Source organism: Squalius cephalus, assembly GCF_949319135.1.
Source record: "Squalius cephalus genome assembly, chromosome: 17".
NCBI lineage: Eukaryota > Metazoa > Chordata > Actinopteri > Cypriniformes > Leuciscidae > Squalius > Squalius cephalus.
In genome coordinates, this window is record NC_137138.1 from 19,369,705 (window position 1) to 19,658,062 (window position 288,358).

At 38.5% G+C, this 288,358-nt stretch overlaps 10 protein-coding genes across 32 annotated transcripts; 6 read left to right on the plus strand and 4 right to left on the minus strand.

The window, feature by feature from the left end:
- Positions 1–19,177: 19,177 nt before the first annotated feature.
- Positions 19,178–36,429, minus strand: rasgrp2 (RAS guanyl releasing protein 2 (calcium and DAG-regulated)). 2 transcript variants are annotated; one of them, XM_079846622.1, is made up of 17 exons: positions 36,274–36,429; positions 35,873–36,029; positions 34,911–35,013; positions 34,576–34,632; positions 32,521–32,652; positions 31,924–32,065; positions 31,642–31,815; positions 30,238–30,354; positions 29,634–29,915; positions 29,104–29,184; positions 28,721–28,828; positions 27,740–27,855; positions 27,484–27,625; positions 26,362–26,398; positions 26,118–26,279; positions 19,500–19,559; positions 19,178–19,370 (listed from the first exon to the last, which is right to left on the minus strand). In XM_079846622.1, the coding sequence occupies exons 2-16, from the start codon at positions 35,940–35,942 to the stop codon at positions 19,504–19,506; spliced, it is 1,779 nt and encodes a 592-aa protein (XP_079702748.1). In that variant the 5' UTR covers positions 35,943–36,029; positions 36,274–36,429; the 3' UTR covers positions 19,178–19,370; positions 19,500–19,503. The 2 variants fall into 2 exon arrangements, with proteins under 2 accessions (XP_079702748.1, XP_079702749.1); XM_079846623.1 differs by lacking the exon at positions 36,274–36,429 and having other exon boundaries at positions 35,873–36,040.
- A 1,943-nt stretch (positions 36,430–38,372) lies between these two features.
- Positions 38,373–51,827, plus strand: pygma (phosphorylase, glycogen, muscle A). The gene is made up of 20 exons (XM_079846625.1): positions 38,373–38,694; positions 41,686–41,787; positions 41,867–41,945; positions 42,138–42,241; positions 42,467–42,598; positions 42,681–42,792; positions 44,348–44,430; positions 44,676–44,819; positions 44,959–45,051; positions 45,354–45,500; positions 46,170–46,333; positions 46,725–46,839; positions 46,999–47,100; positions 47,189–47,336; positions 47,887–47,945; positions 48,062–48,203; positions 48,649–48,856; positions 49,000–49,134; positions 49,577–49,643; positions 49,735–51,827. Exons 1-20 carry the CDS (start codon positions 38,452–38,454, stop codon positions 49,882–49,884), a joined length of 2,529 nt encoding a protein of 842 aa, XP_079702751.1. The 5' UTR covers positions 38,373–38,451; the 3' UTR covers positions 49,885–51,827.
- Positions 51,828–54,751: 2,924 nt separating this feature from the next.
- On the plus strand, positions 54,752–62,796 carry slc22a6l (solute carrier family 22 member 6, like). The gene is made up of 11 exons (XM_079848020.1): positions 54,752–55,132; positions 55,931–56,420; positions 57,409–57,512; positions 57,648–57,802; positions 57,928–58,096; positions 59,691–59,814; positions 59,897–60,012; positions 60,093–60,307; positions 60,486–60,594; positions 61,301–61,504; positions 62,404–62,796. Exons 2-11 carry the CDS (start codon positions 56,034–56,036, stop codon positions 62,495–62,497), a joined length of 1,677 nt encoding a protein of 558 aa, XP_079704146.1. The 5' UTR covers positions 54,752–55,132; positions 55,931–56,033; the 3' UTR covers positions 62,498–62,796.
- Positions 62,797–66,427: 3,631 nt separating this feature from the next.
- cox8a (cytochrome c oxidase subunit 8A) lies at positions 66,428–69,045 on the plus strand. Its single transcript, XM_079846666.1, has 2 exons — positions 66,428–66,599; positions 68,650–69,045. Exons 1-2 carry the CDS (start codon positions 66,480–66,482, stop codon positions 68,758–68,760), a joined length of 231 nt encoding a protein of 76 aa, XP_079702792.1. The 5' UTR covers positions 66,428–66,479; the 3' UTR covers positions 68,761–69,045.
- A 548-nt stretch (positions 69,046–69,593) lies between these two features.
- On the plus strand, positions 69,594–74,141 carry otub1a (OTU deubiquitinase, ubiquitin aldehyde binding 1a). The gene is made up of 7 exons (XM_079847837.1): positions 69,594–69,692; positions 70,144–70,205; positions 71,026–71,124; positions 71,671–71,789; positions 72,078–72,162; positions 73,033–73,227; positions 73,553–74,141. The coding sequence occupies exons 1-7, from the start codon at positions 69,647–69,649 to the stop codon at positions 73,748–73,750; spliced, it is 804 nt and encodes a 267-aa protein (XP_079703963.1). The 5' UTR covers positions 69,594–69,646; the 3' UTR covers positions 73,751–74,141.
- Positions 74,142–74,215: 74 nt separating this feature from the next.
- epdl2 (ependymin-like 2) lies at positions 74,216–77,108 on the minus strand (the record flags this gene model as incomplete). The annotated part of the gene is made up of 6 exons (XM_079847838.1): positions 76,932–77,108; positions 76,746–76,780; positions 76,472–76,606; positions 76,171–76,357; positions 75,783–75,873; positions 74,216–74,342 (listed from the first exon to the last, which is right to left on the minus strand). Exons 1-6 carry the CDS (start codon positions 77,008–77,010, stop codon positions 74,216–74,218), a joined length of 654 nt encoding a protein of 217 aa, XP_079703964.1. The 5' UTR covers positions 77,011–77,108.
- A 13,216-nt stretch (positions 77,109–90,324) lies between these two features.
- Positions 90,325–179,078, minus strand: nrg2a (neuregulin 2a; the record flags this gene model as incomplete). Of its 16 annotated transcripts, none has more annotated exons than XM_079847474.1 (11): positions 90,325–91,869; positions 95,195–95,419; positions 97,926–98,053; positions 98,145–98,268; positions 99,125–99,227; positions 102,664–102,687; positions 106,266–106,324; positions 115,713–115,833; positions 135,017–135,135; positions 137,342–137,507; positions 178,667–179,078. In XM_079847474.1, 11 exons carry the CDS (start codon positions 179,076–179,078, stop codon positions 91,218–91,220), a joined length of 2,133 nt encoding a protein of 710 aa, XP_079703600.1. In that variant the 3' UTR covers positions 90,325–91,217. The 16 variants fall into 16 exon arrangements, with proteins under 16 accessions (XP_079703600.1, XP_079703601.1, XP_079703614.1 ...); XM_079847475.1 differs by having other exon boundaries at positions 98,145–98,280; XM_079847488.1 differs by lacking the exon at positions 178,667–179,078 and adding an exon at positions 146,146–146,377.
- A 63-nt stretch (positions 179,079–179,141) lies between these two features.
- Positions 179,142–191,267, plus strand: puraa (purine-rich element binding protein Aa). 2 transcript variants are annotated; one of them, XM_079847493.1, is made up of 2 exons: positions 179,142–179,209; positions 190,282–191,267. In XM_079847493.1, the coding sequence occupies exon 2, from the start codon at positions 190,355–190,357 to the stop codon at positions 191,216–191,218; it is 864 nt and encodes a 287-aa protein (XP_079703619.1). In that variant the 5' UTR covers positions 179,142–179,209; positions 190,282–190,354; the 3' UTR covers positions 191,219–191,267. The 2 variants fall into 2 exon arrangements, with proteins under 2 accessions (XP_079703619.1, XP_079703618.1); XM_079847492.1 differs by lacking the exon at positions 179,142–179,209 and adding an exon at positions 184,732–184,929.
- Positions 191,268–198,835: 7,568 nt separating this feature from the next.
- On the plus strand, positions 198,836–222,120 carry LOC307144848 (uncharacterized protein). 3 transcript variants are annotated; one of them, XM_079847496.1, is made up of 9 exons: positions 198,836–198,928; positions 202,950–203,282; positions 204,333–204,655; positions 208,562–208,709; positions 211,500–211,617; positions 212,789–212,830; positions 212,957–212,998; positions 215,566–215,797; positions 220,857–222,120. In XM_079847496.1, the coding sequence occupies exons 3-9, from the start codon at positions 204,484–204,486 to the stop codon at positions 221,081–221,083; spliced, it is 981 nt and encodes a 326-aa protein (XP_079703622.1). In that variant the 5' UTR covers positions 198,836–198,928; positions 202,950–203,282; positions 204,333–204,483; the 3' UTR covers positions 221,084–222,120. The 3 variants fall into 3 exon arrangements, with proteins under 3 accessions (XP_079703622.1, XP_079703620.1, XP_079703621.1); XM_079847494.1 differs by having other exon boundaries at positions 202,950–203,278; XM_079847495.1 differs by having other exon boundaries at positions 202,999–203,278.
- Positions 222,121–257,388: 35,268 nt separating this feature from the next.
- Positions 257,389–282,423, minus strand: cxxc5a (CXXC finger protein 5a). Of its 4 annotated transcripts, none has more exons than XM_079898571.1 (3): positions 281,882–282,423; positions 269,482–270,512; positions 257,389–258,560 (listed from the first exon to the last, which is right to left on the minus strand). In XM_079898571.1, exons 2-3 carry the CDS (start codon positions 270,286–270,288, stop codon positions 258,516–258,518), a joined length of 852 nt encoding a protein of 283 aa, XP_079754697.1. In that variant the 5' UTR covers positions 270,289–270,512; positions 281,882–282,423; the 3' UTR covers positions 257,389–258,515. The 4 variants fall into 4 exon arrangements, with proteins under 4 accessions (XP_079754697.1, XP_079754699.1, XP_079754700.1 ...); XM_079898573.1 differs by having other exon boundaries at positions 257,389–258,557; positions 281,882–282,392; XM_079898574.1 differs by lacking the exon at positions 281,882–282,423 and adding an exon at positions 281,650–281,873 and having other exon boundaries at positions 257,389–258,557.
- Between the last annotated feature and the right edge of the window lie 5,935 nt (positions 282,424–288,358).

A 288,358-nucleotide genomic window follows, 5' to 3' on the forward strand; every position in this document is an offset into this window, starting at 1 on the left:
GTCAAAGTTTGTCGCAAAGCTCTCGGCATCTCGAAAACGCCACGCCGATATTGATCCTTGTTTTATTTCTCCTTTTGTCCCAAAGTCTGCTAATTGCAATGGTCCATAACGAAACAACAACAGCGTGCCGCTAGACTTTACGCAGTTGTCCACGTATGTTGCCATGGTTACTATGGCAGTACAAGCGGTTTTAGTGCATCCCTAATTTCTATGAATTTTTATTTATTTATTTTTACTTTCTAATACAAAATTTCTGCATCCTGTTTGAAACCCCAATCCAAGCTCAATTCAAATTCAGGAACTGAATTGGAATTTAAAAGGCATTCTCAAATCAATTCAAAATGGTGCACAACCCTGGCGCATGTAACAGGTGTTAGCCTATATGAATGAATAGAAATCCTATACGACACAGTAGATCCGATCAATAGTCCATGTCCGGCATACAGGGTGACTTGACTTCACCCAAGGATGTCCTTGAAAAGCCACGGAAATGAGACTGAGAGAGTTAAAGAGAGAAGAATCAATAAATAGGAGACAAAACATTTAAACAGAATGGATTGGATCTTCCTTCACCTGTTCAAGAAAGACCCGTACTCCCTGTCACTCTTCCTTGGCACAATCTCCAGGGAACCGTTCACAGAAATACAGCCTGACTCTGCAGTGCTCCTGATAAGGGCCCTACGCAGATGGCCACACGCGTGTGCACACACACACACACACACACACACACACACACACACACACACACACACACACACACACACACACACACACACACACACACACACACACACACACACACTGTATTCCCTGGATACAGAGCTTTTATGTAGTTCGCCTTTTTTGTAGGCCTCCCTGTCCTCGATCTGTAGTGTTTTGGAGGCAAAAGTTAGTCAGTCTATTATAACAAAATCCCCCAAATGTGATGGTACGGATTAATTTATCATCAGTGAAACACAGTGTTCAACTTGTCCTGTCGCTTTTGTTTAGCTACCTTCACACATTTTTCTATTCTTGCTAAATTCCGCCACCCTTTTACAATAGGCTCTCCACAGCCTGTGTTCTGGCATTGTGCTTTTTGTTTCATTCCAGACAGCCTCTTAGTTCAAGACTTCAGTTTTGTTATTGCAACAAAGACATTTCCCTTCCTTACTTTTAGGTCAAACGTCATGTGTTATGCACCACCCTGTGGTAAACTAGGTTGTTCATTGCCATAAAACTGCTCAGCCAGTCTTTTCCCTTTCTAGATAATAATGTAAAGCTCTTTTTTCACTGTTCCACTGTCTCCTCTGGGAAAGAGACATTTCTGAATGTATTTGTTGTTGAAAAAACAGTTATGTGAATGATTCAATAACTAATTTATAAAGATTTCAATCTCAGAATATTATATCAGTCACTTGTTTCGTTCATAAATTAAGTGTTTTGAACAAATTGGTTGTTCTTGTTCTCACTAAAGACAGTCATTTGTTGACATGCTGGAGTAATGATGCAACCTGCAAAAAGTATAGTTGAACTATTTAGAGTATTTTCGAGGACTGAAACTTACTTTTGTATAAAAGTAGTGGGTATGACAATGTTGTACAGTATGTTTGGTCTTGGCGGAATAGATCTGCTAAGCTGCTGCTGCTTCTGCTTTTATTGCTGCTGCAAAGCAAGGGACTTGTTAATGTCAATACATACACGACACACTGCTGTGAGCAAGTAAGACATGCTGCTGCTGTACAATATAGTGTACATGAATTACCTGTAGCAGATCTATACAGGTGGAGCTGGGGAAGGTGGAGGGTTTCTGAAAGTGCGCTGCACTGCTAAGGCAAATGCTACCCAAGTATTTATAGGTTGAGCAGCGAACTCATTGGCTACTGATACGGCAGGAACCAATCAGCTGCGTTGTAAAGATAACGATGTGATTATGAACAGGTGAGTTAAAGGACCTATTAGCCTGCGCCATCTAGAGTTTCATGCCAGAACTTTGAATTATGCTGACTGAGGGAAAATACCTCACGCATTTTAAGATATCGTCTATTTAGCAATAATACGCTATTACTCAAAAATAATTAAGGTGTGGTCACATTAGTTCAATTTTAACGAGATTTTACTGGCCACTTGACATTGTCAATGTGCATTGTCAAGAGTGTAGCGATGTATAAAGCACAGCTAAAACCCCCAAAACATGGATTTCTATCAAAATGACTGGATTTTGCCACAAATTTTCTGCGAGCAAAGATAAATGTAGCCGCACCTTAAAGCATGTGTCTTTGAAGTCCTCGAGAGCACAAGATTTCCTATTTGACATTTAAGGCTTCAGAAAGGTGCTCATGAGCACCCTCTTTGCAGCACTCCACATTGGATTACATGCGGCATTATGTCACCAAAGTGTGGACTTTGAGGATGGCCGCAAGGGCTTAAGGCGGCATTTGGAACAGACTCTAAGACCGGGGAAAGCGAATCTTGGTGTCTTCCAGGCTTTATTATAATCCACCACTGTTACAGAAACACTATAAGAGCTGTTCTATTTTTACTGTTTCAAATCTGCCTGTGGACATGACACATATGATATTTTGTATGTGAAAGCAAAGTAAACAGGAAGTGAGCTTTGACGATTTCCCTCCATGACACGGACATGGTGGAGCCTAAGTTGGACTCATCCATTATTCAGAGGGGAGGCGACGGCGAGCGTTCTGACCCATTTTGGAATCCATATACGCTGTCACTTTCAATAACCACTGTGGCCTGAGCATTCCTGGCATCCCAAGACCACACAGGCAGCACTCCACAGACTATACTCACCACTGTTCTAGGGTTGGAGACGCAGGGTGCACTCATCTCCAAGCCACTCCACAAAGCTGATCCCAGATCAGCCCAATTCAACAAACATCAACAGTTCTTGCTACACTCCATTCGACCAGGTCAATCCCAGATGCACCGCTTAACAGTGACATAAGGCAATGGCTGTTTAAAACAAGTTACTGAACAAACGACAAATCAATATGCAAAAGCAATCAGTAGGCCAAGTGCTGAGAGAAAACACACTGATTGTAATGAATAGGTATTAAACACTTCTGAATGCCAAGGCATATAATCTCGGGTGACTCATGCGCAGGCAAAATAAGACGAGCCAAATGCAAAACACGACCCCCCAACCGAGCCAAAGGTCACGCTCTGTGCCTTTCCACTTAATTTCCGTACACTGGATTGGATAATGACCCTAAAACACATGACATCGAGCTCAGTGGGTAATACTTTTTAAAATATGACCACACTGACTAAAATTAACCACCTGCTTTGAAAGCGTTGAGAGCGAAACGGCACAAAAGAATGGCTGATTGTGCTAGCCGCCTCCTCCAGAATGCGAAGGAAAATCAGCTCAGCCTACATGGAATTTAATTCAACCAATTGAAAATCAATAGTGGATTTATCAGCCTTTAAATCAAATGCTCCACAGCATACACTAATGCCCCAAATGAGAAGATAAATGACATCTATACTTGATTTTCAGGCTACTTCCCTGCCTTTAATCCAGAAGGTTTCCAGCATACACTGATGCCCCAAATTAAAAGATAAATGATAGCTATTTCAAGCTAGTTTCCTGCCTGCTAATATTTTGATGTTTTTACTTCTGCTTGTGTGAGCTCTCAGGCTATAAGAAAATATTTAGGCCTAATGCACTGCCAGTGCAAAGTCCACTTTAAAATACTGTGGTTACCCAGCATGCTTTGTGGCTGGGGTCAAATCAAAGTGAGTTTCATCTGATTATTCGTTAGGACTATAATACTGAAATACTGAAACAGATTTAGGTGAGCATTCATAATTGATTAGAGGTTTACATTTCACTGTAATATCACATGTTGTGTATGTGTGTTACCGTTGTTGGGCTATATAGTCTAAAATGTGCCGGCTTTGACAGTTATGTTTAAAGTTGGATTTAATAGTTGCATCATGTGATTTACCAGGGTTCTCAAGTCTCACGCATTGGCCGTGAGACACACGCAATTCAACCAGTTCACACGCTCACACGCCACACCGTGTATTTCTCACGCTGAAAAGGCAATGCCAACCAAGTTGTCCTGCAAGCTTTATATATAACGATGTATACGAGGCGCGGGCACACAAAGTGAAGTTTCCTGCCGCCAGCACGTCGTATCTCGGCCAGATTGCGTTCGTTAATAGACAACATAGATGCGCAAACACACGGAAGTTGACGGAACATTCTCGGCCACCGTACGTTCGTTACTAGGTAACCAACAACATCGCGCGAACACACGTCGTGATGATGGAGAAGGTAGGTTGGAAGAAAGCTCGTCTAACATTTTTAGGCTAGAACATTTAATATCCCATCGTATAGCCTACATTATTATTGATGCAGTCAAAAAGTCTACAACTACTTTGCAACCAGGCCAGAAGCTTTGGCTCAGTTTGGCTAGCTTACGTTATCTGAAACTAAGGGAAATGTTAGTGGGTATGGGAAGGAATTAAGATGTATTTCTTCATTTTATTTTAAATAAATTTAAATGTATTTATTTTATTTTATTTTAAATTATATATTATACTGTATTAATAGTATTTCTAGTTACATTAAGGCTACATGCGTATTAAAGCAGAGTGCTCTGGGTAATATATCCTGTCAGAACATACATTAATCATTGCCATTGCATTTGTATTTTTCAAACACTTACAACACAAAACACATTTCATAAGCTGGAGTGTGTACTCTAGTGTACACACACACACCTTAATAATACTCTAATATGTCATTTGTTCACAATGTCCCACCACACAATAAATCATTATACCGTTTCGACTAGACACATTCAAAATGCAAAAATATTTGTTTTTCCGAACTGTTTGGAGCAATTTATTATATTTTTGTAATTTTTGTATAACTTATTTGTAATTTTGAAATATAACATTAAAGAGTATATTTGATGTGATGAATTGCTCTGTCATTTATTAGATTTACCAATTGTTATAATTTCAATTTGTGCTGGTTAATTATGAACAATGGGTAAAATTGGGGGGCGGGGACAGGTGGGGGCGGGGCTCCATTAGGCTCCTCCCCCAACCACATGTGATCTCACTCCAAGCTTTTGATAAAACTTGAGAACCCTGGATTTACTCTTGTCTGTGTGGTTTTGTAGTGTGACATTAATCAACTAAACTGATGAAGTAGTGATGGCAATTACACTTAATGTGTGTTCTTGTGCTGCTCTGACAAAAACAAACCCCCATACTCATGATGGCGATAGAGTTCAAATGCTGTGCCATTTAACTAGATGTATTTGCAATAAACAAAAGGTGTGTTTCAATTTGCATAATTATGCACTATTCTACACCATTTTGTATTGTAAATAATGTGAGTAATGTGCACTGAAAACTATGTGTGATCTGCTTCAATCTTTGTAAAGGCTGTTCATATCCACCTTATTTTTCAGTGCATAAGTAAGCTATTTTCAGTGAATGTGCAAGACTTCTGATTCATTAACTGCTATCCATTTGTTAAGTCTGATGTCACGCTTCGCTGTTTCTTTATTCAAATATCAAAATTTCAGTTGACTTGGACAGGGAATTATGCATTTCTATGGCAACACTATCAATGGTCAGGTGGTACAACAATGTCATGTGGTACAAGTAAGAGCTCTCGGAAAATTACCAGTTGTAATTACGAGCTCTATGAGGACGTGAACAAGTTTTACAAGTTGAAATCTCGTAATTATGTTAATTACGACACGGCGTAAACGCACCTTTACGTTTTATGAACTGTTAAAATATTGGTATCCTGCCTGGACACCATGAGCCCATAGATGCAGTGTACATCGTGAATTTTTAAAAGCTTTGCTTAAAGGTGTACTATAAATAGATAGCTGAGTTTATTCTCACTTGAAACGGAGTGGAGGCTTGGAGCCGGAAACAGCATTCATTTACGCTATAAAATAGTGTTATAATTACAAATAATGATAATACATTAAAAATATGATAACAAATACCAGTTTTCAATATCAAGCAGCATAATGGACTTTGTATAGCTTTATATAGCATTGTATATAGCTAAAATAACTGGAAATAACTGACACCAGAAGCCTTGAATATTCAAGATATTAATGGACGTGCCAGCCCTTACATAAAAAAAAAACAAAAAAAAATAAAAAAAAACGGTGAATGTCTAGTGCTTTGGAAACATCAGCTGAAAACCTTCCATTAAGTACAGGTATAAAAATATGTACAATATATGGCCTAATGTTTGCTAACTTCCTTAGCGGGATTCTACTCAAACTATTTGCTTTGCCTTGATGTCAGTTTACCTGAAAGAGAAACCTAACAGTAAAAATCCAATTTGTACTTGTGTCGTGTTATAAACATATTTCGGATCACAACGATGAACAAAACCAAGTATGATCATATACTTGCATATGTTTCTTGCCTTAGGCTTCAGCTCATTTGAAGTCTGTTGTTGTGGATGATTCATCCTAACCTAGTCTTATTTACATACATTAATTCATTAAGCAGGAGACATGGTTTGATTGTTCCCTTGCTTTCTCTGCTGTTGTCATATCACATTTCACTAGTACCACAAGGTCATTGGTAGCCCTTTGTGTGGTAGCCTGTTGGGTTGAGCACATTCAGACATCCAGTCAGCCCACATTAACCTTGCTAGACTGGAACAACAAAGAGGAAAAACAAAAACATGCGCACATATGCTCCCGAGTCTACTAAACGCAAGATTCATCTCAGTTTAAACGACTGTCTTTCTCCTCAGTCTATTTTCCTTTTCTTTCATCTTCAGACTCACCCAAACACTTATTTAGGATCATAAAATTCTCAGTTTCAGTTTTACAGCCTGTCTTTGTCTTCCCAGTCAGTCTATCTATCTTCTTCCTTTGTTTGACACACAAAAACGCATGCAAACATTCATATGCACTCATTCACCGTCTCTTGTGCACACAGAAATAGCACAATCTCTTTCTAACCCCCATTACAGTCATACTGTGAAGTGACTGACTTCATTATTCACCTTTGTCAACGCCCACGCATTGCTGCCTCTCTTTCTTCTTCTCTCTCTCGGGTACGGAGTCATACTCTGTCGCCATCCCCTCCAACCTGCCATTTCTCAGCTGTTTAGACACCCTCTTTAGACTAAACTATTAAACCTGTGGCAGGATACTAGAAATTTTGCACTCAAGAGGAGGCCAACAACCCCAATGAATTTTTCTCACTCTAACACTCTTTTTTTAAACCACAAGAGCTGCAAAGTTATGCAGAGTTGATGCCAATGAAGACGAGATGATAGTTTTGACAACACAAGATATTGTCTTAAAAGATACGTGTCAGCCATTGTGACAAAAGAGGGCTGTGGCATCCGAAATCCACACTGCGCTCAAAGACTTCAACTCATATCACTCATGTACAGTTAGCGGCGTATCACATAATAGTCAAGGCTGCTTTTGTGAGTCTTATCGCACCTCTATAATTACTGCTATTAATTATGCTTCCAATAAAGATGATTCCGAGAGCGATCGCTCCATCTGAAACGTCTTTTTAAAGGCGGATGCGCTTAGAGGTCAACCTCAAAGTTACTACGCCAATACGCCGTCACACGCAAGAAGAAGTTGTCTTTTTCCAGTCACACCTGTAAATGACATTCCATCTTATGCTATTTTGCATGGCAATGACACCGATCTGCCACAACAGACATTGCAGCGCCGTCTTCCGACATGCCCGAAAGAATGATGGTGAATGACAGTAAATACACCTTCAAGCCCCGGTGGAACTATCTATCTCACCTCTCATTGCACCCTCGGCTGTCAATCACAGAGGTCAGCGCGGGGTGCGACTGCCGTCATGGCCCAGCGGCTCTTCTCTTATGCTAATTTAGCCTGTGATCTTCAGCATGACATTTAGCTAGCAGTTACAGCTGCGGCCCGTGTGCTGTTGGCTACCTGAGTGTGAGTGTGTTGCATGATATACGGCACACATGTATGCTTGTTCATGTTGGGGTAATGAGATATGTCAAAGTGGTGTGTATGTGTAATGGTGTGTGTTGGAATGTCTGTTTACATGTATGCAAATGAGATTTGTCGTAAATTGTTGAGTTTATAGCTACAAGTGAAAGAAAATGTCACGGTGCCGCAGGTATCTGGTTATAGAGGACACAATGGTGGACTAACAACCTATGAGTCGAGTAGCGAGTATTTTTTACATTTTGTCATACTTAATATATGATATTCATTATAATATATTTATATTTAATTAGCATTCTTATTTACATTTTGACTTTCACTTGATTTCTGTTTATTTGGCTTGGCATATACTATAACTTAAAAAATTATATTTTCATGGTATATTGCTTGAGTGTTTTGAAGACACTCATAATTAATTTGTAATGTACTTATAACACAGATGAATAACACTTTAAAATCACTAATCAAGCGTGTAATAATGCTGCCTTCACATGCCATCGGAAATTTCCTACTTCTGAAGTTGCGATTACAAGCTTGTCGCATTCAAGTGCTTTGTTGTCAGAAAGAACAGGAATCATGGAGAACACAGGACTTATCCTTGCCTAGTAATATTATTAAAGCCAAAATGATATTTAGCGTCCCATTCATTGACAACCATATAAACATTTACCGCGCTATACTCAGCTTGCTGACGATTCTGGATTTTCTGTCAAATACAGGCTATTTTCGCTGTGTATAATACATACAATGTGCTGGTGTGTCGGTGTTGGTGTGAACAGAAAGCTCTGGCTGAATTCGTAAAAGCATAGCATACTACTCTTACTATATTTTTTTACATGGCTCATGAAGTAAGTATATTATAGTAATATGGTATTCTGAATCCAGTCACTGATTCTGCACTTTTAAAATAGTGGGTCACTTTAAAATAGTCCAAAACACGTCTCAAGAACACTTTTCCAATAAGTTCCACTCCGTCTAGTTGATTTGAATGCAAAAACATGTCTTATGTACATGATTTTTTAATCATTTTTTATAAAAAAAAAAAAAAAAAAACACTGAAATAATTTTTTTTTATCTTATATTTAGTCAAAATGCTTTTGGATTATGCACAACATTGAACAAATGGATGTCAAACAAAAGGTAGTCTATGATATTTTTATGATAGGCCTACTTGTCTAGGCTGTTTATGTCAGTTATATAACAGTTTTTGTCTACTTTTATACTGTAGTCAGACAGGTACCAGGTTCAAGGCAGAAATGTTTTGAGTAAATCACACACATAAAAGATAAAAGCTGTAAGTATATGAACAGAAACTTTTTATTAGTGTGGCGAGAAGCAGGGTGGGGACGAGAGCCGTGGGAATGGAGTGAGGTCGGTGGCGCTATGCGTATCACCTGTGCGCCACACCGGTCTCGAGTCCCACGGAGGAGCTTCGGAATGCTAAAAGGAGGAGTGACAACAGTGAAGGATGAGAGAGGATAAGGCCCAGGACATTTACATTGGCTGCATTCAAAATCGCATTCTTTCCTACTATATAGTAGGTGAAAAACAGTGTTTGACAAAAGAAGTATGTCTTAATTCACAGTAGGCTACTTGTAAAAGAGTAGGCAAAAAGTACCCTAAGATGACCTACTTCTTCCGGCGAGATTCTGAAGTGTGTGACGGACACTTTACTATTATCCCACGAGGCCACGGGAGAGGACACACGGCAAATGTAGTACGTAAGTAACTGCTTATTCAAAATAAATACATATTCAAAAGAGCATGCAATTTCGGACGCAGCCGCTGTGTTTTGCTTATGTTTGGGCAGCAGACATCTGTAAGGGCTGCCGCTTACTTTTTTGTTTTGTTGTTTATGTTTATTTTTGAGATTAAAGTTAAGTTTATCGTTTGCCGGCTCCCACTTACATTTACATTTACATTTACATTTAGTCATTTAGCAGACGCTTTTATCCAAAGCGACTTACAAATTAGGACTAGATTAAGCGAGTCGTCATGAAGAGGCAAAAACAAAAACAACGCAAGAAGTGCTCAAAATACGAAGTATAAGCCCGATAAGTGAGGTTTTAGAGGAAAGAGGAGGGTTTTTTTTTTTAGTTTTTTTTTTGTTTTTTTCACTTCCTTCTTTCATGAACTTGAACATTGGCATTGTTTCCAGATGAAGCTCTACTTTAGTTTTCACGTGACAACACACCCACACCCACCTGGTGTCAGGGTTATGCACTGCCTGGTGAACTTTTCAGTTTTGATTCAGTCCTCATAGTTTTTTGTTTTTGTTTCCAGTTTGTGTTCCAGTTCCTCCTTGCTTTGTCTGTTGCCATAGTCATTAATTGAGTTATCCTTGTGTTGTCCGTCTTATTCATGTGGTTGCGTTCCCCTGGTTTGGATTTCATTATTAAAGACTGTTTTCTCTTGAGTCATTCGTCTTTGTGTGCTACTTTACCGCAACAACCCACAAAACGAGTGTATTTAAACATGGACACAACAGTAATCCATCTCCTCCTCCCAGAACAAAGACCATTTTTGGAGTATTTGTTTTGGACGCTCCAGCACGGAGGATCCCTTTCACATAGCCTGCGAACCAGAACCCAGCCGGCCACCAGCCACGTCCGTGTCAGAGCAGCAACCAGAGCCCACCACGAACATCAAGACAGCGAACCCCAGAGGGCTGATGTTCGTGTGTGACTCAGCAGCTACATCCGTCGTTGAGGGCATGTTAGTGGATTTCGTAGGGATTGAGTGAAGCCCCGCCCACAGAGACCTTATTCAGAGCAGTGCCATGACAGGTATATGAAAGCGAGGCTGTGAGGGATAGACTAACCATGTTTTCAATGGCATTCGCTGTAAAAAGTTGTATAAAGCTCCTAGATCACTTATAATTTTCCACAGCTCTGGCTGGCTGGGATTTTTGTTCTACAGAAATTTCTTGGAAAGATTTTTTTACAGTGTTTCATCAGCAGAACAATCCAAAAACACATTAAATAACAGTACAACCCACTGAAGAGATGTATGCCTATCTCTCACAGCCTCGCTTTCATTCCCGTTAAAAATAAGGTCAATACAAGTCTTTCCTCCACTGCCGGCCAGTTATTTGCAGCTTGCCATGTCGTAATAACCGTAATTTCGAGATGACAACACGTGACATTCTACTCAGAGCTGTTCACGTCCTCGGGCTGGACTAACCGGACTAACAGATGAGCTCAGAATATGCTAAACTGCACGGTACTCGTTTTCTCATTGAAAACCATTACAGATGGAAACAGGTGATATTTGTGGCTTGAAACAAATTGAAAATGGCATGTTCTGCAATTTTATGGATGTTTTGCCCCCCAGATCTCCATGCCAGTCATGTGACTGAAAACAATGAATATAAGCTTGTGTTCAAAGTGAGAAAAAAAAAATGTAGGTAAGCTTAAGTGTTCATGTTTTTTTATCAAATGGAAGGTGTGCTGTATATCTAATACTGTACTGTGTCTTTTTAATTTTTCTGGAATTTTCTCTAAAACAAAAGGGTTACGACTAGTTGAACATTTTGCACATCCCCATTACAGACCTGCCACTGATTGCACACCTGCACCGGCGTTGTTTTGCATCCCATGAGCCTGCCGGTGCCAGCAGCACTCGGTGTGTGTGTGTGTGTGTGTGTGTGTGTGTGTGTGTTCCCATCTAATGATCATGACTTCCACACATCCTTCTTTTCTATCAGCTCACCGCAATTTAGTACAAATTACAGCCATCAGCTCCACCCACAAAGAATTGTAGCCGTCGATTCCCGAGGGAGCAATTCTTCAAATCTTCTTCAAATCTTCCTTCCACATGCCCAGGTAAGACGTGTTCACCCACAGGCCAGCATGCATGAATGCCCAAACTCGCTGGCCCCGGTTACCCAATATAACCCTTTCAGCTGAACCCTGGCCAGCCATAACTTGATTTAATTACTATCTCATTACTCTCTGCAGCTGCACATACTCTGTCGACTCTGTCCTTCTACTCCAGGCTTGTGAATTCCACTCAATTGCCCCGGTTAATGGGGAGAACACAATAAAGCATCGAACACTTTTGTAGGTAGAGCTTCTCTACACGCCCTGACATTGAGCGCAAAACCTCAGAGCCTGAATAAGCCACGGAACAGCCGGGTTCTATTTAGTGGCGCTGGGTTTACATGATCGCCAGCTACGACTACCATATTGATAGACCCTCCACTATGGAGCGGTAATGCAGCCTGAATGAACGGAGAACTAAAATCAGCCATGCACCCTCACGCCCACCGCTGGCGCTCGACTCCACTGTAATAGTTTCTATTTGTGGAAGAGGAAGGATATAAACAAATGCATTAGCTTTGCCTCACCACAGGAACAAAGGGGGAAAACAAGTCAAAGTGAACAGCGGGAAAGAGAGGAGGAGAGGCGGTGGGTGCAAAGAGAGAGGGAAGGCAGAAATGAAAATGTTGAGATTGGGATGTAAAACTGCAAAGTGGCGTGAACAGATAAGGGACGGAGAGAGAGAGGGAGGAGGAAGATGGTGTGAGTAGATCCAATCTCCAGCCCTGTCAATCAGAGCTGCAGTGTTTACTGCCCACACATTCCTGCCCCTCTTACAGGCATTACACATGCAGCGAAGAGTGTCTCGCGTCAGCCGTATTGATCATGTGCCAGGATGGACCGGCGGCCTCTGCTGATTGAATATGTTGGACGACTTCCATTGTGGAGCTTCGTCTTCAAAGTGGTTCCAAAGCTCTGGATCAAACGCAGAGTGTCGTAAGTGATTACGGACGGTAATGATAATGACTTTGTTCTGTTCTGGATGACTGTTTGATGAAGTTTGTTGGGCTTCTTCAACGGCTCTGAAGTTCAAAGAGGCATGCCGAACACTTCCTGAAGTGAGTGAAATGGTTCCTGTCGTTAAATTGACTCTATAATAAAGTCATTTGCTAGCTCATAACTGTGATCTCTGTATAAATCTATAATAATTCTTCTACAATATCAGTGTCACAATGCAAGAACCGCTCATCCGTTGAAAAAATTACTATGGTACTCTGTATTTCTGCTAAAATCCCATTTTCTTTCTAAATTCATAACTTACTGTGCGTTCACACCGCCGGCGGCGAGAGCGTCAAAGTGGCCGGAAGCCATTCATTTTCAATGAGAGCCGGCGGCGGCGGCGCGGCGCATCTTGTACGGCGAGAGCGGCGAGAAGAGTTGAAATCAAGTCAACTTTATGGTAATAAGCTATGACGCGGTTCGGCGGCAACCAGCGGCAACCAATTGGAATGTAGAAGTCCTCCGCCTGAGAGGATACAAGAGAACACAATCCTGTAATCTTTGGTTCCGACCACATTAGTTAAAGCAAAATGGAGGAAAAATTAATCATTTCTGTTGCGGGTTTCCCGTTATTGTACGACTTGTCATCCATAGTGTTGTCAGTTTGATTAGAAAAAGCCGCGCAACACTATTTATAGGCAACATTTTCGCGCTAGAACTTCTTTGAACTAAAAACGCTTGTTTTTTCAGCGGGAATGCAATTAATTTGCTCAAAATAATAATGATTTTGACCAATTGCAGCTACGGTTTTTGCGGCCCCTTTAAATAAGGTTTTTAAAAAAATCACGCATTCTAATCTACGTCAGAGCTTCAGAGCGTCCCCGAATCTTTCTACGGCGTCGGTGGCAGGGCGGCGAGAGCGAATTTTGACGCTCTCGCCGGTGGCGGTGTGAACGTACAGTTAGTGTTAGACCACACTGTCATCAAAAATAATAAAATAGAGTTGTGACATAAAAATTCAAATTCTTCGTTAACTCACTCTCATGATTTTCCAAACCCATCCTACTTTCTTTTTTCCATAGAACAAAAAAGGTGAACACTAAACTTATCTAGGTGCAACAAAGCCATTTAGTGACCGGAGGCCATCAAGTTTTAAAAAAGGACAAAAATACAATATTTTACAATAAACTATATTCCAAGCCCTAAAGCCATATTATAGCATTATGATATGCAGAAAATCTATTTTAATTGATAATTTGTGCTAACATACATTAAAAATGTAGTGCTTAAATATAATGTCAAACATCAAACATAATTGGTTGGGTATACTGTATATATACCCCTGTATTTGAGGGGCCGTTTAAACAACACAACAGTAAACGTAAAACTTTTTATATGTGTTTTTGCTTTTTCATTTACACCACAAAGGTGTTTTGGGGGCCTGAAAATGCAAACTTTTATAAACAGAATTCAAAGTGCAAGTTTTTGAAAACTATACCGTTCATGTCTGTGTAAACGTGAATTTGTGAAAAAGGTGACGTCATTCGCATGCGTATTACGTGCTCAATTTATAGGCTTGAAATGTTTCTTTACAAAGTGACATCACCAACTACTGGCCTGTCACCATAATGCATTGTTTTTAATCATTTTCGCGGATTGCTTTGACAACGCTGTTGTCTGTGCACGAAAAACTTGACGTTGTCGTTGCATGCCCTCAGTCTGTGTTTGTCAGTCGTTGCCTTTACACAACAGGGTAACGTTGTTGTGTCTCCTGTTCCCCCTGTGGATTTGGTCTCATCTTTTCCTTTTGGATTTACGTTTTCATTTTTGGTATTTGGCCATCTGCTTTCCCGTTTGGTTTATCTTTTTTTGTTTTTGTGGAATAAAGACTGCTCGAGAATCAGACCCTCGTCTCTCTTCTTCCCTGCACACCGTAACAACCGTAAATCATGCAACTTAATTTCTTAATTGTAGTTTGTATACTTAAAGGCACACTATGCAGTTTCCGTTTTTCTCAAACAGTGCCCCCTAGAGTCGCTGTGGAGTACTTGTATTTAACGTTACTGTCGTAAATACCACTAAATAACGTTACTGTCGTAAATACCACGCAAAGCCGTCTCTGCACTCTTCCGACCGCACTTTCTTCGTCGACTCTGCCATGATTCACGTCTGAAATGCGTGCTAGTGTCTTCCATAGAGGCTGCTTCATATGTTGTTGATGTATGTGACGTCGTGCCATAAAGCAAGTCGTGATTCTCGCGAGATTTGTCGGGGCGCCACCTCTCAAACTTGCATTGCTGGTTTTGCCCCCCCTCCCCTGCTTTGCTATCGGGATGATTCGCCCTACTACGAGTTCATTTACCATCGAAATGATTTCGAAGCTGTTATATTAAGATACAATAAATTCACATAAAGGTCACATAAAGATAAAGGTCGCTAGTGTGACCTTTAACACTGTTTGAAGGAGATCCTGCAATATATTTATCTTAATGGTCTCACAGCAGTATCAATAATTGTATTAACTGCAGCAGTTTAGCATAAACAACATTTAAATGAGGGAAAGGTCTGTACACTGAGTAGTTCAGATGAGGATAGTAGTACAAATTACAATTGGGCCAGTAATGATGACTTCTTTTCAATGTCAGTGAAGTGACTGGCCCAGAATGGAGCATGACATAAAGCTCCAACTATCTTTTCTGACAGGCTCGTCTTCATCTCAGTAACTCTTACATTTTCATTCCCTCCTCTGACCTCAATCAAGGCCTTTCGCTTTTATCATAGCGCAATTTCCATCACAGAGATAAACTCATTTGCGTTTATGAAGGTCAATGACTGAATGAACACAAATGGAGAGAGTGACATGGGTCGGTCTTACAGCAGAATCTGATGTCATTATGAAGTTTCACTGTGGCACGACTCGGTACATAAGCAGCTCTCAAAGATATCAGACAGCTGAAGAATGCTGCAAAGCGGGACGGAGCCGGTGAAGGACGGAAAAGCTACAGGCTGGGAAGCACACAGCATGATGTACGAGCCACGCACACACACACGTAACAATACTGCACTCCTCCTGTAAATATACCCTTCCCAGAGCAACCACTAATGAATGTTAATTTCAGTCCCCTGGTGCTGATCCAATATGCTGATAAAGAGAGCGTGTGCATTTCTGTGTGTGTGTGTGTGTATGTATGTGTTTGAGGCCCTTGGGGCCACCTAAGTGTCTCATGGAGCGGCGCTTTCATATTGAACATTAGTAAAATGGACCAGAACGCCTGGCTTTCTTCTCTTGTCTGTAATTAACGAGTGGATTATTAAAATGAAGCCGTAGATAGTTCCCTTAAGCATGTTGATTCCATAACATAGAATTAGGAGCTCCATGCAGATGCTCCGACAAGGGTAACTGTATCAGGTGCAACTATCAGTGGCGCTCGGGGGCTCTCACGAGACCCACGCCATCCCTGACCTCTGCTGCGGTTTCCTCTCACTACTCACTTTCGAAAATCCTCCAGAAATAGAAGAAAATATTGATATTCGACCTTGTGTGGGGTTATAGTATCATCTTACGAATCCACAAAGTGATAAGCTGCATACAGTCTTGCCACTGAAGCCACATGGCAGCTACATGCTCAAAATACTCTTAATTCTAACTGCGGGGAAAATAATAATAATCATTATTAATAATAATATTATTCCCAGTCATTACTAGAGAGTTATCATGATTTTCACTTTAGAATACTGATCCAAATTAGTAAATCCTTCTGAAGGATTTGGTAATATTTGAGTCATAGTGGGTTACCATGACCTTCACTTTAGAATTAATTAGGCCTATACATTATGCATTATTCATATGAATTATGAACATGTAGGCTATATAGTTTGCTAATAGTGAACTACCACATTCAACTGAGCGCTATTTTTTACTACTTTGTTAATCAGTTTCTTGTTTGTTAATAGTAGTTACTTGAATGTTAAGAGTGCGTTACTCATTTGTTCCTGTGTAGTTGTTTGTTAATGGTGGAACAGTATTCTAAAGTGTTACCCATGCCATATAACTTATGGTTATGAACTCTGAAATATACACAATACCTATAGCCAGTGTTCGAATTGTGTCAAAGCTCTTGGGGGTAAACTACTCCTTTTAACACATTCAGGACCAGTATTGGAACAATCTTACCCCATAAAACATTACATAAAATAAAAAGACCATTTTATATGCTAGCCTATATCTTTTCTTTCCATCCTTTCTGTCAGTGTGAGAATATAAACAGAACAAAAACGATGGTGAGCACAGCATTTCTTTAAAAGAGAGTGGCAGCATTGCTTCATTAACTGCTGTTTAGAACAACACACTGTGGCCTAAAAAATAAGAGAGAATTTACGATTACGATGCTGATGAGCGTTAAACACGTCATCACAGTCTGTGAAAATTCGCCATCGAGACAATTTCTCTTTTTTGTAGTCATATTTTTATCAGTTTGTTTGAAAAAAAAGTGTAATTATTGTCATGATTCATATATTTCGTCATATCTGTTATCGTTGACAAAAAATCCTTCACCTAATGAACATTTTCATCAGTAGGCTAATAATGTCCTTAATTGAGTAGGCTAGTAAAGGTTACTAGATTTAAAATTATATTTTTAATTCAGAATGGGTTGCTAGCTCCAATCGAGATTTTATTTGTCTAAGAATTAGGCTACGTTAGATGGCTAATTACAAATGTCCGACTTTTATAAAACACCAACAAAGAAAAAGACTTACAGACCAAGATTATAATAATAGTGACTGTTCGGTTCTAAGATAAACACTTATTCAGTATCAGTAAATTAGGTTTACCAAACAATCATAAAAGAAAGAAATTATCTTACCTTCATCGTGAGATGAAAATGAGGATTCACTCTGCCAGACTCTCGTGAAAGTGCGTGTCTATAGCACGAAATGTATTTCTTTATTTCTCAAAAACTATTTTTGGCGTATAAATGGCACGAGAAATAAAATTGGTGCTATAGATACGCACTTTCACGAGATCGTGTTGGCCAGTTACACAGCGACGTCGCGGTCTGTAAATCCCTTCAGAAAAAAGCCCGAAAAGTGTCTTTGAGAAAGAATATATATATATATATATATATATATATATATATATATATATATATATATATATATATATATATATTGCGTAATAAATTATTTTTCTATTTTAGTTTTAATGAAAAACCAGAGGACCAGGGGGGTCCCTTGATGCTAATGAGGTCCCGGACCCCCCCTCAATTCGAACACTGCCTATAGCCTAATGCCTGATATGTTGGGGTAATTTTTCGAAGCCAGTAACCATATTTTTATTCTCAGTGAATTTGCATTTGCAAGTATTTGACATGCCACAGAACTTGTTTTTTCTTTACAGTCTACGGCTCTACGCACGGAACTGAAGACAGTAATAGAAGCCTTGAAGTTTGTGATTTAAGCCGTGCCCACACTGCCGCCTGTGGTTTCATAGCAATTTTTTCTCTTACGGTTCACCGAAGTGTTAAAAAATAACTTTAAAAGCTCATGTTGATCAAGTGGAAAGCACAACTTAACTGTGAACATAAATGTAGCTTTGTAGCTAAAGGTCAACCTGCTAGATTAACCCTCTGATCTCGGCCAATTTCAGCTGATTCACACAGCATGTTTGCAGTAAATAGTGCAATACAAAATCCTTCAAACTTGCTTATCTTGCTTCCGTTTTCAGCTTATAGCTGTTTGATGGACAGTGAATGTCGACGACGCCGTTTCCTCAGCAACATCCCTTGACAATGTCATATCTTTTTATGATCAAATAAATAAATAAAAAATAATGACAAACAAACAGTAGACTATAGGCTACTATCGATGTGATGAAATATTATATTTTTATCTCCGCGGCAAAAAACAACAACAACAACAAAATGTAGCCTACATCACAGAAAACAAATGATTAATATGCATAATAATAATATAAACATAAAAACAGAAAGCAAATGAGACAGCACAAGATCTTGTCATATCAGTCTCTCAATTTAGAACAACAGCGCCTTCTGTTGGTGTGAAATTAAAGCCTGTGATGAGAGATGGCCGAGGCACAATGGTGTCTGCAACACGTCATTCATTTGACCTTGTCCTCTCTTCATAATTCATATCATGAGATTAAAGATATCAATGAAATCATGCAGTTACATGAATTCCAAATTAAAATAGTATTCTCGGTTATAATACAATTCTCACTTAAGCGCAGTGTCAGATGATCATACTGCATATATATATAAAAATGTGATGTGTTCTTTTCTTTTTTTTCTTTTTCTTTTTTTTTTTTTGTCATTCCAATCACGCCACAGCATTTCTTGTGTTACCAAAAAACCTTTACCTCCATGATAAGTTCAGGAAACTGCAGGGAAAAAAAAAAAAAAAAAATTATATGACCTCTTCAAAAATGTTGCAACTTAACAGTGGTACTTTTTTCTGATTTATTTTAAATCCATGTACTATTTTCTGAGTAACAACCCACGAGAAATCACAGTATGAGAATTCAAGAGAATGGATCACATTGGACAATGAACGCATGAACAAACACACGCTGCTTTGGAGAATAGTGCTGCTCGCTCTCTGCTGCTGCGGTTGCTTATGGATTTGCTCCAGGATGTTCCTATGGAAATAGAGAGGAGAGGAACGTATCTAATGCCAGTTGATGGATTTCTCTTCATGAGAAAGACTTAATGAAAAATCTCTCAACCACGAGGTGAATGTATTGGCAATATGCATCTTCTTTTCTTACCTCATCAAAGGTGGACATCAAAAACCTCATCCAGTTCCTCCTGAGAGCCGTCTGTTATGACTGTAGAGAGAGAGAGAGAGAGAGAGAGAGAGAGAGAGAGAGAAAAAAAATCTTGAAAGTCACTGCAAGTTACTATCATCGTTTATTCTTCAAGAGATAGATAGTATGGTACACTAGACAGGATCTGGTTTTACTGAACACTAATGAAAATGCTTTTTTAATATTGAATTACAAATGTGTGTTTTTTTTCAATCACACTGAATTGTATTCAGCTTGACAATAGGCAAGGCAAGGCAAAGAAAGGAATTAATATAATCACAAAATAAAATCAAGGAAAATTAAAACAGTTATAAAAGAAATTAAAAGAGACATCGTTACATGTCTGTTTGTTTTTGGACTCTATTCTTAGTTTCTTTTGTTCAGCTTCCCGCCATTCATTTGTTCCCATGGTAACCCTCCTCATTAGTTATTTTGGTTCAGCTGTGTGTCAATTATCTTGTCAATCAGTTCCTCCCTGTTACCTGTGTATTTAAGTCTTATGCCTGGCTCACACTACAGGAGTTTTAAAATGAAAATCTGGTTGCAGCACACACTTAAGGAGAATCTTTGCAGATTTTCTTCCCTCAAATCTTAAACATGCTCACACTACAAGATTTGAAAATCGCGGCGCAACACACACTACAAAATGTTATTAAGATTGTCTTGCCAGAGGAAGCGCCTCATGTGATCTCACGCAGCAGATCTGAAGCGGAAAAGCATGTAAACACAATATCTGTCCTACAGTGCCGTCGCCAGACCTCAGTCTTAAGGGGGGCATATTAAATGCATGGGAGGGCACAATTATTAACCTACAGTATGTATATTTATAATAATCATATACTCTATTCGCGCAGCACGTAATCATCACGTTAAACATAACCAACAGCACTATGACCAGCCATAGCCTACACCACATTACATATAAGCAATGTTATGAATATCCGTAAAACACTTGACTATACAACATATTAGATGTAACACCAGAAGCATCTCTCAAACATTGCATTTTAAAGCAGTCAACATGGGATTTGCATTACCACGAGACACACGCACGCACATACACACCACAGAGACTTTGAACCTACCGGTACTTTGAGATCGGGCCCAATTTATTTATTTTTTAACGCAGGTGATGAGGGGGTGGTAGATAGCCTATATACATACTTTTACAAAAATTCGCCACTTAATATTTAATATTCAATTATTTTAATTGTCACAAGTACAGTATTACTTTTATTAAATTGACCAAGCACAACATTCATTCAATCAAATATTCTTAAAGAGTTATACTAATAATGTTATTTCAACATAATATCTCGTTATTTCGACATAATATGTGTGCGTGCAACAAGCAAGATGTGCATTTGTAAATCCGGTGACGTGTGCATTGATTTTTATTATTAAACTAGTGTTTTCTGTCAGTGTCGGCTTCAAAGATGAAGTTGATGATCGCCATATAGTGAACGCGCCTATAGAGAGAAATGCACATCATGGATTACATAATCAGAGAGTAGCCTATTTCTTTTCCTTTTGAATTGTTTCGTTTAAAGACATTTCAAGCTTTCTGTAGATGTATTTCTCATACACTGAGTTTCGGTTCATTTTTGATGAGATGCGCTCCAGTTCACGAGCAATGCAAGTGACCGCGCCGGTGCTTCCAAGAAGTCATGATTATATTGTCTGGTATTTGCTTCTTATTTATTAAATCCAGGCAATTGGTTGATATAAAAATGATATAAATTAAGAAACAATTTATACAAAACGAAATTCACTTTAAAGAAAGACTTTCTACAAAACAAAACTTAATGAAGTGGTCAAAATCATGTCTGACCCACTCTATGTCTCCCGATACATTGCGCATCTTACTCATGCTGTTCACTTTTCATAATCAACATAGATGGAAAAAAATAACATTATAATATTTTAACAAATATGAAACAACTTGTTTTTAAAAGTACTTGAGTATCAAGAGTACAAGAGTACATTTTCTAAATATTGCATTACTACTGCCACAGTGCTTACATTGGTAAACACAGCAAACACTTGAAGCGAAAACTATCATTAACTTGTTCAGAAAATTTAAATAGTCTGGCGACGTGGGGCCACGGCTTGGCACATTCCCGGGATGCGATATTTTTTTTCCCAGGATGGTAGGGGAAGACTCATGAATATTCATTAGGGAAGTCATCCCTGATTGGTCTGATGACCTACCCCTAACCCCACCCCTAAACCTACCCGTCACTGGGGGTCTTATGACCTCCATAACCCCGCCCCTAAACCTACCCGTCACTGGGGTTAAGACCAATCAGGGATGACTTCCCTAATGAATATTCATGAGTCTTCCCCTACCATACTGGGAAAAAAAAAAAATCACTCCCTGGATGTACCTGCTGCGCCTTCATCCATTGTTTCGTCCATGGTTTCTTCTCTTATCTAAATATGACCATGGAGTTGACTTTGAAACGCTGCAGCTGTCAATCACAATCGTGGGAGGGGCGTCCGACCGTGTGACGTCACACGGTCGAACGGCTTGATTTCAGAGGGGGTCAAACATATAAGGAGATTAAAAAAAAACCACTGGATGGATTTTTATCATTTTATGATGGTTGTGTACAGGCACTGCCAACACACATTTCAGTACAATCAACTTGTAAAAGTGCATGTACCATTATATGACCCCTTTAAAATCTTAAATATCAAACATGTTTGATATGATCGGGGCGAGCCCAATTTGTGTGAGAGCAGATCGAGAGGGGCAAGATTCTATCTGTGAACGCCTCACATTACCAGATAATCTGCGCCGAACATCGCAACCGATCGAGGTCCTCGACAAGATTTTTTCTCCGATTCTCGGGAGGGGGAAATCGGGCATAAATCGGCCTAAAACTCCTGTAGTGTGAGCCAGGCATTAGTCTTGTACTGTCAAGTGTTCTGTCTTCGTCTTTATTGGATGGTTGTTGTTTTTGAGTTTCTCTTCCTGTTCTTTGAGGGTTTTGATTAAAAGACTATTTCCTGGAATCATCCTTCGTCGTGTGCTTCACTGATAAACTTTTCATCTGGCAAAACACTGGTGTATCATATTTTTTCACAACTCCCAGTTTTACTCTGAGATTTTCCCATGGTGATTAAACTGTCTGTGGTGTTATTTCGGAGCCTAAGAAATCTATTGGACGTCTCCGAAAGACCCGATTTTTCCCTAAAATCGGACAGGAGGAGCTCTAGGACTGACTCACGGGTTAACCTCGGGTTCACTGCCTCATCAGTCCGCACCCCAAAAACCCATTTGTTTGGAAGCTCTTGGAATGGAATCGATCCAGTCTGCACCCCACAAAACCTCGAGTTTAATCACGTCAAACTCACTACTCCACCACAGACCCAGGCCATCAGCATGGTTTCATCTCTCTCACCCAATTCTCATTTGAGTTCAGTTTAGAATAAAAAGGAGGATGCAAAATAAAGTACAGTGTTATCAGTCGGACGTACAGTGGTACAGTACTCATTCAGTAAATGCACAGCTAAACGGATGTTTTGAGTTTGGATTTGAATGTGACTAGGAGCACATCTGATCTCTTCTGGAAGGTGTTTCCAGCTGCGGCTAGCATAATAGCTAAAAGCGGACTCGCCATGCTGCTTAGAGTGAACCCTTGGTGTTTCTAGCTAATGTGATCCTAATGATCTGAGCAATCTGTTAGGTTTATATTTAGTGAGCATATATGCAATGTATTGAGGTAGGCCACTGAGTGATTTATAATCCACCCTGCTGGTGATGAAAGCATGAACAAGTTTTTCTAAGTCTTGTCTGGAAATAAAGCATCTAATTCTTGCAATATTTTTGAGATGATAGTATGCTGATTTAGTTATTGCTTTGACATGACTACTGAAACTAAGGTCTGATTCCAGAATCACACTGAGATTCCTGACTTGATTTTTAGTTGTTACACCCCTAGCGTCAAGGTAGGCGTTCACCTTGAGAACTTCATCTTTGTTTCCAAACGCAATGACTTCGGTTTTGTCTTTATTTAACTGAAGAAAGTTTTGCCACATCCAACTGTTGACTTCATCAATGCATTGGCACAGGGAGTCAATGGGGCTGCATAGCTGTGGTAAGCTATCGTCTGCATAGCTGTGGTAAGCAATTTGGTTCTTTTTCATTATTTGGCTCATTGGGAGCATGTACAGGTTGAATAGGAGTGGCGCAAGATTTGAGCCTTGAGGGACTCCGCATGTCATGAATGTCCATTCAGACTTATGGTCACCTATACTCACATAATTACCTCTCCCTCCTAAGTATGACCTGAACCATTTTAGGCCTATCCCAGAAAGCCCGAGCCAGTTTTCCAGCCTGTCAAGAAGCATGTTATGATCGACAGTGTCAAATGCAGCACTGAGGTCGAGTATACCAAAATTGATGTTTTGCCGGTATCACTATTGAACCGAATATTGTTTATTATCTCTGTGCTGTGATGTGGTCGGACACCAGATTGAAAATTGTCAAAGTATCCATTTGAGGTTAGGAAGTTATTCAGCTGATTGAAGACAACTTTTTCAAGGAAGATTTGAGATTGGTCTGTAATTGCTCAATATGTTGCTATCCAGATTGCTCTTTTTCAGGAGGGGCTTGACAACTGCAGTTTTAAGGAACTTTGGAAAAGTCTGAGAGAGAAGTGATGAGTTTACCACTTCTATGAGATCTGCTTCTAAGCAGTTTAACACACTTTTGAAAAAGGAGGTGGGGAGTGTGTCAAGAGCGCAGGTTGGAACTTTAAGTACCCTTAAAGTGCTGTACTGTTTCTTCCAAAATGTTACCATTAATTTCTTCTAAATCAGACATCAATTCTGAGGGTGTGGTCTGATCTGTCTTACCTCAGTGCTACACGAGGAAATGCTGATCGCTTTTCTGATATTATTGATTTTCTCAGAGAAGATAAAGCAAACTCACTGCATTTTCTGTTGAGAGCATTTCACTGGGAATCTGGCTTGGGGGGTTTGTTACACTCTCTACAGTAGCAAAAAGAGTGTGTGTGTTATTCATGTTTCTGTTTATAATATTTGAGAAGAAAGTCTGTCTAGCTTTGCCTAGTTCCACATTGAAAGCATGAAGGCTGTCTTTATAGATGTTATAATGGACTACAATTTTTTTCTTCCACCACATGCGCTCAGCTTTTCTGCATTGTCTTTTCATATTTTGCACTGCTGTTGAGTTTCTCCGAGGTGCTTTTTGTCTGCCACTCTTCTTCCTGACTTTCACAGGAGCAATATCATCAATTACACTTTGTACTTTTGAGTTAAAGGACTCAAGGAGAGAATCAACAGAGTCCGCAGATATGCTTGGTGTTAAAGATATGGCCTTCATAAATAGCACACTAGAGTTCTCATTTAAGCATCTCTTCTTGACAGACACAGATCTAGCTTCAATAGTAGGAGAGATCAATATATCAAAGAAAATACAGAAATGATCAGACAGTGCTACGTCCTTAATAACAATCGATGAAATGTTTAGACCATTACTTATAAGTAAATCTAGAGTGCGACTACGATTGTGTGTGGGTCTGTGTACATGTTGATTCAGATCAAAAGTATTAAAAAACAAAAAGTTGGATATACTGGCTTTCTGCCAGGACTTTTACGTGCTTTTCCCTAATCACTTTCAAACTTTCTCTCCAAACCCACAAACTTTCCAATGACTCGTTTTATGAGTACAGAATCTATTTGTACTACTGTAGAAGTTTGGTACCATTCTGGGCATTATTAGTGGGGTAATTTACGAGAGACAGCCTAGGATCCATTAGCACCTGCACTAAGCCATTCAGCTGATATCTCTAAATGAGCTCTAACTTTAATAATGTTCAACCAAGGGAAAAAAGGTTTCTGGGGGGGGTGTTTGGCTTGAGGTCATGGTGCAAAGGACCCTAGGTTGATTTTACTCCAAACCATCCCTTTAAGTCATTTACTAGAAGTGATTTATTTTTAAGTGATCGGATGTTTAAAAGTGCTAAAAGTGCTAACTTGACAGTATTATTTTTTTCCCCCTCAGCAATCTTAGTTTGACATGTAACAGGCAGATTAGATAGGTTTGCCGTACGGCTTGAGAAGACCTTATACTTTCTATCATGTAATATAACAGAAATAGAGAAAGATACAGGAACACTGGGTTCCCGCTTGTTCTGTAAACATTTGAGGAAGTTACTGTTATCATAGCGGGGACCCGACACATATCACTGAGAGCTGCTAACAATACATGGACCTTTACAGTAAAATATTTTTTAATTTTAATTTAATTTATTTATTTGCAGGTACATGAGGATTCTTACACATTTACAGTAATATATTGTTGATTATTTTATTTGTAAGTAGAATACATCTGTTCTTTGTAAAATATTTAAAAATACGAGTCACATTTTGATTTAAAAAGCAATTTAACTTGGTTAAGGTATATATATATATATATATATATATATATATATATATATATATATATATATATATATATATATATATATATATGTTGGATTGTGTAATGTAACTTGCGTGTGTGTGAGTCTTGTATTCAAGTACACTTGCGTATTAATGTGCATTTACCTGGGGACTCTGCTATCTGCTCTGTGCTGGTGGGAGGCGGAAAGCTGAAGGAGCGCGTGGCCTTAAAGGAAACGTCCTTGTGACAACTGACGCTCTGTGCCCGCTTGCGGCACTCAATGGCCAAATGACTGCAACAGTCTTTATGACAGCTTACCCCACACACTGAAAAAAATTACAGGAGGGTCACAATGCCACATTCACACACACACACATAAAAACACACACAGTTCATTTGGTTTCATACCTTTGCATTTGCATCGCTGTTTGAAAAATCCCCATATCTGCAAGAATTAGCATATATAAAATAACTCAAAATGACAAAATATGTAAGAAAAACTTGGAAAAAAATCAGTTTGAAATGGATTCTGGGTTCTTCAGTTCATTAAAATGAGCTATATAACACAGTTTGTAAACATTTTGTTCAATCCAGTCAGATGCCATTGTAAGATGCTTTGAGTTGGAACTATATTCATATTTTTTATTCATAATTGGATGAATAGAAATCCAGACATGTTGATTTGAGTGTAACATTTCAGAAATTCAAAAGTTTGGGGTTTATAAGAATTTAAAAATGTTTTTAAAAGGAGTATCTTATGCTCACCAATGCTGTATTTATTTGTAACAACATACATGTTTTGATCAATTTATTGCATCCTTGCTGAATAAAAGTATTAATTTCTATAAAAAACGGACCCCTTACTAACCCCAAACTTTTTAACGCTAGTGTATATAGTATATTTAATTTAGTTTTCTACCAAATTAAAATATAGTTAGTTCTTGTTTCCTTGCTCTAATGATATGACTGGATTCTATATGTCATGTGAGTTGACATATTGTTATTTTTTTTCAGAAATACTGCTTATTTCTTTATATGTAAATATTTTAATGAAGAAAAATAGACCTTTAATTTAATTACATGTTAAATTACATTCACTGAACATTTTAAAAAATGCTGGTTCAGAAAAAAGAACACGAAAGAAAAAGGAAAACAGGTTCTGTTCTGGGGTGGATCTCGACAGGAAATTAGAAAATAGGAAGTGGTTACTATCTACACCCAAGTACCGTCTGTGAACACAACAACATCTTTCCCTCAGACACACCCAAAAACACACTGCTGCACACTGAGCGAAAACAGCACAAACACCATCGGAGACAAACATGAACAAATGCAAGCCATAAATACAATCTGGCTTCTGAGTGATAATAAAATAGGCATTATGTACATCTGTGCTTTTTGAAATAAATACAGATCTGGATGTCTGTTTCTCATGACAGTGAAAAGATCTTATTTCATCTTATGTGTGGGCTGTCATCACGTTGGAGATGAAGATAAAGAATTCGAGCCATAAATAAAATGTGTACTCACCAAGCGAGAGCAGTGCCGACAAAATGAAGGCTTGACGCTGCTCGTCTCTGTAAAAGTGTGAACAAAACCCATCTTACAGTTCTGTAAGGAGCTCGCCTTTGTGAAGTACTCAATCATCTCCTCTCGGCTAATTTTACAGTCCCTGGGAGAGAAAATGAAAAAGAGAAAGATGGGACCTTTACTGTACTGGAGACTATGACAAATGAGGGGAAATAATTCCTCTAGATAAACTGGACAGATGTCTTGATAAACCCACTGGTTTTGGTCCAGTTCATCAAACTTGCCGAGGTAAGGGAAATTCCTCCTGATGATCTCAAACTCTTCTTGGGAAATGTTGCCATCGCCATCAGTGTCAAAATTTTGGAACACTGACTGAAAATAAAACATCTTCCGATTAGTTCTTTTTCACCGCAAAATCATTTAGTACACAGCTCTCTGGAAAACTTGTCAAATTTATGCAATAGCGTGATCTTTCTTTTATTCAGCCATTCTATAAATTTAAAGTTAATACAGTGTAACTTACATTTCACACTATTATTATAGACACAATATTATCAGTTATTTTTGCTCCACCAAATGAAAATATGTCCAAACAAAAATCAGAATGAACAGTTTGAAAGCTTTCCACTTATGTTCCTGAATTAATCAATGTTTGAATCGGTTGAGTGAATGATTCAATGACTCAATCAAAAGGTCAGTCACTTTTTTTATTTTATTTTTGAATGCATCAGTGTTTTAAATTAATTGGTTGAGTGAATGATTCAATGACTCACTCATAAGGTAAGTCACTTGTTTCACTTTGCATTAATCAGTGTTTTTGAACAAATTGGTTGAGTAACTCACTCATAACGTCAGTCATTTATTTCGTTCCTTATTTAATTAGTGTTTTTGAATCAGTGAATGAAAGAAAGTCACTATTCACGACCTGTTGATGTAATCAACAGGAGTCACTGTGATACAGTAAAACAATACTGTTTTATCGAACACATAGTATATGTGTAGATATATAAATATAAAATAATATAGAATGACGCAAACTTTATAACTGACCATTGTCCCAGATATCTAACATAGTTAGTTTGTGCTAGTTTTACACAGCTCATTATTGCATACATTCTGTGATAAAGACTTGCTCACTTTACTTTAACCTTTACTTACTATTCCAAAACTATATTCTGTGCAATCAGTTTATCTGAGATTTATAATAAATGAATTGAAAGTAGTGCATGTCACATACCTCCACCATTTTTTCAATGTGCTTGTTGATAATCGCTGGATCTGCTTTGGGTTTGACTGAAGATGCCCACTCTTCTATTAGGGGAGACTGTGACTTTGAGCTGGAAGTCTAAGAAGCCAGAAATCAATGGTGTATTCACTTAGCAAGTGGAAATAAGGCACCAGTAGATATGGATAAATGACTGGCGTCCGTAGCATGAACAGAATAAATATAGAGTAGTTGTTCAGTCTCCCAGCTGCAAGTCTACATAAGTGGATTATGCAAGCAATATGGGACAATTAATCTGTCAAATTGTGTCATTAGTGGTTGTAATTGGTGGTTCTACTTCATGGTGGCCACTGATTTGCTATCTGAGCAGATGGTGTGTTGTTGGGGTGACTCACTGATAGTTTAATACTGCGAGGCTCCCTCTGTAAAGATAGCTGATATATCTCGTCCTCTGAGTGGTACTGGTCCAAAGACACCTAGACAGATACAGAAGAAATGCAAATGATGTACAACAATTGATAACTGATGTAGATTTGACAAGTCATTCAAAGGCTATATCAACCTCAACGTTTCCTGCTTAAATATCAATTCACTGTATTTAAAATAAATATTTAACCCAAAAGTAAAAATTCTGTCATGATTTATGTATACTTATTTCTTTATAAAATTATACAAACAATATATAAACATTTAAAATAAATGATGTTCTTTTGAACTTTCTATTAATCAAAGAGTCCTGAAATAAAGTTTAAAAATAGTAGGCAGCACAACCATTACCAACATTGATAATAATAAGAAATATTTCTTGAACACCATATCAGCATATGATTTCTGAGTAATGACTAGAGTAAGGATTCTGAAAATTCAACTTTGCCATCACTGGATTTTGATTACAGCAAACCCGCCCCACCCATAATAGACTCACTATAAGCAGATTCAGCAGGTCTGAATTGGCTTCTATATTGGGTGGAGTGCTTTGAATGAGCGCCAGCTCTTCCAGGATGGCATACAATTGATGGGTCTTGGTTAGGTTGACCCTAGTCTTCTCTGGGTCAAACCAATCAGGCAGGGCCACATGGACAGCAATCAGGTCCTTCAAATGCACCCCGAGGATGGGGAAGCGGAATCCCGAACATTCAGAGAATCGCTGACGGTAGCGACTGTAGTTTCCAGAGGAAGTGACCAGCTCCACCAATCCATCAAACACCTGATTAAACACAGAGGAGGCCATCAGTTAGGATGAAGGTCGCTGCAGCCGAAATATGAGGAAAGGGGATTTCAGAGGTTGGTACATGGGTAAAATATATTTCTGCTCATGTTTGGTTGCCTGATAACAGAGCACTTGACTTGAGTATTGATATTTCTGTGCAATCTGGCAGAGAGTATGAAAATGGCACTCAAGCCACCTAAAGCAAAGTGGAACTTAAGAATCTTATCTCCCATAGCCAGATTTGGAGTGTTACAGCTGTTTGTTTTTCTCGCCAGTATTGGAGGTGTGTTTATAAAAGCTGCTCTCTGGCAGTCCTTACCTTACGCGTCTCGCTGCTGATGAGCGCCTGGGTATCTTTGAGTCTAGCAATGGAGCTGTTGCTGAGCCCACCCACTACAGCCATCAGTGTGTTAAAGTTCTGCAGCTGTAGTAACCTCTGCACACACACACACGCATTTTCATGTTTTATGAGAACATTCCATATGAGCCCCTTTCACACAGTGCTTTGAGTTTGAACCCGGGAAATTGCCGGCAAATTGCCAGAACACCTTCTGTGTGAACACAAACACACCAACCGGGATTGATGCCGGGATCGATGCCGGGTTGGGGACCTAGTAACATTGCCGTGTTCAGTCCCGGAACGCGCGCTGTGTGAACAAAAGCCGTAATAATGCCGTGTCGTAGTGATGACGCTGAAGCTGGGATCGTTCGCCAGATACTGAAACGGTACGTAATGCGAATGTTTATGATCAAATCAGAGAAAAAAAAATGCACAAGCGTGGTTTCTCGAGAGAGACAAATCGCAGCGCATAAGCAAACTTAAGACGCTGCTGAGATATTACAAGTCACATCGATGTCACGTGTCTTTACGAGATTTTTACGGCTTGTGTGTGAACGCACTCTGATTCCACAAAATCACTGGCAGTGTGAATGAACCAAAATCAAACGAATCCGGGTCAGTTTATCCGTGTATTTTCCGGAATCTCCGTGTGAAAGGGGCTATTACAAGCGTTTTTCCTCATGTGGACCAAAACAATTTCCCCACAAGGACATGGGATATTGACATCTTTGTGAGAGCATTTTGTCCCTATAAAGTAGGGTGTACCTGAACCACACACAACAAACCAACTATAAGACCAGACCTAATAAAAACAATGGGGTCCAAAAATCTAAGACCATCATGCATTTTTATAATTTAATCATTTTATTTTTTATCATCATAAAATTGAAAAATTAACATGAATTTAGACTGACAGCCGGAGTCTAATAAAAACATCTGACCTTTTCCCTTTTCTATAAGATCATATGATCACACACACACACATATATATGAAGAGTTCAGATGCAAAAGCCTTTAAGTGCCATCTGAAATTTTCTTTTAGAATGATCATTTTTGTAAAACTTGTATATTTAAGTTAAGTAATTTCACTTAAATGACAATTAATAGGTAATTTGCATTGCCATTTAATTGAAATTATTGAACTTAAATATACAAACTTGATAAAAAATGATCATTCTAGAAGAACATTTCAGATGGCACTTAGAGGCTTTTGCATCTGAACTCTTCATATATATGAATGTTAAAATCCTAAAACATTCTGTTTGTTTTCAGTTAAATTAGATTCTGAATCACAGATCTGCCATGTGGTCTTAGACTTTTGGATCCCGCTGTAAACAGATTACATGTCTTTAAATAAAAAGCAAGCAAGCGAGTTGGATTAACCTGGGCCACTTTGATGAATTCACTGATGACAGTGGCTCTCTGCTGAGCTGTAGGCTTACTGAGAACCATGATCTGGATCCACTGGGAAACACTGTTAAACAGAGTAATAAAACGCTCCAGAATAGGATTATCCACCGTGCAGCCGTGCATCACGAAACTGTGGTAGTCCTGGAACTGAGGGGGAACAGATTTTTCATTTGCGATATGAAATAAGACTTGAGGTCATGCTATTATAAGCACAAACATGTGATTAATACTGCATCTATAAATTAAGAGACTTACAAGAATTTTGCAAAACGATTTGTACTCCATATACGTAAGGTGTTCAGCCAGGGTGGAAGCATCAAGGTGGTCAAAAAGAAGTGAGGTCTTGCGTTTCTTCTGGACAGTCTCATCTAGTTGACGTCGCCATTCGTATGATGGGCTACAGGCAAAACAAACAAGACATTGTATTTCTGTTCTTTCGCCATATGCCTATATATCATGATGGCTATAGTTTGGATTAGTGATTTATATTGATTTGATATTTAAGTAGATTTTAATTTAACTTAAAAATAGACACCTAAGTTTAATATGTACTAAAGACTCATTGACTTGACACTCTGGATCTATTAGGTGATTCAAAAGTATTTTAAATGCAGTTCATACAATATTGATTGAATACACATCTTTAAAAGGTTTTTAGATTATAATGAAGGCCAACGTTATATATAGACTTTTCCATCATCTTTGACATTCTAATATGTCATTGACCTATAACTTCTCAGCTGTTTGAGTGTCTCAGACATGCAGCTTGTTTGTGATGTTCAGTCCATATTCTCCAACCCTCCGTATCAAAGGAGCAGCGTTTTGGGTGAATACTGTGGCCCTGTGACTCACATGCTGTCTATGTCGATGAGCAGGCTACGCCTCACATCTCCATTCTGCTCCAGTCGCTCTTTCAGACCACGGATCTGCTCTGCCAGTGCGGGGTTCAGGTCAAACTCAGCTGGGAACTCAGATATCCAGTACCTGACAGAGAAAAAGAGACAGAAGACAGAGAGAACTATGACACAGTGTAGCTGTGCATGAAATAGGTCTGGGCAAGACATCAGGAGGACGAGTATTTTCAGTGAATAGTCTTGCCTCAACTGTTTTATGTGAATTCACAATACACTTCTGTGATCCAACCCAGCTGCCTTATGACACAGAGCATCACATCTTTACAGGAATTCTACACCAGATGGCCAAATAGTATTTGGACACATAAACACCACATAGATGATTTTGCACATGTAATTTCAAAACCATTAGCATTAATAGTGAGTAAGTCCTCTTTAAGGGTCTGTGCACTTCACACATAACATGTTTTTACTGTTTTTCTATGTAAATGCGATAGACAGATGTGCTTGACCAGTGCACTTGCATATCGCATGTTTGGCAGCATCTCACGCATGACAAAACTTCCAAAAAAAAGCAGTGTTTTTCTATTTCTCTACTTTGCGTCTCACATTTTTAAAAGCAAAAATATGTTCTGTGGCCCCTAAAACGTGTCCCCTGAGGAAATGTGGAAGTGGAATGGAAAAAATATATATTTTTTTTCAAACTTGAGCATCAAGGTTTTAGATTGCAGCGTCATGCATGAGAAGCTGCAAAAGAGTTGCTTCATTGTTCACTGCTCCCCATTTCCTGAGCACGGGATATCAGTCGAAGTTCACTTCTCTTGACAAAATGCATTGATTCGGAACATACTATAACATCAGTAAACACAGATGAAAAAGTCGTGCATATTAGTATAGCCTAATGACATAAAATAGGCTACTACCATACATGGATGTAATTTTTACATATAAATTTAATTAAATTAATATAAAATGTCATTTGAAAGAGCTAAATTGCTTTTAAAGGCAGGGTATGCGATTTGTTCCAGATACATTTTTTGTAATGCTGGTTGAATGTCTATTCACATCCTTATAGCAATCACTAAAAGTTAAGTGGTCTAAATGTATTTATATATAGTCTGTGGATGGCCCATACAATGTTAGTCCAATCATTGCGCTTGGTCCAAATGAAATGTAATGTGCTTTGAGACATGAGGTAGTTTAACGCGTGATGCTTTGCATGCTGTGTGCGTTCATGTGTTTTGAAGGAGGTGTGGCTTTGGAAACGCTCTGAAGTGAGGTGCTAGCTTGCTATTGCTAGCCACTCCAATGCTGCGTTCCAGTCCAAAATTGTCATGCCCTTCACTCGCTAACTTCCCTCCGTCTCGTTCACTCGGATTTACTTCATTGCTTACGTTGCACGAATGCCCACTACTGGCGGAAACTGCAATGGGCTGAATTGGAACGTCCTAAGCCCTTGATCACTTGGAATCAGCTATATAGTTGATTTATTATTAAAAAAAAAAATTTCCTTTAAGAATTTGTTTAATGCAGCATCCATTTGAAGTAGACTCGCTCCCTCGGTCAAAATCGAGGGAACGAGGGTCTGTCCATATAAACTTCCCTCGTCCACTTCACGAAGTGGAACGTGCTTCAAAATGGCGGCAGGGATTCCCCCGATCGAGGGGAAGTGCTTAGGGAAGTTCACAAGTGCGTGTCTAAAAGTGGACTGGAACGCAGCACAAAAATGGCTTACCCTACCTTTAAGGCGGGGTTTTAAAAGATGATAACGCAGGGTTAATGTCTGTGTGAGAAGTCCATTTAATGGCCATTTACATTCAGACGGGAATGATACTGGAAGAGAAAAGGTATGCTCCACTCTACTAAAAAGGTTTGTAGAATGATAGGACTGTACTTGACTTCATGCACTTGTTAGCATTGGGTGTTACTGAAATAGCCAAACCTTGGGTGTCACGCTTTTAGCTGCCATGTAGCGCAGGTACAGTTATTAAGCTTTTGTATGTCTATGTAAAAAAATAAAATAAATAGGTGAACAAATGGGTCTTTAACCTACTTGACAAGATGACAAATCTGAGACTGGCGATTTGCAGAACAATCCTGTTCCTGAGACCTGTAATACTGTCAAGGTAGCTCCACTTTATTACTATTATCAGCTGTGAGGAGAGTGATGGAAACAGTTTGTGATGCTGTCAGCCCTCTCTATAAATGACAAGCCCCACCCATGGCCGATTGTACTAAGTGCTAAATGTCTGGCATAAAAGCAGGCATCACATCGGAAACTAAATGTACAAAGACTTGCATTTATTTGGTATTTGACTTTAATGCTAGTTATTTGAAATGCAGAGTTCTCAGAAAGTATAATGTGACAGGTCTTAGGAAGGAGGATACTTGTGCATGAGTTTCTTGGCCAGGTCACTGGATGACAGGAACCAGGGATGCATGGTGAGAAACATTCGCACGAGAAACGTCTCCTTCAGAGCGCCTTCATTGTCTGTGAGGAAGACAGAAAACCAGACAGCGATTTGCACATGAATTAAAATGAGTCCATTAGCCTATGATTTTCATTTAATAGCTTGAACATTTCTGCTCTTAACATTTTCAGCTAAATTCAACCCAAAGGTCTAAAAGCTAAAGTTCAGCTACATTTTTCTTTGTCCATCCCAAGTGAAATGCAAGTTATAGACCACACTGTAAAAAGTGGTAACCTGCAATTGTTACCTTAAAGAGCTGTTTTTAACTTGATTTAACCCATACAAAAATATTTTGTTGGTATAACTTAATGTATTTAGGTTGATTCAGCAATATTAAATTATATTTTGGTTTTGAATAAAACCAGTTAAAGGGATAGTTCACCCAAAAATGAAAATTCTGTCATCATTTACTCACCCTCATGTTGCTCTGTAAGTATTTCTTTCTCCTGTTGAACACAAAAGAGAATATTTTAAAGAATGTCTGTAACCAAACAGTTGATGGACCCCATTGACTTCCATAGTATTTTAGTCAATGGGGTCCATCAACTGTTTGGTTACCATCATCCTCAAAATATCTAATGTTGTGTTCAGCAGAAGAAAGAAACTCATTCAGGTTTGGAACAACAAGAGTAAATGATGACAGAATTGATATTTCTGGGTGAACTGTTGCCATTTTTTCTAGTGCATTCTTAAAAGATTATTGTATAGTAATAGGGGGTCCCTGCTCGAAGACCCCAGAGCTATAGAGAAATATTGAAGAGTGTGGGAGAGAATACTGATAAACAGACACAAGTACACAGTTGAAAAAGCCAGTGCTGTGCCGAATGGCTGATCAGATTGTTTACACAAGAGAAGGAAGAAGCAAATATGAGCACTGACCAAAGGCTTTGATGCAGGCTTCCACCAGCTCATCCACGCTGGCTGACTGATCCGATGAAACGCTCTCCATTCCTTTCTACTTCACTGTTCTCCACAGCCCCTCCTTTCCCCCCCACTTAATTTTCCACTCCTCTCTTTGATCCCTCTCTTTTTCAGTCTGAAAATAAGGCAACGGCATGAGCGGCAAAGGAAACAGAATCAATAAAGCAGAGAATGGTTTAGATGTGAGAGGTGTCACTGGTTTTTCATTTTCATCAAAAGCACACAAATCCTGGTCACACATGGATAATACATCGAACAAGACTCATCCGGAGAAAAACAAGGTGCATAAAAGAAAAATCAAAGATCCATAGAAACCGTTCTCAGACAACAGTAGAAGAAATACTTTCAAAGGAACTTACCCGTTGAATCTGGCATCAGAGGTTCAACAGTGAAAACAGAAGTGCTAATGAACACCGTGTTTCAGGACGGCACTGAAAACCACAGAGGGCCTCACTGAGGTTCACTCGGAGTACAACTGCCTGTACGCTTTCCTGTCAGTTGAGAAACTTACAGATGTTGCATTTCCTGTTCATAATGTTTCGACTCATTTTTCACACCAAAAATGGGTGGAGGGGTGTGAGAAAAAATGATACAAATACAAATATCTAAACATCCTTAAACCAGTACATATTTATTTGAGAAGCAAAACATAAGATGTTGTCAGATAATATATCTTGATTTTGTTTTCTCATTTTAAGCTTGAATTGAAAAAAGTTATGAAAAAAGTTAATGGGTAACACTTTACAATAAGGTTTCATTAGTTAATATTAATTAACAAATTTAGTTAACATAAACAAAGAATGGACAATACTTCTTGCAGCATTAATTCGAGTCTTAGATCATGTTCATTTTAACATTTACTAATTATTCAAATCAAAAGTTGTATTTGTTAACATTAGTTAATGCACTGTGAACTAATATGAACAAACAATGAACAACTGGATTTTTATTAACTAACATTAACATAGATTAATAAATACTGTAACAAATGTGTTGTAAATACATTAATTATTGTTAACACATGAGACCTTGTTGTAAAGTGTTACCAGTACCAGCCAATATATATATATATATGTACACAGTTCCAGTCAAAAGTTTGGAAACATTACTATTTTTTTGAAAGAAGCTCATCAAGCCGACATTTATTTGACCAAAAATACAGAAAAAACTGTAATATTGTGGAATATTAATACAATTTAAAATAATGGTTTTCTATTTTAATATACTTTAAAATATAATTTATTTCTGTGATGCAAAGCTGAATTTTCATCAGCCATTACTCCAGTATTCAGTGTCGAATGATCCTTCAAAAATCACTCTAATTTGCTGATTTGATATTCAGTTATTCTTTGATGAGTAAGAAGTTAAATAAAGAACAGCATTTATTTAAAATAGAAATCGTTTGTAACGATATACCTTATATTTTTTTAAAACAAGAAATATATAAATATATTATCTTAAAAATATATAATTATAGCTTATGAAATTTGGCTTCTCAAGTAAATGAGAATTATTTGAGAATTATTAAGGATAACTGTGACTTTGTTTGTTTAAATGGTAAGTCTGAGCATTACAGGACTGTGATAATAAAGCATGGACACAAACTATTTCACACATCCACTATCCAGTTCTGCGGGTGTGATCAACTTTAACAAGTTGTGTTGGCTCCCCTCAGTGGCCACATATTGTCATATACTTTAATTTCTCACTCTACTGAAGTTTGTATTGACCAAAATGTAAAAAAAAAAAAAAGGTGCTTTATTGAAATTGAAAAACAAACAAACAAATAACATATGCTTAATGTCTCATTTGTTAACTTAAAAAAAAAAAAAAAAAACAATGTTTCAAAGTTAAAACCTAAACCTGATGGAATAAGAAGAAATTTGTGCTATTTAATTAGGAATAAAATTGAAAAAAGTAAAATATTTGCACTGGAAAAAAAAAAAAAAAATCCACTGCTTGTACTGCCTTATATTTATCTTAAATGTAAGTGTACATTTAGATTATATTCAGTGCAATGTAAATTAGGAAGATATCTATTAAGAACTGATTGTTTAATTGTTTATTTTGTGTTTTGATTAAGAATTCATGTGTGGTGCTGTATCCAGATGCTGTGGTGCTCAGCTGTTATATCGAACTATGTGAGCCGCATGCCGTTTAAATATCATGGCCTTTGAGCTGGGTCATTGCAGCTATTAATGTCTTGGGCTCCATGAGTTCTGCACACTCAAGCTATTGTACGAGTTGCTGTTGTTCAACTCAAATACTGGTATTTATCAATAGGCTAATTTACACTTCCATTGTACATAGTATTTAACAGCTGCGTTAAAAAGAAAACACCGTCTCTTCTTGTTCAAAAAGCGTAAACTTAGATTGAAAACGTAATCGGATGATGGCTACGCGCCGACCCCGCCCACTAATTAATATGCATGAGGGAGACTTTAAATAAGGAGAGCCGTCAACGAGGCATGGGTGCTGTTGCGTGCGGTCTGGTGTTTTACACTCTTACCTGATCCGAAGACGAGACTGCTGTCACCATGTCCAAACCACTGTCAGACCACGACAGGAAGAAGCAGATTTCTGTGAAGGGGCTCGCCGGTGTGGAGAATGTGTCGGACTTAAAGAAAAACTTTAATCGTCATTTGCATTTCACGCTGGTAAAGGACAGGAACGTATCCACCAAACGGGATTATTACTTTGCGCTCGCGCACACAGTCAGAGACCACTTGGTAGGCAGATGGATCAGAACACAGCAGCATTATTACGAGAAAGACCCCAAAGTAAGTTCATGCATGTCGAGAGTGTAGGCTACCAAAGCAAAAGCAAGTCCATGCATGACACTACTGCACCAAAACCAAAGACTTGTACGCAATTAATAACTACACCCGTCAATGCATCTCTAATAACATGGCATCTGTGCAGGGGCGATGCCCTGCTTGACCACAGCATTGTTGACCTTTTCTGACCCCTTCTTGAGAGCTCTTAAGGATCAGCAGCACCCTCAGCTAAATATAATCAGGATTCACTTATAGATTAAAAACAAAGTGCAAATGTAACTCATCTTTGGTAGTCTAATGTCATTTCTGCAATGACTTTGACTGGCATTAACCTGCAGACCTCAATTTAGGGAAAATGAATGAATATTTTATCTGATCAATAGCATGATCTGTACATTACTAGCACAAAAAGTGCATCTCCAGGTTAATGCATCCTGTCATGTGCATGCATAAAGAGCATCTTGATTTATATTAAACGTCTATATTTATATAATATTTGATCTGATTTACAGCTTATTATATTTCATTGAAAGGTTACTAGAGGGACCTTTTGTAAATATTAAAAAGATCAAGCAGCAGTAAAAGTAAAACAAGAATGTGTCAGTACTCAAGGCATCAAAATCTGAATCGGATGACAGGAGATGAAACCACAGCTCAGCATCCCTGACCTTTTCCTCTCCGGTCTAGCTCGAAATCCCTGGATGGAATTGGTGTCTAGGATATAAAGGTCAAAAGTTGCTCCCTAAAAGAAAGGTCACTGTAGAAACCTATATGGGAAGAGGTGTGTAATTCAGCCTCATAATAAATCAGAGTTATAAAGACTATACAAACTTTTTACAGGAAATACCATCAATAAAAAATGACATGGACTTCTTTAGAGAGTTCTATTCTGCTCCTGCTCCTCAAATATTAGAGCTCCAATGAGGCTCATGAGTCATGACTGTTTCCGTGAAAATGTGATTGTGGAAGTGATGTGAGAAACCTTGTCTAAGAAACCAGTTTCTTGAGTTCAAAGCTTGTATGCTAAGAAACTGCTGGTGTGGGCAGAAGTTTGTGGGTTACCGGGACATTGCCATCTGTTTCATAGTTTTTAACATCATTAAAAACTTGCACAACACGCTGGTCTACACTCAGAACTTCTTCATTAGCTGCTTTACAGAATAATATTACATACTCTGTAACCTTTTCTGCTGACCTCACTGCTGGTTATTTTTGCTGGAGTCAAAATGCCACTGTTATATAACACCATTGACCTTCCCCAATCTCTGACTAGTCTGTTTCAGCCCGTCATGCCACCACACACCCACACTCACCTCCACTGTCTCTTTCTCTCTCTTGCTTTTCATACCCAACACCAAAGGAAGGCCTAAAATGTCAAAGGCTACAACAGGGATGGTATCGGATTGCCATGCGTTAAATTATCCCTCTGCCAGAAAGTTTTAAAATAGTCCTTAATAAAGTCTAAAAATAGTGCCCAGGCGGAGGATGGTCCATGGAGAGCTTAACTTGGTAACCCCAAATCAATATATTGAAATTACATAACCATTACGGAAGCAATGTCATGTTCCTTATATATATTTATATAAAGAAATATTAACACTACAGTAAGGTTTCATTTAACTTCACTAGTTAACATGAACTAACAATGAAGAATACTTCTACATCATTTCTTAATATTTATTGATGTTAATTTCAACATTTTTAAAATAAAAAAATGTATGCATAAGTTAAAATGTACTATATGAACAAAAAATAAAACTTTTTTTTTTTTCTAACATTAAAGATTAATAAATGCTTTAAAAAAATTGCTCAAAGTTCATGTCAGAGTTGTAAAGAGTACCTGGAAACCATGGCTGAGTAACAGTACTGATAAATTAGAGCAAAAATGACACCATTACAATCACTCTTAAATGTCATACCGCCGGTTTCACAGACGAGGCTTAAGCCTAGTCCCAGACTAAAATGCATGTTTGAGCTGTTTCACCGGCTGCTTGTTCTCGTATATGAAACACGATTCAGCAACTACCTGCCAATGCACTTCACATAAAGTAGCCTTGTTGACAAGTATGGGTGAGTGAGGGCAAAATGCACAAAAATAGTACCTTCAGTGCCCTATAGATGGCGACTTCTTTAGTAGCAGAAATAAATTGCTGCAGAAAAAGTAAGGTGCCATGCAAAATGTAACAAATTATTGCATTTCTTATCAGAAATGTATTGGTATGCTGCTCGAAATTCATTGGTCGACGGCATCCATGTTTTTTGAGATGCGTGAATGTCCTCATAGACAATCCGTGGCACCTTGGACAAAGACACCGCATACCAGTTCCATAGTCCATCGTACTGACTGTGTAGATATAACCGTTTTCATGTTGTTGTTGGTTTTTATTTTATTTTATAGTGCCACTAAGTGGCCAGTCACTGCATCCTTTTTCATGCTACCACAGACTAAGCCCAATACATAGGTGTACCAAGTTTGGTGAAATTATCTTATTCCATTCAAGAGGGATAGCCGTTTTTGTAAAAGTGGTCATGCCCACTTCGAACATTTTGGCGTGAATTGAAATTTTGACCTTTTTTTTTTCAATAATTATTACTGACAATCAGACTCCAGAGAATTATTCTGCACTGGTGTGATTCTGATCGGGCAAAAAACCTAGGACTAGTAAGCAAAAGTAGGTTTTTCAAATATGCCTTGAGCCACGGATTCCAATGATATAAGACACTTGAGTCTGCGACAAACAGTTTAGGAGTTATGAGCCATTCCATACTTTTGCTCGCTATAGCACCACCATCAGGCCACTTGGGGCGAGCCTCGATGATGTTGTAGACGGGTTTGGACTTGCGGTTTGGTTTGCCTGATCACTTTTAGCTGATCCTTGGAAATTCTAACAATTACAATAGGGTTTCACCACTACGCGCTTTAACCCCTAATGATAAACACAAACAACGAATGACTCCTGACTAACTCTATCTTATCCTTCTTGTGTCTGTTAGCGTGTATATTACCTTTCCCTGGAGTTCTACATGGGCCGTACCTTGCAGAACACTATGGTGAACCTGGCCCTGGAGAACGCTTGTGATGAAGCCACATATCAGGTAAGACAACACTACGAAGCCAGTGTATTGCTTTAGATTATTGTTTTGAAACCAATTCATGATTACACACCTTGTACAGCTGGGTCTGGACATGGAAGAACTGCAGGAGATGGAGGAAGATGCTGGACTGGGAAATGGAGGCCTTGGCCGTCTTGCTGGTGAGTAATCTGACCTTAGGTTTGAAAGAGAAACCATCATTCTAAGTATATGGATTTTTGAAACTTTGCACAAGAAAGTCAGAGAATAGTGGAACAGCCTGATTTTGAAACTTTCAAAGCTACAGAACCTTTCTCAAGCATGATAAATCTGTTTCTGAAAAGTCGCCCTTGGTCTCTCTCTCTTTCTGTTAGCTTGCTTTCTGGACTCTATGGCCTCTCTTGGCCTGGCTGCCTACGGTTACGGAATTCGTTATGAATTTGGTATCTTCAACCAGAAAATCAGCAATGGCTGGCAGGTAGTTTAAATGACCTTTAATAGTTTGACTTAATTTGAAAAACAAAAAGAAAAGATAAACAAACTCCAATGAATTAATGGTGCTTGCTATTTCTAAACAACTGCCTAGCAACCACCTTTTCACATTCACATTTTTTTCCATTTGTAAACATGCATAGAAATGACTTAATTAAACATGTTTACTCTGCACATATCTTGAAATCTGTATAATATCAATGATCGGCAGGTTGAAGAGGCAGACGACTGGCTCCGCTATGGTAACCCATGGGAGAAAGCCCGTCCAGAATATATGCGTCCAGTGCACTTTTATGGTAGGACAGAGCATCACCCAGATGGAGTGAAATGGGTTGATACTCAGGTATAGCATCACCATTCATAAAGCTCTACATTTGTGTGTGTTAATACTATATTTATAAACCCCTTTTATATTGTTTACCCAGGTTGTCTTGGCTTTGCCCTACGACACCCCTGTACCCGGATACAGAAACAACATCGTAAACACCATGAGGCTGTGGTCTGCTAAAGCCCCATGCGATTTCAACCTGAAAGACTGTGAGTGCCAGTGACAGTTATCATACATGCTGAAAACACCAGCCTAGACCATACTAACCAGCATACTAAGGCCCAATATACTTCAAGCGTAATTGAAGAACGAACAGGTGTGAGGTCATTTCCAACAAAATCAGGCTAAAAGCTACTTAGTTTGGAGCTCATTTTTGGGAGTTTCCCGTAAAAGTTCTCTCTGGCCGGTAAACACCTTTAAAGCTACCACTGGTTTGTAGCGATGATGTAAAAGCAGAGATGGTCTTATTATTGGGAGATACGTGGCTCTACCATTGGAGAAAGCGTTACGGCTAACTTGGATCACGTGTGTCTTAATAACCAATCACATTACAGCCTTGACGTCATTTAGTTTCGTTCAGAGTTGCGCAACAGTCAGTCACTGTTTGTGGATACAATATAAATGAATGTAAACTGAATCCTACCTGTCACGCAGTTGTTTGTGACTTCTCTTATAAAACAGCATTTTTTTTCTGTGTAAACTCTAAAAATAGTAAACTCTTAAAATAGTACAAAACAAATGTTTAAGAGCAAATATGTTGAGGATTAGCCGATAGGCCGTAGATTCGTTAAATGATCAGCCGTTTTCCCACAAAAGCCATTTATTCAGTGTAGTGAAGGCTTTTTTCCATTGACATCCATAAAAAAAAAGGCCTCTGCTCTGTGTACCGTAGCATTAACAGGCGTAGTAACACTTGTAGGCCTTGCCTTTAAGTAGCTTTGTCGTAATAGTGTGGCTCTGAGGCTCTGCCATCTTTGATGTGGAAGTCCTATCTGGTTCATTTCTTTTGTACAGGTGGTCGAGGTCAAACATGAGTAAAAACATGAACACACTGCTTTATAGTAGAAATTGAAGTTGTAAATCTAATTTAAAGCGACACTGACACTTTTTTCATGTTTAATACTGTAAACATGTTTGATTTAAAGAAATCAATTGTACAAAATTCTATATAAATAAATGTGGTGCTATATATATATATATATATATATATATATATATATAGCACCACATTTAAATAAATAATAAATTAAATAATAAATAACAGACCGCTGCTAAGTATAACACACCGTTGCCATGAAAAACAGAGCGTTGCTATGGATGGAGGATTCAAACCGTAGAGACAGAACGGACTATGTTCTTTAGCAGAAGCAATACAATCGTTTTTAAATCAATAAACTCCTTTTTAAATCAATATGTTGTGTCAAATTATTGATTTATTTGGTAGGCAGCCATGTAATAAGCGGGATAATGTAGAGCGAGGTGGTTGTTATAGCAAATACAACCCCGTCAGGCCTCTTCAACTGCCTCGCTCTACATTATCCCTTACATACATATATATATATATATATATATATACCAAATAGACACACCTAAACCAGCTAATCTAGTTCTTACTAGGCATACTAGAAACTTCCAGGCAGGTGTGTTGAGGCAAGTTGGAGCTAAACTTTGCAGGACAGTGGCCCTCCAGGAGCATGTTTGTATACCCCTGCCTTAAACCATCCAATCTGGACTCTGTCTTACATGTTCTCCTTCCATCCTCAGTTAATGTTGGTGGCTACATTCAGGCCGTGCTGGACAGGAACCTGGCTGAGAACATCTCTCGTGTGCTCTACCCCAATGACAACGTCAGTAAACACACTATAGGTCCTTAATTTAAAGGAAAAGTTCACCCAGAAATGAACATTCAGTCAATATTTAAAGTTTGCTTTTACAATGTATGAAGACTGAGGCTTTCAAACTTTAAAAAGGGCCTCAAAAGCATCATAATACCATTCAATCTCTGGGTCAACTATTCCATTAAGGACAGCCATAGTTTTGACACAAGTGGTCTTTAAGCACCTGCCTGATGCTTTCGGTCCCTGTCTTGTAGTTTTTTGAGGGTAAGGAGCTCAGATTGAAGCAGGAGTACTTTGTAGTGGCTGCGACTCTCCAAGACATCATCCGCCGCTTCAAGGTTTCCAAGTTCGGCTCCAGGGATATTGTGCGCACAGACTTCAACACTATGCCTGACAAGGTCAGCTCCGTTCACCTATCTTATACATATATGAAGATCTTCTAAATTCTCATTGAAAGATGTGTGTCTTGATGTTTCTTTCAGGTGTGGGTGTCACAGCTCTGCTTTTCTTGATCTTCTTTTGTTTGACTGCTTTCAGGTGGCCATTCAGCTAAATGACACTCACCCTGCCTTAGCCATCCCTGAGCTGATGAGAGTGCTGGTTGATGAGGAAAAAATAGCTTGGGAGAAGGTTTGAGATTGTTTTTTTTTTTTTTTTTCATTTCTTCAAGTTTCATACAGCACTAAAAGGCCACAGACTCATAACTCTAGAGGGCGACAGAGTACAGACAAGCTCAGATCTCAAAAATGATACTGAACAGTGAACAACACCATCATTACATTCACTATATTACTTTTAAAATGATATTTGTTTTGTTCCTTATAGTTAACATTAAATAAAAGTGTTTTAAAATCCCAAGTTACTCTTGATATAAATGAAGTCTACTGGATAAGTTGTAAGCCAAACTGTGTAAACTCCCTCACTCTCTGCAGGCATGGGACATCTGCGTTAGGACCTGTGCCTACACCAACCACACTGTGCTGCCTGAGGCTCTGGAACGCTGGCCTATTGACCTCTTCCAGTCCCTGCTGCCCCGGCACCTCGAGATCATTTTCGAAATCAACCGCCGCCACATGGAGGTCCAGCTTCAACACAATACAAAACTATAACACACTTTTACACTACACCAGAGAGCCAAGATTTGGCCGTTCAAAAGTTTTGGGTCTGTAAAATGTTTAAGCAAATCTTTTAATGCCAAAACTATTATTGTGAAATATTGTTACAATTTAAAATAATTATTTTCTATTTCAATATATTTTAAAATGTAATTTATTCCTGTGATGGCAAAGCTGAATTTTCAGCATCATCACAGTGTCACATGATCCTTCAGAAATCATTCTAATATGCTGATTTGCTGCTCAAGAAAAAGTAGTGCTGTCAAATCGACGTTTGTGTTAATATAATAAATGTGTATATACAGTACATGTGTGTTTGCGTGTATAAATATATACATATTCTGTACATAAGCACATATACATATATTTATATATATATGTCACTTACATATATTAAATAAACACAAACTTTTATGTTAGATGCGATTAATCACGATTCATCGATTTGACAGCACTAGTTTTCCACAGTTATTTGATGAATAGAAAGTTCAAAAGAACTTTTGACAATATTTTGTAACATTTAAAGCATCCTTGGTTAATAAAAGTATTTCTTTCTTGCTGATAGATACCGTAACATCAAAAAGCGTGTTTTGTGAACGTGTTGTATACAGAACAGTCTGTTTGTTGTTATAGCGCGTGTCCTCTCTTTACCCCGGTGATGTGGACCGTATGCGCCGCATGTCTCTCATTGAGGAGGATGGACAGAAGAGAGTCAACATGGCTCATTTGTGCATCGTTGGCTCTCATGCAGTCAACGGTGTGGCACGTATCCACTCCGACATCCTCAAAGCTACCATGTATGTATTCAAACACACATACAGACAAACCATGTTAATCACAGATCTTTACATACAATCTTAACTAACTTGTGGTATTAAAGAAATTGTATAAATGACGATTCACACGATATGTCATATGACAGCTTTCTGTTCCTCGATAGTCTGACATTTAAGTCATTGGATCAGTAAGTCAGTGAACTGAACATGCGAATTGAATCATTGAACAAATTGTTGTTTTGAGATTGTGCAGTTTATACGGTTCACTAAACAGACTGAATGATTTGTTAATGAAATATTTTTACAAATCACCCGGTCACAGTCGTTCTCAGTGAATAATTGACTTAAATTTCTACTAGTTTCTAATGACATGTGGGTGAGTAAATAATGACCCTATTCCTTTACTAAATAGATTCAAAGACTTCTTTGAGATGGATCCAAAAAAGTTCCAGAACAAAACCAATGGTATCACCCCTCGCCGTTGGTTGGTGATGTGCAACCCTGGTCTGGCTGAGGTCATTGCAGAGGTTGGTGAGCTTCATAACTTCATTTGTTGTTTATTAACATAACTGACTGCGACTGTGACAGCAGCTGTCTGCACTAATTGCACTTTTATATAATGTATAATGTCATGGTGTGATAGTCATATTCCTGCTCTGACTTTCTTTGGCCTGCTCAAATCTTAGAGAATCGGAGAGGACTTCATTCGTGATCTGGATCAGCTGCAAAAGCTTCGTAATTTTGTCAACGATGAGGCTTTCATTCGAGATATCGCCAAAGTTAAACAGGTTAGAAATTATGAAAATGTGGCCCATATCAACTACCCAGTGGGTTTTGGAATTTAAAATGGATTTTTTTCTTGATGTTCTCTTCCAGGAGAACAAGCTGAAGTTCGCTGTGCACTTGGAAGAGCACTACAAAGTAAAGATCAACCCCAACTCAATGTTTGACCTTCAGGTGAAGAGAATCCATGAGTATAAGAGGCAGCTGCTCAACTGTCTACACATTATCACTTTCTACAACCGTAAGTGGCTTCTGCACTTTAAAGGGATAGTTCACCTAAAAATTAAAAAAACATCCTGTCATTTACTCCCTCTCAAGTTTTTCCAAACCTGTATACATTTCTTTGTTCTGCAAAGGAAGATATTTGGGAGAATGTTTGTAACCAAACAGATGGGGTCCGAATCCGAACATTCTCCCAAATATCTTCCTTTGCAGAACAAAGAAATGTGGAGAAAATAATGACAGAATTTTCATTTTTTGGTGAACTATCCCTTTAACTCCTTCATGTCCCCTTCTCATCAGTCAGGTGTATTTTTTGGAAGAGGAAATAAACATACATAAAAATTATATTTTATATTATAAAATAAAATAAATTAAACATTTCCCCCCTTTTTACTATTGCTTTTAGTCAGGGTTGTCTTCTCTGAGGAGAAGTTTTTGACATTTTTGTAAGAGAAAATAAGATTAAATTAATTAATGAAAACATATTTGTCCCTTTACCACTATCACTATCAGTCAGGGGTGTTTTCTTTGAGGAGATATAAAATAAATGAGTTATTTCTATTTTGCAGGTATCAGGAAAGAGCCTAACAAGCAGTGGACCCCAAGAACAATTATGATTGGAGGAAAGGTAATCTTAACATGTCAAGTGACTCCAGTGCAGTCAGATTAGCATGAAGATGTTTAATTCTTTTGTCATATCTGCATTGTTTTATGTGTTATAATGTTCTGCTCAATCTTTCCCAGGCTGCTCCAGGCTACCACACAGCTAAAATGATTATTCGTCTCATCACAGCTATTGGTGAGGTGGTAAACAATGACCCGGTGGTGGGCGACCGCCTCAAAGTCATTTTCCTGGAGAACTACAGAGTTACCCTTGCTGAGAAAGGTACCAAATTACAACATTTGAAGTGTCTTGATATTATCCAGGGGCGCCGGAAGGTGTAAAGATGGAGTTATCATATAAATTAAATTTGCATTTGTCCACTGGCAAAGACAAAAACCTCACAAATAACATTTCATGACACATTTTTACATTTATAAAACACATACACGATCAATGTAATTGAGAATTTCAAATGTTTAAGTTATTTTATTTTATTTTTAATCATACCTTGATATTTTAATAATATAATATAATTTAAGTTAATACTAAATGTGATTAATTAATAAAAAAATGGTTACAGGCTGGTTAAAACATTGCAGCATTGTAACTCTACCTGCCCGTCTTCGGTTCCTCACTTTAAAACTCATTTCAGCGCCACTTATACTGCCTTATATTCACCTGAAAGTGTGAGTCATGTGTTCATGAAGAATATCCTTGTTTTTGTCAGTGATCCCAGCATCTGACCTGTCCGAGCAGATCTCCACAGCCGGCACAGAAGCTTCTGGAACAGGCAACATGAAGTTCATGCTGAATGGAGCTCTGACCATCGGCACCATGGATGGAGCCAATGTGGAGATGGCAGAGGAAGCAGGAGATGACAATTTCTTTATTTTCGGCATGAGAGTGGAGGATGTCGAAGCCATGGATGCTAGAGGGTTTGGGAAAAAAATACTAATTTTAATACTAAATAAAATATTAAACAAAACAAAAATTGTTAGAATTTTGTGATATAATAATAAGCACTCACACTCAGTGTATGTATGTACTGTATGTGACATGACCTCCTTCCATCTGGCAGATACAACGCATCCGAGTTCTACAATCGTATTCCAGAGCTGAAGCAAGCCATGGACCAGATCTCTGGAGGGTTCTTCAGCCCAAAACAGCCAGACCTCTTCAAGGATATCGTCGAAATGCTGATGCACCATGATAGGTAGACAAATAGGAACAAGAGACATTCACGTACACATTACCACAAACACACATAGTCAGTCAAAGACACCATTTTTTCCCTGTTGTACAAGGAAAACATACAACTCCCAAGATAGGCATTATTTTTTACTGTAATTGAAAATTGTGCAGCCATCCATCCTGGAAACAAAATTCTTTCATTTTCCAAATGATTTGTATTTTCCTTCGTTTTAACAACTATACACAATATATATGGGGAGATAATTATAACTTATAACTAAAGGAACTACTGAACCTTACACATCATTTGCTGTTCATCTCACTGAGAGTTTATTTGAAGTCCATTCAAAAAATCTTATATCTGGGTCTTTAAAGAAATAGGCACCTTTTAATATAAATAATATGCTGCTGTAGAACATATTTTAACTACATTTGTATATGAATCATGTTTTTTTGCCGCACAGGTTCAAGGTGTTTGCTGACTATGAAGACTACATTAAATGCCAAGACAAAGTCAGTGCATTGTATAAGGTAAGTGTGCAAACTGTTTTTGTTGTTACATTGTCAAACAAATTGAGAAATTATGAACCTTGATCATTTAAAAATATCCTCCTGTTGACAGAAACCTAAGGAATGGACCAAGAAAGTCATCCTCAACATCGCCGGTTCAGGCAAGTTCTCCAGCGACCGCACCATCTCCCAGTACGCCCGTGAGATCTGGGGTGTAGAGCCCAGTCTGGAGAAGCTTGCTGCACCTGATGACCCAAATTAAACCAAGAACAACCTGTATGATCGAGCAACGCTAAATGCTCTATCTTCATGAATCTTGCTCTTTCTTCCTATGGCAACCCAAACGCAATCTGTCAATCTTCAATCTTAAATGTTCTGCCTCATTCACTTCACAAACAATCAATAACTTCAACAAACTCAATGTTCAACAGGTAACATCTATATCAGCATTATTCAGCAAAAACCAGGGCTGTATTTCCCAAAAGCATTGTAGATCGTAAAAACTATTGGCATACATGGTCTATATGGCCGTGTTTACACCTGGTATTAAGATGTGTTTTGTTTAATCGGATAACAAGTAGACGAGGCAGACATATACCTGTTTACACCTGGTGTTTTAATCCCATCTCTTTTGTCCACTTTCAAGCACTTCTGTCCTGATTTTTCAATCTAATGGACAAAAACTCGACGAACACGCCCGACGACGACGTGCGTGTTAGAAATCAGGAACGGTGAGAGAACATTGTGCTTGGTATGTTTTTCGTCTTCAAACCAAACTTGGGTCTCCAGCCAACAAAGTTTAAATCCTGTCTGGCTAGCGCACTTCCCATAATGTTTATGCTTTAGGTCAGTAGATGGAGAGTAGGCGGTCTTTGCTACTGTTTGAGCACAATCGACCACATGAGCGTTTATACTACGTAAGCAATCCAGTCGAATGCGTTTTCGACTACCTCTGGAAGTGGTCTAAAGTGGACAAGCTCAAAACATTTTAGACCCCTTTTACACCTGTATTTAGCGTTGTCCACTTGTGATTCGATCGACCAAAATGCATCTTAATTCCAGGTGTAAACAGGGTCTATTATCTACATAGGCTCAGTGTTGTGGAAAGTTACTTTTAAAAGTAATGCATTACAGTATTGTGTTACTCCCTAAAAAGTAACTAGTTGTGTTAGTTACTTTTTTGGAAAGTAATGCATTACATTACTTTTGCGTTACTTTTCTCATTTTTTTTTTTTTTTAGAACAAAAAAAGTTATTTTGAAACACAAATGTGATGTTTATTTAAATGAAAGTTCAGCCCCAAAGATTGTTGCTTAATAAAGTGAGATTAAATACATAAAGTATATTTGTATTCTTTAACATATTAATTATTGCAGGTTTGCATAATATTCTGAGTTTGCATTCGACTGTTTTTATTCATTTCGAGGTATACTAAATCTGTTTTTGTGCAAGTGAGTTGAGTAAATGCTTTCTCACAATTAGATTAGAACTACAATGACCATCATGTTCAGACAGCGCACACAACACCTGTGCACTTATTTGAAAAAGTAACTCAAAGTAAAGATATTTTGTTGTAAATGTAAAAGTAATACGTTACTTTACTTATTACTTGGAAAAAAAGTAATCGGATTATGTGACTCGCGTTACTTGTAATGTTACCCACAACACTGTATAGGCTTAAGATGCTTTTGGGAAACGCTCTGAATTGCATATTCAGAATGAGATGAGGAAAAATCACATCCAAGAAGGTTCTTGATGTTATATTTGGGTTTTGAAATTCAATAGATGTTTTTTTCCCCCATCTAAACTGTTCAAACACTGCATACTTGGAAGGGAAAAAAAATCCAATTAAATCCAATCTCAAACACTGTTGCATTTGGCTGTTAGTTCTTAAAGGATTAGGAGCATGCTTAAAATGACAAGATTGTCAGTAATGTGTGTAAAATGGCTGGTGTAGGGGGTTACGGTTGCTTTTAAAGTGAGGCAGTAAGCAGTGCTCATATGTATGTGAATCTTCACTTCTAACATTTTTTGGATTGTGTAATGTGTAAAAGTCACAAAAATCATGCACTTAAAAGTCTCTCTCATCAGCTGTTATTAATAATCATAACCAGCCATCCCAAATACAAGGCCTTTTTTCAATTATTGTTGTTAAAGAACAACAAAACTGTGTAATAAATTACAAATAAACTGCTTGGTTCTGTTATTTATCTCACCAGTTTGCTAAGAATGAGAATAAGTGTTATGTAAACACACACTCATTGACCCATTCATGCTGGACACTTTAGTATTTACCCACGTGTGAGCAATCTCTCACACACTGCATGCATACAAGCAATGTTTGAAATCAGGGGTCAGTTATGCTATGCGCTGCCAATAAACAATCTATTTGATGCGCAGTACTGTAATGGGTAACCAGCAATGTCTAGAGCTTGGGTACACCGCCACGATTGCGTGAGGAATGCTAAATCCCCCCCATTGCACCTTCAACCTTGAGGTCATCTCACAAACTGGCAGGGGAACGCAAGAAACTGGCTTGATCTGTCACAGTGTGTTTCAAGCGAAGGTCTACGCTGAGTTATTTGCTCTGGCAGCTGGTGTTGCTCTTCACTGGAGCGATTTGGAGATAAACGGGTCCTGACTTTCCATTCACACTGCAGAACGGGGGCCACTGGATTATCGCAGACGTCTGTTGCTTCACTTTACAACATTCTGTGCAAAAATGTCTGTGGCTAGAATGAATGTGTAATGTCAATTCCCCTCAAGTTAATGCAGGTGGAGTTCATCACATTAACTGTGAATAACTTCAATTTACGTCTATGTCAGCCTTATTCAGCAAAAACTGATGATTCAGGATTCTGGTCATTCTAAATCTATGCAACCGCAAGGGCTGCGTCCGTAAAACTTATTGGCAGCTGACTTGTTGCCTCGATGACTTTGTTGGCAGCTTTTGTGTACAAAGGTACCTCAAGAAACTGATTTCGGACAGATTTCTGAGGCGGTTTAATGATCTACAGCAAAATAGAATGAGCTTTGCTGATAACTAAGCAAATATTTAATTACTACAATAGTAATTTCTCACTGGAAATGACATCAGAAGTGAATCATCAGAAATCACCATCTTTATTTTTTTACTTAACTGTCACAGAATGGAAAGCACAGGATTGTGGGATATCAAAGGTAGTGAAGGATACAGCTATGCTGCCTTCAAAAACCAATCGTTTACATTTATACATTTGGCAGACACTTTTATCTAAAGTGACTTGCATTGCATTTCAAGGTACACATTCTTATCAGTTCTTGCTTTCCCTGGGAATCAAACCCATGACCTTGCCGTTGCAAGCGCCAACACTCTACTGTTTGAGCTACAGGAAAGCTCTCCTTCTCATCTCCTTCATCTCTGATCAGATGAAGGGATCTCAGGAGACAGGAAGAGAAGCTAACATTGGATTCGGACGTGCCTTGATGCCTTTCTACCTTGGAAAGGCAGCATTTCTACATTTTCGGACACAGCCAAAATGTTCACTTTGACACAAAATAATTGTTGTTCTATCATAAATGCATACACATCAATACTGGCCACTGTAGGGAACACATTTCGGAGTTTTAAAACGAGGGTCTTAGGGACCCCCAAGGGAAATTTGAGAATAAATTTTGTCAGGGTTCTGTCACTTCTGTCTAGTCTATTTCTTGGTTTTGAGACAGAGCCCTGACACTCCTTGTTTTGTCTTGTCTGTGCCTTGCTTTCATGTCATGTTTTGTGTGAACACGTGGCTTATGAGCTGTTCATGTCTTGTTTTGTTGGGGCAAATGGCTGGTGATTGTGTTTGCTGGCCATGTGCTCACACACCAAACGTGGCAAACACATGAGCACATGTGGGCACATGAGGACAGTCATGTATTTCCTTGTGCCATGCGCCCTCATGTCGATTGTCTAACCCAGCCCATCTTGTTACCTGATTATTGGTTCATTTGGCCCACCCGTCCTCCCTCGTTACCTGCCTTGTTTGCTCCCTACTCTCCCTGTGTTTTCAGTCCTGTGCTGGATTGTTGTGTCAAGTCAAGTCAAGTCGAGTCGAGTCGAGTCAAGTCGTTTTTAATAAATAAAAGCCCATCAACTCTGCACCCGAGTCATCGCTCCTTTCATCACTTCCACACCTGACAAAATTTTCTTTCAATGTACGTTCAGTATTATGTTTTATTTTTTCTAAAGAGTTATTTCCTTGCCACTGTTACCTGTAGCTTGCTCACTAGTCACAGCACTGTAGAACTGCTTTGGAACAATATTTAATATTCAAAGTGAAATGTTCTTATATTATAATAGGATTAGGAAATATACACTGTTGACTTATACAAAGTTTTATATAATATATATTTAAACATTTGAATAAAATAAATATATATCATTATATATTTCTTAATAATTGTTATATACATTACATTTTATTTTTTATTTGATCAAAAATACAGTAAAAATGAATATTGTGAAATGGTATTGCTATTCAAAATAACTGCTTGTAATATATTTTAAGCTGTGATTTATTCCTGTGATGGCAAAGATGAATTTTCAGCAGCCATGACTCTCAGAAATCAGTCTGCAGTGTCACGTGATCCTTCAGAAAAGCGAATTGTACAATTTTGCATATGTGATGTTGTCTTATCATACTAATTTTTCCTCACACAGTTTAAATGGATCTGTATATATAAAAATATAAAGCTGCCTATATTTTAGGAAAGAGATTCATCATAAGGGGGTCCTAAAATATTAAAGCATTAAACAGTTTGAAAAAACTGAACACACACAATGATAACAGCCCAATAAAACTGATATCATTGACACAGTCAGTCAAGTGTGTTGTCTTACACAAGACTGAATATAACCTATACTGTAGGTGTGTGTTTATGAGGTACATTTTGAACTTTGAGAGTCAGAGGACATACACAGCTGTCTATGGATAAACATCATTGGTTACTCTTCTACTTTGTCAAACCTGCTCTGTCTCACTCATTGCTTGAGTGAACAAAATGTTCTGCCTACGTTCAGCTAAGCAGAGAGTTATGCCTTAAAGTAATTAATTTACCCATAATCCCCTCCTCCTTTCACATTGATAGTGAGACTTGAAGTCCCGCACACTAATCTACCCTGAGTTGTACTCAGTTCCTCACAGTAACACCCCACTGGCTCGACACTGTTACATCTTCAGGACACAGCAGGTACGGGCACAGAGGTTAGCCAAGGGATTCCAGAAGGAGCACAACAACTTCAGTCTAGCTGAGGCATCTCTTCCCGTGCCTCATGGAAAAGTCTGTTCATGCCACAAGCGGTTTAAACGTGGACCTTCTAATCCAGAGCAAACCTTTGGTGCATTTCCACAAGAAAGCCTGAGGAATTTAAGAGCTGATTATACAACAATGCATAACAGTTTCTCTATTTATTTCTCCTATTAAGAATATCTTTCTAGTTCCATTTGTTTTCTAAGGAGAAAATTCAGGACATCCAAGTCACCACAGGTCCGTGCGCACTTGTTTTTTATGCTCATCTGTGAAGCTTTTTATTTAGTGTCTTATTTGTATTTAATTTGTATTGCATTTGAGGCCTACACTGAAAAAATTGATATAGAAACATTTTTCTCTCAAATTGCTTGTACATTTAAAGATTAATTACACTGAAAAAATAAGTTCTGAATCATGCACCAATTGTTCTACATATCCTAATCATTTGTTAACAATTCATTACTTCAATGAGCTAATTGTTTCTGCCTTAAATTAATACAGTTTAAATTAAGACATTATTAGCTAACTGTGTGATTTGTATGTACATTTCTGAAATACATAACTAAGACAGTTACCTCTGATAACAGATCACTCTAAATTGTATTTTCTGTAAAGCTGCTTTGAAACAATATTGTGAAAAGCGCTATACATATAAATGTGAATTGAATGTAACTGAATTGAAAAAATAAGTAACATTGAATTAAACATGAAATTTTAAGGTAGAAAGACTGAAATAGTATTTCTTGTAAAACATAAGTAAAATGTAATCTTTATGTACAACTTTTTTATACAGTGATGCCAATATTATTAGCATAATATGTTTACATCTCCATAATATCTACACTTGTACTTTTAATTATTTGGATAAACTCATCTGCTAAATTATTATATTTAAATCTGATATGTTGCAAAGTAATTGTTTTATGATTGCAATATAATTTTATTGTGATAAATGCAGTGCATTACCTATTCCAGAGCCTATACGTGAATGTTCAGGGCTTTTGACCAACATGCCTTATCTTTATATTCCCACAGACACATTTTACAACTCACTTTGCAGAACATTGGGTTATAAACTGTATATCTCACGTGAGGTGTGATACCTGTGATATTCCCTGTTGTTGTGGACATCTGAGCCATGGCCTTTTCTGACCTGCTGGAGCAGGTGGGCAGCACAGGACGCTTTCAGATCCTGCATGTCACCCTGTTGAGTATGCCCATCCTGATGATGGCCAGCCATAACCTGCTGCAGAATTTTGTGGCCTCTGTGCCGCCGCACCACTGCGCCCCCTACGCCAATTTCTCAATGTCCTCCAAGGGGGACATGCTGCGGGCAACGGTGCCCCTGGGCCCGAACGGCCAACCGGAACGTTGCAGACGCTACGCCTATCCTCAGTGGCAGCTCCTGAACAGCAATAGTTCAGAGAGCCTACAGGAAGAGGATGTGGAAGAGATAGAGATGCAGAAGTGTGAGGATGGATGGTACTACAACATGACAGAAATGAGCTCGACTATTATTAGTGAGGTAAGTGTTAAATGTCTTTCCATTATTATTATTATTATGAGCAAAAAGTTTGCTTTCATGGTGACATTAATGTTAATTTCATCATTTCAACAAAAGTCTGTTTCTATTACGTGCAATGTGACCTAACATGAATAACAATGAACACTTTTTTTATTTTTATTAAAATGCTGTAAAACACGTTGTTCATTGTTAGCTAATGCATTAAAGGAGAACTCCGGTCAATTTTAACATTGAGCTCATTTTTTTGTCAATTTGGAGTGCTGTCAATACAGAGAACAACGACAAAAATCGGTGTTGCCTACACCGTGTTATCCTCTTTTTAAAATTTGCACCCTGTTGACTTCAATGGGGCAATATTTAAACCTGCTTTTAGCCTCTTAACATCCTTGATGTGTCATTACAAGTGCACAGGTCATGTGAGTGATTCCTTCAGAGTGAACACGAGTGAATCTGACTGCAGTAGATGTGAAAGAAATGGATAAAAATGATGTTATTTAAGCCAGCGCAAATACCTGTATTTACATCCTGTTTTCGGTTGAAGTCCAAAGTAGTCGATTGTCGAGTTCACGATCACGATCCTTTAACAAATGAGACCTTATTGTAAAGTGTTGCCAAAAAAGTAAAGAAAAAGCACCATTTGTGCAATAATTCAATGAAAATCATATATTTGTAAGTGCGCCTTGTGTCTCCAAATACTTTTTTGGGGCACTGAATGACTTCTGCCTGTTCACCATGCAATAAGCAAAGAAAGGAAAGTGGTATGTTTGGTAACACTTTATTTTAAGGTGATGTAGTTATACATGTAGTAATAACAGTAAATTATGCATATTTACAAGTAACTAAACCTAAACCAAACCATAACTCTAAGCACATGTAGTTAAATAATATAATACAGTACTTATTTGCGTAATGTAACTAAGTTGCCTTAAAATAAAGTGTAATATGTTTTTTCCATGTGTGCTTTTAATTAAAATGTTGATTCTTTTAGTGGGATTTGGTTTGTGACCAGCGTGCACTAAAACAGATGAGTCAAACTACCTATATGGGAGGCGTCCTTGTGGGAGCAGTGGTTTTTGGGGGACTTTCTGACAGGTTGTGACAGCTTTTACAGTTAAATATGACAACATATAACAACATAAACGATATAATAATACATTTCATTATATAACACATCTGACAGAGAAATGCAGTATAGCACACTAATTAAATTCCCCCAATCTGGTGTAGATTTGGCCGGCGCATTTTACTGCTGATCTCTAACCTGATGATGGCGGTTGGAGGAACATGTGCTGCCTTCTCCACATCCTTCACCATGTTTTGCATTTTCCGTGTCTGCTGTGGCATGGCCCTTTCTGGTTTGGTGCTCAATTCTTTCTCACTAAGTGAGTACAGTGAATAACACAGCTGTGGATTAGAAGTTGGCATCTATTCAATTCATTTGATTTACATTGTATTTGGTGACATCTAGAGGAGAAAAGCATGAAGTGTCATTGTTGCTTCTCCTCAGTTGTGGAATGGATCCCCACGCGTGTGCGGACGGTGGTGGGCACAGGAACGGGCTACTGCTACACCACAGGCCAGCTGATCCTGGCAGCCGTCGCTTACAACATCAGAGACTGGCGCTGGCTTACACTGGCCGTCTCCTTGCCTTTCTATGTGTCCTTCCTCTACTCGTGGTGTGTCTTCTGCTCGTGACGGTTTCTACTAAACAAAGTTCAAAAGAACAGCATTTATTTGAAATAGAAATCTTTTGTAACATTAGTGTCATATTGGATCAATTTAATGCCCCCTTTCTAAATAAAAGTGTCAAAGGAAGCAGGAATAAAAAAAAAGGTAGCTGAATCTATGTGCAGCATTATTAAATAACAAGTCAAAGTAACCAAGCACTCATATTACTCAGAACTTGTAAGAAATTTGAATGGATCAACCAGTATACATTGGCAATCATGGACAAAGAACAACTGAAAATGAGCGCTAACACTGGAGCTAAACGGGATAATTAACCAGACACAGGTGAAACAAATGAGGGCAAATCAAAAACCATGGCAACAGATGAATTAACACACGAAACTGAACTGGGAACAAAGCTAAACTAAACACAAAGTTCTAGTCAAGCAAAACACAAACACAGATCAAACATGATAACCCCCCCTACCAAAAAAAAAAAAAAAAAAAAGTCCAACAGAGGAGGGTAGTAGGGAACTTAGGAGGAGGATGTAGAGCTGGCAGATGGGATAACCCAGGACGAGGGAGTAGATGATGGGGTGGAGCGCCAAGGCGCAGATGAAGGCAGAGCGAAGACTGACCAAAGCGGAGCCGGAGTGACGAGAAAGCCCAGTGGAGCCTTAAGGATGACGGTCCCGGGTGGTGCAGAGGGAGTAAGGAGCCAAGGTTGAGCCAACTAGTCTAAGGGTCAAGGTGGAGTGAAGGGCTTGCATGTATGAGGTGGAGCTAGAGGGTCGACACACCAGGGCAGAGCTGGTGAACAGGAAGACCAAGGCGGATCCGACCTGCTGAGAGGAGCCAGCAAAGGAGTTGAAGGGCTGAAGGGAGCCAGCAGAGACAGGGCCGAAGAAATGGATAGCGTGGGCAGAGGGTTACGAGATGGCCTTCTTAGCTGTGATAGCGTAGGCAAAGAGTTGGCCTCCTTGACCAATATTGGGCAGGCAGAGGAGGGGGGAGTGGGATGCAGGGTGGGAGCATCATTAACAACAGTGACCTGGTGCTGGGCGGAACCAATGGCGACAAGAGATCCTGGGAAACATCTTCCTCCAATTCCTCACACAATTGTTTAGAAGTGCACAACTCACCCTCAGGGAATGGACAAGGCTCCACGTCATGCCCAAGAACTCCACTAACACACACTCTGGGACAGATGTTGAGGTGTCCGCTCTGGCATGGACTCCCGGTCTGCGGTGGGCTCTGGCTTACTATCCTTTGCGGGCTTGGGCTTGGGCTTGGGTTCTAGGTCCGTGGAGGATTTGGGTGCTGGCCTAGGGAGGACTGGAGTAGATAATTGCAACAGGCAAGGGGCAAGTTAGTCTGGGGCATGTTCATCTTCCATCTCCTCCACGACAAAATCAGAACCTTACACAAACACATGAATATGTTTATTAATGTTAAGTCTTTAATAATATTAAGTCATAATTAAAATAATTGCATAATATTTTTATTGTAAATAAAAATCCATTGTAGGAAGTCAACCACCAAGTCAGTGTTTATTTTACTCATATGTAGCAGTAGTCATGTTCGAGTTTTTATCTTCTGCAGGTGGTTCTTAGAGTCTGCTCGTTGGCTGGTCCTGACCAAGAAATCAGAACAGGCAGTAGAAAACCTCAAAACGGTGGCTCGCATAAATGGACGCCGTGCAGAAGCCAATAAAATCAACCTTGAGGTATGACTTTATGAGGGTTGTGTCAATTTCAGCATCCTCCGGGTCATTCTGAATGCTTATTCTGCTGTGGTTGTGCATGCAGATGTTGCAAGAGTCCATGAAGAAGGAGATGGCTTGTTCACAGGGGTCTTACAGTGCTCTAGACCTCCTACGCACATCCACTATGAGGACCATCACCGTGTGCCTTAGCGCAGTCTGGTCAGTCACTCAATCTCATTCAGTACCAACAAGCATTTGAATTATACCACACCTGTGACCCTTGAACTGTAACATCTCAGGTTCTCAACCAGCTTCGCCTACTATGGCCTCTCCATGGATCTGCAGAAATTTGGGGTCAGCATTTATCTAATCCAGGTCATCTTTGGAGCAGTGGATATACCAGCCAAAATCTTGGTTACGATATCCATGAGCTTCTTAGGACGAAGACCATCTCAGTGCGGAAGTCTTATACTGTCTGGTGTGATGATACTCATTAATCTTCTGGTGCCTTATGGTGAGAATTTGAACCTGGTTAGCAGTAGAGCGCTGTAATAATAAAACTGCAAATGTGAAATGAGACCATTGTCACATAGGGTCACCACAGAAATTGAACCATGGCGTTTCAAGTTTGACATTCACATGGCTGATCATGGAACTATGTGTTTGTGACACTTATTTTTGTGCATGTGCAGATATGCAAGTGTTACGCACCAGCCTGTCAGTGATTGGGAAGGGCTGCTTGGCTGCGTCATTCAGCTGCTGTTACCTGTACTCTGGAGAGCTCTATCCTACGGTCATCCGGTAATTAAATCCTAAAACAACATAAAAAATTCCCTACGATTCACAGCTTAATTGCACTTGTTACCATGTCTTGAACATTACCGGGGGAGGGTTGTAATGATCTTTTTATTTAAAGTAAACAAATAACTAAAGGATTTAAAATGGATTTAAGGGAATAAAGAAAAAGACAGAAGAGCAGTAATAGAACAAGAACAATATCTTTTAAACAATTTGAGCTATATGCACACATTCACTTTTATACATAACACAAAATGTTTCTTGTCATGTAGGCTAAATAATTCAGCCTATTTTCAATCTGACAAGTCAAATATTAAATGGTTAGCTACTTGCATCTTACCTCACAGTCTTTTACCATTAAAAACAGTAGTGTTGCACTAGAATTCATGTTTGATGTTTGTGAATGCCTTTTAGTTAAATCCCACCTTCTTTGAGTTAATTGGTCATGTCAATCCGCCGACTGCAGACCAGCCTAAAAATGTCACTTTTAAACCTTTTGTCATTCTAATAACAAATAGAGCAGTATTAATTTGTCCATTTCTAATTTTGGGGGAGGGACTTGTTTCCCTCAATTGATATGGTGGTTACGGCCCTGTTTGCATATCATTTTGTTTCTTTTTGACAAGCAATAACAAGAATCCCAGAATCCCATATTATTTTCCAGTGCAACTGATGTCAACGTATGCAATTTTCTGCCGTGTCCTCTCAGTCAGAATGGAATGGGATGTGTGTCCATGATGGCTCGGTTTGGAGCAATGGTGGCCCCCATGGTGCTTCTTCTGGGAGAGGATTCCCCATGGCTATCTGGTCTTATCTACGGAGGGGCTCCAATTCTCAGTGGGATTATCGCCTTTTTTCTCCCAGAAACCCTTGGACAACCTTTGCCTGATACTATGCAGGATGTGGATGACAGGTGAAGCCAGTGCACTGTAAAATATAAAAAGTTGATTTAACTTAAAAAAAATAAAGTAACTAGCTGCAAAGCATTTTTGAGTTTACTCAACTTCAGTGGTCGAAGTTATGCCAAATCATTTTTGAATGTTCACTAAAATGATTTGATTAAGTTAATTTGACCTTTCTTAGTCAGTTCATCTAACTATCAGTCCAACTCAAAGAAACAAGTAAGCACAACTACAGAGGCCTGAAGTTCACTAAACTCAAAAAACTAAAATTTCTCCAAATATCTCACCCATATATTTGTATAGCCCTCACATTAAGAATCCAAATGCAGGGAGTACAAACCATAATGTAAATACATCACAATACAAAAGACATTGCCATCATTACAAAAATTATTTAGTGACAATTCTGCAAAACAGCAAATTTTCTGTCTGCATGAGGTACATGTATAGAAGGTGATGAAGTTATACTTCACAATGTTTTTGCTCACCCTCAAAAAGTGACAATTTTAACATGTTATATAAAAATATCTGTGGGGTATTTTTTAGCTAAAACTTCCCATCCACACACTGGGGACATCAGAGACTTATTTTACATCTTGTAAAAAGGGGCATTATACCAGCCCTTTAAACGACAAAATCAAAACATTAAGTTTTCTCAACTTAATTGTCTGTATTCATTGGACAAAATTGTAGTAAACATAGTTTTTACAAGTAAACATTTGCAACTGGATTTTTTACAGTGTGGTGGCTTGATATACATTAAAGTTTTGTGCTGGTTGAACCTGATCATGATGCAATTGATATCGCAAGAGAATGTTACGTCAAAAGTTAAAGTGCAAGACTGCAAGTGAGCAAAGTGTCATTGTAAATTGGTAACCATAACATGTTTCTCAACTCTTTCACTCATTAGAGGTTTAGGATGGACAAATTCTAAAAGATTACCTGAAAAAAAGGATTTGGCCGAGAAGGATCCCAGTTGTGTCCACCTGAAAGAGTCTGCCTGAGACGGTCATCACTGCAGTATATGACATAAATGGAGATGATCATTGCCATACAGAAGAGAACTTAAGTGTTATGATGAAAACAACCAACGGCTGTAAATGGGGGTTTGTGATGTTTTTTCGTTTTGTTTTTCTTAATGTAAGTTAAAAGTATTATTTACTTGTACGAAGTGAGAAATATAGCTTCATATGGAGCTTTGTGCTCTTTAGAAATATTTTACTTGTGTGTGTGTGTGTGTGTGTGAAATTTTTGTTTTATTACATGAATGAGGAAAAGAAATAAAGAACACAAATTGTTAATGAATGGGGTTTGTTTTGTTGATATTTATTAGAGCTTTCATAAGTAGTTTTCTGTAAAATGCATCCAAATGAATAAATATAAATAATGTATTATTAATTATTTAATTTCATGTCATACTGTCATTTAGCCTGTTGGCTGGTAGAGTGGCTGATAACATAATCTCTCAGATTAAATTAAGTTTTTTTGTATTTGAGTGACAATTTTGTAGGGCTGAGCGAATATGGGTAGAACTCTACTGCCCTAGTACTTCAGAAACCCCTTTTATGTGAATTAAACGTGGCACAATGGCCTTTATCATCACAGTAGAGCAAGGGATTCATCAATTTGCTGAATGAGGACTGTTGGGAGTGGGACACTCCTGGCACAGAATGGTTCTGTCTCGAGAGACAGAGTCGTTTACACCTCAATGACACATCTGTACCGTTTGCTTCACATGTCATGCACTCCACTATACTATTTATCAACTAGTGTGTTCTAACATGTAACTATGTCATGTTTGGTCTTATCTGACAGCTTATAAACTGAAATGAACGGTGGTGAACTTAATAGATCTAGGTACTGTTGCTTAAACATGCATTAAGAAGAATGTGTTAACGTTCTTCTCCCCCTCTTAATCACTACCATTTGCCTCATCTTTTGGTTTCCTGTCGGTCGGTTTTGATTCCACTCATGCTTAACAATGCTTTGCTCGGGGTATAAGAAGAAAAGTAACTGATGAATCTGAGAAAGACTTTAACTCTGCCACTCCTGCACACCGGTGCTTAACTCATACTATGAAAAAGGATTTTACGGCCTCTTCTGCACAGCAGTGCATTATTTGTTACAACTAATTTTTCTATACAGAATTTATACTGTATATTTAAACATGTAAATACTTGATAAATACTTATTATTATAAATACTTAATAAATAAATGTGCCTGCTTTAAAGGCTCTGAGAATCTTTCTTTTTATCACTGATGATGTTGAAAGCTTAAGTGATAACTTTCGTTATCTAAGCCAAGCGTTCAGGTTAAATCCTATGTTTTCAGTTCTAAAAAAGACCTTTACCTTTAAAGAATAAGAGGTTAAAGAAACAACTTTAATTGAGTCAGATTCATTATATTGGAGTCAGGTAAATAACTGAATTATGCACGTCATCCTTCAACTGCTTTTTGTTCCAATTATTGGTTCAAAACAGCAGCGTAAGCTTCCAGCCTTACAATTTCATATTTGGAAACCGAAGCTTGTCTGTAGTGCTGAAGGCTATCTCAGTAATACACAAATGTTTGTTTTTTGTCTAGCAGTGGTTTTGTATGGTGATTTCAATAGTTAAAAAAAAAACATTACATTGGGATTTTGGGTATGAAATCTATCCTTCAAACAAATATTCCAATATGGACCCTTGTAACAGATGTCTGGGGGAGTAACAATAAGTCTATCTTCTGACTGGAGGTCAATATCTTCTGAAAAGCCATTTAAACACTATTGTATTTTTTTTATTTTGCTATTGGACTGTATAGAGCAGGCGTTCTCAACCCTGGTCCTCAAGGGCCACTTTCCTGCAGAGTTTAGCTCCAACCTTGATCAAACTCACCTGTCTGTAGTTATCTCATAATCCTGAAGAGCTTAATTAGTTGGTTCAGGTGTGTTTGATTAGGGTTGGAGCTAAACTCTGCAGGAAAGTGGCCCTCCAGGACCAGGGTTGAGAATGCCTGGTATAGAGTAACTGTATTTTCTGTAGTCCCATCCACTAATATAGACATTTACCCAATGACTTCTGCTTCTACTTATGTCATTTTGTTATTAAAAGATGTTGTCTTGGGTAAAAAAGGGAACACAATAACAGAATACTGGGATACAAGTATCAACTTGTCAAGTTTTGAGGTGAAGGGATGAGGCGAGGACACAGGCGAGGACACTCAAATTAAACAAAAAACTCTGGATCCAAACACACCAGCAGACCAGGGCAGCGCAGAACCAGGCAAGACAAGGCAGGGATCAGGACACAACGGGAACACTGTGCACTGATTCTTGAGATCAGGGACAAAACATGTCCTACACACAAAAGCCCTCTTTATGCTTAAAATAAAACAAAATTCATCAAAATGTAGAAGGTATATCTATGCATACTCTGGAAATTCATTGCTTACATTTTTAAATAATTTCTTTAGTATTATTTCAAACACATGCTCTATTAAAAAACATGAAATTTAACCTGCCCTGAGGTCACAATGTAAAACTGCCAAACAAAAGTGTTCAAAAATGCAACAAGTTCAGAAAATATTTAAATTGAAGGGGAGAGATATGTAAGATATCAAACAATACAAAAAGCAAATGTTGAAGTATATTTTCCATTAAAAAAATGGCTATCAAAGTTATGTCCTCACTTTGCGTCAACTCTTGTTATAAGATTCTGAATAAATCATGCAATGCCATGGGCAGCTTTAACTCTGAGGACCCCATTCCTGCTCATTGTGGATGCCACAGTAGAACGCATAGCCCTGAAAGTTTTATATATGTTTTATATTTTAAACAAACAATGTTGAAGTCTCTGTGGTCACAGCTTTAACATGTCAACTCCGTCTTCCCAGTGTGATCATTTCTGTCAATACTTGTGGGATAAGGCAGCACCACTGAGGGGGAAAAAACAAGCAGTCATGTTACTAAAAACCCTTTTAAATGTCTAACAGTGCAGATCTATTCCGCCTAGACCAAACATATTAACACTGTCATAATCATTACCATGCCAAACACTCCAAGAGTTGTCATGACAGAACAGCCTAACAGGATATTTAATTACAGGCTCCCATTGTGGCAACTTACAACAAACAGTGACCACTATAAGACCATGTGGTCACAAAGACTTTATCTTTTTTTTTTTTTTTTTCTAGTAATGATGGTAATAAAAACAACTTTTTTTAGGCAAGACTCAAGGAAATCGGTCCCAAAATAAACCTACCTGTAAAAACAATTCATGTAAAAAGGATGAAAAATATAATACTAAGAGTTTTTCATTAGTTGTTGTGTTTTTTTTTTTTTTTTGCCACAGGTATGCAAGAAACTTTAAGGACAAAGATAAGAAATATATAGCCTATATGAAATGAAAATTACAGACTAATATTTAAAAAATATAATGGGGTCCACCACTGTGAAAGTCTACCATGGTCAATATGTGTCCAGTAGGCTATCCTTTTCCCCATATAGCCTTAATAAGGGCACCCAAAAATGTGTCCCAGGGACTTTGAATTTTGGTGACACACTGCATTAGTTCATAAGAGTTCAACAGTAGCCTATATAAAAATATTCTTATAGTATCCTGAAAAGGATCTGATTACTTGCTCTTTTGGTCAACTGGCACATGTTCTGCTGAGCTCATGAGGTTGGCCAGCCGGTTATGTAAAAAGTAAAAGAAGATTGTTTAGTAGACATTTAACTGTCACCATGAAGAAGCCATGTCACTGTTACATAACTACACCAATGTAATGAATAATCTTAATAATGTATAACTAGTGACGGTGCAAGACTGTTTATTTTTAACAGTCTAACAAACTAAAAATGGGTTATTATGCAAAAAACAAAAAACAAAACTACAACTCCCACACACACGCATGCATACGGATGTTTCCCATGAGCGCTTGCTGCAGATTCCGGTGTCATTTCCCTCTTCCTGTTCATTACATACTTCATATATCAGAGCAGCAAGATGTCTGGGTTTCTGCGGGGAATCGCTCGCATCCGCACCGCACCGGTTCTGCGGGGATCAACCATCACCCAGCGAGCCAACATCGCCTCGCGTCCTGCCAAGGATGCACTGGGGCCCGCTGTGAGTATCTGTAGAGAGCTGGATGATTCCTCTGCAGCTCGCGAAGGGAAGGCCATGATCTCGTTGGCGTTCACCTTTAGACCCAATGTGGTCATCGGAAACATACAAATTCAGTTTAGTTTGAGCTAATTCACACGATTATTGTGAATAGATATCGTTTGTACTTTCGCATTATTCTTGGACTAATGTGGTTTGTGGTTGAAACGGCACCCGAAACGTCATCGGCCCATAGCGGTTATTCAGAAGGTCGTGGAGCTGCGAGAGGATATCGATGGCGAACTGAATCTCAACCTTTTTAGTTATAGCCTATTACTTTTAGTTAAGTTACTCTATAAAGAAAAATAATAATTCGCGTTTAAGGGCCATGTGTATATTTCGAGCGATACATATAATGATACACTAGTTAACGTTAGCTAGGCTAGGCTAAGACTTTAGCTACAGACAGTGTAACGTTACATGTCTCCCATCCATTTCTGTATGTTTCATACGGTTCCTTGTTCCTCCGAAGGATGTTTTCTTGCTTTAATTAGAGAGATTCTGGCCATATATATATATATATATATATATATATATATATATATATATATATATATATATATATATATATATATATATATATATATATATATATATATTAGGGCTGTCAAAAGATTAATCGCGATTAATCGCATCCAAAATAAAAGTTTGTGTTTACATAATATGTGTGTGTACTGTGTATAATTATTTTGTATATATAAATACACACACATGCATGTATATATTTAAGAAATATTTGCATACATATACTGTATATATATTTATATAGTTTATATTATATATAAATATAATTTTATATATGAAGAGTTCAGATGCAAAAGCCTCTAAGTGCCATCTGAACATTTCTTCTAGAATGGTCATTTTTATCAAGCTCGTATATTTAAGTTCAGTAATTTCACTTAAATGGCAATGAAAAATACCTATTAATTGTCATTTAAGTCAAATTACTGAACTTAAATATACGAGCTTGATAAAAATGACCATTCTAGAAGAAATTTTCAGATGGCACTTAGAGGCTTTTGCATCTGAACTCTTCATATATATATATATAACACATTTTTCTTAAATATATACATGCATGTGTGTGTATTTATATATACAAATTTAATTATACACCGTACACACACATATATTATTAAAAACAAACATTGTTACATTGGAAAAAACGAAAACATTGTTGCACGAAGTGCTGTCATTTTTCTGTAATTAATCGCACCTAACATTAAAAAAAATATTTTTTTCACTGATATCAATACTGCTACTGATGTAAATGGATCTTTCTCAATTTCTGGGGATTTGGTTCTCTCTTGCATCTGAATGTTTTAAAAAGAACTTTGACAGCCAAAAAATGCCAGGACAAAAACAGATGCTGTGTTAATTGTTAAATATAAAATATTAGTTATAAAAAAAAAAAAGCAAAATTAACACTTTGATTTTGACAGTCCTAATAGTACATATATAGGCTGATACCTTAGATTTCCAAGGCAAATTTTTTTTATTCCGTTTGAAGTCACAGTAGCCGTTTTGAATCTCAAGATGGCATTGATTAGCTTGCATTGGAATGAAAGTACAAAGTTCGTGCAGTGCTACAAGTGATAAGTGGCATTCGTGTGTTGCTACAGTTCTATTAAAGTCTGCATAAAACAGAAGGTGCGATTCGTTGTTTTTTTCCCTTTTTTTTTTTCTTCTTCAATTGTGACGCATATCCGAGTGAAACTCCTTCTTGAATAAGAAGCAGGACTTGACTTTGTTCATTGGGATTTGATTGCATTGTTGTGGTTTGCTATTGCTGTGTCACGCCATCATCAGAGAAGATATGTTGATTAACAACAACGAGGGCACGTAAAAAAATAATGTGCATGAAAAAATCATTTATAACTAATACTGCAGTTTTCCTTTAAAATATTCCATGATTTCATGGTGACTTTAATGTTGTGTTCACGCTAAGTCCTAAATACAAGAAATAATACATGGTTACCTAACGGTTGTTTGGGTCTTGTGTCTGTTTCTACAGGAGACAACAGTTGGTCTGGCCTTGTTTAGTCTTGCCATCCTGGGACCAGCTGGGTGGGTTCTGGCCAACCTGGAAAACTATAAAAAGAGGGACTCCGCTGTATCTGAGTGATCAATCTGTCATTGACTGAAAGCAGTTTGTCTGGTTTTATTGCTTTTAACACATTGGGACCACCATCACACAGACCTCCGACTTACCTGAACAGCAAAACAATTCCTCTCCTTGAGCCACCCAGCTACCTCTCCATGCGACTGGTTACTTTCCTCCAAACACTCCGGTCTTCATTACACCGAGCGTCTGCTCCCTGTTACCAACTGTGTAATAACATTTAATGATGGGTGTTTCTTATTACCTGGAGCTGTTACATTTGAAATAAATCATTATTTAAATCTTAAATTCTGTCTCTGTATTTTTCTTTTTTTGACTTTGCTGCTGGAATAAAGCATGATATATATATATTTATATAAATAAATAACCAACCTGTTGCATGATGGGTTTGTATTTTAATGTCTTTATTTCATAATAGCTACCTAAGTCAATGACTCTGGCTTGTACAACTTGTATAAGATAAGTTAATGTTGGAGTTATGCAACAAATTTACTGAATCATTTATTGGGTCTGATCAAATGTAGATCTCAAAATATGGTGACAAACATCTAATTTCTGTAAACCATTTAGAAAAAAATAATGATATAATGGATTTATTTTAGTTCTATACATTATTTTTTTCTTTAAAGATAACACTTAAACACCTTGTTTGAGAAAATAATAAAGAAAAAACGTTTTTAATTATTAGTAATGTCAAGATGTATACTTACCACCAGCTTTTATGGGAGAAACTCGGTTCAAAACATTTAAAAAGTCAACAGTTTTACACGTGTAAAACAATATTGTAGTGCATTCAGGTACAAAGTGGTGAAGAATCTCATCCGGAAGTAGACTCATCTCCAGCGGTTCCCATCAATCAGGTGACCGGAAATGACTGTTCTGCAGGAACATGGCGGAGGAGCAACAACAGGAGATCCCTCAAAAAGAGGCTGATGGTGAGAAGTACTTTACCGCTATTAGCCAGAACCAAATTCTGTTTACATCGTTTTGCACATGTCGCTGGTATTCTGAGCTGTATGGAGCACAGGAGCCAAGGGATGAGCGGCTAGCGCTCTGCTAACCTGCTAATAGCAATAGCTGAGAGTTCATTGTTTATGTTTGAAAGCACTTGCTTCAGTGTCCAAATAACGTTAATTGTTAACGATTACTAGCTTTAGCTTAATATAAACGTTTAACAAAAATGCTCCCCGTGTGTCACACACGGCTTTATAGATGCACTGCACTGTGGAAACAAATGTAGAAATACCTTTACACTCGTCTCGTAGTAACAGCCAATACTAACGTTTGTTCCTGACCATGTAACGTTAGGGGAAACAAGTATTATTCACTCAAGTAATTGGCAGATATGTCAATATTTTACACTTAATTGTGTTTGTTCTTTGACAGGGCTGAATTGTCTTGCATATGACGAGGCCATTATTGCACAGCAAGATAAGATTCAGCAAGAGGTAATTGTTGAGCGATTTACTCATTCATTTATATTGTAATGTCATGTGATGCTTTATACACGCTCCTCTAGAGTTAAAGGTCTTTCTGCAAACAAAACACTCTCAACAGGTCATGATTTAGCTGATTCTGATTCTGCTATAGTACAGTTGAAAGACATTGTCATTAAGTAATTCATGGAAATAAAATGTATAAAATAATTTCAACTAGTTGCCAAGGAAGCATTTCTCATTTTAATTTAGTTTCACTTTGCTGTACTAAAAAATAATAATAATGAAAAAAAAAAATCTTAAAGACAATAAAATGACAATAAACGAAATAAGACAAAAAAAAACATAAAGACAATAATCAAACAAAATGGCAAAAACTCAACAGAAATGCTAAAGTTTTAACTAAATTTTAAATGAAAATAGAAAAATGCTAACTAATTTAAGATCTTATTAAAAAATATATAGTATTTCAATGATACTAAAGTAACATCACTGATTAAAATCGAGCAAAATGTGTGACGTACTTGAGACAGTTTAATGAGGATTCAGGTTTCCTACTATTATGGAAATCTGGAAAATATTAGGGTTTCGGGCATTGCACTAAATAAAATGTCTACAAGTTATTCTAATTGTTATTATTATTACATATTTGTTTATTTGAAGAAAAATCTTTATCCAGTAATCATGAATGACAGGAAGACTCATGGAAATTCATTGGTCAAAAGGTGTGGGAACCATTTTAGCCCCTATACATGTATTTATGTATGCACATGATGCTCATTAAGAAAAATCACAAGATTCAATCTTTAACCCATCTTGAATGTCATTGTAGATAGCAACCAGTATTTCTCTGGTGTCAGAAAGACAGGAACTGTCTGTCCTTAAGCGAGAGTATTCAGATGATGACACCATCTACCAGCAGAAGATAAGAGTAAGTGAACCTTTTCAATAGAGAATGAATGTGTATGGAATACTATGCTTACATAATTTTTTTTATAATGCAGTTATTTTTGTCTTTTAACTCAGTTATCCAGCCACATACACAAATATGTATTTATACTAGGGCTTTCAAACGATTAATCGCGATTAATCGCATCCAAAATAAAAGTTTGTGTTTACATAATATATGTGTGTGTATGGAGTATAATTATTTTCTATATATAAATACACACACATGCATATATATTTAAGAAAAATGTGTTATTTATATATAAAATATTTATATATAATATAAATTATATATAATATAAGTATATATACACAGTATATACATGCAAATATTTCTTAAATATATACATGCATGTGTGTGTATTTATATATAGAAAATAATTATACACCGTACACACACATATATTATGTAAAAACAAACTTTTATTTTGGATGCGATTAATCGCGATTAATCGTTTGACAGCCCTACACAAATATTTCCAAGCATCCCCATCTCTGACTTTTCTTTTCAAAACTGTTTCATCAACAGGACTTACAGGAGAAGTACTCATCTATACGCAAAACACGGCCAGATGGGAACTGTTTCTACAGAGCCTTTGGTTTCTCACATCTGGAGTCTTTACTTGAAGACAGCAAAGAATTACATAGGTAACCACCCGTCAGCCTACATTCAAGTGAACATCATTCATTCATTTAGCTGAATAAATGATTCCCACTCCACAAAACTACATATAAAAACATGAAATATGTTCTAAATGGTGATCGTCACATCATGCAGCGTCTTCACTTTCAATGTGGACTGACAAACTACTTGTTGTGTCAAGCCTGTTAAGATAACTTTCATGAAAGTATGCGGAGATGATAATGGTCTCAAGTAGCTCCTGTAACCTTTAGCACACTCTTCTAAGACTGTGTTTGGTTCCGTTCACTTGGCAGGTTCAAGGCTATTGCTGCCAAGAGTAAACTGGATCTGGTGAGCCAAGGTTTCACAGAATTCACCATTGAAGATTTTCACAACACAGTAAGTCTTTGGAAGAATGTCCAGAAAATATATATTTTGTTATTATTATTTATTAATATTTTAAATTAGCTTTTTTATTTTCTTTTTTATTCTTTTTACTTGTCATTTTAGTACTTAATCTTATTATATTTTAGTTGGTTGCCAGGGCTACATCTTTAAAGGGCCGGTCACACTACGCTTTTCGTTCTATTGACTTCCATTCATATGCATGAGACCGGAAACGCAAGAACATGTGAAGTTCTTCGCATTTAGCTTTGTTCTAAAGTTGGGATTTGGTGAACTCTGACCTGCGGATTCATATCACGTGAAGACGTGCGACCAATAGAATCGATACGTCACGGCATGACCACTTATCTGAATTAAAATAATGTTGTAGGAAAATGTAGTAGATTGTAAAATTTGGATTTTATGTTTTTTCACTGTAGAGTGTGACATCATATCACGACCATCGCAGTGGCCGAAGAAATATCACAAGCTCAAAGTCTAGTGTGACCACAGCTTCATTTTTTTTGGGTTACACTTTATTTTAAGGTGACGTTATTACATTGCACTTACTCAAATAAGTACTGAGTAATATTAATTTACTACATGTACTTGCTTGTAATTATGCATAATTTACTGGTATTAGAATGTACATGTAGTAACGTGTTACTACGCCACCTTAAAATAAAGTATTAATTAACATTTTAATTAACTAAAATTATTTTGAATAGTTAAAGTTTACAATTACAACACTGGAAACAATTATGTATGAAAATGAGTACAACATTTGATATCACGTGTCTCCCGTTTGCCCTTTTCTTTGGGGTTAGTTATAATCTTAAATGAATTTCTTGCACAATTAATTTCCGTTTGTCTTGTTCACTTCAGTTCATGGACCTGATTGAGACATGTGATAAGCAACCGTCTGTGGGTGAGCTGCTTGGCTCATTTAATGAGCAGAGCGTATCGGATTATCTGGTCGTGTATCTGCGGCTGGTGACCTCTGGGTACCTGCAAAGAGAGGAAGACTTCTTCCAGCACTTCATAGAGGGCGGTCGCACCGTTCGAGAGTTTTGCCAACAGGTAACACTGAACACGTCCCTTGTCACTTTAATAAGTGATTTATTTTTATCCAGTTCTTGTACATCAGGGGTGTCCAATCCTGCTCCTGGAGGGACACTGTCCTGCAGAGTTTTGCTCCAATCCTAATTAAACGTGCCTGAGCCAGCTAATCAAGGTCCTCAGGGTTACTAGAAACTTCCAGGCACGTGTGTTTGGAAAGGTTGGAGCTAAACTCTGCAGGACATTGGCCCTCCAGGAGCATTATTGGACACCCCTGTTGTAGATTAACCTGCTCTTCAATGACTTTGCAACATTTTTAACCAGCGTGTCCTTCTGTTTTGGCCAGGAGGTGGAGCCCATGTCCAAAGAGAGTGATCACATTCACATTATAGCTCTGGCTCAGGCTTTAAACGTGTGCATCAAGGTGGAGTACATGGATCGAGGAGAGGGAGGAACAGTCAATCACCACATCTTCCCTGAAGGTGGAGAGCCCAAGATTTTCCTCCTCTACCGACCAGGCCACTACGACATCCTGTACAAGTAGCAGATCTGCTGCTATCGGCTGCTAAAGGCCTCGTCTATCTCTGTGCTGTGGGTTTGACTCGACTCTAAACCTGTGAAATGCGAACCCTGCACTCGGCATTGCAATTTCCTGTCAAAACACCCCCTAAGACTCTTGGAGAATTTTGGAGAATCTGTTATACAAGGCACTGGACATTGTACAGTTTAACCTTCATCATCAATTTTTTTCAGTTGTGTATGGTATATGGTTATTTCATTTAGTTGTTCTTTTTGTTTGTTTCTTGTAGTTAAGACTGCCTGTCTTTTATGATAGGAATGGAAATTGCTTTATCATGTTTGACTGTATTTGGCTTTCATCAGAATAAAAAAAACTTGCAGTAGTCATAGTTTGCATAGTCACATTGTTTAATGTGCGTAGGTTTAAAATTGTGCGTCCATTCTGCAATTTCAGCTAGACATGCACTGAAACACATACACATTGTTCCTCTTAGAGAAGACCGATGAAGGAGTTTGTCATGACACCTTCTTTGGCCGGCAGCACTTCCACAGAATCACAGAATGAAGGTGGGATGAAGACATTTGGGTCCTCTATTCCCTCCACTAGGTCAAAGAAGCTACGGAGAGAAGAAATCATGTTGGCCTCAATTTGAGGTTATTTGCTTAAATATATTACTTAAGTGATCCCTATTAAGGTGTTAAATGTAAAATACTTAGAAACAAATGGGTGATGGTATAAAATAATTGGTAAAATGAAGAAACAATCCAAAAAATGTATATATTTAACTGTCAGAAAATGTAATTATATAGTACCGGTCAAAAGCTTGGAAACATTACTATTTTTATGTTTTTTAAAAGAAGTCTCTTATGTTCACCAAGGCTGTATTTATTTGATCAAAAATACAGAAAAAACAGTGATATTGTGAAATATTATTATGGTTTTCTATTTTAATATACGTTAAAATATAATTTATTTCTGTGATGCAAAGCTGATTTTTTGTGTCACATGATCCTTCAGAAATCATTCTAATATGCTGATTTATTATCAATGTTGGAAACAGTTTTAAAAAGTAATTTTTTTTTTTTATAATCAGGATTTGATGAATAATTTTTTTTTTTTTTTAAAGAACAGGATTTAACCAAGAATTAACCTTTGAACTATAGTGTATATTGTTAGAAAATATTTTATTTTGAATAAATGCTGTTCTTTTTAACTTTTTATTGTTAGATGAATCCTGAAAAAAGTATAACATGTTCCAAAAAACATTATTAAGCAGCACAACTGTTTCCAACATTGATAATAACTCAGTATTAAATGAGCATATTAGAATGATTTTTGAAGGATCATGTTACACTGAAGACTGGAGTACTGATACTGAAAATTCACCTTTGCATAAATGAAATTATATTTTAAAGTATATTAAAGAAGAAATGTGCATTTTTCCTGTATTTTTGATCAAATAAATACAGGCTTGATAAGCATAAGATACTTCTTTCAAAAACCTAAAAAATAGTAATGTTTCCCAACTGCCAACTGTACACATCTATGTACACACACACGTACACATCTATCTACACACACACGTACACATCTATCTACACACACACGTACACATCTATCTACACACACACATACACATCTATCCACACACACACACACACACACACCTGAAATGTTCACTAAGTCTAAGGTCATGTATACATCTGTGACCCATTCAGCATCCTCCTTTTCTCATTTTGATTATTAACAGAATTAGTTGTTTTCATGAAGCACACATTTTGTTTTCTGTGCATGTTATTTGTTATTCTTGCATGAAGACAGCCTTGATCAGAGGAAGAGGAAAGGCGATGTAAACACATGTAATTGGTTAAGAGTTGCTTGCATAATCTGCTGTTGTTCTTCACGAGTGTACTACAAATGTGGTTAAGTAAAGGACAAGATTGCAGACTTGATTACATAAGTATTATCCATGGGTCTTTGGTCTTTAATGAAAAACAGAGTTAGACATGGTTATGGTTTCTGAATGGGACAGATCAGCCTACTTTTGAACACTAACCTTGTCATGACAGATAATTCCCCTTTCTGTGTGAAATCAATGGTGTAGAGGGGCACGCAGCCAAACGCAGTGAAGGTCAGCAGATAGTTTTCTGCAGAGAACAGTACAGGGAACATAAGCCAACTAGCAAGGGAACTAGAGCAAATTTTATATCGGTTCACTCAAGCCAAAACAATAAGTTACTTAAAAGTAACTTTTTTTGTTGTTCAAAACATCTATACACTTTCACTACTTCTTCCAAAGAAGTATTATTATAAGTTTTTATATTTTAGACTGGTCGGGATTGTTGTGACCGTTTAGAAAAGTAAAAACTTGTGATGTTTTAATACATTTGTGTTGTTTATTGCAGTCTGTGCGAATCATCAGGCAGCACAACTGCGCACATTACCTTTTGTTTCCTCCGCTGTTCCATTCCAGTTATTGACGAGCAGTCCTTGTCCTAGTATAGAGCTGCTACCCAAGACCATTTGAGTCAGGAAATGGGCATCATGGGGAACCCCAATATGTCTGAATGGTACCTTTAATGCAGTCTTAATACAAGTTTGGTTGCGGTAGTGGATCTCATAGTTGACCCCCTGTTGAGAGGAGTGCAAACTCTGGGTCATATTAGCAGTCAGCAACACAATCCCCAATGATGAATTTTGCAAAATTCATGTCTTGCTATTTCTCCTTAAACCATGGTACTTTACCTCTCTAAAGAGCAGAAGCCTGTCTACAAAGAAGGTCTCGTTGCCATCTTTCCCAGATGCTAGAACCCGGACATTTTGTCCATAGGCATCATAGGAGAATTTCTCAAAAATTCGTAAGTGTTGCCCTGGGATGAACTGTGTTGGAGAAGAAGATAATATTGCTGAGAGCATTTTCACATAACTCACAGTTAGCATTTGCATAGTTTTCTGCAGATATAAGCCAACTAGTAAGAGAAGTTAGAGATCAAATTTATATTTCAAGACAGTCACTTACTGCAGTCAGCGCCCCCTCTAGCAAGGGTGGAGACTCTGGAAGTCAAGGGAGAATAACAAGTTTCATTTAAACGGATTCATTTAAAAAGATCCAAAACAAGCATATATCCATTTTTGGTTCTTTCAACTGCACTATAAAGTTTACTAAAATGTGCAGGCAAAGGACAAAAAGGTCAGGAGGTCTTACTGCAGGGTTCAGGCCTCTGTGCGCAGCTGCTGAGAATCAGGCTCAGGCAAACTGGGACCAGAAACAGGATCTTCATCATTACCGTGGAGTGCTGGTAAACAGGAGTGCTGGTAAGCAGGAGGTAAAGCGACTAACAGCAGTGTTTCCAAGCTCACCTCTTCTTATAGAGTTGAATCCGGATCATCGCTCCATGTTTTTATACTCACCCACACTGGTCCTTTTGGGTATTGGGTCAGTGATCAAGTTCACTAAAGGTCTTAGTATACTAGTCTTAGTAGGTCTAAATACAAGCTACTTACTTCTATGTATTAGTTGGAATAATCATTTAGTAAGTGCAAAACAGAAGGAAGATAGGATGTTTTTGAAGTTCCTATAATAGGAAATATTGTCAGGTGTCCCTGTAGATAATGGGTGCGTGTGTAAAACCTGGCCTGGAGTATAAACAAAAAATCCCCTTAGTTACACTATGAAAACTCAGCATATTATGCTCGCCACAGGTCAATGTTCAAGTGCTGGTGCAAGTCATATAACAATCTATGGAGAAAAACAAGATGATTTGATGATATTAAAACAGTAAAATAAGTTGTTGCACTTGGCAGAAAACTGTCAATTTGACAGAATCTGATGATTATAGCTTTCTAAAAAGTCATCTATGTTCTATATCTGCTGAAAAGCCATTTTAAAAAAGCCTAAGCAGGTTTACAAGGCTTTCTGAAATACTTAAATCTGATTGGCCAGTTGCAGAATTCAGCAGTCTGATATTTCCTCACATCCGCCTCTGTCAATGGCACTGCTGTATCAGTTCAGTGGGGTGATTCCTTTATGGTTTGTGATGCCTATTGACCGTATCAAAAAAGCAACACTTATTGCACCCTAATGTAACTTGAACACCAATGCAATTCCCATGCCAATGTGAATACCATTCTGACTTTCCATCTGGGGTATAAGTAAGGGAGAATCAAGCCTCTGCATGTTGAACACATTTGTGACTGAACAAGGCCACATCAAAGGAAACATTTATGGTTTAAGTGCTTCATTTAAAGAGTTCTCGTGTTCTCATGCACACACCTTTCCCTTTGACTTATAGATTTATGCAGTCTGGATTATGTTTTTTTTACTTCTTTACTGCAGTCAAAGTACGACAAACATGGCTCATCTGTCAGGAGACCCAATGCGACTCATATGACCTGTGATGCGGCTTCTTTGATTACAGAAGACGTAGACAGTTACTTATTGTTTGGTTCAAGAATAAACATATCGTATGTTGAACATAATTCCTTCACTCTTTCGCATTAAATGGCCAGTAATTAAAGTTGATCTGACTTCTTGGCACACATATTATTTCATATAAACCATTTTATTATCATGGACCTTTGAAATTGCAATAAACACCACACTCTTCATGCTGTTGACCTCTTAGTTCACTATTGTGCTCTCTTTGAGTGAGACCATTGGCAGAGTGTCCACTAAGGAGTTATCAGTTAAATCTGGACCTTTCATCTGGTTGTTATATCCCCTCAGTTACCCCTCTATCTTTAAAAATCTGTGACAGTGATGGTTTAAAAAGCAGAAATGTGCAGTTTGTATTTATTAAAAACATTTTATTAAAGGAATAGTTCACCCAAAAAAAAAAAATACAAAAAAAATAATAATTATTGATGACATGATGTAATCATTTTTTGGTAAACTATCTCTTTAAAGCACTTCTTTGATTAAAATAATACTTGAGTCGTAAAACTGTCTTATTTTTTATTTTATTTTTTTTATTTTTTTGGCATCGCAGTTCCAAATGATTCATTTGTGATTATCTTGAGTATGATGTGAAAGGCAGAAGACGGAGAAAATTCAATATTTGATTTTTTTACACTGTAAAAAGTGATCAGTTGACTTAACTTAAAAATGTGAGGAAACCTGTTGCCTAATAAAATGATTAAGTTATGTGAACTTGACGATTCCACATACTTATTTTTTTTCAATTACGCATGAAGTTTATTTACTTGATCATTTTAAGTCAACGTGCTTTTCCTCACTTTTTTAAGTTAAGTCAACTGATCACGTGTAGAGCATATAAAAAATGGTCACCGTTAAAACATCTACTGTATATAATGACATTTTTACTATTTCTGTTTTGCTATCAGAATACATGCCTACATTTACATGACCCTCAGTGGAGATGAATGCTTTTTGCATCATAAAACGTATTTATGGCATCAACCAGCAGGGGCTAACAGGGCCATGCTCCTTAATAAAATGTGCTATGGATAGTTGTATATCACTTTCTGTAATTCTCATATAGAAATAATACAAATGGAGTAAATTTGGAGAGGAACTATCAGTTTTTCTCACCTATGAAGTTGTGTTTTAAGGAAAAACGCTTATTTCTGCAGTTCCAGTTGCCCTAGTGTTGCACAAATCACACGCTTCACTTGGGATAACCCAGAATATTTAGTATGCAGGATGATGTAGATGACAGTTTTGCTGCATTTGGCCGGGTTGTTTGCTCAAGTGTCGAAATAGCCTGTTCATTGAGTGATTGATGTGTCCATTGCTTCATCACGGAGACACATGTGAACATGCTGCACATCACTTTTTCATAAGCACCCTCTGCCACACTCTATCACTGTATTCATCATGCGCTGCCATGAATCAATGGAAAACGATGCGAGAAATGTTGACTTGTTGAAGCAGATCGTGTGAAGCTTTTTAAGATTTTGAGGATCAGTAGCAGAGATCACGCTTCGCAACTTGTGCTATACACAGACGAATTTTACTTTCATATGCATTCTCTTTGGAGTGCAGACACAGGCAATTTAACATGTAGAGATAGCAAACCTTCACTCACGTCGTCATTTACTAATGGCCATTATGGTTTTTGCGTGGAAACATGCATCATCCTGTCATGTTTTCTTTGCCTTGCAATCAAGAGAGCGTGATTATGACAGTTCATGTGTGGGAAAGCGTACGGTGTGTAATTAAGATGAACTTCTTGAACTTGGTGGGAAAGTAGTGTTTTTTAAAAACTCTAGAAGATTCCAGCTGTCTCAGCAGAAGATTGATCTCAGAGACACACCTGCTTTTCAGGATCTGATGGTCGTAGAAGATGAGTCAAAGACTAATAATAGTGCCCATGATAAAGAAAGGGAAACACTTTTGAAAATCTAGTTTAAACATATGTACAAGTCCTTAAATGTACTCTTTGTATTCATGTTGTTTTAATAGGTTTCGAAAAAAGAAAAAGAAAAAAATATACCATTTTCAATAAAAGTTAAAAGTATAAAGTTAAATATTTCACATGTACACATTTTAATAAATATTTTCCAAAACAAAAAGTGAATATCACGAATTATTAATTCTTCAATATCATTGCATTTTGGGGAGTCGCATTACATGACATTTTACAACCTATTGTCATATAAAGTCAATTTATCTGATATATGTTGTATCGGTAACACTTTACAATAAGGTTAACATTTGTTAACTACCTTAGTTATCATGAACTAAGAATGAACAATACTTTTTCAGCATTTATTAATCTTAGTTAATATTAATTTCATCATTTACTAATACGTTATTCAAATCAAAGGTTGTATTTGTTAACATTAGTTAATGCACTGTGAACTAACATGAACTAACTATGAACAGTTGTATTTTTATTAACTAACATTAACAAAGATTAATAAATACTGTAACAAATGTATTGCTCATTGTTAGTTCCTGTTACTTAATACATGAACTAATGTTAACTAATGAACCTTATTGTAAAGTGTTACCGTTGTATTAAATATATTTCCCCTTCAGAAATAATAATAAAACATGATGCCAAACTATTTAATAAAGTTTTCTTTTCAAGAGTTACCAGCCTGCATGCTTATCAAATAACAGGTTAATGCAATATATTTTTTAATAAATAGATCCAGACAAAAACAAATGTCATGTGATTGACCCAGATCCTGCTCTTTAGCCAATAGGAGTGGACAGGAGGAAAGGATGTGTGTGGTCTTTGCGAGAGATACCTGACTCTTCACACGCGCTGAACTGTGTCTTGTTATTCTGAGCTCAGGTTAGAAAGAAGTTGGCAGCTTCGGTTCACAGATTTTGTTGACCTCAGTCTGTTTTGGAAGCATCATGCCTGTGCCTGTTGCAACAGTAACATGCTTTCAGTTTAGAGTATTTATTTTCTTGTGGACTATGTCCTCATTTTATGTAATTGGATGTTTTCTTCATTTCTTTTCCCATGTCAAGTCTAGTCATGTTAACTTCGCATTTCCAGTTGTGGATCGATGGCATCAAGTTTTCAGGTTTTGAAAGCCTTGTCTGGCTCATGGATATATTTACACATCCACATCGTAGTGGTGCAGATTGCATGCAAATATAGTTGGATCTTGTATTCATAGAGAAAAAGTTCAAACCAGCAGGTTTGGTGGGTTTAGCTGGCCTGGTTATGCTGGTCTATTTTATGGTTGTAAACAACCCGTTCTCCACAGACCTAAACCTACCCAACCGAAGCGTCACATATTGACGCTAAAGGGTGCTTTGAGCGTCAGATATTGACGCTTCCGAAAGCGTCAGTTACATGACGCCTAAACCTACCCATAACCGAAGCGTCACATATGGACGCTAAAGGGTGCTTTGAGCGTCAGATATTGAAGCATGGTTGAAAGTGACAAAAAGTGACGCCTTAGGTATGAGAATGTGTTGAAGGGTTTCTGGACACCATCCTTGTGAAAAAGAAGAACACTTTTAAGTAATATTTACTTACTACATAATTCAACACATTAAAATAAGTTTACTTTTAAAAGCATGGCAAAAACTTAAACCAAGTATTCAAAATGCACTTTAACTTAAAACTTTTAATTTGATATTAAAAAGTGCAATTTCTAAGTGTGTTAAGAAACAGTAAGGAAAGCGTACTCAACTTAAACTTAAGTGGCCTTTTATATTATTATATAACAATTTGCGAGTACAGTTTTTTTTTAATTAACTTTTAAGATTTTAGGTACATTAGACATGCACATTCAATACAATTAAGTGCACTTCTTTTTCATAATGGCATTTAGGCCTGCATAAACCTGGTAAGACCTGAAAACCAACTTAAGCTGGATTAAGCTGTTTTTTTCTTTGAGCAGTGACACATTTGTTTTACTAGCAGATTGATCATGAATGTTTGTATACTCATTTTACAAAACACTGTAATGTAATGATGGAAAAGTTTGATTGTTTTGATTACATTGTTTGATTTAATTGTAGGTTTCATTTCATTTCACAGCCTCTTGCAACCGGGTAAATATTCCGCTAAACTACAATGACATTGTAGCGTTGATTCAGTTTGTTCTCACTATCAACAATATAGAATATACAAGAACATATATAAAGTCGTAAATTAAATCTAAGCACATTCCTCAACTCTACATTGCATCACTATTTGTTTTGTGAAGTACATTTCCCAATTAATGTGTCTGAAATGTTTTGATGCCGTATCCGACATTAATGAGATCATCCTTTGGCTATCTGGCATTTGGCGATCAGTAGATGGGAACAGACAATGATGCCAAATCATGTGGGAAGGGATTAGCACATTTTGAAGGTGAAGCAACATTTGGAGAGTTTATGACCCAATGCCTCATATCAGGTTATCATCTAGAGACTAATATTCCCTTTCCACACCTTCATCTTAAAATTGGAGCTCACCAGAGAGGAGACAACAGCCGCTCCAAACATGCACATGATGTTCTTTCACTCCTTTGAATGATCATATGAAACTTCCCTTGTAGTGGTGGAACCACATCTCTACCTTAAATAAAACTCAGAGGCAGACCGTTTATCACCTTGATTTATACTTTTTTCCTGACGTGAACGAATAAAGAATGGATCCCATGGCAACAACAGTCTATTTCAATGATTCACTGCCCATTCAGGTAGTGAGACATTCCCAAGGACATATAACCAGATTTTCAATGTTGTTGCTTCCATGACGGAGGAAAGACAGATATGTATAAAATCTGATAACTGCCTTTGGCTCCAGAAACAAGGTAATATATTTCCTCCAGTCAATATACATCATTCAGTTTTTCCAGTGTTCACCTACCCAGAATGCACAAACATTCGTATATTTGGTGCATTGGTGGCGAAATGAATATGTTTTCGTACAATCTGCTAATGCCATGTTGAGGATTGGATTTGGTGATGCTACATGGTGATGTTTAATCTACAAATCATTTGTTTTCATTCAGATCAAATGAATTAATATGAAATCGCCAACTCAAATTCTTATGATATGGTTGACTAGAATACTTGTGCACCAAATAAAGCACCAGCTTGACCAGTTTAGCCAGATTCTCACCAAGACAAATGTTTGTCAAGAAAATGTTGTGCTATATCTGGATTGATTAGTCTGTTCAGATCAATTATAAGATAAAACGTATTATAAAAAGTATTAGACAGCTGTAGTTTTACCAAGTCATGGTTTTATGTAACGGCACTGGCTCTAGGCATGTTAACAAAAGCGCAAATTTTATTGGTTGGCCAGTTTTCTTCGCAATGCGATGGAAAAAAGTGTTAGAACCCCTCCATGTTGCATTGACATTATGTGAATGATTGTATCGATTGGAACAGATCGTTCTTCACTCGGAATTTTCCTGACAAAGATTCATGTGTGAACAGGCCACAAATGCTCAAGAACTGTAGACTTCAGGAGCCAAAATCATCTGAACCCACATGGAAAGAACCTATATGAGGATATATGCGCATATATGAAACCTATATACAGCATATATACACATATATGATAATATATATGCTGCATATATACGTATATATGCCACATATAGGCAAAATTTAGGTGCATATATGTGCATATACAGGCCATATAGGTCTCCTGTATTGCTTCTTTATATCCACATATAAGCCCTATATGCACATACAAGATATGTCTCCTATATAGCTCATGGCAGGATCTGGTCATTTTGTAGCTCGTATCTCACTTTGGCAACTGTCATACATGATGCCTAGCTCAGATAGGCACATCTATCAATTCGAAGCTCACGGAGCTGAGAAGATCAAAAAGATAACTTTTTTTTTTTCTGTTCAGTTTTTTGTCTTATTTTTGTTCTTGTACTATTTAATTGTTCTTAAGTAAATAAATAATGTAAATTTCTACATTTTGGGCTTTTATTTATGTTGCCTAGCTATGGATTTTAATCATTTTACTAATATATAGCTAAACATATAGGTGCATATATAGGTGAACATATAGGTGCATATATACGTGCATATATGTACACATATATACGTGCATATATGTACCTATATAGGTACATGTATCCACAAATATATATGTACACATATATGTGCATATATGTACATAATATAGGAAAACGGCCAATTTTATATATGTCACATGTATTAAAAACCTATATCAAAACCTATATTAAAACATATATGTTTATATAGGTTATTTCCATGTGGGAATTGCTGCATTCACGTAAAAGAAATCTTTGAAAGTTGTCTGTAACACATCACTTTCTTGAAGCCTGCCAAATACTGGCTGCATTGAGCCATTAAATTCAGCTTTTCACATTAGAAAAACTAGAGGTGTATGATGTGAAATCTAAATTACATTCAGTTTTCTTTTACATTATAGTCCCAAGACATTAGCACTTTTCACATTAATTCACATCACTAAGAATGTAAAAATAAGGTCTTTCAGCTAGTCTAACAATTAAACACAATGTAATACTTAATTGCTCTAGTAGTAACAGTGGTCCACATACTTGCATATGACGGTTAGAGATCACATACTCAGCCTGTTTTACTGCATTTGCCGTGTAGAATCATGCAAGTAATTACCTCTTAAAGTTGCAAGCGTGAAACTTAAAACAGGTAGGCTGCGGTCCACCTACAATTAAGTTACCATGGACTGGTGTGTTCAAGTTTACTTGGCAGCTACTCAACAATATAGTGAGGCATATGTTTCATGTTTAAGCATGTCAGGATTGACCAGAGAGTGCAGAAACACATAAAAACTGAGAGCTGATCAGGGTCATTGAGGGGAAAGCGAAGTGTTGGCGATGATGGGCCCCAGATGAATGTCTTGGAAATGTCTCACAAGACACACAAAAATCGCCTCTTCGACACTGAGATTCAGATGTGTGCAGCTGGAGGTACGAGCTGTTGTGAGAGAATCACTCCTGACCTTGTTCCCCAGCCTCCTCCGTGTGTCCATGCCGTAATGTCACAGGTTATAATAATCCACAGACATGGGCAATGTGAACATAAATAAAATTTCTCCTCTAGTGGACTTTAATTCCTCTAGCCACAAATCCACAAAAACTGTAACTTTTCATATAAACGCTAAACATGGTTGTATGTCTTTATCCACCTTATTTTTCGATGCAAATTTCCTGTGAATGTGTGAAACTTCCAATTCACTAGCTGCTATAGGTAAATAACAAGAAGAATAACAAAGCGCAGTAGCGGTTAAACTATTTGTGTGACAAACCAGTTTACAATTACTATTAAAAATTAAAAATAAGAAAACAAAGATCAGCTTGCTAATTCAAGCAGCATAAATGACTGTTTTTGAACAGCTAAAATAACTGGAAGCGGCTGACACCGGAAACCTTAAGGTAAAAATGTCCGTGCTTGCTCTTATGTTAAAGATAAGGTGAATAATGGATATGTAACAGCGTAAGAATTTTACAGAGCCTCTGAAACAACACTTTTGTGCTTACACGTCACTGTGTTATATAAATTATCATAGCTTCTGCTCAGATTATTTTTTTCAATACAGTATGGTGTGAAACAAGATTCTGACATACAGCGTTTCCATGAACAGTAAATATTAGGAAATATCTGACGGTTGGATGCTGCAACTGCCGAATTTGAAAAAAGCATTCCAGTTTTCATGCGCAACTTCAAACGTTTCTCGAGGATATGCTAAAGTCTCAGGGGTTTCCTTTCGAGATCGTTTCACTTGACATTGTGTCAGTAGCTGACGCTAAGGGGAAGCGCTCGTGCGATGGGCGAAGCATCTGCTATTGCTGGTGCTGGACTGTCATTACCTCAAAATCTTTCTCCTTCTAGCTATTAGAATACGACTCTCACCGGTGATCTATGCCTTCAAGAGGATGATCCTCTGTTTTGCCGATCCCCTTCAGCGTTCCGGTGATGAGGAAGATGGCCCGGAAGGAATGTAATGCGTGTGGGGGAACTATTCGACTCCTAGACTGACATGAGGCATGCATCTTGTGCCTGGGCTGCACCCACACCGAAATGGCACTTGATGGACCCGGCTGTCAACACTGTGAGGAGATGACAGTCGACCCATGGGACAGGAAGCAGCAACAGGTGCTGAGGCTCAATAGGTGACCTCACATTGGCCCACCTGTGCCATGACCCCTGGAGTCTATGCTCTATTATGCAGAGACAATCTTCACCCCTTCAACAAAGCCCTCAAGCTGATCTCATTTGGCACCTCGGATGAAGATGCAATCTCCACAATGGCCTCGGAGAAAGACGGGCCACAGAGCTGCTGCCCCCAAGAGACCGGGACCTTTTTTCCCTGAGGTGCATGGTGAGATCTCAGCCCTGGCCCATGCTGGAGGAACTTCTCTTCTCTCAACTGTCCACAAAGCTGAGCGCTGAGGCTATGTCAAGCTGCTGCCCGTCGAGGAAGCCATAGCGGCCCACCTCAGCCCTTCATCCCGGGGTTGGAAGTCCAAGGCATTGCTTCCTTTCAAGCCATGTCAGACTACGGCCAACATAGCAGAGAAGGTCTTTGTCCCAGAAAGACAGGCAGCGTCCGTCCTTCATACAACGGTGGTGCTGCAAGTGCTCCAGGCCAAGCTGCTCAAGAAGATGAGCTCTGAGGCCGGATCTGGAGGTATTCAGGGAGCTATGCTTGTCTATGGACTCAGCTCTCTGGTATACCAATGTGACTACCCAAGCTATGGGCTGCAGCATGGAAAGCTTGGTGTTTGTGATCTTGTGACTTGTGGCTCACTCTCATGGAGATGAAAGAATCAGAAAAGATGGCTCTGTTAAGATTCCCCTGCCCTGTCAGTCCCCAAGGTCTCTTTGGTGATGCCGTGGGCTCGTTTTCTGAGAGGTTCTTGGAGGCTCAAAAGTAGTCCAAGGCCATAAGCCAACACTGCTTTCTTAGCTCCTTGGAAAAAGCTTGAGCCAGTGGTGAGACCCAAGATGTCGAGGCACTTTCCTAAGCAGATGGGGCCATGTCCCAGCAAGTCCCTGCCTCGTTCCTGAGAGGTGTAGCATGAGGAGGAAGGCGCTACTCAGTGCAAGCGACGTGTTCGGGAAGGTGGCATGTTGGAGAGGCTGTTTATCTGTCCTCCTGCATGTTGCTAGCGACAGCGTAGAGTGTTAGAATTATATGTTATTCCCTGTAATAAACACTGCGATAAAAACAAAACCAAACATGCCTCAATATCAGTGCTCTTTTTCTCCTCTCACTCTTCCATGCTCAAACAATGTAAGTGAGTCCCCGCCCTCAGGCCGTGAACTGCTGGGCACAAGTCACATTTCTCACTCCCAAAGAAATCGACAGCATCTCCCCGTCCCAGAGCGGTGAGCCTTTTCGCTGTTCGTGGACGCGTGGCGCACTCTGCCAGCCATGTCTCGTTGGGTGGTGAGTATGATAGAAAAAGGCTATACGCTTCAGTTTGCAAGCAGACCACCCCGCTTCGCTGGTGTGGGGGCATCAGCGATATCGGACCAGGAGACAGTGGTGCTCTGGACAGACATCTTCTTGTCAAGCAGGCAGTAGAAGTAATACCTTCTATATTACTGACCAAGGTGGCGTCCGGTCTCGAACGCTGAAGAGGCTGGCAGAGCGCCTCCTCTTGTGGGCCGATGTAAATCTTAACTCCATCCGGGAATTCTGTGTCACCTAAATTGTGGGGTGGACATGCCGTCCAGGGAGGGTGTAGTCCACGGAGAGTGGCAGCTGCATCCCTATATGGTACAGCTAATTTGGAGCCTGTTCAGGGAGGCGGTGTTGAGCCAGGTGTGTCACAAAGGGTGATGAATACTATAGCATAGGCTAGGGTCCCTTCTACCAGGTGCCTGTATCCTCATAAAAAGGAAGATGTTTGTGGATTGGTGCGAGACACATAATGAGGACCCAGTGACTTGCCATTTGTTGGTCATTTTATCTTTTCTGCAGGACCACTTGGACAGCAGGCACTCGCCTTCTACATTTAAGGTATATGTGGCTGGTATCGCATCATTTCATGCCTAGGTAGACCAATACTCAATCATATTTAGTGACAGGCAAGATGACTATGAACAGATGAGACAGACAACAGGTCAGATATGGGCATGTGCCAAAATGATACCAAGAAATATTTATTTTCTCATATGAACAGGTGTTTTCATTTTATTTAATTTTTTTACAATCTATGACAGTCGCGCGTGTTTGTCTCACTTTTTAAAATCCTCTAGCATTTTCCAAGAATGGACATGGTGGGGGAAAAGATTCCTTTTTTTATTGCTGAATGTTAAAAAAAATACACTTCCACTGACTTGAGGAAAACAAATCATCTGCTGCTTGTACCATGCACCCATCTAACCTTGACCACAAGGACATGCAGAGGTGAGGAGGTGTTTAGACGTTTCAAGCGGGGGAAACAAAAAAGGTAGAAATAAACTGGCAGGACATAACCGTCAAGAGATTGAGTAGAGATATCACATTAAACTAACTAGAGCACTGTCTTTTTTGGCATTTCCCCAAACATACAAATAAGACCCAAAATGTAAGGAAGAAAGGTAGGGGATCTAAAGTATTTCTGCTCAAACTTCAAACAAAACATCCCTTCATTTAAAATAAGAAAACATGATATTCCGTTGTGCTGTCATAATACAGCATTAAACCCCTTTTATCAGGACTTATCTTGTATATATATATATATATATATATATATATATATATATATATATATATATATATATATATATATATATCTATATAGATCTATATATATATATATATATATATATATATATATATATATATATATTTGAACCAAAATAATCACAACTCATCTCTTTTATGGAAGAAGTGCACGAAAACATATTTAGCACGTATCTGTAATCTTCCTCTGTTATTTGGTGTCAATTTTCTGTTCCTAACCCAGTGAACTTCACCTCCCTCAACACTATATTATTCTTCTCAATAAGGTGGAAAGCTGATGCTGACTGTGGACGCTCTTTGTATAAGGTGAAGAGTTAAAAACAGCTGATTTTAGTACACTTCATCTCAGGCTTATCGACACTGACTGGTTGTTAATGTAGGAGTGTTTCCATCCAAACAAAGTCAGTCAGTGCAGCTGTTTCTGGTTTGGTTTGGGCCCCAATGAGTGCTTTAAAATGGACATGGATTTGCATATGAAAAATAATGATAAAATAATAATTACAACGACCTGCACTATTTGGTGTAGCACTTAGAGTAACTGTGAATATATTAAATAATTATGAAATATATGGACCTAATGAAAAAAACTGACCTGAAGTTAAAAAACAAAGGTAAACAAACAGCCTCAACATTACACACTAAAAATGAAATGCATTGGAACGCAAGTAGAATATAAAGTTTGCATATTTTGGCATTTTAATGACCCCTAATAATTTTCACAGCTATTTGTCTTGTCATTTGAGACTGTGTTTGTGTGTGTACATGATTGTGTGGTCTGCACAGAAACTTTTCAGGGTTGTTCGCACAGGACACATTCTAATTTAAAAAAAGAAATAAGTTGTTGCGAAATGTAAATATGCTTATCCCACCCCTAGATTCATTTGATTGGTCCTTTATTTAAATTTTTTACTGATACTGATTCACTCTACTAAACTTGACACTATGTCTAAAAAATAAAACTATGTGTGTGTATATACACATACATATACATACACACACACATATGTGCATACATTTTTTATTCTATTATTTAGAATAAGTGCACATATATAAATTTCCAAAATTGCAATTTGTTTCTTTATGCATCATATTTCAAGGGTTGGGTATTTATGATCAAAGTCGGAAATATAAAGTAGGAATTTCCCACATCTGATGTCGAACGGAATGCCTCAAACAAAGCAAAAATTAAAAAATAGCACAAGAACGTGTCTTGTGTGAACAGCCCCTTTACTCTTGCTGTCCCAATGTACCAGGACCAAACGATGGAGGGGACGCATCCGTCAGTCTGGTGTCAGTCTCTCTTCAGTCCTGCGCTAGATGAAGATGTGGAGTGGAATGAAGTCCTGAGACGCTGTGAGGCCTTCCATTCCTCCCGTCTATCTCTCCCGCTGGCCACTCTAACCGGATGGATGTGCTGATAATGAGGGCGACTCGACTGAGTGACGGGAAAGTGGGCTGAGTGGGAGAGACTATATGTTCTTTATTTCTTTGTTATCTGTCAAAAGCTATTAGCACTGACAGCCCGGCCCACGGCCCACTCACATTTAACCCAGAATCCCCTTTGGAAAAAGAAGGCTCCCGTGTGACAAACCTTACCCTGTAGGGATGCAAAGCAAATCAAGGCAGTGCATCTGTAAGACGACATCAGTTGCGCACATGTGTAACTCTAGACAACAGCAGCATATTTCTCAGAGCCACAGTCATTCCGAGGCCTCTCGCTTTTGGTCGCTCACATTCACACACACGCACACACACTACTTTTTTTCCGAACCCCCGGTTGCATTTGTCATTGATTTCCTGTTGGTAAAGCAACATGATCATAAACACATCTCCGTGGATCAAATTCATGTAAACGTACACCTTATGTTAGAGTGGTTTATATTGCATGACGGTGGAGGGGGGATGTCACAGTTCAAATGGGGGTCAGCTCCCAAAAAACACAACCTTGAAAGGAAAGTAAAGAAAAAAAAAAAAGGCCAAAAAGAGACAACAAAAGAGTAAACGAGTATAAAAAATGAGGCGTCCGTATAAGAAAGGCTACAAAAAACTCCACTGGCCCTCTGGCATCAGCATACAGCAAAAGGCACCACAATATTACTCTATTTTTTTTTTTAAGTTGTGAAAAAATTGGCACATCTTTTTTATGCTGTAAATCAAAATGTACATATAAATAGAGTTTTCCCTATAAAAAAAGTCTTTGCTGTTAACTAGTAGACAACTTTGCTAAAATGAAAATAAATATTTCATTTGTTTATAATATCTGTCAGTTATATAAAATAAAAATATTTCTTATAGGTGCATGTCTATAGTAGATCGTTTTTTTTTTTTTTTTTTTTTTTTGTGGATAGGTGGTGGTCTCTCTAGTGGGGTGCATTGTCCAGTTTGGGGCGCGAGTGCGTCAGTCTGGTCTGTGTGTTGGCGCGTGGCCCGTGCCGCCCGCTCTGGGCGTGAGAAGTCCGTGTGTCGGGCACGGGCCTGTAGAGGGCGGAGGGCTCGGCGGCGTTCATATTCTGCATACTGAGGAAGGGCGTGCTCTCACCTTCCTCCTCCTCCGAATCACTGTCCGACAGGCAGGTGCGTGAGCCCAAGTCCCGGGACGGTTGGTAGCCGCGTGGCGCCACGTGGCCATTGAGTCTGGACCTGCGCCAGCGGCGACTGCTTCTCTTTGGTTGCTCCATGGAGGAGAGGTACTCCTGGGTGCTTTCGTACTCTTCCTCTTGAGCCAGCCGGTAGGGGCTGGAGGGAAGGCTGCCCGTGCTGTCCCGCAGGTAGCTGCCGCGCTGCTGCTGCCGGTAGGGCTCGTGGCCCCGTGCCTCGTGCAGTGGCACCTGGTAGCGCCGCAGCAGCGGCTGGTCCTCCTCTGGCGGGTAGGGAGCGTGTGCGGCGGGGGGCAGAGACATGGCGTGGTTGGCGTTGGGAGACGTGATCTGGAAGGTAGGCACCTGCGGGGGCAGTGAGTAATGGAAGTCCACGGGAGACAGGCGAGCCGGCGTGGTCAGCGCTGACACGTACCTGTGGCGAGAGAAGGACAGGGAGAGAGAGAGAGAGAGAGAGAGAGACAGAGAGAGGAAGAAGAGCAGGAGAAAAGAAGGTTGTGTGGAACAGATATGGACATCAGTCAATGGTTTTAAGTACAGATAACAGCAAAGGGACCCATCACCGGGAAAGAAGTTGCATTCAGGGGTTCACAACTTTTTGGGTCCACAACTGACATTCACCCAAACAGAATTAAACTTTAGGATCTCACAAATAGCAAATCACATTCTAAAGACTAAATGCTTTTTCACTGGGCATTTTATCTCTGCTGTATATCTAAGTTGGATCTATAAATAACATTTTTTTTTGAAAGAAGTCTCTTATGCTCACTAAGGCTGCATTTATGTGAAAAATAGCAATATTAATACAATTTGATATTAGATTTTTTAAATCTATTTTAAAATGTAATTTATTCCTGTGATGGCAACACTGAATTTTCAGCATCATTACTCCAGAAATCATTTTAATATGCTAATTTGGTGCTAAAGAAACATTTATTACTATTAATGTTGAAAACGTTTGCTGCTTACAATTTTTGTGGAAGCCATGATACATTTTTGCAAGATTCTTCGATGAATAGCATTTATTTATCTTTTGTAACAATGAAAAAGTCTTTACTGTCACTACTGTCACCTCAAACTTTTGAACGGTAATGTATACACAATATATATGCCTACAATTTATATATTTTATTTTTAATACCGTAGTATGGACCCCCGCACATGACATGCGGGGAAAAAATCATGTAAATCATGCACACAATATAGTAATTTTGTGGCCACGATATACATATATTTTTGTCTGGATGTCATGTGCGGGGCTCCCTACATTTGAACGAATTTAAGCACAAATTAATATATTCAGTAGGTCTAACTGTTGACTATTAAACGTATGCTAACAACATTCAAAATCACAAAATAAGTTATATGCATTTCACAGAAATCTCCTGTGCCTGACCCCATGTGGGCGACCTCAAGGTTGAGAACCTCTTTCAGAGTTGAAAAAAATCTGGAAAAATCATGAAATTTATTAAATCCTAAAAAATGATGGGAATTTCTGAATATATATTTTTTATTTAAATACTGACTAGAAATTGCTTTTTGAGTGCAACCTCTCTGAAATGCTTAACATTCTTACTGCACTGTGAACAAGATGAACAATTCAGTAATCTAAAGGTGTGGGATCCCTGTTCTGTGTTAGCTGCTCATTCGCAGTGCTCCTGTCTTGTATTTTTGCAGAGTTGCATCAATTGACGCCCACCTTGCTATGGCACTAGAAAAATAATAGTATGCACACTAAGACTCGGCGGCTGAAAGCTCAATAGCAAACGACAGCAGACATGCGTGCTACAGTAACAAATGAGGCCACGTCAAACCTCCCAGTCTAGGCTAAGCATTGTTACTGCAGCACGCCACCAGATGGATGACAAAGCTTGCCTTACAAGTTCCCTTCCGTTAGCGTGCATCATGCTACACTTAATCATGTAAGCGGGTCATTTTCCCTGATGCCTTTGACAGAGAAGAAAAAAAAAGTCGCTATCTGCGTTTGTTCCTTTGGCCTGTGCTGTGTGAGTTAAAGTGAGCGTGCCCTGAGAGTGGAGGCCACAGTCAAACTGGAGCAGATAAATTAACACTGGCTGCTCGGTCACAGTTTTTCGGAGCCTGAGGGCAGATAGCCGTATGCACAACAGCTCAGTCAGCTGCAGAGGAGGAGAGAAGGTAGAGAGGGAAATAGTGCAGAGCAGAACACCAGAGACCTGTTTCACCCCTGAGATAATGTGTTGTTCGGCTCTTGTTGACTTAATGAACCCCTCACGGTATAAATTCTCCTGTTTTGGCCCTTACATGGTGGTGTGGGCGTTTCGCAGGCGAGAGATAACTGTAAATACAGCTGGCCGTGGGCTAGATTCTCTCTGCCTTGATACAAATACTGCGTATCTGGAGCAGCGAAGCTTTGCTTGACCCTGACTCCCTCTCTGACATTCTCAGCTGGGCCAGAGCATCTGCACGATTTGCGCAATGAATTTTACTATTGTATTCGTCATGGTACACAGTGTGTGATTTGTATAGTGAGTTTTGAGGGGTCAGCTTTCTTATCGGGAGAGGTTTTGATCAGATGCGCTAGTGGCTGACGCAGCACAAGAAACTAAATATGTGGATGTTTATTGATATGTTATATTTGAAAAAATATATATATATATGATACAAATTATAATAATTAAAATATATTTTTTCTTTTTGTATATTATATTATAAATGTAAAATTAATGAATGAATGATATATTTATATTTATAAAAGCTAGTAAGATAACTATAATAAAAAAATCTAAACAAGAAAAATATGTAATTAGTTATTACAATATATATTAGAATATATAATATATGTAATAAAGTATAATTACATATTTATATTAAAATGTTTATATATATAAAATTGTAATGTTACATTATATATAGGCTAATGAAATGTATGTGTATGTCTATATAATATTAAAATGTATATATATATATATATATATATATATATATATATATATATATATATACAGTATATAAACATTTTAATATAAATATTTAAATATGTAATGATACTTTATTACATAAATGTGACCCTGGACCACAAAACCAGTCACATGGGTCAATTTTTTTGAAATTGAGATGTATACATCATCTGAAAACTGAATAAATACGCTTTCGATTGATATATGGTTTGTTAGAATATGACAATATTTGGCCGAGATACAACAATTTGACAATCTGGAATCTGAGAGTGCAAAAAAATCAAAACATTGAGAAAAATCGGCTTTAAAGTTCTACATTTATGTTCACGATTGTGCTGTATTCACTCACACAAACAAATGTTTTATATATTTACGGTTGGAAATTTAATAAATATCTGCATGGAACATGATCTTTACTTAATATCCTAATGATTTTTGTCATAAAAGAAAAATCTATAATTTTGACCCATACAATGTATTATTGGCTATTGCCACAAATGTGATCCAGTGGTTAGATATTATATATTCTTGTTTAGAATTTTTTATTATAGTTAGCTCACTAGCTTTCTTTTATTTATCAACATTTATCAAATTATATTCATTAAATTAAATTATATTAGACCCCACCAAACGACCCAAACCCTGATGGTACGTGCTGTGAAATTTGCTATTGAATCTTTCACGCCACCCGTGCCAATCTCCCGGGGTAAAGGAGACTATGCACTGAAATGCAGAGTCTTACTGCACACACTAAAATGGTTCTCAGTGCCATGGCTGCAGAGAGGGGGTGCTCCTGCGCACCTGTCGCTATGCGGAGAGTCCCCAAGCGAGTCGAACGAGTCGCCGTACTGCAGGGCCGGCCGGTGGGGCTCAGTAAAGCCACAGTGTGCGGCACGTCTGGCCCGAGCCTCCATGCACGCAGGACTGTTGCATTTACTGGTCCCCACTGAGGACGACATCATGTCGGAAGGACAGTCGGAGAGGACGCTGTCTGTTCGCTCCAGACTCCACGTTCTCCCTTCATGTCTGAGAAAGACAGAAAGAGAGAAAAAGAATGAAAGAAAAGGGAAGGAAAGAAAGCAGGACAGAAAAAGCGCACAAGATGCTTAACCCAGTGGTTCTCAAAGTGTGGGGGGGGAACGAGAGGCTAGTTCTTCCTTTGTCTTCAAGACTCAGAATATAGCGACTCAGTCATATTAACTACTTTCATGCTACTTTTATGTGCTTTTTGGAGGTGGACAGTCAGTCACAATCCTCTCATGTTTCGTCTATGTTGGTTTTCCACAGATGAAATTACGAATTGGAAAAATACGATTTGGAACGACATCAAATCAGTGTTATTTTATTATTTTTTATATACTATTATAGTTTTTTTTTTTTTTTTTTTAAGACTAGCTTTTATTTTTATATTAAAATTTTAGTTGAATTTTTAGTAATTTTGATATATATATATATACACTCACCTAAAGGATTATTAGGAACACCATACTAATACTGTGTTTGACCCCCTTTCGCCTTCAGAACTGCCTTAATTCTACGTGGCATTGATTCAACAAGGTGCTGAAAGCATTCTTTAGAAATGTTGGCCCATATTGATAGGATAGCATCTTGCAGTTGATGGAGATTTGTGGGATGCACATCCAGGGCACGAAGCTCCCGTTCCACCACATCCCAAAGATGCTCTATTGGGTTGAGATCTGGTGACTGTGGGGGCCATTTTAGTACAGTGAACTCATTGTCATGTTCAAGAAACCAATTTGAAATGATTCGAGCTTTGTGACATGGTGCATTATCCTGCTGGAAGTAGCCATCAGAGGATGGGTACATAGTGGTCATAAAGGGATGGACATGGTCAGAAACAATGCTCAGGTAGGCCGTGGCATTTAAACGATGCCCAATTGGCACTAAGGGGCCTAAAGTGTGCCAAGAAAACATCCCCCACACCATTACACCACCACCACCAGCCTGCACAGTGGTAACAAGGCATGATGGATCCATGTTCTCATTCTGTTTACGCCAAATTCTGACTCTACCATCTGAATGTCTCAACAGAAATCGAGACTCATCAGACCAGGCAACATTTTTCCAGTCTTCAACTGTCCAATTTTGGTGAGCTCGTGCAAATTGTAGCCCCTTTTTCCTATTTGTAGTGGAGATGAGTGGTACCCGGTGGGGTCTTCTGCTGTTGTAGCCCATCCGCCTCAAGGTTGTGCGTGTTGTGGCTTCACAAACGCTTTGCTGCATACCTCGGTTGTAACGAGTGATTATTTCAGTCAAAGTTGCTCTTCTATCAGCTTGAATCAGTCGGCCCATTCTCCTCTGACCTCTAGCATCAACAAGGCATTTTCGCCCACAGGACTGCCGCATACTGGATGTTTTCCCCTTTTCACACCATTCTTTGTAAACCCTAGAAATGGTTGTGCGTGAAAATCCCAGTAACTGAGCAGATTGTGAAATACTCAGACCGGCCCGTCTGGCACCAACAACCATGCCACGCTCAAAATTGCTTAAATCACCTTTCTTTCCCATTCTGACATTCAGTTTGGAGTTCAGGAGATTGTCTTGACCAGGACCACACCCCTAAATGCATTGAAGCAACTGCCATGTGATTGGTTGATTAGATAATTGCATTAATGAGAAATTTAACAGGTGTTCCTAATAATCCTTTAGGTGAGTGTATATATATATATATATATATATATATATATATATATATATATATATTAATAGTTTAAAGGCAACATTTCAAATTTATGTTTAGTTTAAGTTTTTTACCTAATATTTACTAAAAAAGTTTTATTTCAATGAAGAAAAATATTTCAGTTAATGAAGAAAACACTGCAAGGGTGGTGAATAAGTTATGGCAAAAGGCAACACAAACTTTACAAAAGATAAAGCATATCCAGTGATGATAATTTCATTCTTTTTTTCAAGTTTTAGGCAATTCATTATTCACTACAGTAAAAACTGACAAGGCAATTTAGTTTTTCAAAGATTTTTTTTCACAGTAAAACCATAACATTGCTAATATTGCTAATTTGCTTTCTGACAGATTACCATCTTCCAAATAATTCCGCTTTATTCAAGAAGTATACATTTGGCAACAATGTTTTGCAACAATACGGCTGATTGATAACGGAAAGTGAAAATGTTGGGGGCACACAAAGGCTGTTTTTGTTTCAAAGGAGTCATGACAGAACAAACCGAGAACCACTGGTTTAACCCATATGTGTGTAGGGATCAGTTTGAGTGAAAAGCGTGAAGTCGAAGCCCTGCGAGGTGATCATGGTGTATAACCTCTGAGTTTCTCTGCACTCACTCACTCACACCTGCGACTTGATTCTAAAAGGGGTGAATAATGGCTGCCTGACTCGGATTCCACACCTAGCGGGTGAAAGGAAAGGGGGAAAAAAAATGCTGAATGCGATGAAAGCAGACGTATGACATGGGCCGTGACCCCTGGCTATGATGAATCCACACACAAATCCTCTGCTGGTTTCTGGTCAAACATGCCACGTTGTCAGGAATGTACCTGTGAGTGGAGGAATGAGCCCGGGTGGAGGAGTTGTGGGATCTGGAAGACTGCCGGCTGCCAGGAAAAGGTGCCTCTTCTCCGTGTCTAATGACCCTCTCAGTTGCCGGTACATTTTTGGAGATATACTGCGATTGAGAAAGAAAAAAAGAGCCCTTTTGTTACCGACAGAAGACACTACATCCCAACCAATCACATTTATTAAGAAGAGTGACGTACATCTACCATGGGTATCTCCTCAGGACCTGGGCCTGGGTGATTGGGTCCGTTGGCCAGGTTTCGGTTGGGATGATCCACATAAAGGTTCTGCCTCAGATGATTGTGCATTTTCTTCCTCTGTTTCCTGGGGGGGAGGCTACAGTGAGGCAGTGTCACTCTCTCAGACATCGGCCCAGAATCACAACCATCACGTCACATTTAAAAGCTCACTATGCTGCAATGCCGCAGCTGGATTTAATGCTCATTTTAAGCTAAGTTCCATTTATTTATTTACTGTATAGTGGCGCCAAAATGTATTTTGCCACTTAAACCACACTTAAAAATGTAACTTCAGTCGAAGTTTACTTAAATATGTTTAACTTTGTATAAAATTAGTTGAGTTAATGCCAAAGCAAATGTAGTTTTACCACTTACCAAACCGTATTTTACTGTAATACAAATACGGTAAAAAAAATTGTGGTCAGTAAATGAATAGTTTAATTCAGCAAGGATGCATTAAATTGATTTTAAATGTCAGTAAAGACATTTATAATATTACCAAAAATTCTGTTTTAAAATAATTGATGTTCTTTTGAACTTTCCATCGCAGTTTCCACAAAAATACTAGCAGCACAACCGTTTTCAACATTGATAATATTATAAATGTTTCTTGAGCAGCAAATCAGCATATCACAATGATTTCTGAAGGATCATGTGACACTGGAGACTGGAGTAATGACGCTGAAAATGTCAGCATCATATGGTTATATAGTTTCACAATATTAGTTTTTACCTATATGTTTTGTGTCAAATAAATGCAACCTTGAAGAGCATAAGTTACTTACCAACTTTGATTGGTGATTTCAGTGTGAAAAAAATCTTTTTGAGTACACTTTTTAGGCCAGTCTAGGTCATTTTTTTTCTTCTTACTGCTACAGTAATACATTTAGAATTTAATTTCTAAACTAAGCTTAGATCGTTGTTTATCACCTCATACTTACTTGGTTTTGCAGTAGGCCACCACACAGACTATGCCCACCACCAAAAGAGCCACACAGATGCCAGTGATTGTCAGGACTCTCTTCTGATAGAGCTCCTCTGCCTCTGCACATTGTCACACACACACACACACACACAACAAAACCAGAGAACAACTATCAGTCTCAATTAAAACTACAACTGGTTCTAAACTCTCTCGTAAACAGTCCCCACTGCTGCGGCGGTCCTCTTTCATTTCATAGTGTCTGAGATATATCATGTACGGCCCGGATTAACATGTTCTTCCTATCGGGCATTTAGCATGACTCAGATCCCGTACGCTCTCATTAACTGCGTGGATATGAGGATTAATCATGAGATGGGAACGAGGCTCAGGCCTCAACACGGGCTCTAATGGACCAGCTCAGCAGTGGAAACTGCTTGCGCGAGGAATAATGCGTATCATTATCGTGGACGTGAGGGAAACGGGCTGTCTGAACAATCTCCCAATGGGCACTGATGATTTCTGAGAGTCCATGGATGCCTTCCTCCACTGGGGGGCATCGTAATTCAGCTCAATTTACAAGCTCAAACAGCATTTCAAGAGGACGTTTGAAATGTGGATGAATATGCAGGGCAAATTGGTTTAAGAGGTGATTGCATGGAGGCACAGATATAATCATCAGGGTCTTTGTTTGGCTTGGTCAGTTATAGTTTATGTATTCATAACCAATCAAAGCATGGATTCTTAGCGAGCTTTAAAAGGCATATTTTGGATACAGTGCAAGTTAAGCTTATTAGACAGCATTTGTGGTATAATGTTGATTAGCACAAAAAAAAAATCTTCCTTTTCTTTAAAAAAACAACAAAAATCTCTACAAGGAGGACATTCGCAAAATAACTGAATGGAGTTTATTACATTTTTTAAACATTAAAATATTCACTCTTTCAATAGCATTAAAACATTATGCATGTTAACATGCAACATGATTGCATGAATTACTTAATAACCATTTCTATGTAAACTTTGTTGCCATAAACTGACTGCAGAAATGATTTAAACAGTTTCACAGCTCAAATAATACACACGTTTTAACTAAAGAATTAATGTAAGGCTCTCATTTCGGCTTTTAAATCCTCCCTGTAAGTGCCTCACGGCAACCCATTGTTAAAAAAATGAAAACAAGGGATGAGTCGAATTATTTTTGGTGGTAATCAACATGATGCCACACATGCTGTAGATCAAGCATTACTTCTTATAAAACACACTGAATGTTTGGTTCAATTCAAAAGGACATGTTTTTCAAATATCAAACCACAGCCTTCTGCTTTTCCCTTGGAAATGGGCCTTGGTTTGGTCCCACAGACCTTCCAAAAGGAAGAGAATGTGTGTCCGAGAGGGATGGGGGCTAGTTAGGGGAGAAATATTTCATAATCAATAATGAAACAATCCAGCTGTCGTTCGCTCAGAGCGAGGAGGAGAACATTATTTCTGAAGGGCCTCATCTGTGCTAGTAGGAACAGAGCTGAGTATGTGATTTAAGCACACAACGTGACTTCATAGAGGGCCTAGTTTACTCGTACCATAAAATGGATCATTTTCAAGGAAAAACAGAGGCTGTGTTTGTAAGCAAAGAACAGACGATTGGGAGAGGTCATATAAACAACCTAATTATGGTACTAATGCAGTTTGGCATGCTAGGGCACTAGGATTCAGTTTGTCCAAGCCTGCTAATATTAAGAACAGAAAACAAAAGAGAAACTGCATTTAATTTAAACCATTATCAAATACAGATGCAGAAATCACACTGGTGAAGCAGAAGAATGGTAAAGTAGCGTGCAAGGGTAGACATAAAGGGGGAAAGATAATTCAGCAAAGACAACGGGAAAGAGGCCAGATGGAACAGGGAGAAGAACTTAGATTAGAATAAGGGAAGAAAATGAAAATAAAGGAACTATTTTGTTTGAGAAATGGACTCTTATCTGCAGCACTCATCCATATCGTGTTGAAGGTCAAGTCAGCATGATCAACTGTAAGCGTCTATCTATCTATCTATCTATCTATCTATCTATCTATCTATCTATCTATCTATCTATCTATCTATCTATCTATCTATCTATCTATCTATCTATCTATCTATCTATCTATCTATCTATCTATCATCTATCTATCTATCTATCCATCTATCTATCTATCTATCTATCTTTCTGTAGTTTGTTTTAAGCACAGAATGACATTTTTCTAGTTAAAAAAAAGACTTACAATTATTTTACATTATTTAAAAAAGTATAAATTATAAAAAATAATTAAATTACAAAATGATATTGTCTGAAAGTCTTAATGTTACATAATTTTATTGATTTTTTTTTGCCCAAAGAGTTCGCTGGAAATCCTGAAAGTGCGTGCGTAAGGGAAACTGAACTCTTCAACGTGAGCCAAGGCTTTCAAGGTATAACATAATTCGATTCAATGTTAGTACTACTCCAGTGCACATAAATTTACTTGAAGCTACACACTTGTTATGTTTACTGTTCGGTAAATACAAGGTTGGTGTGTAAACTGACAGAGGTTTACACAAATCACCCCCGCATAATGCTCACTCCTTAAGAGCCTGAGACTAGTTGCATACACTTGAAGAAATCTGTGTACATCTTCAAGCTGATTACAAAAAACTGACTCATTTGCCGACTCTTTATGTCGTTCCAACCAATTCAACAAAATATATGGTTGTCAAAAGACCTACGTAAAACTTGAACTAACTACGCACACTGTTAAATGCTCACAGTAAAACTTTTTGGCAACGTTTCTCGAGCTGCTAGAAAATTTACGGCTAATTTTAAAAGAGTGAGCTGACTGAAACTTCGTAGGCTTTGTTCACGTTGCACACAAATCCAATTTAGTTTATCAAATCTGATCTTATAATCAAATTGGATCCATTTGTTCAAATAGTGATAGTTAATATCATCTATATGTGCATCAGTTGCCAAAGACTAGTTTGATGCTGTATAATGTCAGGCAATTGATGAACATACTGCGCCCAAAATCACTCATTTGTTCACTCATTCCTATATAATGAATGCCACATAGTTTACTATATGAGGAAAGAGCAATGACATGACTAAATTCAATATTGTGCACTTTGTATGATGTTACATGTGCGTCATGTCACGAATGACAGACATTTGAAATCTGGTATCGGTCAGACATTCCAAAAATCTGATTTTAATCGGATTTTAGACCATATATGGATGCTTATAAACATCAGATTCATGTTGTTTTTTCCTAAACGGATTTGAGTCGGATCCGTTTTTTTTTCCTGCCTGTCTGAACAAAGCCTTAAAATCCCACTGTGACGAGACGAGGGCTGCAGATAATGATTCCCATGCTAACTCTTGGAAAGAGGAGCTACTATACAGAGCAACGGCTGATTGACAGATTTATTTCTTAATCAATTTGTTCATTAGCTTTAGAGTCCATTGGAGAGAGGCTATGGAGGTGTGTCAAATGGAATGAGAGCTACACAGTTCAATCTGGAAAACGGAATGAAGGATTGGTCCATACCCATAAATTCAATCCCAAGAGATTCTGCCAGTGCAAAGAGTTGATAACGAAGAGCAAAAACAAAAACAGAGAGAGAGAGAGAGGAAAAACAAGAACAAGATTTAGGAGATAGATATCCCACCATACATAGGAACACATATCGGCATAATGAAAGTCATGTCAAGACACATCATGCAGATACTATAATGTGAAAAAGTGTAAGTGGTTAGATTAGAAGTTTCTTGAAAACAGATTAATGGGTAAGAGAAAATAATAAAGAGTAATAAAGAAGAATTATTATCAAAATCATCAAACTAGTAGTTTATTTCGGTATTTATTGCATGGATTAGGATCTGAGATTTTGAAACGAGCAGCTAGGTTAGTAGATTTTATTTGATGAATTCATGTCATTGTGGGGTCATGTCAGGGCGCATTGTTAGACACTTTCATTTATGTTATTTTAGGGGTGTTATTTCACCATTAATGTAATTATTGTCATATACAGCAAGGAATGCAAGTAAACGGATATACATTCAAGCGTTCATTAAGTTTCACAATTCAAATATCTCTGATGTGTCTTACCTGTGGGGCACACAGACAGCTGATATTATTCATAAAAACATGTTTGTTTATGTTAATTGTTAATGACAAGATGCTATTTACACTTTGGGATGTTATATTAGTAAAAACATGCGCTATGCAACAAATATCATGGCTAGACAAATCAATTTAGGGGGTTTTATATTCTCGTTAAACGATTGATTCAAACCCACACCCGCGTGATCTCATTCCTAAATGAAAACGATTCTCCTGTGGTCATTAAACCTTTCGATCACAGTGAATATTCAGATCCGGTTGGCGCTTCTGCTGAGCCAGAGAGAGCAGTTGTCATATGAAACACAGTATCATTATTTCTGTGTTACTGGGATAAAAGTTTGGCAGCTAACCTGCCTAATATTAGCCACAGGAAATTCCCACTGTTGTCATGACAACATACTTTCACAGGTTTGATAGAGGTGGAACAGATGCCCGAGCGATCGTCAGGTAGAGATACGATTTTTTTTGCATTATAAAGTAAATGAGGAACAAAAACCAATACCAAGAAAACAAAAATATTACTATTCCAGGTGCTTTATATAAAGACCCATTTACAAAACATTCATTCATCTGTCCATGTTCACTTTGCTAGTGTGGTAAAAAAGTAGCTTGGACATTCTTTAAAATATATTCTTTTGTGTGAGTCAGTTTTATATTTTGGGTGAACTATTCCAGAGTAAATAAAACAAATAAAACATTTTATTTATACAAATGACAAGGTCAAATAAATAAATAGATATTTTTCTGTCATATTTCTCAGGGATCCTAGTCTAAAATCCCCTGGGCTGTTGCAGTGCTTCTGCCAGAGAATATTTTAGTTCTCTACTATGACTCTAATTGGTAGAGCGATTACAATTCTCTCAACAGCGAGTTGAACAGAAAGTGACAGAAAATCACTTTCTCTCAGGGACGACAGCTTTGAGGACACGTCTGCCCTCGTGCACAACCTCCAACCTGAGAATTACAGCTGGGCGTTGCATGTAGAAATGACATTTTGTCAGATGTTCTCCGTGTTAGAATATTCCTACCATGCACTAAGATGGGAAACACCTTCATTTCTCTCTTCTACCCATGTTCCCTGGCGCCAAAGACATTTTTTCTCTCACTCTGCTTGTATGTACACGCACCTATTGTGCTACATTTATGCTATTTCCATTTCCTCCGGTTTAAAACATCTAATGTTGACAGACAACCATTTCCAGACCTCCCAAACTGAACAGCGCTACAAAGTACGGAAAGGTAGCCTGGTTGTTGACTGTTTAAAAGCTGACAATCCACGCGTGCAAAGACTTGATCCGAGCGCTGTCCTGATATAGGATGATAAATCACGACCTGATATTACGTGACACAGGTAGAGCATGTGTCAAACTATATTTTTTCTTGTTTCGCACCACTTTGTGTATACATCATGAATTATTCCTTTTTATGCGGCGTGGAAATCTATTCGGTTCTACATGCAACTTTGTAGGTTCATTTTGTTAACATCAATCTTTCATGCTGTACTTCCTATCTTTATAAAAGCGAATTAATATATGTTGAGATTTAAGGTCATGGTAAAATGTAAACAGAGGCAGCAGAGCAACACCGTCGAGAGCACAAAGGCCTGATTATACACACTATGCGGACTCAATAGCTCACAGGCATGAGCTGTCAGGTGTAGTGATCCCTGCGCCTCCCTCTAATCTAGGTGTTATTCTGTAGTTGATGGACATGTGCGGTGGAGACGCCGAGGTGTAGCCTTATACGGTTAAAATGTGTCACCTCGGGGAAGTGGAGCTGTTTAATTTCATAGCATAATTAAGGGGTGGATTTTTGAACTGTGAGGGGATTTGTGGCAGGATTGTTCGAGGGAAACAATGGCTGTACTTCGCAAACCGCTCTTGTTTTACACCGCACTCGCTTGTGAAACTACAGAACGATGCATTGTATACAAATTACTACAGCTGATACAAAAATCTGTCTAAACTCAAAATATATATATATATTTTAACTTCGAACTAATTATGGCAGCATTACGGTACTAAATATATGCAATTATGAAATTGCAGAACTCAATAATAATTTGAAATACATTTACTATACAATTTGGTAGAAAAATATTTCATTTGCATTTATGCATTTGGAAGATGCTTTATGCATTTTATTGCATTCAAGGATTGACCGTTCATATATTCCCTGAGAATCAAACCCAAGATCTTGGCGATGACAGCCTTATGCTCCACTGTTTGGACCAAAGGAACTAGTGATGCATTAATATTACAATTCTGGCCGATAACAATTTTTATGTTTTGGCCGATAAATGATTAAACACTAAATTCTAATAAAACACTAAAAACTAAAATTGATCATTTTAAATGCTATTTGTGAAGGTGTCACAATAATGCACAGAATGACAATATTCGTTTTAAGATTTACTAATGAACATTTCAATTATTAGTGCTTTTAAAGATTAAATTGTAAATGTAATCTAAAGCCAATATATATCCAATATTAACAGATACTGATAAATAAAAACATACATAACCAACATGGCACTGTTAATATGAAGGTTTATTTTTTGTTATGGACATTTTTTTTAAATGTAAATATTAGTTGCCATTTTGTGATAGCTATTGTGCAATTTTTATATCTAAATTATTAGCTGACCAGTCACATGTTTATGGTTAGTAAACTGACAGTAACTATATTTCTGTCATATATGTTAAGGTATGATGCAGCATCTTGGTGTTTTATTGCCATTATGATTATGACTAAGTTACGGTTCAATCTATTAAAGAACATGCATCATAACTGAAAACATGCATCATTGATCATGTTAAGAGGTAATGTAATGTAAAATCAATTAACCAGTGATGCAGGGGGTAAATGAGACACTGAACCAAATAAAACTCAATAATTGTAAAAAAAAAAAATGGATATGTTAGAACAGGAAGTAGATTAATAACCATTACAGAACCACATTCCACATCTCCGGTTTCAGCATGCAAACCGGACAGACAGACAGACAGAAGAAGAAATGGACATACGGTAGAAACTGGCCATAACGTAGGTTTGACAGCGATCACCAGTAAAGTCATTTGGACACCTGATGAAAAGAGACAAAACCATAGAGAGAGAGCGAGAGAGAGAGAGAGAGAGGGAGAGAGTGTCGAGCAGAGAAAAAAAAATGCAAGAGAAAAAGGAAAGGGTGAAAGCAAGAGAGAGAGAGAGAGAGAGAGAGAGAGAGAGAGAGAGAGAGGGGGAAAAGAAAGCAGAGAGAACATTAGGACAATAGCACAATTATGTACAGCAGAAGCAGAGGATCCCACTGGAGGAACCACTGTGTCTATTTCAGGACAGACTTAAGCCAGCAAGCCTTGGGAGGCGGAAGGAGGTAAAGGAGAGACAACAGTGGTAACCCAGTGACAGCCGGTCCTCTGTTTGCTGCTGTGCATCTCAAGTCAACATACTTTTATTAGGTTTGGGCATGTATAACCGCAAGGGCTCTGTCTGCAAGCACCGCTGGCCGAAGTATCCGTCCGGACATCTGGGGGAAGGAGAGGTGATGAAATACAGAGATACACCAAACACACACAGACATCATACACAGAGGATATTACGCACGGCGACGTCAGAAACACATCCAGACAAACATCTGATAGTCAGCCGATTCTCCTGCCATCATTTGTTTAAGAAGAGCAATTTCTGAATGATTTTTGTCTTGTTTTCTAAATATTTATCAACCATTCTTAAAACAAGATCATTTTACCGTATAATATTTTAAGATTTCGTTTTCCAGAGAATATATCTTTGAATTTACATCATAGTTTGACGTTTAGTGTTTTTGAAAGAAGTCACCAAGGCTTCATGCATTTGCACAGTAAAAAATGTAAAGTAAAAACAGTGATATTGTGAAATATTATTACAATTTAAAATGACTATTTTCTATTGAATATATATTTTAAAATGTATGATTTCCTGTGATGGCAAAGGTGAATTTTCAGTCTTCAGTGTTACATGATCCTTCAGAAATATATATCTGATAAGAAACATTTCATTGTTAAAAACAGCCGTTTAATATAATAATAATAATATTATTATTATTAATATTTCTTTGGAAACCGTGATACATTTTTCTTTTCAATAGAAAGTTCAAAAGAACAACATTTATTTGTTTTTGTAATAATGTAAAAGCCTTTACACTTTAAAAAAATATTTTCATGATTTGTTATCACAACTTTTTTTTTCTTTTGTCAGATCAACTTAGATAATTATTTTGGTTCAGATAACATAGCATTTTGAGTTTCTGTTGTCAAACCAATCACCTTCATTGTATTACCTCAAATTTTTAATTTCAATGAACTAAAAATGTTAACTTTGAATCAATTTAATGCATCATTGTTGAATAAAAGTATTAATTTATTTTTAAAAAAAGTCATGTAACTGACCACATTATTCTCTGAAACTTTTTTTTTTTTTTGAAAATTTAAAATGTAAAAAAATCAAAGATATATTCTTTGAAAGCTAATCTCTTTGAAAGCTATAATTTCTTTTTAAAATGATTACACATATAGTTTGCTTCTCAAATAAATTGATCTTGTTGTCTGGAAAACATGAAATAAAATTGATTAAAAATAATTTTGCAGTCCAGAATAAAGCCTGGTATGAACCAATCACATTCTAGCAAACACCAACAGCTTAAACTGTATCTAAACCTATAAGCAGCACATCTCTAATATGGTCGCCTGATTATGACATGGATCTCATTCATGGATTTGATTGGCCAATTATGCTTATTCATGTCATTCCAGTAAACAGATTACGCCTCATCAGTGCGCAATGAGCGATATGAGGGTAATGTTTTCACAGTGTTAATTCCTCTAACTCAATAACTGCTCTAGTCAGCGATCAATCACTGATGAATGGCCACCTTCAATTTTCAGGACAAACAGAAATGGTGAGCGAGTGTTATCTTCCGTCACCAGCTCGTCTTCTGAACGCCGTCTCCCTGCACATCCCACGCTGCACCGCCAGAGGCTCAAAATGATTCGTTTTCCAGTAAAATCTCAGCATCCTCAAAACAAGTCCATTTACTTGGGAAGCATTAAAGATTTGTTTTCAGAGAATATGACTTTGTACCCTGCTGGCAAATAGCTTAAATCTAACACAATTCAGTGAGATCTTAGCACTTAGCGGGCACGCATACACACAAGGCTCCTGTTAAAGTTAAAAAAGCTCTTTTGAAGTAGGATGTGAGGCATTACGCGTGACACTATACACGCAGCACACACACGAAGCCATTGGTAAGTTTACAGAGTGTAAAATGAGCCGTGGTTCAGGCCGTAATCTCTTCACTGCCTGGTACGCGTGTAAAACACTGCAGTTTTAACTACGGAGACCCTGGGAATAACAGAGAGATGGTGAGATGTTGTAGTCTTTAGGGGAATGCAGGAGGGAGAGAAGTTGGGGTATGTACCGGAGCGCAGACATGCGGGGGTCAAAGGTCATGGAAACAATGTTATCCTGATGGAGAGTGCCAGAGAGACCGACCAACGTGTGTGCAAACGTGTGCCTCTCAGTCTGGAGAGGTCCTCTGGGATTTTAACTCCTCAACTTCATTCATTCCTTTCTCCAAATGAAGAACAGATTATATTACATGTCTATGTTCATCGTTTGCGTAAAACTGGTCTTTGTGTCTTTACCTTGAAGAAATGTGGTGATATTTTCAGGTTGGTTGAAATTCAGATTTGATATACCAAGTCTTCAAAAAAACCTAGTGTTTCTTTACAAAACCAAATGTTTTACAATAAAAAATTGAAATAAATTAGATCAGCTTTCATTCATGGAAGAAAAGCGGCTAAACTTTCTCACAAAATTATTTTTTCTTCTTCTAAACATAAAAAAAAAACATCTCAGGATGCACTGGCATTATTATTTATATTCATCAGTATTATTAATATTTAATAATATTATATATTCAATATTTGAAAACTATTGCAGGATGCATTGATTATTACTTAATATTTATTATTATTAATATCACTTTTTATTTGTAAATAATAATGTATTTATTATTTTTTGGAATCTTGTTTCCGCCACGGAATAAAAAAAATTAAAGGATAATTGCGACTTTTTATCTCACAATTTTATCTCACAATCTCCCGTCATATGCATGATATAAATGTCAGAATTGCGGGATATAAACTCAGAATTGGCGTAATATAAATAATTGTGAGTTTATATCCCCCAATTCTGACTTTTTTTTGGTAATTGCGAGTTTATATCACGCATATAACGGGATATAACCTCACAATTGCGAGATAAAGTCAGAATTGGCGAGATATATACTTTATGTCTCGCAGTTGTGAGTTTATATCACGCAATTCTGAGAAAATGTAAATTCGCATAGAATTTTGAGATAAAAAGTCGAAATTACCTTTTTTATTTTTTTGTGGCGGAAATGTTTTGTTTAAGTGGCGGAAACAAGCTTCCATAATTACTGTTCTAAAATGTGTAAAATAGTGATAATAATAATAAAATAAAGATGATGAAATATTGTTATCCAGACTAATGATTGGTACAGCCAGAAACTGCTCTATTCTCCCCGACGCTTTATTTCTTGTAGATCGTTGCATCATTCTTTTTTTTACTTCATATTCTGTCTCTTTCCTCTAGTTTTTTCCCCTACTTAACCTCCGCCTCAACCCCGACTGCCCCCTCCTCAGTTTTGGATATGCATTTTTCATTCCCTCTCTCCCTCGCAGTAGGAGCCGAAAGACTCCAATTTTGTGAAAATCTACAAAGGCGGTGAGAAAGAAATAGAAAGAGTTTTTTTTTGCCAGAACTGCGCTGTAGAAGTAAACCTGAAGAAGATAAACATCATGAACATCATCCAAACAAGCCTAGACGTCAGTGACACAGATACCAGTTCCAAGAATCCAGTTCCAGGTGGCCAACCCGTATATATATATATTTCTAAAATGTAATTTATTCCTGTGATGGCAAAGCTGAATTTTCAGCATCATTACTCCAGTCTTCAGTGTCACATGATCCTTCAGAAATCATTCTAATATGCAGATTTTATGCTCAAAAAACATTTTTTTTTTCAAAATTCTTTGATGAATAGAAAGTTCAAAAGAACAGCATTTATTTAAAATAGAATATTTTCTAACATTATAAATGTCTTTACTGTAACTTTTGATGAATATAACTCATCCTTGATGAATAAAAGTATTGATTTCTTTTATTTCTTTCCCCCAAAAATAAAAATAAAATTCTTACTGACATCAAACTTTTGAAGGGTAGTGTTTAATGTTACAAAAGCTTTCCATTTCAGATAAATGTTGTTCTTTTGAACTTTCTGTTCATCATAGCATCATGAAATAAAAATGTAAAAAACTGTTTTCAACATTGATAATAATCAGAAATGTTTCTTGAGCATCAAATCATCACATTAGAATGATTTCTGAAGGATCATGTGACACTGAAGACTGGAGTAATGATGCTGAAAATTCAGCTTTGATCACAGGAATATATTACACTTTACTATATATTCACATAGAAAACAGCTGTTTTAAATTGTAATAATATTTAACAATATGACTGTTTTTGTTTTTATTTTGAATCAAATAAATGCAGCCTTGGTGAGCAGAAGATACTTCTTTTAAAAACATTAAAAATCTTACTGATCTAAAACTTTTGACCGGTAGAGTGTGTATATATATATATATATATATTACCACACTGGGAAGTTTCAACATGGCAAAGAGCCACACAGTGCACAACTGACCAGTTATTGCATCATTTATATATTCAAAAGACAGCCATGCATTTACATTATCAGTATTATTTAGTATTTTTTTAAACTAAATTCCATAAAACAAGATGAATTTACTTGATAAGCAAAATTGTGTAAGATATGACGCAAACGATATATATCTTGAATATGGTTTATTTATGGTTCAGTTCTTGTTTTAACCACAACATTTAAGGGGTTGAGGTTTGTGTGTAGAACAAGAAAACAAATCCTAATGGTTTGAGAAAAATAAACATAATTGAAGATAAATTATTTGAATACACACATATACAAATGTTAAGTAGCACAACATATTAGAATGATTTCTGAAGGATCATGTGACACTGAAGACTGGAGTAATGATGCTGAAAATTCACAGGAATAAATTACATTTTAAAATACATTAAAATAGAAAACATTCATTTTAAATTCCAGTAACATTTCACAACATTACTGTTTTTACTGTATTTTCTGATTAAATAAATGCAGTCTTGGAGAGCATAAGAGACTTCTTTCAAATACATAAATTGTAATGTTCCAAACATATTTTTGACTGGTACTGTAGATATGGATCTTGCTTCTCAAGGACATTGATCTTGTTTTAAGGATGTTCAAACATTTTCAACAAGGTTTCACAAATTGAAAATGTTTAGTCAAAAACTTAAAAAATATATAGTTAATGGGTTAAGAGCTGAATTAGAGCAATGAACGCAATTTTTAAGAGACAGATCAGGAAGAAAGAGTTCTTTAATGGTGTGTTCACACTTGTAGTTCAGTTCTCTTGGTTCTTTTGGTATGGACCAGAAAATAAATACATATTTAAGACCAAAGAGCCAAAAAAATCAGCTTTTATGATGGATATTTTGCGACTGAACTTACCGAACATCCAGAACAATGCGGTGTGCAAAGCTAAACACTCATAAAAAGCTTATAAATTGTGAACACACAAATGAAAATCTGCTGCAAGAGACGCTATAGTTCTGATGCCTGTCCCGAACTGCAATGGGCAACATAGTTCCAATGCCGAGAAAAAACAGGTATGCTTCAGGTATGTCCTTTTTAGGGTCGCATCTCATGCCATCACATCCTGTTTTTGGTTTGTTTAGATGTCTTTAGTCCATGTCGTGTTCATATTTCAGTCATATCGCACCAGAGTTGATTTGGAAGTGGACTTGAGACCCATCTTTTCAGTGGTCTCTGTCCGCTTGTTTGGTGTGCACCAGGGTTCAGCGTTCACACTTATTCAAATAAACTGCATTAACAGAGCAATCAATCCAGAGTTCGTTTTAATCCAACCAAACCTGACAAATGTGAACACACCCTAAATGAACAACCCATCTTCACATTTACAGTGGAATACACTGTAATAGAGAGCACTGCAGACTTAAAAAAACCTAAACCCTAAAAATAGCTCGGTCTGCTAGTTATAACATCATCTAATCCTGTTTTAAACACACATCAGTCTCTAACCAGCACCACTGGCAAATTACACATAAATATCAATCATATCATCAAAAGCTAAAATGCAACTGTACTTACATAGAATATTTATTTACTGAATCTTTATGTTTTGTCATTCTGCTAATCAGTTTTCTTTATCTAACTACTCAGTCAAATATTTAATGCTTTCCTAAAGCTGTAGCTGAAGTTTCACTGGGTAAAGCTGCCTTAATTCATGAGAAGGTCTTTGCACTAAAGCGCTGAGAGAGAGAGAAAAAACAAGAAGAGGAAAGGGTGTCTTTCTTCTGCGTCCTGTTGCCTTCGATCAGGTCACTGTAACTCTGTAAAATGAGAGGACCAGCACTGCCTAAAAGAGTCCGTTCTGACCCAGAAGGCTTTGCATCATTTCTATCCTGCCGGCGAATTTGTCAGAATTAATCAAATAATGTAGAATTTTTCCTGCACACACGTCATACCTAACCGAGATTCTCATGGAAATAAAGCCTGATCTCTTGATCTTCATTGTGTTACATAATGAAGGATGCAGCATCTGGTCTGAAGAAAAGTACTGCTGTTATAAAAAAAAAAAAAAAAAAAACACTTTCGATGCAGCTGTTTTCATGCACTAATATTTGGAAAGTTTAATGGCGCTTTCCACGAACAGAGTACACAAAAGTGCCTGAAGCTCTTAAAAAAATGAAGTTTGCGTTTTTTTTCAACAAATGGTCAGTGAAAGGAGGCACTTAACTTGTTGATCGTCAACCTCAGGAGGTCAAACTAAATATTTTATAAGTGGTTTTATTTTCTGTTCATTTTATATGAGGTTTTATCGATTAACAAAATTCGGGACATGAAAAATACAGTTTAAAACCCTGATTGTGTATTTTTCTAGCAAAAAAAAAAAAAAAGATTCAATACAAGTAATATACAGGTGAAACTCGAAAAATTTGAATATCGTGCAAAAGTTCATGCATTTCAGTAATTCAAATTAAAAGGTGAAACTAATATATTTAGTATATATATATAACTATGTTCATATGCATGATTATACTTTTCAGAGGGCCGACATTTCTGTATTTAAAATCCCTTTTTTTTATTGATTTCATGTAATATTCAAATTTTCTGAGATTTTGAATATTGTGGTTTTCATAAGCTGTAAGCCATAATCATCCAAATTATAAATTTTGCACGATATTCAAATTTTTCGAGTTTCACCTGCAAATCCTAAATTAAGTTGTTATGCAGAACAGGCTAGCCAGTTTGGACCAAAAGCACTTTCATAATTAGCAATAAACTTATATTTTCAAGTAATTAAAGAAAAGATATTTGGTATTTTTTCTTACAGTAACTTGTAGAATTGAAGGTTGACCTTATGGATGCAGTCAACCACATTTTTTTGTTGTTGTTACAATTTAGAATAGAATTATTTACTTGTTTTATCATTGTGCTGTACACAAATAATGTCCAAATAATGTTCTTCTTGAGTTTAAGGAATGTTACAAACGATGTTATGGTTTTTTCCCACTGTTCTAGGATTTTAATTGCCGGATACGGTCAGGAAGATCAAGACATCAGAAGTGGGACAGGCCAAAATAACCATTTTAAGAAGAGACTTTCACAAAACAACAGAATACGGTTGTCAGCCCTGTATTTGGTGTGCAATTTGTGTTTACGTTCACACACACAGTTCAGTCATTTACAGGAGTGACAACCACATTCTATAACCGTAAATTGTCAGGTCTCACAACCGATGTGTTCGTGAGAAGTGAATAATATAGTTAGAGATGGCCACTAAAAACAAAACTCAATAACCTACGTTCTTCGGATCAGAACTTGTCCTTGACGCAGAGCCGAATACTACAGGGCCCCCATCAGTGGCGGGCCATGAATCTCCTCAGTTTTGTCATCTGTCCCGGTCTTATGTAAACATGACAGGGGTGTCGATGTGGAGCTGCCGTAACTTGGCAGGGCTGTGAAATACTCCCCCCGCCCCATCATTCCAGCAAGAAAATAATTTTAGCCTGGGTCATTTATTACTTCTTCCTTCACCCCATATGTGTGTGTGGAACTTTGTATTTCAATGAAAAGGAGGCAGCCATAAATATGAGGTAGCTTGTATGGCTAGACTTGTTCAGCCGGTGAGTAATTCCTATGGAAGCCTGGCCTATATTGAATGAGATAGCTTTGGGGCAACAATTCCCAGCGGGCCTCGACTGCATTATCCGACTTTTCTGGACCTGTGCCTCACCCATGAGTGAATTAGCTGCAGCAATTGAGTTATTGCTCCTTCCAATTTGTACACAACTTATTGAATGGCTGTTGCAGACATGTCCTGGCAGTTTGCTCGCCAAGCAGTATTCCAGTGGCGCACACGCGCAAGCACGCATGGCGTGCATCTGGGCTGAAAATACCAGCAGGTGCTCTCATAACATGGCGCAACATGCGGTCTGAAATTGATTTTAAAAGAAGAAGAAGATGTAGAAGTAGAAGAGAAACAGCACCTGACATTCCCTGCTATACACAAACTCGTTTCCATGTGCTCCTGCATCCTTGTTTGTTATCCTGCCCTTCGCAGCTACTTAATCGCCCTGGTCTTGTTTTGATAATGCGGGCCGAAAATATTTTTTCGGCCCATAACAAGACGTCCCGAGCGCCCCCGATTTAAAAGCATCTGTGTAAATCGGTGTCCTTTTCCCCTGTGATTGAAATGTAAGCAAACTGACTTATTTACCTTGTGGGAGGCCTCTGGCTCTTGTAAATATTTGTTCTAGCTCTAAACCAGCATGACATGGCATTTTACAATGGTTTGATGCACACCGCTCCAGCACGCTAAACGTGGGCCACCGGAGGGGGACGAGAGGTCTGTTTTTTTAAATTCCCCAAGCACATCACAGTCATATCGCGCTCGTCAACATCTGCACCAGTGAGTCAACGCGCTGTACCCCTGACACAAGAGGGACACGACCCAAGACAGATGCGATAGATGGAGAGAATGAGTTTGAGAAGAAAAGGATGGGCGACTTGATGGATACCATTTGGCCATTGCTGGAATAAGGCAAGGGATTCTTACTTCACTTAGCGTGCAGTCCTTAATCTCTCACTTATGAGGAAACATTATGGTGAACCTAAAGTGCCTACAGTTTAAGAAGAACCCAAATACATTCAGAGCAATTATAATACATGTGGAAGCCCTTTGATTTGATTTACCAGGAGTATAAATAGACTGACATTAGAGTAAAGGAAATCGAGAGAAACTCACTTGCAGGAAAACTGATTTATACCATGTATGTAGTAACAGTCACCGCCATTCACGCAGTATGCCTTCTCGGTGTCGTTGCATTTTCTGGCGTGGCCCGAGCCGGGAGATAACGTTGTGGTTACTGCAGGAAACAAAGACACAAACATCTTAAGACATCAACAAGGCATGCCAACCAAAACACAACAGACAGAGCTTTCATTGAGTGCCTAGAAAACAATAAAGAGAACAACCATGTGGTTGTGCAAGAACCAAAATACACGCATGCCATCTTTTCAGATAGCATTCATTACAAGTTACTGATCATTTATCACTTCAGTTCATGTCCCATTCCCTACAATAACAGTCATTCACTAGAACAATGACTCTTTGGTTTCCTTCGCAAATCTCTCTGTACATCTTTGCTGCTCTGCTAAAGTTCGAGACGTTCGATATAGGCAAAGAAAAGCATTTCAGTAAGCGCTGGAACACCCCAGCCCACGCCACCTGCTCCGGCTGATTCACAGGTCTGGAATGGATCCGTAATCCCGCAGTATTATCGGAGCAACGTTCAATGTGTTCAACGTTTAAAGGCCTGCAGAAAATTATACGTGGCGAAATCAAATTACGGCCAGTTTGACAGCAGTTTGTTTACCTTTTGTACCAGTTCAATGGGTGAACATTGGGATGCAAGAACATGTTTATTGAAAATGTAATCAAAAGCAGAAAACGTGAAGAGTGACTGAGCAAACTGCTTCCCGCAGCCACATACCTTTGCCGTTTCTCACCGCTGTTAAACTGAACATGTCTACAAACACTCATGTCATCACCACCCAATTGATGCCTTTTCAAACACGCAATGGCTTTTTGTTTAGCACAGCACAGTGGAGCTTCTTTGTCAAGTTGAAACGGCGTTCAAAGCAAATGTTTTGAAGGAACATGCTTATTTAATCTTGCTAATCACAACGAAAAAGACAAATGTCTCTCTTCCAGCAGTTTTTACGGCATCACTTCACCACATCAAGCCCACTGTTATTTATGTAATTAAAGAAATGTTGTGATTTCCAAACTAATGTTGTTAGTTTCGCTGGTTAGCGTGGCTCAGTTAGCCCCTGCTGGTAGATAACGTTACTACACCATTTGGGAGCTAATCTCTCTGCATTGACGCCCAGATTTTGCAAGCAACATAATAATATGAAGCAGGGATGTCCAATCCTGCTCCTGGAGGGCCACTGTCCTGCAGAGTTTAGCTCCAACCCCAATTAAACACACCTGAACCAGATAATCAAGGTCTTAGGCATTCTAGAAACTTCCAGGCAGGCTAGAGCTAAACTCTGCAGGACAGTGGCCCTCAAGGACTGAGTTTGGACACCCCTGATATAAAGGGTCAAAAAGGGAAATTTATAAATGCATTTTAATTTAGATTTAAAAACATGTTCATTGAAGAAGAGGTGTATTCAAAGCATTGTATGCAGTTTTGCAGTTTTTTGCAAGCAACATTTTAATATAAAGGGTCAAAAAAGGTGAATTTATGTTTAAAAAAATTCATTACAGAAGACATGTATCCATCGTTGTAATTGAATTGCAGTTTTAATGGTATTTTTACATAAATCGATCTAGAAAAAAATGATTGTGTGGCATTCTAATCACCACTGAATATTTCCATTGCATGTATATTTTATTTCTAAATGCGTTTCCTATTCATTTATACACTGAGGGACAAGTTGAAATTATGGTCTGAGTTAAATGACAGCATGTGGTAGCTTCATCAATCTAAGGTTGAAAGCAACCAGGCATATTCGTTGAACTCAAGTCTTGTTTCATGTTCGAGACACGTTTATTTCTCTAACAGATTACACAAACATGGACTCATGAACATGTCAGGCAGTATATGGTGAATCAATTGGCCAAGCATGAGGGTGGGACCTAACATTGTTGGAATGAGTCATGGCTTTACATGTTCTCCTGCATGATTTGAGATGTGCCATTTTGTGCTTCAGTGGAAGTAAGAACATTTGATCGTGAATTCACATGATCGCAAATTCATTTTTTATTATTTGATTGGTTGTTTAAAATTGTTCAAAATTCCTTTTTTTTAGGTTTAAATTAAGATTGTGAATGCCAGACTTACAATTCAGTGTCAGACACTAAGAGATAATGCTTGTTGTATGATGTTCAGTAATACATAAGGAAACATTCACAATGATACAGTACAACAATATTGATATTTATTTGTAAGATCTGAAAACCCTGAACTAAGGACTGACAATTATATACACTACATTTAAAGTGCCCCTATTATAGTTTGTCGAATATTCCCTTTCATGCAGTGTATAATACAGCTGTTTGTGAATGTAAACGTTCTGCAAAGTTGTAAAGTGCACAATAAATAAAGTTATCAATGTTGACAGTTGCTGTTTTTGTGGATTTTTTTTATTTGAAATAATTTTTTCTAACAATATAAAAGTCTTCACTGTAATTTTTTTATCAATTTAATGCATCCTTGCAGAATAAAAGGATTCATTTCTTTACAAAAAAAGTAAACTTTTGAACGGTAATGTAAGATTTCTTAAAGAATAAAAACTTTATGGATAAAACAAAGGGGTTTCCCCCTTGAATTCAGACATGATTGAAGACTGTCTTGTTCCGAATGAAAAGAAAAGTGTGATAATAAGTCAAAGTCAAAAAATTTGAAGGCAATTGTCTTCAGTGTAGCCTAAGGCCTGAGACGAAATAGGTCAGGAATTCAGCACAGATCAAAATGAGCCATCTTGTTCTCCTCTTTCTCTCTGCAAATGAAATAATCCACCGGATTTCCAAGCATGAGCAGCTCATCGTAGGACTACGGCAACCCCCCCCCCCCCCCCCACACACACACACACACACGTGTGACACCCGGCTGTAGCCAGGCCAAGAAAAGTGAAACGTTAGCAGATGTGGAAATGCACTTTATGCGTATCGGGGCCCATCCTGATATCAAACATGATCTAGAGGTACTAATGTTACCACATCAAATCACATGCGTGAAATCAGAGCACCCTTGTGGTTTGGATATGAGAGGCAGAGAGTTTCTGAACTTTCTTGTTGATTTTCATGTTCACGAAACTGCATGTCTAGTCAGGTTGTGTATTTGTGTATAAGCAATAATCACATTGTGTGGCTCTGGAACCCTAGACAGCTTACAGAACATCTTGTGCCAGTTTGTTGAAACAAATACAACAGACGGTGTGGAAAATCCGGGTGTAAGCGCAGTTTGTGTGAATTTTGGCCCATATGTGAACACTCCAAGCGGTCTCTGACCCCTTAAAAGCTAAGCGAACCGAGACCATCTCGGGAGGTGTCTGAATATGGAACGCTTTCAGCTAATGGTACGGTTTGCTAAAAATGTCCATTGTGAACACAAATCAGTCTGGGCTCACTTGATTTTTCTATTCACAAAAGTCTGGTCGTCAGATGCCTCCGTACCAATCGGCGGTTCATCATGGCTGCTGCTTCTGGCAGATCTCTACAAATTATTAGTTCACAACGTACACTTGTTTATTGGAAATTCAACCGCTGTTTAAACCAAACTGTTTAAGAGAGACGTGGCTGCATGCCTTGCCAGTTTAAAATTCTGATATACAGTTTTACGAGCGCACACACCTTAAGCACATGCACAAAAAGCCAGCTGTTACAGAGTGTGTACAAAACTAAATTCTCTTTAGCGTCTTATTGCGTTTAAAGTGTAAAAAACACATAAGGCTCACATAAACAGTTGGTTTTGTCTTAAGTGAATGTAAACATCTGGGATAGAAATCGTGTATGTGTGTATCAGTATACTGGATCCGTGCATTACTGTAGTTCTTAAAGTGACAGCAGCCAAATATATGAATCAGTAGAATCATCATCTGTTTGGTGAAGATTATGCAGTTTTATTTTTTCATTTGATTGTTCTATTTCTTACTTGAATATTGCTTTTAGGTATACTGTACCTAAGCAGTTTATTTCACTTGCATATTTCTTTTATTGTATATTGTGTCCTGGATGCAAGGAAAACAACTTTCACTAATTAAAAATAAATGTGATTTACAAAAGTGGATCGGATGTGTGATATAGTGCAAGAATATGGATGTACAACACATTCTCATACCTAAGGCGTCACTTTTTGTCACTTTCAACCATGCTTCAATATCTGACGCTCAAAGCACCCTTTAGCGTCAATATGTGACGCTTCGGTTGGGTAGGTTTAGGTCTGTGGTAGGGTTATGCGTCTCATATGGACGCTAAAGGGTGCTTTGAGCGTCAGATATTGAAGCATGGTTGAAAGTGACGCCTTGGGTATGAGAACGGGTTGGGATGTAGTATTCATTCCTACTTAAGTGGACCAAAAGGATCTGAGTCCTCTCTCAGGGACAGGGACAGTGTGAACGTAAAGAGAACTGGGTCTTTTCTTCACTTGATTCACCTCTTGGTCCACTAAAGGAGTCGGAGTTTGGTTCTTTTAAAGAGGACTCAAGAAAACACCCTCAGTAACATTTGGTTGTGATTGTCTTACATAACTTGAGTGAATATCAGATGTTTATTGAGCAAACAAGTTTATTTACTTGGTGTCATTTACAGTTATTATTTCACAGTAACCGTTCTCAACCGGTCTTTGTTTTTGTTAATGTAATATTAATTTATTTTTACTTGTTGCCTTCCAAAATATGCAGTTTCTGCACAACTAGCATCACTAAAGAGAATTGTAACAATATTGACTGTTTTCAAACCGGTTTCCCGAACACATTTGCCATTGGTCGGCCAAAGAGATAGTCCCGCCCCCAAACACATGCCATTGGTCAAGGTTTTTTTTTTCTTACTGTTTGGATAGGGCCACACATCTGATAACCAAGGCTCCAAGAAAACTCATCTTGCAACATATTTAAATGTTTATATTTCGAAATTCACTCAGCTGTGTGACATTCAAGAGGGAGAGAGAAAACAACAGCAATTTACAACTATAATAACACTCCTTTCAACAACATGCATGCGGGTTGGCCAGGATCCAGCTGGTTGCTGGGAGGCACAGGTTCCCTGCCACCCCGTTCCTCCTCTCCAAGCCCGCTGAGAGTTTTAGCATATCTCAGTGCCTATTTAACCCCACTAGAGGACTAATGGCACAGCACACTCAACAAGACTCAGCCTCCCTGGATGGAAAGATGGAGTGAGAGCAGCCCTCAGAGCCTCATAAAGACCACATCCAGAGGCTCAAACATTCAGATCGGCCTTTAAAACATCTCCACAGTCTCCCAGAGCTTTAGGAACGGGCATGTTTGTATTATTTTCAGTCGCCTCTGTTTATCCCCTTGAGGGTGAACGGGTGGACTGCGAAGCTGGCTATATTAAGACGATATTCACTTTCGACTATTTAACGCAAGCGCAAGTAAGTATTCTGGTGCATGCAAAAATTCTGAAATTGGACAGCTGTATGCTATGTATTTCAATTTTCTTTCTTGTTTTATGCATTACACAAATTTTGACTTTTCAGAACGGAAAGTTTCAAAGTACTCTCTGACAGTTAGATTAAAAAGAAGAATGTTACTAGGACTGTTCTTCCAAAGCTGCAGGAAGACTTGCGTGTCAGCAGCCTGTGGGGTAATTCTGCCAATGTCTGTCATGTTTATGCCTCTGGTATAGTGATACACTTCAAAAATCTCCCTCCATCAGTAATTGAGCTCTGACAGTTACACGCCTGTACAATATTCCTTCCTGTTTCTGAGGTTACCATCAGCTGTCTGCTGGAGATCTGGAAAAACTCGCCAAATAACTGCTGAAGCTGCATGTGCTAGGGAGATGAGGTGGAGGGGGGAATGTGTGAAGCAGAGAGTGAAAGAGGACAGGTTGAGATTTGGGGTGAAGGTGGTTTAAGAACATTATTTGGAGAAAACTATCTATTTGAATTGCCATCTCATCACATGCTGCTAGCATAAGACCACAGAACTTTTTGTGCCAATCACTTGAGCTGGAAATGTCATGTGACCAGTAACGCAAACAGCCATAAGCACTTTATAAATTAAATGATTTATATAGTTATAAACGATTTATTATAAAAATGATACAATATAAATTATTATAAATATGTTTATAGTATAAATTATATATAAATTAAAAGTATTTTCACATATAAAAATATATATAGGCCTACATGTATTCAATTATTTTTTTCATCTTTTTAGGGCCTTCCTATGTAGAATTTTTGTAATTCTGAATGGCTGTGAATGCAAAAATGTATCAAGATTTTTATACAAACAGATTAAGTTTGTCGTCTGTTAGCATAGCATGCTAACTAGCAAATCACTGACCGGTTAGTATGCGCACACTTATCCAGCTATTAAACCTTTTATAAATAAATCTTTTAATTTTGAAAAATAAGTAGAAAAGAGCAGCTGAGTAGAAAATAAGTCAGTTTGCTATTCTCAGTTGCTTGCATCTAAGCTAAACCAGACTTAGGCTAGCCATGTTCACGCCACAGTTCACGCTAAATGATCAACAAAGCATTCCAAGTTAACAAGGTCAGTTTCACTACAGTCCTTGACAATTGCTGTTAATTCAGTCTCACACTCACCCTCTTTTTACATTCAGCTGCAGTGCCAGGCCATTTTCCAAGCCTCATGTTCACTGGCTAGGCTAGGTTACGTTTCTATCCCTGACATGCTAAAGTTCTTAATGGCATGCACTAAGCAACTTTCACTACAGCTCCCATGAGAGGTCACTTTCTCCTGCGTGAAAACCCAAGGGTTTGGTCAGCGAGCTTAGCCCTGAGTTTGATTAATCCTTCATGGCCAAGGAACTGAAAAGAGGGCCTGGGTGGGGGCAAAACGGGGCCATCTGGAAGGCTTCATAAACATGTCTATCTTTCTGCACTCTCCAAAGGGTTCTATGAAAGTCGTAAAAATGAAAGGAGAGGTCCCTTTGCTGAGAGTGTTTTATTTTTTCTTCTGGAGACACATTCACCAGGTCCAAACAAGTAATTCCGTAAGTGTAGGGATATTCGACAGGTGCCCCTTGTATTCATTTGCAGGCTTAACCCTCATGTTCTGTTTGCAGACTCAGAGACTCAATGGCTTAACAGCTTAAAAAATTTACTTAACAGTGAAATATCAGGTTGATGACTTTCCAAATCTTGTGATTTATGTGTATTAATACATTCAACCCGATAACATGCTTCAAAAGTCCTTTACGGAAATTTTTACAATACTTATTTTGGGGGTCCTGGAGGTCCCAGATATAAAACATTTGATTCTCTACTTTAAATGGATAAATCACATTTCTTAAGCCTAGTCCCAGACTAAAATGCATGTTTGAGCTGTTTTAACTGAAAGCTATTTGCACCGACATATCTTAAAATAGGTCACTGACATTATTTTGTCCAAGACGCACATCAGTAATGTTTTTTTTTTTCCAGGGCATATTTATAAAATCTACTTAAATGCCCCACTTAAGTAATGGCTATACTGGCTTAATCTAAGACCTGCCTGTGAAACCAGGCCTTTGAAGGGAAAATAAGTGGTCAATTCCAAATGACTTTTATTATTATTATTACACATAAATCACTGAGGTCTCTGTGACCCCAAGCATAAAACAACCAATTTAACTTAACAGAACATGAGGGTTATTTCAGGACTTAAAACAAATAATATCCACTAGCTCCAATTACTTCCACATTTGCTGATACATCCTTTGGTAGTCTGAGAGCCAAAGAAAAAGTTCAAAAGCTCCAGCGGATGACAAATGATGCTTGAGAGATCATGATAGTGAAGCCATGGTTAACCCTCTATGCCAGGAGATGTCTCTTGTTACAGCTGGGAGCAGAATCCCATCATTGCAAAGAGGTCAATTTAAACAGCATGCAATCTTACAACTTTTGAGTGCTTTCCATTATGCGAAAGCATTATGTGCATCCCTTTTGTTTAAAGGGGTTGCCAAAGCCTTTCAGAGAGGTCTTCTCAATTTCACATTTATATGTGCACCACTGCATTTATTAAAAGCCTCTAAACAAAATCATATGGCCCAGAGCAAGTAAAGAAAAAACAGCTATCACACTATCAGTTTTGTAGCAACAGCTTTGGTGCACTGCAGGGCACGAGAGTTCAGATGTCAGTGGTGTTTTGATTGTGTCGCAGACTGGCGCTGAACTGTGGAACTGATGTCATTTTATCTGTGGGCAAGTATGCATGATTGTGTGCTCAAGGGCAAGTGCAAACAAAGAGCAATAAAACAAAATAATAAACAAAGAAATAACTTCCTTTATTATATATTATAATATTTTTTATATAAACGTTTTATATAGTGAACCAATTCCCAATTATGTTTTGTATATATATATATATATATATATATATATATATATATATATATATATATATATATATATATATATATATATATATATATATATATATATATATATATATATATATATATATTATTTAACTTGTATATATTTTCTAGACAAGTTAGAGAATTTCCCATATTTTTAATAATAAAATAAAATAAAATAGTAAGTTTACTTACAATTTAACCAGCAGATTCATTATGTAAGGCACAGCTACAGTTCCTATTACGGCCCACACAAGCTAACATAAAATCCCTATAGGTAACACCTAATCCTATGTGCTATTTTACATAAATGTACACTCTTTCAGAGTGTTCCATGTGTAGTAAAAATGTAGAATACAGCTGTGGTGTGAGTGCATTCTTCAGTGCTTTACGGGCCCTGTGTAATCTATTATCTCTTTAAGACCTTTAGTGTGGACTTGAGACTCTTCATGTTTGCATTAACAACGACGCACACCAGCAACAAAAGGCGAGCCTGTTAGGAAACAGAGCTTTCCCTGAAGTGTGATTGCTATAGTGATCCGGTATTTGGATGTTTACTTAAGTCTTTGTAAAAAGAGACATTGGACCAGTCAGTGGAAAAAAAAAAAAACCTCCGGTCCTTAGAATAAAACTTCAATATTTACGCCTAAAGACATTCTAAACAAATGACTCTTCCATAAAAGCTTCACAATTATGAGAACAAGCAGGTAAGACATTTACATACAGTATTTGCATATTGCATATTTACAAGTTCAAAGGGTGTTTGTGAGACATGAGACATGTGTCAACGTCTTTCCAGACACTGTTTAGGCAGGAGGCCAAAACTAAAATGCGCTCTGTCCAAAGAATCTCTATGACTTGTATCATAATGCTCAAAAAACCTCGTAATAGTAACGCACCCCAACTTCAGAAAAAGACTTAGAGGGTACTCTTTACCCTCAGTCCACCCAAACGGAAACAGAAATGTGACCCTGGATCACAAAACAGTCACAAGTAGCATGGGTATATTTGTGGCAATAGCCAACAATACACTGTATGGGTCAAAAATATAGATTTTTCTTTTATGCCAAAAATCATTAGGATATTAAGTAAAGATCATGTTCCATGAGGATATTTTGTAAATTTCCAACTGTAAGTATATAAAACATTTATTTTTATGAGTGAATGCAGCATAATCGCGAACATAAATGGACAACTTTAAAGGCGATTTTCTCAATGTTTCGATTTTTTTGCACCCTCAGATTCCAGATTTTCAAATAGTCGTATCTCGGTCAAATATTGTACTATCATAACAAGCCATTCATCAATGGGAAGCTCAATTGACAGATGAGACTGGTTTTGTGGTCCAGGGTGACAAATAATGAACGGAAGAATAACAGAAGCCTTGAATGAACTCTGTTTTTCCTTTTCATTAACAGGTCTTTATTTTTCTCCTCTATTGCATGCTTCCTGCTGCATAGCTGATGTGTCTGGTCTTGTCCTCCACAATCATTTCAGAGACGACTCTGAGAAATCAAAGAGCGCTATTGCTCGGGATTGCACAACAGGACGCGAGTGTAAACAAGCAAGAGTCGGGGCACTTACCCAGAGGGGGTGGGGCGCTGCTGGGCGGCGTGAGGGCGAGGGCAAGGGTGCTCGTTGGGCTGGAGGTAGGCTCGGAGGAGGCTGTGCCCGGGGTGAGCGTGGGCAGAGACTCTGGGAACCATCGGAAGGATGAGACGGGACTGCTGTGCGTCCGTGGAGCATCATCTGTGCTGAGCCCCTCCTCCTCATCCTCTCCCCTGAGAAGATCCAGCCAGTCGGGTTCCCTGCTACGACCAGCTCCCTGAATCAATGCCCGACGGATCAGCAGCAAACAGGCTCCGAGCCCCAGTAGCAGAAGCAGCAAAGCGGGAACAAGGAGCAGGGCTCTTCCTCCGCATGCTCCCCGGCAGCAGGACCTTGGAGGGCGGCGAGGGGGCGGCTGTGGCGGAGGGAAACGCTCACCTCCAGCCCCTGATACGAGCCCAACGCTCTGCCCCTGACAAAGAGACACCAAAAGGACGGGCAGCGGATAGACAGACACATCTGGGTCCATCGGAGGCTTGTCCAAATCCTGCTCGATCCCTCCCTGCTCGTGCTTCCTCTGCAAGCGCTCATAGGGCTAACGTGTCCGGTACGAAATCTCCATCGCACACTTCTCAAACTGCCCTGCACACACACACATACCTTGAGGCCAGTTGTCAGGACTCACACAAGGCCGCCCTCACACACTACCGGGCGTGAAATTGCGGCATTTCGGTTCTTGGGGCGAGCTGGCAGACAGAAAGAGATCGCTAGATGTGGGGCTTCAGATCCGGGACGACCCCACCCAGAAACAGCAGCACCAGCCCGACTGCCCCTCTTGCACCAGCTCTGATGGTCACAGCCAGCTGCAGCAAATCCACCCCGCTGGAGCACACATTCACACACCCACATATATACCAGCATCCGGTCTGATGGGGAAAACAGAGGGGCTCTTCCCACCCAAACACACTTAATGAAGTAATGAATACTGTGGGCAAGACCACCAGCAACATGTGGAATGGGGGAGGGACAGCTGTGGCAGGCGGCTACAAAGGGCAGCACCTTTAAAAGAAGCAAGCAGGAATGGGAAATATATGTATTCCTTATGTGAACAGATAGAAGGCCTCAAACACAGCACACAGGCATAAAAAATCTGACCCCCGAGTCAAAGGTCACACACGGCGCCTAATGGGCAAAGCTTCGTAATCCGAAACACGCTCCCTGACGAATACAAAACTCCTCTACTGTACACACATACACATGGCCATTGAGGGGGACACATCTCTCCCAATAATCAAATTTGTGGTTGATTATTGTGAGTTTTTCAAAGACCAATTCTTAGACTTTACAACCTTGAATATTAGGTAGCATCCTTGCAGATGAATTTCACAAAAAAAAAAAAAAAAAGAAAAGATGTCCAGGTCATATTTCCCCCGAAATTAAATATATTTAAATTATATTACATTGTACTTCAATAAATCACATTAAAATTAAGCCTAATTTAGGAATATTAAATTATTTGCATTCTTTTCATAATTTCAGACATGGCAACACTCATCGGCTTATTCATGCGTTAACATGATACAGTTACACTTTATCTATTACAACTTAGGTTTCCTTGTCACGGTGTAATTATACAAGCAGTACTAAGTACTGAGTAATAATAATTACCAACATGTACTAACTATATGAGTTAGGGTTAGGATTAGGGTTTGGTTTAGTTGATTTTAATTATGCATAAATTTACTGTGAGACATCAAACAGGCAAGAAGGACACTGCGAAATTATGTGTTACCAAAAATGTAATACTGTATAAATAGCTTTATTATCATAAAAAAATAACATGATAATGCAATTAAAACTGGTAATTTTATTAATTAATTTTTCAACTTGTAATGTAATGTATTTATAATAGATAACTTGAGATAATGCTGTGATGCCTTAATTCACTTTCAATTCATTTGACATTGCCCAAGATAACTGTTTTAAGTTTTTTGTGTGCGTGTTTTATTTGTGTATTAAAAATGTCATTAACCAGCCGTAACATGGAAAAATATTATAACCTTACTTTTAACGGGCAGAATTGTAAAATCAGTGAATATTTAATAATAATAAAAAAACAACGTTTTTCTCTCAAAGTTTGGATGAAATATGACTGGTACATATTCCAAGACAAGTTTCACGAGATTCGCTCTCAGTCCTCATAAAGAAAACTCAGCGGAGCTATTTGGGCTCTTGGCAGTCTTTTGTTTGTTGATGTGTTATGTAAAGCCACCCTATTTGTGCTGAATTAGGGCTGCTGTCACCAGTTGTTCGCGTCGGACTGTAAATACAGTGACTGATGGTCGACACGGCCCGTACCGCTCACCCACACCGATCAATGTCTTCAGTTCCCTTACAGATACTTGACATCCTAGCAAAGCCACTGCCAAACGTCCCAAAAAGATTTCTAGCATCCTTTAAGCCCAGTTAATCTTGTCATTTGGGCTTGAGGAGAAAACGAAGGGCCCGTTTCTTGCAACATAACGAGAAAGAGAGGTTGGGTGGTTATATAGAACGCTGCTTGAGAGGACAAGAAAGAAATGGCAGACTTGAAAAAGACAGGGCAACATGCTTATCCCCAGTTTGACGCTGGCGCTTGGCCAATGCCTGAAGTTCAAATTCTACATTAAAGGCAAGTAATGGTTTATATAAGTCAAGTTAAGCAGAAATGGATTGGCTTTCATCACAGAGGCAGGTGTTGTGTGTGTGAAGTTTTGCGAGGAGCTTCACACTGGTGTGTGAGAGCGGGAAAGCGGCTGAGAGAGAGGGAGAGAGAGGGATTGCTGCTGGTGGGCCCCAGCATGACTGATGAGTTTGGAACAATCGGCCGCCCAGCTGCGTTTTCCATCAAACACATTCCTCTCACCTCACGCTTTCCCTCTGTCCCACTCGTTCACTCTGCGGCTGTAAGCAGCGCCCCCTAGGGATGTGATTTTTATGTGATGGACAGAAAGACTTGAGCCATTTGTGGCAGGAATATCCTCATACATTATCTATACAACCATAGCCTGGATTTTTTTCTCCTACAGAAAATGATCTTTGATTCTGACAAGATTGAATATGATCTGATTGCGTGCAATTGAATATTACTCTATTTTCATTTGGTTTGAATTAGAACCAAAGGGTCAAAATTGAAAATATGATCCATGTGTACAACTGCCGCAGGTATTATGCAAATAAAGTCCCAGTTGTGATGTTTTCTATAGAAGTGTCACGCACAGGCTGAGAAACAGGCATCGTGTGCACACTGAAGCATGAAGACTGCACCAAGCCCTCCTTAAAAGGGTCCAGCAGTCGGCAAAGAGATCTAAGGGAGGAATCACCTTGACTCGTTCCTAGCCGGGAGTTCTGGAATAACAGAGAATCCGATTTCAAAATATGTGATTTTGAAATCCTAAAGCACGCACTTAGCAGATGTTTAGGGTTTCGTAGATCCAACAAGAGCCTGATATAAATGCAATATAATGACCAAACTGATCTTAAAACTTCCCTTACACATGAAAGTGAACAAAAGTCAAATTGTCCTTTCATTGATTTAGTCTTGGGATCATGTAAATAATAATAATAATAACAATTAATAATTAATGCATTATATATGAATAATATATATCAATAATAACATAATAACCATTCTATTAATATTATTATTATATTTATTATTGTAACACTTGTTGCAAGTTTAGAAGCAGTACCGCCAAAATAGTAAGTTCATTACTATAACTTGTTAGTACCAGTATTATTAGTGAGTTATATAAAAAATAATATATAACAAAATTATTATAATTATTGCAACACTTGTTGCAACGTTACACATTTTACAAGCAGTACCACCAAAACTCCAAAGTTCATTACTATAACTTATTAGTATAAGTATTATTAATGGGTTATATAAAAATGCCATTATCCCACCTTACATTTTTTCCTCATTGGAAATCCAGTTTCATTCCTTAAATACATTAGATTATGCAAATAAAATGGGTTGTGAAAGACATTTTAAGGTCAGATTGTTAGCGATTCTGCAAAGGAAATGAAGAGGTTCAGCTTATGAACATTAGTCTACATGCTGTTCTTTAATATGGAATGAGACAACAGTGGAGGACTTGAGCATGTTTTGGTCCAGCAGGACATTTGTAACACTAATACTGCTGTCTGGATGGGCTGATTGTTTAAGTATTCGTCCATAGGAGAGGAGCGTGTAACCCTCTGACCTTTCCATGTCCCGCTTGACTCGTCCCGTGACCTGTGACACCACAATGCTTTGATAAACCAGAGTCACCTTCAGAACAGATGCATACACAAACACAAACATACGGGAGCAGCAGGCAGTGAAGGGTGACAGTGCTGTGGTGTTGAACTGAGAGACAGCTATCATGGGTCTGCTGTGCAGACAGAAGCAGCAGTGTTTCGGAGGCAGCTGCCCCCCTGGGGAAGGGGGTGGGCTCTAAAATAGTCTGTTGTTTGTCTTCATTAATTATAGTCCCAAGGTCACAGGGTCTCTGGACACCCTCAGTTCACCTCCCCTGAACGGCATTAAACTTCAGCCCAGATCAGCTATAATTAATGAGTCCAATTACTCAGCTCACTTATCTTGTTAAACGTCCTGCTGGAAGAGCCAAAATATGCATGTGTGTGTTTACTGGAGTTGTTTAAAAGGGAGGTGTGTGATGAAAAACAGCCTTTATGAAAAGAGAGATTAATTTCCTGTGTCATACCACTAGTGCAGCAGTGACAAAAATCCGCCTGGGAGTCCTGCAATCTGATTGGCTGATGGAGTGAGAGGCAGCACACGATTGGCCGAGTGCCTGGACAGAGCCAGCGATCTACAACTGCATTATAAAATTGGTTTGAAAAAGCTGCCTCTGCAAAGCATCTGGCTCTCCTCCTCTTAATTGCTCCGTTTTCTGCTCTCCCTGAATCTTTGTGTTCCTTTGCTCTCTGTTTCCCCCTCTTTTCTTTCCCTTACAGCCCCTCCCCAACCCAATGCTTTTTCCCCCTAAATCGACCTCTCCATCTCTCGTTCCTCTTCATAGGCAGATTCACAGATAGTGCCACAGCTGCCGCAGGCCACCAAACAGCGTAGCTTTTCTCAACAGTAGCCGATCTACCGATGACCTCAGGAAGAATCAATCTCGTCAGCGACTGGAATAAATGAAAAGCCTGTGTCCTCCTCAACAGAGTATCATGTAAACAGTACAAGCACTCTGCATAATCTGCACCATAAAAAATGCCAGACCCGATTTTGTCACTTTTACGAATATTCTGCATGGCAACATGATGAAATTAGAAAATAAAATATCAAATACCAAAAATTACAAAATTTGCCACTGATTGCCTGTTTCTGCCACACATTAATTGTGACTTTTAGATATTGGGTGTGATCATACAACTGGCGCAAGGCACGACAAGTGTTTTTTGCTAGTTTCAGCCCGACGCAGTTATCATTTTCACGTCCTGCGCCACATTGTTTAAATAGTAAATGCATTTGCGTCCATTTGTGTGCCCATGGGAATTCTGGTCTGAAAACGAGGTGTGTTCGGGCGCATTGTTGGCGCGGTGCTATTTTGAAGCAACTGAAATAGACTGTATATTGTACACTGTAAAATATAATTTTTTTGGTTATTTAGTTGAAGAACGCGTTAGTAATGCTTGTCAATATTAGTAGCTTGCAAATTCCGCCATGTAAATAGCGAATCTGTCATGGCGCGAGCACAGCTAGCTTTTAAAGGGAATGGGAAATTACTCATTAATAGAATAGGGACAAACCTTTTAGACCATGCGCTGGGCACACCGACCATTTTTCCCGTCGTTAAACTAGCAAAAGTGGATTCGGACACGCCCCAAGTGCGATTGCGCCGTGCGCTTTAGACCATGTGCTTAGATCATTAAAATAGGGCCCATTAAGTCAGTGTGAATCGACTGAGACAATTGCGAGGATTCCTTTGTTAACATAGATAACTACATTAGTTAACATGAACTAACAATGAAAAATACTTCTAAAGCATTTATTAATCGTAGTTAATTTCAACATTTACTAATACATAATCAAAGTCAAAAGTTATATATGTTAATATTGTTTAATGGGCCTTAGCTGACATGACCTTTTTTTATCAAAGTCCCCCTGAAGTCAATTATTTTATCCCTTAAAACTCATCTTTGATAATTACATATTTAAACATTTTTTTTAAATAGCTTATGTAACTAGACCATTGCATTCAATGAATATGCAAATTAGCCCCGCCTCCACTCACTCACACCAGCTCAGAGATCCACTCGTTGACGATCACACGTTGACTTGATTGGTTACAAGGTAGTTTGTGACGTCAGAAACACCAGCGATTTCAAACCGGATTTTGATTCACTGCAGTTTTAGAAGAAAACACTCAGCAATTGTGTTGAATTATGAATTTACACATGGTTTGTCTTAAAGCATGTTAAAAACACCACATAGACATATAAACAACATTAAAAACTTGATTTTCAACACAGGGGGACTTTGACTAATGTTAACAAAAATTTATAATACTGTAAAGCTGCATTCACACTGCCAGCGACATGCAGCGACAAAGCGATATGATCCCATTCAATTCAATAGAGAGCTGTCGATTTCCGGCGACACAAGCGACAGTGATGTAGGAGTATCCAGCGACAAGATATGTTTAACTTTATGCAAATGAAGAGCGACTTTGAGGAGTGACAACAAATGAGTGAAGTCAGTGGAGCACACGTGATCCATCAACTACATCCTGTAGTGGAGTGTCGAGGCAAGATGGAGAAGTTCATGTTCGCGGTCAACAACTTTCTTGGGATGACAGGGAAAAAGTGTCCCAATCATCCTGAATTTACCTGATACGTATCTGTGTACATACGGTGGTATTTGCCATGTTGACTCCAAGCCAAGATAGAACGGCACTTGTGCGTTTTCAATGCAGATAAATAGCCGCGATGGCAAAGAGCACTCTCTGTTTCTTGTTCATCTTTAATATTAAGAATTTTATGTACTGATTCCATTTATATTTAGTCTTTTCCCTCAAAAAATGTTGGCAAGAAAACTGATTCAGTGGACAAAGTTGCTGGCAGTGTGAATGCAGCTTAACAAATATACTGTCATTGTTAGTTGTTAAAGGTGCAGTAAGTGATTTTTGAAAAACACTGTTGAAAAGTGGATCGGACTGAGCATCAAAACACACTTGTAGCCAATCAGCTGTAAGGGTTAACCCCATACACATGATGGGGGAGGAGAGAGAGCTCAGAGCACAAGACAGACATTAGCAGAAAGACTATAGAACGAGAGAGATGGCAGATAATATACAAAAAAAGGAAAAGGCCAGTGACATATAACTTTAAAAAGAAGGGTTAAAATCAGGCTAGAGGTAGGACCCACATTAATATCGGAGAAGCTTTCCAGCGCTGGAGAGACCTTAAGGCCTGAAAATGGACTGCTTTATTTCTTCTCGATACGTGAGTAACGTTGGTTTTGCTGTTTCACAGAACTAAGATCTGTCTTTTGCTCTTGTGTGTCATCTTCGCTTGTTTGCTTTATTTGCATTGTAATTATTATTATAAGCCTGGAACGTTTAAACCTCCCCACCGCCTGATTCAAGCATTGGCTCCCAAAGTATGTCCGAAAAGTGAGATAACATTCCTAATATGTTTTTTCTTTTGGTTCCCCTTTTAGTGATCACAACAACCCATTAATCTTGTCCCATTTTTTGTTATATTTTAGTTACTTGGACTATCGGGTTATGTAGGGAGCTGTAAGGAATGAGTAGATGAGCTAAATAACAATTAGATATTCAACCAGAATTATCATAGAAACACATATTGCTTACACTTACTGACATCACACCCTCGGATGACAGGCAAATCGGCAGATTCCGCCATAGTTGTTGTCTGTGTTGCATAGCGTGCACGTGAATGTGGGGGCGGAGGCATAAAGATAGAGGTGTGATCCTGGCGTCAACAGCGCATACCTGAAACAGCTTACTGCACCTTTAATGCATTAACTAATGCAACCTTATTGTAAAGCGTTACCCATAATTGCGACATTAAACCTGGCAACTGCAACTTCATTTCTTGCAATCGCAACTTTATATCTCATAATGTGGCTTCATGTCTCGCCATTCAGCATTATATCTCACTGTCACAATTTTTGTCTCACAGTTTCTCAAATGCAAGCAACTTCTTTCTTGTAAATGTGACATTATATATTGTTTATTACCAGAATTATCTTTTTAAAAAAGTGTTTCATGCTGTAGATATTAATCTACTGCAATTAAATGTAGTTTTAACGTTTGTATTAAAATGATCAGTTGAGCATGAGTTGAACTTGTGACCTCTTGCACTTAAGGCAAGGAATATTTCTTACATCAGCTCCTGCTCAGGTGGAGCACGACCTCCCCTGAGACAGAAATCCAAGAATCGCCCTTTTCTGCACCGTCAGAATGTAGGAGGCTGGGAAAACAATGTATCGTACAATCAGGTGAAGGTATTTCCTAAGCTGCTAGATTTATGTTTCTCCCCTAGGCACATGAGCGCTTCACTGATGGTGGCCTCATTCAGGTTGTTGATCTATGTTGCACTCTCTTTTTCTCTTCACTTTTTGAGGATTGTCTCGGGGGCAGGCCCCTCCCGAGCCTGGGGCCACACCACCTCCAATGGGCTTGGTCTTGCCTCCACCTTCCTCGTATCCGTATGTGTGTGCGCGCAAGTTGGCTGCCGTGACACTGTGAGACTTGTTCTGGGGTGCCTGACATGCCGACAAACAATCAGAGTGAAACATACACAAACACATGTATGCACGCACCTCTCCCAACCCTCCTGCTGCTCTAAACTTCCACACGCAACTTCAAAATGGGATGTTTGAGTCATTCCTGCGGCAAAATCCAGCTTTTTGGAACATGATCTTGACCACCTTAGGATAGTAGCTGGTTTTTAGCAAGTCTCTAGGCTAGTAGACCATCGTAGATCAGCAACAAACCCGACACCAGTTGTTCATACCGAGTTAAGGTGGTTGATCTGGTTTTGAGAACACTGTGGGTGCTCAACCAGCTAAAAAACATTTTAGGCCAGCTAGAAACTAGTTACCATGTTCCAAAACCCAGATACCAGCTTAAACTAGATTTTCTGTCAGGGGTGAGATACCAGGAGTAATCTCAGCTTGGAAGCAGCCAACTACGCACTTACAGATATGTGCAAAAGCCTGATGTAAACATACAAACACACCTTTCAAACACATGGGATTCTGCCCATGTTGTAACCTTCACGTACACGTCTTCATCTCTCATCACAAAACATTGTCAGCATTCAGCAAAAATGACGGCAGCCCATCAGCAAAGACACACTCTTGTCTTCTTCTCTGTTGAACACCATGCTGATCCACTACTTTAAACAAAATTTGTACTTACTGCTTTGAACGTGCACTGTACTGGTGCCGTTTTCCTTCCCCAGAGTATTCTCTGCCACACATGTGTAATTCCCAGAATCCTCCAGCTTTGCACTGCCGATCTGAACTTTGGAGTTTTTCCTTCAAGAAGAAGACACACAGGAAAGAGTCAAGGATTCCACTATACACATGGAAGAGGGAAAAACTCTCCAGAAAAAAACCTCAGTATAAATTAAGTTCTATAAACAGAGATGGAAGAGAGCCAATATGAAACTCTGAGAATCCCAGTGTTCTGGTTTGTTATAAGGGAGCTTCACATTGGTGTAGCACAGCCACAGGTGGTTCTTTTTTTTTTGTTCTTTTTTTGTGTGAAAACATGAGCAATGAATCAATGAAGTTAAACAAAATCTCCTTTACCCATTAATCATTTATTTATGATGTCTGTTCTGTAGATCATTTCAAGCCAATCACATACAGTGCCAATATCTCTCTGAAATCATTTACTCACTTTCATGTCATTCAAAACCTTTATATTTTTTATGTAACCCAAAAAGTAGGCATTTTTGAAGAATCTTCGCACAACTCTATCATATTCATATTATATAACAGAGCTGTCCAATCCTTTTCCTGGAGATCTACCTTCCTGCAAAGTTCAGCTCCAACCCTGATCAAATACAACTGAAGCAGCTAATTAAAGGAGAACTCCGGTCAATTTTAACATTGAGCTCATTTTTTTGTAAATTTGGAGTACTGTCAGTACAGAGAACAACGGCAAAAATCGGTGTTGCCTACACCTTGTTATCCTCTTTTTAAAATTTGCACCCTGTTGACTTCAATGGGGCAAGTTTTAAACCTGCTTTTAGCCTCTTAACATCCTTGATGTGTCATTACAAGTGCACAGCCAATGTGAGTGATTCCTTCAGAGTGAACACAGGTGAGTCTGACTGCAGTAGATGTGAAAGATATGAATAAAAGTGATGTTATTTCAGCCAGCGCACATACCTGTAAATATCATTTTTATTCATATCTTTCACATCTACTGCAGTCAGATTCACTCGTGTTCACTCCGAAGGAATCACTCACATGACCTGTGCACTTGTAATGACACATCAAGGATGTTAAGAGGCTAAAAGCAGGTTTAAAACTTGCCCCATTGAAGTCAACAGGGTGCAAATTTTAAAAAGAGGATAACACGGTGTAGGCAACACCGATTTTTGTCGTTGTTCTCTGTACTGACAGCACTCCAAATGTACAAAAAAATGAGATCAATGTTAAAATTGACCGGAGTTCTCCTTTAAGATCCTCATCTGGCCTGAATCCGAAATCGCCCCCTAAACCCTCATTAACTATTCCCTACGTTAGTCCACTAATACTGTTCATTTGAAGGAGTGAATGACAAGGAGTGAGTGAATTCGGACAGCCGTTGAGCGTACATCGTTTGTACACTCGTTATTGCAGCGCAATGAGGGATTGAATAAGTACACTCAATAACGTCCACTATGGTTTCGGACACCACTACAAATGGCTGTCCCCTCAAATAACGCCCTATTTGAGGGTATAGGGGGCGATTTCAGATTCAGCCCTGGACTCTACAGGCAGGTAAATCTCCAGGAAAAAGATAGGGCACAAAACTGGATTGGAAGAAGGAACAAGGATTGGGACAAAAAGCACCATAAAGGATCATAAATGTGTACTCCATATTAATTGTGTGATATTATCCATGTCTTTAGAAGTTATACAAAAGCATTGCGTGAGGGACAGACAAACATTGAAGTCACAAAGATATAAAGTCTACTTTGAAAAATGAAAAATGTCTACTTTTTTGTTAAATAAATTATACGTATGTATTATTATTATTATTATTATATATATATTTTTTGATCATTATGATTTATTTGTATTTGTGAATTTTTTTGTGCCATTATATCATTTTGGAATGATATGAGCTTAAGTAATTAAATAATAATAAAGAAAGAATTCCCTGCTGGGGTGGCTTCCAGGTTTTAGAGAGGTTTTGGATCCTCAGGCTGGGAGACTAGCTTGCCCATAAGACGAGACACGACCAACTTAACTAGCTCAGATCATTTTAAACTAATAATGTTGTTTTCAGAAGAGTTTTAATTTCTTGTGAACCATTTATTTAATTGCGATATTAACAATTTAATAGACAAAAATGCTGAAAAACTTCACTTTAATTGCAATAGCACAGGCAGTCTCTAGTACACTGCCCAAAGTAAGCTCTTGTCTCATCATGAAAAGGTCACAATCCAGTCTGAGAACTTCTGATATACGTCTAGAACTGGAGGTTGGCTTCTGCAGGTGTGGGCTAGTGGACATGCTGACTCACTTGCCGTTCTTTATTCTGATCTCTTTGCTCTTCTTCAGTTCAGCGCCATCTTTGTACCACTTATACTCCGGGGTGGGGTTTCCGGAGGCCTCACACTTCACAGTCAGCTTGCTTCCTTCGTCCACCAACATAGGATTCATCATACGCTTCAGTGTAGGAGCAGCAGCTGAACAATAGAAAGAAAGAATATAGTGTTACAGTACTTTCTTATTTATAACACCAATGGGGTTGATGCAGTGATGGAGCAGAAAAGAAAGGGAGGGACGCAGAGAGAGAAAAATACAGAAAAGTCTCTTAGCTGGCCAGATGATGTCACCAGAGACACTGGCAGTGTGAGGCAGTCCAGCACTGAGCTCTCTGTGCTCTCAGAGATCAATGCAGCACAATTACAACACTCACAACCACGCATTTTGAGCTGCTCTTCGCTTCCATAAACTCGAAAACATATGTGAACATGCTAAAACAACAACAATGTGATTCAAGTTTTGGTGAGTAGCTAACTATGTCTGCGACACTACTAACTCAACTTTAATTTCTATGTTTTCAACTCAGTTACATAAAAATAGTGTGTATTCTAGTTTATAGCTGTTTATTAGCTTGATCATGCATTGTTTTATGCCAAAACATTGCTCTGATTAAAAATAATTAAGTAGCTTAAGTTAGCTTTGTTTTTAGCATAGCTAATCAACAGTATTTTACTCACGAACCCTAAACTTATGATTTGGTGACTTTATCTTATCAACAAAATTCATCCAATTCCAGACATAATCCCAAGAAGTCAATGATCTTCAATAAAAGCTGTGTAAAAAAGCATGTGGAACACTAATGTTTGAGAAGAAATTGGAATTAAGCTGAGAGACTTAGCTTGTCTTTTACACGTCTTTTGAAATTATGCAACAAGCCACTGATGACAGCTCCTTCACAAATCCTAAAGATACACTCAATCTCAGACAACAGTCAAAACACCAATGAAACGGAGGACAACAGCACTGAGAGGAGATGAAGTTGCTACATGTGGGCCGCCACATGCCCAGACGCTGCCATGCATAGTCACTCGGGAAATGCATTATGGGATTAATGCAGTCTCAGACAGCAATCATGCGGCTTCAAAGAGTTGCGGTTCCACAACCGAAGGGCAGAACTGGGCGATGCTCTTTGGCTGTGCCCTACTGTCCTGGATGAGAGAAGGGCGCATGCTGCCCCAAGGCTGGGGCAGGAGTCTGTGTTTCTCTCTGGGACTCCCCAAAGTGAATCCATATAGGCAAATACACTTTTACAACGGCTGCCTCTTCATTACTTGACAACGCACGCGATCAATGCCTAAAGTCTTCAGATATTATTGCAAAAGATGGCAAGCATAAAAAAATAAACAGATGAGAATACACAAGCATTAACATCAATTACAATCTTGCCAGAGGTTTCTAAAATAATCAGCAGTCATCCTAATTTTGGAACAACTGTCCCAATTCCCCGTCCCAGTAAAGGCAGATGTTTTATCCGAACGTCTGCTTTCATGTCTGAACGGTGCAGTCTGTTCTGATGTTGCGTACCTCAAAGTAACATGACAGTCTCTGGCACAATGTTTGGATTGTACTGTCAGTCGAATAACGTCTCAGGTTTCCCATGACAGCCTCTGGTGATGTGCATTCTCTCAGAAAAAACACCAAGTGTCCGATGTAGTTCTGCTCCACACCATTTAATGCTCACTGCTGTGGTTACCCATTAGAGGCCAATAGACCGATGGGATACAGTGCACCAGTAACGCAATTCTTTAGACAAATATTTAAACACACTCCCTGTATATTTGTGCTGGAAGCCATACTGATTTAATCACCTGAAAACCCCTTGAATGCAATAAGCACAGTTTTCATTTAATTAAACAGAAAAGTTTAAGATGTTTAATAAAGAAACAAACATCAACACTGGCTCAGAAAAAAACGTCGAAGGAATTTGATTTTATGAAACCCAACACAAAGTCACGTGAAAAACAACCTGAAAACTTTGCTGTCTGAGCCTTTATTTGACCCAACCTGATTTTATCAACCACCTCGAAGCTGGATGAGTAAGCAACGGTCTGTTCTTTTCTTTTTTTCATTGGTAAATTGTGGCTTTTTCTCATCCCAAACTCAGGGCACCTGCATCATTACTCAGCATGCCTTTGGAGTGACTGTGTTGTGCAACACATCCTATGATGAACATATGCTGAATAAGTGTGTGTCTTGCATTACATGCTACCCAACATCTGTCACTGAGACTTTTTAAGTGTGAGCGACAGACGCATACTGGCTAAGTAGGGTGCATTGGGGTCGAATTGGGGATCAATAAGGTTGCGTTTAAGGATATGACATGTATGTGAGGGTTCTATGGAGAATGACTAACATGAGGCATCTTGTTCCGAGTTGCTTTTGTACATGCAGGGTGATACTTGCCCGTCTTCAGATAAGAAGGGTGGGGTGTCTGATTTGTACGTTCAATGTTTTCCCGACTCCAGAGTAATACTCAGAGCTTTATGTAGTCATACTCCATGACAGAGTCATTCTAGACTATTCAAACTCATAAAGAAGATCAAACAGAAGTGTGTGGTTTATTAAACTACGTGCTGAAAACTGTCAAATCACACTTAAATGGCAAGCCATAACAAATGCCACATGTGCACGAGATATATCACGCATAATCATGTCTCAATTTAAGGAAGAATAAAGCACTACACAGACTAAATAATCACCAACAGAGAAGGAGAACCATTTTTCTTAGAGTTTATTGCTCATTTAACAGCAACGCGGCTTCTGCTACTGTGGCGGGAATGTTTGTTTGCGCATCCTGAGCATGTAGATTATTTCTCCATACCACCCCTCAGGTAGCGTATTTCATCAGCGCTTTAACACAACTGTCACACTTTTATTAGACACATGACACGATCTCGGTGGCCCTGCCTGTAATTCAGAAACGGCTTGGAAATACATAACCTGAGGGATAGTGCCAAAGCTCAGTTTAAGCTGCCTGGAATCATTCTGCAGTCAGGAGAACGGGAAGGATTATGAAAAAAAAGGTATAACCATACAATCTTTGCTATCTAGCCATGGCACAAATCGCAGTTCTTTCACCTTCCCGCTGTTTCCAAGGAGCCGAACGTTTATTTTCACTTTCGTGTTATGACACATATCTTGTTTGGATACATAGTTTAAGTATTCCAAGAAAATTCCTCACGCAATAGCTGTCAGAGTAAGGTGCAGAATCGTGCTGGAGGTGTATGGTTTACACACGGGTGTGTGGCATGTGTGTGTTCTTGAAGATCTCAGTTTGTGTCTACGGCTGTTGTGTTCCTGTTGAGAGTGACAACACAAAATAATTCACTGGATTTTTGCCAAGTCGCCATGAAATCAAAATTTTTTTGACGTTTTTTGGTTTTTAGTAGGAATATGTTAGCCTTACTGTTATTTAAAAGAAAGTGTGCTCCAAAACAATGACAAAATTAATATCTAGAAGACATAAGCATTCAAAAAATCATCAGATTTTCTCTCCAATCAAATGCTCTCTAGAATCAGAAGCGCCCCGCCCCCCTACATTATAAATGGACGCTGAAGCTGAGGCTAAAATCGTCAAATCAATATTTTCTACATGATGAATGGCACATAGTGCACTATATAGGGGATAGGGAACGATTCAGACAGTGTAATATGCTTTCCATTGGAAAAATTAAGTGTGGTTTCACGTTAGTGTCACGCGAACCGCCGCAACGCGCACACAGTCTGCTCCGGGCAAGAGATACAATATTAGAGAGTTGACGCAGACCACAAAACAAATTGGACCCATTTGAATTCTGCACAGAATGTTATATTTTAAAGCAATAAGGGAGGATATCAGGAGGAGAAACAGTTAGATATTAGTGGGCTTTACTGAGTTCATCTCAACGGCTTTGGTCGAGCTGTGATATAAACTAAACGTTATTGGCTTTTTTTTTTCTTTTTTTTTAAAGGGGAAGGAGCTGATTTCCACCCCCGTAAGCACGATTTCAGTGCGACAACACCCCAAAAACGAATTTAGTGAAGAATTCAGCCGGCTGATGGAAAAAATTGCATTGGGTTATTTGTGGGCTATTTTTGACAGGCCGTTGGGTTACTTTTGTTGCACAGACCTGGCAACCCTGCTTCACAGGGACTTTATTTTAGCATTATTTTAGGGTCCTGCTGCAGCAGGTTTAATAAGACTTCTCTTTATTGCAATTGATTTGATTTTTGTAAAATAACAATTCCATTTCACTGTATTCTATTGAAACTTGTTACTGCCACAAAATAAAAAATAGGCCTAAAAGATAAATGCAACTCTTTATCTCACAATTCTGACTTTATTCTCACAATTGAAAGATACAAACTTGCAATTGTGAGTTATGATGTCAGAATTGCGAGATATAAACTTGCGATTCTGACTTTTTTCTCACAATTGCAAGTTTATATCTTGCAATTCTGACTTCTTTTGTCAGAATTCTGAGATATACACGTAATTACGAGTTATAAAGTCCAATTCTGAGGAAAGAGACTTCTCACAATTCTGACTTTATAAATCGCAATTGCGTGTTTATATCACAAAATTCTGAGAAAAAAGTTTTATTTAGCAAGCTTCCATAGTATTCATACCAATTATACCGAAGTTTGAAATTATATAATCAAGTGTACAGTTTTCTCTCTTTCTAAGTTTTTAGGCAAAGTGAGTAAATGAAACAACATTTGAAGTAGAGTTGCAACCTCAGCTGCAATTAAGCAAACATGTGCTTGGCATGGCAAGTAGTTACATAAAACCTGGTTCATCAAGAAATATTTCACAACGGGGCAAAAATGCAAATATGCTTGTGCAATGGAATTTGCCTTTGATGTAACAATGCAAAATTAAAATGCTAGCATAGGCTACTGAATAAGTATTCTGGGGGGAATTGACTAAGAAGGAACTGTCAGTTGTTTGAGTACCTAATTCAGTCCTATGTAAATATTTTATGCAAAAATGTTGTGGTGAACATATACTGCATGACAGCACACTACCTCAATCTGTCATATTTTATTAGGACTGTATAGCATTCCTCCACCACTGTGATCAACACTGAATATATGTGCTTTGAAATGTAGACAGCGCAATTGTGTCTACATACTTTATATAATGCTCTTCTCCATCACTGTGAAAAAAATCAACTGAAACAATATAATAAAATTTCATTTATTGTATGCTTTCTGCGGGTGGTAATAGTGTGACATTTATTGCACCAATCAAATAGTGCTTTATATACAGAGTTTTACATTAAAAAGGCAAAATTAAATAAAAAAAAATGCCATGTTTCTGCTGAAATGACAATTACTAAATTGAATTACGTGAAATATTAGATTTCACGTGGTTAGTGGTTTTTGGACTGAAATACCACACAAAAAAGGATGAAATAATTTCATAAATTCGCCCCTCATTTGCGATTTGAAAAAAAAAAAAAAAAAATCTAAAACATTTTTTACAGAAGGCTTACTTTACAACTTAAAGAAGGAATTCCTTTTGTGCCAAACATGATCCTGAAACACTTCCGTCATCCATTCTGGAAATGGAAACACTTCTGCATGCAAAAAAATGGTACAAAAATAAACAAATGCAAAACATTCTGTCATGAGGATATACCCTCCTAACTCCAGTATATTTCTTCACATGGGGATATACCTTTTGAACAAGTAGCATGTTTCAGCTCTCAGTCTCACCCACACACAATTCACACGTATGCATTTTTACTGAATGCAAAGCCTGTTTTAGAGGAACAGTAAATATCTATAGCCTGAGGAGATGCCATGCTATCTCTCACGACTTCGAGCTTTGCGATTCAACCGTCATGAAGAGCCACGGCAAATGCGCCACTCGCGTGATGCCAATCAGATACGATTCCACACTCTGCTATAATATCCAAAATAGGTATGATATGTAAATATATGATTCATCACATAAAAAACCCTTACTAGTTTCCTCTTCCTTATTCGAACACTTATTAATATAAACAAGATAAGTACAGCTTGAAAATTATCACAGAAAATCTAAAGAGACCATCAAAATCTGAGAGGCAAATGTGAACATTCAAGTCTCAGCAGTTCCTATCTAGCCACAGTTATTCAACAGACTAAATAAAACCCAACCAATTTGTAGAGTACATGATCACAAAACTGAGCAGAATATCTGTATCAACTTATCCAGGAACAGTGAACAATTTCCAGATATTCTTGTGTATAAACTAAAATGTGGTTTATCACTCAGAGAGAAACGATTCAGTTAGACACAATGATAGAAAGCCATATGCATGTGTGGTCTTGGCAATCAGTTTCGTAGTGCGTATGCCAAATATAGCCACATGTTAACACAATCAATCACTTCAAAAATGTGTATATAGTTTAAAATCCTTTTGCTTGTTTTTTTTTTTTTAAATAGATCACAGAGGAAAGCACGCCATTTCTCAGAATTATCAACTGCGTATTCTCTGATTCAGTAAGTACTTTGTTAAGTCAGTCATGAATCCCGCTATGCTTTCATGTCATTTCTGAGCTGAACTGAGCTAAATCAGGACCCGGATAAATTTAGCAAGAAGGTGTAGAGTAAACCAAACCATAAAAACACAACTACACACAGGGTTAACACAAATGTCTTTTCTCTCAGGAGGCACAGTGTAAAACTTCTCCTGGGCACTCTTTTTTTTAATTCACAGCTGTGCTTTGTTTCCGTAGACACAGCACAGGTGATTAGTATCGCTCTAAGACACTGTTCTTTTGTACCACGACACACACTTTGACGTACTGTATATCTACGACCACAGACAGGAGAAGAAAAAAAACCACCATCTATACAATGTTATGTCTTACACAACCACAAGCACACTGTTAAATTACATCTGTGTTAGTATTGGGAGGTCAAGTGTGTCAAACGTCAAGAATTAGGACCACATAAAAGCTGGGAAACACAATAGGCTACTCTCTCTTTCAGAGTTCCCCTTAAATCAAGCCTCGGGGCACACAGGGTACAGAACACCATCCTGAAGGGATCAGATACTGAAAGACTTTTACATGTCTGTAAATGAATGAAAGGTGGGGGGGAAGTTGTGGGAGAGAGAAAGACAGCACAATACTAAGCCTCCTTGTCCTCACCCGCTAATGTAATTGAAGAGTTTAATATCAAGGTGATTCTACCAAGCACTCAAAATAACTCGGAAGGGACCTGCCATTTGGACTGTAGCAGCTCCTCAACTCAATGTGACGTAGTAGTTGTTCTTGTGAGTATAATATGCACTATTCTAGTGGTATAGCTTTTGATTAGCGTACAAGGGAACCCAGGTTCAAATCCCAGCCTAATATACAATCTATTTTTTAATATACTAAACAAAATTCTAATTAAACTGAAAGCCAGAGTGAATGCACATTGGTTGGATGGGAAATATCAGCTTTGACCATATCTAATACCTCCTGTTGTACTGCCCTGCTAAATAGTACAGTGTGTGTTTCAAGGTATGAAAATGATGTCAGAATTTTGAGGTTTAGAGTAAATTATAATGGACTTAAATTTAGACATGTGAATGGGTGACTTCTGGCACAGTGTTTTAAACGGTAACCCTTTATTTTGATAGTCCCTTTTGAACATTCTGATGACAATAAGTAACTTTGCAACTACGTGTCAACTAACTCTCATTAGACTATTGGTAGACTGTCTGCTTAATATCTGCTAACTCTTTATTGTGACGGTCCTCCAACAGACATTCTACTGAATATAAGTGACTTTACAACTACATGTCTACTTATTCTAACCCCAACCCTACCAGTCTACTAATACTCTACACTCTAATGAGAGTTAGTAGACATGTAGGTGCAACGTTACTTATAGTCATCAGAATGTGTTAAAGGGACCAACAAAATAAAGTGAAACCTTTTAAACAAACACTTTTTCTGAATTGCACTCAATTGCACTTGACTAAAAACTATAAGACATGTGCCACTTTGAATGGGCATAATGTTTCTGGGAACCGGGGAAAGACGGGAGTCTTCTATGAGAAGTGTGAATCATCCCATCATAAACTAGCATAGTGGGGTATGTGACCAGGCAATAAGGGATTTGCCTCTCTCCTGCTGAGTCTCCCTCCTCGACCTCAGGGTCAGACTGCAGTGACAAGCCGTGACTTGCAGCAGTGCAGAGTGAAAGAGAAGGAGCTCAAACTCTTATGTTTGAGCTCCTTCGAAAAGGTTCTACATTTGAACCTTTCTGACGTTTGAAAGGTTTCACAGCAACGACCATCTCCCTGAAGTGCAATCTAATGGAGAAAATGTGTGGCAGCCACTTTCAGAAGTGCAGAGACTCAGCACCAGTGCAGAAATAAGAACAAGCCCTTTACAAGTACTTGAGGAACGAAAGTCTATGATAGGCAGCCCACAATTTAGCTGAATCTCGGTAACAATGCAACTCATTAGGCGACAAAAAGACGAAACCAGGTGAGTGGTGTAGGTGAGAGTGCTGGGAAAAGCCGCCACCACTCGTGACATAGAAAAACTAGAGTAGGAGTTTATCAACCACGCTAAACTGAATGGGGATCTGGCTTGCACGCAAAACACACATTAATCCAACAATTGCACACTTATGCCACAAAGGCTAGATATGCTGCTACACGTTGACTGCTTTAAGATGTCCACCTGTGTGACAAGCATATGCAGCAAGCTTTGACAAAACAAGGTAAGAGATACTTTCACATGTCTCACACCCCAGAACCCCCTTCTGCCACATGCACTCATACCTTGTGTATGCTTTCTATTTACCTTGTGATGGATCTTTGCTCTGCTTTCGTCCTTTCTTTCCTCCCTTTTTTTTCCCTTCCTTCTTCTTACCTTCTGACATTGTGTCAGTACCAAAACAAGAGAGAAAAATGTAAATCCACAATGGAAAGGAAATACAAATAGTCCTATGGGGAGTGTGACTGGCGCACTTGAAACTCTGAACTTGTCAGAGCGTTTGGGCTCCTATATACACTCACTCACTCTCTCACATCACAAATAGAGGGAAAGACAGTAGAAAAGAGAGAGAGGGAGAGAGAGGGAGAGAGAGAGAGAAGGGGAGGGGAAGAAAGGGAGGGAGGGAGCAAAGGGAGGCATTTCCCTTTGCTGTCAAGCAATTAACTGTTCCCTGCCTGGATCTTTCAGATCTTTCAATGTCTTCCAGGCCCTGAAGCTGGTGCTTGGAGAAACCACATTGATCAAGCCTTCTCAGCTCACATGCACCTCGTGGCCCTGTCCTTTTCCACCTCTCTTCCCGAGTCTCAGGGCAGCAGGAGAGCAGATTGCCGTATCCACACCTCAGCGGATCTGTAAAGATGACCCCTGGCTGATCTCTCCACCACACACTGCTCTAGCACCCGCAGATATATACAAAAAGAGTTCATCCAGTCAAAAGCATTCAGTGACACCGCAACAAAAAAGGTCGAAATTCCAAAATTCCACTATTTTAGATTTCGCCGTTTTATTAAAATAATGCATGTATGACAGTATGACACAAAACAATCCTACTGTTGTCTCTCTCTTTCCGTTTATAGCCTACAATGTCCCTCTCTACCTCTCCTGCTCTCTCTCTCTCTCTCTCTCTCTCTCTCTCTCTCTCTCTCTCTCTCTCTCTCTCTCTCTTTCTCTCTCTCTCTGCTTTGCTCCAAGTTTCCCATCCTCTACTGTAAACGAGTCACAACACGTTCCTGATAATGTCTCTCCCAGCTAGAGTGTCGTCAGGAATCCCAGCAGTGATCACGCAACCAGAGTGGGAACCTTGTGAGAGCACAAAAAAAAATAAGCCCACAGTGTTACACCTCCAATACCTGTGCAGCAGGTACAAGAGAGGGAGATATTGAAAGAAAGAAAGAAAGAAAGAAAGAAAGAAAGAAAGAAAGAAAGAAAGAAAGAAAGAAAGAAAGAAAGAAAGAAAGAAAGAAAGAAAGAAATGAAGGAAGGAAGGAAGCGATGGGAACAAGACAAACATACAGACAGATAGATAGATAGAAAAAAGACAAATACAGTAAGGTTAGGAGAAAGACAGGAAAGAAGGAAGAAAGAAAATATAGAAAACAGGAAGAAGACAAACAGACAGAGAGGAAGGAAGGGAAAAAACTAAAAGTTTAAGAAAAAAGAAAAGAAGGAAGGAAGGAAGGAAGGAAGGAAGGAAGGAAGGAAGGAAGGATGCAAGTGACAGGAAATGACAGGAACAAGACAAACATACAGACAGACAGATAGATGGGAAAGAAGACAAATACAGTAAAGTTAGGAAGAGACAGGAAAGAAGGAAGAAAGGAAAGATAGGAAACAGGAAGAAGACAAACAGACAAACAGATTTAAGAAGGAAGGAAGGAAGGAAGGAAGGAAGGAAGGAAGGAAGGAAGGAAGGAAGGAAGGAAGGAAGGAAGGAAGGAAGGAAGGAAGGAAGGAAGGAAGCGACAGAAAAAGACGAACAAGACAAACATACAGATGACAGACTGATAGGTAGGAAAGAAGACAAATACAGTAAGGTTAGGAAAAGAGAAAGAGGGGAAGGAAGGAAGGAAGGAAGGAAGGAAGGAAGGAAGGAAGGAAGGAAGGAAGGAAGGAAGGAAGGAAGGAAGGAAGGAAGGAAGGAAGGAAGGAAGGATTGACAGAAAGACAAAGAATGAAAAAGAAGGAAACACAGGAAGAATACAGACAGACAGGAAAAATACAGGAAGGTTAATAAAAAGGAAAGACAGAAAGGAAGAAAGGCAAAAAAGATATGATAGACAGAATAATTAAAGAAATAAGGAAAGACAGGAAGACAGACAGGAAGGTAGAAAGCATCCTTGCTTCCTTTATGAAGATAATGAGTAAAAATAAAAGAAAGAAATGTGCAGAAATCGAAACTACAGTTATGGGAATAAATCTGGTATAAATCTAGAAGTCCCACATGGACCGTTTTAAAGGGTCCATCCAAAAGCTTGGGGCACTGGTTGGCCGGAAGCCAGTCACATGATTCTTGAGATGAAAATATCAGAGGCCATCATACCCCCTCTCCAAAAAATATTACTAGGGAGGAATATAGAGCTAAACAGGAAAAACAGCTGAACTGACGTTTATATGACACCAGCACTGGAATGAAAGATGTTCAAGAGCACTGAACTCTACGATGTGCAGCAAATCAAATACACATCACAGTACAACTCATTCAATTCTCTGTCTTATCCCTAGTGACTAATACTGACAAGTTTCCTATGAATTGTGAGCTTTATAACATACAGGTTATGTCATGTCATGGCCCATGTGGAATGCAATTTTCATATAACAAACAATGACGATACACTTAAAGAATTACTATTTTAGAAGACACATTTTCCACTTCAATCAAAGGGTGAGTGCTAAGCTCAGATAACATTAATGCCAACAGCAACAGTGTTACGGGTTCAAATCCCTGTGATTGCATGTGGTATCGTTGTGCCTCTAAGCAAGGCACCAAAGATTAGATAAGAGACGCAAGATATAGTATCAAAAGTGTCTTTATAAGGGTTTCCTCAAAACATTCTAATCGTGCAAGATGCATCAAGGCAAACATCTATCTGACATGATGTCATTCTGTAAACAAACCTCTCCATATCATTCTGCAAAAAAAGAATCATGTCAACTAAAAACACCCATCAAGGAACCTGCACCTTGATCCCAAAAATAGAGCCATTTCATAATTCCACAGAGCAATGTTTCATCAACATGAAGGAAAGGTAAACAGTTCAGGGTCGTGCTAGCAGAAATAGAAGGATGTGAAGATGGTGATGAGAATGAAATCATGATGGGGGAAGTGGAGGATTACGTCCCATACGAAGTGATTCACAGGACTTGCTGTGGTATCAGGACCTCGCCATGGGGCCTCTCATGACTCTACCCTCATCATAGCCATGTCATCATTCAGCTGATGGGATTGTGTGTGTGTGTGCACAGGGGGGTGGGGGGCGTTAACTGGCATGTTCCAACGCATCTGACCATGCAGTGCAAACCTTCACTTTAGAGAAGATCAAAGGACCACGTTGTAGGCATAAACAGTGTGTGTGTGTGCGTACATGTGTGTGTGCGCATCTGGAAGTGTTTCCCTCACGACAACCTCCTTGTGGTGAGTGAATCTGTCAATGGTAATGACACTGAGCGCGATGTGTGGGTCACCCTCCCTTCGTTGCCAGGCATGATGGGACTTGTCACCCGACCTGCGCTCTCCTCTCTGGCACCTATGTGTGTACATATACATGCAGAAGTGTGAGATATCCGAATACAGGTGCTTTTCTTTCAAAGAGGAACTCCCTTAAAAGATTATTATCCTCCTTGAAATGCAGTAAGGCTCCTGTGTTAGATATGCCCTGACGTACAGCATAAGTGAATACGTTACATTTACTACACAGGTATTAAGCATTTCTGGTGGGTGGGGCTGACATCACGGTATACAATACCACCAGTGCTATGTTGCAATATGCTGTTACCGAACAAAAGGAGGAGAAAGAGAAAAAAAATATTGGGTGTATCAGCCACTTGCTCTGCTTTATTTTTGCTGTGAACCACCCAACTGGCAAGAAACACAAAGCCCTCCAGCTCAAGGTGAAATAAAAGACTGACAAGCATTTGTATGGACGGATTGCTCGCCGTAATGACAGCCATTCAAACAAAAACAATACAGGAGATAGTTCTCAAAAATAGGGGCACTGTCAAGCTTTCCCTGTTCTGTTGTCATTAGCTCTCTTCCCATCCATCTCCCACTCTCTTGGAAATCTCTCAAAGTGTTCCTCTTTTCCTCCATTAAAAAGCATCTGCTGTTTCTCAACTTAGGTTGCCCCAAGGCACTCGCTGCTCTGATCGGGTGGGTGGGGATGCCTGACATTAAGAGTAAATAAAGAGAATGTGGAGCCACCCCCTTAAAAGTCCTTGATTGGATTTTCCTGGATCACTCCCACTCCTGTACCCTCACCAGGCCCCATGCAATTTGCTGCACCCCCCCTTTAACTTCCTCAAAGATCACAGCGGATAAGTGTAGCCCACCTCCCCCTCTACCAGCCTCCCGCAGTACCTGCACACCATCACAAATATATACCGCCCCGAGACACTACTGGCATTTCACAAGCTTGGCGAGTTTATCTTTGGAGACCTAATGGTTTTAAACACCCATCTGGTTGTTTAGATCAGTGTGTTTCTCCTAGGGCATGGTGTGTGTGTGTGTGTGTGTGTGTGTGTGTGGGGAGATGGTGGATCTGAGTGGGAGGTAAAGGGATGCAGATCCCTGCGTTTAACACTCGCCTGTTGACTTGACAGAGGTGAATCAAGTGCACCCGGGGGGTGCAGAGGCACTGCAGAGGCAAGGATAAAGTGGAGAAATCGTAGATGTACTGTCGATTTCGACACATTGCTGCAATGCCCAACAGCTGCGTTAGGTACCATGATGGACGGAACCGTGGGGATTGTCATCCACGATGGGGTGCTGATTCTAAATAAGACATGTACACAATATCATTGGATGCAGATGTGCACAATCAGGCCCAAGTCAGTGCCCTCCCTACATTTTAAAGACAGCTTGAACTAGTCAGTATGTAGATCATCTGTAAACGATTATGGTGCCCAGGCCCGGTGCCTGGGAGCATGGCATGTTTCTAATGCGGAGCTCCTTAAAGGTCGGAAAAGGGTTGAATCTCTAGTCAATCTCTTTGAAGGTAAATCTCATTGAAAAATCACACACATCCGTAATGGTAAAGGAAGGATCTGTGGTTCCAGGTGCCCTTGTCTACGCACAGGCAGAGTGTGGGGTCCAAGACAGGATGTCTTGGGGCACTTACAAAAGCTTGACAAATCAAAGTCAGAAAGACCCTCTTGGACCACTGCAGTGGTCAAATCTCGGGCAGATGAGCCATTGAACTTCTAACCACACAGCCATGTGTGTTGTAGTAAACAACCATCTGTGTTTATGACCACAAGCAATAAGACGTGCGAATGAAAAGGCAGAATGAGTGTGAGTGATTGCAAGCATTGCATGCAACAGAGACTAAAGATTGTTCACAGGCAACCTGCATATGTTTCAGTACAAGTGGTTATGTGCGTAAGCTTTCTGCACTGCGTGTAAGGAAGGTTGACCCGTGTGCATGCGTATACGTTCAGGTGGTTAATGGTGAGATGATGTGAATTCAGCCCTGCACCGTTTCCACTGTGCACAGCTGTCACCATGGAAACCATTCAGAACAAGGGAGGAGATAGAGAGAGAGAGAGACATTGCACCACATGAAAACAGAGACGTCCATGCTGCTTAGTCCGCAGGGAAACACTGCTGCGAGAGAAGCAGGCAACAGTTAGAAAGACGGCAAGAGAGAGAATGCTTCACAGGCAGAGTGAGATTCCAACTGCTCACTTTTTAAGCTCTCAGGTTGTCCCATCACACAGCTGTCAATCAGAGCTGCCACCGTTTAGCCCCGCCCCTACTGTATACCCTGCCTTCCACACACTGCAATGGCAAATCAATCCAGCCAGTGTTTAAATGATTTATGAATGAAAGGATGGCAGAGAGGCTGGCTGGTATGCATCCCCATCAGAGTGTCTCTCTGATGAGTACTCAATGTATCAAAGATTCATTTCACCAGAAAGGACATATAGCGATACGCATAGCAACACGGCAGCCAATAGGGTACAATTTAGCCCTGGCAAGTGCTGTGGGTGCCTTTTCACAGCTTACGCTAACCGAGGTGCATCGGGTCACAGAGGTATTCACGTGTCTGCTAAGAGCTATGACAGTACAAACAAACACAGGTAAAGCCTAATGGAATGAAGTCAAAGGCACGACAACAAGTTGCACATCTTGTTTAAGGTTTACTAACCTAATCCAAGATCCTCATAGATGCACGTCATGATAGTGTGGCTCATCCTCTGTTTGTACCATCATTGTAGATTAGGATCATAATCCTAGACTTTAAGGGTATTTTCAAAATTTAATTTGATGCAATCAAAAACAAGGCTGTGAGGGATGGAGATGTATAGTCTGGCCAAGGTCTATTTCTATCCCTATGGCATTTGCGTAAATATGACACCCTGTATGAAAGAAAAAATGACAAGAAAATATCTATTTCTCCTAGACAATTATAGCCTGGCTAACATCAGACCTAGTCTCATTGAGACGTGGTCTGGGAACCACATGTTCATTTTCTCGTATTTGAGGCGTGGTTTACGAATGCCCAGAGCCGTTTATTGGGTGCTACGAATGTCTATCAAATGCGCCTGTACGTAGCTCATAGCCAATCGTTTCAATTATACCAGATGACGTATGTAGAGCGACAGAAATTCGACGAGGAAGAAGACGATGGGTCAGAGATTTATGTGTACACGATGGCGTTCAGCGACTATTGCCGTTTGTGCAAGACAAACATGAGGGTAGAAGGTATGTATAGATATAAACAAACTGCTTCTGTGTGTCGCATAGACGTCGTCATCGTCTTGCTGCTCCCTCCTCGTTCTGTGATTGGTCCCCTAGCAGGCCGCAAGGCAGCATGGGGAAACCCAGGCTAAGACAATTATGACATCAAATGGAGAATGGCTTCTCTGATTCTTCTCCTGACAACAAGACCATAGTAATCTAACATGCCTCTACTCTAGTTACAGAAGAGATATTACAGAATTATAAAAATTCTCATCATCATGCATGCATTTCTTTCTTCTGCTGAACATAACGAAGTGTAATATTTATGTATGTATTTATTTATTGTTCATTCAGTGGGGTCCAATGTTGTTGTAGACCAACTTTCATTGAATAAAACAGTTCCTTCAAAACATTCTTTGTGTGTTTCACAGAAGAAAGAAAGCCATACAGGTATGGAATGACATGACGATGAGTAAATGATGATAACATTTACTTTTGGGGGTATTTTTAACAGTCCAGTTACATTTTTTTTATCCCTTTAAGAATGTATGAAACTATGCTCTGATTTTTGCCAAAACAGTTGGCATTCAAAAGTCAGAGATCTCAGTATCACCTAAAATATTTATCCAACACCAAATTATCTGCGCTACAGTATGCTAACCACAATAAGTTTTCTAACTCTATACTTTTACTCTATGCCAACAATAGTCCAATTTGTGATTTTTTTTATATATTTGTGGTAGGCTTTTGTCTCCATCCAGTATGACAGTTATTCAAGTCTCTTCAATATGTGGCACTCAGATCTACCGCAGTCTTTGGATGATACATTAGAGTCTCACCCGAGTGTGCGACAGATTGTTTTTGAGATAGTGTCAGGGAGAGATCTACTCCATCCATGTTTTTGCTCTCTTTCTATCTCTCGGTTTCAAGAGAACAGACAAACACACTCCCACACACTCTAACGCAGTTTAACAAACAAGCGCCCACATCACCGTTGCAGCGTTAACACAAACACATACACATGATGTTCGCATGCCTTCGGAACGGGCCAATGCGTAGCCAGCCAAACACCAGTCAAATGACAAATGTATACATGCCCTTCTGGCAGAAAGTAAACATGCAAGCGTACAAACATGCACTCACGCTCTTTTTTTTTTTTGCCCTTCCAGGTCTAGTTTGTAAAAAAAGGCAACTGGCGTAGTGACATTTGCTAGGATTTGATAGGAAGGAGAGAAGAAATGGATGCTCATGGGAAAGGGTCCATTTCTTATCAATACCCCTCCGCACACAAAGACACACACGTCCGCTCCCAGCTCCGCATTCTTCAAATCAAATCAAATTCCTTGCGTGCTCTCAGCTCGTCCTTTATCTGGAGAATGTACGCAGAGCAGAGCACAAACATGTCACAGTGAGGAAGCCAAAAGTCTCTATGCTTGCCAAAAAAACGCATGTCCCCCCCAAACTACCACACACACACACACCAATCATTTGCATTTCTGTTTTCGCTTCTACGAGAAGAGCTGTGTCTTATCAAGGGCCCAGCTTATCTCTAAATTTCTCTTCCAGCGTAGCAGAGCCTTCCTGAAAAACACAGAGTTTTGCTAGCGGCAAGCGTCCTCTGGGGCTCGGCTGGTTAAAACCAACGGCTTGAGGTTTTCTTTCGGAGGGGCCTCAGATAATTTGAGGGGAGAGCTGGTGAGAGATCAAGTGTGTGGCCCTGGGGTACGAGTGGCAGGACGACCCCTCCATGCTCCGGCTCTTTTGGGAGGAGGGATTACAGGAAACCCAGAGTGCAACTGTGCCATGTCAGTGGGACAGGCAGACGGCCCGGTCACAGATACGCTCCCTGCTGTTTCAACGACAAGCAACACTGCATGCCAGAAGCGCACGGACTCATTCGGACTCAGTCCCTCATCAGTCATCGTCTTCAAATGGATATTCTTTGCTGTCTGGGTAAAATAAATAAAGTGATTGGAAATAAATAAATAGATAAAAATGCAAGACGAAATTGAACTGGACATAAGACATACAAAATACTGCACTCTAGATAAAAGCTGATGCCCAGGCAAAACTGAGATGCAGCCTAGAATTCATGGAAACACGACAAACTGCGAGGGAAGGTTTGGGAATGCTGGGCCGATGGAGGCTGTGTGTAGAGCAGTTTTGTTTGTGGGATAGGGCGCGTTCAGCCCTAAATGTCCCTGACCTTGGCTCACTTCTCCTCTCCGATGGACCACGCGGGGGAGAGGATTTGCATTCCACAGCATCCAGAGAATAAAAATATTAGCAAAATATGCACACACATACACATTGCACTCGCAGAGAGAAGTGCCTAAAAATTCCAAAGCCACCACTGTGCACACCAATTTTCCAGCGAGGGCATACCATTTTTATTTGCTTGCTCTCCTGTTTTTAAGCATAAACCTAGATAATTCCCTTAAAAAAAACGTATGTAACTGTTTTAAAGATGTTTAGATATTTGTCAAATAAATACTGATTAAGAAAATTATTTTTGCAGTCCCAACTATCTTTCAACAACAATATGAGAGAGACCAGACGGAAAGAGCGTGTGTTTGTACGGGGAGATAGACACACTCCTGAACCCCTGAGTCTGGGCCACTCAACATGACATCAGCAACGTAGCCAGAGATTAATATAAGACAGGAATGAAAGCAAGACTTACCGTAAGCTGTATCTCTGCTGACACTCTGAACATGTACAACCTTTGCCCAGATACTTGGCTCAAGCCAATGCTCAAGATCTACAACTGGAGCTAAATCAATACAGAGGCAATATCTCAATCGATGTCTGTTTAAATCACTGGAATGTTTTCTTTCTCTCTTTTTTTCACTTCAGATAAACCCAACAAACAGCTTTCCAAGCAACAATAATGCCAGAGAGCATCTTGAAACAAGGAGAGAAGGCAATCACCCTGTATGCATCTACTTTCTTCCTGGCAACTTGTTCAATGACAACGTATTCTGGGAACAGTTCCAGCCAACTGCACTGAGTTCACCTCTTGCTCTGCACAGAGGAACACAGGTGACTCTCACCTCACAAATACGGAGTTTGTGATAAGAAAGGGTGCTAAAAAAAGAGAAAAGACTATGAATATGAAAAAAAGTGCAAGAGAGAGAAAAACTGAAATGAGAGCTACAGAGCCAAAACAACACGATAAAAAGCATTAGGGAATATGAGTGTTGTTGACATGCTGTGACTAGTGTGAAAGGAAAAGCATCCACGTCACATTTCCTCCCAAAGCTCTCATAATTACTGGATTAATTATTCCACGTAAACAACAGATTCCACAAACACGTCGCTGAAGAGATTCTCGTATGGTAAACCCTGTGACCTAATAGGCCCTTATGAAAAATTGCTATGGCAACCATAGTTTTCACCAAAATACCCGGATGGCATTTTATAGTTGTTGTTAAATTTATACAGTCACACTGTCAGCAACATGAGAATATTGTTTCTTCAACTATAAGCATGTTTGGCTCTATACTTTCTTAGACCACATGTTTCACATTCACTAGTTTAATTTGTCTACAAACAATGTTCAAGTCAAGTCTTCTGAAAGTCAAACAATTTCAGCACTCATATTATGCATTTGATCAATAGCATTCTGTGATGGAAAAGGATGCATTTTTGTAAGAAAATGTCAGATTCCTTTGTCTTGCCAATTTTATAGCATTCAAAGATGCATATAACAATTTTTAAAAAATTCACCTTTTTTGGGTCAAATTTGTTTGCTGAGGTGGAATGTAGTTGCGATTTTTTTAAATAAAAATAAAAATATCCAAACAATAATTTCCAAACAATAAATATTTAATTTATGCTTTTAGCAGACACTTTTGTTTAGATCATCATATCTTTAAACATGTAATAATTAATTAATTTCTTTGCTTAAAATTAAAAAAAGTCATTTTAAAAGTAGCAACACCAAATTATGAAGGTATGGGGGAAAGTTTTAATGTGATCTTCATATTAACAAAAAGAAAACGTTTAACAGCAAAGGACATCTACAATTTAGATGTTGAATGTCAATTTAATGCAGATGATACTGCAATTTACACATCTGATAAGTCATCTGCTGCAAAGTTGCAGGATTTTTCAATGATCATATCGAGAGGATATCCATGTGGCTCCAGGAAAATCATCTCACTTCAAATGTTAAGAAGACATTTTTAATGTGATTTTCTAATAGAAAACAAAAAGAAAAAAAGAAAGGGTACATAGCAGAAAAATAGAGGAGGTAGATGAGTTTAAGGTTTTTGGTTTGTTTTAGATTCACATCTTACATTTTGATAAACAAAAAATGTTTTAATTATGGAAAGGATTAATCTTAACTGTTTTAATCTTATAAGACAGTATATCTCAAATCATGCATGAAAAAAAATGTACGCATGCTATGATTTTGTCTCGTACTGTATTACAGTATGGACTCAAATAAATGACTTTAGTACTTAAGATGTTGTATAATCAGGCTCAAAGAATAATGGATTAAAAGCCAAATCATTAAAAACATCACTGCCATATTTAAAAAAAAAAACGGAATATGCAGTTTTACAAATTGTATAAATTTGTTATGTATAAAATAGATTTTTAAATGTTTGCACAAAAAGGCACCACTGGTTCTATATAAACTGACAGGATAATAATAGTAGAATAGTAGCAGGTGGAGGATTGACTTCCACAGAACCACACAAGGGCATAAAGCTGTTTCTGTGAAGGGTTCCAACTCTGGAACACGATGCCAATTGAAATTAAAGCAGTACATGATATAAAGTCTTTCACAATGATGGTTAAGAGCTGGTTTAAAACAAACCAGAGCTGTACATTGTTTTAATAATTTATTCATGCTGCCAGGGATGGAAATATATATATATATATATATATGTATGTATGTATGCATGCACTGTAAAAAAATTCTAACCCTCCCAAATCAAAAATTTCAAGTGACCGATAACATCTAAATTTTTCAATTGGCCCAAGTGAAATTCTGTAAATTATAAAATTAAATTTACAGATTTTCACTTGGGCCAATTGAAATTTACAGAATTTCACTTGGGCCAATTGAAAAATTTAGATGTTATCGGTCACTTGAAATTTTTGATTTGGGAGGGTTAGAAATTTTTTACAGTGTGCATGTACTGTTTGGTATATTACATTAGCCAAAAGTTTTCTTAGAAAAGCCTCTCTAGGGTCCTGAGATGCAAATTAGCATATGTTATACTCTCTATGTGCAATGTATATTTTTCAGCTTTTGGTTGGAATCATGTTTTTGTACTTTCCCAATTAAAATAAAATAATAAATCAAATTAAATAAAAAATTACAGACAGATTCAGAAAGCTTTTTCTTTGAAAGAGATCACACATACATTTGTTATGGTTTTACATTAGTAAATAACTGTAGCAAGTAAGCAAGTAGGTAGGTATTTTGTTTGAAGTTATAATAGCTATTGTATTTTTTTTTATGTAATGTAAATTTATGTCGGGTCACAGCGTTTACATGCAAAAATCTCTTCACTTATTCCTTAACTCATACAAGAAAGCACACACACGCCAACAAACAATTCAATTCATTTTAAGGATGTGATCCTGCAAGTAAACTGTAAATGAAATGCATTACAAAAGTCATATCATCTGCATAATGATATCAAAGGCAACAATTCATCATCATTTCAAGTAAAAGCTTTTCCAAACAAACTTTTTTTTTATCATCGTCTCTTACTGTACCGCTTCTACTTTTGCTGTAAAATAAAATGTGTCATTTAATGGGCTGGGTTTTAGATGAATAAGGCCTGATAAATGGTGTTCAATCTCACGCAGGTCCCTGCATTCATCAAACTCTCTCCCTATGGACAGCTACTGCCCCATCACACGCAGCAAAATCCTTCTCTGTCCACCTCTTAACACAAGCAAAAGAACAACTATTCATTCGTTTTTAAGCCTTTTCATGTTAAGACACACATCAATCCACTCCTACGACATACCTGAGGAAGCAAACATTGGCGGTCGTTGTGCATGGAGTGTGCAGCAAACATGGCCGGACACGTCCCTCAAGTGGAGCGCAAGGCTCGCAACGTGAGTGTCGGCAGACCCTCTTTTTAACTATCTGGCACTCGCACACAAACACATGGACGCCCTTCCTATGCTCCTTTGTTCCTGAATCTTTCGTTTGTCAGGTTTTGCTTCGGACACATATCACGGCGGATTGCTGTACACACATACAGTATGCATACAGGAGCATTAAAGCAAATACAACACAATGTTATGGTGTTTTTGGTTACAGTTGACAAAAAGTAGCAACAACAGATAAAAGGCCTTTTTGGGAGGGCTGTATTTCCCCCCTTCTAGTTAGGTCTAATATGTATTTTAATCTACAAGTGATATTGAGTTATGGCAGATGTGGGTCTGCTGATGACTCATTTTGTCCCTTGGCTTGGCATAGGTTGTTTCACTTTGCCCTGAAATATCTGATTGTGTAAAGAGTTTTACAATAAAGAATGCCAGGATTTTGTTGGTGGAGAAAGTGGGCACATATAACGCAAAAAGATACAACACAAACCTGTAAATAGCCACAGGAGCTCAACAGTAGCAATCGTGTTAACCACTGCACCATGGTGTCTAGAAAAAAGGACAAACTTAAAGTAAAGATCAGTGAAATATGTCTGTCTAACTACATGACTGATGCTATGATTAATATCAAATGTAAGAATATGTGCACTATGATATGCAAAAGCATACAAATATTCCTAATAGTTTGCATGCAACACAAAAAGTGCTTTCAAGCACCAGCTATTCATGGGATTGTTTACAGAAACACACCCCGTGTCTTTAGCAACCGTGGCATTAGAGCTGCACGATTAATCGTTAAAAGAACGCGATCTCGATTCCAACCCCCACTCGATCTCATTCCTAAATGACAGCGATTAAACATAAAAAAAAAAAAAAACAGAACATTAAAATCTGTGTTCGTGCTGCCGCTGAGCCAGAGAGAGCAATTATCATGTATAGGTATGAAACGGCTTCACAAACAGTATTTTCAACATCACAGTATGGTTATTTCTGTTACAAATAATTCAATTATTACAGACCTACTGGGATAAAAGTTTACAGTTCAGATAAACAGGGATGTACAGCGATCAAATAGAGGAAATCACCGTTTGAAAGTAACTAGGTGCTTCAAATAATTGTATCAATTACATCGTTACACCAGTAGGTGGCAACAAGTGACTGTAAAAAAAAATTATTTGTCAATTATTCAAGAGATTCCTTTACAAAGAAAACGCTGATTCATCCAGTAATGAAACAAGTGAGTCATTGAATCATACTGATTTCAAATTATTAACATTTTGTCAGAACCTCTAGTAAATTACGATATTTGGTATAGTTGTCTGTTCAGAATCATGGGAGGATCGTGATCTCTATTTGAAAAAACCAAAACCAAACATGATTCTCAGTTGATCCAGAATCGTACAGCTCTACGTGGCATTATATTAATAGGCCTCTGGAAATGACAAGTTAGAAGATGCTGCAGTGTCCTGCAGACACGTGTGGAGAAGCATGCATGCGGTCTGAGCCCAGGAAAGGAGAAGTGCAGGTGCAGCAGGAGGTCACCTCCCCGGTGTGCACGAGTGCGCAGCACCACTACGCACGAGTCCTGAGTGGCAGGATTGTACACATGCCATACTGCAGTAGAAAAGTGCAGAGACTTAATGATGAATAGTTGATGAGCAGCTTCTAGGTGGAAAGCAGAGGGGCATTTTTTTCGCCCTTTTTTTCCATCTAAAATCTCTCCCTCTCTCTTTCACTCTCATTTACATATTGTATACTCCTCTCTTTCAACATCTCCACTCTTTTTTCTCCTTGCTGTCAAGGCTGTAAACTACTGTGCCTTATTGGAAGGCTGTGTGTTTGGATGATTACAGATGAGCAAACCCATAATGAATGTTCCTCACCCTCAGATCTGAGAGGAGTCGTGTTTGGGGCCAGGGTCAATGACATAAAAAAAGTGTCCATTGTAAAGAAAAGGACAGATTTTGAAAAAGGAAGGAAAGTTTAAACCAAGGGTTATTATAGTTAAAAATAAAACAGGGACCATCAAAAAAATATTTGAAATAAAAAAAACATTAACTGAAATAAAATAAAGTATACAAAACTTAAACAGGTAACACTTTATTTTAAGGTGATGTATACTACATGTACTTACTATAGTAATAACAGTAAATTATGCATAATTACAAGTAACTAACCTTAACCCTTACCATGACTAAGTACATCTAGTTAATTAATATTGCTCACTTATTTGAGTAAGTACAATGTAATGTAAATTACGTCACCTTAAAATAGTGTAACCTAAATGTATGTCAGCTATTTTTCCAAAGAAACATTTCTCGTTGCCATTTAGTTTAACTTCATGCACTAAAAAATAACTGAAATAAATAGACATATAAAAAAATACTTAAACTTTGACTAAATTAAAATGGAAAAAAATTGTAATAGTATCTCGACGATACTAAAATAACAGTTTAGAACAGGTGCCGAGTTCTGAAAAAGTTAAAATTTAATGATTCATAGTGTAAACATTAAAGGGTTAGTTCACCCAAAAATGAAAATTCTTTGTTCATTTAATCACCCCCTCATGCCGTCCCAAATCCATAAAACTTTCATTCATCTTCAGAACACGGAGATATTTTTAATGAAATCTGAGATGTTTCTGTCCCTCCATTGACAGTCCATGAAAATATCACTTTGACGCTTCAAAAAGCTCATAAAGAGACCGTAAAAATAATCCATATGATTTGAGTGGATTAGTAAAAAATTTCCAAAGAGACAGATGAACAGATTTAACTTAGTCAAACATTCAGCAAGTCACACATCACTTATGGTAAATGGAAGTTTAAGCATATTTGCCTCAAAAATCTCTCAGATTTCATTAAAAAGATCTTCATTTGTGTTCCGAAGATGAACGAATGTCTTACAGGTTTGGAAAGACGTAAGGGTGAGTAATTAATGACAGAATTTTCATTTTGAGGGTGAACTAAGCCTCTAAGTAAAAAATAATAACAAATTAAAAAATATTTTTTTTATACAGGGTAAAAAGGGTTAAAAAAAGTATTTTGTTTTACAAATATCATGAATTATGAATTCACAAATATTTAATATTTTTGGAAGTCACACCACATGACATTTTACAACATTAACTAACATTACTTTGTCATAAAAAAAAGGTCAAATGATGTTATTTTACGATATTTCTGACCACAATATAGTCATGAGGGTCTGTAGGTACCTCTCTATGATGTAACTTCCTTTTCTTTTTCTTTTTTGCATGTTTCTTTGTGAAGGTCGTACCACACAATATCAAAAACATTTTAACACAGAACGTAATACATTTTTAATAACTTATTAGACAGAAAAAGGTGTCATGTCATTGGCCCATCCTCATACAGCATAAAAAGCTCAGTTTGTGCACTGTGAACGCCTCACCTGTCATGACATCCTACCATGTGCGCCTACATTACATGTGCACCAGATACATTATTTACTACAGAGAGAAATGCACTCGAGGCAGGGAACCTACCAAACATTACTTTTAGTGGAGATGACGTGTGGAGAATGAGCACTTGAATGTATGAGACTGAGATCTGAGAGCCCAGTTTGTGTTTAGTTCAGTAAACGGCAGAGTAAATGGACAGCTGGGTTTAGTCTACACTTAAGAACAAATGTAGTCTCTGTAATATTGCTAAATATCACAAGCATAAACAAGCACGACTACCTTTCCAAAGAGTAATCTATTCAATACAAGGGATAATAATGGGGAATTCCCCACAACAGAAAATAAGGAAAGAAACATGGCAACAGGGAGGGAAATGACTAAATAATACATTGAGAAATCAACGGTTTTCAAGTCACATTACTGGTTATGTGTGCAGTGATAGTGATGCTTTCCAAGAGGATTAGTTTCTCCAAAAGTGTAAAAGTTTCATTCTTGAACCAATTCCTAATTTTTTCAGCTGAATAGAAGGCGAAAGAAAACATTTTAATAGCAAACAGCAAAGACTAACACAAAAATGTCAACTCCCGACGCCCCTCCACCCAAATACTCCCAGCTAAACATTCAAGCAGCCTGTCAGTTTATTTTCCCAGTGAAGGTCTTGTAAAAAAGGGGCCAGAAGTTCAGTTAAAACTAATATTTGCCAGATCACCTCCCATGATCGCCGCTTCCTCTAATAGTGATGTCAGTTTTCATGCCAGCTGCGGCTAAGTAACTGCTTACTGCTCGCCACACAAGTACAAGTCTTTTTTTTTTTTTGTCACCAACCTGCCAGCTCAAATGATTAAGTCAAATGAACCTGAACAAAGCATTCAGAATATTAAAGCCAAGTGCACTTATAACCATAAACAAAAATCAAGTCTGAGCAGACTGGAAAATTAGAGTCAATTGCCAAATTCGCAAGAAAAGATCCTGTAGATACAGTTGTTTTGGTGGCAACTTTCAAAACACTCACACTCAATGTCAATTCATTATAAACAACGCCCGGAAAAAGCACTGCTTCATATCTGCAGAATACAAATAAAATCAAATAAAAATTATTTTGAAATTTTTTGTCCCTAGATTATACCATTTTTATTCTGAAAATTCAGCTTTGCCTTCACAGGAGTAAATCACATTTTTATATAAATAACAGTTCTTTTAAATTGTAAGAATACCTCACAATATTACTGTTTTACTGTATTTCTGATCAAATTAATGCAGATTTGGTGAGCGTAAGAGGCTTCTTTCAAAAACATTAAAAATAAATCGTACTCACGATTGAAAAACTATGCATTCTCTCCCAAAATGTTTGCATCCTCCCACCGAAACTTTGCATTCTCTCTCAAAATGTTTGCGTCCCCCCTGAAACTTTGCGTTCTCTCCCCAAATTTGTGCGTCCCCCCTGAAACTTTGCATTCTCTCCCAAAATGGTTGCGTCCCCCCCGAAACTTTGCGTTCTCTCCCAAAATGCTTGCGTCCCCCCTTAAACTTTGCGTTCTCTCCTAAAATGTCTGCGTCCCCCCTGAAACTTTGCGTTCTCTCCCCAAATTTGTGCGTCCCCCCCGAAACTTTGCATTCTCTCCCAAAATGTTTGCGTCCCCCCCGAAACTTTGCGTTCTCTCCCAAAATGTTTGTGTTCTCTCTCAAAATGTTTCGTCCCCCCCGAAACTTTGCGTTCTCTCCCAAAACATTTGCGTCCCCCCTGAAACTTTGCGTTCTCTCCCAAAATGTTTGCGTTCTCTCTCAAAATGTTTGCGTCCCCCCTGAAACTTTGCGTTCTCTCCCCAAATTTGTGCGTCCCCCCTGAAACTTTGCATTCTCTCCCAAAATGGTTGCGTCCCCCCCGAAACTTTGCGTTCTCTCCCAAAATGCTTGCGTCCCCCCTTAAACTTTGCGTTCTCTCCTAAAATGTCTGCGTCCCCCCTGAAACTTTGCGTTCTCTCCCCAAATTTGTGCGTCCCCCCCGAAACTTTGCATTCTCTCCCAAAATGTTTGCGTCCCCCCCGAAACTTTGCGTTCTCTCCCAAAATGTTTGTGTTCTCTCTCAAAATGTTTCGTCCCCCCCGAAACTTTGCGTTCTCTCCCAAAACATTTGCGTCCCCCCTGAAACTTTGCGTTCTCTCCCAAAATGTTTGCGTTCTCTCTCAAAATGTTTGCGTCCCCCCTTAAACTTTGCGTTCTCTCCCAAAAGTTTTTTTTCGGGGGAAGCAAACATTTGCTTTCTCTCTCAAAATGTTTGCGTCCCCCCTTAAACTTTGCGTTCTCTCCTAAAATGTCTGCGTCCCCCCTGAAACTTTGCGTTCTCTACCCAAATTTGTGCGTCCCCCCTGAAACTTTGCATTCTCTCCCAAAATGTTTGTGTTCTCTCTCAAAATGTTTGCGTCCCCCCTGAAACTTTGCGTTCTCTCCTAAAACGTTTGCGTCCCCCCAGAAACTTTGCATCCCTCCCAAAACTTTTCGTTCTCTCCCAAAATGTTTCGTCCCCCCCGAAACTTTGCGTTCTCTCCCAAAATTGTTGCGTCCCCCCAGAAACTTTGCCTTCTCTCCCAAAATGTTTGCGTCCCCCCCGAAACTTTGCGTTCTCTCCCAAAATTGTTGCGTCCCCCCAGAAACTTTGCCTTCTCTCCCAAAATGTTTGCGTCCCCCCCGAAACTTTGCGTTCTCTCCCAAAATGTTTGTGTTCTCTCTCAAAATGTTTCGTCCCCCCCGAAACTTTGCGTTCTCTCCCAAAACATTTGCGTCCCCCCTGAAACTTTGCGTTCTCTCCCAAAATGTTTGCGTTCTCTCTCAAAATGTTTGCGTCCCCCCTTAAACTTTGCGTTCTCTCCTAAAATGTCTGCGTCCCCCCAGAAACGTTGCACCCCACCCCGAAACTTTGCTTTCTCTCTCAAAATGTTTGATCCCCCGTGAAACCTTGCACCCCCCCCCCACCCCACGAAACTTTGCATTCTCTCTCAAAATGTTTGCATCCCCCCTGAAACTTTGCATTCTCTCCTAAAACGTTTGCGTCCCCCCAGAAACTTTGCATCCCTCCCAAAACTTTTCGTTCTCTCCCAAAATGTTTCGTCCCCACCGAAACTTTGCGTTCTCTCCCAAAATTTTTGCTTCCCCCGAAAAAAACTTTGCCTTCTCTCTCAAACTGTTTGCTCTCCCCCCGAAACTTTGCGTACTCTCCTAAAACGTTTGCGTCGCCCCTGAAACTTTGCGTTCTCTCCCAAAATGTTTGCGTCCCCCCAGAAACTTTGCATCCCCCCCGAAACTTTGCGTTCTCTCCCAAAACGTTTGCGTCCCCCCTGAAACTTTGCGTTCTCTCTCAAAATGTTTGCGTTCCCTCTGAAACTTTGCGTTCTCTCCCAGAATGTTTGCTTTCCCCCAAGAAACTTTGAGTTCACTTGCAAAATAACGCAAAGTTTCTCTGGGGAACGCAAAAGTTTTGTGAGCGAATGCAAAGTTTCTCAGGGTAACACAAAGGTTTTGCGAGGGAATGCAAAGTTTCTAATTTTTTAGGTGCTTTTAGGTGCTCTGTACTTTTGAACAGTAGTGTATATGACACAGATACAGATTTAGTAGCAGAAATGTACATTTGTTTATAATAGCATCACCTTTTATCAGAACCATTGCCTGATATAATGCAACTGATGAGTATTGGGAGGGAATTGGGCTCATTCTACCACAGGATTGGAGTCTATGCGGTTTTACAGCAGACAAATAATGAAGAAGAAATTCAGAGCAAACAGAACAGGGTTCCAACAGCTTCACTGCTTAGACCTCTAATGACTTACAGACGTGTCTTTTCACATATCACACTTGCCAAATGTTTCAGAGGAGTTTAAATGTTATTCTCCATGGCAAGACAACGAGGCACAAGATTTATTTGTGCATTAGAGCAATTTAAACATTTGTGATTAGCCATGATTTCCCAGTGTGTTAATGTCAGACCTGATGAGAGTAACACCACGTCTGCAGGGTGCAAACTCTTGGGCCTGTTTGTAATTTTTTTGGGGATGTCAGAATCCTGTTCATATACTGCCTCTAAGTGGTGAATACTGTCCTTTCTTCTATGGAAAAACCCCAGAGAGCCAAAAAGAAACAAATAGTGAGCAATGATGCATTCTATTATGTATTATATCTATTTTAATATAGCATAACAAGTATGTTCTAAATTCTGTACTTCCAGCAAATCATTTATTAATTTCCTTTGAGTGTTTCCTTCATACATAACTACTTCTTAGAGAATGTAAAATGCAAAACACACTCATCCTACACCTGACTCCAGATATTTTGCACTGCCCACGCATAACATCTTGCTGGTATTTATTACCCATATGGGTAAAGAAGCATGTACTAGGTTCTTAAACGTAATTTGCAGAACATGTTCTCATTGCCAATATAAATATGCAGTTAACTCATAAAGGGTGTGCAGTTCCTCTCTCAAATGGTCACAATGCACCAGTACATTGAGTTCCAATAAAAACACGGCTCACACTCAACTGCCTTTACAGCCGGAGCCTAAAACACCCTTACTCAAATTTACAGCTTGTCAATTACAAGGTATTACACAGGCTTGTCTCTGCCGCCACTGTGCCTTCGTAACACTTTGCAGACAATCCAATCCCTGTGGGCCTATTTTCAGAGCTCTGAATTTATCACACGATAGACAGCTCTGCCACTACTGTAACCCAGCAAGGTCACTTTAGTCACAGATACTGTGTTTAAAGCCAGAAATTATTACCTTCGTGGGTAAGGACTGCAGAAGAGTTAACCCTCATGCAAGTCAGCATTTTCAGCAAAATGATGCACCACTTACGTTAATGGAGGTCGTTCTTTATTATGGGATTCATTTATTCCCAGTGCATTAAAAACTTTAATTAGAAGAGGGTAGCCCTTGTTAAAGACAGATTGAAAGATTGACCACAATATATAGCATAACTAACCTTGCACCCATTTGCAGTATAATCACTGTCATGTTTATTTTTATCAGCTTCCAATGTGAAATCTAAGCATTGAAGGTAAGCCATCATTGAGAACAATACTGTAACCCATACACTGCAATTTTAGAAATCTAAAGTACCCACTCTGAATTGATTAAAAACACTCAAATTTTAACAGCAGGCAAAACCACTTACAAAAAAATAATTACATGTCTGATTCTAATGGTCAGGGATTTGACAACAAGAACAAAGCTGGGGAAAATACTAAGAACTAAAGTCCACAGTAAAAAAGAATGGCATTCGGATCATTACCGGTTTACTTTTATGCAACTTTTGCTGTCCTAATATACGTAGAGATGATCCATTTAAAGTTAAAGTAGTCCCAAATATAGTTCTTAAGTGGTCACTTTAGCCACACTTAAAAAAATATAATAAATATAATTACATTGGGGGGTGACAGTGGCATTTATGTTATGAAGAAATCAGCAATTCTTAAATAATTTACATTCTCAAGTTTGTAAAAAGTTCAAAAGTTTGGGGTCGATACGATTTTTTTAAAATGTTTTTGAAGGAAGTCTCTTAAGCTCGCCCAGGCTGCATTTATTTGATCAAAAATACAGTAAAAACAGTAATATTAAGAACTATTATCAGAATTTGAAATAACTTTTCTATGTGAATACATTTTAAAAATTCAATCAATCATTCTAAAGGCTAATTTACAAGACAGCAACAATCACAAGATTAGTATGTCACTTCTCAGAAGATAAAACGTGTACATGAAGTTTTATATGAAAGTCTCAAAAGGTGCACAAATAGCAAATGTCTGTTTTGAGAATTTGTTATATAATGCAATGATATTCACACATTTTGAGTGAGACGTCATTCCAATTTCAGGGTCTACTGTAAATGTAAACTCCATTCAGACCATGAAGTACATGATTTTCAGAGTAGTTCTGCATTCTGTAGTTGGTGTGCTTGTTCACTGAATAGTATAAGTTCTGAACTCTGTCAACTGTTCTGTGTGGATGTTGATATCACATTGTGAGACAGAAGGTGGATCGTTTCCGAAGCAGAGGGAGAAGTAATGAAAGTGCTCATGGGGGCTACAGTATAAGGAGACATGAGCTGGCGAAAAGTTCCAGAGGAAAACAGACAGAATGAGGCCAAACAGTCAAGATTCTCTTTCCCTATAGACCTTGTGCGCCAGAGAAACAAGCGTGCAGTCATATTTAGAATATTGTCTTTGCACTTCAGTTTTTGCGGTAGCTCTGATTATTTCTATGGCATCACTGTCGAAGAGTAAAGCTAGTAATGTAGATTTACTTATTGTGGAAATACAAACCGGAAGATAGAATACAAAGAGCGCAGTGCTGAAAAGTGGCAGGGCTACACGAGGTCTACAATGAGTCCATCCTAAGAAGGTTGGTTGTCTGAGTAGCACTCAAGCAGGAAGTTCTGTAGCCTAATAACAAAGTTAGCATTCCTGTTCATCTAACTGCCACTTTCTTGGATTCTGCAGCGGGACATGACTTCAAATCTTTGCTCAGAGGATCAGTTCTGTTGCCAGGTTTTGAATCAATCACCTGAGCAAAAAATATCATGTGGCAAATGACTGTGGAGCTGCAGGTAATTTACATCATGACAACTCTGATTGGCTGATGACACCACATGAACGTGCACTATCCTGAGCTGTAATGTCAAAAGCAGCAGACGGGAAAATATAAGCTTATTTCTAACTTCTAAAGTCAGCGTGAAACAGAAATTGTGACCAGAATTGTGAAAAAATGTTGGACAGGACTTTTAGAAATTGAGCATAATAAATGTGCAATATACATAGTTGATGTGCACGTATAAATCATTTATAATTATGCTGCAACATGGCATAATTTTAAATAAATAAATACATAATAATCAAATATGACTTCACGACTTTAAGATCTTAAAAGATCTGGTGCACTGGTAAAATATTTACTAGTATAATGAATAAATTAATTGCAATTTATTTATTTTATTTAGTTATTTATTTATTTTTAATTAGAAAAAGATTGATTTTAGATCAAATTTTTAAAAAATGCTTTAGTCTGAATACATTCTTGTGAATGCCCCATTAGGTGTAGTAGCAATATCTACCAGCGGGGGTAACCGCGACCATGCAAATGAGCAAACAATATTCTCTCTCATCCTCAACACTTTTAAAGCAGGAAGGAGTCAAAATTAAACTGGGTGCACACTGTATGATTAATAATAGTCCTTTACGACTGTTGCTTGTCAGACTGTACCGCTGTAAGCCGTGTCACTCTGTAGGAACTCAGCAGTCAAGACACGTTAAAAACGGACGCACACAAGAAGACTCGTCCGGAGTTTTACATCATCAATCTGTGACACATTCGGTGACTGTGAGCTGCATTTACATGGGGGATTGAAATGGTGGCTAGCAAACAAAAACAATCTCTAGCGTTAAAGTGATTGTTCACCCATAAATGAAAATTTTGTCATTAATTACTCGTGTCATGTCGTTCCAAGCTCGTAAATCTGAGATCTTTCTGTCCCTCCGTTGACAGCTATGCAACTACCACTTCGTACCAGGTCAGAGATTGTAAAACTAATCCATATGAATTGACTGGTTTAGTCCAAATTTTCTGAAGAGACACAATTGCTTTATATGATGAACAAATTGAATTTAGGCATTTTTATATATTCACATATAAACATTCATCATCTCACACATCAGCGGAAGCTCAAGCATGTTCGCTTGACGTGCAATAACCAATGAGGTTTGACTGAGCACTTTGAGCTTCCTCAAGAACCAATGAGGTTTGACTGAGGTTTGAGCTTCCTCTAGAACCAATAAGGTTTGCCTGAGGTTGAGCCCTCTAGTCTAGAACCAATGAGGTTTGACTGAGCACGTTTGAGCTTCCTCAAGAACCAATGAGGTTTGACTGAGGTTTGAGCTTCCTCTAGAACCAATAAGGTTTGCCTGAGGTTGAGCCCTCTAGTCTAGAACCAATGAGGTTTGACTGAGCACGTCTGAGCTTCCTCAAGAACCAATAAGGTTTGACTGAGGTTTGAGCTTCCTCAAGAACCAATGAGGTTTGACTGAGGTTTGAGCTTCCTCAAGAACCAATGAGGTTTGACTGAGGTTTGAGCTTCCTCTAGAACCAATGAGGTTTGACTGAGCACGTTTGAGCTTCCTCAAGAACCAATGAGGTTTGACTGAGGTTTGAGCTTCCTCAAGAACCAATGAGGTTTGACTGAGGTTTGAGCTTCCTCTAGAACCAATGAGGTTTGAGCTTCCTCAAGAACCAATGAGGTTTGACTGAGGTTTGAGCTTCCTCAAGAACCAATGAGGTTTGACTGAGGTTTGAACTTCCTCTAGAACCAATGAGGTTTGACTGAGGTTTGAGCTTCCTCAAGAACCAATGAGGTTTGACTGAGGTTTGAACTTCCTCAAGAACCAATGAGGTTTGACTGAGGTTTGAGCTTCCTCAAGAACCAATGAGGTTTGACTGAGGTTTGAACTTCCTCTAGAACCAATGAGGTTTGACTGAGGTTTGAGCTTCCTCAAGAACCAATGAGGTTTGACTGAAGTTTGAGCTTCCTCAAGAACCAATGAGGTTTGACTGAGCACTTTGAGCTTCCTCAAGAACCAATGAGGTTTGACTGAGGTTTGAGCTTCCTCAAGAACCAATGAGGTTTGACTGAGGTTTGAGCTTCCTCTAGAACCAATGAGGTTTGAGCTTCCTCAAGAACCAATGAGGTTTGACTGAGGTTTGAGCTTCCTCAAGAACCAATGAGGTTTGACTGAGGTTTGAACATCCTCTAGAACCAATGAGGTTTGACTGAGGTTTGAGCTTCCTCAAGAACCAATGAGGTTTGACTGAGGTTTGAGGTTCCTCAAGAACCAGTGAGGTTTGACTGAGGTTTGAGCTTCCTCAAGAACCAATGAGGTTTGACTGAGGTTTGAGCTTCCTCTAGAACCAATGAGGTTTGACTGAGGTTTGAGCTTCCTCTAGAACCAATGAGGTTTGAGCTTCCTCAAGAACCAATGAGGTTTGACTGAGGTTTGAGCTTCCTCTAGAACCAATGAGGTTTGACTGAGGTTTGAGCTTCCTCTAGAACCAATGAGGTTTGTTCTCGCACATCAAGCAGGTTAGGTTGAGCTTCTGTTTATGTTCGCAGATCAATGTTTAAATGTGAACAAAAGCACCCCTATGGTTTTTGATTTGACGGTTGTCACAGGAGAAGCCACACTGCAGGACTGTGTGTGAAATCTTGTGACAGTCCAAGAATTTTGTCGAAGTTAAAATGTGGCTGTCAGTGAACATGTCAAACTAACGATTCTAGCCTAAGTTCCAGGGAATCTTTCAGGATTCACAAAATTTGTCTCAGAGGGCAAAATTGCGGCCAAAATCGTACAAAGTGAACCCGGCTTTAAAAATACATAAATTAAAGGGGTAAATTCTATATTATAAGCAAAAATAGATATTCCGCAAGAAAATACTCTTTTCAATATAAAACCAGCGATGGCACAAATCCTACATAAGAATCATCTAGTTTTCTACTGTTTAAACGTGCCGAAACTGAAATGATCTGCTGAAATGTTACAGAGAGCAGAACTGAGAGCTGAAAGCCATTATCAACACAGTAATTAAGTCTAGGTAACAATATGTGTCCCAGAGTACAGCTGACACTCGGGAGGCCCTTCATATGTCTCCTGTCAGCCCTACACTCCATACAACAGCGATGAAGAGGGTCACAGTGTATGAATCTATCTTCAGAGGGAGGATGCAGAGCAACCTACACAAACATTCATCATCATGCGTGACCAGGATCAATGGGAAGCCCATCTTCGGTATTCCACATTCAGCCAGTCGATCCACACCGGTGCTTTCACCCGAGAGTCACTCTCAGCAGTCATTCAACAGCAGGCGCTCAGAGGGACGGACAGTACAGGTCTGCACATGGACAGGCTCTTAAACCAAGAATATGGGACGTAAATTAATTATGTTATTACGAATTGATTGCTTTGTTTTCTCCTCTACCTCGAAAAGTGAACCTACAGTATAGATAGTCTGCCTGAAAACCTAATATGCAACTGCAAATGTACAAGAAAGGGTACTAATTGTGACCCTGGAACACAAAACCAGTCACACAGAGCAATTTTATGAAATTGAGATTTAAACATCATATGAAAGCTGAATAAATAAGCTTTCAATTGATGTATGGTTTGTAAGGATAGGACAATATTTGGCCGAGATACAACTATTTGAAAATCTGGAATCTGAGGGTACAAAAAAATGTAAACATTGAGAAAATTGCCTTTAAAGTTGTCCATTTATGTTCGCAATTATGCTGCATTCACTCACAAAACTAAATGTTTTATATATTTACAGTAGGAAATTTACAAAATATCTTCATGGAACATGGTCTTTACTCAATAGCCTAATGATTTTTGGCATAAAAGAAAAATTTATAATTTTGACCCATACAATGTATTGTTGGCTCTTGCCACAAATATACCTGTGCAACTTGTGACTGGTTTTGTGATCCAGGGTCACATATGTGTGTCTTAAATTGCATTTCAGAAGCAGAATATGTCAAATTCTATGTTCCAGGCCTGAAATAGCTAATATTATGCTTAAAGGAAAACACAACTTGACTACAAGGGGACAAACTGTCCAGCAGAGACGAGGGTGCTTGTACATGTTAACATGAAGTCTTGTGATATACATTGTGGCACATGTTTTAAACAAAGACATCAACGCAGGAAGAAATGCGGAAACAATTTACAGTAAGGTTCCATTTGTTGATATTAGTTAACTCATTAGCATGAACTACTGTTGTACCAGTATCTTCATATTAGTCATCCATTTCAATTGCGAATGAGGAATCGATGTTCTGAATCTGAATAAACCATCAGTCAGTGAAATCAAGAACTTGCTCGTGTTTTACTGGAGGAAGCGACAACTGTAACAACGAAAAATACTTCTAAAGCATTTGTTAATCTTAATGGTAATTTCAATACTTATAATACGTTAAAATCTAAAATTGTCTATTAATATTATTTATTGACTTGAGCTAACATGAACTACCAATGAGCAATTAGATTTTTATTAACTAACATTAACAAAGATTAATAAACAATGCAACAAATGTATTGTTCATTGTTTGGTAACATGCTAACTAATGGGACCAACCATATTGTAAAGTGTTGACAGAAAATCTTAAAGGGAGAGTTCACAAAAAAGAAAAACATCGTCATCATCATTTAAAGGGATACTTAATGCAAAAATAAAAATGCGGTCATCGTTTTCTCGCCACTTAATGACTTTCTTCCGTGGAACAAAAAAGAAGATATTTTGATAAATGACTTTGATAAATGGCATGGGTATCACACTATTACAACGTAAACATGGTTTATGAGGACATTACCTGAGTCCTTGTAATTAAAATGGCTTAACATACTACATTTTTTTTATTAAAAAAGTACAAATTCTGAAAGTATTCTGTGATGGGTATAGGGTAGGGTTAGTGTAGGGGGATATAATATAAAGTTTGTACAGTATAAAAACCATTACGCATGGAATGTCTTTATAATGATAGGTGCACCAAAGTGTGTGTGTGTGTGTGTGTGTGTGCGTTTGGTTTATATTACATTGTGGGAACCAAATGTCCCCACAAGGATAGTAAAACCTGAGATCACTTCCATTGTGGGGACCAGCCAGCGGTCCCCATGAGGGGAATGGGTTAATAAACATACTAAATTATATATTTTTGAAAATGTAGAAAGTTTTCTGTGATGGGTAGGTTTAGGGGTAGGGTTAGTCTAAGGAGATAGAATATACAGTTTGTACAGAATAAAAACCATTAAGTCTATGGAGAGTCCCCACAAAGATAGTGAACCAGACGTGTGTGTGTGTGTGTGTGTGTGTGTGTAATGGAATTTTCTCAGATTCTTCTAAAATTCTCAGTATTTTCATTTTTAGGTGAACTATCCCTTTAAAATACAAAAGATAATATTTACAAGAATGTATGGAATATTAAATTAAATTATGACTTTTTTTTTTTTCATTTTTGGGTGGAATATCCCTTTACGGAGAGAGGATGATTTACTGCCTACGTTTGCCAACAATTTCCTATACTAAAGACAGTGGTCGCTAGCCTGGTTAAAACCAGACCATTCTCAGTAGTAACTGAGTTATGGTCTGGCAAAGCTCCATAGACAAATCATTTCCAAAGGGGCGTCACCAACGGACGTCGCTCAAATGCCTCTGGGCGCAGTTGGATAGACCTAAAACCAATCAGAGCGATCGGCATCGTGTAAAGCCATATGCTGCGTCCCAATTCGCCTAAGTTACACTACGCCATAAAAGTACTGTATGTACTCTTATTGTGAAGAAAAGGTATTTACTTTTGAATGTGTAGCAAAAAAGTAGGCAAGCTTTGGGACATACTACTTCGTCATCTTTATCGGACGGATCTGTCGCGTGCATCCTGTCACTTAAACTGCCCTGTCAATCATCGTGTCACAGTTAAAATCCTCTATTAAATCTAATTTAATTTCCTACCGTTTCGGAGAGACATGTAGTAGCACGTTCATCTGCCAGTGGGTCTTTCATGGAGACTGTCCTCATGTGTTTGCAATTTGAATATAATAATGCATTTAAAAGTTGAACAGACGTCGCTCAAATGCCTCTGGGCGCAATTGGATAGACCTAAAACCAATCAGAGCGATCGTCATTGTGTAAAGCCCGCCTCAACGTTTCTGATTGGTGCCGCGATTTCTAGGCCATGGAAATGGGCTTGAATGAGCTCTTTGCCAGACTACTTCTCGAGCAAATCTGAATTTGCCGGAAGTTGTCTGGGTTTTCCCAGGCTAAGTGGTCGCGTTAATCGAATATATTCTGTCTGAATTCTGTCCATCATTTTTATCTAACTTGTAACTGTAATTCTCACCCCTGTCCAGTTGGTGGCGAGCACTGAAGATGAAGGACAAGCAACAGACAATGTTTATCGTTTACCGTCACAGAGGCGAGCATCCAGTTTAAATCTATGCGGGCCAGGAGGAATGTTTGAGTTCAGGCAGAGTTTAGTTCAGTTTTACTTTTTCATGTTTTCTTCATATTTTAATCATAACTGTATTTTATAATATTGCATTGACCGTGTTTTAGTGGCCTCTGCTGTCAAAAAATATGCTTCGTCTGGACGTGAAAAGTGATGCAGTCTCTGTTCATCTGTTCTCTTCATAAATAAATAAGTGCATAGTCTAGCCTATATGCTCGTCCTGTAAGTTCATGATTAAAAATGAAAATTGGAACGAAAACAAAAGCTGTATATTGTCTTATCATTAAGATATAAAAATTCAAATGACGGTTAATAATAGACAATGGCGGAAATTTTACGACCCAGTGAGAAAGTCTAACAAACCACTGACTAAAGCATATCAATATTGGTTTGTTTTACAATTCGAATGCAACAAACCAAGCAGATTTTCACCGAATACTTGTGTCCAGCTCATGAAATATGTGTGGGCGAGCTGCAGAGAGCGATTTCCTTTTCTCGGAGCTATGGAAAAAGTGGGCCATGTTGGAGAAGAGAGTGCTTGAGTATTCTAAATATGACCAAGTTTATAAAACTACTGCTTTGATATGGCCACCATCCCATTAACAAGACGACAACCCACCATGAGTGTCCAGCAATAAGACGGCAGTCATCAATTTCCTTCCCAGAGCCGAATCCAGCTTGTAGCTGAGATATGTGGCTAATCATAACTAAATCTCCTCAGGCAGTTCTCTTGTTACAGCCTTTTAAATCATGCGCTATTTTCCCGAGGTAAATTATCCATGTCACTCAGAATGAGAAATACACTGGATTTTGTTCCGAAAAAATCTCCGCGTTTGGTCTGGCCAAAAATCCTTCATATGCATCTGTGAAATAAGTCCTTCCCTCTGTGCATGTCAATCACCAGCTGTTATTCTTGTCCTGTGTCATGCAGTTTTGCCCGAGAGCTCTTTCGGATCAATGATATTGAGCCACCGGCATATTCTGGCCCGCCACCTCGATACAGCTGTGACCTCCACACAGGGGGAAGGGGAAATCAGGATCGCACATAAAGAGGAGCATCAAATACTCCAAACATCACTATCATCATTTTCAAATCATAATTATCTAAATATCTTTTGTAAAACACATTTTGGAGGAGAAGCACGCCACACAACAGCAAGCACCCACCCACTTGTCACTCCTCATGGGTGATATGTAGGTCTCCCTCTATAAAAAACAAGAAGAGAACTCTTCAAAATACCTGCATTTACAGGCTTTCAATCTAGGCTGAGCCATTAGGGACAGAAGAGGAAACATTTTTTTTTACACAAAACTTGAGGCACCCATCAGACCTGACATATTTCTAAAAGACTTCAAAGAAAACAGGAAGTGCCTTCCTGTTTGAATCGTACGCTGTCCAGAGAGACATATACAGTCATGCCATTGGAGGTCAGATTGTGGCCATGTTTCTTTTTACCCCTTAAATTTCTTACAGAACCCTTTCACATCACTGTCAAACATGTATGGTCACTGTAAGCATGATGATGAACAGAAACACTTTCTGTAAGTGAATGGTGGGCTGCGGTCTCATTGCAAGGCAAACGGAGGAAATATTTTTTGTTGCATCACACAGGTTAGTTCAATGCAGAGGTTCGATTCATGAAACTTAAGAGAAGAAACTGCAAAGTCATCTAGTGAGCACTTGTTGATCTTTGAAAAGAAACCATGGGACAAGATCCTCAATTTATTGATGTGCTTAGAAACATCAAAACGATATAGTTCATTCAAGGCCTCTGTGTGCTATACAATATGCTAGCACATGCAGCTTATGAAAGCATATTGTGGCAAACTTTTTAAAATGTATTTCTTAAAATTGTATTTACATTAATAACTACTAAGAAAACCATTATGCTTCACTATTAACTTACAGATAGTAGTACTTTTTCATTGCATTCAATATCTTGTTAGTAACTACCCCAATGGTTAGGTTTTATAGTACTTATTTATTAGATGCTAGTGCCTATTAATGAGACACACTAGATACTTATCCATCTAGTAACAATTGATTTTTTACTTGTCATATAAGATGAACATTCTAAATATCTTACTATTGTGATGAACATGTGACTAATGACAACTGAAAAACCAATGGCTTGAACAGTTACATAACTAAACAATAAGTATTAGAGTTAGTATTAAAACTGGAATTGGTACAGCAACAATTGAAATGCATATTTGGAAGTAAATAGTTGATATCTGAATCACCATAAAATTAACAAAATGTTGCTATTTGTTGACCATAACAATGGAATAGTTACTTGCCACTTGGGACAGTGACTAACAAAAGAATAAGAACTAGTATAGTAGGCGATCTAATAAAAAAAAAGTTACTCGTGAAACTTAAAAAAACAAAAAAAACACCTGACGTTATTAGATTACTTAGTGGTATTACTTAATAGTAGTTAACATAAAGCACAAGTAACATAACCATAGACAATAGTTATGTTGAAGACATACATCTGAAATCGGCCTCCATTAGCATATTTCCATTCTCCTTTTTTGACCCTACAGCACCCTGGACAGCGACCATCTAAACGCGTTATAAGAGCCCTCTGACAGTAGGCCTGTGGAAAACATTTACTGACACAGTAGTAGCACCTTCTACTTATATCACAACATTGAGAAAAAAATGCAGTGTTTTTTTTTTTTTTTTTTTTTTTTTTTTTTTCAATTGTGAGATTTGAGTTGCCGCGTTGAATCCTAAGTAATGTGCTTTCGAGGAATATCCTGTCAAAAGAAAAATGACGGGATGAACCTATTTCTTATTGTAAAAAAATATGATACGAATGCGGCGCTCAAACAGGTGACACAAAACAGTTGCTGGCAGATATTCCCTGCGTCCTGAGTGGAGTTTTTAAGGCTCCACTCCCAGTGCAGTTGTTCTGAAGGCCCATTACACAAGCGCAGACCAGCAACTTTCTATTCCCAACAGAGCAATGAGCTGTAGGTCCTGACGGCCACGTTTGAAGATATTCTGAGTCATTCTGACTTTCTGCACCTTTTCATTTACGGGCATACAAGCCTTACTTGGCTATGGGCCCTGTCTAATGGTGACGCCATGAACACTATATCAGTTTATTACAATTTTGTCTTAAGGATCCTACAAATGGGCAAGGAGCGCGCGTGTGCCTACAGCGTATGTCTTTGCATATGCCTGATGATACCATGAAAAACCTTTGAGCGCTTTATTCCTGCCCAATATTGCTGCAGAGACGCCCCCACAAGCCCCCATCTGTTACTTACACTAAACATTTGGATGTCATCCGCACTACACATGAGCATGCAACCGATGCCGACGGCCAAAGTCAATTTGCAAGCCCCTGCACAAACATTTTGTGGGCATAAACTTACCGCAGTCTTCACACAAGATCCTCCCAACATCTTTTTTCAGGTTCTTCCCACTTGTATCTAAGGGCGCAAACGACGCTTTAAAAACCAAGGGTTCATCAGTTGGGTCCATGAAAAATATATACTTGTGATTCTTCTTCACTTTAGCGCACGGAGCCTCCGAGCCAAATTCCCCCACGGTGACGAGCTGCTCCCGCTCCAGACCCCCGCTGTTCCGCGGCCACACGTCCAGGACTTTGACATTCACACTGTACGGCTCCGCTGAGACGTTCTGAGGCGCGGACTGCACCTTGCCCTCAATCACCACGGCGGATCTGTAAGCCTGGTCCTGCAGGGAATTCAGACTCGGGGAGTAGCAGGCGAAGGAGACCCCGATGAGCAGCATGGATAAGTGTACCGAATCAAGCCTCCTCATGCCGCCTGCTTTGGCTCGATGGTCGGTGGTCGCGTTGCGGCAGGGCTGCGGGGCGATGGCGGTGGAGCTGGGTTGAAGGCTGAAGTGACTGCGAATAGGCTCCAGTAGCACGGCGGCGCGGCAGACCTTGCGTAAGTGTCCATGCCATCGGGATCCGCTGCTTTTTTCCGATAGATTTGCAATCGGGAAACACCAGCTGGGAACCGGAAACGGCGTAATGCTGCTGGGTTAATACAGATCCCTCAACTGCATTCTGCCGAAGCGCATCCTAAAATGCAGGTAAAGTCGTGGACGCTGCCTCCTCCGAAGACACGAGCAGGTATCCGCAAGACGCCGCCAGTCAATCTTTGCCCCGAAATTGCAGTGGTGAGCGCGCCCTACTCGCCACTGGTGCTGTGCATCTTCCACTGCAGTCGAATGTGAAATACTGCAGTAAACTATTAGGGCTACTTTCGATATCCCCTCAGCACAAACGTTGTAAGAATCCACTTTCGTAGCGATAAAACGCGTTTGCCGTATCCCTCGCGCCCCGTCTCTGTCCGCCACCCCGATCTATCAGGGCAAGATTCCCCGCACAAACGGCAGATTCACGGCTGGGGTGCTGAAACGAACGCCCATGCGCCGGCGTGTGCGTCTTTAGTCTCCGACACCCCGAGAAAAATGGTCAATCCACGATCTCTCCCATCGCCAATCCTCATCGAATAAAAAAAAAAAAAAAAAAAAAAAAAAAGAGGAGGTTTTTCAGGTTTGCGCTGCTTTGAGTACGGTGGCTAACAGTGCGAATGAATGAGCTTTGAATGAGTTTTGCGTCTCATTCCATTACTAAATCATGCCCTGCATTCAGGTCACATTCGCTGCTCTGCCTCAGAGAAGAAGAAAAATATATAGTGAGGCGTTGCATCAAATCCATAGGCTACGTCTGGTATTCGTTGCATTGCTGATGCCTGGCCGAATGAGAACGTTTTTAACAAATGAAATGAAGGAGCATCACAGATGAAGCAGCAGACTGCATCAAACACAAAATATGTGCACAAGACGGTAAAAGATTTATAGACACATACTGTGGTGTATATGAATGGTAGAAAAAGACACAATGTTTAAAAGGAGACTTTAAAAGGAGTTTAAATGTTAGACTTTCACCGGTTATGAACGATGTAGAAAATAACCTAAATCCTCAACTAAATGAAGGCTGAACCTGTGGATCTGCAAAGGAGCGTAGCTCCAAATTCACTAAGGGCGACATCTGCTGTTCTCTGCGCACAGAACGTCAGAGCCACAACCCTTTTCTAACATGTAAGATGACTGGGAATCATAGATCAGAAATAGTGCAAATTGTGGTCCCTCAAACTTATTAGGCCTACTTACTTAATTATAATTTAACGAAAAGTATTGGTAGTAGGACCAGTGTACCTTGGATTAACTTGGGGTTAGAGGGTTTTGCTCAATGCACAGTTGCCCCTTGCTGAGTTTTACTGCTCATAGGAGGCTTATTGCTTTCTTCAAGACAAAATTGGGTAACACTTTACAATAATAGTACATGAATAATCATGTACTAATACCTGAATTAATAATTACTTTACTATGAACTAATGATGAGTTAAGACATGTATTAATGAGGTACTAACCTTAATTACGACATGAGTATCATGAATTCCTACATGAATATACCATCTTAACTACGCGTTAGTACATGCTTGTTAATTAATGTATTAATTAACATTTCGAGGTAAAGTAAATCAAACATGCTCTAGATCAGAAGAAAGATGTACTAAAAGGGCACAATGTTAAATTGTTCATAAATTTAACACCATCAATTGTCACATACATCAGTGAATGACACAAGATGTCTTGAAATATTTATATTAAACCTACTCATTGAACACACATTCCGTTTTAAGTGATTCCACTGCTGCCTTCAAGTGTAAAATACCTACTACACTAGCATATTCATTAAACAGATGCAATTTTCAAAATTAAATTCAGTGTTAGCACAGATGATGGTTATTTTCTGGATTTGTTTACTGTCTTTATATCATAATGCAGTCAGATGTTAGTCTTGTTTGCTGGCTCTTCTTTGGGGCCACTATTGCCCCTTCAAAATTTGTCCACTTTTTTCCTACCGTTCAGTTCCTTCTCCATCTAAATTCAGGCACAGCACCTCTGCTCTTCCACTTCTTTACAAACCACCGACAAGCACCAAATGATATCTGATTTAGAAGAGCTGAATATGTATAAAACATGTGTAATTGATACATTTTTGAAGATTTACTCTTGGATTTTCCAAGTAATTAATGATGAGTTAGTAATGATGTGCCCCCCCAAGTAAAGTCATGACATTATGATACATTAACAAGTCATGAATTCATGTTACTTTCCAAGTAATTAATGATGAGTTAGTAATAATGTGCCCCGCCATGAAGTAAAAGTAACATGAATTCATGACTTGTTAATGTATCATAATGTCATGACTTTACTTGGGGGGGCACATCATTACTAACTCATCATTAATTACTTGGAAAGTAACATGAATTCATGATTTGTTAATGTATCATGTAATTTCTTGTCTTGGCCCTCCAAGAGTAAATCTTCAAAAATGTATCAATTACACATGTTTTATACATATTCAGCTCTTCTAAATCAGATATCATTTGGTGCTTGTCGGTGGTTTGTAAAGAAGTGGAAGAGCAGAGGTGCTGTGCCTGAATTTAGATGGAGAAGGAACTGAACGGTAGGAAAAAAGTGGACAAATTTTGAAGGGGCAATAGTGGCCCCAAAGAAGAGCCAGCAAACAAGACTAACATCCGACTGCATTATGATATAAAGACAGTAAACAAATCCAGAAAATAACCATCATCTGTGCTAACACTGATTTTAATTTTGAAAATTGCATCTGTTTAATGAATATGCTAGTGTAGTAGGTATTTTACACTTGAAGGCAGCAGTGGAATCACTTAAAACGGAATGTGTGTTCAATGAGTAGGTTTAATATAAATATTTCAAGACATCTTGTGTCATTCACTGATGTATGTGACAATTGATGGTGTTAAATTTGTGAACAATTTAACATTGTGCCCTTTTAGTACATCTTTCTTCTGATCTAGAGCATGTTTGATTTACTTTACCTCGAAATGTTAATTAATACATTAATTAACAAGCATGTACTAACGCGTAGTAAAGATGGTATATTCATGTAGGAATTCATGATACTCATGTCGTAATTAAGGTTAGTACCTCATTAATACATGTCTTAACTCATCATTAGTTCATAGTAAAGTAATTATTAATTCAGGTATTAGTACATGATTATTCATGTACTATTATTGTAAAGTGTTACCCAAAATTGTAATAAACTGAGCTATACTGTTCATTGCCTAACTGTCAAGTGATTTAATATAGGCCTATACATCATGATATTTTATGCATTCTATCAGACAAAGAACATCTTTAAGTGTTAAAGATGTATATTGTGCAATCTCAAGTTAAATTGGTTAAAAATATCATGATGCTGATATCGGCCTTTAAAAAAATAATATGGTTGACAGTTTTACAAGGTCGTGACACCTTCAAGGTGTTTATCAGAAAAAAAAAGAATAAGGTTAATGCCAATACTTCTACAAATACCATGGTTTTAAATAATCAGAACTGTAACAGGGTTGACCATTTGCGATTGTCTCCTGCTGATAAACATTAAAACACAAATAAAGAGATACATTGGTCTAAAAGATCAGACGCTTGTTCTTAAAGGGTCAGTTCAGCCAAAAATGAAAATTCTGTCATTAATTACTCACCCATAAGACTTTCGTTCATCTTTGGAACACAAATGAAGATCTTTTTGATGAAATGTGAGTAATTTCTGTCCCTCTGTTGACAGCTACACAACTACCATTTTGACGCTTCAAAAAGTTCATCATTTTTTTTTTAATGAATCCATATGAATAGACCGGTTTCATCCAAACTTTCTGAAGAGATACAACCGCTTTATACACTGAACAGATTTAATTCAAGCCTTCTTTCACATATACACATTCATCAATGCACAGAGCAGTTATGATAAACAGAAGCTCAAGCATATCTTCGTTTTATGTGCAAGAACCAATGAGGTTCATTCTCGTGTTCCGCAAGAACCAATGATGTTCATTCTCGCGCATCAAGCAGGTTAAGTTCGCTGGCCATTGTTTATATATAAATACAATCCTGAATTCAATCTGTTCATCATGTAAAGCCATCAAGTCTCTTCAGAAAATGTGGACAAAACCACTCAATTCATATGGATTAGTTTTACAATCTCTTTATGAACTTTTTGTAATGTCTAAGTGGTAGTTGTGTAGCTGTCAATGGAGGAACAGACATCTCTTAGATTTCATCAAAAATACTTTTATTGGTGTTCCAAAGATGGACGAAAGTCAGATTTGGAACTACATGAGGGTGGGTAATTAATGACAGAATTTTCATTTTTGGGTGAATTATCACTTTAAAGGGCATATCTTGAAAGAAAGTGTTTATATATTGCATTAGTTTTTTTTTATGGACTTGTGATAGGAAGAATAATAACATATAAGGACTTTTAAAGAAAAAAAAATAAACATAGCTTTTATTGCTATAGTCTATGTTTTTCACTCAAAAGAATAACACTTCTAGATCACTTCTTTTAAGTAATGTGAAGGCTGAGAACTGGAGTTACAAATCTCTTTATTAATTGTAGGTTAATTTTACACAGGCATACTACCAACTCGCTAAAGACAACATTCAAAAACCGATAGATCATTAGAAACGCAGCGATGCGCGTGACGGACTCAGCGGTCACTGTCCATGGTTCTGAAACTGCGCTGCCCTCGACCTCCACCGACCAAACTACTCTAGCCTACATATATCAGTTTAACGAAATTATTCATAAAATTCTTTATACCGTAAAAACACTTAAAACTTAGGCCTGACATGAATTAAGACAATCCACGTGTCCTCAACATATAGGCTACGCATCCACCTATCTCTATAAATCATTTGATCATATCAAACATGATAAACATCTTAATCACGCTTTTCTAAACACTAAAAACTTTTGAATAAATAAGTTTAATCTCCACTTGCTACACCCTTAAAAATAAAAAGATAATTTAATGGTTCATTGAAGCACCGTAAGTATAATTCAGCTCCCTCTTGTTTTTTCCAGATCCTGAGTTGCCTATGTTTCTTTGGATAATTAAAAATTCCATCAGGTTACAAACCAATTAGTTCTAGGTATCATCCGTTCAAAACACAAGCCCTTCTGAGTTATTAGAAACAACATAGTGTTAAAAAGATATGGTAAAACCATAAAAACTTTTTCATAGGAGGCTAGGATAAAGAACTGTGACATTTAAGGAAGACAATAAAACACAATCGGTGCATATTAAATTCGCAACCCAGTAAAAAGGTTATTATGACACTGGTTTTCGATTCTACAACACTTGCAGCTTCTAGCTCAGCGAATCTACCCATAATACGTAGAATAAATCTCATATGAGATGCATGTGAACAATATCTGAACAAGTTTGACAGCTTCAACAGCATCTCCAGCAACTGCAATATCGCGAAAGCAACACTGCGAGGCGCACGAGCTGTTTGATTTTCTCTAGCTGAGCGTGCTGACATCAGACTCCACGCGCACAGCGTTGAGCTCGTGCGTGCGTCCGTCTCCATGCCACGACTCGCTCTTTCGTTCCATCTTGTGAACGGCGCATCGGTGAAGCAGCACCGCGACAGTGTTTACAGTAGGCCTTCGGGGCTTACAGGTTTTCATCTTTGTTTTTGACAGTGTTCAACTGCGAAGGGCTTGCACAGGGGCTAACGCTCTGCCTGCAGACTGAGCGGGGTAAGATATGCCGAGACACGTCGCTCGTTATGAGGTCTGCGACTTTGGCAACAGCACTGCACTTACGATCTATGTCATGGTATTCCGCGGTATACCTTTTTTTCTGGTCAGTATAACAACCACGGAATTAATATCCGCAGCCGTGGGCAGATTGCACAGACTGCTTGCGCAAACTCGTTAACTGTTTACAGTGCTGACAGACTGCGAGGCTGACACACTCTCTGTCGGTTGCGGCAAATCCAATGCCATTTAACGTGACTGTGATATACCGTTATGAGTTCAAGCTTGCAGAGTTCACCTTCGACCAAAAGCAAGCACACCTTTGAGTAACGCTCATGAGTTGAGAGTCGACGGTCCTTCTTTCCTTCACTCAGTGTCTTTTTTACGCACTGTCACTTATGTTAGGCCCATGACAAGCAGTTTACACGTGCATTAGAAGTTGCAAATAAGAAAATGTGAAGTTTCAATTAAGAATAACGAGTTAAGATATTCTTCATTCTAGCAAGCAACAGGCCACACAAAGTTAGTGACCACAAACTTTTTTAACGGTTTGCCATGAGGTAATATAATTTTCTTTTAATCCTGGAAAAAAATAATCAAATAGGTCTATTATTAAGATGCTTTGTATTTATTATATATTTATTTTATTGTATATTTAAATATATTGAATGACAAACAAAATACATGCACTTTATTTATTAAAGCATATGCTAGAATAGACATACATATGTGTAAGCTATTGAATACGTGAAGTAGGCCTAAACGTAATTTTCTGGAGGAGTTAACCTATCTAATCTTTCAATTAACTGCCGGAGCATAAGAAGCCGCTCAACTGGCTTCTTCATCAGCTGTTTTGACATCCCACCAACTCCACAAACATCATTTAGGCATCTTGCTACCAGACTCATCTTCCAAGCATTATTAGGAGTATCTAAGCCCTAGTTGAAGCTGCTTCCTCGAGCCCCTCTAATGCAGTATGTTTAACCTTAATATCATAAAGATTATGGGCAAACGAACTCGTGAAATTTTCAACGTGAATGTTGCTTGTATTCGACGTGTGCTCGGTGTTTAGATTCTGGAATGAAACATTAAACATTGGGAACAAAATGGTCTTGCAATGTACATTCTATGTAAATATTGCATTTATGAATGCCACTTCTTCTAAGTATTCTAGAGTTTCTGTCTCAAGGCCACTGCATGTTCAGCCTGATCTTAATCCTGAAATTGCGTCTCTATTGCACGCATTGTGTTTATCGTGCAATTTATACGCGAAAATGAGTTTTTACGTGCATATGATACGCACTTTATTGCGTGTTATACACACGCACCCCACACACGACTAATCCTACCCATGCGTATAATATGCACGTACCCTACCACTACTAAACCTACCCATGCGTATCATATGCACGTAAAAACTCATTTTGGCGTGTTCTTTATTGTTTTATTAAGGAAAATTGCATGTAAATATTTTTTATATGTTTATTACCTCCCTCACAAACATGTCTGCATGGAAAACAAGTCAGGTTCTGTCAACTGGACATTTATAATAATATTAGTAACTATTTACAATGAAGTCTCATTTGTTAACATTATTAATGCATTAACTAACATGGACTAGCAGTGAGCAATTTTTACAGCATGTATTACCCTTTGTTAATTTTCATCTTTTGCATTAACTAATGTGAACAGATACAACTTTTGATTTTAATAATGTGTAAGATTAACATTAACTAAGATTAATAAATGCTGTAGAAGTATGGTTGATTGTCAGTCCATGTTAACTAATGTTAATTTATTGTAAAGAGGTAGCCTATACCAAAATATTGTTTGGGTAATCTGGATGTTGTCGTCCTTATTTATATTCTCTCATTTTTCCAAGGCATAAAGTGAGTATATTTATCTAAATTGTACCTCTTTAAAGGGAGATTCTATACATCTCATTTTAATCTACGTTATTACAATGCAGACTTTTCATCTTGGAAATATTTTAACTTTTGGTTCTTTCTTATATGAAGACTTGTAAGCTTATAGATTGCATTTTTGTTATAGCTGTAACTTTAAGATTAAAATAATATCAAAATACAAGAAAATTGTTTATTAAATATGACTAGATATGTGATATATAGATATATATAGTGAGTTTGAAGTGAAAGTATTTGATGAGCGTATACATGTGCGGAGAGCATTCACTCAATATTATCTCATTTTTGACAGAGGTGGCTTTTAGGCTTTTGCATCGGAGGTCTTCATATATATATATATATATATATATATATATATATATATATATATATCCACAGAACATTTATGAAAGTAAAAAGATACGATTATACGCATTAAAATATCCAGTCTCTCTTCTGAAACAATACGTTCTGTGTCAAACCGAAACAACACTATCACAATTTGACTTTCACGCTGATTAATTATTTTAGAGATTAATTATTTAAATGTTTTCTAAATTATTAGAGAATCGATCATTCTTGCCTCGTAAAAAAAACGAAACGCTTAAAAAAAGGCCATCACTTTCTTGGGTTAATACTTATAATTTCAGTTAAATTAAAGAACCGTTCAATTCAAGTAAATAAAGAAGTATTAAAGAAAATTCATTCGAAATATTTGTTTAATTATCCAGTTTCTACTTTTGTCGGATGTTTTTGTAAAATAACTGCGCTTATGGGCAATATTACTACAACTACAGGAATACACGCAAATAAATCAAATAACTGACACAAATAATCGTAATCAAAGTCATGTTCTTCTACATTTATAAAACCGTTTGCTTTAAAAACATGTTTAAAAACGAATGCATCATTTAATTGTGTATTAAATTGCCAAACATGTTCAAATTAAGCATATGAAAGGATTTTGTGCGGAATAGTAAGAACAAGGCCATTAGATTTGATTGCATTATGCATTTTAGATAGGCTATTATATAATAATATTATTTTACTCGTTTAGTTTAGTATTAGTTTTTTTATAAATAAATAAATAAAATGTCTGAAACTCATTACTCAATTGCATATGCATACGAATGACATAAATATTTTGTACAAGCTATGGCCTATATAATATCCGAGAAACGATACAGCTGCATTGGGACGAACTGCATGAACTGTTATTATTTTTATTAAACGTAGCTTGCATATTTTAGTAGCTAGACATGTTTTCTTCTGCTTACCGTCACACAACGCATACATATTCCTGTAAAGCATCCATCACAAACAACCACCAATGTAAATTAGAAAACATATAGCCTATTTATAGACTAATAAGATTAAACTGTTGTTTTCTTCTAACAGGCAATTAAAACTATATATAACCACTAAAGTATTTTCACGCCAACTGCCTTGATTCTTACATGCAGGCGAAGGTGTGCATTATTTAATTAGAAACCTCGGATTGTTTTTTTTAAAGGAGATAGGCTATTTTCTATAAGAAAATAAAAGGTGAATAACTGCAAAACAACAAATATTCGGGTATGTTATAGCCTACTTGATTATAATAAATGATTTGCATCTGTTATAAATACATACAGCAACGTATATGTTAAATAATAGGCTATATTGGAGAAAAGAATCACAAACCTGAATAACTAGGCTATATAACGCATAGGGGAGACCGGGGACGGTTGTAACACTTTTTTCTTCAGCACCTAAAACGACCCTTTTTTTTTAGCTACACTTCTGAAACTTTTAGGCAAAGTACCCATATTTGTCTACTACAAATGGCAACAATTTAAATTTCTTCAAATATATCACAGACTTTGTGAGATGATCATGAATACAAGGTGGTCCTTTGTTACAACCTACCCCACTACTGGGGTAGGTTGTAACACATACTGGGGTAAGTTGTAACAGGTAGACAAAATGCACAAAAACTAAGGGTTTTTATTAACAACATTTTTATTTTAAATGAATGGCTGTGTGAATATGGGGAGTGTATGTGCATATTTTGTGTGTTCTTCTCATCCCAGGTTTGTGGATGCTGTATGTTGAATTCCACCGTGAGTTGATAGGCAAACTGCATCTTGATTTTTAAGATTTTTTTTGATATTTGGACTGGAAACAAGACAAAAATACTAAGTAAGAAAAACATTTTTTGCAGTGTATGTGTTGGTATTTATTTAACTTTAACCTGATTTTAAATATGTTATTTATCATTCACAAATTAAATTGAGATTGCATAAAAGGTCCAATACAAATTAAGGTCACTTTCAAAACACGTGTTACAACCTACCCCGCCACTGTCACTATTGTTTAACTAGCTGTATTAGCATGGTGCTTTGAAATTAGTAGGAGGTTGATACACCATTCTTTACTATAGAAACTACAGTTTGACCTGATATAACTCATACAACATTATCTACAACGGTAGAAGTACTAAACAAAATATTATCTTGTTATGTTTTTTTACTTTTTTTACTTTTTTACCTAAGAATTTGATTTTCTGCTGTAGCTTCAGGAGAGATTGCAACGCAGACTTGAAAACCTCCATGTGCGATCGTAAAGGAAGCCTGAGGAAACTGAAACTGTCACATAACTCATATCTTATCCCTGATTGGTGGAATTGGTAGTGTTACAACTAGCCCCGTGTTACAACTGTCCCCGGTCTCCCCTACCTTAACCCAAATAAAAAGCAACCATTCAAAAGCTTTAATCTATTTATTAGCTCAAAATCCCAGCCATTTAATGCAATACGAATGCATCTTAAAAAATATATATTTCCAATAATCTATTTTTATTTTTGACGTGACAAAAAAATAGATGATTGAATGAAGGATGAACAACTAAATGACTATCCAAGCACAACCGGTTTGCCCTTAAACGTCCATATTTGTCCAGTTTATATCTTGCAAAATTTCTCATTAAATATTCTTAAATTCCAGCGTGATCCATGTGCGATATCTTAAAGAATTGGGCCAGTTTATATCACTTCAGATTTAGAAAACTCAGTTTTTCGGCATAATTTTAGTAACTATCGTTTAATAGCCGCTTGTAACATAATAATAGCCTAATAATAATAAATAAATAAATAATAATAATAAAAACTAGATGACAACGAACACGTCAGCAAAGGACTTCCATGTCGAAATATATTAATATACATCGACGGCTGTGAAATATAGGCTATTAGCCCTATAGCCTATTAACACGGTAAGACAGCGCAAACTCGGAACGCAATTAAATACATTTTCAGTTTCGCTCTGAAATGAATTTATCCACATTTTCCAGGACAGACATAGTATGTGATTAGACATCACGGCTGCAGCGTTAGACTTGAATTCAGCACGATGAATTTATTGGGAATCTGCACTAGTCTGAACAGCGCTCGTCTTCTCTCCTCACGCAGATCTCGCGAGAGCGGTGGCGTGGCTGCTTGGCAGTAGCTTGCAGTAAGACAGAGGGAGAAGGCAGGCAGCATCATGGCGGACAGAGACAGTGGAAGTGAGCAGGGAGGAGCAGCCACGGGCCCGGGTGTCGGTTCCATGCACCCAGTGACAGGAGGGGCGGGCTCGGCTTCCGGGCTGCAGCACGAGACGCAGGAGCTCGCTTCGAAGCGGGTTGACATCCAGAACAAGCGCTTCTATCTAGACGTAAAGCAGAACGCGAAAGGCCGCTTCTTGAAGATAGCAGAAGTCGGGGCCGGGGGAAACAAGAGCCGCCTCACTCTCTCCATGTCTGTCGCTGTCGAGTTCCGCGACTACCTGGGAGACTTCATCGAGCACTATGCCCAGTTAGGGCCGAGCAATCCGGACGTGGCGCAGGACGAGCCGCGGCGGGCTCTGAAGAGTGAGTTTCTGGTCCGGGAGAATCGGAAGTACTACATGGATCTGAAGGAGAACCAGAGGGGCCGCTTTCTGAGGATCAGGCAAACCGTCAACCGGGGGCCCGGCTTGGGATCCACGCAAGGCCAGACCATCGCTCTTCCAGCCCAGGGACTTATCGAGTTTCGCGACGCTCTCGCCAAACTCATCGACGACTACGGAGTGGAGGACGAGCCGGCGGAGCTGCCCGAGGGAACCTCGTTAACTGTGGACAACAAGCGCTTTTTCTTTGACGTGGGCTCCAATAAGTACGGGGTCTTCATGAGGGTAAGCGAGGTCAAGCCCACCTATCGCAACTCTATCACAGTGCCCTACAAAGTGTGGTCGAAATTCGGCAGCACTTTCTGTAAATACGCAGACGAAATGAAAAAGATTCAAGAGAAACAGAGGGAAAAAAGGGCATGCGAGCTTCAGCAGCAGCAGCAAGAGGAGATGCACGCCGACGACGGGGACGAGGATTGATAGTGGAGGGAAACATGCAAAAAAATAATCCGAATAACCTAAAGAGAAATTATACGTACTTTGCTGTAAAAAAAGAAAAAAAGAAAAAAGAGAAAGATACATAAAAGATAAGTAACTGTTTAACTCCACGGGAGCACTACCCACAAAAAATACAAACCTCCACAGACTGACAGTCCACCCATCGCTGGATGTCATCCACTTACCCACCATTAATACCAGTAAGCGGCTGCTAAACCAAGTAATAACATTATATATGAACTGTGTTTCTTACTTGACGACAACAGAACTGAGTGTTTCTTTCCCTTATTAACCGAGAACTTTTTTACACGTTCCAAGATATTATAGAAGTGTTTGCAATGGAGTTATTGCCGAGATTACCTACGAGGAAATGGTTCCTTTACGCTAATGACTTCAGCACAAATCAGATGTTTTAGTTTTAGTTTTTAACCAAATTTTCGAATCAACTGAAGAGGTTGTCATGGTAGTCATGCCACTACTAGATTTTCCAAGCATCACCTGAGGGCTAGCTATAGGAACCCTGATGGGGGGGAAACAAAAAAAAAAAACTAAACAAAAAAATCAACCTGTTGATTGATAGAGGTACAGAGGTCAGCAGAGTGGTCGCTGTGTGCAGGTGGCGACCTCTTCGCAAACATTCTGAGGAGTATTACCAGTGTATTTTTTTAATTGAAGTTATTGTCTTGCAGATGATATGCCATGTATTTGTGTCTCGTTGTCATTCAGTGTATAAAACAGGTACTCGATAAGTAAGAGCAATGACAACAGAAGAGAAAGATTTCTCGAAAACATTTTTGTAACCGAATCCAGACCCCTCGATACAAACATACAAAGAGTCGTATGAAAATGCTCATGTAGAAAAACATACAAAGTATGATTTTGTGAATCAGATATATTTCAGTGGAGAAGAAAACAACCCACGTTTTTAGTGGGAATTTGACAAACAATCTGTTAAAGGGTTTAAAATATATAGAGAAATATATAGAAATATATATATATATCTATATATATATATATCAGTCTACCAATGAGAGGATGAGTGGCGCCAAGGAATGCTGTAGTTGCATGTTAACCTGTACACAGCCACATTGAGGTGGATTTCTCAATGTTCGTCCTCAAGGACTCTTTTCTGTAATGGTTTCAAATGTCTATGAAGTCAGTAATGTTTGGTCAGGTAGTTGATACTCGTTTTTCTTTCAAAGAATGAGTGTACATAAGATAATATAATATCAACACTTGTTTGATCAGACATTTCCATGGGGGCCCTTGAGGACCTGTGTTGGGAGACCCTGACTTTAATGAAACTTGTTGGGGAGCATACTCTTCAGCATTAAACAACCTGGTGCCTTACAGACTCTGCATGCTTATACACTGGCTGGTGCTTTGGATCTAAGTTTGGGTCCCCATCCCCCCCTCCCCCCTCCCTCTTTTTTTTTTTTTTTTTTTTTCCCTCGTCTGGTTTTGTTTGGCCCTGGCCCTCCTGTATGCTATTGCATAACTCATGGTCTTTTCGGTTGAGAAGCAAATCATTATTTGCAGATTCTGATCACAACACGTGATTTAGAAATCACTTTAGGCGTTTTCCCCCCACCTTGACGAAAGCAAGATGAATCTTCCCTTAGTTTATCAAATGCTTTGTGCCAGGCAAAATGTGAGGTAAACTTCCGTACCGAAGCAGTAATGTGTCATTGTCACAGACCAAAAGCCTAGTTGAGGGGTGTGGCCAGGATTTTTGTTTTCTCCCCAACCTTTCAGTGTTGCTTCATGTAATTTGTCATTTTGGAAACTTTAGGATTTATTTTCTCTTCCCAGTGCTATATTTCATTACTGTGTGCAATATTGAACGTGCCAATGTTGGCAATATATGTATATCAATTAAATATATGATTAATATTTGAAAAGCATGTGGCTGAATTCCACGTTTATTTCTTTAAAAGGTCTTTTTTTTTCTTTAAAGCCTTTATCTGCACTTAAAAAAAAAAAGGTCTGTATCTGGAAAAGAAACCAATCTCAATGAACAAGCTTCACTCAGGTGAAGGAAACACACAGCAGTTATATATCCTGTCTGCACTTTTTGTGAACGTTCATGTCATATTTGCCACCCCGTTTCATCTCTGTTCTGGTTACAGGAATGGGCATATGAAACAATTGGGGTGTTAAGGCCTTTGGGTTAGGGGCAATGAATATGTATCCTTAATTTCCCTTCTAAATACATACATGGGATGATTCTAATGATGAAGGTGTGTGATGACCTCCTCTGTCTTCAGTAGCACATTGCTTTCCCAGCTGGAGAAAGAAAAAAATGTTTGACCAATGTTTGTTTGAAAATTATCTCAACAAGGAATGCCTTGTGCCGTTTTTTTCTTTCTTTCTTTATCTCTTAACTTATGTTCCTTCCCTTTGCAAAGAGGTTCACCGAATTACTCATTCGGCGGTTATGAGTCAAATATAATTTATGTACATTTTACAAATTAAAAAAATAAAAAGAAATGTTAATTTACCCACCTCTTACGACAAGAATGTTCAATATCAATGTTTCTGTGTTTCTTTTTCTCGTGTGAAAGTTCAGATAGTGGTTGATATTGTGGCTCTGACTTCAGTGATGTTTTTTCTGTGTTCACAGTTGATGTGGTACTTTTAAAGGAATAGAATTATGACCTGAAGCATGTAGACTAACCAATATTTAATAACATGTCAATGTCATTTGATGCAATCTCTTTTGCTGTATGGGTATTCGTTGGTTCCAGTGTTTAACCAATTTCTAAGGATTTATGACCATATGCAAGCCTTTTATCATCTTATATTTCTACTAAAGGGGTCTTTCTCAGAATAACAACCATAATAACATTATATTTTTTTAACTGATACGGTTTGAGCTGCAGTTCAGATGTCATTCTGTTGAATGTATCCTGAAAAATCATATACATTTGTCAATTCAAGTAGTCTAATTTTATGTCTTAATTGTGCGTTATACTAAATCATCATATGTTCACAAAATATTGCAGATTCTCAGGGAATTGATCTCTTGCTCTCCTCATCATACTTTGTAAAAATAATAATACTGTCTGATCTCTGTTTGGTATAACAGATTTCTAATGTTCTTGCTGCAAAACAAACCAATGATTTAATTTTATTGAATTTATGTTTCTTCATTAATAATATTATTAGCATGTTACTTTGCTGCTGTCTTTAAAAACTTGAATTAACTTGACTTTGAAAAAAAGTGCTGGAGTACACTGAAAAAAACAATAAGTAAAATTTACTTACTTATTAACTTTCTTTGGCAAGGTTTTGCACAAATATTTTTTAAGTAACTTTCACATATGGAATTATGTAAACTCTACTTAACTAAGTTAAGTGACAGTAACAAAGAAAATAAGTAAGTAATATTAACTTGGCTTGTAAAAGTTTGAGTAATATTTATTTAGTTGAAGTTTCCTTTGCAATACATTCCACTCAAACAATATAATATTGAATTAAGCCACACTTTTAAAGTATGCTTTACTTTAAAATACCTAAGTAATTAATACAACAGTTTTGTGTAAGACAGCATATCTACAGTATATCAGATGTTAAGCATCATGTGAACGCAGAGACCTCAATACTTGGTAGACAATACACAATGACGGTAACATTTGATGGATCGTTTTTGTGTCATTTTGAGTAGAAAATTAACTCCAAATGTCATAAAATGGCAAGTTACTAATCCTAACAACTAAAGCAATGATAAAACAGTCAACCTCATTAATTATCCAAGGCCCAGTGCATGATGGGAACACCAGTATCAGAAAAGCTGAGTAATTTTACTTAACTTTATAACGTTGATATTTACGCTTTCATTTCTACACGCTTGAATTGAGTATACTAATATAGAATTTACTTAGTTTTTTTTTTATTCTTGCCTGAACTAACTTTTTCACTTAAATAGTGTTTACTTCACCACAAAATCATTTTTATCAGTGTTGTTGAACTGGTTTTGAAAATGAAATAATCTTTATTTGATATGGCCATTGAGTTTTGTATGGTCATGCTACATAGATTTAAAGGCATTGAATCCAGTCAAAAATTTTAATTATGGACATTTCTATTGTCCTTGTGATGAATATCTTCAGTAAATTATGATTCTTAAATATTCTTACATTTTTAAATTTAGAAAATAAATTGTAAATCACTTATTGCATTCCCCCCACATGAAGTAGGTTTCAATTGCGATAAAATATGGAAAATAACTGCTTCTGTTGATCAAATAAATAACCAATAATCATGAAAATTCTGGTTGGGCAATCATAAATCAAATACAACAAAATACAACTTTAACCATTATAATGAATATAAATGCAAGCAAGCACAGTAATAGTATGCATTCTTTTATGATCATGTAGATTGTTTTGGTCACAAAACAAGAAGTGAATTGAGGAAAAGACCTTCTAATTAACCATTATTTAAAACTTTATACATTTTAACCAGATTTATTTGATATTCTCAGAGCATTGCAATGATGTTACAAAATCAGCATAAAAGCATAAAAAGTTTGTCAGTGCACAAAAACTTTCCCGAGATACAGCCTCACTGCTTATCTACCAGCAGATTTGTTTTTCTGGATAAGTAAACGCATTTAGGTGAAACCACTTAAGTGCACTTAAGTTAACAGGTAAAGAATGAGAAACCTAGGACAGGTATACACTGCATTTAGGGTGGGTCTCAATCGGCTCCCTGGTTCAGTAGTCAGGGCACTGATCAGGGAGTTGGACATTTTAAGGGCTGTCTTAATCACAAAATCCTTCTAGTGGACTAAAACGTTCGCTCCCTAAAAAAGTTTTTAAAAAATGCACTATGAAAACCAGGAAGCATCGATGCTCACTATGTCTGCGTCCCAAAACCTAGGCAGCTGACTTGTTGCCTTGTTACCTTATCAGGCAATGACTTTGCAGGCAACGTTTGTATACAAAGGTACCTCAAGAAACTGATTTTGGACAGACTTCTGAGGCAGGGTAACGGTTTAATGATCTACAGCAAAATAGAGCGAGCTTTGCTCATAACTAAGCAAATATTCAATTACTACAATAGTAGTTTCTCGAATGAAATCAAAAGTGGAAAACGTTGGTCAAAAACATTCTTTAACTGACCATCAACCATCAAAAATCAGCATCGATGCTTTCAGATACCATCTTTATTTTTTTTATCTCAACTGTCACAGAATGGAAAGCACAGGATTGTGGGATATCAAAGGTAGTGAAGGATACTATCATCTATGTCCTTCTGTCCTTACCAGTGCCTGAATTCACGACATACTGATTCACGACCTAGGTAGGAAGCTAGGGAGCTGATTGAGACGCACCCATAGATTTATGAAATTCTGACCATAGGTGATGCTGTCATAATGTACCATCAAAGGCATGATGGCAATGACGCCTACCAAGGCTGCATCCCAATTCACCTATTTATACAATGCACTTCCTTTGGAAAGTATACGTACTTTTAGGATGCAGTCTTGATGCCACCGACTTAATTGTTGTTTATTTAGTGCATCCTGTCACTGTAAACTGGTCTGTCACTCATCCGGTAACAGTTAACATCCTGACATTTCTTTTTGCTACCCTTCATTTCATGTCTCTATACTACAATGCTTCCTACCGTATTGGAGAGACAAGAAACAGCAGCACGTCACTGAAGATCTATCAGACGCAGAACTGTCAGGACACTTTGTATGACACATCTCTTTATTTATTGTTTTAGACTGGAATACCAATGTTATCAGACTGATATAACAGAAGGGTATACACAGCCTGTTTCTCCTAATGGAGAATGCAATCATTTCAGTAATATAATTTAATAGTATAACTATTCAATAATACAAAATTAAAATCAGCATTTTTTTCCATGTTTAACATTGGTTGCACACTTTTCCTTGAAGATGTTCAAGGAACATAAAATTCACACAAATGCATCCACAATGAGCATTATACATGCAAGTGCAAAAGCACCCCAGTTAAGATTATTAATCATTCAAACTCTTTAATAGCAGCATTTCTGTTCTCTGTGAAAAGGGAACAGCTGGCGTTCACCACTTAATAAACTAATTATTGTCTTTGTCTGTCCTTGCAAGAACATTTTTTATAGCATTGAACCATTAAAGGTGAAATGTGTGATTTCTGCACCACTAGCGGCAACGAACGGAACTGCCAAAATAATGACTGGTTTTCTAAACGCTCTTCCACATTCCATTGCTCTGAAAATGCCATTGAATGCACATCAACTTTATAATAGCATTTTTTTTTTTTTTTTATAATTTGAAAAAAAAGTTATGTGGTTAAAATGACTTTATAGTTTTGTTCTACAACATACATTACATACAGTCAAAAAATGGATTCTAAAAATCTAAAAGTGACTTATTAACTCGTATTGGTGAAAAGAGGTGACTATATGAATCAAAGGTTCATTATGCTCAAGGTTAATTATATCAATCTAAGTGAAAGTCTCCCTCTTTTGTGCCAGATAAATATTGATTTCTGATTTGGTTGTAATAATAATATTTTTTACACAGCTCTCTGGATTTCTTGACTCTGATTGTTCAAGCATTGAGCGGTCAAGCATTTTCATAAAATGACCGCCAAAGTGTATATTTTACTGTAGCACATGGCAACATATTGGTGCTACTTATCACGTGTATCTCAGTCCATCTGGCTACAAAAAGCATCTTTCTCCACCTATAAATATCTGTGTATTATGACTAAACAATTTGCCAACAATATTTAAATAATAAATATTTCATTTTACTATACAGTAGATGTTTTCCATTACCTTTTATGATTATTTATTTATTTATTTATTTTTAAATTATGTTACATTTTTATTTGCTGTTTACACTGTGACTATAGTGGTACAACCTTAATTTTTTTAAGCAACAAGAATAATTTTTGTGAGCAAAAAAAAAAAAAAAAAACGACATTATTCAACAATTTCTTCTCTTTCGTGTCTCTGACTCTGTTCGCAAACGCATGCGTCTGGTACTGAGCCAGCGTTCTGACCCAGGCTAGAACCCGGAAGCGCTGCTCTGTGTTTACAACGTGAACGATGTCAGAGACTGACACTAAAGAAAATAAATTGTTGAATAAAGTAGTTATTTTGTTTTTGTTTTGAGCACACAAAAATATTTTCGTTGCTTCATAAAGGTCGAACCACTGTCGTCACATGGACTATTTTAATGATGTCTTTACTTGCCTCAGACAAAACACCCCTGAAAGAAAAGAAAGTGTCATTCTGTAAAATTAAACTTACCTGAAACAAAGTTGTCCATAACCCCTCTTATAAAACAGCTCCCAAACGAATATGTTGAAGTACCCAGACCGTCCATTTATGATGTGAAATACGCGTTCCCATTCAAATAAAAAGCTGTTCCATCGTGCATTTCCATAAACAGAAGACCAGCCTCCTCAGGATAATGCCATGGAGGTCAAGCCAGCAAGGTGTTTTTTTGTTTGTTTGTTTTGTGGTGCCATTAAGCCTATCAGCGTTGGCTTGAAGTCACTTGGCTTGGGCCCCTGAGTCATTAGTCACATGGCATTTAGGTTCAGGTGATTGGTTTAAAAACCCAGGCTGCATTTGTCGGCGTTCACATATATCGCTTATTTCGTGTCCTGCTGCACCTGCTGCGACTGAGATGAACGCGAATGCGAACTGACCTTTTTCAAGGTATTGCATAAACGCCATTGATATTTGGTAGGGCCACACAATTAATCGATTAAAAAGCAAAATTGTTGCCGCGTAGACCGTCAAATGTTTCTGTTTATATGACGCCGCTGTCTGTGTTTTGTTTTAAGCCTTAGGCCTACCTCTTCGCATATGGAAACTCTAATTTGGAAGTGTTTTAATTTGGAAGATATCATGACGATGCTCTATGGCAATTGTAACACCCATGAAATGGACAGCTTCAATGATGAAAATGTAGCCTATTCGAGAGAAAGTCGACTGCGCGCGGACAGTCTGAGTGAATATAATGTCAGCATTAAGTCTAATGATCGCTGCTGTTATGTAGTTAATGTAAAGATTGAATAAGTTTAGTTTTTTCACGCTACACAGTTAGAGGACCGATGTAAACAAAGTTGACGTTTAGGTACATCATAACCGCAACTTTTCTCACGAGTCATGCAACGCTATTATTTTGGAGTAGCCTAACGTTAGCTAATTGGCGCCGTCTTCAGACTTAAATGGTTACTGCGACATTTTTAATTTCATGGTAAACCAACTAGAGGCACATGAGTCAAAGCAAAAAAAATAAAAATAAAAAATAGATGAAACCTTAAACGAAATTTAGAAACTGTTGCCATGGGAACTGACCTTTTAGACCCATTATTAAAATAATAAAATTGACAAAAACTAAAAAAAATTATAATAATTATTAAAAACCTAACATTAAAATGAAAACTAAAAATATTAAAATAAATCTAATCCATAATATTAATAAACATAGGCTAATAATAAAAAAGCACAAAAAACTGCAATTTCAAACACTTTTCAGGACGTTTGAAGTTCTTTTTTTTTTTTTTTTTTTTTTTTTTTTTTTGTGGTTCTCATCCATTTCAAAGTGTCCAGATGTTTAGCACTAGTCTAAGTGTCTCATGTGAGTCAGTAGTGACCTACTTCTGTGTTAAACCACTGACGGGTGTGGTTCTTTCATCAAGGAGCCAGTTTTGGGTTATCTGTCCTGAACAGAAGCCTTGTCTGGTTTTGTCCAGTCTTCAGTCAGTTGCTGCTTCATATTGCGGCAGCCATAGTCTCAATTTTAGTCTCTTAAGTTTTCATATAGTCACTCAAATTCTGTGTGAACTACTTTAAACAAAGTATATTTGAACTTTTGGAAGAACTTACAGCATATTTGTCTCATTTCTAAACATCTGTGCTAGCGTATTAGTCTTATTTCTAAACATCTGTGCTTCTTGGAAACCACAAACAGTGACTGTGCTTCAGTCTTAAGTGTCTTTAAGGACCAGATCAACAATGTGAACAAGCCTGAATTATAGTTTCCACACTGGATGGACTGAACATTTGAACACACTGCCTGAATGTCTCTTTTAGACGGCTAATAAAGTCCCTTTGACAGTCATACAGTTTTTCTGATCTGATAGATGTGCCATCTGTTGGCTGAATATTGTCAATAAATTATAAGAAGCTAATTTGGCCAGACATTTAATATTCTTTAACTTTTCACTTTTGCCATTATCCCAACATAACCAAAACACTTAAAAAAAATTTAAAAAAAACAGATTTATAGACCCAATTGTCTCTGTTAATTTGTTTAGAATAAAATTAATTTATATTATTTATTGATTATATTGAAGTCTGATTATTTGTTGATACATAATCAGCACATAGTTGGTATGTTTTTAGTAGCTATTCAATATTCTTTTTGTTATTCTTGTGATATGAGTAATTTGCTGCTGAAAATACAGAAATTTTCCATTCCATTCAATTCAATGTATTCCACTCAGATATTATTTCAAAGGGATGGGTGGTTGACCTTGAAAATAACAGTCCAGGAGCAGTCCAAAACATCAATATCCGAGCTGAATCATAAGCGTGGTAATTCTGAAAATGAAAATAAGAACGTTGGAAGAAAACAGCCACTAAAGATGTAACATTAAATTGCTCAAATAGATGCTGACAGATTTTGTGCTGAAATGTATATTAACAAACGTTGTCGGCAAAGCTATAAACATTTACATGAATAAAAAGCTGTGCCGTTTACATAAAAAGAGAGAGAGAGAGAAGAAAAAATATATAAGAGATAAAAAAAGAAATAAAAAAAATTGTCATTTGTTTTGGATTAGGGGTGTAACAAAACCCTCATGTCACGATTCGATACATATCACAATCCTGAACTCACGATACAATATTATTGCGATAATCCAAGACATGATAAAAGGTCAACAAAAAAATACTGTTGACTAAAATGCTAAATTTGATATTCCTTTGTGGGTGTAAATTAATAGGCTTGAACTTGGTGCTGATAACCCAATGCACAGGACAGTGGTGACACCAGAACAAAAATATTCATGATTCTGAAGCTGAAAATACAGAATTATTTTAAGCGAATATGCTTGCACTCTGTCACTGACTAGATATATTTAAAATAATGTAGGCCACTTTTTACTGGTAACATAATACATTTGGCATTATCGGGACTCACAAATATTCCCCCATTGCATTATTATGCATTATATTCAACATTATATACAATAGTTTAATGTATACTGACACTCTGTAAACTTGAATTATCTCTAACTGTTATTTTTATTTTGGGTGAACTATGCACAAAACAGATCCATGATTGTTGCATTTTTGTATTGCGATGCAGTTGGATTGTGACACAATATATTGTTACACCTCTATTTTGAATATATACATAAGGGGCTGGGGCTGTCAAACTTCAAAAGGACTATAAAATATCATAAAATAAGTAGCCCTTATGACTCTAAGCCTTTTGAAGTCATGCAATAGCTTGGTGTGATTAACAGACTGACATTTTGGTTTCACATCTGCTGCATCTCTCTAATCTCATCATCTCCATCCTGTATATTCAGACAGGAGCACTTTAGTGAGAACTTTTGTTTGTGTGTGTGTGTGTGTGTTGATGTAAAAAATGTCAAGATATCATTTTTGGATCTGAATGGAACTACATTTGAAGCCTAGCGCTTCGAGAGAGGGGACATTACCTATTGTTTTTAGGTGTTACAACTCTCACAAATGTAGGCTATTATATGACTTAAAATGATTTGGAATTCAGTGTATGAATTACATTTTTTTTATCTTGACATCATGGTTCCTATGAAATGTTTTGATGAGACCTGTGCAATGATTCTACAGAATTTCTTCTTTCTGAAGAAAGAAGAAGAACTGGTGAGTAAATGATGACAGAATTTCCCTTTTTTGGGTAAACAATCCTTAAATTAACATTGTCCATACGTAACTGACCGTTCGTCGAAAACCAGTAGATGGCGCTGTTGATTAAACTTTAGTATTGAAGCCGTGACGAAGCAAAGACAGTCTGCCTTTTCTTTTTGCAGAAGAAAGAAAATCTTCTTCTTTAGTGTACATACTTGCAGATAAAAGCTGTCATTGGCAAGAGACCCAATAATAACTGAGAGGGAAGGATGACATTAAAAACAAGGGAAACTAAATTCCAGAGTGGCTGGATGCATGACAAATATGACTGGAAGTTTATGTGACCAAAAAAAAAAAAAAAAAAAAATTCAGTGACTTTATTATTTACTTATATTTCTATTCACCGAAGTTATCACTGTATCCTTTAATAAAATCGGTAAAGATAACAAACACTCGGGCGCCATCTGGTGTGTGATTAGGGTAAAACATCTAATGCGTATTTCACAGCTTAATGTCTTTTATACACGAACAACGTCTTTTTTTGCATTTTTAAACACGCTTTTAGCTTGTAAATCAATGCCCTTCCTGTATGTTCATTTACAGTAAACAAAAAAAAAAAAGGAAATAACCTAAATGGAAGTTCTGCTGATTTAGAAGCATTGGTAAAATTTCCGAGAGGGGAAGTGCGTACTTTTTCAGCAACGTACAGTGGTGTTTTATTTTTGGCCTTGAAAAGATGCTGAGTAATGTGAAGATCCTCTTGAGTGTTTCTGTGTAAATTCCTTTGCTCAAGAGTGAAGTTCTGTGTCATGTTCTCCTCTTCTCCTTTTAGCCGCCCCTCCTCCTCCTCTCCCAAAATCTCTCCCGTCTCTGTAAAACAGGATGCTGCTACTTCGTTTGCGGTGCCAACAGCTGAGGTCTGCTTCCTGAGTTTCCCCTCCAGCCTAAGAGAGTTGCAGGAAAAGAAAGGAAGTGTGTGTTTGTGCGAAGGCAAGGGACAGTGTGTAATGTACGTTTGTGAGAGAGAGCAAAAGAAATGAGAGCGAGAGACTATGGAATGCTGTGATGTCACCAGCTAAGTCATACACAAAGGCAAGAAGGACACACAGGCACTCACTCTCCCTCTTGCTAAAGTCTGCCGTGGAGCGTCCGCACCCAGCTGTGAGTACATTTTACTTCACACAGGCTTTTTTTTCTTCTCTTTCCAACTTTTTTTCCACTTGCCACCATATTTCTCTGTTTCTAGACATTAACTGCAGTCTATTAAATGTGTAGACAGGCAGACATCAACTCTTTTGTCTCAGTTGCTGCTGTTGTTGTGGTGGTACTTTCCCCCCCCCCTTTTGTATATATAATGGGATCTCAGACTTTTTTGTAGTTGTAGACGTCTTAAAGAAGTCTTTTAAAGAGGTCATGGCATGCTAGTTCAACTGTGGCCAAAATAAGACAATGTTAATATAGAGCAGAAGTATATTGTGAAAGGAAGGGGGAGCTGCTGACAACAGAAGGAAACTTTCGTTCCTCAGGAATCCCCCTTCAGGCCTAAAAAGAGCTGGGAAACCATGTGTCTGAGTAGAAATTACAACTAGGACCACCAAATAAAAAATACAAAAGCAGCATTTTGATTTGATTTCTGTTTATTCTGTGTCAGGACAAAAGTGTGATATCAGCATTATATTAAAGCTGTTCGTTTTATTTAAAATATTCTTTATATTAATAGTAATATTATTTAAAAACTTCTTTGTGATATGTTGACAGTGTATCATATTTTACTTATTATTAAAGTAATTTTACATGTATAAATCTTTATTATAATAATAATACATAGATTTGTTTAAATAATTGTTTAAATAATTATAAAACTATAAAATAATCAAAACTAATGTTATGATTTCTGACCAGTTTTAAAAATAGATAATTATATCAATATAAATTATATAAATGCATTAAACATATTTAATTAATCTTTAAAGTTAACAGCTCTAAAAATACATTTTGTAATATTGTATTTAGTTAGTTAATAAACAAAATATTTTATTTAAATGTTCCCATGCATACTAAAGAAAGAAAGAAAGAGATCAGAACCTTTAATGGCACACTGTTCATTTAACATAACACACAAAGTCTAAAACTGAACAGGAAGAGAAGAAGCAAACAAACTATTAAAGAGATCAAATTGCTTCCAGATGTTGTAATCTGTCATTCCTTGTGACAGCGTGTCCAGTTGATGGCTGCTGATCAGTGATGAGAGCGTGTGTGTGGTGAACGGACCGAGCTGGGCTTCATCGTCTTTACCACCGTCATCCTCATTCTGAAGGGCCGTTGCTGAATCTCAGGATCTATTCTGGTGCACCACACACACGGCCATGCTGCAGCAGATCTTGAACGATATGTACATCGACCCGGATGTGCTGGATGCTCTGAACGACGAGCAGAAGAAGACGCTCTTCCTGAAGATGCGCGAGGAGCAGGTGCGGCGCTGGAAGGAGTGTGAGGAGAAGCTGGAGAGGGAACCGCTCAAACCCAAACCAAAGACAGGTGGGAACTAGGTTTATATTCCACCGATGTTATGTGATCTGTGCATCTTATTGAAGCGAGTTCTCCGAGAACTTTTAATACAATTGATTACGTTTATAAATTTGTATTAGATTTAGTTCTCAAAACTTTTAATCAAATTGCAGATTTGTTATCTTTATATCTGTATATCTACTACTGGATAAGAGCATAAGCACATTTATCATTGATCATAAAAAATATCACAACTTGTTATATTAGGCTATATTATAGTAATAATGTCAATCTAGTATTGTTATTAAACAGTTTTTCTGTTTTAATTTTGGTTTATTAAAATTGTTTATTATTATTATTATTATTCAGAAATTAAACTTGACAGCCCGTAATCAGCATGCATTTTCATGAAATGGAAAAGAAAGTGTTTTGTTCCACAGGGAAACTAGCACGAGGGTGGTAGTGATTTATAACATTTGATTAAACTATTAAAAAAATGATAATAATAGTTTTAGACATGCGCCTTTCTGACTGGTTATGTCTCTCCTCTAAGATTACATACAGTTTACTTATTAGAGGGACAGTCTTTCTGAAGTTAAAGTTCTTATTCACATGGTCATGCAGCAACTCATCAGTATCTGTTTAGATGAAGGCTTTAGAACATCTTGAGGTTTGAATGTGGGACCTTTGAATTGCTAGTGCAGATCTTTAATCAGTGCGTTTCTGTTCCCACATCTGTTGGCCAGGCCAGTCTGCTCTTGCTTTTTATTGCTGACTTTAAATGACTTAATATGGTCAGAATCTTAATGTGGCACATGACTCAGTCAGGACAGAATAGCTGAGCTGATAAAACACGGTTTGCCACTGCAGACTTCATGGGAAAATGTCTCAGATGTTTGGACAACAGAAAGTGCTTTGAAACACAAGAGTAAATATCTTTGAGATGAGAGCTTATTGATGCTTCCAGTGGGAACATCTGTCACTGACAGACACAAGACCAGACAAGTTTACAATCTTTTGACTGAGCAGAAGACGTCAATGAAAAATTTGCATGACCAATATCAATAGAAGCTAATATTTGTTAAAGGATCTTCTCAGCGTGACACTGAAACACTGTAAACATCTGGTCAAAAAGAATTTACAACATGGGGATTCCCCTTCAATTTCACCACTTCTTAACACTCAAGGGTCTCAGACGTCACACATACGAGACTTGCGTGAGGAGGACAAGTGTCTAAAACCGGCTAAGAGGGAGGAGTAAACGGCAAAGATATGAGAGGAATGCATCTGAGAGATAGAGGGTATCTGTAAAACAGCAAAAGAGCTGGACAAAAGAATGAAAAATGAAACTTTACATTGCTTGGATAAAGTTACAACCCGGTTTAAACTGGTTAGACGTACAGAAAACGTATGGAATCTGGCATATCAGCTTTGTTACTGGAAGAGCCAGAACTTTCATGGACTAAAAAGATCACAGATGACAGATCTTCCTCAACTAGATTAGTCAATGAGGTAAAACTTAAAAGATTGCCATGAAATGAATGTTTGAAGTGAGGCTTAGGCTAAGTGTCCAAAAACTCTTTGAGGCCACAGTATAGTCATTTTCTTGGGTTCATGCATTAAATAATGTGCAGACCACTGAAACAATTTAGGTTGACATGCGTAACTCCAAGAGGAAGTCGTCTTTGGCTAATAACAAAGCAGTTGTTATCAGGTCCCTGAGGTTCAGACCTCAGAGGAGAACAGAGAGTCCTCTATCTCCTTTAGAAAACGGCAGCTGTTCTTGCAGGTCAATGGTTTCCCCCAAGACATACTGATACAACATCTTGATTCCCACTGTGCAATCTCTGTCTTATAGATGGGTTCCTGTTAGGAAAGTGGCTAAAATGTCAAAAGTCATTCAAGATTCTGTTACACAGTAATACAATGCCATAATAAAATAACAATAAAGAGAGTCTCTGGAGGCTGGCTATACAAGCCAGAGGACACGTTTCTGTTACTGACCCAGTTTTTAGAGCAAGAAAGGAAATTTCAGCCAGGCCAAGTTCCATTCCTTCATACACATGACTGCCAACAAAGCAGGAAGTATACAGGAAACGCATGCACTCAAAACACACTGAGGAGGAAGAGAAAGGGAGAATGTGGGGAGGAGACACAGATTGTATATCTGATTATCAATAGTTGTAAACATGATGTTTATGTTTTGTCTTGTCTTGTAACTTAGTTTTTTGCTTTTAGTTTTATAATGTGTCTTACTTTTTAGTGCTACCATTCAAACTTTTGGGGTCAATATGATTTTTCTTTTTGATAATTTTCTTACTTTCGAAAGAAAGCAATTATCTTTTTTTTTTTTTTTTTTTTTTCAGCAAGAATGCATTAGTTTGATAAAAAGTGACAGTAAAGACACTGTAATAAAATACTTCCATTTCAAATAAATGTTCTTCTTTTTAACTTTCTATTCATCAAAAAATCCAGAAAAAAATGATCAGTTTCCACACAAAAAAAAAAAAAAAAAAAAAATTTAAGCAGCATAACCATTTTCTATATATATATATATATATATATATATATATATATATATATATATATATATATATATATATAAAAAAAAATCTTGAGCAGCTAATCAGCATATTAGAATGATTTCTGAAGGTTCATTCACCTTTACCATCACTGGAATAAATTACATTTTAAAATGAAAATAGAAAATTGTAATTTCACAATATATTATTTTTGATTAAAGAAATGCATGCAGCTTTAGAGAGCATAAGAGACTTCTTTCAAAAACTTCTTAGCTAACCCAAACTGAACGATAGTGTGTGTTTTTGGAGAGACTAGGGCTAGAGCATCTAACTATAAGGTGTTGAGCAAAAAGGTCTTCTCCTTTGTCATCAATGTGGATATAAAAAGAATATAATACTACTACCAGTGTTGTAGCACTCATCTCAAGTCCGAGTCCAAGACCATATTTTCTATGACCAGTCAAGACCAGATCATTCGAATGCAAGTCTAGGCCGGGTCCAAATCCTCCTGAAAATATGGTCTTGGGACTCTGACTTAAGACGGACTTCAGTACTACAACACTACTAACTAATATTAATAAAAAAGGACAGCAGTTTGTTGGTTGCTGCTAAAATATGGAGAATAAATTACCTTTTTCCTTTTAATGCACATTTAATGCTTTAAATTTATAAAATATATTAGTCTCATTTAATATTTTGTAACCAACATTAGCTTTAACCAGGGCCCAAAATCAATGAGTTACTGGCAGGAATCATTATATACAGTATGTAATAAAACCAGCAAAAACATTTATCAATTACTGAAACCATTTTGTTAGGCCAACCTGAAATGTTTGAAAGACGAAAAGTAATGGTTGCTATTTCTACTTTGGTTTGTGCTCATTTGCTCATCACACATGGTCCTTTTAGCTCTTACGGCAGTTTTAGACTGTTTGATTTGATGTTAGTTTTGTCTTGACTGGGATCACGAGTGTGTCAGTCAGGCTGTTAAACTGGAATCTTGTTGTTTTGCCACAGGGCCTGCAAGAAGAACCAGTTCATCATGGGAGGGTTTTCCTTATTTGCTGTCAAACCTTTTTTTGTCTCTTATGTGTCATCTTTCTTTTGTAACTAACTCTGAATTTAAATTTGTTGCACTATTTGTTGGAAAGACTTGGCAAGTAGTTCATAAAGTAAAAAGCTCCTCATACAAGAATGTGTAGTGATAAAATATGACGTTTAGTTTTATAGATCCAATAAGTAGCCTTAAACTGTTTTACAACACGATTTCTTTTTAACAAAAATGAGTCTTGTTGTGGCTGAGTGCATTCAGGAAACACAATGCATAAATTATGAAGTATAATTGTACATTTAAATTTCAACTAGGCCAACCAACCACTAAGATTCTTTCTTTTTTTTCCTTTCCCTTTGTAAGCTCATAGCAAGAGTGTCAGCTGGCTGCTGGGACGAGATGGAGACGTACAGGTCATTGTCATCGGAGAGATGGATGAATTCAAGTCCTCCAAGATCATCTATTCAAGTTTTGGAGAGAGAAAAAAGGCCAGCGTCCTCAACAATTCACAGTATGGACACAACTGACAAAAACACTGGGGCCTGGTTTCACAGACAGGGCTTAGATTAAGCCAGTAGTAGGCCTTAGTTAAATTAAGACATAAACATGCCTTAGAAAAAAACATTAATGGTGTGCAAAACAAAACAATTGCACTGACATATTTTAAGATTTGTTAGTTTAAGTTGCTTACAGTTAAAGGTGGGGTAAGCTATATTTCAAAAATGCTGTTGGACATTGTTGATATTTGAAATCAACCCAAACAAACACACCCCTCTCTTTATTGCTCTGCCTCCGAAACTCGCACTCCAACCCTAACCGCCCTGCTCCATTTACATTTATGCATTTGGCAGATGCTTTTATCCAAAGTGACTTACATTGCATTTCAAGATACACATTTACGTTCTTATCAGTTCTTGTTTTCCCTGGGAATCGAACCCATGACCTTGACAGTGCAAGCACCAACGCTCTACTGTTTGAGCTACAGGAAAGTCATCAGCTCCGAGTGAGTCTCAAACCCCGATCCCCCGGCATGCAAGTCGAGTGCACTAACAATAACGCCAAACACCGCATTCTCCAAGGGGGTAATCCAGCACCCGGAAAGCGTACCTTCCCTGGGGGCCGCCATTGGTTAGCAAGCCATCACCTGCTGTTAGCATTCCATTGACTCCCATTCATTTTGGTGTCACTTTGACATCGAATAACTTTACATCTGAGGCGTTTAAAGACTCTATTTATCCATTGTTTATTTCTAAAGAAACACGACAATGTATAAAAGGCTCCATTACCTTGTATCTTACGTTATGGCCCCGTAGAAGCAGTTTTTGTAAAAATAGGCTAACGATTGCGTCATAACCACGCGACTCTCTGTCGCACAGTAGAGAGATTACCGTATGGACAGGAGGAGAAGCTCGCGGGCAATCGGGGGGACGTGGAGGCATAAAGTCAAGGGAGAAGCCCCTAGAGAGTCATAAAGTTGCTCCTGCTCCTAGCTCATGGACAGCTCCTACTCACGCTCTCCGTCTCTGCAAGATTCGGAAGGGAATGATTCAGATTTCTCTTGGCACAGCTACTAGAAGACTTACAACTGTCAGACAGGTCAAGCTCAGTTTGAGGCTGCACACTCAGCCATCAGGAAGTGAGCGCTTCTAATTGACTTCTTTTCTCCGTTGAAGTCTATGGGGTCGCTGTGTCCTTTTCTTATACTGTCTATGGCATTCTCTAGCGGTCGTCAGAGCGACTCTCGCTAGCTGGCCTCCGTTACACACGCAATCTAAGAGTGGATGTCTGTTTATCATAGCAGAAGCGCAACAAAATAATGCTTCATGAAAAAATAAAGTGCAGATGATGAACGAATGACCAGAGAGCACAAAAAATGAACATGCATTCACAAGAGTAAATACAAACAAGAGTTCGTTGTTAGTAGATAACAGCACAGCAGCTCCAGACAAATCAAACCCAGTGTTACTCGCGTGTGGAGAGGAATCAAAGCAACATCCGGGTTTTCAGGATTTCCCGCTTAGCTCTCTCCAGCACTGGAAAGCTTTTCTAATATTAACGTGGGTCCTAAAGCTGATCATAACCCCTCATTTTCCAGTGATATTCTAATGAGCTTTTCTCTTTTGTTTTGTGTCTCATCTCTATTTCTGCAGTTTTTCTTCAAATCTCCCTGTTGCTCGTTCTCTCTCCTCCACCGCCATACGCGGTAGTGCTGATTGGCTACACACGTTTGTAGTTGTTCTTGTGTCGGTCCAAACTTCCAAACAGCGTTTTTCAAATACAGCTTACCCCACCTTTAAAACAGCTCAAACATGCATTTTAGTCTTGGACTTGGTTGAAGCCTTGTCTGTGAAATGGGGGGAAATGTACATTGTGCTACACCTCGAATAATAAACAAATATTTTTAATGCATAAAGGTTCAGGCCTCAAATATGACCTTTGGTCCCCAAGCCCATGGAATTTGAACACCATGTTGTTTAGTTTGATGGTATATAATGCTGAAACAGATCTGCTCTGCTAGTACTCTATACTAATCTGAATGATGTTTTAAAATGTTTTTACTACCCGATTATGCAGCGTGTCATAAATATAGTTTACAATACGGTTTAAAAATGAGGACAGAAAGATTTGATTTTGCGAGAAGTCTCTTTTACTCAACAAGGCTGTGTTTTTTTTTAGCAAAAAATACCATAAAAAGATATTGTGAATTATTATTATTATTATTATTATTATTATTATTATTATTATTTATCTATTTTAATGCATTTTAAAATGTCATTTATTCCTGTGATGGTAAAGCTGAATTTTCAGCATCATTACTCCAGTCTTCAGTGTCACATGATCCTTCAGAAATCACTCTAATATCAGATTTGCTGCTCAAGAAACATTTGTTCTTATAAATTTTAAAAACCGTTGTTCTGCTACATTTGTGAAAACTGTATCAATATAAAGTTAAAAATAACAGCATTTATTAACTATAGAATCTTTCACTTTTGATCAATGTACTGCATGAATGCAGAATAAATGTATTAATTTCTTTCAAAGAAAAAAAAAATCTTACTGTCCCAAACCTTTTGAACAGTAGTGTAAATAAATTTAGTTTAAAAATTGTAAAACTTTTCCTGAACAAATGCAAAACAGAATCTGCATACGGTCTATAAACCTGAGGAAAAGGGGGGTTGTAAACTTATGAGCAAAACTGTAAATGATTATTCCAAAGAAATTCTGTCTCAACAGTGTGTCATCATGAAAACTTGTTTGCTTGCGAAGGGCGTTGATTCATTTGTCTTGTCATGTATTCAAGCAACCAGCCCGGCACTTTGAAGAGCAACTTGACCAACCGAGCATCAGCAGAACCTGTACGATCAGGACGAGAAAACCTTCCTCCTAAAGCACATTCAGGAGTTCAGCTGAACTTTAAGGTGTGTTCACGTGCGGGTGTTTGTTTACCTCCACGTTTGCTCCACTCTTAAATTGGTGCCACTGTGTTTTCATGTGGCGGTGTGTGCGAGTGTGTGTAGGTGACCTTCCTGTTGCCGCCATTAATCTCGGACACAGCCGAGGGGCAGCGAGACGGACTTTCTCCACAGGGAGAGTCATCGTTCAACAGCCAAATAAATCACAACCTCCATCTCTCCCTCTTTTTGTGCCTTCCTTTCCCCTTTCCTCCTTTTTTCATTCCTTTCTCCTTCATTATTCCTTTTCATCCTTTCAAAAAAAGAAACCCTCCCACACCCACCCACCCACCTCTCCATCTCTCATTGCTTGGCTCTTTGTGGCTCCATCTCTCGGCTCATGTATCAATATGTCCGTCTATGTGTGGCCAGTTGACGTCCATGACATTTTGAACCGACAGACAGTCCAACTTATGCAGTAACACTGTGTCCTTACAAAGAATGATTCAACAAGTTTCCTACCATGTGAATTTGAATTATTGTGCGACGTGATTAAAACATATTTGAATTTATATTTAATGCACCGTTATGAGGAGCATGATTTTTGGACCAATTAGAATTCAGAGTGGGTGGGGCCAGCTATAACAATACTGTAGAAACAGGTGGAGGTTTTTTTTTTTTTGGTCACTTGTAGGTTAGAATGCAGTGTGAAAGTGCAGTGATTTCATCTTTAATTAATTAATGTGTATGTGTGCATGATCAGGATCTCAGCCCCAAAAGTGTTTTAAAATTGTCTATCCAGGTTTTTCACTTAATGTGTGGAGATCTCGCCACCTTCTCTTTCCTGTTATACTAAGGTGGGGGGGAGTTCGCACTAGGGTTTCCATGGCAACAACGTGCGCAGCGAACACACTCCTGGGAGAAGATGTGCTGGCCAGTACCACCACACTATGATCCTCTACTTGCTAAACACAAGCATCTGTCCCTGTACCTCGACACATGTGGCTCACTGTTGCCAATTAGTGTAGGGCTACATGATAGTTACTGAAACACCAGCCCAAACCCATCTGAGGGCTTTCAGATTTTGACCGGATCATGGAGTAGACCGGCTAATATCAATGTCAACTTTTGAGATTGCAATGATAAAATTACATGTAGAAGTGTGGAAGAGTTTTGCTCAGTCTTCTTGTTTTCACAGGACAACGGTGACAAAGAGTTAAGGGCTCTGCCGCCTCCACAGGTGAGTTTTGGTATTGCAGCGGATATGATGCTCAACAATGAGTGAGATGTTTTGTCTCAAGAGGATACTTAAAAATGAGTGAAGTCTTGTTTTACATTTTCTAAATGCCTTCTCCTAATCCTGCAGATGCCAGTAAATGAAGAAAAGCCATCAGTACCTATAGATAATGTAAGTACCCTGTTTCATATGTTTAGTATAGTAATGTGGAGAGTTGTTTTTAAATACGAATGCCTAATCCATAAAGATATGCTGTTAAAAAACTTAATAGTAAGAAATATAAAATACCATGGTATTACCAATGAGAGCAGAGCAAAATGGTATTATTTTAAATGTATAATTATAAAATTATTAAATGTATACACCATATATTTGTTTTCTCTTGTATTGAAGCAGGTATAAAAGTTTTGGTACAGGGAATTGACGCTGTTCACAATTTCAAGTCATTTTTCAGTATCGCATATAAATATATGTGATATGCTAAATGAGGCCGCTGGAAAGTCCCAGGATCTAATGGCCACTGTTCATTGATACTGCTGCCATTTAACACAGAGCGAATCAACAGATTGGGATTATTTCTCTGCCCGCTTTCTGTCTGTCTGTCTGCCCTTTTCTATTTAGTGAAACAGCTTCTCGAACAAGAAAAAAATGTAGGGCAGGACTTATGCCTCGTTTCCACTGAGCGGTACAGGACAGTATAGTACAATATGATTCGGGACGGTACGGTTCGGAATTAGGATATCATTCACAACTTCTGACAATGGAAACAGCAAAAATTGCGTACTGTACATCTCGGTCGAAACAGGGCCTTAATTAAAGATTATGAAGGCACATTAATTTTTGCACGGATAATTTATAATACTGCAATATTCCATAAATAAGTATGGCCCATCTTGATTTCATGGTGACCCGTTTAAAAAAAATGAGTAAGAAATATTTATTGTGCACTAATATTAGGAAATTAGAAATAATTTTAATTATACCTTATTATTTAAATTATTTAATTAAATTTTTCTATTAATTTCGTTATGCTGATAATATAATTTGATGTTAAATGAATAAAAAAATCCTGATAATATCGTTAATAAACATGGGTGTGTGTGTATATAGACAAACACACAATCTAATTTTGTCACGTCACCCACTTGCAGTGTAAACATGGTGTCGGTGCATATAAGTGTCCTCCGCTGAATGTTGGTGGTCGTTTCAGGCGCACTGCTCTGGGTAGAGGGGGGTTGAGGTCAGAGCAGCTGTCCTTGTGCTCTCATCTTGAGATCCTTTTACCCTCAGCTGTCGCTCTCTGCCACTCTGATCACACCTGTTTCAGGCTCTTGGCCCTTCCACCCCGCAACAGCTGAACACGACATGTGCTTTAAGCAGTCTTAGACGAGTGTGCAAGCATTTCCTCCAAGTTTCATGTAATTAATATTCATGAGCAACCTGATAATTAGTGTCCCTCCCGTTTTTTTTTAAATATCAATCCTACACAAAGAGGAATAAAACTCATAATTAAAATATAAAACACTTGTAAGCCTATAAAACGTGTATTGCATAACGCGAGGCATGTATTTTTGGTCGCAGACAGAGAGGGAACGCTGAAGGAGATAATGGAGTATTGCTCTCAGTACGTGGCCTGTGTGTCAGAGAGTATGAGGTGTGTGTGCGCTGCAGGAGGACCTGAGAGAGCCCAGGGGCTGATTTGGGTCCCTGAGTTCTTCAAGAGCAGATGGTTGATAAAGTTGATCAGGGAATTAAAGCGGGCGAGGCGGCGCGCCTGTCAGTCACAGATGGATGGGATTGTGGGACTGTCCCTTAGGGTTTAGGCAGGAACCCCTCTTTCCCTCTTTTTTCACTTTCCTCTCTCTTTTCACAACAGATTTATTCCTCAATATTCACAAACCCCTGGGCAGGGCAAGTCCTCACACATCACACGTTTCTTGTTCCATCGTGTGTGTGTGTAAACACTAAATGCGGTCTGTGCTTGTTTCAGTCCAGGCCTGCAATATCTGCTGTGTTTGGCCACTATTTTAAACTATTTTGTTTTGTATTTTATTTTATAATACTATTTCACTTTAGGCAATTTTATTTTATATTTTATTCTAAAATCTAAAATAAAATTAAAAAATATCTATTTTTATTTTAGTCTATTTTAGTCATTTTAGCCATTTTAATTATTTTTATTATTTATTATTATTATTATTATTATTATTATTATTATTATTATTTTGGACTATTTTATTTTATATTTTATTTTAGGCTGATATTTTCTTATTTTTTATATTGATTTATTTTATTTAAATTGTATCATAAAGGAAAGGTAAGAAATGTCAAATGAACAGCCTGAAGCCATCTTTACATTTCTTAATGTCAGTGTCTTTAATGTGTAAAATAGCCTATATGAGACAAATGAGACGCTGTTGACCTAATGTGAATACCATAGACCAGGTCATTTGATGAAATATATTGAAATCTCTGCTCACAGTTTGTGACATTGTGGAGATCTTTCCTGAAACTTTAGAGGCGACACGTGAAATTGCTGTGGTCTGTTTCTCCGGAGAAAAGCTAAAGTTTCCATTAGCTCTGCTTAATCTCACAGTAGTCTACACACAATTATCAAGATGTTAAAAAGATCTCATTTGAGTTTTTGTCTTCCCTTTCCTGTGCTCTGTTTAAAACTAGAGCAGGATACTCAATCCAGTGTGCTACTTTTATAAATGGTTTATTTGTTTCTGTGGCAGGTATCCCATCAGCCTCAGGAGTCCAGAGAGGAGGCTGAGTCAGGACACTCAAAGGATGACTCAGCACTATTGTCCTCAATTTGCTATCGGGCCCATTCGAGATCTTGCCTCCTGACACCCTCAGCTCTCAGCAGACCTGTCCATACAGACACTGAGGACACGACAACCAATCAGCTGTCTGACACCTCCAGACTCCATCCCCAAGACACCCCCAAACCTCAGATCAACAGAGGTGAGAGTCGGGTGTTTATGTATCCTTCCAGTCTCCCATATGTGTTTGTGTGTGAGTTATTTTTATTTATATTCAGGGGGAATTTATGCTGATCCATCTTGTGCTAATCTGAACATAAACATGGTTTATTTGACACTGGTATCACACCTGTCTCTCATTGAATCACTGGTTTTCCATGACTGATTCAGTGAGATATTTCATTTCATTTGAAAATGTTACGGAGGATTAAATGTGGCAAAAAATATTTTTAGATGTTTGACCTCAAGAAAATGTCAAGGTCATATTTCACCTCAAAATAAATTAATTATATTTTGCTGAGAGAATATAAAGCTTATTTGTAGGACCATTAAGGTTTTTGCTTTGGTTGTTTTCATGACAATTAAGCACTATTTCCTCCCCAATTGATCCTTCGCAGGGAGTTTGATTGACAGGCTATCTGACCTATCATAATCCGCCATCCACCATTTTTGTCCGACAAAGTAGTCGTAGATTTAGTTTTAGAGTTAGTTTTAGATTTAGAGTTGGTAGATTAACATTGGAGGATTTTAACTTGAAAAACGGTGTGTACTGATGTTTTTCCGCGGTTAAAACAACATTCCTCCTTATGTTCATTCATGTTTATTTGATGCTATAAATTAACTAGAAGGAAGAGATGATCGGTTCACGAGCAGCTCTAACTGAGGCGCCACAGCAATCTGTCAGACACATTAAAGAGCCACGAAATGGTATTTGTTTAAATTTCTTAAAAAATGTCAAAATTTGAAAGCTGAGACTGTTTCATACCAAAAGTAATCTGGTCTGTCCTGTCCATTAGTGCGTTGTCAGTGTCCTCTCTGCTCCACGATGTATTTTTCACTGCGTGAGAACATGGTGTTACAACATTACAATTATTTTATTTTTATTTATTTTTTTAGTTCATGAGAATATGAATCTTGTTTTGAATTATGGTAGAGTATTAATCTGCTACATTGCCTTTAAATATGCTTTTTAATTCAAACCAACTCGTAACAGTGTTTTACTAACACAGTCTTAATTTCCTTACAGATCAGGAAATGAGAATCATCATTGAAAATATTAGGATGCAAAATATAATATCCTATTTTTTTTATTTTAGGGTGAAATGAGTCGGACATTTCTTTTCAGCCTTCACGAGTTTCATCCGTTTGCTTTTGCGTTAGAAAATATCTCTGAAAAGACGAGTCTTTTTGATCTGGCATACCATGGCTGTCTTTGCAACAATAGGAATAGAGAGGGTGAAAAGCAAAAACAAGTGTCTCTGAAATCTGTCAGATTTTCTTTGGCTTCTCATATGCTCTTCTGGTTCGTCCCAAAAATATGTCGCTCATTACAAACAAACAAAAAATATATAACACCCAGGATATGATCATTTGTTCTGAACGCTATCCTGGTGTTGTGAACCACCTAAACAGATGTAATGACTTACTCCAAAAGCTCAACTTACGCCATCCAGTGTGTATTATTAAGAATTACATGCAGTTCACTTCTGCAGTTTCTGTTGACTCCCCCTGCTGGACATAAAAGTGAAATGCAGCCTATACGCTCCCCCAATGCTCTCACAATTACCTAGGCCAGGTAAGGTAATCAAGCACATTTTGTATCTAGAATATTTTTGTTGCTTGTAAAAAATAAAAAATCTCTAGGATATACACTTGGATGCTTTTATGTTCATCTATATGGCCATGTTTAACTTTGTAGTGGGCTTAAGAGCGCGTAAATCACAGGAATGTGTGCGAGTAGCGTTCATGTTCATCCTGGCATGTGCGTGAAAGCAACAGCTTCCCACAGCTGCTCGTTCCGTGTGTGTGTGTGTGTGTGTGTGTGTCCCTTCTCTTCACCTTCAGAGGGAAGGACACACATTCCAGCGCTGCTTCCCGACTCTGGCCCTGGGCGACGCTCGGCCGGAGCTGATAAGTGACAGGGCCCCCAGCCTCCACTCCGCTCAACCCCCCTCCCCACCTCCCCCTGGCAGCCGTGACCCCCCTGCGGCCTGGCTCAGCGCACAGACGTGCTGCTCCGGAATTCTGCCCTCTGCCCCACTTCTAACTCACCCCCCCCCCCCCCCCCCATTCACAGAGGTGGGGGCTTTTAAAGTGATAGCGTGCTTTTAAGAGGCGCTGGGCTGTCAGTGTGGCTCATCTGTTCTGTCTACATATGGTGACTGTGAAATTGAAAACATCCCGTTGAATGCGTTCCTGTTTTCATAGACACACACACACACATCAGTTATTGACAGGGCAAACAGAGAGCAGTTTTGCTGTTCGGTTCGTTGCAGTCAGGTGCTTACAGGCTTTGTCACAAGTGATTGCATGGTGAGGCCGGCAGGGGCAGTTTTGGCCGGTCTGGACCGAGAGTTTGATTTCATCTTTTGAGGAGGGGTGATGGCTCTGTGAAAGTGTCTCAGGTTTAGAGGGGTTGTGGGAGGATGGAAAACAGCAAACGGCGGCAAGCGATGAGAGAGAGGCGTAGTCGTTACGCTGGTGTCAGCTAACAGCAGGGAACCTGTGTGTGTGTGTGTGTGTGTGTGTGTGTGTGTGTGTGTGTGTGTGTGTGTGTGTGTGAACGTACAGTCACGGACATGCACGCAAACACGTGTGTTTGTAGGACACAGAACGGAGTACTAGTGGGGCGTGGAAAATGCGGTGGAACAAACAGCTTTAGATCACGAGTGTGACTCTGAGAGTGTGTATGCGTAAGAGCGCTGTGCACGCATGAGTGTCCGCCTCAGTCGTTGGAGCCTATCCAGGGTTTCCGTGGCGACCACACAACACAGTGAGACAATCAGTGGCAGGCCCACGCAGTGCGGCGAGAGGACATTAACACAGGAACCACAGGTCAGGGGCCAGAGGGAGGGAGGGAGAGAGAGAGGGAGGGAGGGAGGAAGAGAGAGAGAGGGAGGGAGGACGAGAGAGAGAGGGAGGGAGGACGAGAGAGAGAGGGAGGGAGGACAGAAAGAAGATGGGGCAGAACTCATGCAAGTGACTTAGTAAGTGAATCTATAGAATCTAGAGAGAGAGGTAGTTTTTATATTTATAAAATATAAAAACCACGGGTCCTTGAAATCCTTAAAAGTTTGATTCTGAAAAAGGCCCTGGCAAGTTTTCGCAAATAAATAGATACAGGTCCTTGAAAGTGCTTGAATTTATTTTGTGCAAGAAGTTTTCTGGAAAAAAATCCTTATTATTCCCTCCAGTCCGCTAATGTGTAATTTCACAAACACTTCGTGGGCTATGCATACATTTGTTACGTTACGCACATTTACGCGTTACATTAAGTGTTTCCAGCGTGAGGTACTTTGTGTTGTATGTTGCCATGACGTTCACGCGCGAACGAAAATACTACGATGGTACCTCAACGTTTGTTGTTGGACACAACAAATGTTCCCCCACATTAAGTCCTTGAATTTGAGGGTATTGGTCCTGGAAAGTCCTTGAAAGGTCCTTGAATTGGAAGTTAACCAAGGTGTGGGAACCCTGTTAAAAAAAAAATATATATATATATATATATATATATTAGGGCTGTCAAACGATTAATCGCGATTAATCGCATCCAAAATAAAAGTTTGTTTTTACATAATATATGTGTGCGTACGGTGTATAATTATTTTCTATATATAAATACACACACACATGCATGTGTATATATTTAAGAAATATTTGCATACTGTGTGTATATATATATATATATATATATATATATATATATATATATATATATATATATATATATATATATATATATATATATATATATATATATATATATATATATATATATATATATATAATTTATATTATATATAAATATTTTATATATAAATAACACATTTTTCTTAAATATATATGCATGTGTGTGTATTTATATATAGAAAATAATTATACTCCATACACACACATTATGTAAACACAAACTTTTATTTTGGATGCGATTAATCGTTTGACAGCCCTTATATATATATTTGAAATATATATATATATATATATATATATATATATATATATATATATATATATATATATATATATATATATATATAAAAAAATTAAGATATTGTTTGCATTATTAGTACTATTAATACTATACTTTTATATTTATCGTTTTTAATAGTGTAAAGAAAAACATTTTTGAAGGACCATTCAAATTGTTTACATTATTAGTACGTAATTTTCCTTATAAATACGCATGCAAAAAATCTCATTCTGATTACTTTTTAAAGAAGTATTTATACAAGTATTAGAATTGTTGTCAAATCAATGAGACCTAATACAAGGTTAAAAAGAGAAAGAGAAGGAAAAAAAGCAACAACAACAAAAAACAAGGTCTTATAGTGAGACTAATTCAGTTTGTGTCTTCTTTAAAGTTGATGTTTTGTGATTTAATACGGGACATTTCCACTGACACAGCCACATGTGGGTCCGTGTCTTTGATCAGGGTGTGTGAGTGCGTGTGGGAGCGTTTTTAGGAGAAAGAGTTTGTGAGGGGTAAAATGTGTGTCATAGTTTGTGTGTAAAGGAGAAGGGGTATATGTGTTTGCGAGAGCGAGCGAAAGAGCGAACGCACTCACACATCTGTGTCCCCTGGGGACGTGGCTAAAAATAAGCAGCTCCTCAAGCCTTCTGGTGTCTGAGCAGCGTCTGTCTGCTCTCCGCCGCCATCCCTGCGGCCCTCCTCTCCTCATCTTCCATCCCTCCATCTCTCAATTACACACACACACACACAGTATAACCGCACACTCTTACGCACCCATAACCGTGTACACAAACACACACCAACTACACCCAGCTGCGTCCCTGCTCTACTTCCTGCGCCGACGACCTCCGGTCTGGCAGTCTGTAGCCGAGGAAAAAAGAGCCAGAGACACTGAAAAGAGGCTGAAAAAGGGCAGAAGAGAGTGCGGAGGAAAGTGAAAAACTGAGTGAGGGAAAAGGGCAGAAGAGAAGTGTGGGAAAGGACGATTGAGAGAATGTTTTGAAGTTGTCGCCTATGAAAACAGACTTTGAAGCTTGAAGTCCTTGTCTCATCACTCTCACTCCATTCACAGGTGATTTCCGAGTGGTTGCCGCCTCTAAACGGGCGTTTTCTGTGGATGTGGGGTCCGAGGTAGCTGAGGAGAGCCGTTTGGGACGAGGACGGGTTGCTCAGCTCATGAAAACTTTCAGTGTGTCCAGCGAGTCTCCGGCCTCCCAAACGCCACCCCGTGCCAACAAACCTCCAATCCCGGAAAAGCCTAACCACTTGAGACTCCGCCCCGCACCCTCTCTCAGGTAATCGACAAGGGACCAACCGCTGCGCCGCAATCAGGACACCTAGCCAGGGGGCTTTGTCATCGGCTACATTTGAAGGGTGTGGGTGCTTAGCCTCTCTCAGGAATTTGAGTATTTTAGTTACCAAATTAATGAAAGGTAATGATTTTTTTTCAGTATTGATGTACGTTTATTTTTATTTTTTACATGGTATGAGTGATTTGTAAAAAAATGTCAGCAGGAATGAAACGCCAGTCATATCGCTCGAACATTCGGCAATTTTGTTGACCTGGCTGTATCACTAAACTGCACTCAGATGCATATTTACAAGTGCCTTTCTGTTTTTAAGGGTCACATGAAATCTTAATTTACAGTATAAGATTGAGATAACTCCAAAAAAACAAAACAAATCATGCTTAACCAAATTTAATCAGTCCATCAGTCTGTTATATACTTCCTCAAAACATGAAGGCCGGAGTTTATAAGGCTGTCACGTTTTAGTGGGGAAAAGTCAGATTTCTCTACAAGTGGTCAAATGGTTTATATATATTTTTTCTTTTGGCCAATGCAATATCAGAGTGCAGGGTGGCTAATATAATGCCCATATTTACTGTAAATTACTATTTAAGTATGCAATATTTACTCAATTCACTAAAAATACTAGGAAATTCACTGACAAAGCTACATTTTGGAACTGACACTACCCTGAACAGTGCCAAATATTGGCTAATTTATCAGCTTGGCTGATATATTGGTCTATCAGTTCTCTGTTGCTGGTTTCATATGTTTTTTTGTTTTTTTATGCTAGCCAGACCTTTACTTGAAGGTTGTTAGTCTTATATTCAAGTTTTCAATCTTTGGTAATCAGGTCAGTGGGGCAGTGCTCACCTTCATGTAAATTGTTTTCTCACAGTCACATTTGCTTGCACTTAATGTTGTTTTTTTTTACGTGTTGTGATCTGGAAGAGTTTATATAATTACTCTGTGTAAGGCTTGAATGTCCTGTCCACACATTCAGGATAAGTGTGGGATATTGCCTCTGTAATAAAATGATCAAACCCCCTTCTGCCTCTGGTTACAATTTTATCCTCTGTGGCTTGACAGGCTTCAAGCTGTGTTTATGTTCAACATGTGCTTATGACAAGCATTTACTGGAGTCATCTGAGGTCAGGTCATGTAGCCGAGGACATTTCATATCCTCTTCAATGCACATTCAGTCAGAATATATGATGGTTTTTGCGCAATAAATTACAGTGCGTCATTCATGAAAGAGTTGATGCTTATAAATCATATAGAATGTAAATATTGCACACATCAAGAGTATTTGAGCTGCTTTTGGTAGTCTGGTTGTAGAGTGAGCTCTTCTCTTGGATGCCCTCTGCTTGCTGATCACAATAAAGCAGAGCTAGTTAGAGAAACGAGAACGGCCGAAAAGCCAGATGGGAGACTACAATAAAACCGTTTAAAGCAAATTAATAGTAAGAGTGTCATCATAGTGCTTTCATAACGCAAGGTGTTTTTAATATAACACCATAATGTTAGACTTGTGTTTAAAATTTAACCCTTTTTGACTTTTTATGCATAATTAGCTGTTCAGAACATTTATGAGCTAGTTTTTCTAGCAATAACATTAGCGACACAGGAATTATCTGAAAACTGGAGAGTGGTATGAATAAGCTTGGTATATATATATATATATATATAATTAGGTGACATTGTTTACTGTTAGACCTAACAGAGACTTGTCCAAATACCCACACTTGCGGTCTTTGCACTTGACCACTTGTCTACTTGCATGACGTATTTCCTCTGTTTGACCCAGGTGTTCAAGTAGGTGTAAAGACTGCAAGTGTGTGTAGAACTTTTGATTACTCAATGGGACACACTTATAGTCTTGCAAAAAATACAAGTGTTTACTGAGCTTTTATTATCTTTTCAATACTTAGCATTTTAAAAATAAACTTCTACATGTCTGTTCAGTAGTTGCTATGTAACTAACACAAGACACATTTAAAATTGTGGTGCTTCTAATTAAGTGATCCAAACAGTTGTAAATGTTGTATAAAATAGGCCTACACATACCATACTCATCTTTGCACCAATAAGATGTGCAACACTTTGTTTTTACCACCAGATTATGTGTATCGAATTAATTTAAATTACAGTGGAATGGTTTACTCGACATCTCGTGATTTTGGGGCACATGAGTTCCCAATACGCTTAGCCTTGAATACCGCTTCGAAGCGGTAATCGAGATAGTGTGGGTTTAGTGTGCATTAAGGGCACTGCACTTGGGCATTTTTAAGACATGGGACAGTCTTGCGCACCTACTTCCTGTCGTGTGGGTATTTGGACAAGGCCTTAGAATAGAGGAAAGTACTTCTGCATACTATCTGAGCTTTCATTCAGTTCTTTGCCATTGTATCTGCCAAGTGCCTCTGCTTGATCTTGGTTTTTGTTTTAAGAAAACATGATGGCCATAAAACAGAACTTTTGAAATAGTGTGATAGTTCAAAAATGTGAGGGGACACGTCATCACCTAATTACAATTATGCTTCATCCATGAGTAATATCGCAAACTTCAAGCACAAGTGTTTTTGTGGTAGATGATGTGAGCTACACAAGATTTCTCCTTTCCTAGTGTGTGACATCATTTAGATCTTTAAATGCGTCACTGGCCCTGCGTGAAGGCAGACTAGCTCATTAACCAGTCAAAAGACACAGACAAATGGGAGCTAGTGCCCAGTCCTGCAACAGTGGATGCAACAATATCATCGGCTGTTCTCCTATGCGCAGAGACATCGGTGAGTTGTTTCCAGGCAAGTGCGGGAGGCCCCTGGCAAACAGAACCCGACCCCCACCCTCTGCAAAGCCTGGCCCCTGCTGTCGGGGTCCTCCGATGAGCAATAAAAAGGGGCCGTTGTTGCCGCTGTGGTGGAGGGAAGATGAGATGGACGCTTCTGTTTTTCTCTCCCTGAGTCTATCTCCTGATGCCCACAGAAGGGAAAAGAAGAAAGAAAGAGGAAAGGAAGCAAAGCGTGGCGTTCTGGGGCGTTCCGCCTCCCCCCGCCTCTACCCCAGAGGAGCTGTGTTGAGGAAAAGAGAGGGGGCCTGGGCCATGTGATGGGGAGAGCATGCGGACATGGTTCGGCCCCCAGGCAGAGGGAACGGGGTCTGCTGCATGATTAATCTGGCTGAGGGCAGGAGGACCGCCACAGGCCTGCCGCATTAACTCCCTGCTCTCCCTCTACACACACACAAACAAAAAACACACACCCACAGAAAATCTGGGTTGATGGCCAGAACGTGAGCCAGTGTGTCCACCTGCAGCAGAGGCAGGGTTAGTTTGTTTGAAAAGTAGAGCGAGCCTTTGTTTTTGCCACAGGCTCAGTCTCGCCTCTGTCACATGAGAGGCTGCATGCAGGAAGTCACAGGGATGTTTGTCTATTGACATGCTGCTTGGACATGGTCACTGGATGTTAAACTTGTGCCTCGGAGCAGATAAGAAAGTCCCAAAAGATTTAGAATAAGACAAGAAGAGGTCTTTCGAGGACATGGAGATACACGTCAACTTAGTATTCAGTAAGGTGATCATTTCTGATATGTACTCATTTGTACATGGGGTTTCATTCTATTTGGTTCTGTGTTAAATAACTTTCATCAAATACAAACTAATATTTATGATTTTCAACAGGTTGGTCTGAAAACACTTTGTGGTCAGACTAGTTCTCAATGTACATATGCAGCAGTGGAGATCTTTGGTCACTTGCTTGTCAGCGCCAAGCCCAGGCAGACAGAGGGTTAAACTCTTGCAGTCCAGCCGCATTAACTGGAAAGGAATGAAGTGTCAAGCGTGTTCTCACCGCAGCGAAACGGTCGAAACCCTAACCCCCCCACCCCCCCAGCAACCTCCCACAGCCGTGACCAAATTATTTCCTAGCCTCTTGAGATTCGCCTCGCCAGACAAAAATCTGCAGCGCAGCCCTGATTCAGTGCACAAACATGCAGCCTCCCTCGTCTCTCAACGCCTCTGTGCCGCCACTTTGAAGAAAATAGGCCTCCTTTTTTTAACGGGCCTCCGTTAGGACAGCTCCGTCTGTTTACACTCGACAGATTTAAATGCTCCCAAAAATGGCACCCACAAACAACTTGGCTTCCTCCATGCGTGAGGGCCAGTTCAAGAGTCTGCTTTTTGTTTGACTTTGCTATCTCTCTCCCTCTGTCAGATTCGCTTTTCCTCAGGTTTGGACTCAACACATATTAAGCAAGAATAACCAAAAATTCCAACTACTAGTAGTTTTGAATTTTAACAGTAGAGGTGGGAAACAGAGTGGGGGGAGGGGGGGGTAGTAGAGTAGTAGAGTGAACCCGCACAGCCCTGCCAAACCGCTTTAAAAAACCCTCTGTTTTATTTATAGTGTGCTGTATCCATGGCAACCAAAGAGGTCAGGCAAGCCAGGCCTGTGTTTCACCCTGCTCTGGGGATTAGGATTTCACAGAGGTTTTCTGATGTGCAGAAGGTGGGCTGGAGCTGCTCACCAACTGAACGCCACCGACTAGTGAGAAAACTGAATTCTCTGGAGTCCTGAGGAGAGGCTGGAGATCTGCTGTGGGAATTCTGGGGAGAGAGAGTGGGTGGGGAAGATGGGGGCTCCAGCAGACTTACGGAAATGTAGAGAAGTGTGATGCCAACCTTAATGAGCTGGTCTAGGCTCTGGAGAGCAAGCCGGTAGTGCTCAATTGGAGTTGTTTTTGCTAGTTCTCACTGATACCCAAACCAACTGATACTCAATCAAACTTTAAGGCTGTTGGCAAAAGCAAAGCCATAAATATTTACCACAGAAATTGTTCCAAGTAAACAAAACATCTAACCTTCTCTGTGTAGAGACGCTTGACAGCAGTTGAAGTCATTTTAAATGGATTTGCAACAATAGTGTCACAATACACCAGTGAAAAGGGTTCAAGAGAGGAAGGAGAGGTTGCAAAAGCTTTGGGAAATTTGGGGCAAAACGAGCAGTCCTCAATACCAATACAATCTGGAGTTATTCTAAAGTAGAGATTTACCTATTTTTTTGCACATCAGAACTGTCCTGGGTTGTCTGAGGTCATAAGCCCATTACTCATAACAGAGAAATGATAGGTGGCGGAAAGAGAGAAACTCTGTAAAGCGGAAGATTTTTGTGGCCTTGTTATTTTCATCCCAGGCACTGCGTGCAGGAGCCGTTCCAAATCTGTGCGTGGGAGCCAGTTGGAGTAGACCAAAGAGAGGGAAAGGGAGAGAGAGAGAGAGAGAGAGAAAAAAGAAAGATTTGGAGGGGGTGCTTTGACATGCTCTCCAAGAACGGCACCGCTTGAGCATGTGGACTTCCGGATCCCTCCTGGAGTGCACGCAGTCAGCGTTGCTAGGAGACAGACTTCCGTGGGGTTGGTGGAGGATGACGCCTGGCAGGGTAGGTGGTGGAGTATGATTGTATGATTGGCCTCCACTCTTTTGGTTGGAACAAACTCAGTCCACAACTCTTCCTTCACAGTGTTGTCATTCCTCTTACCTCCACACCTGTGATGACACCCCCGATCTCAAGGGGGCGCCATCAGCATCTGTGGCCACACAGCTTGTAACACAGGCTCCACTGCTTGTGACCACGACTATGAAGACGGTTGCCAGGAGACCGAAGGTGTTAGATGTAATAGACTTGCACTGTTGCCAGGAGATTGTGGTTCTGACTTTGAGGGAGACTTGGGGCTCTCAGGGGGTTGGCGTCGCCAGTGGGACGAGGGCTGGCGTTGTTAAGAGACGCCACTGACCAGAAAGAGTTGTGTGCTGGTGAGGAGTCAAGGGTACAAAAGACTATGCGTCAATGGGCATCATACTGAGGACAAGTGTGTGTCGCATTGGTGACTGATTAAAAACTAAACCGGTTGAAAGGGTGACAACATGCCACAACTCATTATTATACATTACAGAGAACTTCAGTCACAATGAAGTGCACAGTGAGACATCTGTATGCATAAACAAATAGCTCATTATCACAATTTACCACTAAAGAGTACCTCACGGTGAGGCGCAACAGCTCCAAGTTTGTTATTGCTGAAATGCCCTAGAGACTTGAAGATGTTTTAAAGCCCAAATGCAACTTGCTTAACAGATTCCTGTTATTAGCAAAGACTATAGAATTACACAAGACGCGTCACTCGTATTGTTTTGAATGAGGAAAAGTGCAACGCTCAATATGGCGTAATAAGTCCCGCCTTCTAAATAAGAGCCAATCGCCGATAGGTAAAGTCATCGAGTCACTGAAGCTGCCGTTAGAAGCTCAGGTTCCTTTAGAAACAGTCAGACGTGCGCTTCCACTCCGCATGCGCATTAGCTTGATCCTGGCTGAAAATTTTCGTTTTCTGTCATGATTCGAGCGTTTAGAAGCAAAATTTATGAGACAGTTGTTGTCAGGTGATTTCAAATATGAAATTTAATCGTAAGCTTGGCGAACAGTTTTGGAGAATTTAATGTTTCCCCATTCAAAAAGATAGGAGCTGCACTTGCATGCCCAAAAGGCTTTTCAAAGATGGCCGCCAATTGAAATGACTTGTCTTAAAGGGACTTTGTTATTAGTTGGGGTGACTTTTGATGTTATCAAGGTCTCAGGTCCCTCATGCCTCTCTGTACAAAACCTGTGATGTCACTTCTCAAGAATGTATTCAAATCCCATTGCAACAACACCAAGAGTACACATGCACGTAAACATGTGCGCACACATATGGACTGGGCTTGTACTGCAATGCTGATCCTTTTGCAGAAGCTGCAATGCATGCTGGTATATAGCTGTTGAGCGTGAGCCCAGCTGAGTCTCAGAGCTTCATTTATCAGTAGGGACACACACACAAAGGACTCAGTGTGGGGGGGCAGTAATTGGATCTACGCCTGCCTGGTGCCCCTAAGACCTACTCCAGCCCCCATCCCCCAAATCCTCCCTCTCTTCTTCACCCTCCTCTCCTTCATCTCACCGTTATCTCCACGCCGCTCAAGAAACATGCGGCACATGTGTGCAGATACAGACAGATACGAGCTCGCCGCACACACATGCTGTAACATGTCTCACCCTCTCTGGATTCTCAAACATTTTATGCTGTTATGTTGCGAGACCTAGATGGCTGAAAACTTGAAAGATTTCTCTCCAGCTGTGGGCTGCAGGGAACCAAACTGCCCCACATCTGTCTGTAACATCCCTGTGAACTTATTTCTGCTCTTGTCTTAGTGGAGATGTTGAGATTTTGTCAATTTGAGATATGCAAGCTAACATTTACCTCATCAAATACAAGGAGTGACACCTACGCCAGTACGCAGATTAAGCTTACAGATCAGCTAAACCTCTCAATCTCTCAGTTTCTCATCTTCTTTCCCTTCTCTGACATTGTTCTTCTCTTGTTTTTGTGGTTGTTGTTGTCATTTCAAGCTGTGGAGCAGAGAGTGAGGTCTGATCTGGGCTGGATTTGTGCTCGGCTGTAGTTGTGGCTGAGGCAGTGCTGTTGGCTCCTGGGCAGGCAGGCAGGCCCCTGCGGCCCGGGCCCTTTTCCAGCATGGGCGGCAGCAAATCGGACAAAGAAGCTCAGTCTCTCCGGGTGTGTGCCTGTGTGTGTGCGAGTGGTTCTGCAGAAAGACCCTGGCGAGCCCTGCACGAGGGTCTTATCCTCACGGCTCAAACACACGCCACCAGCTGCTGCCCTCTTCCTGTGCTTTCATTAAGGCTGCCTCCGTCCTGTTCCGTAGGGTAATTCACACACAGTTACAGTGTTCCGAAAAGGGAAAATATATCTCTCATCTCCCCTTCCTCTGTATCATTTCTCTCTCCCTTGCCTCTGTTGAAAACTACGCGACCAAACTAGATAGCTCCCATTATAATCAACCAAGCTACCCTGCTAGCACGCAACAGCTTTGTTGATTATAATGGGAGCGATCTACTTTGGATGCGCTGTTTGCTTGCAGTATAGACACGATGGTACACTCTCTCTCTCTCTCTCTTTTTCTCTATCTGTCTAGCACACTGGCCAGAGCAAGAAGAGAGGTGCCAGCCGGAGCTCATAGCCACTGCAGCATTCACAGCACAATGAAATATCTCCGTCTTTGGCCGGCTCTGGTCAGCACTGGCCTTTTTTGTCTTTGTAGTGTGCATGTGAATGAGTGCGTCTGAAGGTTAGCATATTTCTTCATGTGCATTTCTAAGCGGTATGTGTGTTGTGTGTGTGTAAAGTCTGTTGGAGCCGCAGTGTGCGGAGCTCTGAGCCTAGAGCCAAGCCAGGCATTGCCAGAGGGAGCGCCTGCTATGTAGGGCGACGGGCAAGCTGGACGCCAGTGGAATATCAACGCAGAGCTGCCGCCACTCCTCCCAGCAGCCCACCTGCCCACTCTCTTCACTCCAGAGACAGAGAGAGAGAGAGAGAGAGAGAGAGAGAGAGAGATGGACAGTGGGAGAGAGAGAAGGGGGGTTGCAGGAAATTGCCAGGTAGTTTCCAGACCCACTTCCCTGTGTCGCGCCCAATTAATCAGGGCCGCATCCATGCTGGCTGCCCCCTCCCTATTAACAGGAGGTGTGTGTGTGTGTGTGTGTGTTCACAAAAGTGACCAAGAAACTTCATTAAATGTGTTTGAGTCACTGAGGTTTGAAGTATCTAACTAAGTGCTATAAAGCTTTTTATGTTTAGTTATTGTGCTATGCTTTGTTCTCATTTACATGTGTGTGTTTACAGGGCTTGACGGAGTGTTCGCTAACACCTGCGAACCTCACATTCTCTCATTTTTACCTCCTGTGGTGCTTGTACACCTGGATACACACACACACACACACTAACACCAGCTCCTTTTGCTGAAAATGTTCAAGTTTCCACTGATTGTTTGGCTGTTTTGGGGTTTTAGCTTCTCATCATGATGTGATTCTTAGCTGTCTTCATGTGTTTGTGTTTGTGTGTGTGTGTGTGCTAAAAGATTGCAATCAGCCACCACTGTGTGTTTTCACCTGCGTGTCATTATTTCCAACCAAATCAGTGGCTAAAGCTGCCGTGTTTATATTGGTCTTACCTGACACATGGTCCTGCAGAACTGTCACGTATTGTACTATTTATGCAAATTCATTTGTATGTCAGTTTTGCAGATGTCACTCCCATCGTTCCGAGCATGGCTGAGTTTATTTGAGGAAGAAAAAAAAAAAAGTGTATGTCTGCCTAAAGTAAACTGTGTGTGTTAGCGTGTGCTTGTGTGCGGTGTAATCACTGCTCTGGGTAAACCTGTGTGTGTGTGTCTGTAGCGTGCAGTGCTGCGTGGAGGACGGGCGCGGTGTGAGCAGAGAGACAGCTGCCCTGACAGATGCCAGGAGGCAGGACCCCACTGGGGAGCAGGGGGGGACGGAGCTGGCACTCTCTCACCCCAACGGAAACACCATGGGCTGCAGAGGAAGTGGGCAGGGGGAGAGACCCTGTTTGTGTGTGTGTGCGAGGTGTAGATGCTTCTCCCTTCATCTCAGCTTGTGTACGGCAGGGACAGTTTAAAAAACACTTGAAAGTGCAATGAGGCAGATAACATTAACAGTTTCCTTCATACCTGCTGGAATAATTACATGCTATCAGGATGCTAGCAAACACTGCCACTGTTTGTTCTTTTATAATTTACTATTATCTGCTTTCTCGTGGAACTCGGACATTTAAATTGACCTTCACTGTCTGGTATTACACTCACAAAAACATATTGTTAAAGTTAGTTTAATGGCAATACAAGATGGTAGTACTTTGATATTGTATATAGTACCATGGTATTGTTTGGTTACTATGATATCTAGAAGAACCTGCAAGTTCTTCTTTGCAAAGAAGAAATCTCTTATAAATTCAGACTTCAATCTCAATCTAGTAATGGTAAATAAAAGTTGACAACCAACGTCAAAAATTATTTTATTATGATTAGCTCAAAACTTCCATTTAAATTATTTACGCAATTTTGTTCTCATTCAACAAAATGCTGAAGTTATTTTAATTAGTACATACCAAAATCTCATCTCAGCAATGGAAAAAAAAAATTAAACCTAAAAATTAAAAATATGTACGTATTTCACATGCCTTTAAATAACAGGATATAATGCAAAACTATATCTTTGATGGCATTCATTTAATATTGTTGCCTACTATTTATTCATTAATAAGTTTAACTCTTGGAGCTCCCGCATTTAATTTAAAGTATGGTCTTTAACCGATCTGAGCCAGTACATAAATCAAAATCTCAAAAATCTATTCAGCCAAATTATCTAAATACAGTTGTACATATCTGCGCTATCCATTTTAATACATGTAATCAACAGAATTTTGATCTGAGTTTGGCTCAGTTGGTATCTGACACATGATTCACCATGGATTTGATGTACGAATGCTTTTAAGATTAGCAGCACCTAACATCTAACAGTACCGTAAAGAACTTGAAGTATTATGGTATTCCAAAGTTATTTGATACTACAATATTTTATTTACCATGGTTTCCATTGTATAAAACCAAGGTATCTTTTTTAAAGGTAATGTACTATTTGTTCTGTTTTGATGTAAAATATTTCTTCAAAAGACATACATTTTCATGCGTCCAAACAAGAGCAAGTTTACACTAGAAAATACAGGAAATTACTTTTATTATGCATTTAAAGTTTATGCAAATTGCACATTCCTGGTTGCATTTACCATTGTACTGCAAATTATTGCAGGAAAAATACAGTCATTTCAACAGGAATTCACACAATTTGGAATTTCACATGAGGGTGAAAGATTTCCCCACACAAATTTCACATTGGGTTCAAGTTGGTCAATCAAATTCGCCACGTTGATCAACAGAAGGTTTCTTGGTTTAAAAGTGACTTCTGTGTAAGCTGTGCTTTATACAGCACTACACTATCACATTGGACAATTCCTCTAAGATGACCACACCACTTTGAACAATTCCTCTGTGTTAAAAACATTGCAATGCTAATTGTTGCTAATGGAGTCACCAAATGTTTGCATTTTATTTAGAAACTACGAGTATCAAGGATAAGGGGACAGAAACAGGAAGACAGAGGAGAAACGTCTGGAGGTGAAGAGAGGATATGAAGGCTGGAGTCATGTGAGAAACTTGTTCTGTTACAGATGACCCACTTCCACACTCCAGCCCCTCTCTCTCTCTCTCTCTCTCTCTCTCTCTCTCTCTCTCTCTCTCTCTCTCTCTCTCTCTCTCTCTCTCTCTCTCTCTCTCTCTCTCTCTCTCTCTCTTTTCGCTCTCTTGCTCTCTTGCTAATATGTGTGAATCTCGCACACACTGCTCCCTGGTGTCTGCACAAGCAGAATCAATTTATAAAATAAACATGCAGGTGTGTGAAAATGTGACATAATAAGCAAAAAGTCACACTCACTCAGGATTACACTGGTAAAATGCTGATGAATTAATAAAATGAATAGCATATATCAGTACTAAAAGTCCATAGCAATCAATTTTGCTATTGAGTTTGCCAATCTGGAAACAGACTTTCAAACAGGTAGTGAATGCATGGAATATCGCTGTTTTTTCAGCATCTCATGCCATGGGCACCATATTTATAAAATGTTGCGTGATGCTAAAAGTAGTTCAACTCTGACCCCTGTGCTTTTGTTTTTCAGTGCAAGTCTCTGTGACTGTGGCAAAAACATGAAAGTGGTACTTGAATTGATGTGGTGGTATATGAATAAGAATTTCACAAGGCACTAAACAATCTCTCGAGAACGTCCTGCTGTCCCTCAGAGGGTTATACAATTGCTGAGATCATGACATTAGTTTTATGTCGCATAGGTTCTGAAAATAGGCCAGTTAAGTGGCTTTAAACTGCGTTAGTTCGTGTGTATGTGGTCCAGCTGCAACGTCTGCGCAGGAGGAAGTGTTGCCATGGTGAGGTAGACCGAAGGGCCAGAGACACTGTCCTCTGTTCCACGCTCACTGCAGCTGTCCTCTCGATGTGTGTCAACGGCGCGCGGGTGCGTGTTTCTGAGTGGGTGTGTGTTGGAGAGCAAAAATAGTTTTTGCGCAAATGAAAAACAAATGGTTTGTGCTTGTTTTCCATTACTGCTGTGCAGGTGATGGCATGAAGACCGCAGAAGCTTGTTTTTTTTACATCTGAAGGGTGTGCCTGTGTCCTTCAACTCTGTGGTCGCTGATCAGTCTCTAGCCGTCATCCCAGTCCGGGAGTGAAGGGATGACCTCACCACTGCAGCTTCTGGACTTCCTGTCCCAGCAGCATCGGGTTTTTCCATCTGCGGGGAGTCTGTGTCCTGTAAGCCTGCTCGTGTGAAAGCGGCCCACTCAAGGGCGCGTTGATGAAAGCTACAGTGTTGGTCTGGAGATAGCACTTTACACACACACACACACACCTGAAAATTCACAATCCTACATACACAAAGCAGTGTGTTGAGATTTTTGTCGTAGAGACCATGCCCATGGAGACCGTGTCCATGGAGACTACATTCAGTGTCCAAGTAAAGCAAAGTAGGGAGAGGTTACAGTATATGTGTTGGTTTTTGGGTTTAGAAAATGAATAGAATGTTACTTTTTAAACGTGAATCTCCTTAAAACAAAAAACGAGATACAAAATTACAATAAAATATGACTTTCGTTCAGAATATATAACAGTATTTTTTTAGTTCTTTCAACAAGATGCATTCATTTCAGAAACTAACCAGTTTTAAGTTCTCATAACTTCATTTTTCTGTATCTCGTTAGCAATTTTTTTTCAAAACAATCTTTACAGAAAATGCACACGTCTACTATTTAGAGTTATCTGTTATCAGAGGTGACAGTGTCCAAGTAATGCATTTCAGAAATGTACATATACAAATCACGCAGTTAGCTAACATTATGTATTAATTTTAGGCAGAAATAGTAAGCTCATTGTAGTAATTATTACAAGTTGTGAACATTATGATTATAATATATAGAAAATGTAGCATTGGCGCATGTTGATTCAGAGTTTGCGTCATCTTGAGCCCTCGCAGGAGTTTGAGTCCTCTCGAGTCGTCTCTTCACAGGTGTTGGGGCATCTAAAGTCTTTAAGAAGGCTGGATCCAAACTGGATGGCGTTCTGATAAAACAGGAAAGCAAACGGAATGGAATTAGCGTAGCTGCTGTTCATAACATTTCAAGCAAAGATAATCATGTGCATTTGATCTGATATAACTGGAGTGCAAGGTTATGAGATGCATTATGTGAATGCTTGGCTAAAGAGATGTGTCTTTAGATTTAAACAGGGAGAGTCTGAGCCATGAACATTATCAGGAAGGCTTAGGAGCCAAATGCGAAAACGCTCTCCCTCCTTTAGTGGATTTAGATACTACCAGAAGTCCAGAGTTTTGTGACCTTAAAGGGGGGGTGAAATGCTCATTTTCACTCAATCTCCTGTTAATCTTGAGTACCTATAGAGTAATATTGCATCCTTCATATCTCCAAAAAGTATTTTGTTTTATTAAATTTTTAACATAAAGATAGGCTGTACCGAGTCTTTCCGGAAAAAAACCGAGCGGCTGGGGGCGGGCCGTGTGGGCGGAGCTTAGCTGTGCTAACGCGCCAAGCTAGTGACAACACACAGAGACATTTGTTCAACAAACAGTTTTACTCACCGTCCGGTTCCAACGCACGACCGCGAATTTTTATCATTGTGACTGCTCGATCCTTAAGCATTAGACGATCTGCAAATCCGTAGATCTGGGCTTTGTTTATAAAACAATCATCGTCGAAATGCAGGGAACAACAGTCTTTACACAACTCCGTTTATGCTCAGGAAAACAAACTCCATCCACGGGTTCCTTAACGCTGGGTTCTTTGGGAATCTGTGCAGGGTTGTCTTGCCCTGGCAACCAAAAACACACTTCTTTGGTGACATTGACTTCCCAAAAGCCGGGCTCTTGCTCTGGTCTACGAGTGCGCGCGCGGCCGCGATCTTACCGGAGAAGTGCCCTTAGGACCCATATAAGGAAATTCCGCCCTATCTTAAGACAGAGCCATACTCGAAAAAAACTTTCCGAAACTTGTGACAAACCGGAAGGAGTATTTTTGGAACAAAAATACTCCTTCAAACGTACAACTTAGTTTTTGAAACTTTGTCCATGTTTAGCATGGGAATCCAACTCTTTACCAGTGTAAAAAACTCAGTATGCATGAAATAGCATTTCACCCCCCCTTTAAAGAGCGTGATGGATTGTAGGGTGATAGAAGATTGGTTAAATACACAGGAGCTAATCCATTTAGGGCCTTATAGGTCAGTAGCAATATTAATCGATACTGAACTTAATAGGAAAAATGAATGGAAAAAAATACTTTCAGAACCAACGCTGCTGAAAAAGTGGTCCCTAATGCACTCTATTAACAAACCTGTATACAACAACAATCCAAAACATTCCTGATAGACAAAATCAAGGCCCATCTTACTTTTTTTTTTTCTTGCTCGAGAATCCATTTGAAGGTACACCTCGATGCACCTTTTTGGGGTAGATATGGTACAAAGTATGAAACGTTTTTGAGGGCCTCAGTGACAAGCTGCCATTCCCCTAAAGTTAATGTTCATTTTTGGCTGACTTCACCATTTCTTGTCTTTTTTTATATATATATATATATATATATATATATATATATATATATATATATATGTGACCCTGGATAACAAAACCAGTCATAAGTCGCACGAGTATATTTGTGGCAATAGCCAACAATAGGCCTACATTGTATGGGTCAAAATTATCGATTTTTCTTTTATGCCAAAAATCATTAGTATATTAAGTAAACATCATGTTCCATGAAGATATTTTGTAAATTTCCTATCGTAATTATATATAAAACATTTATTTTTGTGAGTGAATGCAGCACAATCCTGAACATAAATAGACAACTTTCAAATTTGTATCTCGGCCAAATACTGTCATATCCTAACAAACCTTACATCAATGGAAAGCTTATTTATTCAGCTTTCAGGTGATGTATAAATCTCAATTTAAAAAAATTGACCCTTGTGACTGGTTTTGTGGTCCAGGGTCACATATACCATCCACTCTAACCACATGAATCCATTTTGGTACAATTAGCATTGGATAAAATTATATCCAGCCCTCTCGCTGATTGTCCTGTTTCACTCATACGTCACAATATGGAAGTAAAAAAGTGTTGCGAAGGCAGTTTTGTGTTGAATTTTCCTGTGAGCCTCAGCTTCCTGCTCTAAGCTCAACACCTGAAACAAGTCACAGAGCCCATCTCCTGCCATCCGTTTCTCTCTCTTTTTCTCTGAGTTTCTATCTTTCTCTTGGGGCCTTGTGCCTGACACCGCTGTCACCCCCCCCCCCCACACCCCCCACACCCCCCACTCCCGCGTCCTCTACACCCCCCACCAATCGACATGCTCCACTTCATTTTACGAGCAGCACACTGCACTTCACTAAAAGAAGAAAAAAGAACGAGGGAAAACTCACTGAAAAAAACGAGGTTTAGAGAGGGTGACTGTATGCAGGAGAGAAAGAGAAAAAGAGGGAAAGGTGTTTGTTGGAAACGGAGCGCTGAAGGAACTGGATGACTGAAGACAAGACGGCGAGCAGAGGAGGAGAGAGGGATGAGAGGACAGGAGAGGGAGAGTTTACGCATTTACTCTGAGTTTGTTAATAATTAATGTGTCACAGGCTTGAACGGGGATATATCTATCTCTCCTCTTACCCCCCCCCCCCCCCCCCCTCGCTCTCTCTTTCTCTTTCTCGGCAGATACGCATGGCCCTCACTCCCAGGTGCACAGCAGAGGGAGTGAAAACATCTGAGCTGATCCATGAGGGAGCGCAGGACATGCTCTTCTCCTCAGCTCACATCACAAAATGGCCGCCCACTGACGCCCATCTACCCTGAGGATGGAAACCAGAACCAGACAGAATCCAGTTAGGTTCTTATTCTGTTGTTTAATTGTTAGAATAATACAAAAATAATCCCTAATCTATAGTGGTGTGTTACCAAACAAAGTAAATCTATATCAACAATACATGTTTACAGATGCAAAGAAGTGTTAAAATTCAAGATGGGCCCAAACTCATTTTAGTAAAACCTAGAATGGCATATTTAATTTGGCATGGAATGGAAACCAGACTGTGAGGGGTAAATGTACAGCCTGGTGGTCTAGGGTCATATGTAATCTTGACAACCCATGTTTTCCGAAATGTGAAAAGTGTCCCCTGGATGATGTTTTTCAGTGTTTTGTCAGTAAACTATTGCACAGAGTGTACTTATCTATTCTAAAGCATTTTTTTTTTTATTCGCATCAAATTAAATATGACATCGACCAGAGTTTTTCGCCATTCACAATTGAATAGAGAATGCATTTCAAATTTCAGTTCACTCCCTGAATTTAAAGTCCAACTGAAATCAAAATTGACCCTATTTACTTTGTTAGCACATATTACTAGTCTTGTGGTGAAAAATTTATCCGTGCAAGTTAATACACAGAAAAAAATTGTTTGCCGTCGTAATCTTTAATCAAAGTCTGAAAAGTTACTTCCGGTCTGGAATGGCGTTCCTTCTCTGATGACGTAGGTTTGACGGCTTGGGTTGGGCAACGCTTAACCACTCCCCTCAAACCGCTAGTCTGCTATGAGCAGAGATGGAGAGGAGGAGCGCTAGAGTAAAACCCTGCCCTCTGTTCAATATTCCTTTTCACTGGAAAATACATCACAACACTGGAGAAAAGTCGTTTGCAACTTCCGGTTCACGCAGACTTTAAATTACATTTTGAATTAAGGTAGCAAACAGGATGCAGTACTGCATTTCGAATTTACATTTATGGAAGTAGAATTAAAATGAACTGAAATTCAAAGAATTTCTTATAACCAGGAAAGAAAGGTTGAGGCAGAATTTGAATGATTGCTTAACAATGATGGCTCTCAAAGTTTAAAAAACTTATGTTTTAGGGTTTTATTGGCTTTACAGCAAACAGATCTGTCTATCAGAAATGTCACTTATAGAAAGCAGAATGCATTACCTTTGTTGAATTTCTTTGAATTGTAAATTATGTGGTCTGTGGCCAATTAAATTCAAATTCATGCTCATGAACTGAAAAGAAGCCCATTCTTAAATTTTTTGTTTTGCGCAACCCTGGCTTCAACCTTCAATAGGGTCTGTGTCAATCATTTAAGCTAGTTGTTCTTGCATGAACCATAATTTCACATATGCAGGATAATCTAATAATTGCACTCAGCATATAATAAAGTTGTCCACAGCCGGCAGTTTTTCTTTCCCTCTAGTAATTATGATATGGGGTGAGGAAACTGATCTTAGACCATCATTTACAGTCAGCATTATCCCTAGGCAGCAATTATGATTACCAATATGTATCTACAGTATACACACACACAAACACAAACACACACACACACATCTTTCTCTGGCATTACACTCACTCCACCTGTGAGGTTGACCAGCCAAAACCAGCAAGAAAAGGCCCAAAACATGCCTTATACTGGTAACTAGCAATAAGGTCACCAGCTAAACCGGCTTAGTTTGTTTATCCAGCAGCGATGATCTAATTGATCTAATGCATTTTTATAATGGAATCTGATTGTTAATGATCTTGTAAAATGTACTAGGAGATATTTATTATTAATTTGTTTCTCTGTGAATGTCTTTTGCATATTGAATGCAATCAAAGTAAGCTAGACTTGATAATCTCCCCTCTCTCTCTCTCTCTCTCTCTCTCTCTCTCTCTCTCTCTCTCTCTCTCTCTCTCTCTCTCTCTCTCTCTCTCTCTCTCTCTCTCTCTCTCTCTCTCTCTCTCCACCGTAGTGCCAGCCGGCTGGCGCTTCAGGGTGCTGGACGACGCAGGCAGCAGGTGACACGGATTTCAATAAAAGGGATTATGGATGTGAGGACTGCAGAGATGGAGAACACACGCAGGTAACACACATGCGCACACATCTTTCCCGCATATGATCTGTGCGCAGTGCTTTTTAACAACACCTCCAGTGAATTATGCATTTGAATTATACATAGAATTGTCCTTGGAAAAAAATATCCCTTAATGACCTGCTGTGCTAACTTTAAGCTACTTAATAATAGTAGTTTACATTAGTTATATGTGCTTTTTTGCAAGTCCGACAACTTTTGGAAGTTCAGTACTGGCCCAATTATTGGTGCTGCCCCAACTGTCCTGACAGGTAATGTGAGCACATCTCTCTATAATTGGAAAGAAAGGGGAAATAGCATTTGGCGATACATGCAAATGTACAAAGAGGATTCTCAACTACTTATGTCATGGACGTAGAAGACGACATAAAGTTTAGCGATTCGCAGTTTCGTAAAAATTCCTAACAAGATTGTCTGGTCCGAGTGCATAAGAGACGAAGATTACGAAAATATTTTAATGAAGGCTCAATGGTATTGGCCACTTCAGTGGTCTGTCTGAGATGTCCAATCCCAAATAATTGTTTGCATTGTCCTTCACCCCATTGCTGCAATACTTGATTGTGTGTGTGTGTGTGTGTGTGTGTGTGTGTGCGTGTGTGCGTGCGTGTGTGTGTGTAGGTGGACAGAAGGCCTTGGCGTGACCTGCCACAGCCTCTGAGGAAGCGAGCTGACATAATGAGGCCGGTAAACAAGCGGCCGTCACCCGGGTCGTGTGGCACATACACACACACACACACACACGCGCACACACACACACACACACACTGACACCGCTCCACTATCTCACCACTCTTTTCCATTGGGGTTCAGTTGTGTATCTCAGCAGGCAGAGGAGAAGAGAGAGACGCACACTTGGAAATCTCTGCAGCCGTGAAATGTATGCCTCTGTGCAAAGAGAGCAATATAGTGAGAGAAATACTGTATATCATCGCGTCGGATTCATTTCCAAGATCACCTGCGGTTCATGTAAAAACGTTCCTTTTACCTTGGTCTTCATCTACTGCCTTTGGAAGTTGTCTTCAAGTGAGAGTTTGTGGGAATACAGAGACAGTGTGGGGTGTTTGCCTGGTATCTGAGTCTCTAAAGGACTCGTGTTTTCCAAAGGGAGATGGCGTTGAAGAAAACAACAGCTTTGCCTGGGGTCACTTTCATAAGGCAACCATGTCAGGGACAAACCACCTCCCCATAAACACATGCCTATACATGCATAGACACGCATAGGTGCAGTGAAATCTTAAAACAGCAGTGCTAGGGAGTAACTAGCTAAAAGTAGCAATGTTGTTAAGGGTTAGTTCACCCAAAAGTTAAAATTCTGTCAGTAATTACTCACCCTCATGTTGTTCCAACCCCGTAAGACTTTCGTTCATCTTCGGAACACAAATTAAGATATTTTTGATGAAATCTGAGAGCTGGTTCACTCCTTCAAAGGCAGCGCTTCTGGGTTGTACGTCAGAACATAGGCTCACTCGCATCACACACATGACCAGCGTCAGCCAATAGTGAGCCTACGTTCTGACGTACAACCCAGAAGCGCTGCGCTGTTACACTACGTGAACTCACTCAGAGGCCCACACAGAATAAAATTAATAGTTGAATAAAGTCATTATTTTTGTTTGTTTTTGCGCACAAAAAGTATTTTCGACACTTGATAAACTTAAGGTTGAGCCACTGTAGTCACTTGCAATATTTTAACAATGTCTTTGCTAACTTTTCTGGGATGGCAGATATCGATTACCTAGCAGCCTATATGAAGGAATGAGCCAGCTCTCAGATTTCATCAAAATATCTTAATTTGTGTTCAAAAGATGGACAAAAGTCTTATGGGGTTGGAACAGCATGAGAGTGAGTAATTACTTTTTACAGAATTACAGAATTTTCATTTTTCAGCCAATCAGAGTCAGCCAATCAGAGCACATTGTGTTTTTCGGAAGGAAGGGCTTCTTAGAGACAGGAACTAAATAGAGCGTTACTGACAGACTGGGAAAAGAGGTGCTGCAACATTGTAATAACAAAGTGTTTTTTGAACATTTAAGCAAGAACCCAAAAACAAAATCAAGACTTGGTAAAAAGACATAATAGGTCCTCTTTAAAATATGTTGTAAATGCGACAGTTCATCATTGTTTGTTTGTAAATTGATCTATTATAGTTACATGTTGTCGTAATTGAAATCCTTGTAGTTATATGCCAAATCAATAATCTACTACTTAGACTACTTAAAAATATCATCTGATAGTTATAAAGATCCTCCTCATATTTTGGCAACTCATTGTTTACCTTAAAATAAACTTAATTCTATATATGAAAACAAGTGTACAAAAACAACATGTAATTTTCTTCTCAAGTAAATTTATCTTATGTAAATGATTTTTCAAATATTTGTACTAGAAAAAAGAAAGCAATAAAATGATTGAGAAGATTAGATAATCCAATATAATTTATATCGGTAAATTAGTGTTATGCTGATATATGAGCATGCAATGAGCTGAGCAGCAATGAGCAATTTATTTGTGGCAAGATTTATTTGTTTCTTCATGCTTTGAAACATATAGTAACATGCTGATGTAGTAAGCGATTAAATCCGAATACAGTGGTCACAGGAGACTTATTTGAGATGTATTTTAATTCAAGGTAAAAGCAAGGTCTCTGTCTGCTGACCATTTGTGATTAGATCACCTGAGAATGTTAACAGCAGGTATAAACTGACTGATTGTGATGAATGGGAATACTTATAAATAGCTTTCTCCAGGTATATTACAACTCCTTGACTATCAGTTTGCACACGCCTAAAATGTATCCCATGCCTGGACATATAAAGGGTTATCTGGGGTGAATGCTAGTGGACCTTTGAGAGTTAGGACAGGGGGATTATACGAATACACTATTCCAAAACTTTTTGTTTCTAAGCTTTAGGAATCGGTCATGGGAATTGGCTCAGGCACCCTGGCAAATCAGCTGTCTTAAAGACATTTATAATCCAGCTCAGATGAAACTGTCTCCTGTTACACCATTTAACATGTTTTCACCTCGACTTCACCAGTAACGGAGTATAATGGAACTGGTGGAGATGGAATCAGGTTTTCCACATTGGGCTTTTACCCAGAAAAGCAACAGCGGAAGGGAAGGGAAAATAGAGAAATGGAGAGAGAGGCAGAATGGCGGCTCGGCCGGGCATAATTGGCAGTCTTTGTAGAGTGGGGCCCTTGATTTAATAGGCACGGCTGGTGACTGAGGCAGTGGAGTGCGAACGGTGCGGAAATGTGCTGGAGCTTGGAGCCCTCCGGCCCAACAATACCAACCCACCCCCTCTCGTTCCCTGTCTCTGAGGACGACTAACTCAGAGCTTGCCTGCCCCGCACACACGCACATGCACGTTCACCTCAGAGCATAAGAATCTACAAACTACATTAAACACACGATTATTCCGTATATTCTAGTGCAAACAAACGCATTACCCACACACTGCAATAACTGCACATTACATCGGTATGTTGCACACAGGTGATTCCACACATGACGCTAAATGTATACACACCAGATCCATCCAGATAGATAGATAGACATTTTGCAGTTTGAACATTTGACTCCAGTGCATTGCAGACATGTTGTGTGACCAATCTCAGCTAACACGCTCTAGTGTCAGGGACGGATCACAGTGTCAAATTTCAAGCGACGCCTAGCCTTGAAAATCAGAACCGACGCTCAGATTCTTTGACCAGATCTATGCATGGATGTTTAGCTGTGAACATCAATGCGTGTGTGTGTGTGTGCGTGTGTGTGTATCACATCATCAACGTTCCTCATCCTAAGCTCTCTTTGAGAGGGTGGGTCTGGGCGGCAGGTCTGTGATTAGTTCAGGCCAGGGGAGCGCTGGTATTGATTGGCAGGCTGGAGACACTGGGCTGCCTTCCACGCCGCTCTAATGAGAAGCCCTGACCTCCTCCAGTCAGCAAGGTCGCCAAACCCTACTGTAATTGCACTCTCTCTAATGGCGTCAGTCACGCATCCGCTCCAGCCTTGGTAATGACAATTACCATAATGCTGCTCCGCTCGCTAGGAGCCTCTCCATCACGGCGCTAGCTTCGGCGGGGAAGCGAGATCTGGAACACTGACGCGCAGGACGAGGACACTTAGGTCTCTTTATGTGTTTCAAATAGCCTACATGCGTGTATTTGTGTGTCAGAGAGATAAAAAGGGAGGGTGTTGTAACCTCAGACACAAAATGGCCACGGACCAATATGTCAATGAAGTGTGATATTTACTGATCAATCGGCATTTGGATCAATTGCTTGCATCCTAATGCAAACACGTCCCCTCGCATCAAAGTGACTTATCACACCTTTTAGAATAAATTAAAAAATATGTCCGCTTTGCAAAAAATGATGGAATGCTGTTTTCTCCGCCAGGAGACAGTAAGGTTCCTTACTGTAACTATCTGCACCAGCAAGGTAAACCAGCTTTACCAGCCAGGTTTTGCTAGAAAACGGCTATCTAGACCAGCACCTGCCACCCTGGAGATTCATGCGAGTCCCACCTGGTGTATTCAGTGGTGAATCAAAAAACTTGCAAAACTATCCATGATATTTATAGGTTCTCCATCCATGCATTTTATTTACCTTCATTGCAATCAATGATTCACTGTCTGACTCCTGTGTAACATAAACACACGCCCTAACCATTGATCCATGTGGCCCACAACAACATAGCTATGAAATATAAGCCATCGGTGAAAGCAGACTCTCAGGTTTGTGGTGGAGCAGAACTTTGGCCTGGACGCAGATGTGTGGAAAGGTGAAGAAAGGAGAGTAGAAACAGATGAGAAATAAGATCTTGCGAATATCTCAGTTACACATACCCTTAACAGTACTTACACAATCTCTCCCTCTCTCTCTCTCACACACACACACACACACACACACACACACACACATACAATCACAAGGGAGGTAAGTTAGAGATTGTGTTGTGATGCAAGAAGATTCAGGCAACAGTCAATGCTTTCAGAGCTTTTACAGTGTGCTTGGCCAGAGAGAGAGAGATGGCAGAAAGGAGCGAACGAAGCTCCGGACGTCACAGATTTACTGCCGCGTCTCTAATTTCAGGCTGCCGACGTATTTAAGTGAGACGCTCACAAAAAAAAACTAGTTTGTAAGAAAGAGGGCTGGACGCTAGCTAAATCAGCACGGGCACAAAGAGGCAGGCGTCTGAGAGCTATTGACCCCACATCGATCCGCAGGCTGTGCGCTGCTATTGACCAAACAGGGGAGAGACCAGGGGAGCCAGAACATACCGCACCCAACCAGAATGAAATGGAAAACAACTTCGTACGTGCACACATTGGAGCACAGAATCATGCTAACCTTGTATATGTGTGCTATTGAGGCTTTTTCTTTGTATGCAATGGGTTGCATCCTTAATCTTATTGGTTGGCGCTCAGCACCCAATTTCGCTCTCGCTTTCTCTTTTGGCTGAATGAGAGCACTTCCTTCCTGCTATCCTCCACTGATGCAGGTGACAGGAGCCCAGAGACCTGGCAGGACACGTACACACACATACGCTTGCACACACACGCTTGCACACACGCAGGCCAGATGGTCCCAGACCCCGGTGACTGTCAAGGTGGGCCACGACCCAAAGCGAACAACCTCCCTGTTCCCATCTCCCCTGCTTCTAGGTCTCTTTTTTCCCCTCTTCTCTTCTTGTCTCCTATTTTCCTCTCTTCTTCCACGCCATACCTTATAGTCACAGGTGAGTCACGCGGTTGCCAAACTCTGTGTAAATGTCAATGGGTATTCACTGGGCGTCCGGATGTAGAAAACCCCTAATGTCCTCTCTGTCCTCGGCACTGCTTGATTCAAATCATTCTGGAAAGAAATCAAGTTGATTTTGTGCTTCCACCTTGCTCGAACACGCTGCTGCGACAGTCACGTGGCTCTCGGAAATCAGCGGAAGGGTTCGTTTGTCGCTTGTGACAACAGGTGTAGAGTCGCAATCCCTGGGGGAATGGAAAGGATGTCAGATTGGTAATTGGCGAGTGGGGCGTTACGTTGAACTGCGGCAGCCGCCTGCGTTGTGGGGGGGGGGGTCCTCTGTAGGTGCCTGAGAGGCAGAGAGAGAACGGACCGGGGAACAAGGCAACTAGGGAAGTGAGGGCTGCAAGCGGAAAGACGGAAAGAAACAGAGGGAGGGGTGCAGATAGTAAGAGCAAGAGGGGTGGGGGTCATTAAACTGGAAACCAGGAACCACACGGGAGGTAGAATTTTAAATGATTCCCCCACAGCAATACCAACCTAGCGGTAGGGCCATCTTGCTCGCCCTCTCTCTCTCTCCCATCTCTCGTTCTCTCTGAGATGCAATTAATTTGGATGGATGCTGCCAAGAGCAGAGAGATAGAGCGTTGAGGGGTGCGCCCTCTCGCACTCTGCCTGCCTGCGGTCTCACTCTTGCAGAAGAGCACTTTTTTCCCTTCCATTACTGCTACCCACCGTCCGTCTGCTTGCGCACGGCCTCCAATCCGACAACACCATCCCAGCATCCAAACAGCTGCCGAGCTGCACCCAACAACCTAGCACTTATTTCGGAAAACAGGAAACGAATGTTTGAGACAGGCTGCTCTTGTTTGTTTGTTTGTTTTTAATTGCGCTGCTCACACTTTGCCGTCCTAAGAGACCTCCTAGCTTCACATTCGGAATGAGTCATAGGTGCTTCTCGCTCCAAAGGTGGAAAGAACTGAAGGCAAGGAAGGGTGAGAAAGAAAGAAAGAGTGAGTGAGTGAGTGAGTGAGGAGGAAGAGAGAGAGGTGTCATGGTACACAAAGCACGTAGCATGTAAAAAGCAGGAGGGACTAGCGCTCAGGGCCAGAGCGTGCGTCGATACGAGGGAAATTGATCGTAATCAACAGCGCCTGCAGAGCGAGCGGCTGCCCGTCGAAACTCTTCCCCCTCTCCTCTCCTCTCCTCTCCTCTCCTCTATTTCTGCACCCTGCACCTACCTCTCCGCTCATCCCCTGCAAGTCCCTCCTGGAGCTTTAAAAGTCTATGTAAACAACACAGAACACATGTGTGTGTGTGTGTGTTCATTGTATTTCTTATGTTAGTTTGTTAGGTATAAATGCCCACGGTAAACTGCAATAAAGGTAGCTTGTCATTAAAAGGCTGCATGTTCTTGAGAAGAATAAAAAATTATTCAAATTTAAAGTTTGATGAAAAGCATTCATTTTTAAGCGATAGCACATATTTCTGATGATTAATTGTTTTTTGTTGAAGACAATGCAAATAAATCCGTACTGCATTAATTTAGAATTCATTAAGCAAAGTTTTAATTGAATTATTATTCCAATTTATAATTGCGTATGCATGTATGCTTGTATACAGTTTAGAAAAAACTAAACATAATGGTCATTCCAAGGCAATGTGCGTTAAATCTGACATCATTTCCTCTCATGCCTTTAGTTTGCACAGTTGGTGCAGAGCAGCTGAGGCATCTGGCTCGAACTGTGGCCGTGAATTTTGAAACCGTTTTGAGCTTCAAAAACATAAGTTGCTAACAAATTGCAAAATAATGACTATAACAGTTGCCCGCTTAATTGCACTTCATTTATCAAGCATATAAACTCACGTAGGCAACCGTGTTAATCATGCGCTATTTTTCAAGTATGTATTCTTTTTTTTTTAAATTAACAAATTAAATAAATGTAAAAATAACACACAAAACATTTTTTCACCCACCTTTGGAGAACAATGGCTGTGTCCAATAGCTGAAAAAGGCTGCCTCAACAGGCATATCTGAATCCTACGATTGTGTCACATCCTGAGATAACTTCATCTGATTATTTTTGAAGGCAGCATAGATGTATCCCTCACTGCCTATGACATCCCACAATCATGTGCGTTCGATTTTGTGATAGTTGAGCAAAAGCCTGAAGAAGAAACCAGAATCAGAAGCCTGTCCGAAACCAGTTTCGTGAGGTACTTTAAAGGGATAGTTCCCCCAAAAATGAAAATTCTGTCATTAATTATCACCCACATGTTGTTCCAAACCTGTAAGATCTTCATTCATCTTTGGAACACAAATATTTTTGATGAAATCTGAGAGCTTTCTGAGCCCCCATAGACTGCAATGTAATCACTACTTTCAAGGCCTAGAAAGGTAGTGTCGTCACATGGACTATTTTAACGATGTCTTTACTACCTTTCTGGGATTTGAAAGTGGTGATTACATTGCAGTCTATGGGGGGTCAGACTCGGAAAGCTCTCGGATTTCATCAAAAATATCTTGATTTGTGTTACGAACTTGAACGAAGGTCTTGTGGGTTTGAACGACATGAGGGGTGAGTAATTAATGACAGAATATTCATTTTTGGGTGAACTAACCCTTAAATGCGTAAACGTTGCCTGCAAAACTCATTGCCTGATAGGGCAGTGAAAAAACTGCCTAAGCTTTCAGACACAGCCAATGTCACACTAGATATTGAGAGTCATGACTCCCGCCCACTGAGTTGGCCTACAAAATGACGTCATGACCGACCACCTCCATAGGGTAAATCTTGATTTCGATGTGACTTTAACGTATGATTTTAAAGTAATTTAAAATAATTTGATGTTCGAATCTTATTGATAGGAGCGTAAAAAACATTTCTCTCCTTTAAATGTATCCCAACTGAAGAGAGAGAGAGAGAGAGAGAGAGAGAGAGAGAGAGAGAGAGAGAGAGAGAGAGAGAGAGAGAGAGAGAGATAATAAAGAAAGAAGCTGCGGTATTAGAAAGGGTGAAGGTCCAAGGCTTTTACGCTTCCGCTTGCTCACTCTCTCGCTCCCTCTTCCTCTTCCTCCACACACCATGGTATAATTTCTCATTTGAAGACGCTGGCATACCTGGCTGTGTGGCTGTGCTGTTAAAAGCACCGGCCCAATTATAGCATAACACCTAGCCTTACGGTTTCCATGGCTGCGCGATGTATCTGTCCCGCGGGACGCGGCGTGGAGGAACGAGCGTCTTATCAACCATCACCCTGGTAATAACACTCCCCCGAGCCTCCGCGCCTCAGCCAGGCCTTAACGAGAAGCCAGGGTGAAATCTCTCCTCCGCTTCAGCTCCAGCCATTGATTTGAGCTTAATCTGTTTCTGCGGGTGTGCTTGCTTGCTTGCGTGCGTGCGCGTGTGTGCGTTTGTGTGTACTTGTGTGTGATTGTGTGAGTGTGTTGGGAAGGGTTGATGGTGGGAGAGTGTGAGCGCGTGAGAGGTACCATTTATTTAACTGAGATTCTCAAGTTGCATTTATCCGAGATTCTGTTAATGCAAGCTCTACGCTTGAGAAAAAGAGAAAAAGGAAGGGGGAAAAAAACAGAGTTGGAAAGAGAGAGGTTTCACTTTTTTTCCCCATATTTATCTGATATTGCAATTAAAAACAAAAAAATGTTATGTTCTCGCACGAGTGCCTCGACAAAGTGTGTAGTACAGATATGTTTATTTACAACTAACACTAATATGCAGAACCTATTTGTCTCTTTTTGGGATAAGTCAGCAATTATCACACTGCAACAATTAAAAAAGAAATGCGGCATAAATATCATACAATAATAAATATGATCATTTCACCTAACATGTTTATTTACATTTATACCACACATTAAGAAAATGTGTATTTAATCTTAAACAACACATTTTTAGCATGACTGGCTATATGTAAAAAGACAATGAAACTCAAATTAGCTTAATTGGTCATCGGATCATTAATATCAGGTAAATCCATTATAAAAAGTCTGATTATTGGTAAATACATAAATGATTTCAATTATTTTAATGATTTGTATTTTACTTTGCTTGACAGCTCCTGGTCGCTGTATGCTTTCGTTGTGTGGAGAACAGCGGAAATGATGTGAAAGAAAGAAAGAAAGAAAGAAAGAAAGAAAGAAAGAAAGAAAGAAAGAAAGAAAGAAAGAAAGGTTTGTAATGACATGAAGGTGAGTAAATGGTAACAGAATTTTAATTCATGGGTGAACTGTCCCTTTAAAGGGTTAGTTCACCCAAAAATGACAATTCTGTCAGTAATTACATCCTCGTGTTGTTCCAACCCCGTAAGACTTTCGTTCGTCTTCGGAACACAAATGAAGATATTTTTGATGAAATCTGAGTGCTGGTTCACTCCTTCAAAGGCTGCAAGGTAATCGATATCTGCCATCCTAGAAAAGTTAGTAAAGACATCCTTAAAATAGTCCAAGTGACTATCAGCTCTCAGATTTCATCAAAATATCTTCATTTGTGTTCCGAAGATGAACAAAAGTCTTATGGGGTTGGAACAACATGAGGGTGAGAAATTACTGACAGAATTTTCATTTTTGGGTGAACTAACTTTATAAAAGGATAGTAGATGAATTGTCACCCAATGTTCTTCACTGCAATGGCTCCGTTTTCATATCATGCTAGTATTCCTTATAGAGCAGTAGGTGGGTAGAAATGTGTCAATTTTATTGGAAGTTCATACACTAGACTAGAGTGTCATGTGCCCTTATAGCATGTACATCTACCACATGCACCCTAGGCAATACATGTCTCATGCATGTACTGTAATAAAACAATGCCTACCTGTCATTGTTTACGAGACGGGTACCTGTCTGAGGAGACATCTGTCAGCTCACCTAAGATGTGAACATATTCTGGTGCCGTGTTTCAAGGAGAAACTCACCAATTTGTGAAACCGCTGCCTGGCAGATATTGTGTGCTATGGTTTGGAGGGGTATTGTTATGTGAGTGTTGGTAAGGGTGGAGATCTTCAGAGGGATGGCGACGTGTCTTCCTCCACTGCAGAAGCTCATTGGGTTTGCTCATTCACGCCTCACCCAGGCCCTCAGGCGTTCTGCCTCCCATTGCACTGGAGCTTCTCTTCCTCTCACTCTTCCACACCCTGAGGAGAAAAGCCGGGTAAGGTCGCTGCTGAGATCCGCACTTCTAATTCAGTTACAGATGAAGAAATGTTCAATATAATAATCACGGTGGTCAGTGTCACTTTTTGAATAATTTTGGGTCGTTAAGGGAGTTCATGATAAAGAAAAGTGTTTTTTTTTAAATCTGGTTGCCACCTGACAAATTTTTAGAAATGTTCTCTTCTGAATTTATGTTAGTTATACACTGAAAATGGTTTTCTGGGGTAAAAAAAAGTTTAGTGAGTTTAATCTTAAAATAAGAAAAAAAGTGGCTGATAATTATTTCTTGTTTTAAGCATAAAATCACAAATTTAATTTTGATGTATTTTTCATAAAAAAGACAATATCTTACGTAATTTTGCTTCTCAAAGAAATGTATCTTGAATTCTAAATTATTCAAAATTTGTACAGTAAAAATACTGGGTAAGAAAATTGTTTACCCATTATGGTTTCACTTTATTTTGATGGTCCCTTTAACACATTCTGATGACTATAAGTAACGTTGCACCTACATGTCTACTAACTCTCATTAGAGTGTTAGTAGAGTATTAGTAGACTGGTAGGGTTAGGGTTAGAATAAGTAGACATGTAGTTGTAAAGTCACTTATATTCAGTAGAATGTCTGTTGGAGGACCGTCACAATAAATAATTAGCAGATATTAAGCATTTAAAGCATATTAATTATTTAATGAGAGTTAGTTGACATGTAGTTGCAAAGTTACTTATGGTCAACAGAATGTTCAAAAGGGACCATCAAAATAAAGTGTTACCCAAATTATTAATTAAAAAATATTACGTATTGGGAATTGCACCGCATGATATTTTACATAATATTTAATTTACTGACAAAAGATTCACATATTAAAAGGCAGTAAAGCAGGTTTGTTTCTTTTTGACTATTATTTATTTCTTTATTTTCAAGGATAGCCCCTTGAGATGAACCATCTCATTTTCGAAACCAACATCATAATAGAAAATCATAATTAAAGTAAATACAACACAGACTAAAAAGACTATTAACTATTTTTAATTATTTTTCTAAGAAATAATAATAATAAAATTCCAAGAACTTCATTCTTATAATGAGCATTTTTCTTCATTTATTGTATTTGGACATGTACATACCCAAGATCTTTTACAAAATCTTAGATATAGCACCTTCTGAAGTGTTGAAAATGTTGTGTACATGAAATGATCCAATTTACATTAGTGATCTTGGAATCAATTACCGATTATGCATTAGGCTTTGATATTCTGCCCGTTCTTGTTTGCCTGTGTGTAGCGCTGAACGTCTCCAGCAAAGCGGTCACCATAACTATCCTGCTAAAAAAGCATCATAAACTAGCCTAAGCTTGTTTGCTGATCTCTTTTGACCTTTCAGCTGGTTTTTTAGAGGTTTTGAGCACTGTTCAGCTGATCTGGCTGGGAGACCAGCTTGAAGACCACTAAACCAGATCGACCTGCTTAGCCAGAATGCAAAACCAGCTTAGACCAGCTTTTTTATCAGGATACACCATAATGCAAGCAAAAACATGTTTCTCCATTGAAGTGGCCATGTATTCTAACTTGGTTTTTTTTTTTTTTGAGCAGCAATAAATTCATTAAATTATACTAAATGTTTTACCAGTGACCATTTTTTTGGAGGGATATTAAAATTGTACCATGAAATATGCTGAAACGAGTGTTAGGTTATAGATTGACCATTCAACATGGCTCAGGCTTGTTTCTTTTTAACTATTAAAAAGACTATTAATTATTTTTACTAACTATTTTTAATAAATTAACATTTTGTTCAGTTAATATAGATTATTTTATCCCAGATTAATATGCTGAGATAAGTAAACCATTTGTAGGCTTATTTTCGTCTCTTGGTGCTGCTAGTGATGCACCAACTTTCACATTTGAGATAAAATCTTAGATATAGCACCTTCCGAAGTGTTAGAAAATGTTGTGTACATGAAATGATCCAATTTACATTAGTGATCTTGGAATCAATTACCGATTATGCATTAGGCTTTGATATTCTGCCCGTTCTTGTTTGCCTGTGTGTAGCGCTGAACGTCTCCAGCAAAGCGGTCCAGCAGGGTTATTGGGCTCTGCTGGCTGTCGCTGTTGTCTTGGCTCGGGCTGTGGCGGGGAAGCGAGCGTGGGGCTGGGGGAAGGGCACGCGTGTTGGCCGTGAGGGTGAGCAGATCAGCGCGGTTGCATGTCTGTGTGGCGGTGATAAGATTCTAGGATTCTCCCACTGTGACAGGTCTGCTCGGCACCCTGACCTTCCACTCCATAGAAGCGTGATTAACCCTACCTCACCATCCACCGAAATGTCCGGTACTAGTTTGCCTAACCACAACCTCACTGACATATCATGAATGCCCACAATATGCTCGAAGAATCTTCCCAGAAGCCTTCAACCTTGCAGAAGCATCTACAGCTTCATGAATAACCACATACTCGCCTTTAGCTCTGTACTCCTACATGCACACAACTGCAACATCTAATGCTAACCTACTCGACTACTGATCGCAACCCAACTATGAAACAAACAAATGGATGAAATTGCAAGGTTCTGTATGGCGGCTGTAGGACAGGAAGTACCGCCTATCAGTTACAAGAGCAAATCACTTTTGTTAGTTCAATTTTAGTCCAAATTTTCTGAAGAGACTTGATCGCTTTATATGAAGAACAGATTGACTTCAGGCTTTTATTCACATATAAACATTGATTAGCAAACATAAACAGAAGTTCAACCGAACCGGCTTGTTGCTTGAACCACATGTGTAACACAAGAGAATGAACCTCATTGGTTCTTGTGGAAGCTCAAACATGCTGCGTAACACATGAGAATGAACCTTATTGGTTCTTGCATGTCAAGCAAACATGCTTGAGCTTTCGTTTACCATAACTGATATGTGCGTTAATGAACGTTTATGTGAATAAAAGCCTAAATTCAATCTGCTCATCATATAAAGTGACTGTGTCTTTTCAGAGAATTTGGACTTAACCGCTTATTCATATGGATTAATTTTACGATCTCTTTATGAACTTTTTGAAGTGACAAAGTGGTAGTTGCGTAGACTGTCAATGGTGGGACAGAAATCTCTCATATTTCATTAAAATATCTTCATTTGTGTTTCGGAGATGAACAAAAGTCTTACAGGTTTGAAACGGTATGAAGGTGAATAAATTATTACATTTTTGGGTGAACTATCCCTTTGATTTCTAAAAGCATTGTCTGCATTTTTGCATGATTTGAGCTAAAGAGGCAAAATATATGTGTCTGAGTAGTTCAATGTTCATGTAGATAAAAGCTGTTCTTGAATAGAAACCAAGAAGATGGCCAAGATAACTGACTTACCCCAAAGACTTTAGATATGCAAAGACAGTGCACTCATATTACTTATGAATACGAGAAAGTGCAACACGCAATAAGGCGGAACCTTCTAAATTATATTATTAAGAAGTCCCAACTTCTAAATAAAAGAGCCAATCGTCGATTGGCAAAGTCATCGTGTCACTGCAGCTGCCGTTAGAAGCTCCGTTTGTTATAGAAACAGTGGCTTCGTCCGAAATCGCATACTCTCTTGAATAGGTATTTATTTTTATTAAGTACTTCACGACTGCTAAAGAAGTATGTTCTATATAGTATGAATGTGTGTAGTGTGAATGTAATCTGGAAGTACGACATCCATCAAGCTGTCATTATCATGTGATCTACCAGCGTCAGTTGCGCCGCTTCACTGCCATTCACAAATCCTCTCCTGTGGCCTCATGGGATAGTAAAGTGTCCATCATATACACACTTCATAAACTCGCTGGAAGAAGTAGGTCATCTGGGTTCTTTTTGCCTACTATTTTATGAGTTCTGTGAATTCTGACATACTTTTGTCACATACTTTTAATCCCCTACTATATAGTAGGGAAGTATGTGATTCCGGATGCAGCCGGAGACAGTCCTGAGACACGTGCTTAAGGACTGCACATGCGCATTGGCTGATCTAGCCTGAAAAATAATCTTTTTTAACATATTTGAGCATAAGAAACAACATTTAGGGGACAGTTCATGTCAGATTTTGTTGCTGATTTCAAATATGTTTTTAAATGCGAGTTAGGCATGTAGTTATTGAGATTTCAGGATTCTTCCATTTAAGTAGATGATACTTGGTCTTGGATGTTCAAATTTTCTGCCCAGAGGCGTTGCAAATATGGCCGCCGAGTTAACAGACTTTCCTTGAAAGGGACTTTGATACTCAACACCACGAGGGACAAAGTTTGGCTTATTAGCTTCATCTCTTCGCCCCTGCGGGTATGCCATAACTATCCTGCTAAAAAAAGCATCATAAACTAGCCTAAGCTTGTTTGCTGGTCTCTTGGTCTGGTCTGATTGACCTGTCAGCTGTTTTTTTAGGGGTTTTAAGCACTGTTCAGCTGATCTGGCTGGGTGACCAGCTTGAAGACCACTAAACCAGATCGACCTGCTTAGCCAGAATGCAAAACCAGCTTAGACCAGCTTTTTTTATCAGGATACGCCATTATGCAAGCAAAAAAATGTTTCTCCATTGACAGCTATTCAAAAGTGGCTATGTATTCTAACTTGGGGGGTTTTTTGAGCAGCAATAAATTCATTAAATTATACTAAATGTTTTACCAGTGACCATTTTTTGGAGGGATAATAAAATTGTAACATGAAATATGCTGAAACGAGTGTTAGGTTATAGATTGACCATTCAACATGGCTCAGGCTAAAAAAAAAGGTTTGTGTAACTGAGTATGCATTAAACATGGTCCTGAATGTATTATATACCTTGAATGTACTGTATACCTTTCAAAGCATCTGTCGAATGCATGGGAATGATAACTGATGCTAGGAGCTTTCACCAGATAAAATATATTAGGCCTAAACTTGGGCCTAACCAACCTCACATGAACAGTGTTGCAGATTCAAACATCGTACTTCTCTAAAGTCGAGTTGTAATGAAAGTAGAGACAGATCTTTTCTTCTTATAGTGACGTACATCCCCATCGGTTGTTGATCGGATGGAGGCAAATTTGAGTGCGAACTTGAAGTCAGAGTGCAACAGAAGTCATTACCGCAAATGACGTAATCAAGTCTTGCTATGCTGTCAAAATACCTAAATATTTGTATATACAAGCATATTTTGCAATAAACTTAAAATATATTGTTTCAAAAGATATAATCAATGAATAGTTTTATAAATAATTTTTAATTTAATTATTTGCAATTGGTATCGTAGTTCTTTCCCTCATGTACACAGTGTTATACCTCTGTATTTTTGTCAGATTTTCAAATACTTTGCTTCAAATAAAAGTTTTTAATGTTATAATTCACCTCGCAGCTGGTTGGTTTGGTTCATGGCTTATAACACTTTGGCGAAGTCACTTTTTCTGCCTCATTTAGCATTTAATTTGCATATATAAGAAGGTTTATGCTAACAGAAATGAGTAACTTTATAGCAACGTGTCAGTATTGTTGGAACGCAATGAGCATAACTCTATAACACTTTTTTCCTGAAATGGTGTACTCAATTTTAGACAGAAAACTGTGTTTATTCAGCACACGTAGATATATATGCAGGGTTTTTTTTTTGTGCCTGTATATATATTGGCTGAAAACTGTGTTCTCTCTCGGGCACGTATATATTCACACTGACCAAAAGACAAAAAACATTGTTTCTTCACCCCAACACACACACACACACAGTGCATTCACTAACAGGCACAGGCACACCACCTCCCCTCTCTTTCTTTCTTTATCTACACCCCCCATACACACCTCTCTCTCTCTCTCTTTTTCTCTCTCCCTCTGTGATGGCAGGACGGGCAGTGAGCTGTGCGGCTGGGAAGAGTCGAGGACGCCGCGGCGCACATTAATAATGCAGAGCCTCAGCTTCCTTCCAGCGCCGTGGCCATGGCACTGGCCCATCGCTGTCACCAGGGGGGAGCTGGGAACATTCTCTCTCTCTTTTTCGAGCTCTACTTCTTTCAGTCTCTCTCACATAAACACCCGCAGATATACACACTTTTACACAAACCCCACCAAACTGGGCCTCCACCCGAGACTGTGGCTCATTACAGATCCTGCTCTGATGACTGCACCACAGACCTGGGCTCATTACGGCACTGAGGACTCTATCCAGCTCTTCAGGCCTGCAGCTGGTACCTCCACCTCATGACGCTTTACTCTAGCGTTCGCACAAACCGCATGCTTTTACTTCCACCTGTCTTACTTAGTAGTAAATTTTCACTATTACATTTTATTGGTTCATATTTGTGGTAGGCCAAAGGTGTTTCATGCGTGCAGGGGCGTAACGACGATTGCAATTTCTGCATTTATTTTGAGTTAATCATTACTTTTCAAAGTCTCATTACTCAGTGTGTCCCATAGGCATCGCTTGAACCTATTTAGGGGGGCTTCGGTCCACCGTCTTTCATCTCAGCCCCCCTTTCAAATCTGCAATTAACTCGGCTGCTGCAATAGCTATTTGAGGCTATTTCACTCCCCTTACCAGTCGTTAAAAAGTTTGCTACATTAAGTATTATACTTCCTTCTAGTCAACGGTGGTCCCGGTCATGTAGGGTGCCAATATAATCTCTCATCTGAACATACATTCCATTCATTCCAATAAAATAAAATGGAAAAAAATACTCCTCTTAGAATGCTTTATCAAATTGTTCCTACTCCCATAATAATACAGTTTAATATGAAGGAATCTTTCATATTGATTTTGAATTAAACATTGCGTTGTGTTAACGACAGAAAATTACCAGTACCTTTTCTGTTTTTCTACTTATTTTTTTCTTGTTCTATGTTCTACTTTAAAGTTTGCCATGCCAACAGGCATAGATAAGTCAATTTATAGCTAGCAGGTGTCCATCTTTGAAGGGTTTTACCCATTTAAAGCCCAAAAATCCATGTGAACGAGGCAGCCGTCCCATGTACTCTTTTGTGTGGTGATCTGCAGCACATAAAGCTCAAAAGGTGTTTGCGCCTTGCCAAAACTGCCTTAACTTCACATTACCTTACTCCTGATTAGCTTTCACAGACTGTCGGTCAGAGACGTTGGCTGAGTATCAATAATTCATTGTCTTTTAATTGTGTTTTTTACCTTTAAATGTCAGACTGTACCGTACGAAGGAATGCAAGTGATATTAAGACAAGTGGTCCACAGCTAAACCCAGCAGTACATTGTTCTTCACTGTCATTGTTATACTGCAAAGTGTTTCAGACATCACATCATAGAAGATGAAGAAATCAAAGACTCTTGATAAAACATATTTATCGCATCTCAGTATGACATATCTTGTCCCATTGCTTTTTATTTTACTGTTTGAATGGAAAAGGGAACAACCTAGAGGATTCTGTGAACATTTCCATATTGTTATAATTTTTTTTTTTTTTGTACGTTTGTAGCGGCTTCTTAAAAAACATGCAAATAGACAGACGTCAGAGCTGTAAATTTTCGACACAAATACATGCATTTGTTTTTATTCACAAAACCAGTCCATAGTTCTAATCCAATACAAACATTGCTGCTTTTTTTTAAAAAGATGTAGCTACCGGCAATGTCATGAAAACAAAACGAAACAAAACAAAAGTTAAATCGTTCAGTGCGTTTGATTGAGCCGAGCAAGTGCTGTGGAGGGCTCTGTAAAAATTCAGACTTTTACACTGAGAACAATAATGTGACGATCCGTAATATAACGTAACATCACGTGGAACGTGATTCCACGTGACATTACGTGACATGATATGATGTAATCTGACATAATATAACAAAAGGCTGCCAGTATACAGTAAAACAAACTGAAATATTTAAAGTTTGGAGCATCCAGTAGTAACAACGCTACATAAACAATAAAAATGTTATCTTCCAATTACGTTGTCATCAGATTAGGGTTTTTGACGATGCATATTTGTTTATTCAGAAAACTGGATTTGTAGATTTTGGAATATTTACTTTTCCCTTGAAAGACAAACAATGATCAGTTTTTGAAACTATAAATTGAAATCAAACTAAAAAAAGAAACAATCATAAAATACAGTTTTTCAGTAAGAACAATGGTCCTAAATTACAATAGTGCTTGCCATTAGCCACTAATTTTAAAATATAGCCGTAAAATTTACATTCTCTACACAAGTACTGTATCTTTCCACACGTGAACAACATTAACACCAAACACAGAAATTTTGTTGATTGTCCACACTGAGTCCGCCATTTCTGTTTGTCAATGAACAGTTCCATGTCTAAGTCACAGAAAAAATCTGCTGGAAAAGGGACAAAAAGGTACCAAAATGGAAACATATAAAAGGGAATGAAAGTTGCCATAGATATTTTTATTTATGTTTAATTTTTGGTTCAAGGAATAAGTAGGTGCATCCATTACTCGTTTGATTCTTTTGTATTGTTGTTTTATTGTTCTGTATCTTGTGATGAAGTTTTTTTTTATATTTGTCTTGTATTTCTCTTTTTTTCACATAGTTTTTGTTTGTCAGCCAGTGTTGGTGCCCGAGATGATCCAAGCGAGAGTTGGCATTGCACTTGATGGCAGAGCTTTGGGTGGAGGTCAAAGGTCACAGTCCTACTGGAACCACCGGAACGCCGCGCCCGTCGGCAGCATTACCTTCTTAGAGAAAGAGAAAGAGAAATGGGGGGAGGGGGCAGAAATGGGGTGCATTTAGTAGAGCGCGGTTTGGATGAAAAACACATACAGATGTAGATATGTTAAAGACCCTGGGGAAAGAATTAGCGTTTTGTGGCCTTTAGTCCATGTGTTATTTTTGAAGCCAACTATATGCTAGTGTACGATATATGCATAAGAAACTTGCGCTGTTTCAGAAATCGAAGAATTCCCTGCTCTTTAGTATGTGAAAAAAAACAGTATGCCAAAACAGTAATATGTTCGAAAAACCGTAGGCAGAAAGTCTCCAGATGACTAACTACTTGCACCAAGATTCTAAAATGTGCACTTTATGAATGGCATTGAAGCAACACAATGCAACTTCTGGTAGGTCATGTGACAATAACAACATTGTGGATGTAGTAGATCCGAACTCCATTCATACTATCCATATTCATACTATACAGAGCATACTTTTTAAAGGTTGTGAAGTAAATTCAAATGTAGTACCTACTCAGACTGTATGCGATTTCAGACACAGCATCAGCTTTCTCTCTCTCTAAATGGAACAAAGATATTGATGGCGATTAATGAATTATCGGTCCTGCCTTTCTTAGGAATATCCCGGACGAGCCCCCAGTATTTTCTTATTTCTCAGGCTCCACTTTTGACTATTCTTGTGTAAGACTGCCCTTGTGTAACTTCTTTCCGTAATGTTATTTGCACATCATGGACACAACTAGACAAAACAAGAACTAGGCACTGGACACTGGTATACTCGCATGCAAAAATACTGATGACTCATCCTACACTACACAGATTTTTGTCCAATCAAATGCTCTCTAGAACGAAATGCCCCGCCTCCTAATACCATCTGCATCTGACTAGCATTGTGTCTCACAGGGTGCTTCAGAAATCGCATACTTAGTAGGTACAAACTTTGCAACTTAAAGTCAATCTATAATAGTACAAAAGTGTGTAGTATGAACAAAATCTGGACATACTATATCTGCTATGTTTTCACTCTTTGTCATGTGACCTACAGAGTCAGTTGTGCCTTTCACAAATCCTCTCTTGTTGCCTCATGGGATAGTAAAGTGTCCACTGGATGCGCACTTCAGAATCTCACCGGAAGTTGTAGGCCATCAAGTATTTTTCGCCTACTATTTTAGGAATACTACTAATTCAGACATACTCTCTTCAAATACTGAAGAGGAAGTATGAATATTTGGATGCAGGGAAGCCTAACTAAAGGAGATGAGGTCTTCGATATCTCCTGCTTAAGCTTCCTGTTTTGATAGAAATTACATCAACACAGGACAAGCTTTCGGCAAGTCTTCAAATGAACAAAATGATGTTGTTTAATTCAACATGTCTGCTATCAGAAAATAATTCCAGTTGAAAATACAGAAATACACAGACATTGGTTGTTTCACATCCTTTTGCTCTCCTCTGAGGCAGTGTGATTCATCTAATTCCTTCTTCTCCCCCTTTCCTTCCCTGTTCTGTCTTTCCTGCCCCCTCCTCCTCTCCAGCCATGGGCCATGGCCCTGGCTCCACGTGAAACCCGATACGCCACATTCATTATTTAGACACCACGCAGTCACGTCGAGCACCCACCACACTGCTCTCGCTATGGCCTCTTTATATCTCACTGTCTCTCTGTATTCTTTCTGTGCTGCACGTCTGTCGGTTTGGCATCTGCAGCGGGACTCAGGTGGGCACTGAGAACGGGCCAGCTGAGGAAAAGCAAGAAGCCTTGTGAGGCGACGTTAAAGTTGAAGGGGGCTGAAGCTCAGACATTGCAGGACAGACGTAGTTCACCCCCCCTCAACCCCCCCAACAGTGCAATGCTACTGCGGCACAGAATCTCACACGTTCGCCAGCAATAGTCCAAGCCATGGGCGCCAAACACATCCCCGCTCACATGATCACATGTGCACCAGCCCACACACTCACACTCAATATCATTCAAGTGTTCCTCAATGAGACAAACTAAGACAGACAATGTTTAAACACTCAAACACATAGAAATATATGGGCCAGACTTAAGGCACTAAACTAGAGTGTTCCCACGACAACAGCTGGGCAAATGTTAACTCTGAACACTTTAATGGGTTTAGCACTTCCTAATATCATGTTGTAAATCAAGGATGCCGTAGTATTTCAAGTATTTCTTGGAGGAGACAACATATTTTTAGAAGTCATTTTCTTTACTTTGGAGGGTGTGTGATCCTTATTTTGTAAATACAATAACCTCTTGTGGCTGAGTAAGAATATAGCATGTCAGACACCAAAATGCAAGGCATGTTATATTAGGTGCCCTTAATACCATGTACTAACATTTATATTAATAATTTGATACAATGCACTTACTGTGTACATACATGTTTTTACATTGTACTTATATTTTAAAAATACCTGCATATAATTACATATGCAATTAATTTCTGTAATTACATCACTGTTGACCTATTCCTTACCCCTTAAACTTACCCATAACACTAAACCTGTCCCTATTACTTGTATCCCACCTCAATAGCAAAACAACATGGACACAATAAGTACATTGTTTTTGTAAGTACATAGTAGTTAAAGACACCTAATACAAAGTGTGACCAATTTTTCTTTATGGAGAAGACAATCCCAGAATGCATTGCAACAAGCTCAGTGAAAACGGATCGAAGATGGGCTAAGTTTCATTCAATACAAAAGTATATTAATAAACATAGTTATAAATGCACTATATTGCCCAGTATTTATATGCTATATATCTTTATACTTATTTGAGTGTTACAGCAAGGCAATGTTACAGGAGGAGTGTTACAGTAATGTAACCTCATTGAAGCTTTCTGAGATACAAAATAGATGGTTTGAAACATGGTAAAACTGAATTTTCAGCATCATTACTCCAGTCTTCAGTGTCACATGATCCTTCAGAAATCATCCTAATATGCTGATTTGGTGATAATATATATATATTATTTTATTATTATCAATGTTGAAAACAGTTTAATATTTTTTGTGGAAACCATGATAATTTTTTTCAGAATTGTTTGATGAATAGAAAGTTCAAAAGACCAGCATTTATCTGAAATAAAATTCTGTAACATTATAAATGTCTTTGATCAATTTAATGCAATCAATTTAGTAACTTTTGAATGATAAACAACATGAAATCAAATTCCATAATTTTCCAACAAAGGTGTTTTGAATCGGTTTATATTTGCCATGGAGTTACATTATAGTTATTTCTAACTGATAATAAAATACATAATCAGTTTTTTCTGACAAAAAAAAGTTACTAAAAATATTTATTTATCATATTTGTGGTAAAATGTGGAAAAATCTAGTAACACTTTACAATAAGATTTTATTAGCTAATGTTAGTTTATTACATTAGTTAACATGAACAAACAATGTTAATGTTAATCTCTACATTAACTAATACATTTTTAAGATTAAAAATTAATATAGTTAATGAACTGTGTACTAACCTTAACATGAACATAACTAACATTAAAAAAGTTAATAAATACTGTACGAATATATTGCTCACTGTTGGTTAATGTTAGTTAATACATTAACTAATGTTAACAAAAGATACCTCATTGTAAAGTGTAGCCAAAAATCCATAATGTTGAGATTAGCTAAATATTCTCTTTGTTATAAGTTGCATTTCCTGCTCCTGCTTAATTTTGAGACCTATATTTGAGTAAACACTCATTTCGAAACAATGCAAAGAGCCCACTGCTGACCACATGTGAAATTCAAACTCAACACTGTGGGTGTTTCTTGCACACGAGCCCCTGAGAATTCTCTGGTTGTGACCTTTAGCTTGTGACTACCCCACTAGAAGTGACCCTAACGCCCAATCCTCTTTCAGAAGCCTATAGCTCACAGACGACCATTATGCCGCCTGACCCACAACCTTTAACCCTCTGTAGCTGCGTTTCCAAGGTCATCATTCCTGAAGGTGTCAACCAAAAGATCCACCAACTTAATCTGTGTTTATTGATTTTCCTATGAATAAGTTCTATGCTCCAATCTGCTGAGGGTTCAGTTTTCACAGGTCAGTGATACACTGGCGCTCTATTACTGACCTGAGGGGACAAGAGAGCAGTTTCAATGTTTCCGTTCGATAGCCTGAGCTAAAAATTGCGGATTGAAGGTTAAATTTATATTTTTCCCTCAAAGTGTCTTTCATTATTAAAAAAGATTATTTCACTCAAATATATATATAACAAAAGCATTACCTTACACTTTAAAAAGTGATCAGTTGACTTAACTTAAAAAAGGAAACCCACTGCCTTAAATTTATTAAGTTAATAAACTTCATGCGTAATTGAAAAAAATTAAGTTATGTTAACTTGACAATTCCACATAACATTTTTTTTTTTTCAATTACGCATGAAGTGTGTTTCCTCAATGGGTTTCACTTTTTGATCACTTTTTACAGTGTATTTAATATACATATACTGTTTTGTTGAATTTACAGCAAAAATAACTAAATTCTGTAGAATTTCTGTAGAAATTCTGTAGAAACACTGTAGAATTTCTCATACAGTGATATATGATTTTGACCCTTTTGGACCCTTTTTCAGAAAGCCAAAAATCTGCCCGTTGCTTTCCATGTCTTTATGTGTGTGTGGTATGCAGCCCTGTGGTCATGTATACCTTTGCTGTGTGTGTGTGTGTGTGTGTGTGTGTGTGTGTGTGTGTGTGTGTGTGTATGTGTGTGTGTGAGTGAATGTGTGAATGTGTGTGTGTCGGGGTGTCAGATAGTGGTGCAGGGTGACAGCTTCTCTCTGTGTGCGCATACCAAGACGAGGCGAGACCATCTCCCTATTTCAGAGCACTGATACCACAATCATCTCAAATCAACCCTTCACTCTTTAATGAGACTGTCATGAGACACAAACACACATTTACTTTGCTATGTAAATGACATTGCACAGACATCTATGGTTTATATATAAAGCTAGTTATAAATACACACCCCAAAATTAACCCTAACAGGACCATTCTACATTAAAAAAACAACAACAAAAAACGTTATTTACTGTTTTTACAAATGAGGACATCCCCAAAAGGAGGTTTTGGGAGATCTGGCCAGGTTTAGCTCACTTCTGGGTACAAATTTGTCCCATAAAGCTAATTTATAATTGTCAGGTAAAAATTGTGCTGGTATCAATTGAATTAATAAGTGTATTTATCTGAGTAAAAAATATTAGGCTATTACTGAATGTAATTAAATAAACTTGACTGCATTAGATTACAGAGTAACACTTTACAATAAGGTTAACTACATTAGTTAGCATGAACTAATAATTACCTTCACGTATACAGCATTTATTAAGCATATATATATATATATACAGCATATATGTTAGTTTCAACATTTACTAATACATTATTAAAATCTGGTTAACATTAGTTAATGTAGTGTAAAATAACATGAAGAAACAATGAATGAATGTATTTTTATTAACTAACATTAACAAAGATTAACAAATACAGTAACAGATGTATTTCTCATTGATAGTTCATGTTAGTTAATATATTAACTAATGTTAACTAATGAACTTTATTGTAAAGTGTTACCGATTACACTACTGAAACTCATTGTTAGGATTAGATCTTTTTAATGTGTCACCACTTTTAACAGTATACTACAGATTAACCTTAAAGCAAACTTTTTGTAACTTTATAATAAATAAATAGTTAGTCTATTTAATCTTAATTATTCATTTTCTTCTTTTTTTAACCATTTTGTCCACAAACGCAACCTTGTGCTGATAAAAAAGACATCGTAAGTGGTTAGCCTACAGGTTTAAGCCGGTCAGTCAGCTGACTTCCATCCTGACCATCTGATGAGTGGGCAACCCCCCATCCCCCCCCCCCCCCACCCCTAACATTCATATGCAGAAGAAAAAGTTTAAAAGTTTAAAAATGTATATATAAACACACTGACAGAACTATATATATAAGATATGTAAGAACAGCATTTTTAATGCAAGAACAATTTCTCGCAGTATCCTCACAAATACTTAAATGCCTAACAAACACTAACAAGCAATCCCACTTACAGCAAGCAGTCACGCAGTCACACACACAGCTCTGAGATCGTGGAGTGAACGTGAACGTTAGTCCGACGAGCCTCACGCTCCTAATTCTCCCGTGCTTCTTTTATTTCCATTCAGACGCAGGCTTCCTAAAATAATTCCCCACATCTCCAGTCAGTGAGGTGTGAGGTGGCAAAGGCCTTGACGGTCTGCACACTACCTCCCCCCTCACTCTCCCCTCTGTTTTTATGGCTCTCTCTGAGATGCCAGCAATGCACCGTGAAAGCTGCAAAACACCCAGTACTGCAAGATCACTCCCTGTCTGTACCATCTTAAACACACACACAAAGCACATGCAGTTACTTTACCGTATACACCCCAATACAATACAAAGTATTGCTGGTTAAGCTAGTTGGTGATGAGATGATAAGCAGTCTATACAACAAAACTTTACTGGTGCAACTAGTCTGCCTGCATGAAGCTTGTTGGCCAGGTTAGTCTTGCTGATAAAGTTAGTTTAGAATCGCATGCTGATTGACAGGACTCCATAATTTCTAATTAATGGTGATGAGATGTTGTTAAGTGGTCTAAACTGGAAAATGTTACTGGTGCAACTGGTCTGCCTGCATGAAGCTGGCTGAGCAAAATAGTCTTGTTGGTTAAATCAGTAATGAATCCCATGCTGACGGATAGGATTTCATGTTTTGGTGATGAGATGCTAAGCGGTCTAAATGATAAGACTTTACTGGTGAAACTGGTCAGCCTGCATGAAGATGGTTGACCAAATTAGTCTAGTCTGGTTAAGCTAGTTAAGACTCACATACTAAGATTGATTCCATGCTGTAATCAATGCTAATGAGACAATAACAGTAAAACCTTAGGTCAAACTGGTCAGCCTGCATGAAGCTGATTGGCAAAGTTAGTCTTGCTGGTTAAGTTAGTTAAGATGCTGGTAAACTGGATTTTATGATCAAATTCATGATGATGGGATTCAACATGGCAAAATTGACTCACTGACCAGGTAAATCTGCAGGTTAAGCTAGTTAACAAGTCTGGTGGGAACACTAGTTCACCAGCAAACAAAACATATTTTGTATGTTTGCTGGTGTACTTGTGTCCCAACCAGGCTTCTTAACTTACTTAGCTGGTTAGGTAGACAAACTTGGTCTTAACTAAATAGATTCATGCAGGACAAGTTATTCTCTTATCAGAACCAGTGTTATTTTTGCTGGGTATAAGTATAAATTCTGTCCAAAACAGTGCCAATACTATCAAAAGCATTACACTGATAAACAGAAATCCTGATTTTTAGATTTCTCAGTATGTTTCGTTGTGGATTTGTGTTCAAATGTGTATAGAAACTACACAAATTTCAAACAATTAGACTTTAATTGTTCACATTTTTCTATTTATCAAGCATGCAAAACTAGCCAAGTGAAGAGTGATTTTAAAGCCAACAACACAAAAACTTTCAAAAAAGCAGCATGAATCAATATGTTACTGTATTTTGTATTATATACAGTATGATGACCTGGTCTACAAAATGTAAACAATCAGACTTTAACATATTTTCTTTAAAGCAAACATGTAAAACTGACCAAAATGCTCTAACCTGGCAATAATCTATGGCCAACCACACAAAACAACTAGCAATTTAACTTGTATTCACAAATTCACTTTCAAAAAAGAAACACGGATCAATATGTTGTGCTTGATTTGGTTTCCACAGTTCTGTTTCAACTCCGTCTAGTAGCAATAAAACAGCAGGTGTAGCACATCTCGGACGCTTAGTGAAAAACTATTCCCATCATGGAAAGCGCTCAAATTAATATCTATTTAAGAAACCATAAACCGGCAGCGCTTTATGTTTTAGACACATTTTAATCACAGGGGCTCCCTGAGACGCCATCAGACGTGACCTTGTTTGACTCCACACTGACTGGACAGCTGGGGAAGCAGACGTGCCGTGGAATTATCAAACCATTTTTAATGACTGAAACGTTAGTGACACAGCATCACCCGGGCCGTTATTACTCTTATCTTACGAAAGGTGTTTCAATGATGGGTCTGTAATCAGCAAACAAAACAAAAAAAAATATTGATTTTAAGGTTTTATTTCTGTGGAAGACATCAAATGGACAAATCCAAAACCTCTTCCTATGAATATAGCAACAAAAAGGAGGCATGACTACCTTCAAACTAATTTAATCATTTGTCCCTTTTTTAACCAAAAAGAGCCAAATACATATTAAGGCACAGAAACATGAGAACGTGGAGAGAGAAAAATTATAATAACTGGAGATACAAATGAATGGATGTTTTTTATAGGAAAGTCCAGTTCAGGAGTCTCAACCGATCAATTCTTGTTATATTTAAGAATGCTTATGAACTTTTATATCAGAATTGTTAATTATATATATTTAAAAAAAAAAAAAAGTTAATTTTCAGGTGTAAGATGTTGGAGACCGGCAAACTACCAATAAGAGCGGTGAAAACAGTGAGATAGTGAAATATTAATATGTAAAGCTTTGTGTTGTGCTTCTATTAATATGTTAAAATTAAAGTATATCTGAAATGCTTTTCACAACCCATTCACTTGTAATGTCAGTGAAACAGGATATTCATCAAGAACACATAGAGGGGACTTGATTTCATCCATTGCGATCATGAAAAGCCAAAATGAAAACTATGTCTGCTAAAACTATGCAAAAATAGGTTCACCACTATTCAAAAGTTTGGTGTCAGTAAGAGTTTTTCTTTTGAAGTAAACAAAAATATGTACTTTTTTTCAGCAAGGACACAAAGTTTCTCAAAAATTGACAGTAAATACATTTATAATGTTACAAAAAGATTTCTATTTAAAAAAAAAATCATGTTCTTTTGAACTTTCTATTCTTCAAATAATCCAAAAAATGTATGGTTTCCACAAAAATATAACAACTGTTTTCAATAATACTAAATGTTTCTAGGGCACCAAATCAGCATGTTTCTGAAGGATCATATGAATGATATTTTAAATTAGAAAACAGTTATTTTAAAGTGTAATATTTCACAATATTGCTGGTTTTACTTTTTACTGTACTTTTGATAAACGAAGCCTTGGTGAGCATAAGAGACAAAAACTAAAGTGTCAAACATGAAACACTTTACAATGAGGTTCATTAAGTAAACACTAATTAATGCAATTGCTAATATGAACTAACAATGAAAAATATGTTTACTGTTTATAGCATTTTTTTTTAATCAAGGTTAATGAGATTTTTTTAACATTTGCTAATACATTTTTAACACACAAACATTGTAAACAATGAACAATAGTATATTTATTAGTGCTGTCAAATCGATTAATCACGATTAATCAGTTATAACATATAAGTTTGTGTTTATATAACGTGTGTATATATACTATTATATTTATATGTGTGTATTTGTGTGCACACACAAACATATGCATATATATGTGTGTGTGTGTGTGTGTGTATACAAATATATATATATATTTGGGCTGTCAAAAGATTAATCGTGATTAATCGCATCCAAAATAAAAGTTTGTTTTTAATAATATATGTGTGTGTACTGTGTATAATTAAATTTGTATATATAAATACACACACATGCATGTATATATTTAAGAAAAATGTGTTATTTATGTATAAAAAAATTATATTTATATATAATATAAACTATATAAATATATATACAGTATATGTATGCAAATATTTCTTAAATATATACATGCATGTGTGTGTATTTATATATACAAAATAATTATACACAGTACACACACATATATTATGTAAACACAAACTTTTATTTTGGATGCGATTAATCGCGATTAATCTTTTGACAGCCCTAATATATATATATATATTATAAACACAAACTTTTATTTTAGAATTGATTAATTGTGATTAATCGATTTAACAGCACTAATGTTTATAAATTAGCATTATTGAATATAAACTAGTAACTAATGTAACTAATGAATGCTGTAAAATTGTGGTTTATTGTTAGTTCATTATACCAAATGCATTAAATAATGTTAATAAATCGAACAGTAGTGTAAAGTGTTCCCATTTTCTCTGGAATAGCACGCACTGATCATTCACAATGAGTCCAGGAATGTGCATTAAGTAAATGGGGTTCATTTTAATTTCATGATGACTTCAAAATAAATAATCCGCCAAATTCGTCTGCCATAATTCAAACACTATTGAAATTTGGACAATCTGTAATAAGTTTTGGAGGACCATCAGCCCCAACTGATGAGAGAGAGTAGGGGGTGGGCTGTTCGTCACTGACACCTGGTGCTCCAGATGACAGCCCTATAACCAGATGGATTACGTCGTACATAAAAACACATACACAAATACGTCCACATCATGCCCACCGCTACATCCTCAAACATACCAACGGGTTGAAGAAACTCGCTACGATTCTTGATCTTAACAAAATCAGCATCTCTCTGTAAAACCGGTCTAATGAACGCAGGGACCTATAAAAGCAGCCACACCGGAGGGCGTCATGTCTCTTAGGAGTGTCCTAGTAGTGTCACAGAGGCATGATGTGGGAAGAGTGACGTGATGCCGCAGTGGGGGGCAGATTAGAACAAACCCCATGGTGCATGTCTGGCCGTATCTCCCTCCCCCACTACTGTCAGTGCCACCTGTCACCCCAAAGCCTCATCTCCCAGCCTAACCCTCAGCAGAGGCTCTCTCAACACCGCCATTGAGTACAAAGTTCACCCAAATTTGAAGCAACAAATGTTATTATGCTTTCTGGCCACAAAACATTTCCTCTGTAATATTAGTGAACACAAGCAAAGGAATTAATAAAGCTCACAGAGTCTCAGTATCGATTACCTCCAGTGCAGCAGACGGTTTCTTCTTGAGCTCCTCGCACTTGCGGAACTTGCAGATCTGGTGGCCCGTCTTGCGGTTCCGGCAACTGCTGCACTGCTCGCAGTTAATCCTGCGCCGGCAAGGTGGACACATCCCACAGCGTTTCCTTTTCTTCTTTCCGGAGCTAATCGCGGAGGCTAGCTCGCTTTGCACTGGGTACTCCGTCAAGCCGGCCATGTGCAGTGCGCTGTCAGCCAGGAAGACTCCGGCTGGCGTCATGATGAAGAGCCCCGGGTTGAAGGGGAAGCCGCCGCCCACGCCGTACGGGAAGTCTGTGTGACCCCCGACCGCGTCGGCCACCGACGCCCCCTCCAGGTCAACCGTCCCAACCTCGCCCCCGCCCACGCCCACTCCCATTCCCCCTGGCAGCAGCATGTGCTCCATGCCCGCCCGCTTTAGCAGCGCAGCTGCCTGGGCAAAGTGCAACAGGCCGTTCTGTCCCTCCAACACCTGCTCCAGGGTCCGGTCCAGCTTGCTCGACACCAAGGCCGAGGCGGAAGGCTGCTGCGGCTGCTGCTGGGCGGGCTGGGGCTTGGCCGCGTGGCTCTTTGCCTGGCCGTTGTGTTTCAGTCCGTTGGCGGTCTGGGGGCATGCGGCGGTGTACTGCGAGAGGGTGCGAGACCTCTTCAGGCTCTTGCTGAGGGGCTCGCTGATGATGCCGCTCCGGTTGCGGCGTTCGATGACGGGGCTGTCCTCCCCGCAGTCCTGGTCCGTGTCCTGGTCCTGGGCCTTGGGTGTCCGGCTACCCTCCGGCTGCCTGCCAGACATGGTCCAGCCCCGGGGTGTGAGCTCGGGAGGGGGGGGCGGGGTTGGGGAGGGGACGGGGGCTGCCGAGGGAGGAGCCAGGCAGCGTTCGAGATCCGTTCAGTTCCCAGGTGAGGGTGGAGCCTCCCCGTAACGGGCGAAATGGCCGGCCAATGGCAGGCAGACTCCGATGCCCTCAGCTCTAGATTTCAGCCCTCATCCACATCTTCCCGCCGGCAACCTGTAAACTAAGACACAAAGACAGAAGGAGAGAGAGACGGAAAGATGTTGAAAGCGTTCTGATGTTTAAAAGAGACCTTGACAACAAAAAAAGCAGCGACTGTGAACAGTGAGAACCTTTCTTTCGCATGGCTCCAACATTTTATTGAGTGCTGTACCGATGCCCCTACTGTGCCTGAGAAATCAATATGTACATTTATCTTCAAACGCTATTTGGAAGGAGTAAAAGCAAAAATGAGACAGAAATGAACAGTAGGACAGCCAGACGATGTGATAAAAAATCACCCTGAATAATAAAAAAGCAAAAAACAAAACCATGAAATCATTTTCACAATTAAGAAAAGCGAGACTCACTGCTTCTGTAGAAGATGACATGAGACAGAAGACAGAACAACATACTGTACAGTAAACTTGAACCCATTAACTTCTCTTTATCAGCGTATGTGTTATAGAAAATTAATAACATCAACTTTTGTGAAAATAAATCAATACGTATTTGGCAAGTGCAAGTCAAACTTCTAATGAATAAAGTCATTTAGATAACTTTTAAAAGTTTGAGGTCAGCTGGGAAAGCACAAACCTGATCACCTGTCTGTTCCTTTATTCACTGCAGTAACAGTGGGAGTACAGGGTTAATACTATGCAGTATGTTCTCATTTTGAAGGGCCGAGCACAAGTACTCTGAAGGGTGCAGACAGGGCATTACTGTCCCATATGTATACATTTTTTTGTAGGCATTCATTTGTGTACATATGCTACATATTTCACTGCCACTTTATTTTTGCTTAATCAATAACTTAAACAATCTCTAATCACATATACAGGTAGATACTACACTTGTTATGAAAATATAAAGAGTCATTCTACAAAACAGGTGCCATTTGTGTCCCTAAATGATGACATCAGCTTTCTATTGTTAAATTACTTATTTTTCAGAAATGACATTTCTGATAAAAACAAATAAAAACAGAAATAAAAGCTATTTTGTTTTTCTTCTCTCTCTCTCTGTATAGTATTAGTTCCCATGTTATACTTCAACCCTGTTACCATAATTGTTGTGTCTTTTAAACCATTTCATAAATCCCCTCAAAAAACTCTTCAAGAAGGGAACTTTCCAAGGACAATTAATGTCTCCTCTTTTTTTTTAGCATGATAGCTTGTGTTTTGGTACATTTGAGAGAAGAAGCCCATCTTAAAATGTCATATTAATATTTGTAATGTCAAAAAAAAAAAAAAAAAAAAACTTCTGTAACACTGTCAACCCTGTTACCTCCCTGATGGCCTAATTATATCCTAGAGTGTTTATCCCCGAATAATTCGAATGCATTAAAGTAGTTTGAGATGGCGCAAAGTAATTTTTTAACACTTAATCAGATGGAATGTTTCAAATCTTGCAGAAAATGACTTCAAAAATCACATCAAACTTGAAAAGATTTTGTAACATAACACAAAGAGACCTGTTGTCAATCACACTGTGAAATATGAAACATGACAGAACGTTGTTAAACGTCCGGACACAGAATTTTACCTCATGACAGTATCCAAACAGCAAAAACTCAACTTGTTTTTTTATTGGCTGGCCCCCTGTCCACAACAGAGACATCCACAAACACCCACACACACAACCCCACTGAGAAAAGCTGAGGAAATGGCCGGGCCAGTCCTTATAAGGGAAACAAAGGGACAGGGAGGGAGAGAAGAGAGGATGAGGGGTGGTGGAGGGGATCTACGCAGTGTGTGGAAATTGGAAGGCCAGAATTAGTGGGAGGTAAAGCTTCAAAGGCAGGAGCGCAGCCCCCGCATTCTCCCCAGCTCAGGGGTCTGTGGCGCCAGCGGACCACAGCCAGCCTCTTTCTCTCTTTTGCTCTCTCTCTCTCTCTCCTCTCGTTCTCCTTCTCAAACCAGGGGCCACACTGCACCAGGCTGCCTTACCTCACGCCTGCCAAACCTTCCCTGCCGCACACATCTCTTGCTGGGACTATGGAAGCACCCGACCTTCACGTCCCAAAAGCACTGAAATTACATAGCAGCGTTTTTATTCAGTATTAGCAGCAATGACTCACTTCCCATCCAAAGCTAAGGAGAAAAACATGTCTCTAACGGACCATGCTAGCTTGCGATGGACAGCCCGTGGTTTCTCTTTTATCCTGGCTTGGAATGGCAATATGGCACATCTCAAATCCGTTCCACTCTTATGGTTGCTGCACCAAGCCAACAGTTGGCCACACACCGCCACACACCAAGTGTTATCCTAGCAGCGTGTTGTAGTCCGTCCCCATGATATGCACTCCTATCTGTGTTATTGTTTTGTTTCTATGCTAAGATATGTTGTAATCCTAGATCAGTGTACACTACCATTCAAAAGTTTTTTTTATTTATTTACTTTTAAATAGCAAGGATGCATCAAATTGATCAAATGTGATAGTAAAGACATTTGGGCAAAACTTTAGTTTAGGCTCCAATTCTCACTAGTTGCTTATTAGCATGCATATTACTAGGATATTGGCTGTTATTAGTACTTATAAAACACATATTAATGCCTTATTCTGCATGACCATATTTTACCCAATAAGTAAACTTAACAACTACCTTACTATTAACAAGCAGTAATTAGGGGTTTATTGAGGCAAAAGTCCTAGTTAATAGTTAGTTAATAGTGAGAATTAGACCCAAATCTAAAGTGTGAACAACATTTGCATATTTCAAATAAATGCTTATTATAACATTCTATTCATCAAAGAATCCTGCAAAAAACTGTATCACAGTTTCCACAAAAATATTAAGCAGCACAACTGTTTTCAACATTGATAATAATAAGAAATGTTTCTTCAGAATAACCAAATCAGCATATAAGAATGATTTCTAAGACGGCTGAAAATTCGGCTTTTCCATCACAGAATTAAACTGCATTTTAAAATATACTGAAATAGAAAACAGTTTGTATGTATTGAAAAAGTTTTTACTCTATTTTTGATCAAATAAATGCAGCCTTGGTGAGAATAAAATAGTTTCAAAAACATTAAAACATCTTACTAAGCCTATAACTGTGCAAAGTTCTGATAAAGTCTTGTTAAGAATGACAACGTGTGTGAAAGAGGCAGCGCGGCCAGTCAGATGGGGTAAGAAAAAGGCAAGGGACAGGTGGCTCAATGTTAGCACTACTTGCTTAATTACTGCTCCCAAAGTAACCATTAGGGTGATGGAAATGGGCCCACAAAATGACTTGGCAAATAAGCCCACTGGACATAAATTAATCGATTTGCTTCCTCCTGTTTTGAGACGTTTTTTCCCCGTTAGGAGTAAATTCAGTCACAGAGCTGTGAGCCGGATGCTTTAGGCGATATATGATACCATTGATCTCACAGTAAATAAAATGCAAAAACAGTGTATGATGGTTACTAAGCGCATTGTCAGTTCTCTGTAGTTTGTTGTCTTGTGCATCCCCCCCCATCTGCTCCTGTAACATATGACCTGTGTTTGCTGATGTCTCGTAAAAGCTGAAATAAGTCAATTTGTCTGTCGCTGCCTCCACATCGGTTCCTGTCAATCATTGTAACCTCTTCAACATCAGGTCCACCTTTAAGTTAAACTATCTACTGGCTTCTCTGCACAGTATTCACTGAGGACTCGCGTCAAATCATGCCTCCTCAGACCCCTCTGATTTTATCAACTCATCCATCTACAAATGTGTAACTCCCACATTCTGTCAAACACGAGCACTTCACGCTCTTCCAACATTTTTGTCTAATTAACTCACAGATTTTTCAAATTAAGTCAACTGATTGTCATTGCAACATTTCCTTCATTCCTCCTTGACAGTATCATTTTTTTTCCTGCCACATATAATTGCTGCTCACTAGCTATGCTGTTTCAATGACCAGTATGCTTGCATATAATAGTAAGGATTAAAATAATCAGCAATTTGTCTCTTTCCACACTGAACTCAAAACTGCTGTTTGATGTGACACTATCTGAGAACATATTTCATGTTTAGCTGTGAAGCTAAATTTTGGACCAATGATCTTTCACAATAGGCGAGGTTACTCAGTGTAACGCCACATAAATAAATATGGATGCACAATGTGTGAACTTTATCCGACTGATAGCCTAAAATATATACAGTATGCGAAGATATTATATATCATTCTACCTTTTGTTAGACTGAATACAAAAAATGCTCACCTTAAAAGTCCAAATGTCTATGACAAACTTCACATAGAAAATTGCTTTTAATTTTAAAAAATAGTGCAACTGCAGAAAGCAATCTTTCTTATAAAAATTATAGAAAATAAATTATACAGTATGCCTATGTAAAACATAAAACAATATATATATATATATAAAAAAAAAAAAAATATATATATATATATATATATATATGTATATATATATATATATATATATATATATCTTTGTTTCCGCCAAAAATAATTGTTACTGTTAATCTCACACTTCTTTTCTCAGAATTGTGAAATATAAACTCAAAATTGTGAGTTATAATGTCAGAATTCCGATATATAAACTTGCAATTGCACTTATAATTTTTTCTCGCAATTCTGACGTTGCGAGTTTACATTTCACAATACTGAGGAAAGAAGCCAGAATTGCTTGATATAAACTCGCAATTGAGAGTTATAAAGTCCAATAAAAAAAACTGACGAAATTCTGACTATATAACACTCAATTGCGATTTTATATCAAGCAATTCTGAAATTATAACTCGCAAATTGCGGGTTTATATACAATTCTGAGGGAAAAAAAGTCAGATTTGCAAGATGCAAAATCGCAATTGCGAGAACAAAAAGTCTGAATTGTAAGATAAAAAGTCGCAAATACTTTTTTTATAGTCTCAGCCGCACGGACCGCTGGCTGAAAGTCTGATGACACACTTAAAGCTGTAGTCTACGATGTTGAAAATCGGTCGAGAAAGCCTGAGACAGTTGTGAAGTTTTAAAAAACTCATCCCGCCCCTCCACACACACCCCCCTCCCTTCTGTGCTACCTGATCCCTCCCACCGGGAAACGACCTAAACAACGTCACTCAGTCAAGCTGTGATCACCGGTAGTAAACATTGGCGCATCTTGTTCAAATTCCGATCGGCTCGAACAGAAACTGAATATATACTGAAATATATTCAAGCACTTCAAGAAATATAATCACTTTGACCCGTGATAGGCGATGCTAAACGGCTAACATTCCAATGCCGACCGGCAGCATAAGCATGTTGTCAGACTGATAAAAAGCTATTACGTAACACCTCACACCATAAAAGTAAAAAATAAATGCTTACCTGCTCAACAAAAAGTCAGCCGTGTCAGCGTCGTTTTTTTTTGGTTTGTTTTTTCTCCATTGCTCAGCTGATGCTACTTTGCTAGCTACCATAGACTGTCAGCTGCTTGCCCGCGAAATTTCATGACGCAGGAGGGGGGCGGGGTGGGGTGCGGTGGGGTGGAGACGCGAGCGTCAAGAGGAGCGGGGGATTGGATGAGAGCAGTTGACCAATGTAAGCTGTCCGGCCGGACAGCTTACATTGGTCAACTTCTCTGCAGCTGTACACCCAATAGAGTGAATGGATTTTTTTCATTCTTTTTTCTCTTCATATTGTTAGGACTGTACTGTAGAACCATAACCAGCATCTAAACGAGGTTATTAATAATGAACAATCTTTGAAATCGTAGACCATAGCTTTAACTTGAAACATTTTCGAAGTCGTCACCTGATTGCTTGAATATTACAGTATGTCCGGGAGATGTGTGCGTCACGTTCTTTAACGATCTGCCTGGAAACAAAGATGCCGTGATGCCAAATCCCCTCATGGAAGAGAAAAGCTGTCGTGTTTACAACTGTGACAATGAGCGCTTATCAAGATCAACTTAACGCTAGATTTTCAAAAGGATGTGAAGTTTGTTCAGTTCGCGGCATAGACTCTTTAAAAATATTCTAGAGTTTTACACGCCGGTCAGTTATTGTAAGGACATCGACGTTACATTTTCACACCCATAAACATGACGCGGTACAAAACGAACTGTGATTGGTTGCTTTACATGTAAGTCAGACGGCCTCTGGGTGGTCATTGGCCAGTGAAAGGTGCCATGAAGTCCAGACCTTCTACAGTCAGTCTGAAGGTCTGGCTATGCCAGACTACCTTTTTTATTTTATTTTTATCCAGTGGCAGAAACAAGTTTCCATAAAGAATCTTACAGGCTCTGAGTAAACTTTTTTTAATTAGATATGCCAACTTTTAGTATGGTAATGTGGGTTCCCATGCTCATTTATTGTCATAATATGACAATAAATGATCATGGGAACCCACATTACCATACTAAAAGTTGGCATATCTAATTAAAAAAAGTTTACTCAGAGCCTGTAAGATTCTTTATTAGTAAAAATGCTAATATACAGTATATATATTATATATACTGTATATTAGCATTTTTACTAATCAGACAAATAATGATAACTTTAAAAAAGTCTTGTTTATTGGCTGAAACGGAGCATCCCTAATTAGAAGTGATCGACAAAATGTCCTGTCAGTCTTCTCTGACAAGATGAAGACAAGTTCATCCGATCTCATCTGTCACATGGTCAGAATCGGTTCAGCTGGTCATTGGTTGCTTCACACAAAATGCAGATATAAATGCAATAAGCACATTTTTGTTCCATCCTTAAACTGAAAGTAATATGTAATAACTTGGTGTCAGAGATGGCCAAAATACACCAGTTTGATCAATTCAGCTCTCCAGTGATTTAGAGCGCCTCTTTACTCTTCATAATCAATAATGTTTGACTGGTTAGGGGTAACAAAGGACAAAATGGGACTGTGCTGTAACGGCAAATGGCAACATTACCTCATATGATCTAAAAACAGAAGTGAGTATGGAATATAAATAGCTCTTTCCTAAAGCTGTCATTAGGTTACATAAACTGCAATATCCCATTTTGTTTCAAGTCCAATGTGTCACAAATGTAAGATATTAGCCTTTGAGGATAATATGCTTTGATCAAAGGGAAATTATGAGCAACGACCTTGGTGAATTGGACTGACAAGAGAGGATTCGTTTTCAAACAGAGGTTGAGAGGTCAAGAAACTTACAGCTGAACAGGAAAAGGCAACACCGACCAGACAGCATGGAAAAGCACTCAAAGTTGAGAGAAATAGAAATTGGTGCTTTTTTTTTGTTGTTGTTCAGCTATAATGACAGTTAGAGCGTTGATGCTAGCAAATAGCATTATTTGTGGTTGTAGTGTGAATACTAACTAGGCCACTTTTGTGACAGAGAAAGGCATCAATGTTGTTAATGGTATAATGTTACAGGATATGACCAATTACTGCAGATGCTAATACTTTCGGAGCTCATACTGTTAAAGTTTGAGAGTGAAAAACTGCTAATGTTCTGATCAATTGAACCAATTAGTCGCACAACAATTATGCGATGGAACAGAACAACAATTGTGGGCTTCATCTTTCCTCTCTCAAAATAATAGTAATTTCTAGGTGCCAAAGGTAAAAAACAACAAAGTGTTTTAAATAAATATGATAATATTGATTTGGAAAACTGCAATACCCTGTGTGTCAAAAAGTATAGAAGTAATGCGGCTATGATAGCTGCTACACACATATTCAGCAGAATCATTAATGTACTAAAGCACAGGATAATAGCTACATAAAGATGTGTCTGGAGAATTTTATGACTGATATCGCTACATTAAAAGGAAGGAAGTCTAGTAATGGCTAATTACACCCAAACAGCAATTTGAGAAGATTGTTTGGAAATATTAAACTTTGCTTCCTGTAAATCCTTAAAGTCTTTAAATCACAGACAGTTTCTCCTCTCATTTCCATTTCCAATTATTGTGACAGTTTCAATATCTTAACACACATTGACATTCATTTTATATTATTAATTAATTAATTAATTGGAAGAAACATTCAGTATGTGTCCACGGCAGACTATTTAAACATTTATGTTAACTGACAAAATGTATTTTAAATTTATGCATTTACGTTTGCAAGGCCTCTAATGGTAATATGTCATGTGAAGCGGTTTGTAAAGAGAACTCGTGCCTCCTCCCTAGGGACAAACACGAGACTAATTGGTCCTCCCTCTATTGAATACCAACCCTACAATCCTGCAGTGAACATGAGTTTTACACTTTAAATAGAGATGCACCAATACTCAATTTCTCTGCTGATACGATAGCCGATTATTCAGAAGGATATCCGCCGATACCGATAGTTTGATTTTCTTAAGGACAACAAATCTCTCCCAACTAATGCTGTAAACTATACATCTCCTACATACTACATCCTACATACTATATATCTCATTTGTACATTACTATAATATTAGAGGTTAAAATTAACAACAGAGCTATTATATTTAACTGGTATATTTTCAGAAATAATAATTACACTCAAAAACTGAAATGTTTGTCTGCCTGAACAGGGTAAGTTTTCATAAAATGTATTCAAGCATACATAACTAACAGTAAATAACCTCTCTAGTGTTTTTTTGTACTGTAAACACTTGATAACTTCCCTGAGGTAGATGCAACCTTATATGACATATTGATCACAAGCTGTTTTATTGACGTCTTTCCGCGGTTGAAACACTGAGTGAGCGATTACATGAGACATGATTCGTTCCGGTAACTTGCATTAAAGTGGAAGAAAAGATTTAGCAAAATAATGTTTGGTGTAGGGAAAAACTGCGGACCTGGCAAACCTGGCTTGAACTACGGGTGATTCATAGGGTCAAATCGAGATTGCTTTTATGTTGCTTTTTTTTTTTTTTTTTTTACTTTTAATGGATTATTGTCTCATTAACTAAGTTCATGCATTTTCTTCACAAACAATATGAGTTGAGATACCGATTATTGGCCGATACATCTCGTACGCACGTGCATCTCTAGTTAAAATGAAATATATATATATATTAGGGCTGTCAAACGATTAATCGCGATTAATCGCATCCAAAATAAAAGTTTGTGTTTACATAATATATGTGTGTGTATGGAGTATAATTATTTTCTATATATAAATACACACACATGCATATATATTTAAGAAAAATGTGTTATTTATATATAAAATATTTATATATAATATAAATTATATATAATATAAATATATATATACACAGTATATACATGCAAATATTTCTTAAATATATACATGCATGTGTGTGTATTTATATATAGAAAATAATTATACACCATATATATACTAATTCAGTCACAAATATCCCTAATCACCAATGCAGAGTAGTTATACATTTTATATTTCAGAGTATATATTAAGGATGATAATGATTAATCGACGATTACTTAGCCTAACTGTGTAATAATTTGATAGATAAAACTTTTTTTTAGCGTGCGTACTATTTTTGAGGTGACCGTGCTCATGCGTAAAACGAACAGCAGACAAGAAAAATTAAGCGAGCGCACCATACTTATTCTAAATGTATTAATATAGCCTATAGTCTTCAGAGATTTGCATTTTTGTTGTTTACACAGAGACCGTTTTCAAAAACGTGCACTTTGAAACTTTAAACTTTGCATTTTCAGGCACCCAAAACGCCGTTGTTGTGTAAACAATAAAAAGTATTTAGTTGAAAACGGTGTCGTGTAAACAGCCCCTTAAGCCAGGGACACACTTAACAACTGTAAGGCCGATTATGAATGAAATTTGATACTTGACTGATCATGCCCAAACCCACCAAGACAGTTGCGTTCAGTCAGTGTTCACATCTGCTTCAGTCGTTGAAAAGTCTGTAAGTGTGTTCAGTTCAGTCTTAGAATGTTTCAGCTAGTCGTTGTGTGTCCCTGGCATTAGTAGCGCCCCCCTGCTTCGATTTAAGATTGGTTAACGATTCATCGGTTAATTGATCATTAATTACAATGATCGATTATGGGAATTTAATTGACAACCTTATACAATCTGTAACAATGTTTATCTCTTTTATTGATCCGTTTATTTAATAAAAAAAAAATACAGTCAACAAATCAAGAACACTAAACTTCTAACATTTGTCAAATGAATTTCCAAGACAAATTTGAAGTAATGGATAATCTAATGCCACTAAAGCGCTGAAGCCTCTGAGAGGAGAATACAATAACAGATTTCATCGCAACGTCACGCAGCCAGGCAGATATCGAGCAATTCAGGGACGTAACATCTCCCTCAAGACACACACACACACACACACACACCTATCTCCCCCTGCCGCTGTCTTTCTTCCTCACACCGCTTCACGATTACACACACACACTCACTCACGCACGCACGCTCTCACACGCAAGCACACACGAGCACACTTGCGCACGAGATCCAGAAGACGTTGACAATAATTCATGTTTTCAGAGCTCGCTCAGCCAGATGTGAACTTTGTCGAGCGGCGCCCTAAGCATTTGCATGGCTCAAAGTTAAATGCGCTTGAAAACTTCTCCAACTCTTTGCGTCATTGCGAAAGTTAATGACTGGCAATCACACAAACAGTGCGTGCATGAGCGCCGCGCGCTGACGGACTGCAGCAGTAAATCCCCGCGCGCTCTCAGTCTCCGCGGCGACATCAGCCTGATAATGTCCTCTCAGTGAACAATGAAGCGCACATTTTTGCCTAATCCCACCGCGATGAGTTGCACTAATCACCACAATTCACGAGCGACTAAACAGCAGATTGAAAATACATTTAAAAAACCCTTTATATTTTACAACATACCGTCATAATAACAACCACAGGGTTTTAGTAATGCACAGGTGTGCTGCCGGAAGACCAAAAGTTCCGCGTCTATAACATAACGCATCATCAACTACAATACCACCTGTCGTTACATGCTGGAGCAACTATCATAAACGTCATCGGCATCATAATTTTACTAGCACTTATTCAAGAAAGTGTTAAGTTTATGCAGCCCACCATAGCATTTAAATACGATTACAGTTTGTATATTCAGTCAATTAAATGTAATTCTTGCGTTCTGTAGAATGAAAGCAATATTATACTTCCTGGGCTGGGAAGCGTAATCGGGTTTCCATAAGAAAATAAAGCAAAATATCTGCTGCAACGAGTCAATATTGTCCAGTCGCTAGAAATATGTGTCGGATCTTAATTCAATTTGACATTAAAGCGGCACAAAAATACCTTTTGTCTAGACTCAATGATCTGAAACCTGGGTCTCTGCGGTGCCAGTGTACGGTCTGCAGCAGCACGACTGACAATGTACGGTACAATCATTCTCCCGTTCTCCCAGCCAACAAGATCGTTAGGAAGATGACATCCCAACTTTGAGCAGACTTCAACAAAGTATGATTCCCCCCCTTTCTATGTATCTGCATATTTGCAAACACTGGCCCCTTTTTTTATTCGCACCTACCAAGGCAGATCCGAGCAGAGGGGAGGGCTTCCACTGTCCGAGCGCCCCTTCTCCAAGCCTGTCGTTGAGATTGATGGCAAAAAGAAGGGAGAAAAAGCTTATTCTTCACTTCCAGAAATCATGTAGCCTTCGACCGAGCCGTGCGCGTGAGGAAGAGAATCGAGAATTATTGCTAAACGTACTTTCTGGGAAGCTGAGCGTGTGGGCTCACCAACCTTTCGATTCTCGCAATCCCACCTCTACATCCAGAAGAACATGCAAACACATTTCATAGATTTTTGGAGCTTCACGTAAAAACCGAACTGGACTTTCGACGACGCTGAGACGCTGAGGAAAATACACAGATTAACAAAGACATTTCGCGTTACGCAGCGCCTCTTTTTGGCGACGATTTAAACGTCGAAGCGTAACGTGTAGGGTGTTTCTCGATGTGCGCGTACATCGTGAAAGATTTTAGGGTTAATGTTACGGACGGAGAGTGTTGATGGCTCTGTCTCCCTTTACACTGTGCAGCCTGTGATTTTTTTTTTCTCTCTAGGAGCAAAAGTTGATATGTCGTCATACCGCTTTAAGACTGAACTTCCATTCAACACATTCATATTTACCATCAAACAATGTCAGAAGGATGCACGTGGTGGCTGCATGACTTTGTAATCCTACTATTTGATTTCATTTCGAGATTTTTTTTATTATTATTTAACGGTATGGGATAATAAAGTATAAACGGTTCAATCATGTTTTGCACTTTTTGAAACTTTGTTATGCAAATAATATAATATTAATATATATTTTGCATGAATTTACGATTTAGTTGGCTATCGGTAGAGCAAATTCTTCAGCGATACTAGACTAGTAACATCGTATTAGCTGCCATTTTAATTTTATTGCATTGTGGGTCAATGACTTTTTGTCCAGATCTGAGGTTATTCAAAAATGCATTTCAGTTTTTTTTTTTTTTTTTTTTCAAAAGTAAAAAAAAAAAAAAAAAAAGACTTATAAGATTAAAATGTTTATAATTTGTGATTTGTATGGTTTTGTAATTGATGGGATTGTAAATGAAAAATCTTGTAAGTAGTCTGACATAATCTTTTAATAGTAGGCTTAGCCTATTTATATACATTAAGCATTGTTGCATTATTAATATTTTAAAAACACAAAATCGATGTGATTTTGCCAATGTGTCAATTTTACCAGTCAATGTGATATAATCAACATGCAAAAATAAACTTTGTTGTCATGTGATGTAAATGTAATCATGACCCATGATAACTGTCAATGCCATTCAATTTTGAATCATATAGACCTATTACATATTTAGATCTTTTTTAGGCATGTTTAGTCCAGGTCAAATTGAGTTATCTAATTGGGTTATTTTTATCTAATATTTTAAATACATTAGAGAAAGAAACGTTTATATATATGACATAAAAGTATGTACTGTAATATATATATATATATATATATATATATATATATATATATATATATATATATATATATATACACATTACATACTTTTATGTCAGACTCGATTAATCGAGATTAATATGACAGCATTATATATACTGTTTATGTTGTGTACACTCAAGTGTATTTAATGTGCAAGTCAGTTTTTAAATACTTTTAAGGGGTTACACCACTTGACATTTTTAGTTATTTTTATTATTTAAAGTTATATTAAACAATTTTGTATAAAGTGGTCTGAACATTCAAAAAAAAATATGAAACCAACTTGTATACAAAAATTGCATTTAAAAAACTAGACATTTTAGAATTTTTAGAACCATACGTTTTTAAAAGGATTTTCTCTTTTTTATAAAAATTTTTTTTTTTTTTTTTTTTATCTTTATTTCTCATTGACCCATGAAACTGTGAAAATGAAATGCAAACATGAATAACATTTCATTAAAGCACGCTTCTTTTTTTGAAGTGACGCAGAACACACGTTATACCGCTATGAATTGTGTGGTCTGCTATGGTAAACAGGGGTCAGCTGTGGTCGTTCGGCTCCTGGTTTCGCTCAGTCCACTCCGCTTCTTTTGAATGTCCTGTCTGCTGGCAGGCGGCCAAACGAAGTGTGTGGAAATGACACCGCCAGGGCGGCAGAGATTTTCCTTCATTTCTCTCCTTCCCGATCGCAGACGGGCTGACATTGGCTAGAAAGTGGAGCAGCTCGTCAGGGACAATCAATGCGAATCGATCGAGCCGCGCGGGTTTGAGGCTCCGAGCTGGAAAATAACGCGCGTGCGAGTGAGAGAGAAAGAGAGAGAGCGCGCGAGCGAGAGAATGGGGAGGGGATGTGTTACCAATACTCACCTCTCTCACACACAAATATCGCCTTTACTAAAACCTTCACTTCATGGAAGGCACATCAAAGACAGTTTACTCCTGAAGCAAGGATATTTTATCATATTCATCAACATTAAAAGGATATTGTTTTCCCCCAGCTGTCAAAGCTAGCCAAACGACACGCCACTATGTGGCTTGGCTGCAGTTACAGGTTTATATTAGCAAGAGTGCCAATACTTTAATATAAACACCGTGGGGTCCAAGAGTCTGAGACCACTAGAAATGACAATATTATCATATTCATAATTTGAGTGAAAGGTTGAATTAAAACATTAATATTAATTTCAGAATTACTTGGGTGATTGGGACAGTTTTTGAATATCCACATTGTGTAAGGTTTCTTGCCTAGTTTCCATAAATTAAAAAATCAGCCAAACATAGGCTGATACTTATGAAGATGTTACCTATCAATTTAAAGAGGAAACGTTTTTGGGGAAACGTTTGGGTGTTTGGAACAGCACATCTTTTCATTGATTTAGGCTAGTGTATACGCATATTTACTGCACAAGTTAGTTTATATGATATATTTTCACATGCTAGATTTCCTTTTTCAGTTCATCATTATTAAGAGTCCAAACTTTATTTCTCAATGTTTATAAATACATCCCTAATTCATACAGAACACAACATGAAATTGAGGTAAAACCATGCACAATTTTTTTGATGGAAACATAAATATGGTGTATTACTACAACAAACGCTGCCATATTCACCCAAGTTGTGGATGGATGGGACAAAATAAAAACAACCTAACATGACATTAACTCAGTTTTTACTGATTTGTTGCAGTAGTGCTAGTGCATCATGTTTCATTAAAGGTTTGTTCAATATAGCTATGACAATTTTATGACCTTATTATGAAAACTAGCTAAAACTTATGTAATTTTCCCCACTTCATGCATTTCAGGGTCTTAATTATTTTTAAAAGCATGCCCTATGTGATATTATCAAATAATCTCCAAAAAGGGCATTCAGTTTTGATTATGTGGTCTTCAGCTACGGTTCAGCAAAAAAAGTTTTTATTTTCACTCATAGACGAGACAATAGTCTCTGTACAGTTATACCGTCTCATTTGACCTTACGTCACAATCCCTTAAAGGGATAGTTCACCTAAAAATGAAAATTCTGTCATCAATTATTCACCCTCAAGTTGTTCCAAACCTTTCTTCTGCTAAACAGAATTTCCATTTTCAACTATCCCTTTAATTCACCCTCCACATCTTTTTTGCTTTAAGGACAGCAGCACTTGAGTTGCAACAAAACAACTCTGTAGTTTTGTCTAAGACCTGATGATCTTCAGCATGATTTGAAATGTTCCAAAGACAATCTTATGCTTCAGTGAAAGTATGAACATCAGACCATCCAAAAACGAGTTCACATGATCAATGACACATATTTGCTTATTAGTGAACTAGTTCAAAGGCTTGCACATTTCTTATTCATTTTATATCATAATTGTTATTTGTTTGAAAATTTTTCTAAATACTACTAAAACTTTGTAGACATTATGTCACATTTGCAATATTCCTTGAATATCAATGGCATTCATAGATCTGGACATTGCATCATGAAGGTCTCATGTTGTTATAAAGTCTTTAAGCTGTCTTAATGTGCTATTGGAAATGTCCTACTTCAGAAGTCGTGACTTTCGCTTCAAGTGCTTTGTTGTTGGAAAGAACAGAAATCATGGTGGACACCAGGTTTAATCTTGCCTATTTACTGGGAAAATCTAAATGATATTTAGCATCCCATTGACAGCAATATGGGTATCAAAATGATCCCAGAGTTTCCCAGTTGTAAATATGACTTGAGAGGGTTCATGTCCAATTTTTGACTAGGAAACTTGTATTTAAGTGAAGGTAGCGTAAATATCAAAGTGTTCTGACAATATATTCTTTCACAATACATGTATTTCAGTCAGTGCACTACAGCAACTGCATGCATATTATCAGCATAATAAACAGCGTATGAATTGATCTACAAGACAATCTTCTGCCGTAGAGATACCCAATGTATTTGGGTAACATTCAAAAACATCTTGGTATAGTAACACTCTGGTAATGCCATAGCAACTATGTAGTGATGCCATGGTAACGTTGGCAAAATCTCTTTTGCCAAGAAAAAAAGAACAAAATGAAAAAGCGCTGGTAAATTAATGGTGATTATATGGGAACTGTTTGACACAGTGGTAATGACATACATGGAATAGGCTATAAGGTAACTGTGAACAGCAATAGCTCTGTGAAATGCTAAAATGTCATTAACTAAAATATTAATGTTAATAATTAATGTCTCATTTAGCTATTATGTTAGTAATACATCTCATTTAGCCAATTTAATAAGCTGTTGCTAAGCAAAAAGTTTTGGCATAGGCTACGAAACCGTTTCATTATTAGCTGTCAATGGCCTATAACATCAACAATACAGATTCTTCTCAGTTCAGAAAAAATATATCTAGCATGTACAGGGGCCACTGTTTTCTAATCCAGGTTTGCGCTGCGTTACACGGGTTGTCTAAGTTTGACAATTAGCTTTTGTTTCACTGCTGACATATTTTCGTGGTCGTGGGCTGACACGCACGGGTTTCGTCAGAGAGATAAGCGCACAATGGACGCATCCAGTCCCTCACTGACGGGCTGGCGTGAATAAATTGGACACGCATTGCTTCGTAATCCCCTGAGTGTCTCTATGGCTCTGGCAAAGTGCCTGGCCTCACCGTATCTTACATTAAGCAGACGTCAATCCGTTCGTCCTCCTTTCGCTTTTGAAAATCACTTCCATGTCGAAGTGCCTGACCGCTTTCTGTGCCTGGGCTCCACCAGCTCTCAAGTCCTCCAGAAGAAACAGGTCCAAAAGAGGGGGTAGAGGCAGAAAATATTATCCGACGGTCCGGCATTGGTGACTGAAACTGATTATAACGACAACGTATAATAGGCCTACGTGTGTTCAACGGTAGCATGAGCAAAATAATTTGATAGGAATTTTTGTTCCTCGTGCAACCCAAAGTATTTCAACATTTAAACAAGCCTATAACGTGAGCAAACTGTCAGCCGTAAATAAGTTTTAACCAAAACACTTAAGTTTTGAGATCAATAATGGAACTACTTATTTAATCAAAAAAGTTATAGGCATATATATATATAGGCCTATATATATATATATATATATATATATATATATATATATATATATATACAGCACTGTAAAAAGTGAACAGTTGGATCAACTTAAAAAAATTACTTCAATTGGTAACACCTAAAGAAATTAAGTTTTCTCAACTTAAATTATCACGTTTTTCATGATAAAACATGATAATTTAAGTTGAGAAAACTTAATTTCTTTAGGTGTTACCAATTGAAGTAATTTTTTTAAGTTGATCCAACTATTCACTTTTTACAGAGAGGGTTCAGCCACTCTTTTGAGCAACAGTTGTGAATCCAGCAAGTAGGCCTAAGTGAATTACTATCAACCAATGAGGCTGGTGTATAACGACCCCAGTGGTAAAAATAATTATGTCAATGTTGTGTTTTTAATTTGCTTTAAGACAAACCATGCGCAAATTCATAAGTCAGCACCATTGCTGAGTATTTTCTCTTTAAAACTGCAGTGATCTTAAGACAGTCTCAAAAACGCTGTTTGAAATCGCTGGTGTTTCTTATGTCACAAACTACCTTGTTGTAACCAATCACGTCAACATGTGGGCGGGCTTTAGCGTATTATTAACTATACGTTTAGCAATATAGCGGGTGAATTATGCATATTATGTATATGTCGAGGTGATGAACTATATACCTTTCTCTACCAACGTTCTAAGTTGTTCAAATGCTGTTTTATAAGAGACGTCACGGACAATTGTGCGACAGGTATGATTCAGTTTACGGCACTTCTCATTCATTTCTATGGTATCCGCGAACAGTGATTGACTGTCGCACAACTTTGAATGAAATGAAATGACCTCAAGGCTGTAATGTGATTACTTATCAAGGCACACGTGATCCAAGTTAGCCGTTACACTTTCTCCAACGGACCCTCGTATCTCCCAATAAGACAGCTGCGTCACAAAGGCTGTCCCAATTGCACAACGAAAGTTGTCCCAATTCGAAGGCTCCTTCAAATGCGGCCTCCAAA

Bases quoted from the DNA above. Each gene is read 5' to 3' on its own strand.
- pygma (XM_079846625.1), top strand. From the start codon at position 38,452: ATGTCCAAACCACTGTCAGACCACGACAGGAAGAAGCAGATTTCTGTG. The intron at 41,788-41,866 runs GTAAGACAACAC...CACCTTGTACAG, and splicing joins GTGATGAAGCCACATATCAG to CTGGGTCTGGACATGGAAGA. The intron at 49,135-49,576 runs GTAGACAAATAG...TTTGCCGCACAG, and splicing joins ATGCTGATGCACCATGATAG to GTTCAAGGTGTTTGCTGACT.
- cox8a (XM_079846666.1), top strand. From the start codon at position 66,480: ATGTCTGGGTTTCTGCGGGGAATCGCTCGCATCCGCACCGCACCGGTT. The intron at 66,600-68,649 runs GTGAGTATCTGT...CTGTTTCTACAG, and splicing joins AGGATGCACTGGGGCCCGCT to GAGACAACAGTTGGTCTGGC.
- LOC307144848 (XM_079847496.1), top strand. From the start codon at position 204,484: ATGCTGCAGCAGATCTTGAACGATATGTACATCGACCCGGATGTGCTG. The intron at 208,710-211,499 runs GTATGGACACAA...CATGTATTCAAG, and splicing joins AGCGTCCTCAACAATTCACA to CAACCAGCCCGGCACTTTGA. The intron at 211,618-212,788 runs GTGTGTTCACGT...TTGTTTTCACAG, and splicing joins GAGTTCAGCTGAACTTTAAG to GACAACGGTGACAAAGAGTT.
- puraa (XM_079847493.1), top strand. From the start codon at position 190,355: ATGGCGGACAGAGACAGTGGAAGTGAGCAGGGAGGAGCAGCCACGGGC.
- slc22a6l (XM_079848020.1), top strand. From the start codon at position 56,034: ATGGCCTTTTCTGACCTGCTGGAGCAGGTGGGCAGCACAGGACGCTTT. The intron at 56,421-57,408 runs GTAAGTGTTAAA...TGATTCTTTTAG, and splicing joins GCTCGACTATTATTAGTGAG to TGGGATTTGGTTTGTGACCA. The intron at 57,513-57,647 runs GTTGTGACAGCT...AATCTGGTGTAG, and splicing joins TTTGGGGGACTTTCTGACAG to ATTTGGCCGGCGCATTTTAC.
- rasgrp2 (XM_079846622.1), bottom strand. From the start codon at position 35,942: ATGGAGAGCGTTTCATCGGATCAGTCAGCCAGCGTGGATGAGCTGGTG. The intron at 35,014-35,872 runs GTCAGTGCTCAT...TCTTCCTCACAG, and splicing joins AGCCTGCATCAAAGCCTTTG to ACAATGAAGGCGCTCTGAAG. The intron at 29,916-30,237 runs GTAAGGACTGCC...GTGTTTAATCAG, and splicing joins TCAGCAGCGAGACGCGTAAG to GTGTTTGATGGATTGGTGGA.
- otub1a (XM_079847837.1), top strand. From the start codon at position 69,647: ATGGCGGAGGAGCAACAACAGGAGATCCCTCAAAAAGAGGCTGATG. The intron at 71,125-71,670 runs GTAAGTGAACCT...TTTCATCAACAG, and splicing joins TCTACCAGCAGAAGATAAGA to GACTTACAGGAGAAGTACTC. The intron at 73,228-73,552 runs GTAACACTGAAC...TGTTTTGGCCAG, and splicing joins TTCGAGAGTTTTGCCAACAG to GAGGTGGAGCCCATGTCCAA.
- cxxc5a (XM_079898571.1), bottom strand. From the start codon at position 270,288: ATGTCTGGCAGGCAGCCGGAGGGTAGCCGGACACCCAAGGCCCAGGAC. The intron at 258,561-269,481 runs GTAATCGATACT...TCTTTCTCTAAG, and splicing joins AACCGTCTGCTGCACTGGAG to AAGGTAATGCTGCCGACGGG.